The 288358-nt window shown below is 47.9% G+C and overlaps 1 non-coding gene across 1 annotated transcript; it reads right to left on the bottom strand.

The window, feature by feature from the left end:
* Positions 1-215638: 215638 nt before the first annotated feature.
* LOC119921486 lies at positions 215639-215776 on the bottom strand. Its single transcript, XR_005448523.1, has one exon. It is a non-coding gene; the product is annotated as a small nucleolar RNA SNORA7 (small nucleolar RNA).
* Positions 215777-288358: the final 72582 nt, after the last annotated feature.

The raw sequence follows: 288358 nt of genomic DNA, 5'->3' as shown, positions 1-288358 counted from the left end.
CTCATTTTCTACCTTCCCTGATGACCACGTTTCCCTCTCCCCACGTAGCTCAACTCACCTCCTGTATTTCAGCCTTCTCTCTGACTTGGGTGGTCAGCAGTGGCTTTATGCCAGACAGTCCCATTTCAATGTTAGAACTACTACTACTACTACTACTACTACTACTACTACTAGTAGTAGTAGTAGTAGTAGTAGTAGTAGTAGTAGTAGTAGTAGTAACAACATTTAATAAGTACTTAGTGTGTTCCCAGCTTTGTACTAGGCACCTGAGCAGATAGAAGATAATCAGGATGGACACAGTCCTTGTCCCACACAAGGCTCAGAGTCCAAATAGCCTCGTGGAAAAGGCATGGGCCTGGAAAGTCAGAGGACCTGGGTTCGAATTCAACCTCTGCTACTTGTTTGGTATGTGACCTGGGCAAGTGACTTCATTTCTCTGTGCCTCTATTTCTTCAACTGTAAAATGGGGACTCAGTACCTGTTCTTCTTCCTACTTATACGGTGAACCCCAAATGGGGCAGAGATCTTGTCCGACTTGATCAGCTTGTTGTCTATACCAGTGCTTAGAGCAGTGCTTTACACGTAGTAAATGTTTAACCAATACTATAATTATTATTATAATTAATAGTGGGGAATAGGATTTCATCCCCATTTTACGGATGAAGAGTCAGAGGCACAGAGAAGATAAGTGACTTGCCCAAGGTCATGCAGCATACAAAGGACAAACCGGGGATGAGAATCCAGGTCCTCAGACTTGCAAGTCTGCGTTTTGACCTCTAGGCTGCACTGTTTCCAACTGGCCTGTCCCCTGTCCCGTACAAATTCGTTTCCCAATGCCTTTATGTCTTGTAACGTTAGTTTCAATGCACAAATTTCTTTTGTTTCATGTCCTCTTTTCCCGTTCCCCTGCATCCCCAGTGGCATCGTGTTCCGTGGGAGTGGAGAGGGAAATGCATTGGTCTTGGAAAAGTGCAGTTAGGAAGCCCCTACCCCGTAAAGAACTTGTAAAATTCATAAAATGGGGTTTGAGACCGTGAGTCCCATGTGGGTCAGAGGCTGCTTCTGAGTGCTTAGTACAGCGCCTGACAGATAGTAAGTGCTTGACAAATGCCATTATTATTATTATTGTATCCACCCCAGCGCTTAGTACAGTTCCTGGCACACTGTAAGAGCCCAACAAATACCACAATTATTATTAGTGGCCCAGTCTGAGTCCTGCTGAACCTCGGGGATGATGTTACCGGCGTGGTCCGGAGTCTCCCAGGTAACAAGGTCTCTCGGGCAGAGCCCAGAGCTGGTCCTTGCTGGGGACCCCCTCCCCGCAACCATCACGCCAAAACAGTGGATGTCTTTTCTGAGGGGACCCTGAGGTCATCAGGGGACAATGAGGTCTGGTTACTTCACAGAGCCTTTCCTGTCACAGCCACAAATGTGCAAGAAGGGGCGAGGACAGAGAGTGAGCATCTTCCCTCTCTGTCCTCATGCAGAACCTGCCTGTAGTGGCCATCTCCAATATTAGATGGCTCCGGTGAGTTTGAGTCGGGGGAGCCGTGGCGGGCTGAAATTGGTGACAACATCGAGAAAACACCTCTTACCAGGTTCCTCATGCAGCTCACTGTAATAATAATATTAATAATTGTGGTATTTAATAATAATTATTATAATTGTGGTATTTGTTAAGTGCTTACTATATGCCGCACACTGTTCTAAGTACTGGGATCTTGTTGGGTGCTTACTATGTATCAGGCACTGTACTGAGTTCTGGGGTAGATACAAGCAAATTGGATTGGACACTCGTCCGTGTGCCACATGGTATGGTATTTGCTAAGCACTTACTACGTGCCAAGCCGCGTTCTAAGCGCTAACGTAAGCAGTCCCTGTACCACATGGGGCTCACAGTTTTAATTCCCATTTTACAGATGAGGTAACTGAGCCCCAGATAAGTGAAGTGACTTGCCCAAGATCACCCAGCAGAGAAGGAGACTCAACCGGGAATAGAACCCAGGTGCTCTGACTCCCAGGCCCGGGTTCTTTCCACTAGATCGCGCTGCTGGTCACTAGACCACACTGCTGACTTTGAGGGTAATAATACTAATGATGATGGTATTTGTTAAGCGCTTACTATGTGCCAAGCACTGTTTTAAGCGCTGGAGAAGGTCCTTGTCTACTAATTTCATTGTACTGTGCCCTCTCAAGGGCTTACAACAGTGCTGAGCACACAGTAAAAGTTCAATATATACCCAAATTAATTGTTTGTTTGAAGGTACCTGCCAAAGACTAGGGAAAGGTGGAACTGCAACCCAAATATCCTGACTTCCGGTTCCTCATCCTTTCCAGGCTGCTTTCCCGCTTGAGACCTCTCCCATGGGAATCCGAGCCCCCTTCTCTCACGTGGATGCTTAAGGGGGTGGGAGAGTACAGCTTGATTTTGTGCGTGAGGGGATCTCAGCCCTGCATGTGAATTTCCTCTTTGATTCATGGGGATTAAATCCTATTTAGACTGGGAGCCCAATGTGGGACAAGGACTCTTCCCAACCCGATAAAACCTGGATCCATCCAGCACTTAGAACAGTGCCTGGCACATAGTAATTATTATTATTACTATTACTATTATTAATACTAAACCACTTCTTCTCATAACGTCCTCTTCATCAAGTATTATGTCGTTAACTACCTGTGGGTTCTAGAGCAGATGTGAGAATACATTCTCACACCGACAGTCACACGAATCGTAGGTTTCAGGAAAAGCAAAGGAGACAATAAGGAAAGGGAGGTTGTGTGGCCTAGTGGGAAGAGTCCAGAAATGGGATCCGGTAGTCTGGATTCAAGTCCCGGCTTTGCCCCTGAGTAGCTGTGTGCACTTGTGAGATTAATACTTCCATTTCTCTGGATTTGTCTGGGTTGGAGGAGAATATTGCAATCATTCCAGACAACGTCACTCTCTCCTCCTTCATATCAGAAACAGCATCACTCTCCCCATCGTCAAAACGTTATTGACGGTACATCTCCTCCCTGTCTAAGCCTCATTTCCTCTTCTTCCGCGCCCTTCTGCTTCGCTCTTGCACTTGAATTAGCTCCCTTTATTATCCCTCCCTCAGCCCCACAGCACCTATGTCCATAGCTATGATTTATGTCTAATAATGTCTTCCCCATCCTCTAAACTATGTCTATGTACAGACTCAAAATCTAATCCTCACTTCTGACTCCAAGTCGCCAAAGTCATCGTTCTGGCTTTTTTTTTATGGTATCTGTTAAGCCCATACAATATGTCAAGCACTGTTCTAAGGGCTGGGGTGGATACATATTCATCAGGTTGAGTACAGTCCCTGCCCTCCACGAGGCTCAAAGTCTTAGTAGGAGGTAGAACAGATATTGAATCCTCATTTTAAAGATGAGGAATCTGAGGCATAGAGAAGCGAAGTCATTTGCCCAAAGTCACTCGGCAGACAGTATTAGAACCAAGGTCCAATTATATTGTATTCTCATAAATGCTTAGTACAGTACTCTGCCCAAAGGAGTCATTCAATACATACCAACCAAGGATTGATTTAATCATTCCTGGGCTGGCACAGGAGGCAGATGGGCGCTAATTCTATTTTATTGTACACTCCCAAAGGATTAGTATGGGCTCAATAAGTACCATATTTGATTGCTTGATTGATGTCAATGGCAAGGAGTGGGGGTTGTGGAGGGGGGCAGGAATTCCTGTGTTGGGGGACTGTTTTGGGGCTCAGCTCGGAGTGTGAATGCTAGTATCTCAGGGAGCCCAGATACACCAATGGTGTTCAGTGGTAGTCCCGATGGATACTAGACACCCTGAACCACGTGAGGTCACGTGGGCTATGTCAGATCACACCATAACAACAGTGTGGCCTAATGGATAGAGTATGGGCCTGGGCTGTCACTTGTCAGCTGTGTGACCTGGGGCAAGTCACTTGTCTTCTCTGTGCCTCAGTTACCTCACCTGAAAAATGGTGACTTAAGACTGTGAGACCCATGTGGGACAGGGACTGTGTCAAAACCCATTAGCTTGTTTTCCCCAGAGCTTAGTACAGTGCCTGGCATATAGTAAGCACTTAACAAAGACCACAGTCATTTTTATTATTATACACAACATTGTGTAGAGTTCATCCAAGTCCACCTGAGCTTGGGCATAGCCTCGGTGGGAGGGGATACAGAGAGGAGGGACGGACCCCTGACTCAATCACTGCACTGGGGACACAATAACTGGCAACTAGTCTGCCCACCATAATCAGGATGCTTGGCCTCTCTGGACATGGTCTAGTGTCCCCTGAGTGAGGAAGGTAGCATTAGTTGTCTGCTAGGGTACCTTGGACAAGTCACTTCATTTCTTTTTGCCTCAGTTACCTCATCTGTAAAGTGGGGATTGAGACTGTGAGACCCATGTAATAATAATAATAATAATCATGGCATTTGTTAAGCGCTTATAATTTGCCATGCACTGTTCTAGGCACTGGGGTAAATACAAGGTAATCAGGTTGTCCCACGTGGGACTCACAGTCTTCATCCCCATTTTACAGATGAGGTAACTGAGGCACAGATAAATTAAGTGAGTTGCCCAGAGTCACACAGCTGAGAAGTGGTGGAGCCCGGATTAGAATCCACGTCCTCTGACTCCCATGAGCATGATCTTTCCATTGAGCCACGGTGGACTCTGCCCAATGCTTAGTACAGTGTCTGGCACATAGAAGCACTTAACGAATGTCATTATTATTATTACTGTATCCACCCCAGCGCTTAGTACCGTGCCTGGTACACAGTAAGATCCTAATAAATATCACAGGTATTATTAGTGACCCAATCTGAGCCCTACTGAACCTCCAGTAGAGTGATGGCGATGAGAAAACACCTCTTGCCAGGTTCCTCGTGCTGCTTGTTGTAATAATAATATTAATTTTTGTATTTCCTAGGTGCTTACTATGTGCCAGGTACTGCACTGAGCTCTGGGGTGGATACAAGCAAATTGTTCTCGACGCAGTCTATGTCCTGCATAGAGAAGCAGCATGGCTTAGTGGAAATGGCAAGGGCTTGGGAGTCAAAAGAGGTGGGTTCTAATCCCACCTCTGCCACTTGTCTGCTGGGTGACCTTAGGCAAGTCGCTTCACTTCTCTGGGCTTCAGTTACCTCATCTGTAAAGTGGGGATGAAGACTGTGAGCCGTACGTGAGACAACCTGATTACCTTGTAAGTATCCCATTGCTTAGAACAGTGCTCGGCACATAGTAAGTGCTTACCAAATACCATTATCATCATCATGGGACAGTCTTAAATCCCCATTTCATAGTAGAGATTTTTCAGATTTCTTTGAGGAAATTAATTCCCTCCCTGTGCCTCTTCAGACAACCTGCAGATTTTCCAAGAAAATGGCCAATCTCACAGTTGTGACAGAATTCCTGCTCCTGGTATTCTCGGAGGTGCGGGAGCTGCAGCTGGTCCATGCCACACTGTTCCTCCTGGTCTACGGGGCGGCCCTGAGGGGGAATCACCTCATCGTCACCTTCACCGCCCTCGACGGGCTCCTTCACACCCCCATATACCTCTTCCTCAGGAACCTGTTCATCCTCGATTTCTGCTTCATCTCTGTCACCATCCCCCAGTCCATCCACAACTCCCTGACCAAGCAGCGCTCGATCTGTTATTGGGGATGTGTGGCACAGGTTTCCCTGGTGGTTCCGTTTGCCAGTTCAAAGCTGTTTGTCCTCACGGCGATGTCCTATAACCGCTACGTGGCCATCTGCCAGCCCTTGCTCTATAGGGTCATCATCGACCAAGGGTGCTGCGCAAAAAATGGCTGCCACCTGCTGGCTCAGCGCACGGGACTGTTTGGGGCAATGGATACAGCTGGGCCATTCTCATTAGGCTTCTGCGGACTCCACGAGGCCCAGCATTTCTTCTGTAATGTCCTCTCCCTGCTGAAGGCCTCTCGTTCCTGAACTCACGTTGCCATCGATACCAGTGTAGCCATTTTGGTTTCATCTCTTTCGTCTCCATACGTGAGCTTCTTCCGGGCTGTGATGAGGATGCCGGCTGCCGAGGGACGGGCCAAAGCCTTCTCCACCTGCCTGCCCCACCTCGTCATCATCACCGTCTTCCTCTCGAATGGACGCGTTGCCTACCTCAAGCCCGTGTCAGACTCCCCCTCGACCCTGGACCTGCTGGTGTCCGTGTACTACACCGTGGTAGTACGGGCACCGTGGTGCCCCCCGTCCTGAACCCCCTCATCTACAGCCTGAGGAACCGGGACAGGAAGGTTGCCCTGGGGAGGGTTCTTGGGGGGCATCCATTCCTCCAGTATAAAATCCCTCACTCTCTGCCCTGACAGTGGCCCCCTGAGATGTTTCCTAGCCCTGCACTGATCTCCCCTGTTTCCTCTCTCTCCTCACCTTTCACTGACCTCCCAGCTTCCACACCCTTCCCTGACCAAAGTGGCCATTCTTTTCTTTTTTTATGGTATTGTTAAGCACCTACTAGGTGCCGGGCACTGTTCTAAATGCTAGGGTAGATACAAGGTAATCAGGTTGGACACAGTCCATGTCCCACATGAGCTCACAGTCTTAATCCCCATTTTCCAGATGGTAATGATGATGATGATGATGATGGTATTTGTTAATTGCTTACTATGTGTCAAGCACTGTACTATGTGCTTAGGTAGTTACAAGATACTCGGGTTGGAACCAGTCCCTGTCCCAAACTGGGCTCACAATCTTAATCCCCATTTTTACAGACGAAGTAACTGAGGCACTGAGAAGTGAAGTGGCTTGCCCAAGGACACACAGGAGACAAGAGGCAGAGTCGGGATTAGAACGCAGGTACTTCCTGTCTCTTGTGAGGCTGAAATGAGATCACTGACGTAAAAGTGCTTTGGAAATGTAAAAGTGCTATGCCAAAAAATGAGATCTTATTATTTCCTGTCCTAACAGTGGTGTGACACCCACAGCATCATTTCTCTTCCCTTTATCAGCCCAGTTTGGCCCCCAAAGGTCACAAGGTGAAGTATCTGTGGGACAAAGAAAGGAAGCTTGTATTTCTCACCCATTACTCCCTCCTCCCCAAAGCCTTATTGAAGGCCCATCTCCTCCAAGAGGCCTACCCTGACTAAGACCTCCTTTCCTCTTCTCCCGCTCCCTTCTGCGTGGCCCTGACTTGATCCCTTTATTCATCCCCCTTCCCAGCCCCGTAGCACCTATGTACATATCTGTAATTTTATTTATTGATATTAATGCCTTTCTCCCCCTCTAGACCATAAGCTTCTTGTGGTCAGGGAATGTGTCTGTTTATTGTTATATTGTACTCTCCGAAGCACTTAGTTCAGTGCATACAGTAAGTGCTCAATAAATACAATTGAATGAATGATTGAATGAATGAGTGAATGAACCAAGCCCTCACCCTTGCCAGCAACTCCCTCCCCCTTTCCATCTGACCTTACCCCCCTCTGTCTTATTGAAGGCATATCTCCTAGAAATCTTCCCTGACTAAGCCCTCATTTCCTCTTCTCACACTCCCCTCTGCATGACCCTTAGACTTGGATTTACACCCTTTATGATGATGGTATTTGTTAAACGCTTACTATGTGCTGAGCACTGTTCTGAGTGCTGGGGAGATACAAGGTAATCAGGTTGTCCCACGTGGGGCTCATAGTCTTACTCCCCATTTTACAGATGCGGTAATGGAGGCACAGAGAAGTTAAGTGACTTACTCAAAGTCACACAGCTAAGAAATTTAGTGCCTTGCCAAAAGTCACACAGATGATGTGGTGGAACCGGAATTAGGACCCACGACCTCTGACTCCCAAACCTGGGCTCTTTCCACTGAGCCACATTGTTTATTCACCTCACCCTCAGTCTCTTAGACATTATGAAGAGATCCATAATTTCTTTATTTATATTAATGTCTGCCTCCCCCTCTAGACTGTAAATTCATTGTGGGCAGGGATCAATCAATCAATCGTATTTATTGAGCATTGAGCACTTACTGGGTGCAGAGCACTGTGCTTGGGAGAGTACAATATAACAATATAACAGAGTTGGTAGAAACATTCCCTGCCCACAATGAGCTTACAGTCTAGAGGGAGAGAGGGACATTAATATAAATACATGAATTACGGATATGTACATGAGTGCTGTGGGAAGCCTAATGTACAGAAGACTTAATCAGGGAAGGCCTCTTGGAGGAGATTTGACCTTCCAGAAGAGACAGGGTCCAAGAGAGGAGAAGATCAGGAACAGGTCTGTCAGTCGGGGTCCGAGAGAGGAGAAGATCAAGAACTGTCCCGTGAATCAGGGTCTGAGAGAAGAAAAGATCAAGTAATGATCTGGGAATCAGGATCTGAGAGAAGAGAAAATCAGTAAAAGATCTGGGAATCAGGGTCCAAGGGAGGAGAAGATCATGGGCGTCTCTGTGAACCGAAGTCTGATAGAGGAGAACGGCTCTCTTCAGTCTCCCAATCCCGCTTCCTTGGGGGTATCAGTGGCTGTTAGATGGGGTGCAAGGTAATTACCCCAATCTCTCGGGGGTGGGGGGGGCATTCCCTCGTGTTCCTCCCCATGGCGAAGCCACGATGCCATATAGCATCTGAGACTCTGACCTCCCGGGCTGAGGGCAGGACTCGTGCCCGTGACCTTGGAGAAGGATGAGACTCAGAGCCCTGAGCAGATATCCCCTCACCGTCCACCCCGGTGGTCTGAAAACGAATCCAGGCTCAGCAGCTTCTCACTTCCGGCCAAGCAAACTGACCTTGCGTTCCCAGGAGCGGTTAAGGGATGGGAAGGTTTTCAACTCTTTTGTACTGTCCTCTACCAAGAGCTTAGTATAGTGCACTCTCTCTAGGCCTATGGAAGCTCTCGATAAATGTCACTGATCGAGTGATGGTTCCGGGCACCCGAACAGTAAAGGAACAGGGGACAGCATTTTCCTGAAGGCCAAGGAGTGAATAAAAGTGTCTGTGTGTTCTTTTGAGTTGGGGGGAGAATCAGATGTGGCAGTCGTGGAAATAGGGGTTCTGAACTGAGTTCGAGTTTCTCAGTCTAGGTTCGGTCCACTGTGATGGGACGGTGTCCTGAATAGAGTAGACTGGTAAATTATGTCTCCCCTTCTAGACTGTAAGCTCCTTATGGTCAAGAAAGCGACCGTCTTTGAGGAGCCCCCCCACCCCCCCCATTCCCGGTCCGGACCTGACTAATTTCCCCCCCGCCTCCGCCCCCCGCCTCCCCTGCCCCGGGAAAAAGGCCCTTGTTATCACTAAGTTACTTTAACGACAACCTCATTCGCACCTAGTCAGCCCTCCCATGCTATTTGCTGTTCACTCCTCTCCCCAGGCATCTCCGCTCCCATGACCCCCCCTTAACATTTCCGCCCTACTCCAGAGCTGCCATCCATAGGACTCCATCCTCCTCCATCTCTGAGACAATTTTGCCAAGAGCCCCTGGACTCTACTTGCCATTAACTTCTTTGACCTGATTTGATTGACCTATGTTCAATTCATCCTTCTGCTTTGAACATCATCTGCACAATTTATGGTCGCTTCTGCATGTCAATTGTTAACTGCTGTCTGCGATGTCATCATCTGCTTGTTTTTTGCCATCACATAGTAGTTGTTATCTGCTCTCTGTGATACCATCATCTATCTATTTTATTATTGTCATAGCATGTTAATTGTTAACTACCCTCTGTGATGCCTTCACCTACTTATATCATTGCTACTGTGTTATTGTTACTGCATTTCAATTCTTAACCTCCCGCTTTGCTGTCATTTACCTTGATGACCTCACCATGAACTATCAATTCCCTCACTCCCAACTGCGATACCCATTCCTCACTTTCCCGTTCCCCTCTCCCACCCAGCTCTTTCCCTCCCTTTACCCCACCACCACCCCTCCCCGTCACCCCCTACCCAAGATCCATCTGTACTTGTGCCAACCCTCAACTCCTCCCTCCCAGCCCCCTCCCTTCCCTCCTCCCCGCCCCCCATCCCAATTCTCCTTTCTCATCGCTACCCCTCTTCCCACTCTCCCTGCCCAGGCCCCCGCCAACTCATCCCAATCCAAATCCTGCCCACCCCTTGCACCCTTCCCCCTCCCTCCCCTCCCTCCACAGCTGCTGTCAAGTGTGGCCTTTGGAACCCCCGCTCTATTATAGGTAAGCTCCCTTTCATCCTTAACCTATTGCTTTCCAGGTCTCTACTCCTCCTCGCCCTAACTAAACCATGGCTGTCTCCAGACGACACGGTCTCTTCTGCTGCTCTCTCCAGTGGACGCCTCTTCTTCTCCTACTTCCACAGACTCACCGGAAAAGGAGGAGATTTCGGTTTCCTTCTCATTCCCCAATGTCGCTTTCGCACTATCCCTCCTCCTTCTTCCTTTTCCTTCCCTTCCTTTGAAGCCCATATTATTCTCCTCTTCCACCCTCTCCAGATTCTTGTAGCCGTCATCTTCCGTCCCCCCAGGCCCCTCCTCCACCTTCTTTAACAGTTTTGACCCCTTCCTCACCTTTCTTCTCTTCTTTTCCATGCCCACTTTGATCCTCGGAGACTTCAACATCCACATGGATATCCCTGGTGACTCCTCTGCTGCCCGCCTTCTATCTTTCTTTGACGCTACCAACCTCTTGCTCCACCAAACCTCGCACACTCACCAACTTGGTCACACACTCGACCTCATCATCTCCTACCGCTGCACTATCTCCACCCTCACCAACTCTGAAATCCCTCTCTCTGATCATAACCTTCTCACCTGCCTCCTCACTCACACTCCTCTCCCCTGTAAATCTATATTACTACCTCACGGAGACCTCTGCTCTCTCGACCCCATACATCTTTCTGAGCGCCTCACACCCCACCTCGCCTCCCTTTCCTCTCTACCCAATCTTGATGATCAGATTACTGCTCTGAACTCTACCCTCTCTACTCAGCTCGACTCGCTCGCTCCCCTTTCCCTTCGCCGCTCTCGTACCACTAACCCACAGCCCTGGATCACTGCCACTGTCCACCTCCTTCGTTCCTATGCTTGAGCTGCTGAACGCTGCTGGCGAAAGTCTAAACACCAAGCCAACCTCGTTCACTTGAAGTTTATCCTTTTCTTCCTTAACTTTGCCCTCTTCTCTGCTAGACAATACTATTTCTCCTCCCTTATTGACACCCATGCCCATCATCCCCATCAGCTCTTCCGTACATTTAACTCCCGTCTCAGGCACCCTGTTCCTCCCCCTCCTCCTTCCCTCAGCCCCAACGATTTGGCCTCCTACTTCATTAGTAAAATTAATAAAATTAGTAAAATTAACTCCACCAGGTCTGAGCTCCCCAAAGTCACTCCTCCCCTTACATTCATTCATTCAATCATATTTATTCAGCGCTTACTGTATGTAGAGCACTGTACTAAGCGCTTGGGAAGTACAAGTTGGCAACAGTGGGCTCACAGTCTAGACGACTCCTCCCCTTTCTCCAATCCCGCTATTCTCAGCCCTCTCTGCTACTCTCCCATCCTTCCCAGCAGTATCCTCAGATGAGATCTACCACCTCTCAAGTGCTTCTCCGGCCACCTGTGCTTCTGACCCCATTCCCACTCATATTATGAAATCTCTCGCCCCATCCCTCCTCTCCTCCTTAACTTCCATCTTCAACCGCTCACTCTCCACTAGTTCCTTCCCCTCTGCCTTCAAACATGCCCACATCTCCCCCATCCTAAAAAAACCCTCTCTTGACACTACTTCCCCTTCTAGTTATCGCCCTATCTCCCTCGTACCATTTCTTTCCAAATTCCTTGAACGAGTCGTCTACACCCGCTGCATCGAATTCCTCAACGCCAACTCTCTGCTCGACCCCCTCCAATCTGGTTTCCGTCCCCTACATTCCACCGAATCTGCCCTCACAAAGGTCATCAATGACCTCCTGCTTGCCAAATCCAACAGCTCCTACTCTATCCTAATCCTCCACGACCTCTCAGCTGCCTTTGACACTGTGGACCACCCCCTTCTCCTCAACATGCTATCCAACCTTGGTTTCACAGACTTCGTCTTCTCCTGGTTCTCCTCTTATCTCTCCGGCCATTCACTCTCAATCGCCTTTGCGGGCTCCTCCTTCCCCTCCCATCCCTTTACTGTAGGGGTTCCTCAAGGATCAGTTCTTGGTCCTCTTCTGTTCTCTATCTACACTCACTCCCTTGATGAACTCATTCGCTCCCACGGCTTCAACTATCATCTCTACGCTGATGACACCCAAATCTTCATCTCTGCCCCTGCTCACTCTCCCTCCTTTCAGGCTCGTGTCTGCTCCTGCCTTCAAGACATCTCCATCTGGATGTCTGCCCGCCACCTAAAACTCGATATGTCCAAGACTGAACTCCTTATCTTCCCTCCCAAAGCCTGCCTTCTCCCTGACTTTCCCATCACTGTAGACAGCACTACCATCCTTTCCATCTCACAAGCCCGCCACCTTGGTGTCATCCTCGACTCTGCTCTCTCGTTCACCCCTCACATCCAATCCGTCACCAAAACCTGCCGGTCTGACATCCGCAACATCGCCAAGATCCGCCCTTTCCTTTCCATCCAAACTGCTATGCTGCTCGTTCAATCTCTCATGCTATCCCTACTGGATTACTGCATCAGCCTCCTCTCTTATCTCCCATCCTCTTGTCTCTCCCCACTTCTGTCTATACTTCACGCTGCTGCCCGGATCATCTTTGTGCAGAAACACTCTGGGTATGTTAGTCCCCTCCTCAAAAATCTCCAGTGGCTACCCGTCAACCTATACATCAGGCAAAAACTCCTCACTCTCGGCTTCAAGGCTCTCCATCACCTCGCCCCCTCCTACCTCACCTCCCTTCTTTCCTTCTATAGCCCAGCCCGCATCCTCTCCTCTGCCTCTAACCTCCTCACTGCGCCTCGTTTTCGCCTGTCCCGCCATTGTCCCCCTGCCCACGTCCTCCCCCTGGCCTGGAATGCCCTCGCTCCACACATCCGCCAAGCTAGCTCTCTTCCTCCCTTCAAAGCCCTACTGAGTGCTCACCTCCTCAAGGAGGCCTTCCCAGACTGAGCCCCCTTTTTCCTCTCCTCCTCCCCATTACTCCCGCCCTACCTCTTTCCCCTCCCCACAGCACCGGTATACATGTTTGTACGGATTTATTACTCTATTCATTTTACTTGTACATTTTTACTATTCTAATTATTTTATTTTGTTAATATGTTTTGTTTTGTTGTCTGTCTCCCCCTTCTAGGCTGTGAGACCGTTGTTGGGTAGGGACCGTCTCTATATGTTGCCAACCTGGACTTCCCAAGCGCTTAATACAGTGCTGTGCACACAGTAAGCTCTCAATAAATACGATTGATTGATTGATTGAATGAATGAATGAATGACATTCTAATATATTGCTCTGCACGCAGTATGTGCTCAATAAATGCGATTGATTGATTAATTGATTCAGTCCCCCTCTAGACCGTAAATTCCTTGTGGGAAGGTAATGTTTCTATCAACTCTGTTACATTGTTCAGATTGTACTCTCCCAAGTAAGCACTCAATGAATATAATTGATTGATTGATTGATTGATTGTCTGAAATCAAGTTTTATCACAAGATGCCTAGAGGCCTCCAGCTGGACGTGGCCAACATCTCCACGGTGACGGTGAGCTCTGGGGTAGATAAGAGCAAATTGGGTTCGTGCAGTCTATGTTCCACATAGAGAAGCAGCGTGGTTTAGTGGAAATGGCACGGGCTTGGGCGTCAGGGGAGGTGGGTTCTAATCCCGCTTCTGCCACTTGTCTGCTGGGTGACCTTGGGCAAGAGACTTCACTTCTCTGGGCATCAGTTACCTCATCTGTACAAAGGGGATGAAGACTGTGAGCCCCACGTGAGACAACCTGATTACCTCGTAACTACCCCAGGGCTTAGAACAGTGCTTGGCACATAGTAAGTGCTTAACAAATACCATTATCATTATCATGGGATAGTCTTAAATCCCCATTTCATAGTAGAGATTTTTTAGATTTCTCTGAGGAAATAAATCCCCTCTCTGTGCCTCTTCTGACAACCTGCAGATTTTCCAAGAAAATGGCCAATCTCACAGTTGTGACAGAATTCCTGCTCCTGGGATTCTCGGAGGTCCGGGAGCTGCCGCTGGTCCATGCCACGCTGTTCCTCTTGGTCTACGGGGTGGCCCTGAGGGGGAATCTCCTCATCGTCGCCGTCACCACCCTTGACTGGCCCCTCCACACCCCGCCCCTCCACACCCCCATGTACATCTTCCTCAGGAACCTGGCTGTCCTCGACCTCTGACTCATCTCTGTCACCATCCCCAAATCCATCCACAGCTCTCTGACCAACAAAAGATCCATCTCCTTGTCCCTTGTCATCTCCAAATCCCTTAATCTCTCCGGCACACGTCCTCCTCTGGAAAATGGAGTAAGATACAAGTTCTCCTGCCCTCTAATAATATGATCCCCATGGAGGACAGGCATTATATCTGATCTTCCTTCTCCGCCCCTCTATCCTGAGTGTCCTAATCAGATTCCAGTTTTGTTTGTTTTTAAATTGTGTGTATTTGTCCTTGTCTCATTTTTGAGGGCATTTATTACTCCATCACTCCATACCAATCAGTTGTCCATCCATTGCCCTCAACTTGCCTGTTTACTTGTTTTGTTGTGTATATATCTAAAATTCTATTTATTTATATTAGTATTGTTATTGATGGCTGTTTACTTGTTTTGATGTCTGTCTCCCTGCTTCTAGACTGTAAGCCTGGTATAAGCAGGGATTGTCTCTCTTTATTTCTGAATTGTACTTTCCAAGCACTTAGTACAGTGCTATGCACACAGTAAGCGCTCAATAAATACGATTGAACGAATGAATGAATGAATGAATATTCTAATCTAAACCCTGTTCTCTCTGTGGCTTTCCCATCAGCATAGGCAATACCACGACCCTCCCTGTCTCACAAGCCTGTAACCTTGACATTATCCTCAACTCATCTCTGCAGAACAATCTGGGTTATAATCTGAGCTCTTTTACTCGTCCGCTGTGTGACTTTGGGCAAGTCACTTCACTTCTCTGTGTCTCAGTTTTCCCATCTGTAAAATGGGGATTATGACCGTGAGCCCCACGTGGGACAGGGACTGTATCTGACCTGATTACTTCCTTATGACTTCCAGCCCTGGGCTCTAGTCATTAGAGAGCACTTCTTCTCCCATTTGAATCAACCAAAATATTAGTACTATTTACTGAGAATGTCCTCTGGGCAAAGCATCATACGAAACACTGGGGAGAATACATTAGAGGTAAAAGATGTCGTAAGTGCTGAGAGGGTACAAAAATGCTGAAATGGTTGTAGAGAGGTTTTGAGCCAGAATGTATCCTGAGGTGGGCCTCAGTTCCCTCGTCTGTAAAATGGAGATTAGTGAAGATGATGATGGTTTTTGTTAAGCGTCATTTGCCAACCACTGTTCTAAGCGCTGGGGTAGATACAAGGCAACCGGGTTTTCCCACGTGGGGCCCACAGTCTTAATCTCCATTTTACAGATGAGGTAACTGAGGCACCGAGAAGTTAAGTGAGTTGCCCAAGGTCACAGACAGACAAGTGGCTGAGCCGAGATTAGAACCCACGTCCTCTGACTCCCAAGCCTGTGCTCTATCCTCTAGGCCATTCGGCTCTTCATTGTGGGTAGGAGACACGTCTTCCCATTCTGTTGAAGATAATGGCATTTGTTAAGCGCTTACTATGTGCGAAGCACTGTTCTAAGCGTTGTATCATACCCTCCCAAACTTTTAGTTCAGTGCTCTACATACAGTAAGTGCTCAATAAAAGCCATTGATTGATTAACCCTCAACACCCTGAACCACATTAGCCCAAGCACCACCCCTAAAACATGCATTTATACCCTTCCTCAGCACTGTGTAGATAGTGATAATTTTGTGTTATTTGTTAAGCACTTACTGGGAGACAAGCTGGGGTAGATACAAGATAATCAGGTTGGATACGGTTCCTGTCAAGCATAGAAACTCATAGTCTAAGTAGGAAGGAAAACAAGCTGTTGGGTAGGGATGGTCTCTATCTATTGCCGAATTGTACTTTCCAAGCACTTAGTACAGTGTTCTGCACACAGTAAGCACTCAATAAATACGACTGACTGAATGAATGAATGACGGTTGAGTATTTAATAAATACCATTGATTGTATTGTACTCTCTCAAGTGCTTAGTAGTAAGCGCTCAATCCATACCACTGATTGATTGATTGATTTGATTGTGTCAATCAACTCTGTTGGATTGTACTCTCCCAACCTCTCAGTTCAGTGCTCTGCACGCAGTAAGTACTAAATAAATATGTGATCGATTGATTAATTGATTCAGTCCTCCTCCAGACCGTATGATTCTTGTGGAAAGGAAATGTGTCTATCAACTCTGTTACATTGTTTGGATTGTACTCTCCCAAGTAATCTCTCAATAAATATAATCGATTGATTGATTGATTGTCTGAAATTAGGTCCTATCGCAAGATGCCTAAAGGTCTCCCACCAGACGTGGCCAACATCTCCACAGAGATGGAATTCCTCCTGCCGAGGTTCTCAGTGGTCCGGGAGCTTGTCAACTGGGCGCTGTTCCTCCTGGTTTACCTGGTGGCCCTGAAGGGGAATCTTCTCATCGCCTCCGTCACTGCCCTCGGCAGGCACCTCCACACCCCTATGTGCTTCTTCCTCAGGCACCTGCCCGTCCTCGACCTCTTCCTCATCCCCGTCACCATCCCCAAATCCACCCACGACTTCCTGACCAACAAGAGATCCCTCTCCTTCCTGGGCTGTGCTGCCCAACTCTATTTCTTCACTTGTTTTGCTTCTCTGGAGATCACCCTGTTCACGGTGATGTCCTACAACCACTACATAGCCCTCTGCTGCCCGCTGTGCTACCACGTCATCATGGACCAACCGGATTGTGGGAAGATGGCTGCTGACCTCTGGCTTTGTAGTGGTTTCTTAGGTCTCACGCACACTGCCAATACATTTCCCTTGTCCTTTGGTGACTCGAATGTGATACGTCACATTTTCTGTGACTTGCACCCAGTTACTGGGCCTCGCTCTCTCTGATGATGTCTTCAGGAAGGTGTTCCTGATCATTGCCAGTGCAACTTTAAACTTCTTCTGCTTCCTCTTTATAGTTATTTCTTATGCCCACATCTTCTCCACGGTGAGGACCATCTCTTCCGAAGATGGCCGGACTAAAGCCTTCTCCACCTGCCTGCCGCACCTCGTCGTCGTCAGTCTGTTTTTCTTCACTGGGTTTGTTGCCTACTTAAAACTGTCCTCGGAATCCACCTCGATCAATCAATCAATCAATCAATCAATCGTATTTATTGAGCGCTTACTATGTGCAGAGCACTGTACTAAGCGCTTGGGAAGTACAAATTGGCATCACATAGAGACAGTCCCTACCCAACAGTGGGCTCACAGTCTAAAAGGGGGAGACAGAGAACAGAACCAAACATACCAACAAAATAAAATAAGTAGGATAGAAATGTACAAGTAAAATAAATAAATAAATAAATAAATAGATAGAGTAATAAATATGTACAACCATATATACATATATACAGGTGCTGTGGGGAAGGGAAGGAGGTAAGACGGGGGGATGGAGAGGGGGACGAGGGGGAGAGGAAAGAAGGGGCTCAGTCTGGGAAGGCCTCCTGGAGGAGGTGAGCTCTCAGCAGGGCCTTGAAGGGAGGAAGAGAGCTAGCTTGGCGGATGGGCAGAGGGAGGGCATTCCAGGCCCGGGGGATGACGTGGGCCGGGGGTCGGATCCTGGAGGAGCAGCGTGGCTCAGTGGAAAGAGCAGGGGCTTGGGAGTCAGAGGTCGTGGGTTTTAATCCCGTCTCCACCACTTGTCAGCTGTGTGACTTTGTGCAACTCACTTAACTTCTCCGTGCCTCAGTTACCTAATCTGTAAAATGGGGATAAAGACTGTGCAGAGCACTGTACTAAGCGCTTAGCACTGTACTAAGCCCCATGTGGGAAATCGTAATTAGCTTGTATCCCCCCCACCTCTTAGGACAATGCTTGGCACGTAGTAAGCGCTTAACAAATGCCATAATTGTTCTCAAAGACCTGATGTCGTCCGTGTTCTACACGGTAGTGCCCCCCACCCTGAACTCCCTCATCCATAGCCTGAGGAATGGGGACATGAAGGCAGCGATGGGGAGAAATCTAACGTTTTTGAAGAAGTCAATTTCCTTGACTTCCTTCTCTTTTCTTTCACTTCAGTATTTCATTCATTCATTCAATCGTATTTATTGAGCACTTACTGTGTGCAGAGCACTGTACTAAGCGCTCTCTTATCTCCTATTGGAGTCATTTTGGGGGGACCTTGGATACGTCACTGAAAGTTCACCTCCTCCAGGAGGCCTTCCAAGACTGAGCCCCCTTTTCCTATGCTCCTCTTCCCCTCCCCATTGCCCGGACTCCCTCCCTCTGCTCTACCTCCTGCCCCACCCACAGCACTTATGTATATTTGTACATATCTATAATTCTATTTATTTTATTGATGATTTGTATATATCTATAGTTATTTTTATTTATACTGATGTTATTGATGCCTGTCTGTTTTGTTTTGTTGTCTGTCTCCCCACTTCTAGACTGTGAGCCCGTTGTTGGGCAGGGATTGTCTCTGTTGTCCAATTGCTCTTTCCAAGCGCTTAGTACAGTGCTCTGCACACAGTAAGCGCTCAATAAATGCGATTAAATGAATATCCACTTTGGCCCATATTTTCTTTATGGCAGGGGTTGCGTTACATGTTTCTGCTTATTACACCTCCTCCAGAAAGATTTCCCTGACTAATTTCTCGATTAATCAATTAATGGTATTTCATGATAGAATCTGAGTTCTAATCCTAGCTCCACCACCGATCTGTTGTGTGAACTAGGGCAAGTCGCTTCACTTCTCTGGGCTTCAGTTACCTCATCTGTAAAATGGAGATTAAGAGTGTGAGCCCCATGTGGGACAGGGATTGTGTCCAACCTGATTAACTTGTATCTATCCCAACTTTTAGAACAGTGCTTGGCACATAGTAAGTGCTTAACAAATACCAAAATTATTACTATTATTATTATTATATCTATTCTACCAACTCTGCTATATTGTACTCATTCAACTATTGTGTGTACTGTTGTGCACACAGTAAGAGCTCAATAAATATGATTGATTGATCATTGAGCGTTTACTCTGTGCAGAGACTGTACCAAGAACACTGTACAAGAGTCACGTTGAACTAATTTCTCATCTCCCCATCCTTGATTTTCTCTACTCTGTCACCTATGTACTTGAGCCTTTATCCCCTAAAGTCTTTGATATTCACCCCAATCCCACAACATTTATGTCCATATCTTATGTAGAGAAGCAGCGGGGCTCAGTGGATAGAGACTGGGCTTGGGAGTCAGAGGTAATGGGTTCTAATCCTGTCTCCCCCACATGTCTGCTGTGTGACCTTGGGCAAGTCACTTAACTTCTCGAAGCCTCAGTTACCTCATTTGTAAAATGGGGGTGAAAACTGTGAGCCCCACGTGGGACAACGTGATCACCTTGTATACCCCCAGCGCTTAGAACAGTGCTTTGCACATAGTAAGCACTTAACAAATGCCATTATTATGTATATATCTGTAATTAATACATTTATATTCATGTCTGTCTCTCCTCTAGATTGTAAACTCGTTGTAGACAGGGAATGTGTCTGTACTGTTATAATGTGATCTCCCAAATGCCTAGTACAGTACTTTACACACAGTAAGTCCTCAGTACATACCATTCAAAGAATGAATCCTTATACTCTGCCATTTCCTCTATTTTTATTTTCTGTTGCAGTCTGAATCCGAGTAGATAGTAAACTCCTTGAGAGAATAAAACCTGCCTAGCACTCTATTATATTGTATGATATACTGTAGACTGTAAGCTTGTGTAGGCAGGGAATGTGTCTGTTATATTGTTTTAACATACTCTCTCAAGTACTTAGTACAGTGCCTTGCACACAGTAAGCGCTCAATAAATATGATTGACTGGCTGGCTGACTGACTTCTCTCCCAAATGCTTAGTACAGTACCTGGCTCATAGTAAGCGCTTGACAAATACCATTAAAATCCTTAGAAAATGCTGGCTATGCACACAGTAAGTTTACAAAAATTACTATTGATTGATTGATTGAATCTGTCATATTTTCCCACACTCTCCCTCTACCCTGAAACACCTTCCCTCTTCACATCTACCATGTTATGTCAAAGCCCTACCGAAGGCTCACCTCCTGCAAGAGACCTTCCCAGACTAAGCCCCCCTTTTCCTCCCCTCTCCCTCCCCTCACCATCACCCCGACTCACACCCTTTGCTCTACTCCCCTCCTCGCCCCACCACACTTGTGTATATATGTACATATTTATAATTCTATTTATTTATCAATGATGTATATATGCCTATAATTGTATTTAGTTATATTGATGTTATTGATGCCTTTTTACTTGTTTTGAAGTCTGTCTCCTCCATTCTAGACTGTGAGCCCATTGTGGGCAGGGATTGAATCTATTTGTGGCTGAATTGTACTTTACAAGCGGGCTTAGTACAGTGCTCTGCAGGCAGTAAGTGCTCAATAAATACGATTGAATGAATACTAACTCTACTGTACTCTGCTTACTCTGCTTAGTAAAGTGTTCTGCATACAGTAAGTGCTCAGTAAATACAAGCGATTGATTGATTTAGTGGATAGGAAATATGTCCACCAACTCTGTTTTATTGTACTCTCCCAAGCACTTAGTACAACACTCTGCACAAAATAACTACTCAATAAATATGATTAATGGTTTGGTTTATTGAACCCACCCCTGTGGACAGCCCTGACCACAGGTATTTCTACAGTTACACCCAATTTCAGCTTTGCAATGCTTGGATGTTTTATGGATTTATCTCCAGAGGTCATGGAGATGTGTGATCGGGGTTGCTGAGGGGTGGGAGGAGAAGGGAACAAGTAATAATTTTGAAAGGCAGAGAGTGGGGTGAAAGGGCTGAGAGGGAGAAATTGAGAGGGTTGAGAGGGAGAAAGCTTGAAGTTCAGGGGATGAGGAAGGTCAGAAGAGATGGGAAGGGGCAGGGTTAAGTGCTGATGATTGATAAATTGATTGGCCACTAGATCACCAGGTGGGGTCACGAGGGAAGAATGCCAGGTCAATCAAAGGTGTTTGGTGAGTGCTTACTATGTTCCAGACACTGTACAAAGTCCCGGGTAGTTGCATACTAATCAGGGTGGACACAGTACATAACCCATATGGGGCTCACAGTCTTAATCTCCATTTCACAGATGAGGGACCTGAAGTACAGAGAAGTTAAGTGACATTCCCAGGGTCAAACAGCAGGCAAGTGGCCGAGGTGGGATTAGAACTCATGTCCTTCTGACCCCCAGGCCATGCTCTATGCACTATACAACACTGTTTCCCTTGTGTATTCATTTAATTAATGTATTTGTTGAGGGCTTACTATGTGCAGGGCACTGTAGTAAGAGCTTGGGAGAGTATAATACAATAAAGTTGGGAGACACATTCCCTGCCCTCAAGAACCTTACAATCTTGCTCTCACTACTCACTACAGTGGAGCTTGTCTGATTCGCTATATTTTAACTTTATTTTTCATCTGTTTATTGAGCAGTTACTATGTGCACAACACTGTACTAAGCGCTCGGGAGAGTACAATACAACATAATTAATGGATACGCTCCCTGCCCTCCCTCCCTAGATTGCAAACTCATTATGTGTAGGGAACGTTTGTGCTTATTGTCTTGTTTTGTGCTCTCCCAAGCGCTTAGAACAGTACTCTGCACATAGTAAGTGCTGGATAAATATCATTGCTTGATTGGTTGCCTATAACACGTTTATAGTATAGACGGTGGTAAATACAGTGTTCTGCACACAGTAAATCCTCAATAAAAACCATTAATTGATTTATATTCATATTTACATAAATGTCTCTCTCCCCTGTAGACTGTAAGCTCATTGTGGGGTGGAAACAAGTCTACCTAATCTGTTATATTTGGCTCTCCCGAGCGGTTAGTACAGTGCTCTGCACACAGTAAGTCCTCAATATTTACCACTGATCGATCGATTGGCTGAATAACTGGTAATTGACTGAATATTCAATCCTGGGTAATTTGGATGAAAATATAATTGATAGAATTGTTCCTGAGGCAAAATCAATTCCAGCTCAAACTGTTCCGATTTCAGATTTTACTTCCTGGGTCACTAATGTGGCACAAGACTGAAGGTGGTCAACAGGAGAAGTGCTGGTGAGTAGAGTGCGTGCCTGGGAGACAGAAGGACTTGGGTTAGAATCCTGCCTCCGTCACTTGTCTGTTGGGTGACTGTGGGCAAGTCACTTCACTTCTCTGGGCCTCAGTTCCCTCAATTGCAAAATGGGGATGAAAACTGTGAGCCCCATTTAAGACAGGGACTGTGTCCAAACTGATTACTTTGAATCTACCCCTAGGCACAGTACAGTTCCTGGCACATAATAAGCGCTTAACAAATACCATAAAAAATGTCCGGCCCGAATGACTGGTTTGGTCTTTGGAAACGAGGGACTCATCTTTACCATGCTTAGTTCATTAATTCATTCGTGTTTATTCAGTGCTTAACGTGTGCAGAGCACTGTACTAAGGGCTGGGAAATTGCAATTTGGCAACAGAGACAATCCCCACCCAACAACGGGCTTGATGTATTTTCCCTCCCAAGCATCATGTAGGAGGAGCAATCAATCAAGCAATCATATTCATTGAGTGCTTACTCTGTGTAGAGTACTGTACTAAGAACTGGGACAACAAAATGCAACAGACACTTTCCCTGCCCACAACGAATTTACAGTCTAGATGGGGGAGAATGCACACTAAAAGGTAAAAATCTCTAACCAGTGGGAAGCAGTGTGGTGTAATGGCTCGAGCACGGTCCTGGGAGGCAGAGGACCTGGGTCCTAATCCCGGCCCCGCCATGTACCTGCTGCGTGACCTTGGGTGAGTCACTTTAGTTTTCTGTGCCTGAGGCAATCAGTTGATTGCGCGATGGGACAACATCGTGGAAGAAACCTCATTTTCTCATTTCTGTCTTGATTCAAGACAAATCGTTTTCCCAGTCACGATGCCCAATCTATTCTTCATCATCAGCAAAGACCAAGGCTACACAGATTCCCCTGCTTGCGTTATTATATACGCCCATCTTCCCTCTCCTCGAAAGCCTCCAGTGGTTACACATCCCTCTCCGTATCAAACACCAACGCACATCAGTTCTTTCCCCTCTACCTGATCGTTAATCTCGTACTACAATCCAGCCTGGACACTTTGCTACTCTAATGCCAACCTAGTCGCTGAACCTCGATCTCGTCTATCTCTCCACTGACCCCTTGTCTACAACCCCTCTCTGGCCTGGAATTCCCTCCTCCTTCATAACCAACAGATCAATCAATCAATCAATCATATTTATTGAGCGCTTACTGTGTGCAGAGCACTGTACTAAGCGCTTGAGAAGTACAAGTTGGCAAAATATAGAGACGGTCCCCACCCAACAGTGGGCTCACAGTCTAGAACAGGGAGACAGAACAAAACAAAACATATTAACAAAATAAAATAGAATAGATATGTACAAGTAAAAAAATAAATAAATAGAGTAATAAATACGTACAAACATATATACATATATACAGATGCTGTGGGGAAGGGAAGGAGGCAAGGCTGGGGGGATGGAGAAGGGAAGAAGGGGGAGAGGAAAGAGGGGACTTAGTCTGGAAAGGCCTCCTGGAGGAGGTGAGCTCTCAGTAGGGCCTTGAAGGGAGGAAGAGAGCTAGCTTGGCAGATATGGGGAGGCAGGGCATTCCAGGCCAGGGGGATAACGTGGGCCGGGGGTCAATCAATCAACCAATCAATCAATCGTATTTATTGAGCGCTTACTGTGTGCAGAGCACTGTACTAAGCGCTTGGGAAGTACAAGTTGGCAACATATAGAGACAGTCCCTACCCAACAGTGGGCTCACAGTCTAAAAGGGGGAGACAGAGAACAAAACCAAACATACTAACAAAATAAATAAATAGAATAGATATGTACAAGTAAAATAAATAAATAGAGTAATAAATATGTACAAACATATATACAGGTGCTCTAGGGAAGGGAAGGAGGTAAGATGAGGGGGATGGAGAGGGGGACGAGGGGGAGAGGGGAAGGAAGGGGCTCAGTCTGGGAAGGCCTCCTGGAGGAGGTGAGCTCGCGGTAGGGCCTTGAAGGGAGGAAGAGAGCTAGCTTGGCGGGTGGGCAGAGGGAGGGCATTCCAGGACCGGGGGATGACGTGGGCCAGGTATCGATGGCGGGACAGGCGAGAACGAGGCACGGTGAGGAGATTAGTGGCAGAGGAGTGGAGGGTACGGGGTGGGCTGTAGAAGGAGAGAAGGGAGGTGAGGTAGGAGGGGGCGAGGTGATGGAGAGCCTTGAAGCCCAGGGTGAGGAGTTTCTGTCTGATGCGCAGATTGATTGGTAGCCACCGTAGATTTTTGAGGAGGGGAGTAACATGCCCAGAGCGTTTCTGGACAAAGACAATCCAGGCAGCAGCATGAAGTATGGATTGAAGTGGGGAGCCACGAGGATGGGAGATCAGAGAGAAGGCTGGTGCAGTAGTCCAGACGGGATAAGATGAGAGCTTGAACGAGCAGGGTAGCGGTTTGGATGGAGAGGAAAGGGCGGATGTTGGCAATGTTGCGGAGCTGAGACCGGCAGGTTGTGGTGACGGCTTGGATGTGAGGGGTGAATGAGAGAGCGGAGTCGAGGATGACACCAAGGTTGCGGGCTTGTGAGACGGGAAGGATGGTAGTGCTCTCAACAGAGATGGGAAAGTCAGGGAGAGGGCAAGGTTTGGGAGGGTAGACAAGGAGTTCAGTCTTGGACATGTTGAGTTTTAGGTGGCAGGCAGACATCCAGATGAAGATGTCCTGATGGCAGGAGGAGATGCGAGCCTGGAGAGAGGGGGAGAGAGCAGGGTCAGAGATGTAGATCTGGGTGTCATCAGCCTAGAGATGATAGTTGAAGCCGTGGGAGAGAATGAGGTCACCAAGGGACTGAGTGTAGATCGAGAACAGAAGGGGACCAAGCACTGAACCTTGGGGAACCCCCGCAGTAAGGGGATGGGAGGGGGAGGAGGAGCCTGCAAAATATATTGAGAATGAACGACCAGAAAGATAACAGGAGAACCAGGAGAGGACGGAGTCTGTGACGCCAAGGTTGGATAGCGTGTTGAGGAGAAGGGGGTGGTCCACAGTGTCAAAGGCAGCTGAGAGGTCGAGGAGGATTAGCATAGAGTATTAGCCGTTGGATTTGGCAAGCAGGAGGTCATTGGTGATGATCATTCTGCAATGCTTCAAAGCCTTATTAAAATCACACCTCCTCCCAGAAGCCTTCCCTGACTAACCTCTCACACCCTGACTCTATATCCACTCCCTTCTGGGTCGCCTAAAAACTGAGGTTCATACCCCATAAGGACTTTGATATCCTCAGCCGTACAGCACTTATTTTGAGAAGGATGGCTTACATGCGAAGTGGCGTGGCCTGGTGGAAAGAGCACAGGCTTGGGAGTCAGAGGATGTGGGTTCTAATTTCGCCTCTACCTCTTGTCCTCTGTGTGACCTTGGGCAAGCCACTTTACTTCAGTTACCTCATCTGTAAAATGGGGATTTAGACTCTAAGCCCCAAGTGGGATAACCTGCTTACCTTGCAACTACCCCAGCTCTTAGAACGGTGCTTCGCACATAGTAAGCACTTAAGAAATACCATTATTATATACATATTCATATTCTCTACTGCTTCCCTTATCTGTAATTTACTTTAATGTCTGAATTCCCCTATCAGTAAATCAGTGGTATTTATTAAGCACTTATCATGTGCAGAGCACTGTCTTAAGTACCTGGGAGATTTCAATTCAACAAATTGGTAGATATATTCCCTGCCCACAAGGAGAGTGAGACAGAGATTACTAAATTGTAAGGTCTTTTTGATCAGGAATTGGGTCTCCCAACCCTAATTCTCACAGGATTAGTGCAGTGCTCTGAGAACAATATGTGCTCAAGAAATGCTATTGATTGATTTGTTATTACTACTGTTGCTAATCTTCACAAATCTATGAAGATACAGACATATATCTATTCCTCTATACTATAGGTTCCCCCTCTAGACTGCAAACTCGTTGTGAGCAAAGAACATGTCTCTTAACATGTTATATTGTGCTCTCCCAAATGCTTCTTATAGTGCTCTGCACACAATAAGTGCTCAATAAATACGATTGATCGATAGACGCAAGGCACTGATTTATTGACTGATGGATACTCCTAATATTGCTACTATTCCTAGTCTTCATACATATGAATGATTGCTACTACTGATATTATTACTAACATTACTAACCTTCATTTAACTTCAGGGAGCCAGGAACAGACAATCAATCAGTCAGTCATTCATTAGGATTAGTTGAGCACTTACTGCATGCAGACCACCGGACTAAACTTTTGGGAAAGTATAACAGGATAAAATTAGCAGACGATTTCCCCACCCTTATCACATGGAGAAATTCCTCCTCTCTTCGATTTCTCTTCTGATCTGGAATGGAAACTGGGTCACCTCTATTTATCTCGCATAAATCTGTGCAGGGACAGAAATTTCCCATTTCTGCCCCTCAACTTTCCCCTGCTCCTCTCCGGAGTCACCAGAACTGTTCTGGGCTGGGGAGCACCAATTCTGCTGAGAGACAGTCTCACTCCATCTCAGACTGTTCCTGATATGATTGTTCATTAATTCATTATTCAATTGTACTTAATGAGGACTTGCTGGGTGTAAAACAATGTACTAAGGGCTTGGGAGAGTGCAATAAACCAATAAACAGACACATTCCTTGCCCACAACGAGTTTACCATCTAGATACAGTCTTGTGTCTTCCACAACACTTACAAACAGTTCTTGGGACATACTAAACTCTTAGCAAGTAGCAGATTTATTTCTGTCTCGTAGGTCCTGGACCCTGGTGGCCGTGACAGGAAGGTTGTTAGGAACTATTAGCCTAGGTGACTCCATTTTGACCAAGGACTACCTCTTGTCAGTATTGAGCAAGAAGTTTCTATAAACAAGATATCTTATCAGGAGTTCCTGCTCAAGCAAACCGAGTAAACAAGTAAACAGGACGTTGCTGTTAAACTGTTACATTCCCTGTGAGTTTGATTGTTTGAAGCTGCAATAAAGGTTGCAGTGGGAGATGGAATCGGGGCTGTTCGTCACACATACCCCACTGGGGAGTACGGGCGGAGAGCCACTTTCCTGCCTTTCTGCTCTGGTGACTTGTCCCTTTCGAGTCTTTCTTCCTTTGACCCTACCAGGGTCTTGCGACACCCCTTGCTCACAACTTTGTCCTCTATCCTCCGACTAGTCACTCGTACCCCACTGGGGTGAATAGACTAGTCAGGACTTCACATTTCTAACAAAGTCTGGATGGGGGTGGGAGCTGTCAGGATCATACCCCCCTCTCTCGGCTCTTTGGATGGCTGTGCCATCCCCTCAGATGACGGCCGTGTTATTTCCAGTGCTGATTCCCCATAGGAGGAGAGGCCCGGAGCTCCGCTGGGACAGTTTACCACCTGGGAAACTCGGAAGGCTGGGATCATCATCACCATCATCAATCGGATTTATTGAGTGCTTACTATGTGCAGAGCACTGTACTAAGCACTTGGGAAGTACAAATTGGCAACATATAGAGACAGTCCCTACCCAACAGTGGGCTCACAGTCTAAAAGGGGGAGACAGAGAACAAAACCAAACATACTAACAAAATAAAATAAATAGAATAGATATGTACAAGTAAAATAAATAAATAAATAAATAGAGTAATAAATATGTACAAACATATATACATATATACAGGTGCTGTGGGGAAGGGAAGGAGGTAAGATGGGGGGATGGAGAGGGGGACGAGGGGGAGAGGAAGGAACGGGCTCAGTCTCGGAGGGCCTCCTGGAGGAGGTGAGCTCTCAGCAGGGCCTTGAAGGGAGGAAGAGAGCTAGCTTGGCGGATGGGCAGAGGGAGGGCATTCCATGGGCTCTGTGGTCCCTGCCCTCACAACCTAAGTAATTGCCCAGTCCCACGTGGTCTCCACTCTTGGACTCCTTCCTAGAACAACGTCAATGGGCTAATCATCATTCCCTTTCCGGAATTAATAAAAACCCTGGAGATGTGAACCTCATTTCAAGCCAGGAATTAGGACCATCTGAATATCTCAGAAGAAGCAGCGTGGCCTAATGGGAAGAGCCCGAGCCTGGGAGTCAGAGGACGTGGGTTCTAAATCCACCACCAACGCTGATCTGCTGTGTGACCTTGGGCAGGTTGCTTCACTTCCATGTGCCTCAGTTCCTTCCTCTGAAAAATGGGAATTCAATACTTGTTTTCCCTTTTACTGTGAGCCCCATGTGGGATCTGACCAATTTGTATCTACCCCAGTGCTTGGCACATAGTAAGCATTTAATAAATACCATTTTTTTTAAAATGGAGGGGGTAGAGGAGTGAAGCAGAGAATGCTTGGAGGAACGCAATCCATGTGGGCCCCACTGCCCATGGGCTGTGTTCTAAGGTACAGCAGTAGGGCAGTGGATGGGCACTGTATGACCACCCAGAACTTTATTGCAGACTCTGGTGGCAAGCATGATCAGAAGCCATTTTAGAAAGATCTGGTACAGGACCCATTTTTGTATGCAACAAGGGGTGGACATTTTGGGGGTAGTAGCAATCAATCAATCAATGATATTTATTAAGCGCTTACTATGTGCAAGGTAATATTCTAAGCATTTTGGAGACTACAATATAATAGAGTTGGTAGACATGCTTCCTGTCCACAGTAAGCTTACAGTCTAGAGGGGGGACAGACATTAATACCAATACGTAAATGACAGATATGGGCATAAGTGGTGTGAGACAGTGGGTGGGGTGAATAAAGGGTGCAAATCCAACTGCAAGGGTGACGCAGAAGGGAGTGGGAGAAGAGGGCTTAATCAGGGAATGCCTCTTGGGGGAGATGCGCCTTCAATATGGCTTTGAAGGTGGGGAGAGTAATTGTCTTTTAGACATGAAGAGGGAGGGTGTTCCAGGCCAGAGGCAGGACATAGGTGAAGTGTTGACAGGGAGATGGATGAGATCGAGGCACAGTGAACAGTCTGGCATTAGAGGAGCAGAGTGCGTGGGCTGTGTTTTAATAGGGAAACAGGGGCAAGGTGATTTAGAAAGGATTAGTTGACTCTTGAGAAACGGTTCTTGGCTCAGAACCTTCCTCAGACAGAACGTCATGCTCCTGTTTCTCAGGACCATCCTGTCACACAAAACAGCCTCCCCAAGGCTTTTTTAAAATTTTACTCGTTAACCACTTACTATATGTCAAGCACTGTTCTAAGCACTGGGGTTGATCCAAGTTAAACAGGTAAAACACAGTACATGTACCACTTGGGGCTCACAGTCTTTACCCCCATTTTACAGGTGAGGTAACTGAGGCACAGAGAAGTGAGGTGTCTGGCCCAAGATAACACAGCAGACAAGTGGCAGGGCTGGGATTAGAATTCAGATCCTCTGACTCCCAATCTTGGGCTCTATCTACACACCCAGTGGCTACCATTCGAGGAACGATGCCGACCTATGATCTTCCATAGTCAGTCAACATCGATTGCATACATGAGGAAAAACAAGAGAACTTCCATCTTGCCTCTAAAGGCTCCCCTTCCCTGTTATTCAGACTCACCGGGGCAGGCCACGAGGATAGGAGGGGCCTCTCTCTGTTGGCCTCGGCTGGTTTCGGCTCGTCTCGGCTCGTCTCGGATGGTCATGGCTGGTCTCGGCTGCCCTGGGCCCGACACCTCTCCTATCTGTCTCCAGGATGCTCCTGGCTGATCCCGGAATGCTCTGGTGCAAGTACCAAGTATTTCTGCTCCATTTGCCCTCCCTCACATAGGCTGAAATGCTCTGCCATCGAGCCTTGATCTGTGGAGAGAAGGTAGGGGTCCCTCTGGACAGAAGGGTTGATATGGCACAAGGTGCTGGGAAATCAATCCAGGAAAGCTTGTTGGAAGAGGAAGAATTTTAAGAGAAATTTGAATGTAATAATAATAATAATAATAATAATAATAATAGTGTTTGTTAAGCACTAACTTTGTGCTAAATACTGTTCTAAGCGCTGGGGTAGATACAAGTTAATTAGGTTGGTCCCTCTCCATAAGAACCCAGCCAGTGTGTGGAGAAGCAGCGTGATCTGGTGCATAGAGCACGGGGTGGGGAGTCAGGGGACCTGGGTTCTAATACCAACTCAGCAAGCTGTCTGCTCAAGGACCTGGGGCAAGTCACTTCACTTCTCCACGCCTCAGTTCCCTCAACTGTAAAATGGGGATTAAGACTTTGAGCCCCATTTGGGACGATTTGCTTGTATCCATCCTAGCACTTAGTAAAGTGGCACATAGTAAGCACTCAATAAATTCTACAAATATTATCATTATCATTATCATCCCAGACTAAGCTCCTCTTTTCCTCAGCTCCCCCCTTCCTCGTCACCTCTTCTCGCCCCCTTTGCTCTAGCCCCCCCATCCCCACAGGACCTGTGTGTAAGCATAACTCAGTGGAAAGAGCACAGGCTTGGGAGTCAGAGGTCATGGGTTCTAATCCCGACTCCGCCACCTGTTGGCTGTGTGACTTTGAGCAAGTCACTTAATTTCTCTGTGCTTCAGTTATCTCATCTGTAATATGGGGATTAAGATTGTGAGCCCCACGTGGGACAACCTGATCACCTTGTATGCCCCCAGCGCTTAGAACAATAAATTCATATATGTTTATGTTTATTCATAATAAATAAACAGTGCTCTGCACATAGTAAGTGCTTAACAAAACCCATTATTATTATTATTAATTATTATTATTATTATTATATGTACATATCTATAATTCTATTTATTTACATTAATTGACTGTTTACTTGTTTTGATGTCTGTCTCGCCCCTTCTAGACCGTAAGCCCTGTGTGGGCAGGGGTTGTCTCTCTTTAGTGCTGAATTGTACTTTCCAAGCGCTTCGTACAGTGCTCTGCTCACTAAATATGATTGAATCAATGAATGAATGAATATCATTATTATTATTAATCCCGCCTCCACCACCTGTCTGCTCAATGACTCGATATCTATCTATCATTATTGTCCTTTTTAATGGTATTTGTTTAACATTTACTATGTGCCAGGCACTGTACTAAGCTCAGAGTTAGGCACAAGTTTATCAGGATGGACACAGTTCCTTTCCCATATGGGGCTCACAGTCTTAATCCCCATTTTACAGATGAGGCAACTGAGGCACAGAGAAGTGAAGCGACCTGTCCAAGGTTGCACAGCAGACAAGTGTCAGATCAGCTCCTTTCAATTCCCAAGCCAATGCTCTACCTACTAGACCATGCTTCTTCTCTTATCCCATCACTTGGTACTGTATTTGAAACCTAATAAACACTTATGTACCATTAGAAAAATAAGGTTATAGTCTTTCCCTCTAGATTCTGCTTTCTCCCCAGGATCTGTTCTATTTGATCCCCTAATGGACTCTGATTGTGGCCCATTTCCTGTAGCAATGATTTCTGGGTAATCCTCCTCCTCTACACCCTTTGGTCCTGGCTATCCTGTCTTTGTGCTGTCTTTGTGGGACCACCACCAACCCCACAGCAGCCTCTCACCCTCCTCTGACCACTCTACCTTGGTTTCCGGGATCTGTCCAATCTCTCTCTGTCCATCGCCCTTCTTTGCCTTCTTTGTCTCTCCCATCTTCTCCTCTGAGCTTTGTGGCTTCCTGTACCCGTCCATTGCTGGGGATTGGGAGAGCAATCAGTCATTCAATCAATGGATTTTTATTGAGTGCTTACTGTTTGTGGAGCACTGTACTAAATACTTGAGAGAATACAATGCAAAGGATTTAGTAGACATGATACTTGCCCTCAAGAAGTTTACAGTCTACGGGGGAGATAGACATTAAAGTAGATCAGGATTAGGGGAAACAGTAGATCATGAGACTATTTATATGAGTATAGTGGGGTTGTGGTGAGTAACAAAGTGCTTAAGTGGTACACAGCCAATATCAGAGTCGACGCAGAAGGGAGAGCAGACGAGAAAAATGGGTTTCAGCCACAAACTTTCCTCAAGGCGGCCCTCATGTCCCTTTTCCTCGGCCAGTAGATGAGGGGGTTCAGGGTGGGGGGCATCAAGGTGTAGAGCACGGACACCAGCAGGTCCAGCGTCGAGGGGGAGTTTGACATGGGTTTGATGTAGGCGAAGCTTCCGATTGAGAGAAAAAGGATGAGGACAGCGAGGTGGCGCAGGAAGGTGGAGAAGACTTTGGCCCGACTGTCAGTGGACGAGAACCTCAGCACGGCCGAGAAGTTGCGGACATAGGAGACGACGATGGAGACGAAGGAGAGGAAAACAAAGCTGATACCCACAGCAACGCTGACGTCAATGACAACGTGCGTTTCCAAGCAGGAGATCAAGGAGGGAACATCGCAGAAGAACTGCTGGATCAGGTTGGGCTCACAGAAGCGTAATGTGAACGTACCGGCAGAGTATATCAATCCCAAAAGCCCCCTCTGAGCCAGGAGACGGAGGCTATCTTTCCGCAGGCCTCTCTGTTCATTAATTAATTCATTCAATCGTATTTATTGAGTACTTACTGTATGCAAAGCACTGTAATAAATGCTTGGGAAGTACAAATCGGCAACATATAGAGACGGTCTCTATCCAACAATGGGCTCACAGTCTAGAAGACTACGTCTTAGTGCAGGGGGAGGCAGATGGTGGCATAGCAGTTGTAGGACATCGCCGTGAGGACCAACACCTCTGAAGCAGCAAACAGAACCACCAAAAAGACCTGGACCACACAGCTTCTGAAATAGATGGATCTGTTGTTGATCAGGGAGTTGAGGATTCATTTGGGAGATGTAGCAGAGGTCGAGGACGGACAGGTTCCTGAGGAAGAAATACATGGGGGTGTGAAGGTACTGGTCGAGGGCGGTGACAGCGACTCCCCGTCAGAACCGCCAGGTAGACCAGGAGGAACAGCGTGGCGTGGACGAGATGCAGCTCTTGGACCTCCGAGAAATCCAGTAGGAGGAATTCCGTCACAAGTGTGTGATTGGCCGTTTGGTCTGAGGACTGCCTGAGGGCACCAAGAAAACAATGGAATATCATTCCGAGAAAAACACAGGAAAAATGAAATTGTTAGATTGCATCGGACCTGTCAGAATCCTCTTTCTTCTGCCTCTGGCCTGGAACGAAGACAAGCATTAAAACCGATTTATTCTCCCGGGAACGTTCCATGTTCTGAAATGTTTGTGAGGCTTGAGATACTGCAACTCCTCTTATTTATCTAGTCACACTAGCTTATCTGCACTGGAACGCCCTCTCCCTTCATATCTGACAGACCACCACTCTCCTCTCACAACTGAACACAAAGACAAACATGAAGCAGCAGGGTGACTAAAAGACAGGCAGACGCAGAGAAACAGAGATAGGGAAATAGAAGCACAGAGACCAAACAAAATTCAAGGAGATAACTAAACCAAGACAGAGTTTAATTATAGCTCTGCCACTAGCTTGCAGTGTGACCTGCTGTAAGACCTTGGGCCAGTCACATAACTTCTCTGGCTTCAGTTCCTTCATTTGAAAATAGTGATTAATTACATTTTCTCCCTGCTATGTAAACTGCGAGCCCCATGTGGGAGAGGGTCTATGTCCAATCTAATTGTTAGAGAAGCAACATGGCTTAGTAGAAAGAGCACAGGATTGGGAGTCAGAAGACATGGGTTCTAATCCCACCTCTGCCACTTGTCTGCTGGGTGATCTTGGGCAAGCCACTTAACTTCCCTGTGCCTCAGTTACCTCATCTGTAAAAGGGGGACCTTTCCACTAGGCCACGTTGCTTCTCACACACGTACATAACCTTATATTTTGCTACTTTCTCTATCTGAATTTCATTTTAATATCCCTTTTTCACACTAGATTCTAAGCTTCTTGAGGGCAGACATTGTGTCTACCCACTAGAGAAGCAGCGTGGCTTAATGGAAAGAGTCCGGGTTTATGGGTTCTAATCCTGGCTCTGTCATTTATCAGCTGTGTGACTTTGGGTAAGTCACTTAAATTCTCTGTGCCTCAGTAACTTCATCTGTAAAATGGGGGGTTAAGATTGTGAGCCCCAAGTGGGACAATCCAATTACCTTTTCTCTACCCCAGTGTTTAGAACCGTGCTTGACGCACAGTAAGCGCTGTGAGACTGTGAGCCCCATGTGGGGCAACCTGATTACCTTGTATCTGCCCCAGAGCTTAGAACAGGGCTTGGCACATGGTAAGCGCTTAACAAATATCATCATCATCATCGTCATCATCATCATCATCATCATCATAATCCCTCTGTTGCAATGGAGCCTCCCAAGCACTTAGTACAGCTCTCTGTACACAGTCAATTGTAAGCTCCGTGTGGGCACAGATCCTGTCTATTGTACTGTGCTCTCCTAAGTGCTCAGTACAGTGCGCTGCACCCAGTAAGTGCTCTATAACTACGATGGATGGATTGACTGATTGACCTTGACTCACCGGGGCGGTCCAGGGTTGGGGGTGCTGACTTTCTCCTCGTCGTCTCCTCATGCGAGTTTGTGGTTGTGATGGGAAAGAGTTTGGCATAAAACCAGTGCTCCGGGCTTCTGGGAGAAAACAGTCGCTGTTTTGGAAGGGGCGGGGGGAGGGGGTTCCCCCGGGAGGACCAGCCCCAGACTCGCCCTGAGAGACTCGTTAGGTGGAAGACTCAGGAGTCCCAGCGGTGACGTTATCCCCAACGTTCAGCAGGGCTTAGACTGTACCACTAATGTTACCTGTCTCACCCATGAGAATGCCCATGGTCACAAATTCATTCAGATGTCTTCGTCTAGTGCTTGCTGTGTGTAAAGCACTGAAGTAAGCGCTTGGAAGCGTACAATACAACAATAAACAGACATATTCACCTCTCACAATGAATTTATAATGTAGAGAAATTCCGATGGTGAACGAAACTCTGGCAAAATGACTAGTTATGCGATTGTCCACTGAGCTCTCACTCTCCCCACCTTCCCAGCCTTATGTAAATCTCCTCCAAGAGGCCTTTCCTGACTAAGCCCTCATTTCCTCTTCTCCCACTCCCTTCCATGTCACCCTGGTACTTGGATTTGCACCCTTTATTCAACCCGCCCTCAGCCCCACAGCACTTACGTCCATATGCATAATTTATTTATATGAACGTCTGTCTCCCCCACTAGAGTGTAAGCTTCCTGTGGGCAGGGAAGGTGTCTATCAACAGCACCAACAGCAGCATTATACTCTCCCAAGTGCTCAGTGCAGTGCTCTCCACACAGTAAGTGTTCACTAAATACAATTGATTGATTGATTCATTCATTCAATCGTATTTATTGAGAACGTATGTGTGCAGAGCTCTGTACTAAGTTCTTGATTGACCGTGCATCTGGTTTTGTACTGGGCAGTCTGGTTTCTGGCTATTCTATCTCCTGCTCTGGGCCCAGGATCCATGAGTGACCCTGTTGACCACCCTCGCAGTTTCTCTGCCCCTTTGTTTAACAGCACCAAAACCCAGCATGCAGTTGGGTGCCACTGCTATTGTTTTCCTAATCTTCCCTTACAGTTCTATCTCCCCTTACAGTCCTTCTTTCCCCTTCTCCCACTCCTTTTTGCGTCACCCTGATTTACTACCTTTATTAATCCACCCCCTCCCCCCGACCCAGTCCCACAGAACCTGGGTCCTTATCTGTCATTTAATTATGTCTATTAATGTCCGTTTTCCCTTCAAGACAGTAAACCTGCTGTGGTCAGGGAATGTGTCCATTATATTGTTATATTGTACTCTCCCAAGCATTTAGTATAGTGTTCTGCACACTGTAAGCACTCAATTAATACGATTAACTGACTGACTGACTAATTATTAAAGGCCACCTCATTTCCATGCCATCTCAGTACTGAGCAAAGACTGATCTTGTCTGGTCTCAGTTAACACTAATGTACTGGGTGGTTCTAATGGAAAGAGCAGGGGATTAGGAGTCAGAGGAGGACCTGCTCCACCATGTACCTGATGTGTAACCCTGGACAGGTCACTTCACTTCTCTGGGACTCAGTTACCTCCTTATGTAATGGCGATTAAGATTGTGAGCGCCATGTGGGACAAGGACTGGGTATAACCCGATTGTTTCTAATCTACCCCAGCGCTTAGTACAGTACTGGGCACATAACGGGAACATATTTACCAATTCTGTTATATTGTACTCTCCCAGGATTTTAGTACAGGGCTCTGCACACAGTAAGCACTCGATTGATTGATTGATAATAATCGTTTTACAAATACTACAAACAAATAGCCAATCTCCATGGCCACCACTCCTTGTAGAAAGCTGGCATTATGATCCATTCAGGTATGGTGGCCCTGGATCTTGAGGTCTCAGCAACTGGCTGTCTACCTTTCTCCGTGGGAGACTGCATGGTCACCAGTAGTTCCCATGTTAACGACCACAAGGGGTGCGGACCCAAAATCCCCCAAGCTAGAAGGGCCTCTGACCTCAGGTGGAAGAAGGTTCTACTGTCATGTTAGCGGAATTTACCCACTATCATTCTCCTCAGCGTGGTCTTCATGTCTAGGTTCCTCAGGCTGTAGATGAGGAGGTTTAACATGCGGGGACACCACGGCAAAAAACACGAACACCAGCAGGTCCTGGAGTGAGGGGGAGTCAGAGAGGGGTTTGAGATAGACAAAAGGCAGCGTTGACTACGAATTAAGTCACGACAGCAAGGTGGGGCAGGCAGGTGGACAAGGCTTTAGCCCGGCCCTCGGCGGCCGGCAACCTCAGCATGGCCCGGAAGATGCATACATATGAGAAGATGATGAAAGTGAAGGAGATGAAAGCTAAGCTAAATGCAATGGCCAGGCTGACATCGATGACAACGTGCATTTCGGGACAGATCTTCAATATGGAAGGGACGTCACAGAAGAACTGCTGGATCAGGTTAGAGCCTCAGAATCTCAGTGTCAATGTACTGGCTGGGTAAATCGCCCCACACAGCCCCCCGCTGAGCCAGGAGGCGGCCGCCATCTTCCCATAGGCCCCCTCGGTCCAAGATGACCTTCTAGCTCAGAGGGCAGCAGATCATCATCATCATCAATCGTATTTATTGAGCGCTTACTATGTGCAGAGCACTGTACTAAGCGCTTGGGAAGTACAAATTGGCAACATATAGAGACAGTCCCTACCCAACAGTGGGCTCACAGTCTAAAAGGGGGAGACAGAGAACAAAACCAAACATACTAACAAAATAAAATAAATAGAATAGATATGTACAAGTAAAATAAATAAATTAATAAATAGAGTAATAAATATGTACAAACATATATACATATATACAGGTGCTGTGGGGAAGGGAAGGAGGTAAGATGGGGGGGATGGAGAGGGGGACGAGGGGGAGAGGAAGGAACGGGCTCAGTCTGGGAAGGCCTCCTGGAGGAGGTGAGCTCTCAGCAGGGCCTTGAAGGGAGGAAGAGAGCTAGCTTGGCGGATGGGCAGAGGGAGGGCATTCCAGGCCCGGGGGATGACGTGGGCAGGGGGTCGATGGAGAGACAGGTGAGAACGAGGTACGGTGAGGAGGTTAGCGGCAGAGGAGTGGAGGGTGCGGGCTGGGCTGTAGAAGGAGAGAAGGGAGGTGAGGTAGGAGGGGGCAAGGTGATGGACAGCCTTGAAGCCCAGGGTGAGGAGTTTCTGCCTGATGCGCAGATTGATTGGTAGTCACTGCAGATGGCGGCATAGCGGTTGTAGGGCATCGCCGTGAGGAGGGACAACACCGAGAAATCAAAGAAAAGCACAGAAAAGACTTGAGCCACACAGGACCATGGAGAGATGGCTCTGCCATTGATGAGGGAGTTGTGGGTGGATTTGGAAATGGTGACGGAGATGTGGAAGAGGTCGAGGGTGGACAGGTTCCTGAGGAAGAAGTACTTGGGGGTGTGGAGGCTCTGGTCGAGGGTGGTGACGGCGACGATGAGATTCCTCGTCAGAGCCGCCAGGTAGACCAGGAGGAACAGCGCAGCCTGGACCAGCTGCAGCTCCTGGACCTCCGAGAATCCCAGCAGGAGGAATTCCATCACCATCGTGGTGTTGGTCATTTTCATGGAGAATCTGTGGATTGCTCATGGAGGCACAGAAAATTGATTCTGTTATAGCCTAAAAGGCAGTCGAGTAGACAATCAATCACTGGTATTTATTGAGCACTTACTGTGTGCAGAGCACTGTATTAAGCGTTTGGGAGAGTACAATAGGACAGGTTCGGTAGATTCATTTCCTGCCCACAGTGAGCTTACAGACTAGAGGGGGAGACTGACATTTATATCAATCAGTAAATGATGGAAATGTACATAAGTGCTCTGGGGCTGAGGGTGGAGTGAATAATCGATCAATATTGAGCGCTTTCTGTGTGCAGAGAATTGTACTAAGTGCTTGGGAGAGTACGGTAGAAAGGAATTTGTAGGCTCAATCCTTGCCAGCAGAGAGTTTCCAGGCTACTCTAACCTCAGTTTCATTCTCCTTTGACCTACTCTTGGGATCCTGGCTGCTTGGTCTCCACCGGTTTCAACTAGAAAGTTAGCAGCGTGGCTTAGTGGAAAGAGCCCGGGCTTGGGAGTCAGAGGACTTATCTGCCTTGTGACATTGGGCAAGACACTTCATTTCTCTGTGCCTCAGTGACCTCATCTGTAAAGTGGGGTTAAAGGTCGTGAGCCCCACATGGGACAACCTGATTACCCTGTATCTATCCCAGCTCTTAGAATAGTGCTTGGCACATAGTAAGTGCTTAGGAAATACCGTAATTATTATTAATTCACTCCTCCCAACTCAGAGACTTTTCTTCTTCAGGCGGTCAGTATCTTTTCCACAGAGACTGGTTTGCCAACCACATCCCATGTCTGGCCGGTCCTTTCACACCTAGCTCTTCCTGTTCCATCTTCTCTGCCTTCCTGGCTTTTTATCTGGCCCTTCTTTAAAACCTGAACTTATATTCTATTTCTTCCATTCCGGTCTGTGATTGGGAATCAGCATAACCTAAATGGAAAGCGCACGGGCATTTGGAGGCAGAGGACCTGAGTTCTAATTCCAGCTCCACCACCTACCCTTCCGTGGGAAGAGTGCCCTATCTGTGAATTCACCCCCTCCCTCCGCCTGAGCAACCCACAGCAAGGACACAGAACTGCTACACAACAAGGTTGCAGAACGGGAACTGTCCCAATCAGTTAGACAACCTGGGAATATGGAGAGGGCTAACCGGTACAAGGGGGCTTCGTATATAAGAGGCATTGCTGCTATTTTTAGCTGTAGGCATTTAGACCGAGCTCTGTAGAGCCTGCTCTGTTGATTAGGACTCGGACCCCCTCCTTGCTGCGCTACAGCTAGCATAGCTAGCTTACTGCGCTACAGCTATGTGAGTACACACCATAAAGAGGCAGCACTGATCATTCTGGCTCGATGTCTGGTCTTTGGCTCATCGTCGCCCAATCTAAAGAACCTGGAGCCTCCCTCTGGTCGGCGACCCCAGCTGACTTGGGGGGTATCTCTCCACAATTGGCATAGTCAGCAGGATTGGGTGGCGATGCCCCAAACCCCAGAAAAGGGTTAAAATGAGGCTGGACGTCCGCAATCTCAAATCCCGGCGTGTGGCTGGGGGCAGCTGAAGTGCTTGATATGGCTGCTCCTCCACCCCCCACCCCGGTAATAGGGGGCTGTAGTGGAGACCCCGAAGGGAATAAAGGAAGCTCTACGAGCCCTGGACATCCATAAGATGTCGGAATCAGAGAGGGGAGCCGTAGCGAACATAGGGTGGCTGCTGCTGACACCATGCTGACATGAAATGAACATGCGGCTGGAAAGTGAGAGTAAGGCCCGCAAAACCGAAAAGGCGGCTCTCGAGAATCAGGAGTCGAAAGAGCTTACTGCGGGACTCCTACAAACGGGAAATACGACCACCGAAGAAGTAGTCGAGAAGGGGGTCATCTTGGGGTGCAAACTAGCAAAGCTAAAGGGGCAGCTGATGGGCCGTCCCAGGGTACAGGCACTTATAATGGACACCAATTGGGACCCGGAAGCCTGGCACCCAGACGAAGAATGGGGTGATGAGAAAATGATAAGCATCACAGAAGAAGACATCGAGGGAAGGGTATGACCCCTCATCACTCAGCAAACTAAAACTATCCTGAGCCCTGAAGGGATAGGGAACACCGAACCCAGAGACCACATCACTGTATGGGATTATATCCCGGCAGAATTGAAGGAGGTCCACAAACAATACTGGCAGCGGCCTCGAGAAACGCTGCTGTCCTGGATGGTACGATGCTGGGACCAGGGAGTTGACAGGATTATGATAAACGCACAGGAAGTAGCTAAACTAGCTGGAGTAGCAGCTACCCCCCAAGTCAGGCAGCGGTTGAAAGTGGGTCAGGCCAACAGGGGTAACCACTCCCTGATGGACTGGGTAGTGGCCGCCCTAAAAGACACCTGGGCCACTCCGGACGAGTTACCTGCTGAACCAGAAGATTGGTTGGTTATAGAAGGGGCATGCGCGTTATTGAAAAGGTTGTGAGTGAGACAGCAAATATATGCCGTAGGTGATTATAGTCCTGATGCAGCACCCTTGAATTCCGGGGTGTGCAGCAAGCTCCTCCGATCAGCTCTCCCAACTCCCCCCTCCCCACACACACACATACGTACGGCAGTGCTGCTATCCCTGGTTGAGGAAACGATGGGCAAGCCTGTCATAGATCTTACACTGGCTTTGGGGAATCTGGAGGAGCTGATTGCAATGCCTAGCAGGATTAGACGGGTGGCTACAACAAAACCCATCACTCTGGAAGGAGCAATACAGAGGGTATCCCTATCCCAAATGTGGAGAGATTTAATAGCGGCCGGGATCAAACGAGAAAAGATAGTTAAGCAGCCAAACACCGTGCTGTTGGCCCTATGGAAAAAACTACCTAAGGATCAGAGGTATACCACAGGGGAAGGGAAACCCACAGCTGAAGCACCCGAAAGTGTCAACGGATGGAAAAGAGGAGACCCGTTCACTCAGCCCCGGGTGGTGCCTTCTGCACCACTGCACGCGGACCTGAGTGAATGGAAAGACCAGCCATAGGGACATGGCCAAGGCCTTTCCCTCCGGGTCAGGTCAATCAGAGGGGATCGGAGGCCAAAGGTTACCCTGACCATTTACTGGTGTCCCCAGAATATTCAGTTCACCCTCGGTTTGGTGGACACCGGTGCAGAACTCACCCTTATACATGAGGACCCCAGCAAATTCACGGGCCCCCAAATGTGGATAGAAGGGTTTGGGGACACAGTACCTCCGCCGTGAGAACCGCCCTTCGATTGGGTGTGGGCCGGATGACCCCCGCCACTTATCAGGTACTCATCACGGCGGTCCCCGAGTGTACATTGGGGGTGGACCTGTTAATAGGAGCTGAACTGGAAACATCAGCGGGGCATTTCAGATAGCGCACTGCTCGGCTCCAGGCGGTTAAACCGGTGACCCATGGCCATGCCAAGTGGAAACTGGTTGAACTCCCGGAAACCCAGCGAGTGGTGAATATCAGCCAATATCGCATCTCGGGGGGACATAAGGAAATCTCCCAAACTATTGGTGGACTAGCAAACGTGGGGATCATTAGACCTGCCCAGAGCCCCTTTAACAGCCCCCTATGGCCGGTCCGGAAGCCGGACGGTACATGGAGAATGACAGTAGATTACCGAGAACTAAACATAGTGACTCCGCCTCTACAGGCTGCCGTCCTCAACATAATCACCCTTCTAGAACAAGCCTCCATTGCCATACAGGATTGGAAGGCGGTCGAAGTCCAATCCTAGCTCCTGCCTTCTTTAGTATCCCCATCGCCGACCGGTGTCACGACTGGTTCGCCTTTATTTGGGAGGGGCGGCAGTGGACGTTCCAGGTACTTCTACTGTGGCTGGCTAGGAGGGGTGCCCCGTGGGATTGGTCGCCGGATATGCAATGGGCTTTTATTCTTACAAAGGCCAGCGTGGATGAGGCACGGGAGCTACAAGGACTGAACCTAGTGGCACTGTTCGAGCTAGATGTCAACAGCACAGAGGAAGGGTACCCCTGGGGACTGTGGCAACGAGACCAGGGGATCTGTCGCCCCATAAAGTTTTGGTCTGCCACCTGTAAGGGGGCATAGGCTAGGTACGCCCCTATAGAGCAACAACTGGCAGCGGTCTATAAGGCCCTTCTAGATACCGAGTGAATAATTAAGGCAGCCCCCGTAACCGTATGAACCGCCCTACCAGTGCAGGGATGGATATAGGCCAAGGATTACAGCAGGTCAGGGACGGCTCAGACGCCACCCTGAGTAAGTGGCGGGCGTACCCGCAGCAACAGGCCGCACGCTCCGCCTCCCCTCTGGCTGATAAAATGATTGGACTCCTGGGGGTGGTGACATTTGAGCACCCAGTATCCCCTCCCTCGACCGCTTAGGTACCAATTTGCGGGAACTGGCCTGTGGAGAAGGGGAGGGGGCGCTGTCAACTGGCACATGGTACACTGACGGGTCAGCCAAAGGGAACCCGAGTACATCCACCCACGGATAACATCCTCTGGGAAGAAGGGGTCTGTCATTCCAGCAAATGGGCTGCCCTCAGTGCAGTATGGTTGCTCCTGTCCACGCACCCGGACATAGACACCTTGGTAAACGACTCCTGGGCTGTATACAACGGCCTAGCCACTTGGTTGAGGGTGTGGGAAGCTAAGGGATGGATGGTAGCACGGGGCGAGGTATGGGGAAAAGAGATGTGGCGTGACATCGCCCGAATATTAAGAGCCCGGGAGGCCCCTCTTACCGAGTAGCATGTGCCAGCTCACCGGGGGACCCCCAGGAACAGAGAAGCAGACACGTTGGCACAAGTGCGGGAGGCACGGGCCACCCACGCCATCCAGGGGGTGCATGAGGTACTAGCTCATAGAGGGGTGGATGCCACTTATCGAGCCATCCGGGGAAGGGGGTGGGAAGAAACCCACAGGGAGGTACGCGAATTATTGCAAGATTGTAAGCACTGAATGCAAACGAATTCGCGGCCCTATGGCCACCAAGTCTCCACCCCCTGAGGGAGTTGACCGGGGGAAAGATGGCAGATTGACTACATAGGGCCCCTGCCTCTAAGTCAGGGAAAGAGATACGCATTTACCGCCGTGGATACTTGTACGGGTGTGGCGTTCGCCTATCCAGTGGCTGCAGACAGGCAAGCTGCTATTATAAAACGACTTCAGGTGATGGTGGTAGGATACGGCTTTCCGGCCCACATAGATTCAGATCAGGGCGTCCACTTTACGGGACAACAGATCAAGCAATGGGCCATGCAACATGGCAATCAGTGGATGTACCACGTGGCGTCCACCCCTGCGGGGTGGGACTCATATAACGAAAGAATAAGGAATTTAAGACACAGCTAAGCTTAAGACTCCCGCGGCAAGTATGCGCATGTGGACCACCCTACTGTACCCTGTAATTAGGGCCATCAACGAGGCCCCACGAAAAAGCAGACTTGGTTCCCTGCAATGCCTCTATGGGATTGACATTGACAATCCCATAAAGGTGACAGGAATCAGCGACAATGTCTCTTTTAGGGTTAAGGGGAAGCACACGGAGTGGAGCACCATGCAAGACCTTAGTGTGGGAGAGGAGGGTATGTTGTGGGCCCCCGGGATCAGCCTGTAAATAACAGCGGGAATAGTGCTGGCGACACGTCATACATCTTCAGCTACATAACCAATTGCGACTGGAATTTCCAGGTGAATGCCAGGACTGACTCTTACCGCCCCAGCCCCTGTTTGCATCCTCACAGAGTCTCCAATACTGAGGAGCTGCCCCCTTCAGAAAAAGGTGGTGGTTAAACCACCACCCCAGCGCCATTGACCGGCAGGACAGATATATGGTGAGACGCCGCACCCAAAGGTCGACGGCTGCCTGCCACTATAATAGCCGCTGGAGCCACCTCGACCATTGTGGTAGACGGAGAAGAGGAGACCCGACTTGTGCCCAACCGTACCCTTGCCCATCGGTAAGGACTGAAACATGACGTATGCACACCCGCGACAATGGCTGGGTTGCGCCATTGTAACCTGTCCTTTCTGACCCGAACCTGGTCCACTGACATCACCTGGACATGGCTACGCAGCAATGGGACGTGGGAGACTGTGACAGTATTCAACGCCACTTTGCAGGTGCCCTGCCACATGCTGGATACGTCTCATGATTTGAGTGTGAATGCCACGATATCAAAGACAAGTGTTACCAATGTCACCGCGGTGGGCACCACATCGTGGCAAATCACCAACAACACAGGTACGAGAACAGCCTGGCTGCGCCTCAACCCGATAACAGAGAAACCGACCGGATATGAGGATCGGGGAGCATTGGCAGCACCCATCTCGCTGCCTGGAAGATGCCCCTCCCGGATCACTTCTCCATGGCCCAAGTATGGTTATTGGCTGAATGTCCCCGCCCAGGGCTGATAAAACGCCACATATGGTTCCTGGAACTCGGGCACGCCCCTGCTAGTTGTTGAAGTAATACCGGACAATATGGATAATGGATACGAAGGGACCAGGGCCGCATACCTATGGGAAGCTACCCTGGAAGGGGCTCGCCTGTTCACCCACATTTGATGGACTACGGAGGCAATCTCCTGGTCATTGGAACCGTGGTGGGTAGATACCCATCACTCGGCGACAATGGGCCTGGTGGGTAGGAAACCGGTCGCCAGCAAGAGCCCCTGGACGACTGAAGAGAGACATCACTGGGTGGGTCGGCAGCACTCTGGGAGTATGTAGCCAAGAAGACATCCAATGCCTACGTCATGCCCGAGGCCGAGACCTCCAATATGAAAGCCAGATCCAGCAGCTAATAAGGACTGGAATGTTGCAGGACACCGGGGGGTGGAGAAGAATGACACTGTCAGCTGGAACTCTGAAGACATGGGCGGGCATACTCACAGGGGCGCTGGCCCGTTGGGCCTGAAAAGTCGCCTGGTCGGATGCCTGCATTCAGACTCAGTTAGGACTGCTACCATATCTCACCACCCTAACGGAAGACGTAAGCCGAGCAAAGTGTCCCCCGCCCCCCAGCCTGGTTCGCCTGTAACCAGCCTCTGTCACATGGCTGGCCATTCAAGTACTATACGGCGGGTGTACCGCCCATTACTGTAAGCTGAAGGTACGCCACCCGGTGGGCAAGAGGGAGGGAGGGAGGGAGAGGAAGAGGGAGACTACTGGTATTTGGGTAATGGGAAATTCTGTTGGACGTGCGGAGAACATATAAACATAACCATGATTTCTTTGAATTATAATGTTACTGCTGCCTGTGCTAATTTAACGCTTGTTTGTAGTAATATGCCTTTAGTAGGGTTATGCGTTGGTAATCGTATTGGCCTCTCTGGATGGGAGCGGCATGAACATTAGACCCTCCTCTGGGTCGTTCCAAGGGATCTAGTGGACTTAGTATCTTGGCCGGAGCAAGTGGAGGAGGCCAAGAAAGTGATACGACAAGCCCTGGCGGACGCACAGCAGGACTGGAACCGCACCGCGCTCCACCTAACCAAAGCTGGACTGCGGATAAGAACACTGATCCAAAAGATGTTGACAGACTGTGGGTGGTTCTCATGGCTGTGTGGGTGCGGGAGTGTGGGAACGGGACATTGGTCCCAATGGCTTGTGCTAGGGTTTGTCGTGCTCTGTGCAGCTTTGGTACTGGGATGCTGTTACTCGCACAGGCCCTCCACCAAAATTATCGTGGTCCCCAGCTCCAAGTTGCTCTAGGCATATGGAGGGGGCGAAGGGGTTAAGTGTGAGAAGAGTGTCCTATCTGTGAATTCACTCCCTCCCTCCGCCTGAGCAACCCACAGCCAGGACACAGAACTGCTACACAACAAGGTTGTGGAACGGGAACTGTTCCAGTCAGATAGATATCCTGGGACTACGGGGAGGACTAACTGGACGAGGGGGCTTCATATATAAAAATAAAAATGGCATTTATTAAGGGCTATGTGCAAAGCACTGTTCTAAGCGCTGGGGAGGTTACAAGGTAATCAGATCGTACCACGGGAGGCTCACAGTCTTCATCCCCATTTTACAGATGAGGGAACTGAGGCACAGAGAAGTGAAGTTTGCCCAAAGTTACAAAGCTGACAGTTGGCGGAGCCTGGATTTGAATCCATGACCTCTGACTCCAAAGCCCATGCTCTTTCCACTGAGCCACGCTGCTTGAGGCATTGCTGCTATTTTTAGTTGTAGGCATTTAGACCGAGCCCTGCAGAGCCTGCCCTGCTGATTAGGACTGGGACCCCCTCCTTCGCTTGCTTGCTGTGCCACAGCTATGTGAGTACACCCAATAAAGAGGCAGCACTGATCACTCTGGCTCGATGTCTGGTCTTTAGCTCATCGTCACCCAATCTAAAGAACATGGTGCAGCCCTCTGGTCGGCGACCCCAGCTGACTTGGGGGCATCTCCCCACACCTTCTTTTGGTGGTATTTGATAAGAAGTTACTATGTGGCAGCCACTATACTAAGTGCTGGGTAGATATAAGCTAATCAGGTTGGACCCAGTCCATGTTCCACATGAGGGTCACAGCCTTAATCCCCATGTTACAGATGAAGTAACTGAGGCAGAGAGAAGTGAAGTGACTTGCTCAAGGTCACTAAGCAAATACGTGTTGGAGCTGGGATTAGAACCCATTTCCTCTGGTTTCCAGGCCTGTGGTCTTTCCCTTATGCCATGCTACATTTCAACTGCTTCTCACACATGGACATATTCTTATACTCTGATGCTTCTGATGATCTGTAATTCATTTTACTATATATTTCTAACAGAAGACTGTAAGCTTCTTGAGAGCTGACATTGTATCTACCCACTTTGTTTTACTGGAGTCTCCCAAGCACTTAGTACAGCACTCTGCACAAAGTCAGTTGTAATCCCCGTGTTGGCACAGATCCTGTCTATCAACTCAGTTGTATTGTGCTCTCCCAAGTGCTCAGTACGGTGCTCTACACCCAGCAAGTGCTCAATAACTACGGTGGATGGATTGAGCGATTGACTTTGACTCACCGAGACGATCCTGGGTTGGGGATTCTAAGCTCCTCCTCCTCCTCTCCTCATCAATCAATCAATCAATCAATCGTATTTATTGAGCACTTGCTGTGTACAGAACACTATACTAAGCGCTTGGGAAGTACAAGTTGGAAACTCATAGAGACGGTCTCTACCCAACAATCAATCAATCAATCAATCAATCGTATTTATTGAGCGCTTACTATGTGCAGAGCACTGTACTAAGCGCTTGGGAAGTACAAATTGGCATCACATAGAGACAGTCCCTACCCAACAGTGGGCTCACAGTCTAAAAGGGGGAGACAGAGAACTGAACCAAACATACCAACAAAATAAAATAAGTAGGATAGAAATGTACAAGTAAAATAAATAAATAAATAAATAAATGGAGTAATAAATATGTACAACCATATATACATATATACAGGTGCTGTGGGGAAGGGAAGGAGGTAAGACGGGGGGATGGAGAGGGGGACGAGGGGGAGAGGAAAGAAGGGGCTCAGTCTGGGAAGGCCTCCTGGAGGAGGTGAGCTCTCACCAGGGCCTTGAAGGGAGGAAGAGAGCTAGCTTGGCGGATGGGCAGAGGGAGGGCATTCCAGGCCCGGGGGATGACGTGGGCCGGGGGTCGATGGCGGGACAGGCGAGAGCGAGGTACAGTGAGGAGATTAGTGGTGGAGGAGTGGAGGGTGCGGGCTGGGCAGTAGAAGGAGAGAAGGGAGGTGAGGTAGGAGGGGGCGAGGTGATGGAGAGCCTTGAAGCCCAGGGTGAGGAGTTTCTGCTTGATGCGCAGATTGATCGGTAGCCATTGGAGGTTTTTGAGGAGGGGAGTAATATGTCCAGAGCGTTTCTGGACAAAGATAATCCGGGCAGCAGCATGAAGTATGGATTGAAGTGGAGAGAGACACGAGGATGGGAGATCAGAGAGAAGGCTAGTGCAGTAGTCCAGACGGGATAGGATGAGAGCTTGAATGAGCAGGGTAGCGGTTTGGATGGAGAGGAAAGGGCGGATCTTGGCAATGTTGCGGAGCTGAGACCGGCAGGTTTTGGTGACGGCTTGGATGTGAGGGGTGAATGAGAGAGCGGAGTCGAGGATGACACCAAGGTTGCGGGCTTGTGAGACGGGAAGGATGGTAGTGCCGTCAACAGAGATGGGAAAGTCAGGGAGAGGACAAGGTTTGGGAGGGAAGACAAGGAGCTCAGTCTTCGACATGTTGAGCTTTAGGTGGCGGGCGGACATCCAGATGGAGATGTCCTGAAGGCAGGAGGAGATGCGAGCCTGGAGGGAGGGGGAGAGAGCAGGGGCAGAGATGTAGATCTGGGTGTCATCAGCGTAGAGATGATAGTTGAAGCCGTGGGAGCGAATGAGGTCACCAAGGGAGTGAGTGTATATTGAGAACAGAAGGGGACCAAGCACTGAACCTTGGGGAACCCCCACAGTAAGAGGATGGGAGGGGGAGGAGGAGCCTGCAAAAGAGACTGAGAAAGAACGACCGGAGAGATAAGAGGAGAACCAGGAGAGGACAGAGTCTGTGAAGCCAAGGTCAGATAACGTGTTGAGGAGAAGGGCGTGGTCCACAGTGTCAAAGGCAGCTGAGAGGTCGAGGAGGATTAGGACAGAGCCAACAGTGGGCTCACAGTCTAGAAGGGGGAGACAGAGAACAAAACAAAACATATTAACAAAATAAAATAAATAGAATAGATATGTACAAGTAAAATAAATAAATAGAGTAATAAATATGTACAAACATATATACATATATACAGGTGCTGTGGGGAAGGGAAGGAGGTAAGGTGGAGGGGGATGCAGAGGGCGAGGAGGGGGAGAGGAAGGAGGGATATTAGTCTGGGAAGGCCTCCTGGAGGAGGTGAGCTCTCAGTAGGGCCTTGAAGGGAGGAAGAGAGCTATCTTGGCGGATGGGCAGAGGGAGGGCATTCCAGGCCAGGGGGATGACGTGGGCCGGGGGTCGATGGCGGGACAGGCGAGAAAGAGGCACGGTGAGGAGATTAGCGGCAGAGGAGCGGAGGGTGCGGGATGGGCTGTAGAAGGAGAGAAGGGAGGTGAGGTAGGAGGTGGCGAGGTGATGGAGAGCCTTGAATCCGAGGGTGAGGAGTTTCTGCCTGATGCGTAGGTTGATTGGTAGCCACTGGATATTTTTGAGGAGGGGAGTAACATGTCCAGAGCGTTTCTGGACAAAGACAATCTGGGCAGCGGCGTGAAGTATGGATTGAAGCCAGGAGAGACAAGAGGATGGGAAATCGGAGAGGAGGCTGATACAGTAGTCCAGACGGGATAGGATGAGAGCTTGAACGAGCAGGGTAGCGTTTTGGATGGAGAGGAAAGGGCGGATGTTGGCAATGTTGCGGAGCTGAGACCGGCAGGTTGTGGTGACGGCTTGGATGTGAGGGGTGAACGAGAGAGCGGAGTCGAGGAGGACACCAAGGTTGAGGGCTTGTGAGACGGGAAGGATGGTAGTGCCGTCAACAATGATGGGTAAGTCAGGGAGAGTGCAGGGTTGGGGAGGGAAGACCAGGAGGGTCCTCATGAGGGTTTGTTGCCGTGACAGGAAAGAGTCTGGCATAAAACAAGTGCTCCGGGCTTCTTGGAGACTGTAGTCACTGTTCTGGCCGGGGCGGGAGGAGGGGGCTACCCCGGGAGGACAAGTCCCTCGCTCGGCCTGAGAGACCTTGTTACCTGGAAGACTCAGGAGTCCAGAGGTGACATTATCCCCGACGTTCTGCAGGGTTCAGTCTGTCCCACTAATGTTATCTCCCTCATCCATGAGAATGTCCATGGTCACATATTTACCCAGTTGTCTTTGTTTGGCACGTGCAAAGCACTGCAGTAAGTGCCTGGGGGAGTAGAATAAAACAATAAACATAGAAGGTCACCGCTCACAGTGAATTTATAATGTAGGGACATTCCGATAACGAACAGGACTCTGGCAACATAACTAGTTATACGACCCCCCTTTGAGCTTTCACTCTGTCCACCTTTAGAGATTTATTAAGAGCATCTCTCCTCAGGAGCCCTTCTCCGATTAAACCCCCATTTCCCCTTCTCCTACTCCTTTCTGCGTTGCCCTTGCACCTGGATTTGCACCCTTTATTCCCCAGCCTCTCACCCCCTGCACTTATGTTTATACCTGTAATTTATTTATAGTAATGTCTGCCTCACCCTCTAGATGGTAAACTTGCTGTGGGCAAGGAATGCCTGTTCATTGTTGTTCTGTACTGTCCCAAGCGCTTAGTACAGTGCTCTGCACACAGTAAGTGCTCAAAAATACGATTGATTGATTGGTAATAAGCGCTTTACAAATACCTCATCTGTAAAATGGGTGGGCAAAGGCGCCATGTGCTACGAATAAAGTCACAACGGCGGGGTGAGGCAGGTAGGTGGAGAAGGCTTTGCCCGTCTCTCAGCAGCAGGCATCCTCAGCGTGTTCCGGAAGATGCATACATACGAGACGACGATGGTGAGGAAATAACCGAAGGTGAGGCCGAATGAGGTTTTTGTCACAAATTTCTGGAGATTTCCTCTGGGTTCCGTAAGACTGATGAGATGAGGGATGAGGGAACTGCTGGAGGATGTTGGACCTCCAGACAGGGATGGAGAAGGTGGCAGTGGTGTGTGTCATGGAACTCAGTGCGACAAAGAGCCACTAGACAGCCGCCATATTCTCACAGGCCCCACCATTCATGATGACCCCGTAGCGAAGGGGGAGGCAGATGGCCGCGTAGCGGTCGGAAAACATCTCCGTGAGCAGGGGAGTCTCTGCACAGGCACAGGGTATGAACGTAAACACTTGGGAAGCACAGCCCAGGGAAGAGATTTTTTTATGGTCAGTCAGAGAGTTGTGGATGGACTGTGGGACACTGATGGAGATTAGGCAGAGGTCGAGGACCGAGAGGTGCCTGAGGAAGAAGTACATGGGGGTGTGGAGGCGTCGGTCGAGGAGATTCCCCGTCACGGTCGACAGATAGACCAGGGGGAACAGCGCAGCCTAGAACAATTGCAGCTCCCAGACCTACAAGGAACCCAGCAGGAGGAATTCCAAAACCTCCGTGAGATTGGCCATTTCCTTCTGGAAGATGGCTTTATTCAGCCTGGTAGGATGAGAGGGAAGTGAGAAAATTAGAAGAAAAGTGGGAGTCTTTTCCAAGTAATATCCAGATCGTCGTGGGCACTAACACATTACTTATTCTTCCCTTCTTACCTCAGGAGGCAACAGTGCCTTATGCGGTACTAGACAATTCCTGAAATTACCTCACTTGGGCGTGGGAGTCAGAGGTCGTGGGTTCCAATCCCGGTTTCGCCACTCATCAGCTGTGTGACTTTGGGCAAGTCACTTAACTTCAATGGGTCTCAGTTACATCATCTGTAAAATGGGGGTTATAATTGTGAGCCCCATGTGGAACAACCTGATTACCTTGTATCTAACTCAGCGCTTAGAACATTGCTTGGCACATAGTAAACTGTTAACAAATACCATCACTATCATTCATTCATTCAATCGTATTTATTGAGCGCTTACTATGTCAAGACGTCAGAACAAATAGAATTAAAGCTAAATGCACACCATTAACAAAATAAATAGAATAGTAAATATGTACAAGTAAAATAGAGTACGAAATCTGTACAAACACACATATATCTATCTATATCTATCATCTATCTATCTATCTATCTATCTATCTATCTATCCATATACAGGTGCTGTGGGGAGGGGAAGGAAGTAGGGCAGGGCGGATGGGGAGGAGGAAAGGAAAATGGGGGCTCAGTCTGGGAAGGCCTCTTGGAGGAGGTCATCTCTCAGTAGAACTTTGAAGGGGGGAAGAGAGCTAGCTTGGCGAATGTGAGGAGGGAGGGCATTCCAGGCCAGGGGGAGGACGTGGGCCGGGGGTCGACGGCGGAACAGGTGAGAACGAGGTACAGTGAGGAGGTTAGCGACAGAGGAGCAGAGGGTGCGGGCTGGGCTGTAGAAGGAAAGAAGGGAGATGAGGTAGGAGGGGCGAGGTGATTGAGAGCCTTGAAGCCAAGAGTGAGGAGTGTTTGCTTGATGCGTAGGTTGACAGGCAGCCACTGGAGATTTTTGAGGAGGGGAGTAACTTGCCCAGAGTGTGTTTCTGCACAAAGATATGTTTCTGCACAAAGATGATTCGTACAGCAGCGTGAAGTATGGATTGAAGTGCAGAGAGACAGGAGGATGGGAGATAAGAGAGGAGGTTGATACAGTAATCCAGTCGGGATAACGTAATAGATTGAACCAGTAAGGTAGCAGTTTGGATGGAGTGGAAAGGGCGGATCTTGGCGATGTTGTGGAGGTGAGACTGGAAGGTTTTGGAGACGTATTGGATGTTAGGGGTGAACGAGATAGCAGAGTCGATGATGACACCAAGGTTGAGGGCTTGTGAGACGGGAAGGATGATAGTGCCGGCAACAGCGATGGGAAAGTCAGGGAGAGGCCAGGGATTGGGAGGGAAGATAAGGAGCTCGGACCTGGATATATTGAGTTTTAGATGGCGGGCAGACATCCAGATGCAGATGTCCTGAAGGCAGGAGGAGACACGAGCCTGAAGGGAGGGAGAGAGAGCAGGGGCAGAGATGTAGATTTGGGTGTCATCAACGTAGAGATAATGATGGGAGCCGTGTAAGCGAATGAGTTCACTAGGGGGGTGAGTGTAGATAGAGAATAGAAAGGGACCAAGAACTGATCCTTGAGGAACCCCTACAGTAAGGGGATGGGAGGGGGAGGAGGAGCCCTCAAAGGAGGCTGAGAATGAACGGCCGGAGAGATGAGGAGAACCAGCAATCTCTATGTGCTATTTGCTATGTGCTATATCAGCGCTATGATAAATACAAGATGGTTCCGTTGAACACAGTCCATATTCCATGTGGGGCTCACTATTTCCGTTCACATTTTACAGATGAGGTAACTGAGGCATGGAGAAGTGAGGTGACTTGTCCAAGGTTCATCAAGACTCCCTGGCCATCTGCCGCCGCCTCCCGCCTCCCGCCTCCCATTCTGACGTCCCCTCCCTGCTGAAGATCACCTATTCCGAAGACCACGTCGTCACCGACATGAGCGTCAGCGCCGGGGTAGTGTTAGGCATGGTATGTTTCATTCTCATCGTCGTCTCATACGTGTGTATCTTCTGGGCCATGCTGAGGATTCCGGCTGCCGAGGGCCGGGCCAAGGACTTCTCCACTTGCTTGCCTCACGTCGTTGTCATCACTGTGTCTCTCTACGACCGCCATCAAACCCGTGTCAGACTCCCCCTCGGCACTGGATCTACTGGTGTCCATGTTCTATACCGTAGTGCCACTCGCTCTGAATCCCTTCTTCTACAGTTTGAGGAACAGGACATGAAAGCCTCTCTGGGGAGAATCCTAAAGGGGAAATTCCTATTCCCTCCTCTATGAGACAAAATGTCTGCTTTCTTTCACTGATTACCCCATCCCTTAAATCCAAAAAGAAAGTCCAGCGACTGAGGATTTGTCACTGTCTGGGAGGGAGGCTGCTAAGACGTGAGTGACTGACAATTCATTGTTTCGGGGGCATCAAGTCTTAATGGAATGAGCATGTGGCTGGGAGTCATAAGATATTTGACCAGTTCTGCCACTGGCTTGCTGGGCGACTTTGGTCCAGCAACGTCACCTCTCTGGGCTTCTCTGTAAAATAGATTTAATATGTGCTCTCTCTTTCTCTTAACCTCTGAGCCCCTGTGGAACGGGAAATGTGTTTCTTCTGATTATTCATTAACTCGTTCATTCAATCGTATTTATTGAGCTCTTACTGTGTGCAGAGAACTGTACTAAACGCTAGGGAAGTACAAGTTGGCAACATATACAGACGGTCCCTACCCAACAATGAGCTCACAGTCTAGAAGGGGGAGACAGACAACAAAGCAAAACATGTGGACAGGTGTCAGGTCATCAGAATAAATAGAAATAAAGCTAGATGCACATCATTAACAAAATAAATAGAATAGTAAATATATACCAGTAAAATAAGTAGAGTAATAAATCTGTACAAACATATATACAGGTGCTGTGGGGAGGGGAAGGAGGTAGGGCGGGGGGGATGGGGAGGAGGAGGAAGGCTTCCTAGAGGAGGTGAGCTCTCATTAGGGCTTTGAAAGGAAGAAGAGAGCTAGGTTGGCGGATGTGAGGAGGGAGGGCATTCCAGGCCAGGAGAGGACGTGGGCCGGGGGTCGACGGTGGGACAGGCAAGAACGAGGCACAGTGTTGAGGTTAATGGCAGAGGAGCGGAGGGTGCGGGCTGGGCTGTAGAAGGAAAGAAGGGAGGTGAGGTAGGAGGGGGCGAGGTGATGGAGAGCCTTGAAGCCGAGAATGAGGGGGTTTTGCCTGATGCGTGTTTACTGGTAACCACTGGAGATTTTTGAGGAGGGGAGTAACATGCCCAGAGCGTTTCTGCACAAAGATGATCCGGGCCGCAGCGTGAAGTATAGACTATAGGCTTAAGTGAAATAAAGAGATTATTCTGTTTCTACTCAAGCACTTGGCAGTCGTTTGCAAGTACATTCTTAATAAACACAGTACTTAAAATGTTGATACAACTAATAATGATAAAAACGAGTATTATATGAATTTTAAGATCACTCTTGGTCGTTATGAAAATCGAAAAATAGCTCAGAGACAAGGGGGAAGGGAAGCAACCATGGAAACACCCCGGCCCACTTTTGACTGGTCAAACCTTTACCTCCCAACCATGAATCCATCCATCCATCAGTCGATCCATCCATCCAACAATCAATCCATCCATCCACTGCATTTATTGACCACATCCTGCGTACGAAACATTTAGCAAGCTCTCAGGAGAGTTGAAAAGAAATAAAATGCATTATTCCTGCTCTCCAGGAGATTGTGATCTAATGGGGGAGATAGGTCACAGAATAAATTACGTAGAGGAGGAAGGAGAGAAGGGAAAGATGGAAAGGTGGACAAGCGTTTGTTTCAGGAGTACAGTTTATGTAGTCATTACGAACAGAGCTTCACCGAATTTGCAATCAGGACAAGTCAGAAGAAGCAGCATTGCCTAGTGGGTAGAGTGCAGACCTGGGATTCAAATAGTCATTAGTTTTGATCCTGGTTCCACCACATGTCTTCTGTGGGACCTTGGGCATGGTCGTTTAATTTCTCCATGCCTCAGTTCACTCATCTGAAAAATAAGGATTTAAATGTGAGCTCCACGGGGCACATGGACTCTGTCTAATGTGATGAGCTTGTAACTGCTCCAGTACTTAGTATAGTGCCTGATATATAGTAAGATCTTCACAAAGACCACAAGAAAAAGTTACAATTGGCTGATTGTCTGAGAGATTGAGTGTCTTAGGTTGTGAATTAGACAAAGGTGAAACCATTCACAGTGGCTAAAGACTGTCTTTGAAAACAGGAACCGTTGGGACGCTGGGATGCAGATGCTGCTGTTCCCACGGGAACCCCGAGGGCCGGCACCATCGCTCTACTGCAGGGACCACCCCCTTGTCTCACAGGAGCCTCAGGAACCATGTGACCAGAGGGTGCCTGGCTTGTCCAGGGCACGAGGTCCCTAGGCACGGCCCCGTGTCATTCTCCTGGGATCCCCCTTGGAGAAGATCCTGCTTTATCTACAGGGATGGGGCCCCGTCTTGAGAGTTTATCAGGGTCTCATGGAGAGCAGAGAGGGGCTGAGAGTTCCACTCAGTTCTTTCCTGGCTGACCGAATCGAGGAGTATAAGGGGAAAGAGGGGACCAGCCCAGCCCTGCAGAAGTCAGCGACCCCCAACCCCACGATTCCTCTGTGAAAGTGATGAGGATGAGTGGGATGAGGGGGCGGGGGGGGGCAAGAACGAGGATGGAAGAGATGGAGCCAGTCTGGGGCCTAAGTTGGGGTTTGGACCAGGGCCGCGGCCCTCAGTAGGGCAGGGGTACTAGCAGGTGGGGAGGTATTTTCCAGTTCAGTAGCAGCCATCCATTGCACACCTCTCCTTCCTCCTCAAACCTTGCTGCCATCCCAACTATCTGCCAGGCTACTGTGCTTCAGAACAGCGTCAGCACTGTGGACATTCTCTTTGGCCTTCAGTGGGTCCCAGAATCCCTTGCAGATTCTAAATGATAGGCAAGGTTGAGAGAGTGTGACCAGCCTTGGACAGCCACTGGCACTATCAGCAATTCAACCCTGTTAGAGTTCTTCCCAATTTTTGGGAGAAGACGAATAGTGGAAAAGATTGTAATCCCTGCCCTCCTGGGCTTTCCAGCCTACTGGGCTATGTTGAAACAATACAATTTACTATCAGTTAATCTTGAATCATAGTTATTGAGCTCTTATGTGGACTAAGCCCTTGGGAGAGTAGTAATAATAATGATAATAATAGTAGTACTTGTTAAACTGTAACTATGTCGCAAGCACTGTCCTAAGCGCTAGTACTGTGCTCTGCACACTTAAAGCGCTCAATAAATACTATTGAATGAATGAAGATAAGCAGGTTGGACACAGTCCTTGTTCCACATGGGGCTCACTGTCTTACCCCCAATTTACAGGTTACTAAGGCTCAGAGGATTTAGATGACTGCCCATGGTCACACAGCAGACATGAGGTGTAGCTGGAATTAGAACCCAGGTGCTTCTGACTTTCATTCATTCATTCATTCAATCATATTTATTGAGCACTTACCATGTGCAGAGCACTGTATTGAGCGCTTGGAAACTACAATCGACAGCAAAGACAATCCCTACCCAAAAACGGGCTCACAGTCTAGAAGGGGGAGACAGACAACAAAATAAAACAAATGGACAGACATCAGTAGCATCAAAATATATAAATAGAATTATAGATATGTAAACATCATTAATAAAATAGAGTAATAAATATGTACAAATATACATAAGTGCTATGGGGGAGGTAAGAGGATAGAGCAGAGGGCGGGGAGTAGGGGCGATGGCGATGGGAGGAGGTGCAGAAGAAAAAGGGAACATAGTCTGGAAAGGCCTCCTGGAGTACGTGAGCTCTCCGTAGGGCATTTAAGAGGGGAAGAGAGCTAGTTTGGCGAATGTAAGGAGGGAGGGCGATCCAAGCCAGAGGTTGGACGTGGGCCAGGAGTCGACGGTGGGACAGGCGAGAACGAGGCACAGTGAGGAGTTTAGCGGCCCCAGAAGAGGAGAGTGTCTGGACTGGGATGTAGAAGAGAAGAGAGGTGAGGTAGAAGGGGGAAAGGTGATGGACAGCCTTGAAGCCAATAGTGAGGAGTTTTTGCTTCATGTGAAGGTTGATAGGCAACCACTGTAGATTTTTGATGAGGGGAGTGGCATTCCCAGAGCCTTTCTGTAGAAAGATCATCCGGGAAGCAGAGTGAAGTATAGACTGAAGTGGGGAGAGACAGGAGGATGGGAGATCAGAAAGGAGGCTGATGCGATAATCCAGTCGGGATAGGACGAGAGACTATACCAACAAAGTAGAAGTTTGGATGGAGAGAAAAGGGCAGATGTTGGCGATGTTATGAAGGTGACACCGGCAGGTTTTGGTGACGGATTGGATGTGTGGGGTGAATGAGAGAGCAGAGACAAGGATGATACCAATGTTGCCGGCTTGTGAGACAGGAAGGATGGTAGTGTCATCCACAGTGACGGGAAAGTCAGGGAGAAGACAGGGTTTGGGAGGGAAGATAAGGAGCTCGTCTTGGACATGTTGAGTTCTAACATGAAACGTGAAGGCGGCCCTGCGGATAGTTCTAAAGGGAAGATTCCTCTTCCCTCTTCTAAGGGACAAAATGTCTGTATCCTTTTGCTGACTATTCCATTCGTCATCAAGCTTCTGACCGTGGGGATATCCATAAGAAGAGCTGTACAAAAAATAAACTCCATCACCAAGGATTTGTCAGTGTCTGGGACAGAGGTTGATCAGCCATGTATGACTGTCAGCCCGATGTGGTCAGGGATTGTCTCTCAATTCTGAATTGTACTTTCCAAGCCCTTGTACAGTGCTCCGCACACGGTAAGCACTCAATAAATATGATTGAATGAATTAATAAACGATTGACAAGTGAATGTTTGGGCGACATCATGGCTTAGTGGAATGAGCATGTGGCTGGGAATCATGAGATTTGAAAGGTCTGCCCGGTTCTGCCACCAGCCTGCTGTATGAACTTGGTCCAGCCACGTTCATAGAGAGACCCTCTTTGGGTCTCTCTATAAAATCGGGATTGAATATGTGCTCTCTCTTTCTCTTACAATCTGAGTCCCTGTGGGTCAGGAAACCTGTCCGATCTGATTAGTTTGTTTCTACTCCAGGACTTGATAGCCTTTTGGAAGTAAATTCTTAATGAATTCAATAGTGATAATGCTGATACTACTACTGATAATAGTAATTCTATGAATTTTAGCATCACTCTTGGTGGTTATGAAAATCAGAAAAGCAGAGGGTGACAAGGGAGAAGTGATGCAATCATAGAAACTGTCCCCGACAATTTGACTGCCTGTTTACTTGTTTTGATGCCTGTCTCCCCCTTATAGACTGTGAGCCCGTTGTGGGCAGGGATTATCTCTATTTGCTGCTGACATACTTTTCAAGCTCTTAGTACAATTCTCTGCACCCTGTAAGCGCTCAATAAATACGATGGAATGAATGAATGAATGAATTTGACTGATCAAATCCTCGTCTCGAATTCATTCGTTCATCCATCCATCCATCCACCCGACCATCCGTCTGTCCATCTATCTGTTCACCCATCTGTCTGTCCATCCATCCATCCATCCATAATAATAATAATAATAATAATAATAATAATAATAATAGTCGTATATGTTAAGCATTTACTAAGTGCCAGGCATTGTGCTAAACGCTGGGACAGATATAAGCTAAACAGGTTTTACACAGTCCCTATCCACATGGCTCTCACAGTCTCAATTCCCATTTAAATGAGATAACTGAGGCACAGAGAACTGAAGTGCCTTGCCCAAGATCACACAGCATAAAATCCACCCATCTGTCCATCCATCTATCCACCCACCACCTTCCCGTCCATCCATCCAACAACCTAACCATGCTTTCATCTATCAATCCCTCCATCCATCAATCAATGGTATTTGTTGAATGCATCGTGGGTGTAAAGTACTGTAGTGAACGCTTCAGAGAAATCAAAATAAATTGAACACCACCCCTGCTTTCCAAGAGCTTAAATTCTAAGAGGGGAGATAGACACATAATTAATTAATGGGAGAACAAAGAAGAGAATTCAAAGAATGGTAAACAAATGACTATGTGCTTAAAGAATACATTTTATAAAACGCACTATGTACAAAACTATAATGGTGGGTGTGAGTGCAATAATGGAGAAGTGGTGCAAGGTGCTGATTGGTAGTTGGAAGAAGATGACTTAGGGAGAAGAAAAATGAATCATGCATGGCATCCTGGAAGTGGTGAGATGACGGAGGGGCTTTGAATGTGAGGAAAGCTGTGCTTTGATGGACTGGAAGTGAGGAAGAGGAAATGTGGGCTGACAGATTACTTCTACATTTTCCATCACTGAGATATTTTGAAAGGGGACAGGGCCATTCAGAGGAGAGAATGCACTGACCTCCTCACCCCAGTTTGGTACAGTGTCTCAGCTCTGAGATAGAAGAGGCCGAACCATAGGCGGCAACGTATTCTTTCTGAAACCAGGGATTTACCCGTCATGTCCACCCAGCCAGTATCAGTGATTCTTTCCCATCACCCTTCCCAAACTGATAATAATACTAACAATAATAATAATTGCATTTGTTAAGCGCTTACTCTGAGTCAAGCACTGTTCTAAGCACTGTGGTAGTTACAACGTAATCAGGTTGGACCCCCTGGGGTTCACAGTCTGGCCCCTGTTGCTCCCGGAAGGCTCCTCTCCTCCGAGCGCCGCCATAGACGCCCCCTGCTTCCACCCCCACCCACTTAAGCGACCTTCCTTATAGTGCCCCCCAACCCCCCTTCCCGGTCCGGTCCGCCATAGACGCCATAGACTCCCCCGCCCCAACCCCGGGGAAAAAGGCCCTTGTTATCACCAAGTTACATTAACGACAACCTCATTCGCACCTACTCAGCCTTCCTGTCCCGCCATCGACCCCCGGCCCACATCCTCCCCCGGGCCTGGAATGCCCTCCCCCTCCCATCCGCCAAGCTAGCTCTCTTCCTCCCTTCAAGGCCCTACTGAGAGCTCATCTCCTCCAGGAGGCCTTCCCAGACTGAGCCCCTTCCTTCCTCTCCCACTCGTCCCCCTCTCCATCCCCCGCATCTTACCTCCTTCCCTTCCCCACAGCACCTGTATATATGTATATATGTTTGTACATATTTATCACTCTATTTATTTACTTATTTTACTTGTACCTATGTATTCTATTTTATTTTGTTAGTATGTTTGCTTTTGTTCTCTGTCTCCCCATTCTAGACTGTGAGCCCACTGTTGGGTAGGGACTGTCTCTATATGTTGCCAGCTTGCACTTCCCAAGCGCTTAGTACAGTGCTCTGCACACAGTAAGCGCTCAATGAATACGATTGATTGATTGATTGATTGATTAATCCCCATTTTCCAGATGAGGTAACTGAGGCCCAGAGAAGTTAAGTGGCTTGCCCGAGGTCACACAACAAACAGGGGGAACTGGAATTAGAACCCATGTCCTCTGACTCCCAACCCGTGTTTGTGCTACTAATATGCTGCTTCTCATGCTGCTTCTCTGGAATGATTCCCCAAGCGAGCCCTTGGGAGGGTTTTAGGATGGATTTAGAGTCATTTCTCGTTCTCTCTAGATTTGCAATCAGAAGATGTCAGAAAATAAAACTGATTAAATGACTGATTGATTATTGGAAGTCATGAACAAGATGAAAGCAGGGTGGTCTAGTCGATAGAGCATGGACCTGGGAGTCAGAATGACCTGTGTTCTAATCTCGGCCCGCTACCTTTCTGCTATGTGACCTTGGGCAAGTCTCTTCACTTCTTTGGGCTTCAGTTCCCTCATCTGTAAAATGGGGATTGAGACTGTGAGCCTCATGTGGGACAGGGACTATGTCCAACCTGATTAGCTTAAATAGCATCACGGGACTTAGTATAGTATAGTGCCTGTTACATAGTTAGTGCTTAACAGGTACCACTGAAGAAAAAAACGAAGCTGAAGTGCCCAGCCGTTGACCTAGATGGTCTCTAACAGCAGGAACCGTTAAGATGCTGTTTCCATGAGAACTTTGCAGACAAGTGCCAATACCGGATCCTCGTCTCTGTGGGGACTCAAAAACTGTGGGGACGAGCTGCCGTTATCCCATCCTCCGGGGGCCCCTCGGAGTAGTGGTGGCTTTATCTAAGAAGACAGAGGCCCTATCTGAATAGCACGTCTCAATGTCCGCAGGAGAGCAGAGAGGGCCTGACGTCTCCTAGCTGGCCCGGGGAGAGTGACCGGTCGTGGGGAGGGACAGGGAGGACCATCAGGTAATCGATGTGAGTGTGAGGGTCACTCTGGGAAGACGTTCATACCCGGAGTCCAGGGTGAAGTTGGAACCAAGCCCGGGTACACAAGGAGAGAGAAAACGTTTGCACCTACGGTAGTCTCCTGGCCGCTTCCATCCACCTCCCCGACACCGGCTGCCATGGCTTCCGGGCTAGAACGTTATGGCATGGCATCAGCCCTGTGCCGTGGTGACTTCAACCATTATCTCAACCCTCCGGGCAGGGACAAGAGGATATGACTGAGACTGCACCGGCCAGGCGCTTCATCACCAATTCCCTCTCACAGGACTTCGCCCCCAAATCTTGGGATGATGCAAGAGAGAAGCATTGTGGTCTAGTGCATAGAGCATGGGCAGGGAGTCAGTGGCCTTGGGTTACAATAATGGCTCCATTTTTTTATTTTTTTAATGGTATTTGTCATGTGCCTACTAATGTGTCAAATATTTTTCTAAACACTGGACAAGTTAATCAGGTTGGATACAGTCCCTGTACCTCATGAGGCTCACAGTCTGAGCAGGAGGGGCAACAGGAGAACTGAGGCACAGAGAAGATAAGTGACTTGTCCAAGGTCACACAGCAAGCAAGTGACAGAGCTGAAATTAGAGTCCAGGCCCATGCTCTTTCCACTGGGTCAGGCTGCTCCTCTTCTGGGTGATTTGGGGCAATTCGCTTCGCTTCTCCGTGCCTCAGTTCCTTCATCGGTAAGATGGGGACTGGGACGGTGAGCCCTGTATGGGACGGGGACTGTGACCCACCCAATTTTCTTGCATTCCCCCCATCTTAAGAAATACCATAAAAAGAGTGCTAAAAATCATGTTCCCTGCCCTCAAAGACTTCCCAATCTAATAGGCTAGATAGGCAAAATGTCATTTACATCTGGGAGGATAAAAGAATGGAACAGTGGATATGTGGTGAGAAGCAGCATGGCTTAGTGGAAAGAGGGTGAGAGTCAGAGGTCGTGGGTTCTAATCCTAGCTCCGCCACTTGTCAGCTGTGTGACTTGGGCAAGCCATTTAACTTCTCGGGGTTTCTGTTACCTCATCTGTAAAATGGGGAATAAGACTTTGAGCCCCAGGTGGGACAACCTGGTTACCTTCTATCTTCCCCAGACCTGGGAACAGTGCTTGGCACATAGTAATTACTTGACAAATACTATAATTATCATTATTATTATTAGTGCTTGATAATCATATTTTTGAGTGCTTAATGTGTGCAGAGCGCTATTCTGAGTGCGGAGGAGAGTACCCTATAAAACAGTTGGTAGACATGTTCCTTGCCCACCAGGAGCTCACCGTCTCGGGGGGAAGCAGACATTAATCATTCAACCAATCGGAGACATTTACTGTGCTAAATGCTTGAAGGAATACAATATCAATGAGTTGGTAGACATGTTTCCTCAAGGAGCTTACAGTCTTGAGTAATGAACCTTACCATCAGCAGGAATATCCTGAGGGTCTGCTCAGGATTCCTCAGGATTCATGCATAATCAATCAATCAATCAGTCGTATTTCTTGAGCGCTTACTGTGTGCAGAGCACTGTACTAAGCGCTTGGGAAGTACAAGCTGGCAACATATAGAGACAGTCCCTACCCAACAGTGGGCTCACAGTCTAGAAGGGGGAGACAGAGACCAAAAGCAAACATACTAACAAAATAAAATAGAATACATAGGTACAAGTAAAATAAATAAATAAATAGAGTAATAAATATGTACAAACATATATACATATATACAGGTGCTGTGGGGAAGGGAAGGAGGTAAGATGCGGGGGACTGAGAGGGGGAGAGACAGGAAGGGGCTCAGTCTGGGAAGGCTTCCTGGAGGAGATGAGCTCTCAGTAGGACCTTGAAGGGAGGAAGAGAGCTAGCTTGGCGGATGGGCAGAGGGAGGGCATTCCAGGCCCGGGGGAGGATGTGGGCCGGGGGTCGATGGCGGGACAGGAAGGCTGAGTAGGTGCGAATGAGGTTGTCTTTAATGTAACTTGGTGATAAGAAGGGCCTTTTTCCCGGGGTGGGGGTGGGGGGAAGAGTCAGTCAGGACCGGACCGCGAAGGGGGGTTGGGGGGCACTATAAGGAAGGTCGCTTAAGTGGGTGGGGGTGGAAGCAGGGGGCGTCTATGGCGGCGCTCTGAGGAGACGATCCTTCCGGGAGCAGCAGGGGTCACGCGGTGTGATGGCGGGCGGGCGGACGGGCCTCTCGGGAACGGAGTCCCGGGAGTCTATGGCGGACCTCTCTGGCGCTCTGAGGAGAGGAGTCTTCCGGGAGCAGCGGGGTCCATGCGGTGTGATGGCGGGCGGACGGGCCTCTCGGGAACGGAGTCCCGGACGTCTCTGGCGGCGCTCTGAGGAGAGGATCCTTCCGGGAGCAGCAAGGCCGCGCGGTGTGATGGCGGGCGGGCCTCTTGGGAACGGAGTCCCGGGCGTCTGTGGTGGCGCGCTCTGAGGAGAGGATCCTTCCGGGAGCAGCGGGGGCCACGCGGTGTGATGGCGGGCGGGCGTGCCTCTCGGGAACGGAGTCCCGGGCGTCTATGGCGGCGCGCTCTGAGGAGATGATCCTTCCGAGAGCAGCAAGGACGCGCTGTGTGATGGCGGGCGGGCCTCTCGGGAACGGAGTCCCGGGCATCTGTGACGGCGCTCGGAGGAGAGGATCCTTCCGGGAGCAGCGGGGGCCACGCGGTGTGATGGCGGGCGGGCAGGCGGGCCTCTCGGGAACGGAGTCCCGGGCGTCAATACAATTGACATAAAGTCTGGAAATAATCACACACAAATGGTGGGAAGAAGTGAATTAACTAAATCCACCTTGAGAAGGTGGAATTCCAGAGGGTTTTTGAGGGTGGGAAATATTCAGGCTGGGGAATTGAAAAGGGTGGGTTTCCAGACCAAAGAAAGGGTGGAAGGAAGAGGTGGGAGGAGGTAGTGTCGAAAGTGGCTATCCAAATCCTCCTAATCCTCCTCGACCTCTCAGCTGCCTTCGACACTGTGGACCACCCCCTTCTCCTCAACATGCTATTCGACCTTGGCTTCACAGACTCTGTCCTCTCCTGGTTCTCCTCATCTCTCCGGTCATTCATTCTCAGTCTCTTTTGCAGGCTCCTCCTCCCCCTCTCATCCCCTTATTGTGGGGGTTCCTCAAGGTTCAGTTCTTGGTCCCCTTCTGTTCTCGATCTGCACTCACTCCCTTGGTGACCTCATTCGCTCACACGGCTTCAACTATCATCTCTACACTGATGACACCCAAATCTTCATCTCTGCCCCTGCTCTCTCTTCCTTCCTCCAGGCTCGCATCTCCTCCTGCCTTCAGGACATCTCCATCTGGATGTCTGCCCGCCACCTAAAACTCAACAAGTCCAAGACTGAATTCCTCGTCTTCCCTCCCAAACCCTGCCCTCTCCCTGACTTTCCCACCTCTGTTGACGGCACTACCATCCATCCCGTCTCACAAGCCTACAACCTTGGTGTCATCCTTGACTCCCCTCTCTCATTCACCCCTCACATCCAAGCCGTCTCCAAAACCTGCAGGTCTCAGCTCTCCAACATTGCCAAGATCCGCCCTTTCCTCTCCATCCAAACCGCTACCCTGCTCATTCAAGCTCTCATACTATCCCGTCTGTACTACTGTATCAGCATTCTCTCTGATCTCCCATCCTCGTGTCTCTCCCCACTTCAATCCATACTTCACGCTGCTGCCTGGATTGTCTTTGTCCAGAAACGTTCTGGACATGTTACTCCCCTCCTCAGAAATCTCCAGTGGCTACCAATCAATCTACGCATCAGGCAGAAACTCCTCACCCTCGGCTTCAAGGCTCTCCATCACCTCGCCCCCTCCTACCTCACCTCCCTTCTCTCCTTCTACAGCCCAGCCCGCACCCTCCACTCCTCTACCGCTAATCCCCTCACCGTGCCTCGTTCTCGCCTGTCTCGCCATCGACCAACGGCCCAAGTCATCCCCCGGGCCTGGAATGCCCTCCCTCTGCCCATCCGCCAAGCTAGCTCTCTTCCTCCCTTCAAGGCCCTACTGAGAGCTCACCTCCTCCAGGAGGCCTTCTCACACTGAGCCCCTTCCTTCCTCTCCACCTCGTCCCCCTCTCCATCCCCCTCATTTTACCATTATATATATGTATATATGTATATACATATATACAGGTGCTGTGGGGAAGGGAAGGAGGTAAAATGGGGGGATGGAGAGTGGGACGAGGTGGAGAGGAAGGAAGTGTATATATATATATATATATATATATATATATATATATATATATACTTGTACATGTTTATTACTCTATTTATTTATTTATTTATTTATCTTAGATGTACATATCTATTCTATTTATTTTATTTTGTTAGTACGTTTGGTTTTGTTCTCTTTCTCCCCCTTCTAGACTGTGAGCCCACTATTGGGTAGGGAGTGTCTCTGTGTGTTGCCGACGTGTACTTCCCAAGCGCTTAGTACAGTGCTCTGCACACAGTAAGCGCTCAATAAATACGATTGATTGATTGATTGAAACCGAATCACGGTACGAAGGTTGTTTTTGGACAGTTGGTTGAAGAAAGCGGGATAATGAGATGGAGAATTAGAACAGGTGGATGGCACTGATGCCGGTGATCAGGTATTCACTGAAGTCAACCTAACTACAATCTGTTATTCCCCTAGACTGTAAACTCGTTTTGGGCAGGAACTGTGATTGTTCATTATTATATTGTTCTCTCCCCAGCATTTAGTAGAGTGCTCTGCACACAGTTAGTGCTCAATAACTACAACTGAATGAATTCATTTTCCACCTTACAGGTTGCTGCTGCAATCAGGTTTCCTGTGCTAGAAGCTATGTGTGTTTGTGTGTGTGTTTCTATATGTGTGCATGTTTATATGTGAGTGTGTGTTTATAAGTGTGTGCGTGTGTGTGCTCCCGCGCAAATAAAGTGTTGGGTAGCGGAAGCAGCGAACAAATTCAGGCAGTAGGGATTGTTAAGACAACATAGAAAAAGATCTCCCTCCAGACTGTGAACTCGATGTGGGCAGAGAATTTGTCTACCAACTCTGTTGGGGTTGCCGAGGGGAGACGATCTCAGGAATTCCCTTTAAATGGACCAAAATAATGTGAAAATTTCTATCTTCCTTATCCCTTCCGGATAACAAACTCAAAGATCTTTTAAATTCAATAACTGTCTCCTCTCCATAGAGAATCACTAACAAATGTCCTGTCAGTTTCATCATTCATCCTATCAATGGGCACGAACTTTGACTCTTTCCTCACTACATGCAGAAAGTCAGTGCTGTCTCCCCAAAATGCCCAATGCCTCCACGTGACGAGATTCCTCCTGCTGGGTTTCTATGAGATCTGGGAGCTGCAGCTGGTCCAGGACGTGCTGCTCCTGGTCTACCTGGCGTCCCTGACAGGGAATCTCCTCATCATCACGGTCACTGCCCTCGACAGACACCTCTACACCCCATGTACTTCTTCCTCAGGCATCTGTCCATCCTCGACCTCTGCCTCATCTCCATCACCGTCCCCAAATAGGTCATCATCTCCTTGACTAATAACAACTCCATCCCCTTCCTGGGCTCTGTGGCTCAGCTCTTACTGATGGTCTTGTTTGCCGCTTTGGAATATTTTGTCCTCATGGCGATGTCCTTCGACTGCTAGTCCGCCATCTGCTGCCTCTTGTACTATGTGGTCATCATGGACCCAGGGACATATGAGAAGAGGGCCGCCACCTCCTGGCTCTGCGGAAGGCTGTTTCGGGTTCTAGTTTCAGCTTCGACCTTCTCCCAGTCCTTCTGCGGGTCCAACATCGTCCAGCAGTTTTTCTGTGACGTCCCCTCCCTGCTGAAGATCACCTGCTTTGAGGACCACATCGCCATCGACGTGATCGTGACCGTCGGGGTAGCGTTAGACATCGTCTGCTTCGTCTCTATCGTCATCTTGTACATGCGCATATTCCTGGTCTTGCCGAGGATGCCGGCCACCGAGGGCCGGACCAAAACCTTCTCCACCTGTCTGTCCCACCCAGCCACTGTTATCATGGTAATTTTGACAGCCGTCACCGCCCATCTGAAGCCACTCTCAGACTCCTCCTCGGCGGTGGACTGCTGGTGTCTGAGGTCTACGTCATGGTGCCCCCACCGCCCTAATCCCCTCATCTGCAACCTAAGTAACCGAGACCTGAAAGCTGCCCTAGGGAGAGTCCTTAGGAGGAGCGTCCCCCACCCTTTACTCTGGTAAAAAACTGTCGTGTTGATATTTCCATTACTCACCTCACTAAGACAGAGGGGTGCATGTGAACAGTTGTCTTTTCTGGACGAAAAGTGGCTTTCTCAGAGTCCGGAGGGGCAACTGATAAGATCAGTGTGTGACGGACAATCCCGCCTCACAGGGCATTACTCCGGGGTCCATACAAGCTAACAGTTTGGACCCAATTTATATCCCACAAGGTGTTCAATTTTCATCCCCATTTTACAAAACAGGGAACTGAAGCCACAGAGAAGGGAAGTGACTTGTCCAAGGTCCCACAGTAGACATGTGGCAGAACCGGGATCATCACCCAGGTCCTTCTGATTCCCAGGCCTAAGTTCTAACCACTTGTTCACGGTGCTTCTCTTGGGTAATTCATTTAACCTTCATAATTAACAAAATTATTTTTTCCTTCACAGACCACTGAAGCTTTCCAAAATCTATTAATCTCATGTGATGTGGAAAAATTCCCTCCTTGTGTTGAATTCCTTAGTAACGATGTCTTCTTCGGAATAAAGTTTATCTATCCGACTTGCTACTTTTCCTTTCTGAGAGTGAACGTGCTATCAGTGGTGTGACTTGTGAATGGAAGTATTTTCATCTAGTGGAAAGAGCTTGGACCTAGGAGTCATTCATTCAACCAATTTACTGAGCGTTTACTGGGTGCAGAGCACTGTCAGAGCGCCTGGGTAGACTGTAAGTACATCCTAACTGCCAAGGTTGTGCCACAGTGCCAAAACCTGGTAGGTGGCTGCCTGGTTGCTGCGGTTGGGCAGTGGATAATAATAATAATAATAATGGTATTTGTTAAGCTCCCAGGCAGTGTACTAAGCAATGGGGTGGATACAAGCCAATCAGGATGGAGGAGCTTGTGATGGCTGGGGTCACTGAATTGGACAACGCCCCCTTCCTGCAAGACCACTGATCGGTAGGGGGATGCGAACCCCAACATAGGTCCCGAGTGTGAGCATCTCCCCAGACTGGCTCCGACTCTTCCATCCACCTCCTTGTCCCTCCCTGTCCCTCCACCCCCACTCCACCAACATCACTCTCACTGGGGCAGCATGGGTCTGAGGGGACCTGAACTCCATCCCCCCTTGGTCTTCTGGGTGGAGCAGGTCATGATGTCTTCAAAAAGCTGGCTACCGTACTTGGCCCACATGATGTGCTCAATAATTTGCAGTGATGGACTACTGGATGGATGAATGAATGTATGAATAGATCGATGGTTAGATGGGAGGAGATGGCTCTGAGCAGTTGGTAAGAATCTGTATCCATCTTTTACTCCCTTCTTCCAATGGTCGTACCTATCCTAAGCTTGCGCCTTAATCTCCACCTTTAAAAGCTTTACTGAAAGACATCTCCAAGAGGCCTACCCTGACTAAGTCTTCTTTTCCTTTTCTTCCACTCTCTGCTGCGTCACCCTGACTTGCTCTTTTTATTCATCCCCCTCCCAGCCCCACATCACTAATGTCCATATCCATAATGTATTAATTCATTTTAATGCCTTTCTCCCACTCCAGAATGTAAGATCATTGTGGGCAGAGAATGTGTCTGTTATATTGTTATACTGTACTCTTCCAAGTGCTTAATATAGTGCTTTGCATACCGTAAGCACTCAGTAAACAAGATTGACTGACTCCTAAATTGTTTTTATCCTCCTCCTCCTCCTCAGTCAAAAGTATTTATTGAGCACTTACTATGTATAGAGCCCTCTACTAACATCATGGGAGGGTACATAAAACAAAATCAGCATGTTCCCTGACCATAACAAACTAGCAGTCTAGAAGACCACCTAAACTGAATATTTGGTCAGCCGACTGAGTAGAATCACTCAGACCTGGTACAGTTGGGAGGCTGAAATGCCTTGGGTATTAGAACGGGGTCAGGCTGTGCAGTGAAAAATCAAAGCAATGCAGGAAGTCACTGTGGTCCATCTATCCAGATTCTAATCCCGGCTCTGTTACTAGTCTGCTGCGTGACCTTGGTCAAGTCCCTTCACTTCTCTGAGCCTCATTTACCTCATCTGTAAAATGGGGATTGAGACTGTGAGCCCCACGTGGGATAGGGGACTGTGTCCAACCCGATTTGCTTATATCCACCCCAGTGCTTAGTGAAGTGCCTGGCACAAAGAAAGCGCTTAACAAATACAATAACGCAAATGGAAGATACCCTGGTAAGCAATTACAAGATCCCTCTAAATATACTGTAACAAAGCTCTGCAGGGCGTAGTTGGGCTCCTGATCATAATCATAATCAATTATCATAATCATAATTATCAACATTATCAGTATAGTCTTTATTAACAGTATTCATGCAAAAGGGTGCAACAAGTGCTGAGTAGAAACAAAACGATCAGCTTAGACAAAGTCCTTGGACGTAAGAGGCTCAGGATATAAGAGAAAGAGAAAGCATGTGTCAAATCCTGAAGTTACAGAGAGATCCAGAAAGGTCCACTTGGTCACCCAAAGTCACCCAGCTGGTCAGTGGCAGGGTAGGCATTAGAGTCCACTGTTGGGTAGGGATTGCCTCTATATGTTGCCAACTTGTACTTCCTCAGCGCTTAGTACAGTGCTCTGCACACAGTAAGTGCTCAATAAATACGATTTAATGAATGAATGAATTAACTCAAGTGTCATGGCTGCCAATCGCCTGATCACTCCATGCTAGACTGTAAGCTTCTCGTGGGCAAGAAACCTGCCTACCAAATATTTTCTTTATCTTCACCTCCAAACCCTGTCCTCCCTTTGATTTTCCCATCACCGTAGATGATCCACCATTCTTCCTGTCTCACAAGCCCATAACCTGGCATTATTCTAGACTCATCTCTCTCATTCAACCCACAAATTCAATCTATCACTAAATCTTGTCGGTTCCACCTTCACAACATCGCTAAAATCTACCCTTTCCATTCCATTCGAACTGCTACCACGTTAAATCCAATAATTCATTCATTCATTCATTCATTCAATCGTATTTATTGAGCACTTACTGTGATCAGAGCACTGTACTAAGCGCTTGGGAAGTACAAGTTGGCAACATATAGAGATGATCCCTACCTAAGAACGCGCTCACAGTCTAGAAGGGGGAGACAGACAACAAAACAAAACATATTAACAAAATAAAATAAATAGAATAGTAAATATGTACAAGTAAAATAAATAGAGCAATAAATCTGTACAAACATCTATATAGGTGCTGTGGGGAGGGGAAGGAGGTAAGACGGCGGGTATGGGGAAGGGGTGGATGGGGAGAGGAAGGAGGGGGTTCAGTCTGGGAAGGCCTCCTGGAGGAGGTGAGCTATCAGTAGATCTTTGAAGGGAGGAAGAGAGCTAGCTTGGCGGACGTGTGAAGGGAGGGCATTCCAGGCCAGGGGGAGGATGTGGGCCCGGGGTCGACGATGGGACAGATAAGAACGAGGCACAGTGAGGAGGTTAGCGGCAGAGGAGCGATGGGTGCGGGCTTGGTTGCAGAAGGAAATAAGGGAGGTGAGTTAGGAGGGGACGAGGTGATGGAGAGCCTTGAAGCCGAGAATGAGGAGCTTTTGCTTGATGCGTAGGTTGATTGGTAGGCACTGGAGATTTTTGAGGAGAGGAGTAACATGCCCAGAGCATTTCGTCACTTAGATGATCCGGGCAGTAGCGTGAAGTATAGCTTGAAGTGCATAGAGACAGGAGAATGGGAGATCAGAGAGGAGGCTGATGCACTAATCCAGTCTGGATAGGATGAGAGATTGAACCCGCAAGGTAGCGGTTTGGATGGAGAGGAAACGGCGGATCTTGGCGATGTTGCAGAGGTGACACCGGCAGGTTTTGGTGACGGATTGGATGTGAGGGGTGAACGAGAGAGCAGAGTCTAGGATGACACCAAGGTTGCGGGCTTGTGAGACGGGAAGGATGGTAGTGCCGTCAACAGGGATGGGAATGTCAGGGAGAGGGCAGGGTTTGGGAGGGAAGATAAGGAGTTCAGTCTTGAATATAGTGAGTTTTAGATGGCGGGCAGACATCCAGATGGGGATGTCTTGAAGGCAGGAGGAGACACGAGCCTGAAGGGAGGGAGAGAGAGCAGGGGCAGAAATGTAGATTTGGGTGTCATCAGCGTAGAGATGATCGTTGAAGCAGTGGGAGCAAATGAGTTCACCAAGGGAGTGAGTGTAGATAGAAAACAGAAGGGGATCAGTCCCTTATTTTATCCCACCTTGATACTTTATCAGCCTCTTTGCTGACCTCCTATGTTTCCTATCTCTCCCCACTCCAGTCCATAGTTCACTCTACTGCCCGGATGGTTTTTCTATAAAAAAAAGTTTCAGTCCATGTTTCCCCACTCCTCGAGAACCTCCAGCGTTTGCCCATGCAACTCTGCATCAAACGGAAACTCCCCACCACTGGCTTTAAAGCACTCAATAACTTGCCCCTCCTACCTCACCTCACTACTCTCCTTCTACAACCCAGGCAGCACGCTTCGCTCCCGTAGTAAATATGATTGCTTGACTGATGGATTGAATATCAGGTCAAGGAAGCACACATTTCCACTTATAGAGGTGTCTGGGGGAATTTCCTTTTTAAGACTGTCCGCAGGGCAGCTTTCAAGTCCCTATTCCTCAAGCTGTAAATGAGAGGGTTCAGGGCCGGGGGCATGACGGTGAAGGACACTGACATCAGCAGGTCGAAAATCGAGGAAGAGTGTGAGGGTGGCTTGAGATAGCCAAACACGCCTGTGGAGAGGAAGACAGTGACGACGACGAGGTGAGGCAGGCAGGTGGAGAAGGCTTTGGCCCGGCCCTTGGTGGCCGGCATCCTCAGAACGCCCTGGAAGATGTGCACGTATGAGGTGACAATCGAAATGGAGCATACAGCACCTATGGTTAGCCCAAAGGTCACACTCACGTCGATGGCGGAGTGGTCTTCAGAGCAGGTGATCTTCAGCAGAGAGGGGACGTCACAGAAGAAATTCTGGACAACGTTGGACCCGCAGAAGGACAAGGAGAAGGTCGAAGCTGAAAACAAGACCCTGAACAGCCCTCCACTGAGCCAGGAGGCGGCCACCATCTTCCCACAAGTCCCTAGTTTCATGAGTACCTCGTAGCGCAGGGGGAGACAGATGGCGGGGTAGCGGTCGTAGGACATTGCTGTGAGGACGAAAAGCTCCGAGACAGGGAACAGAACCACCAGGAAGAGCTGAGTGGCACAGCTCAAGAAGGAGATGGATCGGCAGTTAATCAAGGAGATGGTGATGGATTTGGGGACGGTGACGGAGATGAGGCAGAGGTCGATGAGGGACAAGTTCCTGAGGAAGAAGTACATGGGGGTGTGAAGGCGCCGGTCGAGGGTGGTGACGGCGATGATGATGAGATTCCCCACCAGGGTTACCAGGAAGACCAGTAGGAACAGTGCGGCGTGGACTAGCTGCAGCTCCCATACCTCCGAGAAACCCAGAAGGAGGAATTCCCTCACCCTGGAGTTGTTGGACATTTCTGGGTGATGGTTTCGACTCTCTGCACAGGAAGAGGGAAGACTTCAATTTGTAGGCCTTGATGGCGTCGTTAAAGGGATCAACATTAATTCCGCAGGAGTAAATCTATCATTTTTTACATACTGAGCGCCTACAGAGTTCAATAGTATTACAACAAATGATTCTTGCTGTCAAGGAATTCCAAGCTCACAGTCTTTTCGGAGTGGCATAGTGTAGTTGAAAGGGCACAGCCCTTGGAGTCGGAGGACTTGGGTTCTAATTCTGGCTCTACCACTTGCCTGCTGTGTGACCTTAGGTAGCATACTTAACTTCTCTCAGCCTAAGATTCCTCATCTATAAAATGGAAATTCAAGGCCTGTTTCTCCCGAATACTAAGACGGTGAGCCCCTTGTGGGATCGAGACCATGTCCTACCTGATTACTGTGCATCTACCCCTGTACATACTATTGTTCTTGGTGTATAATCAGCATTTAAAAAGAGCCACAAGTATTATTATATTTTGGGAGACATAAATTAAAATTAACTGCAGATAGTAGACCACCAGAGAGTATAAAGAGATGTACTGCTGTGAAACGTCGTAAGTCAATCAATGTATTTATTGATCAGTCACTGTGTGTAGAGCACTGTACTAAATGCTTGGGAGAGTCCAACGTAAAGGTGTTGGTAGGTACATTCCTTGACTACGATGAGATTACAGTCTAGAAGTGATTTTATACTCAAACTAATATTCATTCAATCATTCAATCGTATTTATTGAGCGCTTAATGTGTGCAGAGCACTGTACTGAGCGCTTGGGAAGTACAAGTCGGCAACATATAGAAATGATCCCTATCCAACAACGGGTTCGCAGCATAGAAGGGGGAGACAGACAACAAAACAAGACATGTAGACAGGTGTAAAAATCGCCCGAACAAATACAATTAAATCTATATGCACATCATTAGCAAAATAAATAGAATAGTAAATATGTACAAGTAAAATAAATAGAATAATAAATCTGTACAGATATATACAAGTGCTCTGGGGAGGAGAAGGAGGTAGGGCGAGGGGATGGAGAGGAGGAGAGGAAAAAGTGGGCTCAATCTGAAGAGGCATCCTGGAGGAGGTGAGCTCTCAATAGGGCTTTGAAGGGAGGAAGAGAGATAGCTTGGTGGATATATGGAGGGAGTGCATTCCAGGCCAGGAGGAGGACGTCGGCCGGGGGTCAACGGTGGGACAGGTGAGAACGAGGCACAGGGAGGAGGTTGGCGTCAGAGGAGCGGAGGGTGAGGGCTGGGCTGTAGAAGGAGAGAGGGGAGGTGTGGTAGAAGGGGGTGAGGTGATGGAGAGCCTTGAAGCCGAGAGTGAGGAGTTTTTGCCTGATTCGCAGGTTGACAGGCAGCCACTGTAGATTTTTGAGGAGGGGAATAACATGCCAGAGTGTTTCTGCACAAAGATGATACGGGCAGCAGAGTGAAGTATAGACCGAAGTGGGGAGAGACAGGAGGATGAGTGATCATAGAGGAAGCTGCAGTAATCTAGTTGGGATAAAATGAGAGATTGAACCAGCAAGGTAGTGGTTTGGATGGAGAGGAAAGAGCGGATCATGGAGATGTTGTAGAGGTGACCCCGCTGTTGGGTAGGGACCGTCTCTATATGTTGCCAACTTGTACTTCCCAAGCGCTTAGTACAGTACTCTGCACACAATAAGCGCTCAATAAATACGATTGAGTGAATGAATGAAAGAAGAAACCGACAGGTTTTGGTGACGGATTGGATGTGTTGGGTGAAAGCGAGAGTGGAGGGTGTGGTCTGGGCTATAGAAGGAGAGAGGGTGGTGAGATAGAAGGGGGCGAGATGATGGAGAGCCTTGAAGCCGAGAGTGAGGAGTTTTTGCCTGATTCGTAGGTTGACAGGCAGTCACTGTAGATTTTTGAGGAGGGGAGTAACATATCCAGAGCGTTTCTGCACAAAGATGACCCGGGCAGCAGCGTGAAGTACAAACTGAAGTGGGAAGAGACAGGAGAATGGGAGATCAGAGAGGCGGCTGATGCAGTAATCCAGTCGGGATAGCATGAGAGATTGAACAATCAGGGTAGCGGTTTGGCTGGAGAGGAAAGGGCGGATCTTGGTGATGTTGCGGAGGTGAGAACGGCAGGTTTTGATTACGGATTGGATGTGAGGGGTGAACGAGAGAGCAGAGTCGAGGATGACACCAAGTTTGCGGGCTTGTGAGATGGGAAGGATGGTAGCGCCGTCTACTGTGATGGGAAAGTCATTGAGAGGACAGGGTTTGGAAGGGAAGATAAGGAGCTCAGTCTTTGAATTTTATATTGTGGGCAGACATCCAGATGGAGATGTTCTGAAGGCAGGAGGTGACACAGGCCTGAAGGGAGGGAGAGAGAACAGGGGCAGAGATGTAGATCTGGGTGTCATCAGCGTAGTGGTGATAGTCGAAGCCATGGGAGCGAATGAATTCACCAAGGGAGTGAGTGTGGATAGAGAACAGAAGGGGACCAAGAACTAACCCTTGAGGAACCCCAACAGTAGGGGGAGAGAAGGGGGAGGAGGAGCCCGCAAAGGAGACTGAGAATGAACGGCCGGAGAGATAAGAGGAGAACCAGGAGAGGACGGAGTCTGTGAAGCCAAGGTTGGATAGTGTGTTGAGGAGAAAGGGTGGTCCACAGTGTCGAAGGCAGCTGAGAAGTCGAGGAGTATTAGGGTAGAGTAGGAGCCGTTGGATCTGGCAAGAAGGAGGTCATTGGTGAACCTTGAGAGGGCAGTTTCGGTGGATTGTAGGGGACGGAAGCTTGAAGGGGGTAAAAGAGAGAGTTGGCGTTGAGGAATTTGAGGCAGCGGGTGTAGGCGACTCTTTCTAGGAGTTTGGAAAGGAAGGGTAGGTGGGAGATAGGGCGTTAATTAGAAGGGGAGGTGGGGTCAAGAGAGAGTTTTTATAAGATGGAGGAGACGTGGGGGTGTTTGAAGGCAGAGGGGGAGGAAACAATGGAGAGTGAGTGGTTGAGGATGGAAGTCAAGGAGGGGAGGAGGGAAGGGTCGAGAGATTTCATAAGATGATAGGGAATGGGGTCTAAAGCACAGGTGGATAGAGTAACACTTAAGAGGAGGGAGGAGATTACATCTGAGGATACTGCTGTTCAGCCCCTCTCAGGATCGGACCTGGAGAGTTTCCAGTACTCTAACAGTCTCTGCTTCAGACGGGAGAGTCAAGCAGAGTCCTACCCATTCAATCCCTAGGTTGGCCAGTGGCTAGAGAGTGGAAGGCAATCAGCTTCATGTAAAAACTCACCAGCGCTGGGCAGCAAAGGTACGGGAGAGCGTCGAGGGCGGAGACTCAGGTTTACTGCATGGAAGAAGTCAATGATAAACCACTGCCATATGTTTCCCAAGAAGGCTTTATAGATAAAGTACCAGTAATCATTCTGGTATGTGTATCCATAGAGTTTTCTTGGTAAACATAAAGAAGTGGTTTACCGTTGCTTCCTCTCACGCAGTGAAGACCTGAGTCTCTGCCATTGTCTTTGATGCAAACTTTGATCATTTCTTCATCTGCTTTTGACTCTTTCCCATGCCGCTGCCGCCCAGCACACGTAAATCAATCATAGGAGGTGCGAATTGTGTGACACATCCAGCACACTTACTTACCATGTAAAAATCTCCAGTGGTTTCCAACTTACGCATTAAGCAAAAACTCCTCACTCTCGGCTTCAAAGCTCTCCATCACCTCACCCCCTGCTACCTCACCTCCCTCTCTTCTTCTCCAGTCCAGCCCGCACCCTCCGCTCCTCTGCCACCGCTAACCTACTCACTGTCCATTGTTCTTGGCTGTCCCGCCGTCGACCCCCAGCCCACGTCCTCCCCCTGGCCTGGAATTCCCTCCCTCAGCACATCCGCCAAGCTGACTCTCTTCCTCCCTTCAAAGCCCTACTAAGAGCTCACCTCCTCCAGGAAGCCTTCCCACATTGAGCCCCCTTTTTCCTCTCCTCCTCCCCATCCCCCCTGCCCTACCTCCTTCCTCTCCCCACAGTACCTGTATATATGTTTGTAAAGATTTATTACTCTATTTATTTTACCTGTACATATTTACTATTCTATTTATTTTGTTAATGATGTCCTTCTAGCTTTATTTTTATTTATTCTAGTGACTTGACACCTGTCCACATGTTTTGTTTTGTTGTCTGTCTCCCCCTTCTAGACTGTGGGCCCGTTGTTGCGTAGGGACCGTCTTTATATGTTGCCCACTTGTACTTCCCAAGAGCTTAGTACAGTGCTCTGCACACAGTAAGCTCTCAATAAATACGATTGAATCAAAATCAACTTTGGTGCTTCCCGTTAGACCTTTCCATTATGGGTTACCCTAGTGATAGTATCTCTCAATGGCCTAGCTGTAAGCTACATTGGTGTACACAAACTCTCCTGTCACGTTAAGACATTAATTTGCAGGAGAACTTCTTTTCAGAAGAATTGATGATCGTACCCGGGTTTTTCCCAGAGTCAGTCACACTCTCTTATCCCTGAAAATCACGTTCCCGCTGAAAGCGTTTTTGACATACAGGAAACACTGACACCCCAAGTGACTGCAGCATCGTGCCGATGGTTGTAGCATCAAAGCCTGGCAAGTGGTTGCCATGGTAGCCGGGGTGGGTTGCTGGAGGGAGGAGAGCTGTGTCGGTTATGGGGCCATTGGTGGTTAGAGCACAAGCGTGTGAGTCAGAAGGATGTGGGTTCTAATCCCAGATCCCTCCCAAGTCTGTTGTGTGATCTTAGGTAAGTCACTTCACTTTCCTGTGTCGCGGTTACCTCATCTGTAAAGTGGGGATAAGAGTGTGCACCCCATGATGGACAGGGACTGTGTCTAACCTAATTAACTTGTATCTAACCCAGAGCTTATTAAAGTGCTTGACACACAGAAAATGCTTAATAAGTACCGAAATTATTTATTATTTGTTATTGCTGGCGAGCCGTTCCCTTTCCGATAAGCCTTCCCTGTCTGGGGTACGTTCTTGGTCTGAACTAGTCTCTCCCCCCTTCTAGACTGTGAGCACGTTGTGGACAGGGATTGTCTCTATTTGTTGCTGAATTGTGCTTTCCAAGTGCTTAGTACAGTTCTCTGCATACAGTAATCGCTCAGTAAATACGACTGAATAAATGAATGAACTATAACATGTTCCCTGAGTGTGAGAATCTCCCCAGAATGTCTCCATCTCTGGCTTCACGTGGGGAGCGTGGGAAAGATAGGGAGTATGTGCACACAAACCGTACCCAACGGCTCAAAGCCAAACAGACTCAACAACAGGAGATAAAGGGACCAGGGCAAGAAAAACAACCTTGCACCTGCAAAGCTCGGAGGCAACCTCAAGGCCATATCCACAGCCAGAAATGGTTGGCAACGGGTGGCTGGGGGCCAGCCAGAGCAAACGCTTCGTGATGGACAGAGCTGTTGCTAGGCTAGTGGCTGGAGGGTGGCGAGTGAGTGTGCTACATGGCCTGAGAAAATCCTGCCCCCGGGCAACGGGGGGTATAAGAGACGAACAAGACAAGGGGGGTGCAAGCTCACACACACACAGGTGCCCTCTCTCCCTCCCTTTCTCTCTCTCTCTCCTTCTCTCTTTCTTTATTAACCATGTAATCGCTGATAGCAAATAAACGGCAACCAAGCTTTGGACCTCTGGCTGACTCTTCCTGGTGTGAACGCGCGGCCTGCGTCCGGAGACGTCCGAAGACCCGGAAAGGGTAAGAACCCGAGAGTTGCCCCCGAAACCCCGGGGAGCAACGACTGGCGCCCAACGTGGGGCTCGGGTACCCCCATAGGGGAAGATCAGGGAGAGTGCCCCGTAGGCCAGGTAGCTAAAGGTCAGGCGGGAAGATGGGGACAGTACGATCGCTGCCCATATATAAGCCAGAAGATAAGGAATTGTACACCCGGCACTGTTACAAGATATTGAACAGTAAAGGGGTAAAGATTGAGCTGAAAACAATAAGGGAATTTATAGGGAAGGTAACTATGACCTCCCCGTGGATACTTGATTCCGGGATCACGGAGGAGAGATGGGACGTTATTGGGGAACAGATGACGGCCTATGAAGACTCCCACCCGGGGGAGTTAAAGGACGTGGACTTTCTTATACACGGTATCCTCCGTGCGGCCTTTCAAGGGCCAGAGAGACTCGTTCGTAAGTTTGACGCGACCTGCCAGACTGACAAAGAGGAAGCGGGGCAGGAAAGAGGAGTACCAGAGGCTTCGGTCCCGGGAGCCACTTGGGCTGAAGTCCGATGCCTGGCCCCAGTGGAAATCCGACCAGGGGACACTGTAAACGTCCCAATACAGCCCCTCCCCTGGAGGGCCCTAGTGGTGGGGCTTCAGACAAGAGAGGCAGGGGTCGTTCATTCATCCGAACGGGGGGAAGGGCCCGTGAAGATTCCCCTCACCAACCATCATCCGTATGGTATATACCTAGGATCGGGAACGGTCATTGCTCGCGCTACGCCCCTTGACCCCCCCGCCCCCTGATCCCCCGCCCCCAGCTATTGGAATAATACAGGAAATAACCCTGATAAACCGTGGCGGACCCTCTTAGTTGGGGGAAAGCCCCTTAAAGGGCTCCTGGACACCGGGGCCGATCGCTCCGTTATTCAGGGTTGCTGCTGGGCAGCGGAGTGGCCACTAGCAAACCACTCGATGGGGGTGCAAGGTGTGGGTGGACTGCAAGCTGCAAGAGAGGCGGGCCGTTCGTTGATTTGGTCTTGCCGGGGAAGGCAAGGTGCGTTCGTCCCGCTGTGCGTTCAAGGGCTCCGTATGAATCTGTGGGGTAGAGATGTGCTGCAGGGGCTGGGAGCCCACCTTATAGATGAAGCTGATCCTTTTTAGGTGGCGCCACTGGGTTCCGGGGCTTGTCCACACCCCCACTGGTATGGCTTCCACACCCACCGGTATGGGTGGACCAGTGGCCCCTGACCAAGGACAAGCTGCAGGCGCTGAGGGAATTAGTTGCGCTCCAATTTGCACAGGGGCACCTAGAGGAATCGTTCAGCCCCTGGAACGCCCCCGTATTCGTTATAAAAAAGAAAGCCGCGGGGAAGTGGCGCTTCCTCATGGATTTAAGAAAAATCAATGCACTCATTGTGCCAATGGGACCCCTACAACCCGGATTGCCCTCCCCTAACATGATTCCAAAACCTCATCAGATCCGCGTCATAGACATTAAGGACTGCTTTTACAGCATCCCGTTACACCCTGACGACAGGGTGCAGTTTGCTTTTACTGTCCCGAGCCCGAATTTCGCGGACCCAGCACTCCGGTACCAGTGGAAGCTGCTGCCACAGGGCATGTCTTGTAGTCCCACCATATGCCAGTGGTTCGTGGGGCGGATACTCGCCCCTTTCCGCAAGGAATTCCCGGGGGCGACGATCGTCCATTACATGGACGACATCCTTCTGGGTACGCCCGATCAAGGGCAGGTACAGACGCTCACCCGGCGAGTGGTGGCTGCCCTCGCAGCCCAGGGTTTATTCGTAGCACCTGAGAAGGTACAAGAATCAGCCCCGTACACGTACCTTGGGTTTGACGTCACCGAGACCCGGTTGACTCAAAGACCACCCCAAATTGACCCCCGAAAATACGTCACGTTAAACGATATGCAGGGTTTAGTAGGGAAGATTCAATGGATGCGCGCAAGAACGCCCATCCCCTCCGCCCTCATGCAACCCCTGTACGATCTCCTAAAAGGAGACCCCAATCTTAAATCGCACCGCGAATGGACGGAGTCCGCGAAAAGCGCACTCCGAGAAATCATACAGCGGTTGGCGGGTAGCCATACTTCTCGAGTTGAACCCCACCTCCCTATGGAGGTCACGATATTTCGGGAGGGTAGCCTTTTCGCGGCTATACACCAAGGAACCGAGATTCTCGAATGGTGTTATCCTCGAAACCCCTCCCGTGTTCTCCCAAAGGAGACTGAGCTTCTCGGTCGCTTTTGCCAGAACGCCATACAGCGGGTAGTGGCGCTTTCAGCCACTTACCCTATAGTCCATGTCGGGATAGCCATGGGAGACCTTGAGGCGATAGCCAGGGACAGCTTCCTGTGGGCCATGCTCCTACAGCAGGCCACCTTTACGGAACGCTCCCCGTTGACTCTTAGTCACTTATACGAGGGATCGGACATTCTGACCCCTCGGGTGATCTCCGATACTCCGGTCGGAGGAGACAATGTCTTTACGGACGCCACCAAGGAACACCGGGCAGCAGTTTTCAATCAAACCACCGGTGCCTTGTCGGTGCTCGACACACCATACGGCTCGACTCAGCGAAATGAACTTTTCGCTATCATATGGGCAATGACTAACTACCCCCAGGCGATCAACATTATTTCGGATAGCCTGTACGCCGTTAATCTTGCCCGGCGAATCGAAACCTCCATACTTTTCGACAGGTACTCGGAGATTGGGAACATGATCTCTCAGCTTCAGGCTGCTGTAGCGGCTAGGGAATGTAAGGTATACCTCATGCACGTCCGTTCCCACACGGACGGACAAGGGCCGATCTTTGACGGCAACCGAACTGTGGATGCCAGCCTACACCCCACAGGGCCGTCACTAATGGGGCTGGATGCCGCGGCTGCGGCGCATAGGGAGTTCCATCTCCCGGCCACCTCGCTCTGCCGGCTGTATGGGGTCACTAGAGAGGAAGCCCGGTCTATTGTCCGGCGCTGTACTCTCTGTCTTCCGTTCACCCCAAGGCCGGCAGGGTCGACGGGAGTGAACGCCCGGGGGCTCACGCCGAACGAGCTGTGGCAAATGGATGTCACCCATTGGGGGACCTCCACGATTCATATGACCATTGACACCTTCTCCGGATTCATGCTGGCGACACGCCAAGCAGGAGAAGCCGCAAAACATGTGCAAAACCATTTGTACCATTGCTTTGCCACTATAGGCACACCCCAGGAGATAAAGACGGATAATGTCCCCTGCTATGTCTCCAAGGCCATGTCCCTCTTTTTCTCCTCCTTTGGCATCTCCCATGTTACCGGGATACCTTACAACCCTAACGGTCAAGGTATAGTGGAAAGGGCAAACAGGACGCTGAAAACTCTCCTGCAGAAGCAGGGGGTGGGGAAGCGGGTCACGCAGTGCGCCCTAGACAAGGCAACGTACACCCATAACTTCCTATCTGTTGATCGGGAGACGGGACTCTCCCCCGCCATGCGGCAACTCTGCCACAGGTCCGCGACCGTGGAACCCCGGCGCCACCACCCGCACGCCCGCACTATGGGGCGAGCGATGTGGCGTACTGTGGAGGGCGATTGGCGCGGTCCTGATCCGGTACTAATTCGGGGTCGAGGATATGCTTGTATCTCCACAGGTGACGGCCCCGTTTGGATCTCCTCGCGACATCTCCGCCTCGTCGAGGAAGACGATGCCCAGCCGCAGGGGAAGTCCCAGCGCCCTGATTCCCCTCCTCCTCCCCCTCCTTCCCCTTCCCCTTCTTCTTCCCGGGGGCGCGGTGGGGAGGGAGGTCGGGACGTGGATTAACTGGACTGCTCTGGTAAATAGCCACCTGAAGGATGTTGAGGAGCAGAGCGGGGTTTGGAGGTGGGCCCTCCTCGCCAATGCGCCTTTGTTACGCATGGTCTCCTGGAGGGAGGACTCCCCCCAACTCTCATTTCAAGGGAATGTGACCAAGCTTACGGGCCAGCGCCAGGGTCAGTCCCCGGACACTGACCAGCATGACATCCGTATTCGGGGCGCTATCTTGCGCAGCACTGGTCCCCCCATATGCTGGTACACCGGCAATGGGGCTTTCTCGAACCGGCCCGAGGTGACCCGATCTTGCTTGCGGTTGCTAAATTTTACTTCTACACTGGAAGTCAACATTCCCCAAGGTCAGGGGCACCCCACACACCGAAACCTTACCCTGCTGGGGATCCACGGCACACTTCAGTGCACCCCCGGCGGCACAAACTCCAGCGAGGGAAGCGGGGGGTATTTTGGCCCTATCCGAAATGCGAGCTCGCTCCCCGGTCCCGGGAGGATGTGCGCCGAGGGTCGGGGTGGGGTTTGGATGCCTCTAACTGACTGTTCCACGGGCATATTCCGCTGTATTCCCCATAGTGATAACGGTACCCTCCTGCTCTCCTGGGATGCCCACACTGGGGACCGCACATATACGGAGGCGGCCGCCCCAGGGCTTTATGCGCTACCGTGGGGGACGCATCACCCCGGTCTCTGGAAAGCCTTTACTTCCCTGCGCTCCCCCACCGCGACTGTTAGGGTCCGCTCGTGCGCCTGCCCTGACGGGGCGACGTGCCAGGATTACCCTTTCTCGGTGTATCGTATTATTTTCCGTGAGGGTCTGAACGTTTCCCTGCACTTGCAGGGCAATTGTGCCGACCATGATTATGTCTTTCAAGGGAACGCCCTTATCCCTGCCCCTTACGCGCTTATAGCCTGCCCAAGTACTGATCCCAGCTGGAACCTTACTGCCTCCCGGTCGGCTTATGGCGACTTTTCCTTGTCCACCACGGGTTCCTCACGATGCGTCCTTATGTCTCAGGCGCGACCCATGACCGCGGAGGGTGCGGCAGATTACGCTGTTTGGCTGGTCCGGCGGCCCCGCTACACCCTTATACCCGTTAAGTCCGCTGACCCTTGGTTTTCCCAGGCCTCCGACCATCGATGGCACACCCTAGCGACCCGCTTGCGCGGCTTGCGCGCCCGCAGGGAATTATTTGAGGCCATGCTGGGTATCGCAAACCTCGCGTTTTCCGCCTTCCAGGAATGGCAAATCCTGAATCTGTACGATCGGACTGGTTTCCTCGCGTCTCAGCTCTCGGCCTTCATGCACTCCACCCAACTGGCGTGGGGGGTTCAGCGTCGCCTGGACGCTTCCCTGCAGCAGGAGCTGATCGGCCTTGAGCACGTGATCGAGACGGTCGGCGACGAGGTTCGCCTCCTGTCCCTACGGCAGGCGGTGAAATGTGACTACCGGTATCGGCATGTCTGCGTGCTTCCGCTCCGCTGCAACGCCACCAACTCTTCGTTCCCTGCCTCCTGGGACGGAGTGAAGAAACACCTGGAGGGACTTTTCCTGGCCGCCAACTTGACCGGCGAGTTACAGGAACTGTGCCGCCTTATTGACGAGCTCAACGCCCAGTCGCTGCGCTTCCCCAAGGCTTGGGACGACCTAGGCCGTGGGGAGGACGCGGTGGAGGAACTTTGGGACTGGATTAAACGCGTGATGCCCGGGGGATTGGCCCCTTGGCTGGTCTCGGTCCTTGCCGCCACTGGGGGGGGGTTACTTTTGCTCGTGTGCCTCCCGTGCCTCCTTCGTCTCTTTTGCTCCATTTTTGCCCGGGTGGTCCGCGAGCTTAAGGTCGAGATGCTCCCATTGCGCGGACGCCCTTAGCGGTTCCCGCCATAACGGGAGGGGAACACGTGGGGAGCGTGGGAAAGATAGGGAGTATGTGCACACAAACCGTACCCAACGGCTCAAAGCCAAACAGACTCAACAACAGGAGATAAAGGGACCAGGGCAAGAAAAACAACCTTGCACCTGCAAAGCTCGGAGGCAACCTCAAGGCCATATCCACAGCCAGAAATGGTTGGCAACGGGTGGCTGGGGGCCAGCCAGAGCAAACGCTTCGTGATGGACAGAGCTGTTGCTAGGCTAGTGGCTGGAGGGTGGCGAGTGAGTGTGCTACATGGCCTGAGAAAATCCTGCCCCCGGGCAACGGGGGGTATAAGAGACGAACAAGACAAGGGGGGTGCAAGCTCACACACACACAGGTGCCCTCTCTCCCTCCCTTTCTCTCTCTCTCTCCTTCTCTCTTTCTTTATTAACCATGTAATCGCTGATAGCAAATAAACGGCAACCAAGCTTTGGACCTCTGGCTGACTCTTCCTGGTGTGAACGCGCGGCCTGCTTCCGGAGACGTCCGAAGACCCGGAAAGGGTAAGAACCCGAGAGTTGCCCCCGAAACCCCGGGGAGCAACGGCTTCATCCTTCTGGTTCCATCGTGCATTTCTCCACCCCAACTCACCCTCACCAGGGCAACTGGGGCTGGTGGGGGACACTGACCTCCTTTGGACTGGGCATGTCTCCTCTTTCTCCTCTGATTCCTGGGTTCGGTCAGCCACAAAGGGACGGCCAGGAGCCCTCAGCCACTCTCCGCTCTCCCATGGATGCTGACCTGCTCCACAGATGGACCCTGTCCCCATAGATAAAGTAGTCGCTGCTCCGAGGGGAATCCCTGGAGGTCCGGCTTGGGCCCCAGTGGAGGGACCTCGGGGGCCAGGTGATGCGAGAATCCTCTGGCCACATGGTTCCTGAAGCCCTGCAGAGATAAGGACCTGGCATTCCCAACTGCAGCAACGGTCCCGGCCTGTGATGTTCCCATGGCAGCAACAGCACCAGCATGATTTAGTGGAAAGAACCTGGGCATGAGAGTCCCAGCTCCCCCGAATGTTTTCCAGATTACCTTGGGCAAGTCACTTCACTTCTCTGGGCCTCAGTTTCCTCAGCTGTAAAATGGAGATGCAGTACGGGCTCTCCCTCCTATGTAGACTGTGAACCTCATGTGGGACAGGGATTGTGTGCAGTCTGATTGTTTTGTATCTATACCAGTGCTTAGAACATTACTTGATTCGAAGTAAGTGTTTACCAAATACCATATAAAATAGAATATATCCTCATATCCTCACTGAGGGAGTACGATTGGTTACTTAGATTAACCAACGGAGAATCAGAGCCCTCAACACAGAAATAGGGAGTAACAGATTGGCAAACTCAGTTAGTGTCTGGAGAGTAGAAGCAGCTTGGACTGTGAAAAGAGCCCGGGCCTGGGAGTCAGAGAACCTGGATTTTATTCTCGACTTCACCGCTCATCTGCTGGGTGATCTTCGGCAATTCACTTCATTTCCCAGTTACCCCCTATGAGAGACTGAGAGTTCCATGTCGGACAGGGACTGTGTCCAATGTGATTATCTTGTATCTTTCCCAGGATTTAGCTACAGGTGAGCTGGGTGACCCAGGACAAGTCATTTCACTTTTCCTGTGCATCAGTCTCCTTATCTGTAAAATGGGGATTAAGTCCTATGCCCTCCTTACTTAGACTGTGAGACCCATTTGGACAAGGGCTATATCCAACCTGATTGTTCCTTAATTATTTTATTCAATCGCATTTATTGAGCACTCACTATGTGCAGAGCACTGTACTAAGGGCTTGGAAAGTACAATTCAGCAACAGAGACAATCCCTGCCCACAAAGGACACACAGCCTAGAAAGGGGGAGACAGTCTTCAAAACAAGTAAACAGGCTGACAAATGTGAGGGACAGTTTCCATGATTGCGTCCCTTCTCTCTTGTCACCCTCCGGTTTTCTGAGTTTCATAACCACCAAGAGTGATCTTAAAATTCATAGAATTACCATTATTATCAGTAGTAGTATCAACATTAGCATTATTTACTTTATTAAGTATTTACTTGCAATAGACTGCCAAGTGGTGGAGTAGAAACAAACGAATCAGTTTGGAAACGTTTCCTGACTCACAGGGGCTCAGATTGTAAGAGAAAGAGAAAACATATTGAACCCCGACTTTACAGAGAGACCCAAAGAGGTTACGTGGCTGGACCAAGGTCGTACAGCAGGCCGGTGGCAGAATCAGGCAGACCTTTCAAATCACATGACTCCCAGCCATATGCTTATTCCACTAAGCCATGAGGCCGCCCAAACAATCACTTATCAGTCATTCATTCAGTCAGTCAATCATATTTATTGAGTGCTTACTGTGTTCATAGCACTACTAAGTGCTTGGAAAGTACCATTTAGAATAAAGAGAGGCAATCCCTGCCCACCCCGGGCTTACAGTCACACATGTCTTATCAACCTCTGTCCCAGACATTGACAAATCCTCAGACACTGGACTTTCTTTTGGACAGCTCTTCATATGGGTACCCGCACGGTCAGAATCTTGATGAGAAATGGGACAGACAGCAACAGGAAACAGACATTTTGTCCCTTAGGGGACAGAGGAGAAATCTCTCCTTTAGGATTCTCTCCAGGGCAGCCTTCATGTCCCGGTTCCTCAAGCTGTGGATGAAGGGGTTCTGGGTGGGCGGCACTACAGTGTAGAACACGGACACCAACATGTCCAGGGTCAAGGGGGAGTCGGAAACGGGCTTGAGGTAGGCAATGGATCCAGTCGAGAGGAAAATGGTGACGATGCTGAGGTGGGGCAAGAAGATGGAGAAGGTTTTGTCCCGGCCCTTGGTGGCTGGCATCCTCAGTACAGCAAGGAAAAAACGTAGATAAGAGATGATGATGAAGATGAAGTGGACGAAGCCTAAAGCTACTTCACCGGTGACTCTCACATCGAAGGCGACGTGGTCCTTGAGCAGGTGATCTTCAGCAGGGAGGGGATATCACAGAAGAACTGCTGGACGATATTGGACCCACAGAATTTCAGGGAGAAAGTCGAGGTTGAATACAAGACCCTATGCAGCACCCTGCTGAGCCAGGAGGCGGCCACCATCTTTCCCCAGACCGTGTTTCTCATGATGAGCTCATAACGCAGAGGGTGGCAGATGGTAGCGTAGTGGTAGTAGGACATCACCATGAGGAAAAACAGCTCTGAAGTGGCCAAAATGACCAGGAGGAAGGCCTGGGTGACACGGCCCAGGAGGGAGATGGATCTACGATCAGTCAGGATGAAGACGACAGACTTGGGGACAGTGACGGGGATGTAGCAGAGGTCGAAGACGGTCAGGTTCTTGAGAAACAGGTAAAGAGGGGTGTAGAGGCCCCAGTTGAGGGCGGTGACGGCGAAAATGAGGATATTCCTCCGCAGGGCCACCAGGTGGACCACGAGTAGCAGCGTGCCATAGAACAGCTCCAAAACTCTCTCCTCGACCCCCTCCAATCCAGCTTCCATCCCCTACATTCCACGGAAGCTGCCCTCTCAAAGGTCACCAATGACCTCCTGCTTGCCAACTCCAACGGCTCATACTCTATGCAAATCCTCTTCGACCTCTCAGCTGCCTTCCACACTTGTGGACCACCCCCTTCACCTCAACACGCTATCCAACCTTGGCTTCACAGAGTCCGTCCTCTCCTGGTTCTCCTCTTATCTCTCCGGTCATTCATTCTCAGTCTCTTTTGCAGGCTCCTCCTCCCCCTTCCATCGCCTTACTGTAGGGGTTCCTCAAGGTTCAGTTCTTGGTCCCCTTCTGTTCTCGATCTGCACTCACTCCCTTGATGACCTCATTCGCTCATACGGCTTCAACTATCATCTCTACACTGATGACACCCAAATCTTCATCTCTGCCCCTGCTCTCTCTTCCTTTCTCCAGGCTCGCATCTCCTCCTGCCTTCAGGACATCTCCATCTGGATGTCTGCCCGCCACCTAAAACTCAACAAGTCCAAAACTGAACTCCTTGTCTTCCCTCCCAAACCCTACCCTCTCCCTGACTTTCCCATCACTGTTGACGGCACTACCATCCTTCCCGTCTCACAAGCCTACAACCTTGGTGTCATCCTCGACTCTGCTCTCTCGTTCACCCCTCACATCCAAGACGTCACCAAAACCTGCCGATCTCACCTCCGCAACATCGCCAAGATTCGCCCTTTCCTCTCCATCCAAACCGCTACCCGGCTCGTTCAAGCTCTCATCCTATCCCGTCTGGACTACTGTATCAGCCTTCTCTCCGATCTCCCATTCTCGTGTCTCTCCCTTCTTCAATCCATACTTCACGCTGCTGCCCGGACTGTCTTTGTCCAGAAACGGTCTGGGCATGTTACTCCCCTCCTCAAAAATCTCCAGTGGCTACCAAACAACCTATGCATCAGGAAGAAACTCCTCACCCTCGGCTTCAAGGCTCTTCATCACCTCGCCCCCTCCTACCTCACCTCCCTTCTACAGCCCAGCTCGCACCCTCTGCTCTTCTGCCGCTAATCTCCTCACCATGCCTCGTTCTCGCCTGTTCCACCGTCGACCCCCAGCCCACATCATCCCCCTGACCTGGAGTGCCCTCCCTCCCCACATCCGCCAAGCTAGCTCTCTTCCTCCCTTCAAGGCCCTACTGAGAGCTCACCTCCTCCAGGAGGCCTTCCCAGACTGGGCCCCCTTCTTTCTCTCCCCTTCCTCCCCCTCTCCCTCCCCCCGCCTTACCTCCTTCCCCTCCCCATAGCACCTGCATATATGTATATATGTTTATATGCATTTATTACTCTATTTAGTTATTTATTTTATTTGTACATATTTATTCTATTTATTTTATTTTGTTAATATGTTTTGTTTTGTTCTCTGTCTCCCCCTTCAAGACCTTGACCCCACTGTTGGGTAGGGACTGTCTCTATATGTTGCCAACTTGTACTTCCCAAGCGCTTAGTACAGTGCTCTGTACACAGGAGGGGCTCAATAAATACTATTGAACAGTTGCAGTTCCCAGATTTCCAAGAAAACCACCAGGAGGAATTCCTTCACTCTGGAAACGTTGGCCATTATTGGGAGGCAGCATTGACATTCTGCATGTGATGCAGAAAGAGCCAAATTTAGAGTCCATTGGTGGACTGAGTGAAGTAATTGACAGGACACTTTCTGGTGATTCTCTATGGAGACGAGACAGTTATTGAATTCAAAATGATCTTTGAGTTTACCATGGAGACATTGAACATTTCTTTGGAATGATGTCGACTTACTGCACAGGACGAGAGAAGACTTCTATTTAGAGACATTGATGTTGGGGGTGAAGGAATAGGAATAAGTCAATCAGTTCTATTTATTGAGTACCTACAGAGGACACGGTAATAGTACATATGATCACTGTCCCCAAGGAGCTTCCATTCTATTGGAATCACCAAACTTCGACCTGTGTAGAAGCAGGGTGCTACTGGGAAGGACACAGGCCTGGGGGTCAGAAGACCTGGTTTCTAATCCCAACTCTACCACTTGTCGGCTGCGTAGCCATGGGAAAGTAACTTAATTTCTCTACGTCTCAGTTTTCTCAATAGTAAAATGAGGATTTGATACCTGTTTTCCCTCCTATTTAGTCTGTGAATCCCTCGTGGGAAATGGACTATGTTCTACCGGATTGTCCTGAATCTCCCCCTGCACTAAATACTTTGCTTGGCACGTAGTAATCACTTAAAATATCAAGACAATTACATTTGGTTGAGGAGACCAAAACTAAAATGAATAGCAGATAGCAGAGGTCAGAGAACATAAAGATACGAACAAGACAGTTGTGAATTTTTTTCGGTAGTTTTATAGTCAACAAAGAAGTGCCTTTATACATACATTCATCCATGTAGTGGAGAGAGAATGAGCCTGGTAGACAGAAGGAGCTGGATATTTATCCCGTGTCCTCCCCTTGTCTGCTATATGACTCAGGGCCAGTACTTTACCTTCTCTGTAATTCAGTTACCTCACCTGTAAATTCAGAATTATTACTGAAAGCACCATTTAGGGCAAAGACTGTGTCCAGCCTAATTAGCTTGTATCCACCCCAGTGCTTAGTACGTTACCTGGCATTTAATAAGCACTTAACAATACCATAAAATAAACAACAATAATAAAACCCATATATACATATAACCGATTCCATTTGCTCAATATCTGCATTCACACTTGTACACACTCAAACACAAGCCTATCTCATTATACATCTAGTCCTTTCCTAAACCATCGCTCAGTTACATCGTCTCCTCTCCTCAACCTTCTCTCAGGACAAGTTGTGTCATCACTAGCAACAAAAACTCACAATTGGCTTGAAGGCTGTCCACCCTATGGCTGTACTTTACTCCCTTTCCATCGTTCAACTCGTCTTCTCAGCTCTTAAAGCAACTTTCTAGTTGTTACTAGCCATCCACTTTTGCTTTTCCATCCTAGCCTAGAACTCTCTCTCTTGGCCGTTCAAAATCATAAAGAGCACAGTTCTTTACGAATTCTGAGCACTGCCAAATACCACTCCCCACTCCAACCAGCTTCCAAGATTCATTTCCCACCCTTCTAAACCCACTTCAACTAACTCAAGTGCGACTCAACTCATTTCCATCCTCATTTAATCGAAAAAGCATGGGCCCAGGAGCTCTCTTCAATCAATCAATCAATCAATCGTATTTATTGAGCGCTTACTATGTGCAGAGCACTGTACTAAGCGCTTGGGAAGTACAAATTGGCAACACATAGAGACAGTCCCTACCCAACAGTGGGCTCACAGTCTAAAAGAGTGGGCTCACAGTCTAAAAGTCTCACAGCTCTTCTTGACTGTGAGCTCCTTGAGGGAAGCATACACATCTACCAGCTCTGTTCTTCTGTACTCTCGTAAGCGTAGTTTAGTGAGAGTCAGAAGACTTTGGTTCTAATCCTGCGTCTGTCCTTTGCTACTGTGGGACCTTGGGCAAGTCGTTTCACTTCTGTGGGCTTCAGTTTCCTCATCTGTAAAATGGCATGCAATAATTGCATATTCATCTTTCCATTCTTTCTTTCCTTCCAGTAGAGGCAGGGAATGTGTCTGCTATCAATCAATCAATCAATCAATCAATCGTATTTATTGAGCGCTTACTATGTGCAGAGCACTGTACTAAGCGCTTGGGAAGTACAAATTGGCATCACATAGAGACAGTCCCTACCCAACAGTGGGCTCACATTCTAAAAGGGGGAGACAGAGAACAGAACCAAACATACCAACAAAATAAAATAAGTAGGATAGAAATGTACAAGTAAAATAAATAAATAAATAAATAAATAGAGTAATAAATATGTACAACCATATATACATATATACAGGTGCTGTGGGGAAGGGAAGGAGGTAAGACGGGGGGATGGAGAGGGGGACGAGGGGGAGAGGAAAGAAGGGGCTCAGTCTGGGAAGGCCTCCTGGAGGAGGTGAGCTCTCAGCAGGGCCTTGAAGGGAGGAAGAGAGCTAGCTTGGCGGATGGGCAGAGGGAGGGCATTCCAGGCCCGGGGGATGACGTGGGCCGGGGGTCGATGGCGGGACAGGCGAGAGCGAGGTACGGTGAGGAGATCAGCGGTGGAGGAGCGGAGGGTGCGGGCTGGGCAGTAGAAGGAGAGAAGGGAGGTGAGGTAGGAGGGGGCGAGGTGATGGAGAGCCTTGAAGCCGAGGGTGAGGAGTTTCTGCCTGATGCGCAGATTGATCGGTAGCCATTGGAGGTTTTTGAGGAGGGGAGTAATATGTCCAGAGCGTTTCTGGACAAAGATAATCCGGGCAGCAGCATGAAGTATGGATTGAAGTGGAGAGAGACACGAGGATGGGAGATCAGAGAGAAGGCTAGTGCAGTAGTCCAGACGGGATAGGATGAGAGCTTGAATTAGTAGGGTAGCGGTTTGGATGGAGAGGAAAGGGCGGATCTTGGCAATGTTGCGGAGCTGAGACCGGCAGGTTTTGGTGACGGCTTGGATGTGAGGGTGAATGAGAGAGCGGAGTCGAGGATGACACCAAGGTTGCGGGCTTGTGAGACGGGAAGGATGGTAGTGCCGTCAACAGAGATGGGAAAGTCAGGGAGAGGACAAGGTTTGGGAGGGAAGACAAGGAGCTCAGTCTTCGACATGTTGAGCTTTAGGTGGCGGGCTGACATCCAGATGGAGATGTCCTGAAGGCAGGAGGAAATGCGAGCCTGGAGGGAGGGGGAGAGAGCAGGGGCAGAGATGTAGATCTGGGTGTCATCAGCGTAGAGATGATAGTTGAAGCCGTGGGAGCGAATGAGGTCACCAAGGGAGTGAGTGTATATTGAGAACAGAAGGGGACCAAGCACTGAACCTTGGGGAACCCCCACAGTAAGAGGATGGGAGGGCGAGGAGGAGCCTGCAAAAGAGACTGAGAAAGAACGACCGGAGAGATAAGAGGAGAACCAGGAGAGGACGGAGTCTGTGAAGCCAAGGTCAGATAACGTGTTGAGGAGAAGGGGGTGGTCCACAGTGTCAAAGGCAGCTGAGAGGTCGAGGAGGATTAGGACAGAGTATGAGCCATTGGATTTGGCAAGCAGGAGGTCATTGGTGACCTTTGAGAGCGCAGTTTCCGTGGAATGAAGGGGACGGAAGCCAGACTGGAGGGGGTCGAGGAGAGAGTTGTTGTTGAGGAATTCTAGGCAGCGCGTGTAGACAACTCGTTCAAGGAGTTTGGAAAGGAATGGTAGGAGGGATATGGGACGATAACTAGAAGGTGAGGTGGGGTTAAGAGAGGGTTTTTTTAGGATGGGAGAGACATGGGCATGTTTGAAGGCAGAGGGGAAGGAACCAGTGGAGAGTGAGTGGTTGAAGATGGAAGTTAAGGAGGGGAGAAGGGATGGAGCGAGAGATTTCATAAGATGAGAGGGAATGGGGTCAGAAGCACAGGTGGCCGGAGTAGCACTTGAGAGCAGGGAGGAGAGTTCCTCTGAGGATACCGCTGGGAAGGATGGGAGAGTAGCAGAGAGTGTTGAGAGCCGGGGGGTTAGAGAAAGGGGGGAAGAGACTTTGGGGAGGTCGGACCTGATGGATTTAATTTTGTTAATGAAGTAGGAGGCCAGATCGTTGGGGGTGAGGGAAGGAGGAGGGGGAGGAACCGGGGGCCTGAGAAGGGAGTTGAATGTACGGAAGAGCTGGCGGGGGTGATGGGCATGGGTGTCAATAAGGGAGGAGAAATAGTTTTGTCTGGCAGAAGAGAGGGCTGAGTTAAGGCAGGAAAGGATAAACTTGAAGTGAACGAGGTTGGCATGGTGTTTAGACTTTCGCCAGCAGCGTTCGGCAGCTCGAGCATAAGAGCGAAGGAGGCGGACAGTGGCAGTGATCCAGGGCTGTGGGTTAGTGGTGCGAGAGCGGCGGAGGGAAAGGGGAGCGAGCGAGTCTAGCTGAGTAGAAAGGGTAGAGTTGAGAGCAGTAATCTGATCATCAAGACTGGGTAGAGAGGAGAGGGCGGCGAGGTGGGGTGTGAGGCGCTCCGAAAGATGGGTGGGGTCCAGAGAGCGGAGATCTCTGTGAGGGAGTAATACGGATTTACAGGGGAAAGGAGTGTGAGTGAGGAGGCAGGTGAGAAGATTATGATCAGAGAGAGGGATCACAGAGTTGGTGAGGGTGGACACAGTGCAGCGGTAGGAGATGATGAGGTCGAGGGTATGACCAAGTTGGTGAGCGGGTGAGGTGGGGTGGAGGAAGAGGTTGGCAGCGTCAAGGAGAGATAGAAGACGGGCGGCAGAGGAGTCGTTAGGGATATCCATGTGGATATTGAAGTCTCCGAGGATCAGAGTGGGCATGGAGAAGGAGAGAAGGAATGTGAGGAAAGGGTCAAAGTCGTTAAAGAAGTTGGAAGTGGGGCCCGGAGGGCGGTAGATGACGGCTACAAGAATCTGGAGGGGGTGGTAGAGGCGAATAATGTGGGCTTCAAAGGAAGGGAAGGAAAGGGAAGGGGGAGGAGGAATAGTGCGAAAGCGACATTGGGGGGCGAGAAGGAAACCGACACCTCCTCCTTTTCCGGTGAGTCTGGGGGAGTGGGAGAAGAAGAGGCCTGCACTGCAGAGAGCAGCAGAAGAGACCGTGTCGTCCGGCGACAGCCATGTTTCAGTTAGGGCGAGGAGGAGTAGAGAACTGGAAAGGAAAAGGTCCAGGTGTTATAAGGTCCAGGTGCTATGGTGTTATAAAGTGGATAGAGAACAGGTTTGGGAGTCAGGGCTCAGAAGGACCTGGGTTCTAATTCCAGCTCCACCCCATGTCTGCTGTATTACCATGGACAAGTCATTTTACTTCTCTGAGCCTCGGTTACCTCATCTGTAAAATGGGGGTTAAGACTGTGAGCCCCATGTGGAACAAGGACTGTATCCAACCTGCTTAGTCTGTATCTACCCCAGTGCTTAGGACAGTGCTTGGGACATTGAGCTTAACCATTACTATGATTATTATTATTATTACTCTCCCAAGGGCTGAGTGCACCCAGTAAGCACTCAATAAATATTATTCAAGATTGATTGATAGTCGATCATATTGTGTTGACCTAGCCCAGTAGACTGGAAAGTTCTTGAGGACAGTGATTACAGCCTTTCCCACTATTTGAAATTTCCCAACATTTGGGAATAACTCTTAAAACGAGGAATTTCTGACAGTGCCAGTGGCTGTCCAAAGCTGGTTACACTCTCTCAGTCCTGCTTGTCATTTAGTCTCTGCAAGGGATTCTGGGACTCACTGAAGGCCTAAGTGAATGTCCACAGTGATGACACTGTGCTGGAGCACCATAGCCTGTTGGGTAGTTGGCATGGTAGCGAAGTTTGAGGAGGGAGGAGGAGAGGTGGGTGGCGGTTGGGTGTCACTGACTGTAAAACACCTCTCCTCCTTCAAGACCTCCTCCCCCGCTAGTGGCCACAGCCCTGCTTTGAACCCCAGGTTAGGCCTCAGACTGGCCCCATCTCTTCCATCTTCATCCTCGTCCCCCCACCCCCCGCCCCTCTAGCTCACTCAACCCCGGTCACTCTCACTGGAGGAGCCAGGAAGGAACAAAGAGGAGCCCTCCATCCCACTCCGCCCTCCCTCAGACCCTGAGAAGCTCTCCAGATGGGGTCCCGTCCCTCTAGATAAAGCAGGAACTGCTCCGAGGGGTATCCCTGAAGGATGGCTCGGGACCCTGACGAGGGATCTCGTGGCCTGGACAAGCCAAGCACCCTCTGGTCATGTGGTTTCTGAGGTTCCTGGGAGACAAGGTCAGGTCACTGCAGCATCAGCGATGGTACTGGCCTTCCGGGTTCCCGTGGAAACAGCAGCATCTGCATCCCAGCGTCCCAACAGTTCCTGTTTGAAGGACATTCTTCAGCCACTGTGATTGATTTCACATTTGTCTAATGCACAACCTGAGACACTCAATCTGTCAGTCAATCAGCCAAATGTAACTTTTTCTTATGGCCTTTGTGAAATGCTTACTATATATCAGACACTATACGAAGTGCTGGAGTAGTTACAAGCTAATCAGATTGGACAGTGTCCATGTCCCCCGTGGGGCTCATAGTCTCAATCCCCATTTTACAGATGAGGGAACTCAGGCACGGGGAGGTTAAGCGACCCTTCCCAAGTTCACACAGTAGATATGTGGTGGAAACGAGATCAGAGCCCATGTCCATTTGAGTCTCAGGGCCCTGCTTTACCCACTAGACATCCTGCTTCTTCTGAGTTGTCCTGATGGCAAATCTGTTGAAGCTCTGTTCATACTGCTATATAAACTGTACTCTTTAATCAAGCGTTCGTCCACTTTGCCATCTTTCCTTTCTGCCTTTCTTACTTTATGTAATTTATTCTGTGCCTATCTCCCCCGTTAGATAATAATCACTTGGACAGCAGGAATAATGTCTTTTATTTCTTTTCAACTTCCCTGGGAGTTTACTACAGTGCTTTGAACCCAGGATGTGTTCAATAAATACGATGGATGGATCAATGGACGGGAGAATGGATAGATGGATGGATGGATGGATCAATGGATGGGAGAATGGATAGATGGATGGATGGATGTTTGGAAGGCAAGGATATGACCAGTCAAAAGTGGGCGGAGGAGTTTCCATGGTTGCCTCCCTTCCCCCTTGTCACTGAGCTATCCTTCGATTTTCATAATCACCGAGTGACCTTATATTCATATAAGACTTGTTCTTATGATTACTAGTTATACCAACTTTATAATCATTGAGTTTATTAAGAATTTACTTGCAAAAGCCTGCCAAGTGCTGGAGTAGGAACAGAATAATCTGAAGAGACATATTTCCTGCTCCAAAGGGGCTCAGAGGGTAAGGGATAGAACACATATTGAATCCTTATTTAAAGAAAGGCCCAGAGAGGTTAGGTAGGTGGACCAAGGTCACCCAGCAGGCCAGTGGCAGAACTGGGGAAACGTTTCAAGTCTTATGACTGCCAGCCACATGCTCATTCCAGTAGGTCTTCATGCCCCTCAAACCATGAATTGTCAGTCACACACATCTTATCAACCTCCCTGCAAGACACTGACAAATCCTCAGTCGCTGGATTTTCTCTTTGGATTTGTAGGCTAGCTGATGAGGGGTGGGAAAATCAGTGAAAGAAAGCAGACATTTTGTCCCATTGAAGGGGGATTAGGAATTTCCCCTTTGGGATTCTCCCCAGAGAGGCCTTCATGTCCTGGCTCCTCAGGCTGTAGAGGAGGGGATTCAGAGCGGGTGGCACCACGATATATAAGATGGACACCAGTAGATCCATCGTCGAGGGGGAGTTTGGCACGGGCTTGAGGTAGGTAATGGTGGCCATATAGAGAAAGACGGTGATGATGACTAGGTGAGGCAAGCAAGTGGATAAGGCCTTGGTCCATCCCTTGGCGGGCAGCATCTTCAGCGGCCCAGAAGATGTGGATGTGTGGAACGACGATGGAAACGAAGCAGACGACAGATAACACTACCCCGGCATTCATGCTTACATCGATGGCAATGTGGTCTTCCGAGCAGATCTTCAGCAGAGAGGGGACGTCACTGAAGAACTGTTGGACGACGTTGGGCCCAAGAAAATTCAGTGAGAAGGGCAAAGCTGAAAATTAGAGGCCAAACAGTGTCCCGCTGAGCCAGTAGGCAGCCGCCATCTTTACATATGCCGTAGTTTCATGATGACGTCATCTCAGAGGGCTTCGGATGGTGGTACAGCGGTCGTAGGAAATCGCCATGATGATGACCAGCTCTGAAGTGGCCAAAACGACCACCAGGCAGACCTGCGTGGTACATCCCACTAGGGAGATGGATCTCTTGCAGGTCAGGGAGTTGTGTATGGATTTGGGGATGGTGATGGAGATGTAGCAGAGGTTGAGAACGGACAGGTTCTTGAGGAAGAAGCATATGGTGGTGTGGAGGCGCCTGTCGAGGGCGGTGATGGAGACGAGGAGGAGATTCCCTGTCCGGGCCGCCAGGTAGACCAGGAGGACCAAGGTGTCGTGGACCAGCTACAGCTCCTGCATCTCCGAGAAACTCAGCAGCAGGAATCCCGTCACCATGGAGCCACTGAACATTTCTAGGGAATGATGTCGACGTCCCTCACAGGAAGAGGAAAGACTTCAATTTAGAGACATTGATGTTGGGGGTGAAGGAATAGGACTAAGTCGATCAATTCTATTTATTGAGTATGTACAGAGAACATGGTGTTAGTAATAATAATAATAATAATAATGGCATTTGTTAAGCACTTACTATGTGCAAATCACTGTTCTAAGCGCTGGGGGGATACAAGATGATAAGGTTGTCCCACGTGGGGCTCACAGTCTTAATCCCCATTTTACATGAGGGAACTGAAGCTCCGAGAAGTTAAGTGACTTGCCCAAGGTCACAAAGCAGACATGTGGCATAGCCGGGATTCGAACTCATGACCTCTGGCTCCAAAGCCCATGCTCTTTCCACTGAGCCACGGAAGTACATACAAGCTAGTCAGGTTGGACACAGTCCCTGTCCCACGTAGAATGTCCACTCTTAATCCCCATTTTACAGATTAGGTTATTGAGGCACGAGGTGAAATGACTTGCCCAAGGTCACATTGCAGACAAGTACTGGAGAAGGTATTAGAACGCAGGTTCTCTGACTCCCAGGCCCATGCTCTATCAACTGGGCTGTGCTGCTTCCCTGGGTTTCACTGTCTCAGGGTCCTTAATTATCTCGTTCTGGGCCTGTGTAAAAACACCCCTCCGCATCCTTACTACTAATAATAATATCAATAATAATCATTGTGGTGTTTGGTAAGCGTTTATTATGTGCCAGGCACTGTGCTAAGCGCTGGAGTGGATACAAGCAAATTGGGTCAGACAAATCCCTGTCCCACGTGGGGCTCACAGTCTTAATCCTCATTTTACAGAAGAGGTAACTTAGGCCCAGAGAAGTGAAGTGACTTACCCAACGTCACACAGTAGACAAGTGGTGGAAACTGGATTAAAACCCAGGTCCTTCCGAACTCTATCCAGTAGGCCACTCTGCTTCTCTTGGTTTGCTACTGCTGGGATCAAGATAGCTGGTCTCTTTACCTGAGTGGGACTTAATTGGAGTGGAGGACAGGTAGCTTCCCTGGGAATCTATGGAAAATCTATGTTGGAACCAGGTGATTCCATTTCCCAGATTGCATTTATCTTCTGGTCGCTCTGAAAATGGGCAGACGACCTGAAAGGTGAACCATAACTCCATTTGGCAATGCACCAGCAGAGATTTTTCTTTCATGTTGAGTATAGCTCTCGGCATGATGGACTGCCACCCGTAGAGGAGCACATAGAGGGCGAAAAGGACCACCACTCTCTTGGCCGCCCTGACCTCGGGCATCGCCCCAGGGGAGCATCCGGGGACGTGGAGGTGCCAGACACGCCGGTGGTGTCTGTAAAGGACGAATACCAACTAGCCACTGGCTGTGCTCAGGAGCCCCATGAAGAACAAGTCGTGGAGGGAGAACATGATGGTGATGAGTACAGTGGTTTCCGTGCTGACACTGACTTTTATGCAATATTTGAGGTTCAGTACGATTTAACACTGCTGCTGTTCCTGGGACCTGGCATGTACATTGACATACTTAAATCTACGAGCAGACTAAGGCCTCAAGACAGGAGGCAGGAGAGAATGACACCCCTGGGTAACCTGGCTTTGCTCCGGGCCAACCTGGGGTACCGGGGCTGATGGAGACGGCCTGGAAGATGCCCAGGAGGCAGGTGGTGCAGATTGCCAGCCTCCAGCCCACTAGAAACCGTGCATGAAGAATTTATATACGACATAACTCAGGAAATATCTCCATCCTCAGGCTGACAGGGTCTCCGGGATTCCGAGGGAGAGAAGAATCATGGTATTGGCCAAAGTCAGGTGGCTGAAAATCAGATCTAAGGTGCTGAACTTGGGGCTGACGGACACCGTGTGGATATAAAACACTTGGAGGAGTACATTCACAAATGCCCCGATGGTGATCTGAAACAGCATCACGGTCCTGAAGGATATGGAAATGCCATCCATTCTCCTTAAATTTTCCTCAATGGTGCTTACACGGTACAAGGTAATTTGATTGGACACAGTCCCTGGCCCACACAGAGCTCACAGTCTAAATCCCTTTTATGGATGAGGGAATTGAGTCATAGAAAAGTTAAGTGACATTCCCAAGGTCACATAGCAGACAAGGTGCACAGCCAGCATTAGATCCTGGGTCCTTCTGACTCCCAGGCCCATGCTCTATCCACTATGCCATGCTGCTTCTCCAAGAAGGGACTCTGCTCTGACATAACCATTTTTCCCACTGTATGCTTGAAGACTTTTACCTCATCTGTAAAATGGGGATTAAGATTGTGAGCCCCGTGTGCAACATGGTCTGTGTGCAATCTAATTAACATGCATCTACCCCCGTGTTTAGTACAGTGCCTGGCACAGTGGATAAAGCACAGGCCTGGCTCTGCTACTTGTCGCAGGGTGACCTTGGGCAAGTCACTTCACTTCTCTGTTTCTCAGTTACCTCATCTGCAAAATGGGAAGTAAGACTATGAGCCCCATGTGGGAGAGGGACTGTGTCCAACCTGATTACCTTGTATCTACCCCAGCACTTAGAACAGTGCTTGGCACATCGTAAGTGCTTAACAAATGCCATAATTATTATTATTAATAATGAAGTACTGTAATTATGATAAGATCATAGAAAACTCATCAGGCTATGCAAAACTAAAATCCACTCTGCTGGATCCGATTAACTGATTAACTGAGAAACAGCTTGGCCTAGTGGAAGGAGACCAGCCCTGGGAGTCAGGAGAACCTGGGTTCTAATTCACCCACTGTGACCTCTGTGCTGTGTGACCTTGGGCAAGTCACTTCACTTCTCTGGGCCTTGTTACCTCATCTATACAATGGGGATTAATAATGTGAGCCCAACCTAGGACATGGACTGTGTCCAACCTCTGTAGCCTATATCTACCCAATGCTTAATACAGTGCATGGCATAAAGTAAGAGCTTAATAAATGCAGTTAAAAGAAAAAGAAACCCGTTGTCCCTCAGTAGCCATTTAAGGATGTAACACTACCTTTAAAACTATTTGAGTGCAAATTTCTTGAAAACAAGGATTGTTTTTTCAACCTGGTGAAGCACCATGGCTTAATGAAAAATGCATGGGCTCGAGAGTTAGAGGAAATGCACTCTATTCCCGGCTGCACTACTTGTGTGTGGTGTGACCTTGAGCAAGTCACTTAACTGCTTTGTGCCTCAGTTTCCTCATCTGTAAAATGGGGATTAAGACGGCCTGGAATGCCTTCCCTCTGCACATCCACCAAGCTAGCTATCTTCCTCCCCACAAAGCCCTACTGAGAGCTCACCTCCTCCAGGAGGCCTTCCCGGACTGAGCCCCCTCCTTCCTCTCCCCCTTCTCCCCCTCCCCCTTCCCTACCTCCTTCCCCTCCCCACAGCACCTGTATATATGTTTGTACAGATTTATTACTCTATTTTACTTGTACATATTTATTATTCTATTTATTTTATTTTGTTAATATGTTTTGTTTTGTTGTCTGTCTCCCCCTTCTAGACTGTGAGCGCATTGTTGGGTAGGGACCATCTCAATATGTTGCCAACTTGTACTTCCCAAGCACTTAGTACAGTGCTCTGCACACAGTAAGCTCTCAATAAATACGATTGAATGAATGAATGAATGAACTCCACGTGGAATCACCCAATTACTTTGTATCAACACCAGTGCGTAGAACAATGCTGGGCACATTGTACGTTCTTAATAAATACCACAGTTATTATTATTATTCTTTCAATCCCAGCTCTGCCACATGCCTGCTGTGTAAACTTAGGCACGTCCCTTCACTTCTCTGTGCCTCAGTTTCCTATTTTAAGAGCAGAATTCAATATCCATTCACCCTCCCACTTAGACTGTGAGCCCCATGTGGTACTGGATTATCTTGTGTCTGCCCCAGCACTTACTACAGCGTTAGGTACATAGCAAACACTTAACAAATACCACAATTTATTATGATTTGTCCAGTTGAAGTTCATCTAGAGTGATTTCCTTTCTCAACACGCCCTTCTCAGGTTCCCTACCCACTAGGCCCATAATGACGTTCTGTGATCCTCACTCTAATAATCCATCATCATCATCATCAATCGTATTTATTGAGCGCTTACTATGTGCAGAGCACTGTACTAAGCGCTTGGGAAGTACAAATTGGCAACATATAGAGACAGTCCCTACCCAACAGTGGGCTCACAGTCTAAAAGGGGGAGACAGAGAACAAAACCAAACATACTAACAAAATATAAATAGAATAGATATGTACAAATAAAATAAATAAATAAATCGAGTAATAAATATGTACAAACATATATACATACATACAGGTGCTGTGGGGAAGGGAAGGAGGTAAGATGGGGGGATGGAGAGGGGGGCGAGTGGGAAAGGAAGGAAGGGGTTCAATTTGGGAAGGCCTCCTGGAGGAGGTGAGCTCTCAGCAGGGCCTTGAAGGGAGGAATAGAGCTAGCTTGGCGGATGGGCAGAGGGAGGGCATTCCAGGCCCGGGGGATGACGTGGGCCGGGGGTCGATGGCGGGACAGGCGAGAGCGAGGTACGGTGAGGAGATTGGCGGCGGAGGAGCGGAGGGTGCGGGCAGGGCTGTAGAAGGAGAGAAGGGAGGTGAGGTAGGAGGGGGCGAGGTGATGGACAGCCTTGAAGCCCAGGGTGAGGAGTTTCTGCCTGATGCGCAGATTGATTGGTAGCCACTGGAGATTTTTGAGGAGGGGAGTAATATGCCCAGAGCGTTTCTGGACAAAGATAATCCGGGCAGCAGCATGAAGTATGGATTGAAGTGGGGAGAGACAAGAGGATGGGAGATCAGAGAGAAGGCTGATGCAGTAGTCCAGACGGGATAGGATGAGAGCTTGAATGAGCAGGGTAGCAGTTTGGATGGAGAGGAAAGGGCGGATCTTGGCAATGTTGCGAAGCTGAGACCGGCAGGTTTTGGTCACGGCTTGGATGTGAGGGGTGAATGAGAGAGCAGAGTCAAGCATGACACCAAGGTTGCGGGCTTGTGAGACGGGAAGGGTGGTAGTGCCGTCAACAAAGATGGGAAAGTCAGGGAGAGGGCAAGGTTTGGGAGGGAAGACAAGGAGTTCAATCTTCGACATGTTGAGCTTTAGGTGGCGGGCAGACATCCAGATGGAGATGTCCTGAAGGCAGGAGGAGATGCGAGCCTGGAGAGAGGGGGTGACAGCAGGGGCAGAGATGTAGATCTGGGTGTCATCAGCGTAAAGATGATAGTTGAAGCCGTGGGAGCGAATGAGGTCACCAAGGGAGTGCGTGTAGATCGAGAGCAGAAGGGGACCAAGCACTGAACCTTGGGGAACCCCCACAGTAAGAGGATGGGAGGGGGAGGAGGAGCCTGCAAAAGAGGCTGAGAAAGAACGACCGGAGAGGTAAGAGGAGAACCAGGAGAGGACGGAGTCTGTGAAGCCAAGGTCAGATGGCGTGTTGAGGAGACGGGGGTGGTCCACAGTGTCAAAGGCAGCTGAGAGGTCGAGGAGGATTAGGACAGAATCCAGAGATTGCTATGCAAATAGCCTAGTGGAAGTAGCATCGCCTAGTGAATACAGCACGGGCCTGAGAATCAGAAGGACCTGGGTTCTAATACTGGCTTCCCCACTTGTCTGCTATGTGAACTTGGGCAACACACTTCACTTCTCTGGGCCTCAGTTACCTCAGCTGCCAAATGGGAATTAAGACTGTGAGCCCCATGAGGGACAGGGATTGTGTCCAATATCTAGCTTGTATCTACAAGAGCACTTAGAGCAGTGCTTGCCACATATTAAGCGCTTAACATCTACCATAGTTATTATTATTATTATTATTATTATTATTCAATCAGTGGCTGTATTTTCGAAATGTTCAGGTGTGCAATCCAGGTCAGACCACAGTTCAGTCACAAGGTGGCAGCAAAATATAAAGGAAATCTTTGCAAGATCATTAAGTTACACGTCCAAAAGGGGAAGACATTTGTCTTGAGCATATGGCCACATGCAATGCTGCTCACAGAATTTCTTCCACTAATGGAATGTCACGTCAAACTTTGGTGTGTTTATCATTACTGTCATCATTCATTCATTCATTCAATAGCATTTCCTGAGTGGTTGCTATGTTTAAGGCACTGTACTAGGCGTCCCCATCCACACTGTTTTCAGAGGGCGTTGGGAACGCAGAGAACTTTACAGGCTCTCGGATCCAAATGCAAGCAAGTTGTTGTCAGCTAATAAGAGACAAGGATAAAAGTGATTCGATTTGGGAAGATAGATGGAAGGTGAGGGGGCTTCAGATGGACTGTTGAAGCAGCATGGCTTAGTAGAAAGAGCCTGGGTTTGGGAGTCAGAGGTCGTGGGTTCTAATACCAGCACCACCACTTGTCAGCTGTGTGACTTTGGGCAAGTCACTTAATTTCTCTGTGCCTTATTTACCTCATCTATAAAATGGGGATTAAGACTGTTAGCCCCATATGGGACAACCTGATAACCTTGAACCTACCTCAGCGCTTAAGACAGTGTTTGGCACACAGTAAGCGCTTAACAAATACCATTACTGTTATTATTGCGTGAAGGAGGAGAATGGGAACAGAGTGTTGTCAAACAGAAGAAAGTTTATCAATCAATCATATTTATTGGATGCTTACTATGTGCAGAGCCTTGTAATAATAATAATAATGCCATTTGTGAAGTTCTTACTATGTGCCAAGCACTGTTCTAACTGCTAGACTGTACTACATGCTTGGCAGAGGACAACATAGAGTTGGCAGACATATTTCCTGCTCCCAGTGAGCTTATAGTTTGGAGGGGGAGACAGACATTCATAAAAATAAATCAATAATTTAAAGTCTATAAGACATGAAATACATAATTTATAGAAAACATATATAATTATTGACCAGAGAGAAGAGAATAAGGAGGCACAGCGGTGTAGTACAATACAGGGAAAATCATGGACATATTTGTAGGTGCTCAGTCCACTCTCTCCCATTACCTATGTTTACTCCTCTCCCACTACAAACTGAACACACCACTCCTCCAACACCCACCTACTTACTGTTCCTGGACCTCATTTCTCATGCCGTTGACCCCCTTGCTCCCTCCCTCCCCATTGCCTGGGACTCCCTCCTTCCTCATATCAATCAATCAATAAATGAATCAATGGTATTAATTGAGCACTTACTTTTTACAGAGTTGGAAAACACATTCCCTGCTCAAAACAAGCTTACAGTCTAGAAGGGACAGTCTAACAATCTGCTTTTCTTCCCTTCCCCTGAAACCCCACTGAAATCACATTTCCTCCAAGAAGCCTTCCCTGATGAATCTCTCATCTCCCCAGCCTATTTTCCCTCCTTTCTGCATCACCTCTACCCTCTAAGAACTTAGGTATTTACCATCCACCCACACAGCATTTATGCAAATATCCTTAGAGTTGGCTGATTCCATGACATGTAATTTGTTTTCCTGCCTGACCCTGCCCCGCAGACTGTAAACTCCTTGAGGGCCAGTATTTTATCTACTTGCTTTGGTATACTCCTCCTAGGCTCTCATTACTATGCTCGGATTCAGTCGATCAATGAATCAATGGTATTTATTGAGTGCCGGCCCTTGTCAGCCTTCTCCCGGCCCTGGTCAGACTTCTCCCGTCCTAGGTACCCCTCTAGCTTCCGGCCCCGGTCACCCTATCTCCTGGCCCAGGTACCCCTCTGCCTCCCTGCCTTGGTCTACCTGTCTCCCAGCCTAGGTACCCCTCTGCCTCCTGGCCCTGCTCCTCCTCTGACTCCTGGCCCTGATCCTGCTGAGCCTCTCGGCCCTGGTCCCTCTGTGCCTTCTGGTCCTGGTCTCTCTCTACCCTCTGGCCCTTGGGGCTCTCTCCATTCCGGCCCTGGGGCCCCCTTTAACTCGCGGCCCTGGTCCCCCTGTCTCCCGGCCCAGGTACCCCTCTGCCTCCATACCCTGGTCTTTTAGACTATGAGCCCACTGTTGGGTAGGGACTATCTCTATATGTTGCCAACTTGTACTTCCCATGCGCTTAGTACAGTGCTCTGCACACAGTAAGCGCTCAATAAATATGATTGATGATGATAATACTAAGTGCTGAATATGGCAGGCCCCTTTACAAATTACCATTGATTGTTGAGAGGCCTTCCCCAACTTAGCCCTCACTTCCTTTTCTCCCACTCCCTTAGCCTGGGATTCGCATCCTTTATTCACCGCTCCCTCAGTTCCACAGCACTTATGGACACAACCATAATGTGTTTATTCATATCACACTCTGTCTCCTCCCTTGAGACTGTAACTTCACTGTGGGCAGGGAATGTATCTACCAACTTTGTTGTATGTACTCTCCAAATCATTTAGTACAGTTTTCCGCACCCAGGAAGTACTCAATAAATACCTCCGATTGATTGGTTGATCGGTGGATTAATTAGTTCATTGGGTTTGTCCATTAGGCGTTCACTTGAGGGGCAATGGGGCCTTTAATTTATGGGAGGAAGAGACGTTTTGGGCCATGTTTGTGAATGCTTGTTTACCTGCATGTTGCTCAGTGTGTAATAATAATAATAATAATGATGATGGTATTTGTTAAGCGCTTACTATGTGCGAAGCACTGTTCTAAGCTCTGGGGAGGTTACAAGGTGATCAAGTTGTCCTACGGGGGGCTCACAGTTTTAATCCCCATTTTCCAGATGAGGGAACTGAGGCCCAGAGAAGTGAAGTGACTTGCCCAGAGTCACCCAGCTGACAATTGGAGGAGTGGAGATTTGAACCCATGACCTCTGGCTCCAAAGCCCGGGCTCTTTCCACTGAGCCACGCTTCTTCTCAAATGTAAATGAAGGGATTGAGCATGGGGGCCACAAACGTGATGAGAACGGCCACCGGTCTGGTTTGTTGTCACCTCCCTATTAGAAGGATTGCTGTAAATGAAGATACAACTGCCGTAGGACAGGGAGATAACCACCATGTGGGAAGAACAGGTGAAAAAGGACTTATTCTTCTGCTGGGTGGAGGGAATTTTCAAAATGGTCTTAATGATGTATACGTAGGACAGGATCACTAGTGATAGAGTGATCGCAGCCTGACCATGGCAGAATAAAATGTCAGCACCTCCAGGGATTGTATGTCCAAGAAACAGATCTCGAGCCAGGGACAGTATCACACCTGAAATGATTGATGTTATTGGTAGTACAGAAATCCAGCTGCAGGTCAGGAAGCCTGTCTAGTAGCAGCAGAGGATAAGCAGACTCCGGGGGTCATGATGGTTGTATAGTGTCAGGGTCTTCAGATGGCCACATAACTGTCATAGGATGTGCAAGCCAGAACTCTGACACCTACAGTAGGATGTAGAAGAATATTTGGGTTGTACAACAATTATAGGAGATGATTTTGAACCCAGTCAAAATGCTCACAAATGAGTTGGGAATGCAGACAGAAATTTCTGAATTCAGACAGAATGCAGACAGAAATGCAGACAAAGATTTCCAGGAGGAAGGTATTACACAGGACGAAATACATAGGCATGTGAAGGTGAGGGACCAGGAGGGTGAGGGTGATGATGGTCAGATTGCCAGTGGTGCTCAGCAGGTAGGCAAGGAGAAAAAAGGAGAAAAGTCAAACCTACAAGGAGGGGTCATTTGTCAGACCCAGGAGGATGAATTTCATCACGGAGTTTCAGTTTCTCAGTGCCGACTTGATTCAGTCCTGAACTGCAAGGGAAGATCATGCAGGAACCACAAGTGAGAAAAAGTAGATATGGTAGGTGGAATCATAATGCTCAGGCAGGTAGGCATCAGTGCTCCAAAACCTGAGTCAGTCAGTCAGTCACTCGTATTCACTGAGTGCTTACTGCATGCAATGCACTGTACTCAATGCTTGGGAGAGGATGAGTTAACAATATAAAAGACATGCTCCCTGCCCTCAACAAGCTTACAGTCTAGAGGGGGAGACAGACATTAATATAAATAAATAAATAAATTCCAGATATGTACTTAAATGTTGTGGGGCAGGGAGGTGGATGAATGAAGAGAGCAAGTCAGGATGATGCAGAAGGGAGTGAGAGAAGAGGAAAGGAGGACTCAGTCAAGGAAAGCCTCTCGGAGGAGTTGTGCCTTCAATAAGGCTTTGTAAGGGGGGGAGTGTCACTGTCTGTCAGATATGAGGAAGGAGGGAGTTCCAGGCCAAAGGCGGGATGTGGACTAGAGGTGGGCATGGAGACACACAAGATCGAGGTACAATCAGAGAGTTAACATGAGAGAAAAGTAGTGTGCATGCTGGGTTGTAGTAGATTACTGAGGGGACTTGGAGACCACGCCAAAGGCATGGATTTTCCACCCAAATGTGGAAAGATCCCTGACCTGGAAGTCAGAGGGCCTGAGTTCTAATTCTGGCTCCACCACTTGTTTGCTGTATGACTTTGGACAAGTCACTTAATATGTCGGTGCCTCGGTTGCCTCGTCTGTAAAATGGGGATTCAATACTTGTCCTCCATCGTACTTAGACTAAGAGTCTCATGTGGGATGGGGATTTATTTGACCTAATTAATTTGTATCTACCCCAGAGGTTAGAACAGTGCTTCACACATTGGAAGTGACTTATCAAATACCCTAATTAAAAGAACCTAGGTTCTCTAAGTCCCAGGTCTGTGCTCTGTCCACTAGGGTACACTCCTTCCCCTTGTTAGTAATACTGCTACTAGAGAGTATTAAGCACTTTCTATGTGCCAAGAACAGTGCTAAGATCTGGACTGCCATATCTTGTCTTGTTTTATACCTATCATATCTTGTCTTATACCATAGAGTCATCTTCAACCCGTAGCAACGCCATGGACACATCTCTCCCAAAATGACCCACCGCCATCTGCAATCATTCTCGTAGTGTAGCCATAGGGTTTTCTTGGTAACAATATAGAAGTGGTTTACCATTGCCTCTTTCCATGCAGTAAACTTGAGTTTTCACCCTTGATTCTCTGTGATGCCACTGCTGCCCAGCACAGGTGAGTTTTGACTTGTAGCTGATTGCCTTCCACTTGCTAGCCACTGGTCAAGCTAAGAATGGAATGTATATGCCTCTGACTGACTCTCCCTCCTGCAGTTGAGACTGGTAGAGTACTGGGAACTCTTCAGGCGTGACTCTTCAGACGCCCGGGACCCCGTTCCCGAGAGGCCCGCCCGCCATCACACCGCGCGGCCTTGCTGCTTCTGGAAGGATCCTCTTCTCAGAGTGCGCCGCCATAGACGCCCGGGAATCTGTTCCCGAGAGGCCCGCCCACCCGCCATCACACCGCGTGGCCCCCGGTGCTCCCAGAAGGATCGTCTCCTCAGAGCGTCCCCATAGACGCCCGGGACTCGGTTCCCTAGAGGCCCGTCCACCATCACACCGCGTGGCCCCCGATGCTCCTGGAAGGATCCTCTCCTCAGAGCGTCCCCATAGACGCCCGGGACTCCGTTCCCGAGAGGCCGCCCGTCCGCCATCACACCGCGTGGCCCCCGCTGCTCCCGGAAGGATCCTCTCCTCAGAGCGCCCCGCCATAGACGCACGGGACACCGTTCCCGAGAGGCCCGCCCGCCATCACACCGCGCGGCCATGCTGCTGCCGGAAGGATCCTCTCCTCAGAGCGCGCCGCCATAGACGACCGGGACTCCGTTCGCGAGAGGCCCGCCCGCCCGCCATCACACCGCGTGGCCCCCGCTGCTCCCGGAAGGATCCTTTCCTCAGAGTGCCCCCATAGACTCCCGGGACTCCGTTCCCGAGAGGCCCGCCCGCCATCATACCGCGTGGCCCCCGCTGCTCCTGGAAGGATCCTCTCCTCAGAGCGCCAGAGAGGCCCGCCATAGACGCCCGGGACTCCGTTCCCAAGAGGCCCGCCCGCCATCACACCGCGTGGCCCCCGCTGCTCCCGGAAGGATCCTCTCCTCAGAGCGTCGCCATAGACGCCCGGGACTCCGTTCCCGAGAGGCCCGCCCGACATCATACCGCGCGGCTTTGCTGGTCCTGGAAGGATCCTCTCCTCAGAGCGTCCCCATAGACGCCCGGGACTCCGTTTCCAAGAGGCCAGCCCGCCATCATACCGTGCGGCCTTGCTGCTCCTGGAAGGATCCTCTCCTCAGAGCGCGCCGCGATAGACGACCGGGTCTCCGTTTCTGAGAGGCCCGCCCGTCCGCCATCACACCGCGTGGCCCCCGCTGCTCCAGGAATGATCCTCTACTCAGAGCGCCCCCATAGGCGCCCGGAACTCTGTTCCCGAGAGGCCCGCCTGCCATCACACTGCGTGGCCCCCGCTGCTCCCGGAAGGCTCCTCTCATCCAAGCGCCGCCATAGACGCCCCCTGCTTCCACCCCCACCCACTTAAGCGACCTTCCTGATAGTGCCCCCCAACCCCCCTTCCCGGTCCGGTCCTGACTGACTCCCCCCGTCCACCCCGGGAAAAAGGCCCTTGCTATCACCAAGTTACATTAACGACAGCCTCATTCGCACCTACTCAGCCTTCATGTCCCGCCATCGATCCCCGGCCCACGTCCTCCCCCGGGCCTGGAATGCCCTCCCTCTGCCCATCCGCCAAGCTAGCTCTCTTCCTCCCTTCAAGGCCCTACTGAGAGCTCATCTCCTCCAGGAGGCCTTCCCAAACTGAGTCCCTTCCTTCCTCTCCCCCTCGTCCCCCTCTCCATCCGCCACATCTTATCTCCTTCCCTTCCCCACAGCACCTCTATATATGTATATATGTTTGTACATATTTATTACTCTATTTATTTTACTTGTAAATATCTATTCTATTTATTTGATTTTGTTAATATGTTTGGTTTTGTTCTCTGTCTCCCCCTTCTAGACTGTGAGCCCACTGTTGGGTAGGGACTGTCTCTATATGTTGCCAGCTTGTACCTCCCAAGCGCTTAGTACAGTGCTCTGCACACAGTAAGCGCTCAATAAATACGATTGATTGATTGATTGATTCTGAGAGGAGACTGGTTTAGATATGAGACAATAAATGAGGCTCATTTCCTGGCCCAGCCAGGGTTCACAGTCTGAAAGAAATGAGGGACAAATTCCTTTGTCTTTTACCAATACATTCAGGGATCACAAGGGAGTATGCTCTCCCTATTGACGGCCCTGCCCCAGGCCAAGCTGAAGAGACCCCTCTCAATTACTAGAAGCAGTGTGGTGTAGTGGATAGAGCCTGGGCCTGGGAGTCAGAAGGACCTCCTCAAAAATCTCCAGTGGCTACCAATCAATCTGCGCATCAGGCAGAAACTCCTCACCCTGGGCTTCAAGGCTCTCCATCACCTCGTCCCCTCCTACCTCACCTCCCTTCTCTCCTTCTACAGCCCAGCCCGCACCATCCACTCCTCCGCCGCTAATCTCCTCACCGTACCTCGTTCTCACCTGTCCCGCCATCGACCCCCGGCCCACGTCATCCCCCTGGCCTGGAATTCCCTCCCTCTGCCCATCCGCCAAGCTAGCTCTCTTCCTCCCTTCAAAGCCCTGCTGAGAGCTCACCTCCTCCAGGAGGCCTTCCCAGACTGAGCCCCTTCCTTCCTCTCCCCCTCGTCCCCCTCTCCATCCCCCCATCTTACCTCCTTCCCTTCCCCACAGCACCTGTATATATGTAGATATGTTTGTACATATTTATTACTCTATTTATTTTACTTGTACATATCTATTCTATTTATTTTATTTTGTTAGTATGTTTGGTTTTGTTCTCTGTCTCCCCCTTTTAGACTGTGAGCCCACTGTTGGGTAGGGACTGTCTCTATATGTTGCCAACTTGTACTTCCCAAGCGCTTAGTACAGTGCTCTGCACATAGTAAGCGCTCAATAAATACGACTGACGATTGATGATGACCTGGGTTCTAATCCCAGCTCTGCCACTTGTCTGTTGTGTGACCTTGGGCAAATCACTTCACTTCTCTGGGTCTCAGTTTCCTCATCTGTAAAATGAGGATTCAGAATGTGAGCCCCATATGGGATGGGGACTGTGTCCACCCTTGTACCTACCCCAGCTCTTAGTACAGTGCTTGGCACATGCTAAGTGCTTAACAAATACCATATAAAATCCCATAAGGCCACCAATTCATTGGTTCTGTGGAATTCTAACTGTTGGCTCACTGTGATCTCCTACACATTAGAGACAATGAAGAAAATCTGCTCTCGAGGGCAGTAAATTCTTGGAACTTTCTCTCTACCGAGGAAGGCAGACTTGGTTCAGAGGGGTTTCTTTGTGGGTTTCACAATCACAAGAATTGGACGGGTTTTATCTGTTTTGCTGACTGCAGGCCTACGAAGACCTAGAAGTACCACAGACATGTGCTGCCATATATCTAAGATCAGAAGGCACTAATGATCCAAAACCCAAATCCCTTTGATGATTAGCCTTAAATTGTAAAGCTGGGAGATGGTGTCTTTCCAGACAGTGGGGAAAGGAAGCCGCAAAACCTTTGATCTCATCCTCGGTCCTAATGAGCGTCAGAGTTTAAAACACAGGCTTCCTCTGACTATTTTTATCGTTATCTTTATCATCATTGATACATTTGTTAAGTGCTGGGAAGCAGCATGACCTATTGGAGACAGCACAGGCCTAGGAGTCAGAAGAAACTAGGCTTTAATCCCAGCTGTCATTTGCTTGCTGTGTGACCTTGGCAAACCACTTAATTTCTCTGTGCTTCAGTTTCCTCAACCTTAAAATGGGGATACCAGTTCTCCCTCCTATTTAGACTGTAAGGCACATGTGGGACAGAGACTTTGTCTGACCTAATTGACTTGTGCCTTCCTCAGAAACTCATAACAGTGTTTGACACATAGTAATCACTTAACACATATCATACTCCCCCATAGATTGCCAATGAACCTATCATGCGATAGTATTTACTGAGTATTTACTGGTCGAAAAACCTTGTATTCTGCACATGGGAAAGTATATTCCTGCTCTCAAGGAGTTTAAAATCCAGGGGAGAAGAAAGATAATTAATTACAGATATGGGAAGTTAGAGTATAAAAAGTTTTGGACATGTTGAGTTTTAGGTTGTGGGCAGACATCCAGGTAGAAATGTCCTGAAGGCAGGAGGAAATAGAAACCTGGAGGGAGGGAGAGAGAACAAAGGAGGAGATGTAGATTTGGGTGTCATCTGCGTATAGAGCCCCACATGGGACAACCTGGTCACCTTGTATCCTCCCCAGCGCTTAGAACAGTGCTTTGCACATAGTAAGCGCTTAACAAATGTCATTATTATTATTATTATCATTATTATTATTATGAAGCCGTGGGGGCAAATGAGTTCACCAAGGGAGTGAGTATAGCTGGAGAACAGAAGGGGACCAAGAACTCCTTTGGAGAAACTCATTCGCTACCACGGCTTCAACTACCACCTCTACGCAGATGACACCCAAGTCTACATCTCCTCCTTTGTTCTCTCTCCCTCCCTCCAGACTCCTATCTCCTCCTGACTTCAGGATATCTCCACCTGGATGTCCGCCTGCAAACCTAAAACTCAACATGTCCAAGACTGAGCTCCTTATCTTCCCTCCCAAACCCTGTCCTCTACCTGACTTTCCCGTCAGTGTGGATGGCACTACCACCATTCCCATCTCACAAGCCCGCAACCTTGATGTCATCCTTGACTTGGCTCTCATTCACCCCACACATCCAATCCATCACCTAAAAATGCCAGTCTCACCTAAACCGCCTTTTCTCTCCATCTAAACTGCTACCTTGTTGGTACAATATCTCATCCTATCCTGACTATTACTGCATCAGCTTCCTTTCTGATCTCCCATCCTCCTGTCTCTCCCCGCTTCAGTCTATATTGCACTCTGCTGCCCGGATTATCTTTCTACGGAAAAGCTCTGAGCATGTCACTCCCCTTCTCAAAAATCTCAACCTCCGCATAAAGCAAAAACTACTCACTATTGGCTTCAAAGCTGTCCATCACCTCACCCCCCTCCTACCTCACCTCCCTTCTCTCCTTCTACAGTCAAGCCCGCACACTCCACTCCTCTGCCACTAACATCCTCACGGTGCCTTGTTCTCTCCTGTCCCATTGTCGACCCCTGGTCCACGTCCTATCTCTGGCCTGGAATGCCCTCCCTCCTCACATCTACCTAACTGGCTCTCTTCCTCTCTTCAAAGCCCTACTTAGTGCTCACATCCTTCAGCAGGCTTTCCCAAACTGAGCCCCCACTTTTCCTCTGCTTCTCCTCCTCCAATCCCCATCGCCCGACTCTCTCCTTCTGCTCTACCTCTTCCCTCCCCATAGTTCTTGCGTATATTTGTGCATATTTATTACTCTGTGTTATTAATTATGTGTATATATCTATAATTCTATTTATCTATTTTGATGGTATTGATTCCTGTCTATTTGTCTTGTTTTGTTGTCTCCCCCTTCTAGACTGTGAGCACATTGTTGGGTATGGATTGTCTCTGTCTGTTGCCGAATTGTAGTTTCCAAGTGATTAGTACGGTGTTCTGCACACAGTGAGCTCTCAATAAATACGATTGAATGAATGAAAGAACATACACATACCATAACTCGTACCATAATATGATAACATATACCATTATCACTCAATACTCAATCAAGCACTTACTATGTGCCAGCCCTGGGATAGATACAAGTTCATAAGGTTGTATACATTCCCTATCCCGCATAGGGCTTATAATCTGAGTAGGAGACTATGTCTCATAGTCCGAATCCCCATTTTACTGTTGAGGATATAGAGGCACAGAAAAGTTAAGTGACTTGCCCAAGGTCACTTGGCAGGCAAGTGGCAGAATAGGCTGTGATCATTCTACTAGCACATGTGGCTTCTCATGGGTAAATAGGTCATGGTCTAACATTGGGAAAGTATGTGGGACCAGCCCAATGTCCTATATTCTGGGGGCTTCTTGGATGTGGGCTTTGAATCTCCTGGATCTCACCTGTCTTTTGGAGGAGTGTGGCCTAGTGGAAAGAGTCCCAGCCAGGGAGTCAGAGAACTCAGATTCTAATCCCAGTTCCAACACTCATCTGCTGTGTGACCTTGGGAAAATCACTTAACTTCTCTGTGTCTCAGTTACCTCATCTATAAAATGGAGATTAAGTCTGTGAGACCTATTTGGGACATAGATTATGTCCAATCTAACTTGATTGTCTTGTATCTACCTTATGCTTAGTACAGTGTCTGGCACATTTTAAGCACTTAATAAATACCATTAAAGAAATTCTCAACTCTACACCCTGTCCTCACTCCCTCTGCATCCCTTATACACTTGTGCCCTCATCCCTAAAGAACTTTGATACCAACACATACTGACAAAGCACTTAATTACAGATCCTTATATGCTATTGCTTCCACAAACTAATACATTTAATGACTGACTCCCATGCTAAATTGTAGACCCCTTCAGGGCAGGGTTTTGTATAACAATTCTATAGTACCCTCAATTGCTTAGTACTGCGTTCTATACACAGTAAGATCTCAATAAATACCACTGATTGATCAATTGATTAGATTCCCACTCTCCTCTATACTGTAGGTTTGTTGTGGACAGGGAGCAGGTTTACCAACTCTGTTGAATTGTACTCTCCCAAGTGCTTAATACAGTGTTTTGAACACAGTAAGCAGCAAGAAATGCTTAGTACAGTGCTCTCCACATAGTAAGCACTCAATAAATGCAATTGAATGAATAAACACCATTGAATGATTAGAAAGGTAAATTTTCAGTACCTTTCAGTAACAGAGGTGCAGAGAAAACTCTCTTCTCGAGATAGGCAAGACAGTTTGACTCACTCTTAAGTGCAATTTCCTGATATGTGATGACTGAGAAAGTTCAGATAATTCTTTTTATTTTGTATTTCCACCTTTATGAAAAAAATCAACTCTGAACAGTTGATCAGCAACATTTTCACTTTCATTGGAAGGCTGAGAAACCCAACTAGAGAACAGAAAGAAGTGCAATTCTTGATTGAGATAGATCCTGAAGCAAACATTCATTCATGATGGAAAATGTTTTATCTTAACGCTGTGTAATAGGAAGATAAAGGCATAAAAGAAAGCATGTACAAAAGTTATTTATACAATGTTTATTCTTGTTTGGAAACGGGAGATCCATAAAGGGAATTTGTGAATATAATCAGAACTGGTGTACAGAAAAGTTTTTCTGCAGGCTACTGGAAAGAATCTAACTGAGAATCAGAACACCTGGTTTCTATAGCTCTAACTCGGCCTTTTGGGTTTATGCCATCGGTGGTGAAAGTCAAACTTCTAAACCAACAAAGCTCAAGCCATCTGAGAGGTTAAATCAGAGCAACCCTAAGCCTCATGAAGAACACAGAGAGGGCACAGTAATTATCCCCACCCAACTGATAATAATATTAATAATGGTATTTGTTAGGCACTTACTATGTGCCAAATACTGTTCTAAGTCCTGTGGTAGATACAAGGTATTCAGGTTGTTCCACATGCGGCTCACAGTATTAATCCCCATTTTACAGATGAGATAACTGAGGCACAGAGAAATTAAGTGACTTGACCAAAGTCACAAAGCTGATAAATGGAAGAGCCGGGATTAGAACACATGACCTCTGACTCCTAAACCCGTGCTCTTTCCACTAAACTACGCTGCTTCTTAATAATAATAATATTAATGGTAATAATAATAATAACAATAATAATATTTGTTAAGTGCTTACTATTTGCCAAGCACTGTTCTAGGTGTTGGGGTAGATCCAAGGTATTCAGGTTGTCCCAAGTGGGGCTCACAGTCTTAATCCCCACTTTACAGTTGAGGTAACCGAGGCACAGAGAAATGAAGTGACTTTCCCAAAATCACATAGCAGACGAATGGCAGAGGTGGGATTAGAACCCATGTCCTCTGACTCCCTAGCTCCTGCTCTTACTACTAAGCCACGCTGTTTCTTTTATGGTATTCGTTAAGTACTTACTATGTATCTAGCACCATTCTAAGGTCTGGGGTAGATACAAGTTAATCACGTCAAACACAGTCTCTGCCCAACATGGGGCTTACGATCTAAATAGGAAGGAGAACAGGTATTTCATCTCTATTTTACAGTTGAGTATACAGGCACAGAGGGAAACATGACTTGCCCAAGATCACCCAGCAGACAAATGGCAGAGCAGGGATTGAAACCCAGGCCTGTGATCTTTCCACTAGGCCAAGCTGCTGAAATGGAAAGCGTATCACCTGGGAAAAATTATCAGGAGAATCAACCCATCTCTGATGAACTTAAAACTCTACAAAAGCCCTAATGCTTTCCCTCTTGGGAACTGAGACTTAGAGATGACTAGATCAAGTTTTGCTTCATACAGCTTGATCCACCCAGAGGAACTCCAATTCCTTGAACTCTTCTCTTTCTTCTACCCAACAGTAAACGCCAATTAGGGCTTAGGATGCACTGAAACTTTCTTCAGGAGCCTGAGGGAGCGGTTGTGTTGATAAGCACTTCTACTTTCTGGCCCCAGTGATTTAAGTTCCATCTTTCTTAATCGCTCCCCCAGCATCTGGTTTGTAGCTTCTCGAAGTTCATTTCTCATGAGGAAGTCAATTCCTCTTTGGATTAAGTTGAAATGATAATTAAATGAGTATCTGTCCCTGGGCGGGCTTTCTCATTTCAAAGGAACTGCTTCAGCTTTGTAGCAGTACTCAGAATCAAGTCCTATTTCAGAAAAAAACCCAACAATATCCGCTTTCCATCCTACCTAAATTGGATTAAGTTGAAATGACAGTTAATTATTATCTATCCCTGGGCGAGTTTTCCCATTTCAAAAGAGCTGCTTCAGTTTTGTTTCATTATTCAGAATCGTCTGATAGAAAAAAAAAATCCACTTTCTATCCTGACTCTCTGTATTGTGGCAGCCATTTTGTTCAACAGGATTGGCCTTAAATTCAGTGGTGCAGATCTCTTTGTGGGATGGGCCACTATGGAAACTGATGCTCTGTGGCCTTTTCTCAATCGATCAATCAGTTGCATTTATTGAGCACTTACTGTGTTCAGGGCACTTGACTAAGCACTTTGGAGAGTACCATATCACAGTTTTGGTATATGGGTTCCCTGTCCACAAGGTGCTTCCAGTTCAGAGGTTTCTCCTCTAGAAAGCAGGATGGGGCAATGCAAACATGAAAGGAGAGGTAGCTAGAGATGACAAGTTTTCTCCAACCAATAGGACTCCAATTCCTAAGTAAAGAGAAGCTGAAGATTGTCTCCTAAAACAGCAAATACAGGATCAATCAAACAATGGTGTTTATTTGATACCTACTATGTGCCAAACATTGTACTAAGCCCTAGGGAGAGTGCAACAGTGTTGGTAGAGACGTTCCCTGCCTGCAATGAGCTTTCACTCTATAGGAGGAGACAGACATTAATTAATCAATCGATGATATTTATTGAGCAATTACTGGGTGAAAGCCCTGTACTAAGAACTTGGGAGACATGCTACCTGCTCACAGTGAGATTATGGTCTTAAGGAGGAGACAGACAGTCAATCAGTCACTGGTATTTATTGAGCACTCAGTACGTACAGAAAATATACTAAATGTTTGGGAGGGCATGATACAATGGAATTAGCAGACATGTTCCTTGCCCATATTGAGCACTTACTGTGTGCAGAACACTGCACTAAGCACTTGGGAGAGTACCCCTTCTAGACTGTGAGCCCGTTGTTGGGTAGGGACCGTCTCTATATGTTGTTGATTTGTACTTCCCAAGCGCTTAGTACAGTGATCTGCACACAGTAAGTGCTCAATTAATACGACTGAATGAATGAATGAATGAATACAACATAACAGTAAACAGACACACTCCCTGCCCACAATAAGCATATAGTCTAGAGGGGTACAGAGGTGTGAACAGAGCTGACTTTATTGCCTGGCCTCCACACATACTTGTCCCTGGTATATCCCTTCTCTCTGCCTAGAGACCCAAAGAAAAAAACCCATCCATGAGCACAGCTGTGCCACCTTCCTACCATGTGTCATTTTTAATTTTATTTCTAGAATTTGTTAAGTGCTTACTATGCAGCAGACACTGTACTAAGAGCTGTGATAGATACAAGTTCATTAAGTTTAATAAGTTTAATAAATATCATGTGGGGATCAGTTTTAAATCCTCATTTTATAGATGAGGCAACTGAGGCACAGAGAACTGAAGTGACTTGCCTAAGGTCAAAAAGCAGGTGTGTGGTGGAATTAATATTAGAACCTAGGTCCTCTTAATCCCGGGCCCATGATCTTTCCATTAGGCTACACTGCTTCTCAGAAAATCTTGACAGCACACAAAGAGGTGGCTTTTATGTGTGCACAATAGAACTGAGATGGTGGGTTTTGCTTTAGCATTTTCTGTCCATGCTCACCCAAAGGTGAATTTTACATGTCAGCTGTGCGACCTTAGGAAAATCACTTCAATTATCTGTGCCTCAGTTACCTCATCTGTAAAATGGGGATTTAAACTGTGAGCCCCGTTTAGGTCAGGGACTGTGTCCAACCCGATTTGCTCATATCCACTCCAGCTCTTAGTACATTGCCTGGCACATAGTAAGCACTTAACAAACACCATAATTATTATTATTATTATGATTGTTACTGGCACATAGTAAGCACTTAACAAACACCATAATTATTATTATTATTATGATTGTTACTATCAGGGTTGTCTTCTTTGAGTTCTTTGTGGCCGAGGAATGTGTCTGTTTATTGTTACATTGTAGTCAGTCAGTCAGTCAATCATTTTTATTGAGAGCTTACTGTGTGCAGTAAGTAAGTGTTAGGGTGAATACAACAATAAACTGACACATTCCCTACCCACATCAAGCTTACAGTCTAAAGGGGATGATGCTTAGTACAGGAACATGCACACAGTAAGCACTCAATAAATATGATTTATTGATTCAGTTCAAAAGACAAGTAGATGGGAAGCAGCACACTCTACTGCAAAGAGCACAGGCTTGGGAGTCAGAGGACCTGGGTTCTTGTCTGCGTTGTGACCTTGATTAATCACTCCACTTTTCTGTGCCTCAGTTTCCTCATCTACAAAATGGGAATGTAATAGCTGTTTTCCCTCCTATTCCGACTGTGAGCTTCATGTAGGACAGAGACCGATTTACTTTTATCCACCCCAGCATTGTGAAGAGTGCTTGACACATAGTAAAGGCTTAGCAAATGCAATAAAAAACTATATACTATATTAATGAGTGTGTATATGTGTCTGTATGTGAAATATGACTATATTTCTATACAAATTAGTATATAATATATTTGGCACTGTATCTGCTTGTCTTTACCATTATAGTGCCCTTGATGATATGGACCACGTGTTCTCCTTCTACTAAATGGTTTTAAGCATATAATCTGGTGTTCTGAATACAGTATGTCCTCAATAAGTGTTCTTGATGGTAACAATGATGATGCTACTATAAAATAATAATTGCTGTTTTTATCATTATTAACAATACTGATATTTGTTAAGTGCTTACTAAGAATCAACCACTAGGTAGATACAAGTTAATCAGGTTGGACCCAGTCCCTGTCACACATGGGACTCAGTCTAAGTAGGAGGGCGAACAGGTAATGCAGGTAATGCAGGTAATGCCTTACAATTGGGGAAACTGAAGTAGAAGTAGAGAAGCAGCGTGGCTCAAGGGAAAGAGCACAGGCTTCGGTGTCAGAGATCATGGGTTCAAATCCTGGCTCTGCCAATTGTCAGCTGTGTGACTTTGGGCAAGTCACTTCACTTCTCTGGGCCTCAGTTCCCTCATATGTAAAATGGGGGTTAAGACTGTGAGCCCCACGTGGGACAACCTGATCACATTGTAAGCGCCCCAGTGCTTAGAACAGTGCTTTGCACATAGTAAGCACTTAGCAAATGCCATTATTATATGTACGGAGTAGTTTAGTGACTTGCCCAGATTCAAACAGCAGGCAAGTGGCAGAGCAAGGATTAGAGCCCCGGTCCTCTGACTCCTAGGCCAGAGCTCTTTTCACTAAGGCACATTGCTCCTCAGTTACCCAAGTATTTGTTAAGCATTTTCTGTGTGCCAAACACAATGATATCGGACACTGTCCCTGCTGCCCCTAAGGATCACAATCTAAGGGGGAGGGAGAACAGGGATCTTTGCCCCATTTTACAGATGAGAAATCTGAAGCACAGAGAAGTGAAGTGGCATGCCCAGTGTCACACAAAAGGCCAGTAACAGATCTGTGACTAAACAAGCTGACCCAAAAAGCTGTTCATAACCCCAGCTCCTGGACCCAGCTCTGAAACACCAGTATAATAATAATAATGGTATTTGTTAAGCGCTTACTATATGCCAAGCTCTGTTCTAAGAGGTGGGATCGATAAAATCTAATCGGGTTGGATACAGTCACTGTCCCACATGGGTCTCACAGTTTTAATCCCCATTTTCCAGATGAGGTAACTGAGGCCCAGAGAAGTGAAGTGACTTGCTCAAAGTCACGAACAGACAAGTGGCAGAGTGGGTATTAGAACCCAGATCCTTTTGACTTCCAGGCCCATGTTCTATCTGCTGGACCACCCTGCTTCTCTATTGTGAATTGGAGACAGGAAAACAGAAGGGAGGACTGGATGGAATCTGTCCAGTCCTTTGCAAAAATTATTTAATCAGTGTCTTTCCTGAGAACACAAGGACCTGTTCCCTGAGGCCACAGAAAACCTCAAAAATTCCTACTGAGCCCAAACCAGAGCCCTTTGGAGAGACGATAACACCATTCTTCAGGTGAGGTAGGTGAGAGGGCTTTATGGCTGATGGTAAGGTAACATTTCTTGTGCTGCTTTTAATTTTTTGCCTCTGCTCTCTGGCAACTTCATTTTAGGGAATTTTCATCAGGGAAAACTAACCTAGCCCCTAGAACTCCAAATCCTTTTAGCCAGGAGAGTGAAATGTTGGTCCAATTCTCTATCTTTGGAAGTGTTCAAGGATAGATTAGCCTCAAACCTGAATGATCTCCTTATTTGCCTACCTTCAGATGGACTATCACTCTATCAATTAATGATATTTATTGAACCCCTACTATGTGTAAAACAATCAGTCACTGGTATTTATTGAGCACTTGCTATGTGCAGAGCACTGTACAAAGCGTTTGGGAGAGTACAATACAAAGGAATTGTTAGAAACATTCCCTGCCTACATTAAGCTTACATTTTATAGAGGGGGACACACATTACCACAAGTAAATAAATTATGGGTATGTACATAAGAGCTGTGGGGCAGAGGGTGAGGTTAATATCAAGTGTTCAAAGGTTACAGGTCCAAGTGTGTAGGTGATGCAGAAGGGAGAGGGAATCATTGAAAAGAATACTTAAACTGGGAAGGCTTCTTGGAGAAGATGTCAGCTTAATAAGGATTTAAAGGTGGGAAGAGTGGTGGACTGTAAAATATGAAGAGGGACAGAGTTCCAGGCCAGAGGCTGGACATGGGTGAGAGGTCGGCAGTGAGAGAGATGAGATCGAGGTACAGTGACTAGGTGTTAAAGGAGCAAAGTGTGTGGGCTGGACTGTAGTAGGAGAATCGGGAGGTAAAGTAGGAAGGGTTTGAACTGATGGAGTGTTTTAAAGCTGATGGTAAGACGTTTCTGTTTGTCGTGGAAGTGGATGGACAACTACTGTAGGTTCTTGAGGAGCAGGAACACGTGGATTGAATGTTTTAGAAAAATGACACAGACAGCAGAATGAAATATGGACTTAAGTGGGGAGAGACTGGAAGCAGAGAGGTCAGTGGGAAGGCTGAAACAGTGATCAAGGTGGGATAAGATAAGTGCCACGATTTAACGGTATAGCAGTTTGGACAGAGAGGAAAAAATTGGATTTTAGTAGCCATGCTGTGAAGGTTGAACGGACATGATTTGGTGACAGAGTCATTCATTCATTCATTCCGTTGTATTTACTGAGTGCTTTCTGTGTGCAGAGCACTGTACTAAGCGCTTGGAAAGTACAATTCGGCAAAAGATAAAGACAATCCCTACCAAATAACAGACTCACAGTCTAGAAGGGGGAGACAGACAACAAAACAAAACAAGTAGACAGGCATCAGTAGCATCAAAACAGATAAATAGAATTATAGATATACACATATTATGAATAAAGTAGAGTAATAAATATGTACAAATATGCACATGTTTGGTGGGGCTGGAAGGAGTTAGAGCAGATGGAGGGAGTAGGGATGATGGGGAGGGGAGGAAGAGTAGAGGAAAAGGGGTGCTCAGTCTGTGAAAGCCTCCTGGAGGAGGTGAGCTCTCAGTAAGTCTTTGAAGAGGGGAAGAGCGCTAGTTTGGCGGATGTGAGGAGGAGGGCATTCCCGGCCAAAGGAAGGACGTGGGCCAGGGGTCAAAGGCGGGATAGGCAAGAACTAAGCACAGTGAAGAGGACAGAGGCAGAGGAGCAGAGTATATGGGCTGGGCTGTAGAAGGATAGAAGGGACGTGAGGTAGGAGGGGCAAAGTGATAGAGAGTTTTGAAGCAAATAGTGAGGAGTTTTTGCTTCATGCGAAGGTTGATAGGCAATCGCTGGATATTTTTGAGAAGGGGAGGGACATGCCCAGAGTGTTTCTGTAGAAAGATAATCCGAGCAGCAGAGTGAAGCATAGACTGAAGCGGGAAAAGACAGGAGGATGGGAGATCAGAAAGGAGGCTGATGTCTGTAATCCAGTCGGGATAGAATGAGAGATTGAACCAAGAAGGTAGTGGTTTGGATAGAGAGGAAAGGGAAGATCTTGGCAATGTTGTGAACGTGAGACCGGCAAAGTCTGGTGACTGATTAGATGTGTGGGGTGAATGAGAGAGTGGAGTCAAGGATGACACCAAGGTTGCAGGCCTGTGAGATGGGAAGGATTGTAGTGCTGTCCACGGTGACAGGAAAGTCAGGGAGAAGACAGGGTTTGGGAGGGAAGATAAGGAGCAGATAGAATATGTGGGTGGTTGAAAGAAAGAGATGAATCCAGGGCAATACCAAGTTTATGGTCTTGTGAGGAAAGGAGGATGACGGTGCTTTCTACAGTAATGGGAAAGACATGGGGAGGACAGGGTTTAGGTGGGAAGATGAGGAGTTCTGTTTTGGACATGCTAAATTTGGGGTGTTGGTGGGGCATCCAGATAAAAATCTCCTGAAAGGCAGGAGGAATTGTGAGATTACAGAGAAGGAGAGGGGTCAGGGCTGGAGATGTAAATTTTTGATTCATCTATGTAACGATGGTAATCAAAGCCATGGGTGTGAATGAATTCTCCAAAGGAGTAGGTGTAGGCAGAGAATAGAAGGGGACCCAGAAATGAGCCTTGAAGGGCCCCCACCATCAGAGGATGGGAGACGAGGGACCCGTGAAGGAGATTGAGAATGAGTAGCCAGAGAGATAGGAGGAGAACTAAGAGAGGACAGTGTCAGTGAAGCCGAGGTTGGATCATGTTTCTGGAAAGGAATGGTCGACGGCTGAGAGATCGAGGAGGATTAGGGTGGAGCAGAACTGTCGAAAAGAACGTTATTGGTGACTTTAGAGAGGGCTGTTTCTGTGGAGTGAAGGGGGTGGAAATCAAATTTCAGGGGATCAAGGAGAGATTTGGAGGAGAGGAAGTGGAGACAGATCCACCCCAGCCCTTCAGTGCTCATGTCCAAACCCTTATAACTTATTTCCCCTATCCCTGAACTATTTCAATGATGGCTTCCCCTGGTAGACTGTAAGCCCCTTATGGGAAAAGTTTACAACTACTGAATCGTACTTTCCCAATTGCTTAGTACAGTGCTCTGCCCACAGTTAACACTCAGTGAATAACATTAACGGATTGATTGAGTGGAAATTTTCCCTTCCAGTTCCATGACTGTATGATTCAATGTGGAAAAAGAAAAATGCAATAAAAGTGGTTTTGAACAGTTTGTGCATGAGAGAGAGTTTAGGTTCAATCCACAGTTTATGTCCCATGTCCTCATCAAATATTCGAATTTATTCTTTTACTCCACTTTTGTCCACTCAACCTGAGTTTCTCATATTTTCTTTGCTTAATATTCCAGGGAGTTGACAGTAATTTTTTATAGTATTTGTTAAGAGCTTACTATGTGTCAAGCACACATCAAAACACTAAGATGTATATGAGATAATCAGGTAGGACACAGGATGGTCATTGAAAATAGGCAATGAAAATCTTCCAAATGGTTTGGTTCCAGAAAGCTTGAAAAAATATTGGGACACTTCTATTTTTTATGGTATTTGTTAACTGCTTTCTATGTGCCAGGCCCAGTTCTAAGCACTGGGGTAGATACAGTACAATCAGGTAAGACATGGTCCCTGTCCCGTATAGGCCTCACATTCGAAATTAGAGGGAGGAGGATTTAATCCCCATTTTACAGATGAGGAAACCAAGGCACAGTGTAGTTAGATGATTTGCCTAAGGCCAGCCAGCCGACAAGTGGCAGATTTGGGATTAAGACCCAGGGTCCCCTGACTTGCAGTGTTTTGCTGTTTTCCCTAGGGCAGGTTCCTTCTGTTCTGCCAACATCTCATTCTACCTGCAGACAGAATAATACGTTTAGTGGCCCATTGTCTCAGGAGATGGTATTTCTCCTATTTTTTATGGCATTTATTAAGTGCTTACTATTTGCAAAGCATTTTTCTAAGAGCTGAGGAGGTTACAAGGTGATCAGGGTGTCCCACGGGGGTGCTTATAGTCTTAATCCCCATTTTACAGATGAGGTAACTGAGGCTCAGAAAAGTGAAGTGACCTGCCCAAAGTCACACAGCTGACAATTGGTGGAGCTGGGATTTGAACTCATGACCTCTGACTCCAAAGCCCATGCTCTATCCAGTTAGCCATGCTGCTTCTCTAATATTCTAATATTAGTATTAATAACATATATAATATAGTGTATAATATAATATTAATATTTAAACATTCCTATTCTAATATTAAGCCTGTTGAAAATAAAGGGACAATTATTTTTAATAGTGTAGCAAAACATTAGTCTTTATAGAAAAGACCGTTTTGTTCTGTTAGGAAACTACATCTATTATCTTATTATTAAGTGTTTCATATGTGTCAATCTGAGAAGCAGCATGGTTTAGTGAATAGAACACGAGCCTGGGAGTCTGAGGACCTGGGTTCAAATCCTAGCTTCACCACTTGTCTCCTTTGTGTCCCTGGGGAGTCACTTAACTTCTCTGGGCCTCAGTTATCTCATATGTGAAATGGGAATTACGACTATGAGCTCCATGTGGAAAATGGACTGTGACCAACTTGATTATTTTGTTCCTAACACTTAGTATAGTGCCTTAGTATATGTAGTAAGTGCTTAACAAATGCCATTAAAGAAAAAAAAGCACAGTTTATTCATTCATTCAGTCGGACTTATTAAGTGCTTACTGTGTGCAGAGCACTGTGTTAAGCGCTTGGGAAGTACAAGTTGGCAGTATATAGAGATGGTCCCTACCCAACAACGGGCTTACAGTCTAGAAGGGGGAGACAGACAACAAAACAAAACATGTGAACAGATGTCGTCATCAGAATAAATAGAAGTAAAGCTAGATGCATATCATTAACAAAACAAAATGAATAGAATAGTAAATATGTACAAGTAAAGTACATATGTAGTACATGTAGAGTAATAAATCTGTACAACATATATACAGGTGCTGTGAGGCGGGGAAGGAGGTAGGGTGGGGGGGTGGGGGAGAGGAAGGAGGGGGCTCAGTCTGGCAAGGCCTCCTGGAGGGGCTCTCATTAGGGCTTTGAAGGGAGGAAGAGAGCTAGCTTGGCGAATTTGAGGAAGGAGGGCATTCCAGGCCAGGGGGAGGACCTGGGCCGGGGGTCTATGGCGCGACAGGCGAGAACGAGGCACAGTGAGGAGGTTAACGGCAGAGGAGTGGAGGGTGCGGGCTGGGCTGTAGAAAGAGAGAAGGGAGGTGAGGTGGGAGGAGGAGCCTTGAAGCCGAGAGTGAGGAGTTTTTGACTCATGCGTAGGTTGACTGGTAGCCACTGGAGATTTTTGAGAAGGGGAGTAACATGCCCAGAGCGTTTCTGCACAAAGATGATCCGGGCAGCAGCGTGAAGTATATACTGAAGTGGGGAGAGACAGGAGGATGGGAGATCAGAGAGGAGGCTGACGCAGTAATCCAGTTGGGAAGTTCAATGGGCTTTCACAGCTCACAAATCCCAGGGCAAAACTACATTTTGGGAAAATACCTCAATGGTCTGTCAAACAAACTGGGGTGAAGAACACAAATGGAAGCCAAAACGAAAAGTTGTATTCTGTAACAGCCTTGTGGGCAAATTTAAAAACCACTCAACCTTCCTGCCAAGCAACAGCATTTGCTCTACAGGAATAGGTCACGAACGAAAATGAATCATTACAACATATGGGCTTTACTATTGTCATAAATAGTTTCTAGTCCGAAGAGGCTCTTGGTAACTTTGGTTCTCTATGTCGCTCCCATACCAAAATTCTGGGTAACTTGCCCCTTGTTCAGGGTTTTTATTTGTCAGTCATCACTAGATTCTAATTCTGAAATTACTGGAATTTGAAACGAATCCTCTTCTTGCGAGTCCTTCCTGAAACATAGAGAAAATGCAGGAAAGAATAAAGCTCCTGGAGCACAATTATTGTATCTATATTTTGAAAGAGCTAAAAATGGAAAATGAAAGGAACATATAAATTGTGCAGCCCAGGGTTCTAATTATAAGAATGAAAAAATATTTGGCGAGATACAGCATACCTCTTATTGCCATCAAAATGAGTTTTCCCTATTCAGGATCCTTGCTGATTTAGTCTTTGAACATAGGAAGGTATATTTTATAGTGAAATATAATTAGCTACTTTCTTTATTGTCCAGCCCTTGCAGATTCTTAAATGGTACTAGATAAGTCTATAAATAGTAATGCAGTAAATAATTGAACTACAGCCGTATTTCGACAGTTTTCTAAAAACTGAACGTGTGTTTCTTGGTTGTTCCGAGATGTCCATCCTGGTTGCATCTATGCATTTATGCCTATGCTGATCTGTGGTTGCTAACATAGGTAACAGACATTTCCCTTCCACCAAGTTTGCATAGAAAGTTTGTCACGCCACACTGTAGCTCAGTTCTAAGCACTGGGGTAGGTAGATGTTAAGTAAATTTATCTGGATTTTGGGGTTTCCCAAGTATGATTGACTGATTTCTCATTCACTCTACTGGTCTGGGATGATTCTTATGCAGACTTTATAATTCAGAAGATAAAAAGCAGGGTTTCTCTGACCCAAAATGGATTCTTTGTTCATCCCACATAGTTGTCATCTCCCTGTCCCACGGCAGTTGTATCTTCATGTACGTCAATCCCTCCATGAAAGAGGCTGCAGCTTTCAATAAGGGGGTGGCTGTTCTGAACACTTCAGTGTCCCCTTTGCTAAATCCTTTTATTTATGCAGTGAGAAACCAGCAGGTGAGACAAGCCTTTAAGAATGTGTGCAGAAAGAGAAGCATCTTCTGAAGGAAGAGAGTCTATTCAGTCCCTTGAGAATTATTCATCCATCAATCAATCCATGGTATGTACTGAGTGCTTATTGAGTGCAGAGCACAATACTAAGTGCGTGGGAGAGTGCAGTATAACAGAGTTGGTAGATACGTTCCCTGCCCACAATGAACGTAAAGTCTACAGTCTACAAGTCATAACGAGGTGGGACAAGCATGGAACTGTGTGTTACAGGACCTGGGTTCTAATGCTGGCTCCTCCACTTGCCAGCTGGATAACCCTGGTCAAGTATCTTTATTTCTGTATGTCTCAGTTTCCTCATCTGTAAAATGATAATAATAATTACAGTATTTGTTAAGCACTTACTATTTGCCAGGAACTATACTTAGCACTGGGGTGAATACAAGCAAGTTGGGTTGGACACAGTCCCTGTCCCATGTGGGCTCAAAGTCTCGGTCCCCATTTTACAGATGAGGTAACTGAGGCACAGAGAAGTTAACTGACTTGCCCAAGGTCACACAGCAGACAAGTGGCAGATTCGGGATTGGAACCTTCTGACTCCCAGGTCCGTGCTCTATCCACTACACCACCTCCCGGAAAGCCTGAAAAAAATTATGATTCCTGTGCTAAGAGACGGCAATGAAGGAATTCATCATTTCCCACTAGCGAGACAGGCCAGACAAAGACATTCACTCCATGCTCTAACAGCATAGCTTTTTGAGCTAGGCTCCAGGATTGTTCATTCCAGTTCTTTGACAAGATTACAAAGTTTCCAATCGTGGACGAAATGGTACAATAATGATATCTTTATGATGCCTGTCCCCTACTGTACTAATTCTTCCTAAAATCTCAGCCCCCTTCCCTCTGCCCTGAGTCCATGGTGGTAGCTGCGAAAAGTAGACTCAGTTAGGGGATGATGCGGAAAGGGGAGAGATGTAGAGAAAACCAGATTATCTAAATACACAAAACTTAATTATACTGGCTTTTCAAGCTACATATCACCTTGCATGCATGGACAGCGATATAGTGGGGAACATCACAAACATTTTCCATACTCTCTTCAGTTCCTCTTTTCCCTCCTACTTAGAGAGCAAACCTCATGTGGGACAGGACCTGTATCTGACCTGATAACTCATATCTACCCCAGCGCTTGGTATAATGCTCAGCACATAGTAAATGCTCAACAAATATAGTAATTATTGTGATTATCATACTCCCAGGTTTTAAATAATTGAGACAGTGTCATTGTCATTGAAGCTGAAATACATTTTTCACAATTTCAAGGTGCTCAAGTTGAATTCCACTACAATGACATTATTATTGATCATTGTTTTAGCTGTAATAAAAAAGTTATTTGAAAAGTAAAAAAAACCTAACAGCTGGCATTATATCCTCTTAAATGATCCAATGTAATTCCAGCTGTAGTAGATTCTTTTTTACTTTTTAAATAACTATTGAAGAATCGAAATTTTTGAATAGCTAATAGACTATAATAATAATAATAATGTTATTTGTTAAGCGCTTATTATGTGCCAAGCATTATACCAAGTGGTGGGGTAGACAAGAGATAATCAGGTACTGAGGCACAGAGAAGTTAAGTGACTTGCCCAAAGTCACATAGCTGACAAGTGACGGAGTCGCAATTAGAACCCATGACCTCTGACTCCCAAACCTGTGCTCTTTCCACTGAGCCACGCCACTTCTCTACCACCAGGGCTTGATATTCACCCCATACTCAGCTCCATAGCACTTACGTACATATACACAAATTTTTATTTATTTTAGTGTCTGCCCTTCCTTCCTTCCTTCGTTCCTTCGTTCGTTCGTTCGTTCATTCGTTCCTTCCATCCATCCTTCCTTCCTTCCTTCCTTCCTTCCTTCCTTTCTTTCTTTCTTCCTTCCTTCCTTCCTCCCTTCCTTCCTTCCTCCCTTCCTTCCTTCCTCCCTCCCTTCCTCCCTTCCTTCCTCTCTCCCTCCCTCCCGCCTTCCATCAAGGTATTTATTGAGTGCTTACTGTTTGCTGAGCATTGTTCTAAAAGCTTGGGAGAGTACAACAGGGCTGGTAGACATGTTGCCTGTCCACAAGGCTTATGTATGCACTACACTAAGTGCTTGGGAAGGGACAATGCAACAGAGAAGTTTCCTGCCCACAAGGAGCTTAGAGTCGAGATGGGGAGACAGACACTAAAATAAATTACGGACATGTACATACTCTGAGCATTCTCTCTTTAAGGAATGCTTGTGTTTCTCGCACAATCATTTTGTGTCACTAACATATTTAGAAAACTCAACATGTCCAAGAATGAACTCCTTGTCTTCCCTCCCAAACCCTGCCCTCTCCCTGACTTTCCCATCTCTGTTGACGGCACTACCATCCTTCCCGTCTCCCAAGCCCGCAACCTTGGTGTCATCCTCGACTCCGCTCTCTCATTCACCCCTCACATCCAAGCCGTCACCAAAACCTGCCGGTCTCAGCTCCACAACATTGCCAAGATCCGCCCTTTCCTTTCCATCCAAAACGCTACCCTGCTCGTCCAAGCTCTCATCCTATCCCGTCTGGACTACTGCATCAGCCTTCTCTCTGATCTCCCATCCTCGTGTCTCTCCCCACTTCAATCCATACTTCACGATGCTGCCCGGATTGTCTTTGTCCAGAAACGCTCTGGGCATGTTACTCCCCTCCTCAAAAATCTCCAGTGGCTACCAATCAGTCTGCGCATCAGGCAGAAACTCCTTACCCTGGGCTTCAAGGCTCTCCATCACCTTGCCTCCTCCTACCTCACCTCCCTTCTCTCCTTCTACAGCCCACCCCGCACCCTCTGCTCCTCTGCCGTTAATCTCCTCAGCGTACCTCGTTCTCGCCTGTCCCACCATCGACCCCCGGCCCACGTCATCCTCCGGGCCTGGAATGCCCTCCCTCTGCCCACCCGCCAAGCTAGCTCTCTTCCTCCCTTCAAGGCCCTACTGAGAGCTCACCTCCTCCAGGAGGCCTTCCCAGACTGAGCCCCTTCCTTCCTCTTCCCCTCGTCCCCCTCTCCACCCCCACATCTTACCTCCTTCCCTTCTCCACAGCACTTATATATATATATATATATATATATGTTTGTACATATTTATTACTCTTTATTTATTCATTGATTTTACTTGTACATATATATTCTATTTATTTTATTTTGTTAGTATGTTTGGTTTTTTTCTCTGTCTCCCCCTTTTAGACTGCGAACCCACTGTTGGGTAGGGACTGTCTCTATATGTTGCCAACTTGTACTTCCCAAGCGCTTAGTACAGTGCTCTGCACACAGTAAGCGCTCAATAAATACGATTGATTGATTGATTTAGAACACTTTTGGTGAACGGTCTCTGATCTATCCTGATCAGAATTTCTAGGTTTTAGTATTCCTGGAGGAAAGCTGGATAAAGATCAGAGAGGACCTTAGAATTTTCTATTCAGCACCATAACATTTATGTACATATCCGTATTAATGTCTGTCTTCCCTCTAGACTGTAAGCTAGTTGTCGGCAGATAATGTATCTGGCACCTTTGTTCTTTGTACTGTCCTAAGTGTTTTGTACAGTGTGCTGGACACTGTAAGCACTCAATAAATACCATTAATTGATTGATTAAAGTCTGTCTCCACCTCTCGACTGTAAGCTCATCGTGAGCAGGGGACGTGTCTACCAACTCATTCATTTCATACTCTCCCAAGAGCTTAGGATAGTGCCCTGCACCCAGTAAGATAAGCGGTGTGGTTGAGTGGATACGGCATGAGCTTGGAAGTCAGAAGGTCCTGGGTTCTTATCCCAGCTCTGTCACATGTGTGCTGTGTGACCTTGGGCAAGTCACTTAATTTCCCTAGTCCTCAATTACCTCATCTGTAAAATGGGGATTAAGAATGTGGGCCCCATCTGGGACAGAGATTGTGTCCAATCTGATTAAATTGTATCTATCCCAGCGCTTAGAACAATGTTTGGCACATAGCAAGGACATATTAAGCATAGTAAACATAGTAAATATTGTTATTATTGAACACTATTGATTGAATTCTGTCTGCCCTTCTAGACGGTAAGATCACTGAGGGCAGGGAACGTGCCTACCAACTCTGTTATATTGTACACTCCAAAGAGCTGATTACAGTGCTGTGCACACAGTAAATGCTGAATAAATGCGATTGATAGACTAATGTACATTCGATGTCACCCTGCTGAACAGAACCCATGTTTCTGTCCCCATGAGGCAGGTCCAGATCAACTTTAACCAAGACAGGGAGGGAGATATTCTAATGCCAACAGAACTGGGTTGATGATGAGGATGATGGTATTTGTCAAATGCTTACTATGCCCCAAGCAGTGTTCTAAGCGCTGAGGGAGATACAAGATAATCAGATTGGACCTGATCCATGTCCTATATGGGGCTCTCAGTCTTATTCTCCAATTTACAGATGAGGTAACTGAGGCCCAGAGAATTGAAGTGACTTTCCCAAGATCACACAGCAGACAAGTGGCCGAGCTGAGATTAGAATTCAGGTCCTTTTGACACTCAGGCCTGTACTCTATCCACCAGACCATACTGCTTCCCAGGGGTGGAAGCGGGCTACCACCTCAAGCCCTATCAGGAAGACAGAAGCAGCCTTGGCCACCCCTATAACTGCCTGAGACCTGGAGGATAAGGGATAAGACCCCTTCATTACCAGTCTGGTCCCACCCCGTCTGGGACGTCTGGCCACACTATTCTGGTGAGATGAGGTGGGCAGACGGGGATCTGTCCAGGGATTCTATGAGGGACCCGTATTGGAAACTGGAGATTCTGTCTTCCAGAATCTTCTTATCCTCCTGTCCCCAGAAATCATCAGGAAGGGACTGATGACTGAAAATGTGAAGGACAACATAAGTTGACTGTTCACCAGCAAAGCTGACTTCTCCTTCACATTTATTAAAATGTTCAGCATGATGGACTGTCGCCCATAGTGAAGGATGAAGAGGGTGACCAGAGCCACGATCCTTCTGACCGACCTGACCTCGGTTCCGGGGGACCGTCCAGGCACGTGGAGGTGTCAGACCTGCTGTTGGTGCCTGTGCAGGACTCAGACCATGTAGTCACAGGCCATGCTCATGAGCCCCACGAAGAACAGAGGCTGGAGGGAAATCACGTCCGAGGTGACCAGGGCACTTTTTGTGCCACCAATGACTAGTGAGCAATATTCGAGATCCAGTGATATTGAAGCTGTGCTGCTGTTCTGGAAACCTCTCACGCCCACTGGCACACACTAATATAAATCAGAAGATTGAGGAACCAGGACAGGAGGCAGAGGGGGACGACACATTTGGGGAATCTGACCTTGATCCTGGCCCATCGAGGGGTTCTGAGGCTGATGGTGACAGCATGGAAGGTGCTCAGGAGGCAGGTGCTGCAGATCGTAAGGTACCGGGCCACTCGGTACAGGTACAGAAGGGCTTTACACCCCAAATCTCCCAGGAAAATTCTCCATCCCCAACCTGAAAGTTGGGGATGCCCCTGGAGAGAAATACTTTGGTGTTAACCAAAGCCAGGTGGGTGAGGGAAAAAACTGAGGAGCTGAGCCAGGGGCTGCTGGTGGCCAGGCGGTTGTAAAACAGAAGGAGAAATAAATTTCCCAAGACCCCAGTGCTCATCTGCAATAGCATCACAACCCCCCCCACAAATTTCTATGGCCTTCATCCTCGTGAATTTCCAGTTAGACCTTGGAGAAGCCTGCAGAGCAATGTGAGAGGAAGACAGACAGAAAGAGAGAGTGAAAGACAGTGAGGTTGAGAAACACTGAGGAAGGGAAGAGAGAGGAAGTGAGCAAGGGCAAGAAAGAGTGAAGAAGGAAGAAGGAGGATGAGAGAAAGAGTGAAAGGGAGAGAGATAAAGAGAGCAAGGGTGAGAAAGAGGGAGGAATGGAAAAGAGATAAAGAGAGCCAGAGCAAGAAAGAGTGAGGAAGAGGAGAGAAAGAGCAAGGGTGAGACAGAGTGAGGAAATGGAGAGAGAGAAAAAGAACAAGGGCAAGAAAGAATGAGGAAGGAGAGGGAGATAAAGAGAATAAGCAAGAACGAGTGAGGAAGGGGAGAAAAGGAAAGCAAGGGTGAGAAAGAGTGAGAAATGGGAGAGATAGAGAACAGGGAAAAAGAAAGGGGACAGAAAGAGAACAAGGGTGAGAAATAATGAGAAACGGGAGTAAGAGAAAGACAACAAGGGTGAGAAAGAGTGAGAAAGGGTAGAGAAAGAGTTAGTACAGACACTCTCTCTTGCCTCAGTTACCTCATCTGTAAAGTGGAGATTAAGACCGTGAGCCCTATGTGGGACAGGGACTGTCTCCAACTTGACTAGCTTGTATCTATCCCAGCACTTAGTACAGTGCCTGACACATAGTAAGTGCTTAACAAAAACCACAAAAAATATATATGAACAAGGCGTCCTCGGGCATTTAAAATGAAGAACATAATTGACAACATAACTAAATTTACACCGGGTTTCACCGTTATGATACATCAGTTTGGATTTTATAGCAATCACCTCCTTTAGGGCGCTAGGTCTGAAGTCACAGCAATAGTGAGGGTGTTACGGGGAAGGGAAGGAGATAGAGAAGTAATATTCAGAAGCATAAGGGAGAGGGGCGTGGGGAGCATGGGAAAGATAGGGAGTATGTGCACACAAACCGTACCCAACGGCTCAAAGCCAAACAGACTCAACAACAGGAGATAAAGGGACCAGGGCAAGAAAAACAACCTTGCACCTGCAAAGCTCGGAGGCAACCTCAAGGCCATATCCACAGCCAGCAATGGTTGGCAACGGGTGGCTGGGGGCCAGCCAGAGCAAACGCTTCGTGATGGACAGAGCTGTTGCTAGGCTAGTGGCTGGAGGGTGGCGAGTGAGTGTGCTACATGGCCTGAGAAAATCCTGCCCCCGGGCAACGGGGGGTATAAGAGACGAACAAGACAAGGGGGGTGCAAGCTCACACACACACACAGGTGCCCTCTCTCCCTCCCTTTCTCTCTCTCTCTCTTTCTCTCTCTCTTCATTAACCATGTAATCGCTGATAGCAAATAAACGGCAACCAAGCTTTGGACCTCTGGCTGACTCTTCCTGGTGTGAACGTGCGGCCCGCGTCCGGAGACGTCCGAAGACCCGGAAAGGGTAAGAACCCGAGAGTTGCCCCCGAAACCCCGGGGAGCAACGGAGGGGGAAACAGGCGAGAAAATTAAATGAGGGTTGGGGAGTGGAGTGGAGGAGTCTTGGGGGTGGGAGAGAAAGTCATCTGATGACTGGGGCAGAGAATGTCACTGTTTCTTGTTGTACTTTCCCAAGAGCTTAGTAAAGTGTTCAATAAGTAAGAGCTCAATAAATATGATTAAATTAGTGAGTGAATGAATGATTGGGGGGAGTTCATTCATTCATTCATTCAATTGTATTTATTGAGCGCTTAGTGTGTGCAGAGCACTGTATTAAACGCTTGGGAAGTACAAGTTCGCAACATTTAGAGTCGGTCCCTACCCATCAGCGGTCTCACAGTCTAGAAGGGGGAGACAGACAACAAAACAAAAACATATTAACAAAATAAAATGAATAGAATAAATACGTACCAGTAAAATAAATGAATAAATAGAGTGATAAATGCATACATATATATATATATATACACATATATACAGGTATATATATATATATATATATATATATATAAATATATGTAGGTGCTGTGGGGAGGGGAAGGAGGTAAGGCGGGGGGATGGGGAGGGGGAGGAGGGGGAGAGGAAGGAGGGGGCTCAGTCTGGGAAGGCCTCCTGGAGGAGGTGAGCTCTCAGGGCTTTGAAGGGAGGAAGAGAGCTAGCTTGGTGGATGTGCGGAGGGAGGGCATTCCAGGCCCGGGGGATGACTTGGACCAGGGATCGATGGCGGGACAGGCGAGAACGAAGCACAGTTCTGACTCTGCCACTCGTCTACTGTGTGATCTTGGGCAAGTCATTTAACTTCTTTATGCCTCAGTTACCTCATCTTTAGCTTTGCTGGAAATAAGAGAATTGCTCAGCACTTTGTCCAGATCTCCTTTCAAGCTCTGGATCTCATCTTGCAATTCTCTAACATTCCTGGCTAAATGCATGACAGCAGCCTTTATCGTCTTCTGCTATTTCTGTGTGGTTAATTTTTCTGGAGAGATCTTCCTTCCTGCAGCTCCGGAATTTGCCAGAAGAATCTGAAGACGATGGATCTCTTCATGGTAAGTCTCCAGAGTAATCCGCTTCTCTTTCAAGTTAGTTGTCTTTACATCAGTCTGGAGTTTGTTGACATCATCCTTTTCCTTGCACTGTTGCTCCAATTTGAGAATCCTCTGTTTCAGTCCATTGATGACCCAGCTAGTTTCCGATCTTTTCCCTGCCCCAGCGTCATGGCAAATTCTGAGCCCCGGGATGGATCCAAAAGCTGCTCAATCTGCCGATCCTTCTTGTTATTTGCCTTCTCTAATCTCCGGAGCTTTGTTTTCACCATGTCCACTTTGTTTTTCTGAGAGTGCAACATCTTCTTCAATCCAATGATCTCATCATACATATCTTCTTTCTCTTTGTACATGGGGGTTCCAGGTATATGACCATTGCTAGCAGATTGGTTATGCTTTGGCTTCTTCATCCCTAGAGCTTCCTTCAAATATTCGGGTGTGCTGCTCGAAGGGCTGGTCCATGTACACCCCAAGTCAAGATCTGATTTTAAAGGCTGAGTAAAACTAACTTGTTTTGAAGTTCCAGGCCACAGTTGCCGTCAGGATTTAGCCATCATGTTTCCCAGAGGCATGCTCCCTCCTGATTTCAAAGACCTCCAGGCTGCAACCATTTTAGGTTTAGAGAGGTATGGAGATTTTGGTGATTGTGGTAGAAGATTGTGTAGAGTTTTTTCCTTCAATTTCATCTCCAAATCAGATTCATAAGTAGTTGCTGAAAGACTGTTATCACCTTTCGAAGGGGTAGGGAGGATGGGCTTTTACTCCCTATTTTCCAGAAGAAATAACTGAAGCACAGAGAAGTTACGTGATGTGCTGAAGGTCACACAGCAGGCAAGTAGCAGAATTAAGATTAGAATCCAGGTCCCCTGATTCCCAGGCGAGTGCTCTTTGCACAAGGTCAAGCTGCTTTTCCTTTGCTGTTGTTTATCCCATATTTCATACTTTATACTATACTTCACACAGCTCCCCGGATTGTTTTTGTCCAGAAACGCTCTGGACATGTTACTTCCCTCCTCAGAAATCACCAGTGGCTACCAATCAATCTACGCATCAGGCAGAAACTCCTCACCCTCGGCTTCAAGGTACTCCATCACCTCGCCCCCTCCTACCTCACCTCCCTTCTCTCCTTCTAAAGCCTAGCCCGCACCCTCTGCTCCTCTGTCGCTAATCACCTCACCGTGCCTCGTTCTGGCCTGTCCCGCCGTCGACCCCCGGCCCACGTCATCCCCCTGGCCTGGAATGCCCGCCCTCCCAACATCCGCCCAGCTAGCTCTCTTCCTCCCTTCAAGGCCCTACTGAGAGCTCACCTCCTCCAGGAGGCCTTCCCAGACTGGGCCCCCTCCTTCCTCTCCCCCTCCTTCCCCTCTCCACTCCCCCCACCTTACCTCCTTCCTTTCCCCACAGCACCTGTATATATGTACATATGTTTGTACATGTTTATTACTCTATTTATTTATTTTACTTGTATATAGACCAAGCTACTTCTCTATGACATCCTGGCAGCGATCGGGCTTGTTGCCAAGGAGAAGAATTTCAGGGCATTCCTCTGGGGTTGTACTTGTCAGAGGCGCATCTTCTCCCCAGGCACTCCACCCCGATGCCTCAACCAACATCCTGCTCCTAACCTTGCTGACCCAAAACTCCCAGAAGGCCTGAGACAGGGAATGAAAAATATCTGAGCCGGTTGAACAAAGGTGCCGATCCTGAGGGCAGCGAATATTCTAGGAATGAGCGTTAGCTCTGCTCAGGGGAAGGAGTGAGGGCTGAGGGAGAGGGAGAGAGAGGAGCGGTCAGAAACCAGCGTCCCCCACGTGGCCAATAACAAGAGGTGGCACCTGCTGTAAGAGCCAGGGATTCTTGAATCAGGACTTGGCCGACTTTAAATTATGGCCACTTGTGGCTGACCGCAGACCTCTCTCCTCCACCAATCAGGATGACCCATGAAATCCCACGGTACAGAATTGACACTGTCGTCAAGGAAAATTAGATTCCGTAGCCCCAAGACCATGTTCAGGCTGTGTTTCCCCTCTCAATCAATCAATCAATCAATCGTATTTATTGAGCGCTTACTATGTGCAGAGCACTGTACTAAGCGCTTGGGAAGTACAAATTGGCATCACATAGAGACAGTCCCTACCCAACAGTGGGCTCACAGTCTAAAAGGGGGAGACAGAGAACAGAACCAAACATACCAACAAAATAAAATAAGTAGGATAGAAATGTACAAGTAAAATAAATAAATAAATAAATAAATAGAGTAATAAATATGTACAACCATATATACATATATACAGGTGCTGTGGGGAAGGGAAGGAGGTAAGACGGGGGGATGGAGAGGGGGACGAGGGGAGAGGAAAGAAGGGGCTCAGTCTGGGAAGGCCTCCTGGAGGAGGTGAGCTCTCAGCAGGGCCTTGAAGGGAGGAAGAGAGCTAGCTCGGCGGATGGGCAGAGGGAGGGCATTCCAGGCCCGGGGGATGACGTGGGCCGGGGGTCGATGGCGGGACAGGCGAGAGCGAGGTACAGTGAGGAGATTAGTGGTGGAGGAGCGGAGGGTGCGGGCTGGGCAGTAGAAGGAGAGAAGGGAGGTGAGGTAGGAGGGGGCGAGGTGATGGAGAGCCTTGAAGCCCAGGGTGAGGAGTTTCTGCTTGATGCGCAGATTGATCGGTAGCCATTGGAGGTTTTTGAGGAGGGGAGTAATATGTCCAGAGCGTTTCTGGACAAAGATAATCCGGGCAGCAGCATGAAGTATGGATCTCCATACTCTCCTCAAGGATCTCCATCCACCTCCTCATCCAATCACCTTGCCCCTTCCTACATCACCTCACTACTCTCCTGCTGCAGCCCAGCCTGCACACTCTGCTCTTCTAATGCTGATCTTCTCACTGTACCTCAATCTCATCTATGTCACCACTGCACCCTCGCCCACGTCCTGCCTCTGGCCTGGAATTACATCCTCCCCCCATCATAACTGACAATTACTCTCCCTCTCTTCAAATCTTTATTGAAGGCATATGTATTCCATGAGGCCTTCCCTCACGAAGCCTTCTTTTCCCTTTCTTCTATTCCCTTCTGCTTGCCCTGCCTTGTTCCCTTTATTCTTCCCCCTCTCAGGCCCACAGAATTTATGTACTTATCCGTAATTTACTTATTGACATTAATGTCTGTCTCCCCCTCTAAACTGTAAGTTCATAGAGGGCAGGAAATAGGCCTGTTATATTGTTCTATTGTACTCTTCCAAGCGTGTAGTAGAGTCAGTTACCTGGAACAAAGTAAGGGCTAAACAAATATCATTCCAAAAAAAGTTCACTGGGAATGTAAAACTTTCACACAAACAGGCCATGATGAGAACGGGATGGGAACTGAAATGATGAATGCATTAGTGAGGCATGCTGAAGAAAGTCAAAGAGAGCAATGAGTTCAGGACGTTCAGAATTTTTCTCAGTCCAGCTTCAGTATGCTGGCATTGCAGGTCCAAAAGAAGAGAGGTAATCAGAATGATGAGAATAATAAGGAAGCAGTGTGGCCTAGTGGAGAGAGCCCAGGCCTGGGAGTCAGTCGACCAGGGTTCTAATCTCGGTTCCACCACTTGTCTGCTGTGTCACCTTGGGCAAGTCACTTAACTTCTCTGGGCCTCAGTTACCTCATCGATAAAATAATAATTGTATTTGTTAAGCACTTCCTAGGTGCCAAGTAGTGCACTAAGCACTGGGGTGAATAAAGGTAAATCGTACTGGACAGTCTCTGTCCCATGTGAGGCTTACAGTCTCAATCCCCATTTTACAGATGAGGTAAGTGATGCAAAGAGAAGTGAAGTGACTTTGCCCAAGGTCACACAGACGACATGGGGTGGAGCCAATTTAAGAACCCATGACTCCTAGGCCTGAGCTCTATCCACTACACTATGCTGCTTCTCATGGGGATTAAATCTGTGAGCCCCGTGATGGACAGAGACTGTGTCCAGCCAATTTGCTTGTATCTACCCCTATGCTTAGTACAGTGCCTGGCACATAGTAAGAGCATAACAAATTCATTCATTATGCAATAATATTTATTGAGTGCTTACTCTTTGCAGAGCACTGTACTAAATGCTTGGGAAGTACCAGTCAGACAAATGTAGAGACAGTTACCCAACAACGGGCTCACAGTCTAGAATACTACTACTACTACTACTACTACTACTACTACTACTACTACTACTACTACTACTACTACTAATTATGTGGAGTACAACCTATAACTCTATCCTGGGCAGTTCACTCCTAAAGTGGGTCCCATTCAGTAGAGTCATTCTCATAATTCATATGGAATAGCTCCAGCCAGCATCCCCATTACAACTGTCTGGGATGTAGAAGTCAAATGGCTGGGGTTTGCTCTCTGAGGAAAAATTCTGGAATGGACACATGATAATCAGATCAGACACAGTCCCTGTCTTATATGGAGCTCCCAGTCTGAGGGAGCTGGAGAACAGATATTTCATTCCCGTTTTACACAGGAGAAAACTGAGCGACAGAGAAGTGAAGTAATGTGCCCACGATCACACAGCATGTAGGTGGAAGAGTCAGTCAGAGGAATAATAGAGGAATTAGTCAAACAATGGTATTTATTGAACGCTTACTGGATGCAGAGCACTGTAATAAGTGCTCAGGAGAGTACAATACAAAAGATTTGGGAAACACGTTTCCAACATTTGTTTGTCCAGTGATCGTGAGTACACAGGTGCAGTTTACAAGGCCGTTATTCCTCAGCATCTGTGATCACAGTCTCTCTGGAAGTCAGGTGAGGGCCAGGAGAGAGAGAGAGAAAGAAGAGGAGTCTCAGGTCACCGAAAACAAAGATCATCAGGTGGAACCAGAACCCTTGCATCAGGCAAAAGCACCCCTATAAATATGCCCCCTCGTCCACTTCCTCCTCCATCCTGGAGTGAAGACTTTCTCCATCCAGGTGCTGCACTAGTGTGTGGAATTAATGCTCAGAGGAGCCTGAAATACTGAACAGCTCTCTCATCTCAAACTCTCAGCCTCTGGATCAGCCTTTCTCTTTGTGTTTTAGGGCAAGGGCCAAGAGGCTTAGTCTTTTTTGCACCATCCTCTTCTCCCTGCTGCATGGTGTGTAAGTGCAAACTTCGCTACACCTTGAAGATATTTTTACCCAGTGACTACTACCTGGATGGAGATGTAATAATCGGAGGACTCTTCTCTCTGGATGTGATGTTGAGTGGAAAGAGCCTGGGCTTTGGATTCGGAGATCATGGGTTCAAATCCCAGCTCCTCCAATTGTCAGCTGTGTGACTTTGGGCAATCCCATAACTTCTATGGGCCTCAGTTACCTCATCTGTAAAATGGGGATTAATACTGTGAGCCCCACGTGGGACACCCTGATTACCTTGTATCCCCCCAGGGTTTAGAACAGTGCTTTGCACGTAGTAAGCGCTTAACAGGTGCCATCATTATTATTATTATTACTTCAGAGAGCTGCCGCTGATCTTTCCCTAGCCCATAGAGTAAATGTTTGTGTTTCCCGGGATGTAAGATGGGTGGGAGTGGAGTGGGAGGTGGCACTATTGGCTGGAGGAGAAAGGAAGGGCAGCGGGCATGGGTGTTGGGGCACAGGTGATATTGACGTCTATAGGCAAGGGTCAAGGGGCAGAGACCGGATGTAACAGTTCAGGAAACACAAATAATTCAATCAGTGATTAGTGAAGACTTCCTGTTTGGCAGATTACTGTACTGAACACTTGGCAGAGTAAAATACAACAAAAGTAGCTGGCACTTGGGACTAAGCGCTTAGTACAGTGCTCTGCAAACAGTAAATACTCAAAAATTACCATGGACTGATTGATTCATTACCCTATACAGAGCACTGAACTATTTGCTGGGGGTAGTACAATGTAACAGTTTGGAGATCCATTCACTGCCCACAAGGAGCTTATAGTCTAGAGGACTCAGAATGTCCAGGTAATTTGTTGGAGTCAGAAAGAGATTTCAAAACTATCAAATCCCTCCTTTACTTACTCTGTTCTGCTAGACTGTAATCTCACTGTGAGCAGGGAATGTGTCTACCTATTCTGTTATATTGTACTTTCCCAAGTGCTTAATACAGTGGTCTGCACACAGTAACTGCTTAATGAATACCACTGATTCATTGATCCATCTGTCAGCACCTATTAGAGACACAGCATAGCATAGTGCATAGAGCACGGTCCTGGAATTCAGGAGATCATGGGTTCTAATTCTGGCTCCACCACTTGTCTGCTATGTGATGATGGGCAAGTCACTTCACTTCTCCTGGCCTCAGCTACCTCGTCTGTAAAATGGAGATTGAGATTGTGAGCCCTAGATGGGACAAGGACTATGTCCAACCCAATTTTCTTGTTTCTACCCCTGCACTTAGTACAGTACCTGGTACATAGTAAGCGCTTAAAAAAATACCATCATTATTAATTTTCGTCATTATTGCTGTTATGCTGTTATGTGGATCTTCATCCTGTTGCTTTCCCTGGCAGCATTTCCTTACAAGGTCACTTTTTACATCAGGCAGACACCAGTCCACACCCACAAACTCTTCCATCATGAGTGTTGTATTACGCTCTCCCAAGCGCTTAGTACAGTGCTCTGAGAACAGAAAATGCTCAAAATCACTGATCGATTGACTAACCCACATAGATTAGTTTGTTGTCTCCTTGCAGCTTTCCCTACCAGAGATACGGGAAAGGCTTGGGCTCACTTCTTACTTCCCTCATAGTGCCTGGGGTTTTTCTCCTCTGTGCCCTTGTCACACTGCTGTGAGACAATTCAACACACGATTTTTTTTCAATAGCATATACTAAGTACTTCCTGGTTGCCAGGCACTGAAAAAAGCCCAAGCTAATCAGGTTGGACACAATCCCTGTTCCACATGGTGCTCACTGTCTTCATTCCCATTTCACCGATGAGGTAACTGTGGTAACTGAGACCCAGAGAAGTGAAATGACTTACCCAGGGTCACAAAGCAGGCAAGTGGTGGTGGTGGTAGGGATTTGAACCCAGGTCCTCTGAGCACCAGGCCGGAGTTCTTTCTGCTACAACTCAACGCTTCAGTGCTGTCTCCCATCATCCCCAGTACAGATACTTCACCAAAAACTACGAGCATCTCATGGCTCCTGGCTCCAGCACTTGTCTGCCGTGTGACCTTGTGTAAGTCACTTCACTTCTCCTGGCCTCAGTTAACTCATCTGTAAATAATAATAAGTATGCTTCTAAACACTGTTCTAAGCCCTGGGGTGGATACAGTTTGATCAGGTTGGACAGTACCAGTCCCACATGGGGCTTACACTCTTAATCCCCATTTTACAGATGAGGTAACTGAGGCACAGAGAAGTTAATTGGCATGCCCAAGGTCACACAACAAACATAAGGCAGAGGCAGGATTAGAACCCATAACCTTCTGACTCCCAGGCACTTGCTCTATCCACTAAGCCACGCTGCTTCTCTAATGGGGATTGAGACTGGGAGCCCCATGTGGTATAGGGACTGTATCCAACCCAGTTTGCTTGCATCCACCCATGCACTTAGTACAGTGTCTGGCACATAGAAAGCCCTTAACAAACACCACAATTATTATCATTATTAGTGCCGTTATGCATTCTGCAGATCTTCTCCTGTTGCTTTCCCTGAGCGCATTTCCTCCCAAGGTTACTTTAGGCATCAAGCAGGCCCCAGGTTGCAACCATGGCCTCTTCCATCAGGATTGCTATATTGTTCTCTCCCAAGCAACTAGCACAGTGCCTAGCACATATAAAGTGCTCAGTCATCAAAATCTTTGATTGATTGACTGACCCACACCAATTATTTTGCGGTCTCCTTGCAGCTTTCCCTACCAATCATTCGGTGAAGGTTTAACTCACTTCCCACTTCCCTCATAGTGTATCCAACCCAGTTCCTGGTACATAGCAAGTGCTCAAGAAACACCATCATTATTATTATCATTATTATTAGTGTCTGGGGTTTTTCTCCTCTGGGCCCCTGTCCCCTGTGCCCCTGTGCCCCTACCATATGACAATTCAACCCACTTTGTTTTTTCCACTGGTATTTGTTAAGCACTGGCGGAGTGCCAGGCACTGCCTGGGTGCCAGGTCACTGAGAAAAGCACAAGCTAATCAGGTTGGAGACAGTCCCTGTCCCACAGAGGGCTCACTGTCTTCATCCCCATTTCACCCATGAGATAACTGAGTCCCGGAGAAGTGAAGTGACTCACCCAGGTTCACACGGCAGGCAAGTGGTGGTGGCAGGATTGGAATCTAGGTCCTCTGTTTCCATGCTCTTTCCGCTACACCCAGACTCTTCAGTGCCATCTCCCATCCTTCCCGTTGCAGATATTTCACCATACACTACCATCATCTCATGGCCCTGATGTTTGCTCTGGAGGAGATCAACAAGGACCCCAGCCTATTACCCAAGATTTATCTGGGTTTCCACCTCTTCAACGTACACTTCCAAAGAATGACATCAATCTAGAGCTCCATGACTCAGCTGTCGGGGGGATCTGGGACAGTTCCCAACTACGGCTGTGAGCTGGAGCGGCGGGACAAACTGCTGGCTGTCATAGGAGGGATGTCATCAGCAGTGTCCATGACTGGTTCCTGGCTGCTGGGGCTCCATAAGCTCGCACAGGTAAAGAGTCCCGACGGCTAGGGGCAGACCAGCGTTACGTTGTTGTTCTTGCTGTTGTTGTTTTCATTTTATGGTATTCATTAAGCCCTTTCTATGTGCCAGCCACTGCACTAAGCACTGTCCTATTGACGTATCCAGGCAGGGAAGTATTTTGAAAGAGCCGAAGTCCATGAAATAGACTTACATTTTTGCCCAAAAGGAAAAAAGAAGACTGTTTGTAGACTGTAAGCCACCTCTGGACACGGAGCGTTGTCTTCCACCTCGATTGCATTCTCCCAGATACAAACTATGCACACAATTCCCAAGATACAAACTAATCAGGTTAAACAGAGTCCATGTCCCACATGGGGCTCCCTGTCTTGATCCCTATATTACAGATGAGGGAAATGAGGCACAGAGAAGTGAAGTGACTTGCCCGAGCTCACACAGCAGACAAGGGTCAAAGCTGGGATGAGAACTTAGGACCTCTAACTCCCGGGCCCATGTACTTTCCACTAGACCGTGCTGTTCCCCTCAGCTGGGAGCTACTCCCTACTACCTCCCCACATCTGACTAGAGTTCTTCTCAAATTCACATTCCTCCTAAAATCCCACCTCGTCCAACAAGTCTTTCCTGGTTGATTTGCTAGATCTTTGAGTGTTATCATCCACCTAGTAAATTCTAAAACTTATGAATATATTCAATAATTAAGAACTGTGGTATTTGTTAAGTTCTTACTATGTGCCAGGCCCCGTTCTAAGTGCTGCAGTAGATACCAGGTAATTGGGTTGGAAATAGTCTCTGTCCTATATAGGGCTTGCTGTCTTAATCTCCATTTTACAAATGAGGTGTCTGAAGCACTGAGAAGTTAAGCAACTTGCCAAACGTTCCACAGCTGACAAATGATGGAGCTGAGAATAGAACCCATGATCTCCTGACTCCCAGGCCTGGAATCTACCCATGAGGCCATGCTGCTCTAACTCACAGATAGGCATGCACTGAATCATTTATTTGGACCATCTGATTGTAAATGTCTTCTTCAGTTCACTTTCCCTGTACAATGTAAAAGAAGGGAATGTGTCACTTTCTTAATAATTATAGTACTTGGTAAGCACTTACTATCTGTAAAGCACTATTTAAGCACTGGGGAGATACAAGATTATCAGGTCAGATCCAGTTCCTCTCCCTCATAAGGATCTCAGTCGAAAAAGGAGGGAGAACAGGTTTTGGATCCCCGTTTTACAAATGAGGAATCGAAGCGACTTGCTAAAGGTCTCTGAGCAGGAAAGCAGCAGAACTGGGATTAGAACCCAGTTTCTCTGACTCCTAGACCTGTGCTCTTTCCACTGCTCCTCGGTGGTATTTTACACTTCCCAAATGCCTAATAGAATGAATCACACCAAAGGAAGTGAAGCTTAACTAGTATCGATTTTCTGATGACCCATGGAACATCCCCAGGCACGGGCTACTTCAAGGGAGCCAGCAACAATGAATTGGACTGGGGTCTTTGCCCAGGATGGTATAGGCTGACCCCTGTAGACTCTAAGCTTCTTATGGGCAGGGAGCCTGCCTCCCAGCTCTGTCGTACTCCTCCAAGAGCATAGTACAGGGCTCTGCACCTAGTAAGGACTCAGTAAATCCCATGAATTTATTTATTAATTTGGGAACATAGAATGATGAGTTGTGCCTATCAATATGTCCACTCCAGAGTCCCCTCTTTCCCCCACTCTGTCTTCCGTGTAGATCTGCTAGGGCCCAACGGACTCCACTCTCAGAGATAAGACCCGATTGCCATCTTTCTAACACATCTGTGCAAGCTCCCCAGATCTGCCCTCTGGAATGGTCCATCTCATGAAACATTTTCACTGGGTCTGGATTGGCCTCCTGGTTACCGATTACGTTTGAGGGCAGATGTTCACCATGGTTCTAATGGAGGAGATAGCCAAGAATGGTATCTATGTGTCTTATGTGTGTCTTTTAGACTGTAAGCCCACTGTTGGGTAGGGACTGTCTGTATATGTTGTTAACTTGTACTTCCCAAGCGCTTAGTACAGTGCTCTGCACACAGTAAGTGCTCAATAAATACGATTGATTGATTGATTATGTCAAAGTACACCTTTGCTGAAGGCGTACTTGCCTCTGACTGTAATCTCAGTCAAATGATTATATCATCGGCAAATGCAGTCACGGCTTATGGGGATACATTCTCTTTACTGACAATTGTGTATTGTATGGACAAAAGCCCTGTTCTTGGCTAAGTCTGAGTCACTACCTCCGACTAGGATTTTACAACAAATTTCATTATCAGAAATACACCTCTTTCCAAGGCTCCTTGTCATTTTCAGGCCGTTGAAAGGAGATTCTGGGTTTCAGGGATTTTGTACAGACCCTGAACCCTCAGAAATATCCATAGGTCATGTTTCTATGGTCTTTCTGGTAGTGGACCTTTGATTGTCCAGATCCGGAGAGGCTTGATTCCCTGAGAATGTGTGATTTAAACGACACATTGGAAGGCAGGCCCCTGGACCTATGGGTTATGAACCTGTCTCCCCAAGGTTACATCATGTACAGCGTTGTTTACACCATAGCTCATACCCTCCACCACGAGATCTGGGCAGCAAATGACATGGCGACTTTGGGAGTTTGACCCACTCGGATTCTTCATCTATGGAACGTAATTCTCTCCTTCCTCCCTCTCTGAAGCCCAGCTTAAGGAGACGCTTGTCCACTCGTGGCCCCTGGCAACCAGAGTCCAGTTATTCGAGCTCCTGGGTATCATCTGCATGGGTTGGGCCGAGCATGGCCATCTCAGAGTCAGAGGATACTTCACTTTTTTGTCTTAAAAAATATTTAATTTAATTTACTTATATAGAAGCAGCATGATGTAGTGGATAGAGCACGGGCCTGGGAGTCATGGCTTCTAATCCTGGCTCCGACCCTTGTCTGGTGTGTGACCTTGGACAAGTCACTTCACTTCTCTGTGCCTCAGTTACCTCATCTGTAAAATGAGGATTGAGACTGTGAGCCCCACATGGGACAGGGACTGTGTCCAACTAGATTTGTTTGTGCCCAACCCAGTCCTTAGTACAGTGCCTGGTACATAATAAGTGCTTAAAATACCACAATTATTATTATCATTATCATTATAATTATTATTTGTTAAGCACTAAATATATGCCAAGCACAGTTCTAGGTGCTGGGGAACATAAAAGATAATCAAGTTGGACCCAATCAACATCCCAAATGGGACTCCCAGTCTTAATCCGCTTTGGACCAGAGAAGTGAATTGACTTGCCCAAGGTCACCCAGCAGACAAGAGGTAGAGCCAGGATGAGAACCCACGTCTTTGTGATGCCCAGTCTCAGGATCTAGCCAGTAGGCAACACTGCTTCTTTGGTGACTTCAATCAATGGTGTCTCCTTCTCCTAGCTCCACGTGTCCCTGAAGGATGCTCGGGCCCACATCGGCGCTGGTGAGCAAGTCTATTTGGAAGACCCCGGCTGGGCAACAAGTAGGTTTGACATTCTGAGCTATCGGATTTTACAGAATGGCACCAAGGTCTACATCCAAGTAGGAGTTCATGTCCCTGGCCCCAGCTGGCCAGGATTTCACCATCAGTGAGCAGAGGACAACTTAGGATGGGCTGTTTTCTTAGGTAATGAAGTAAGAAGGGGTAGGAGGAGGAGCGGGAGGTGGAGAAGAAGGAGGAGGAGAAGGGTGGGAAGACCTTCATTCTGCAACAAACAACCTCTGGAGTTTCTTTCTTGATAGCCATTTCCACCATGTTGTCAAGATCATCACCATGGTTCCGGCCTTTAGAGCTACTAGACCGTAGAGCAGAAGGAGATTATGTTTGTGTAAACTCCTTCCTCCAAGTGGGCAACTGCATGGTCTGGCTGGGAATCTGTCCCCCAGTCCCAGACATGGATTTGGGCAAATGAGGATGAAGTCATCATCGTCCAGTGCAACGACTTCTTTGCCACCACCTTCTACTGAGACCTGGGCAACATGGGATTCCTGGACCCAGTCAGCCTCGCGTTGTCCTTTCTGACCAGGAAGCAGCCGGACAGCCTCAATGAGGCCTGTCCATGCTAGTATCCAATCCACCCTCAGTCCCTCAGCCGTTCAGTCCATATCTGTCATTTATTTTAGTGTCTATCCTCCGCTCTGGCCTGGGACCTGCTTATTGGCAAGAGAATGTCTTCATTTATTCATTAAACCATATTTATTCCGTGTTTACTATGTGTACAACACTGTACTAAGCGCTTGGCAGAGTGCAGTATAACAATAAACAGACACATTACCTGCTCAGAATGAATTCTAATCCTGTCCTATTGTACCCTCCCAAGTACAGAGCTCGGCATACAGTAAGCACTCAATAAATGCTTTGATTGATTGGTTGATTGATGAGGCGTTATTGGATGAGATCCCATATTGTTATCTTGAACTAGAACCCAGAAGGGATGTACAAATGGATGAAATTAAAGGACGAGACTCCTTCCCATTGGCTTGAAAGCACTCAATCAGCTCACCCCCTCCTACCTGTTCTCACTGATCTTCTGCTACAGCCTAGCCTGAACACTCTGCTCCTGTGGTAACAGCTTACTCACTGTACCTCAGTCTCATCTATTTTGCTGCCTACCCCTATCCCACATCCTCCCTTTGGCCTGAAACTCCCTCGCCTTCCATATATGCCAGACCTCCATTCCGTTCACCCTCTCAAAGCTTATTAAGGTCAACTTTCCTGCACAAAGCCTTCCCTGATTAAGCCGTCTTTTCGCCAGTGCCCTCTTCCTTCTGCACTGTTTATGCATTTGGCTCTGTGCCCTTTGGACATTTGATATTCATTCATTCATTCATTCAATCTCATTTATTGAGCACTGATTGTGTGCAGAACACTGTACTAAGTGCTTGGGAGAGTACAATACAACAATAAATAGACCCATTCCCTGCCCACAACGAGCTTACAGTCAAGAAGATGGGGGGCGGACATTAAAATAAATAAATAAATAAATAAATAAATAAATAAATTACAGGTATGTACCTAAATGTTGTGGGGCTGCGAGGAGGGATGAACGAATGGACCAAATCAGGGCGACGCAGAAGGAAAAGGGAGAAGACAAAAGGGGGGCTTAGTCAGGGAAAACCTCTTAGAAGAGCTGTGTCTTCAATAAGGCTTTGAAAGAGGGCAAGAATAATTGTCAGATTTGAAGAGTGAGGGCATTCCAGGACAGAGGCGGGATGTGGGCAAGGAGAAGGCGGCGAGATAGATAAGAACAAGGTACAGTGAGAAGATTAGCATTAGAGGAGCGAAGTGCGCAGGCTGGGTTGGAGTAGGACAATAGAGAGGTGAGGTAGGAGGGGACAAGGTGATTAAGTGTTTTAAAGACAATGGTGAGGAGCTTTTGTTTGATGTGGAGGTGGCTGGGCAACCACTGGACTGTCCTGAGGAGCGGGGAAACATGTCCTGAACGTTTTTGTAGAAAAATGATCCAGGCAGCGGAAGTATGGAATCGAATGGGGAGAGATAGGAGGCTGGGGTGTCAGCGAGGAAGCTGACACAGTAATCCAGGCAAGAAAGGATGAGTGACTGTATTAACGTGGTAGCACTTTGGATGGAGAGGAAAGGGCAGATTTTAGCAATGTTGTGGATGTGGGACCAACAGAATTTAGTGATGAATTGACTACATGGGTTGAATGAGAGAGAGAAGTTCAGGATAACACCAAGGTTAAGGGCTTGTGAGACAGGAATGGTGGTGGTGTCGTCTAGAGTGATGGGAAGGTCAGGGGGTGGACAGGGTTTTGGTGGGAAGATGAGTTCAGTTTTGGACATGTTAAGCTTAAGGTGAGAAGAGGACATCCAAGTAGAGATGTCTTAAAGGCAAAAGGAAACATGAGATTGCAGAGGGAGAGAAATCAGGGCTGAAGATGTAGATTTGGGAATCATCTGCATAGAGGTGGCAGTTGAAGTCATGGGGACAGATGAGTTCTCCAAGGGAGTGGGTGTAGATGGAGAATAGAAGAGGACTCAGAGCTGAGCCTTGATGGATTCCCACAGATAGTGGGTGGGAGGCAGAGAAGGAACCCACGAAGGAGACTGAGAATGAATGGCCAAAGAACTAAGAGAAGCAGCGTGGCTCATGGGAAAGAGTACGGACTTTGGAGTCAGAGGTCATGGATTCGAATCCTGGCTCTGCCACTTATCAACTATGTGACTTTGGGCAAGTCACTTCACTTCTCTGGGCCTCGGTTCCCTCATCTGTAAAATGGGGAAGAAGACTGGGAGCCCCCTGTGGGACAACCTGATCACCTTGTATACCCACAGCACTTAGAACAGTGCCTTGCACATAGTAAGCGCTTAATAAATGCCATTATTATTATTATTATAAGAGGATAACCAGGAAAAGACAGGGCCAGTGAAGGCAAGGTTGGATAATATTCCAGGAGAAGGAGGTGGTCGACAGTGTCGAAGGAACCTGAAAGGTCGAGGAAGATTAGGATGGACAAGAGGCTGTTGGATTTGGCAAGCAGGAGATTATTAGTGACCTTCGAGAGGGCGTTTTCTGTGTACTAGAGGGGACTGATATTAGTCCCACAACCTTTATGGACATATCTATGCATTCTGTATGAAAACTTGAATTTTTCTTTTAATGCTTGTCTTCTCATTTAGACTGTAAGCTCGTTGTGAGCAGGGAATGTGTTCACCAACTCTGTTGCCTTTTTACTCTCCCAAGCGCTAAAGTGCTCTTGTCACAGTAAGTGCTCAGTAAATATCACTGACAAGTGAGTCAGTCAATCATATGTATTGAGCGCTTACTGTGTGCAGAACACCACTAGATGCTCGGGAGAACACAACATAGTATAACACACCCATTCCCTGCCTGCAGTCTAGAGGGAGAGACAGACATTAAAAAAATCAACTACAGACATATATATAGGGCTGCGGTGCTGGGAGGGCGTTATGAATAAAGGGAGCATGTCAGGATGATGCAGAAAGGATTTGACACAAAGAAAATGAGGGCTTAGTCAGGGAAGGTCTTTTGGAGACGTGCCTTCAACAAGGCTTTGAATGGGCGGGAAGAATCATTGTCTGTCAGACATGAGGAGGAAGAGCATTCCAGGACAGACGTGGGACATGAGCGAGAGGTCAGTAGTAAGGTAGACGAGATGAAGGTACAGTGAGTAGGTTGGCATCGGAAGAGCCAAGTGTGTGGGCCGGGTTGTAACAGGAGAGTAGCAAGGTAAGGTAAGAGGAAGCAAGGTGCTTGAGTGCTTTGAGGTCAATGGTAAAGAGTTTCTGTTTGATGCAGAAGTGGATGGGCAACCACTAGAGTTTCTTGAGGAGTTGGGAAACATGGACTGAACCCCTTTTGTAGAAAAACGATCCTGGCAGTAGAGTGAAGTATGGACTGGAGTAGGGAGAGACAGGAGGCAAGAAGGGCAGCAAGGAGACTGATTTGGTAATCAGAGCAGGTTAGGGTGAGTCTTTGGTTTAACGAGGTAGCAATTTGGATGGACAGGAAAGGACAGATTTTAGCGATGTTAAATCCATCACTCCATTGGAGGATCAATCGATTGATTGACTGATTGCTCTGTAAAGTGCCTAATCCAGCACTCTGTCCATAGTAACTGCTCAATAGATCCCACTGCGATGAGGAAGACTGTTCCGAGTTCTGATTGAACTCACTGTCTTCTGCCCCTATGAAGGGAGTAAAACGTTGCCCTAGGATTTCTATATAATTTCCTCTCTTCACCCCATGCCCCTGAGTCCCAGGGAGGAAAGCCTCAATGCCCTGCCTACCTCCCACTTCCCCTCCTCGTGCAGATCCCCCACTCCATGTATGGCGAGAGCTGCCGGCCGGGATTCAGGAAAACAGCTCAGGAAGGGAAAGCCGCCTGCTGCTACGACTGCTTGCCTTGTATGAAGGGCATAATCAGCAATCAAACAGGTAGATGTCCACCGAGAATCATGTTCCTGGTCAGACAGCGGCGGGTCAGGCAGGATATTCCAGGAGAGCTTTCTGAGAGCGAGAAGTAATATTGATAATAACAAAAATGAGTGTGATATTGTTGTGACATTTGAAATTATGTGATATGCGAATTATTGTGATATTTATTATGGGCTTACTAGGTGTCCAAAGAAGCAGCAGGGCCTGATGGATACAGCACAGGCCTAAGTGTCAGAATCCTCGCTCCTCCACCTGTCTACTCTGTGACCTCGGGTAAGTCCCTCCACTTCTCTGGGCCTCCGTTCCCTCATCTTCCAATTGGGAATTAAACACCTGTTCTTCCTCCCTCTTCGACTGTGAGCCCCATTTGGGACGTGATGATTTTGTAACTACCCCGGAGCTTAGTATATTGATTGGCACATAGTAAACGCTTAGCCAGTCCCACAAGTATTCTTATCTGAGTCTTAGTCTTTGCCAGAGGCACCAAGATGCTTGGAGGATGCACTTTCTGGTTTCTGTTGAGTGCTTACTATGTGCCAGGTACTGTACTCATCCCTTGGATAGATACAAGCTAATCAGGTTGAACACAGCCTATGTCCCATATGGGTCTCACGGTGTCAATTCCCATTTTATAGATGAGGTAACTGAAGCGAAGAGAAGTGAAGTGACTTGCCCAGGTTCACAAAGCAGAAAAGGTGGCAGGGCCGGGATTAGAACCCAGGTCCTTATGACTCCCAGGCCCGGTCTCCATCCACTAGGCCAGGCTGAAGGTGGGGGACGTGGGGCAGTTGGGACACCCAGCCTTCTCTTTGCCCTATTGTCTCATCAGGGTTGGGCTCCTGCCTCACCCACAGCCTTTGCAATTGGGAGGCTTCCCTCATTCCCCTGTTAATCAATCAATCAATCAGTGCCATTAATGAGCACCTACCAGGTGCTGAGCTCTGTACTAAATGCTTGGGAGAGTACAATACAGCAGAGTTGTTAGACACATTCCAGTCATTTGAAAGCGGCTTCTCCATTCAACTAACTGTCCTGGTTGTTCTTTTCTGCATTTGCACCTCTGTTGTGAATTTCCCTCGTCCAGGGACTGGAACCTCATATGTCATACCAGATAAGGTGCGAAATTCCATATACTCCCTTCAGATATGGATCAATGCATCAAGTGCTCCCAAGATGAATTTCCAAATCCTCGGACAGATCAGTGTAACCGAAAAGCGGTGGTCTTCCTTTACAACAAGGAACCTTTGGGAATGGTTCTGGTGTCCTTAACCCTTTGTTTCTCTCTTCTCACCGCTCTGATTTTGGGGGTCTTTATCCACCACCGAGACACCCCCATAGTGAAAGCTAACAACCGCAATCTCTGTTACAACCTCCTCACGGCCCTCCTGCTCTGCTTCCTGTCCTTCTTGACCATTTCTAGCCGCCCCGGCCCGGACACCTGCCTCCTTCTTCAGACAGCCTTCAGAGTCACCTTCTCCTTGGCCATTTCCGCAGTATTGGCCAACAAAGTCACCGTGGTCCTGGCCTTCAGGGCCACCTGGCTGGGGAGCAGAATAAGGACGTGGGTGGGTCCAGGGCGCCTTCCTCTATTGTCTGTGTCTGCTCCCTCGTTCAATTGGGAATCTGCATGGTCTGGCTGGGAACCTCCCCCCCATCCCCCGACGTGGACATGATGACCAAGGCCGTCGTCATCATCGTCCGTTGTAACGTTGTAACGAGGGCTCCACCACAACCTACTACTGCATCCTGATCTAAATGGGGCTCGTGGCCCTGGTCAGCCTCACAGTGGCCTTCCTGGCCGAGAAGGTGCCAGGCAGTTTCAATGATGCCAAGTTCATCATGTTCAGCATTCTGGGGTTCTGCAGCGTCTGGGTTTCCTTCCTGCCCACCTACCTGAGCACCAAGGACAAGGCCATAGTGGCTGTAGAGGTCTTATCCATCCTGGCATCCGGCACTGGGCTCCTCGGCTGCATCTTCGGACCCAAGGTCTACGTGATCCTGCTGAGGCCGGACAGGAACACCAGAGAGCGGTTGCTGGGGAAGCAGAATCCTTAAATGGGGCACAATCAGGCGAGACCCCCGGGACCAGGGTCAGGACGGTGGGCACTCAAAGGTGAGGGTTCAGATACAGCCCCTCCCCACTAACACGAGACGCCACAGGCATCCCCCAGATGGTACTGTTTTGCCTGAGGTAATTTCCCACATTGGCTCCCCAAACCTCCATGTTCTCCTCAGCCCTTGACCTCATGAAGGCCTGAGCTCGGTCGAGAGGAGCACCAATCTCTGTCCCCAGGAGGAGATCTAGTGTGGTGACTCCCGCAAGTGGAGGGAGAAAGAGGCAGATCCCTACAGGTCACCCTGGGTCTCCGGGAGAGTTCTAGTCGAGTGGGATGGGACATGCCAATCCCGAATCAGTCCCCGCTCTGGGCCTCTGGGCCTGTCCCTTCCAGCTTTGGCCTCTTCCCACCTTCCTCATTCCATCAATCAATCTGTCACATTTATTGACCACTTACGATGTGCAGAGTACTGTACTAAGCACCTGGGAGAATATGATGTAACAATATACCAGACACATACCCTGCTTATAGTCTAGGGGGAAGATAGACATTAATTTTTCAATAAATATATTATGGCTATGTACATAAGTGCTGTATATTCCTCTCCTTTGCACTCTCCCACCAACTACTGCACCCTGCAGCCCACACCTCTCTGTTTCTTTACTGGGTTCCCACTTCCCTCATGCCCTGCCCTTAACAATCAGTTAATCAATCCTAATGACTGGGCACTTTCTGTGTGCAGAGCACTGTACTTACCACATTAGAGAGGAGCTTCCTAGCCCATTCCTTCCTTTCCAAAACCTCCCAGATGGACTCAGAACCCTGGAACAGGGGCTGGGGTCTTGGATCCCCCCGCTTCATTCTCCAGCTTGGGAGACCACGCCCTGAGACTCAATGTGTCCTAATCAGAAGCAATATTCATTCATTCATTCATTAAATCGTATTTATTGAGTGCTTACTATGTGCAGAACACTGTACTAAGCGCTTGGGAAATGCAACTTGACAACCTATAGAGACGGTCCCTACCCAACAGCGGGCTCACAGTCTAGACACCGTCTAGACATGTCTCCCCCTTCTCGACTGTGAGCCCACTGTTGGGTAGGGACCGTTTCTGTATGTTGCCAACTTGTACTTCCCAAGCGCTTAGTACTGTGCTCTGCACACAGTAAGCGCTCAATAAATATGATTGATTGATTGATTGATAGAAGACTTACTACACTTACTACATGTCAGGAACTGTACTAAGCACTGGGGTGGATACAAGCAAATCGGGTCCCTGTCCAAAGTGGGGCTCACGGTGTAAACCCCCACTTTACAGATAAGGTAACTGAGGCCGAGAAATGAAGTGGCTTGCCCAAGGTCACATAGCAGAAAAGTCGTAGAGCCGGGATTAGAACCCATGACCTTGCAACTCCCAGGCCCATGCTCTTTCCACTATGCCATTCGGCTTCTAGAGAAGGGTGGCAGCAGGGTTGGCATTACTTGGGTTTGGCGAATTAAATGGGGGAAGGCTTCTTGGAGGAAGCTATTTGGAACCCGTGCCTAAAACTGAAAAAGTGCTGATTTCACATGATGCTAGCCTGTTTCTCAGGGATGGACCTCAAACCCTCCACTTGTTCTGGAGCCTTTGGACCCCCCAAATCCTGGTCTATATGAATCCTGAGTAGAATCCTTAACAATAATAATAATAATTCGGGTACGTGTTAAATGCTTACAATGTGCCGAGCACTGTACAAAGCACTGGGGTAGATACAAGAGATTCGGGTCGCACATGGGGCTTACAATGTCCGTAGGCAGGAGAACAGGCATTAAATCTCCATTTCACAGATGAGGGAACTGATGCCCAGAGAAATGAGGTGACTGGCCCAAGGTCATCCAGCAGGAAAGTGGGGGATCCAGGATTAGAACCCAGGTCCTCTGGCTTCCAGGCCTGGGATCTTGTCACTAGGCCTCTCTGCTTGGGCGAAGACCCTGGCAGCGGGAGCTGAGGCGGTGAGAGGATTGGGCTGAAGATTTAAAAGGACATCAACGTGTCCATTCCGTCTTGGGGCCGGATCAGCCAAAAATGACACCGCCCGCTGTAAACCTGGAGGACTGGCCACCCGGGAAATCTGCCCTTTCCTCTCCATCCAAACCACTACCAAGTTAATCCAATCACTTCTCCTCTCCTGCCTTGATTACTGCAGCAGCCTCCCTGCTGACCTCCCAGCCTCCTGTCTCTCCTCAGTCCAGTGCATACTTCACTCAGCTGCCCGAATCACTTTTCTACAAAACCGTACAATCCAATTTCCCCGTTCCTCAAGAACCTCCAGGAGTTGCCTATCCATCTCCGCATCAGACAGACACTTCTCACCATTAGTGTCAAAGCACCTGCCCACTCCTACCTCACTTCGTTGCTCTCCCACTACAACCCAGCCCACACAGGTCGCTCCTCTAATAATAATGATGGTATTTGTTAACTGATTACTATGTGCAAAGCACTGTTCTAAGCACTGGGGGAATACAAGGTGATCAGGTTGTCCCTCGTGGTGCTCACAGTCTTCATCCCCATTTTACAGATGAGGTAACTGAGGCACAGAGAAGTGAAGTATCTTGCCCAAAGTCACACAGCTGACAAATGGCGGGGCCGCGATTTGAACCCGTGACCTCTGACGCTAAAGCCCGGGCTCTTTCCACTGAGCCCCGCTGCTTCTCTGCCAGCCTTCTCTAATTGCCAGCCTTCTCACTGTATCTTCATCTCTTCTATCTCGCCACCATTCATTCATTCATTCCTTCAATAGTATTTATTGAGCGCTTACTGTGTGCAGAGCACTGTACTAAGCGCTTTGGAAGTAAAAGTTGGCAACATATAGAGACGGTCTCTACCCAACAGTGGGCTCACAGTCTAGAAGGGGGAGACAGAGAACAAAACAAAACATATTAACAAAATAAAATAATTAGAATAAATATGTACAAATAAAATAAATGAATACAAGGAGTAATAAATACGTACAAACACATATACATATATACAGGTGCTGTGTGGAGGGGAAGGAGGTAAGGTGGGGGGAATGGGGAGGAGGGGGAAAGGAAGGAGGGGGCTAAGTCTGGGAAGGCCTCCTGGAGGAGGTGAGCTCTCAGTAGGGCCTTGAAGGGAGGAAGAGAGATAGTTTGGGGGATGTGCGGAGGGAGGGCATTCCAGGCCAGGGGGATGACGTGGGCCGGGGGTCGACGGCGGGACAGGCGAGAACGAGTCACGGTGAGGTGATTAGCGGCAGAGGAGCGCAGCCTGCGGGCTGGGCTGTAGAAGGATAGAAGGGAGGTGAGGTAGGAGGGGGCAAGGTGATGGAGAGCCTTGAAGCCGAGGGTGAGGAGTTTTTCCCTGATGCGTAGGTTGATTGGTGGCCACTGGAGATTTTTGAGGAGGGGAGTAACATGCCCAGAGCTTTTCTGGACAAAGACAATGGGGGAAACGGCGTGAAGTATGGATTGAAGTGGGGAGAGACAAGACGATGGGAGATCGGAGAGGAGGATGATACAGTAATCCAGATGGGTAATATAGAGGATGATACAGTAATCCTGAACGAGTAGGGTAGCGGTTTGGATGTAGAGGAAAGGGCGGATCTTGGCAATGTTGCAGAGGTGAGAACGGCAGCTTTTGGCGACGGCATGGATGTGAGGGGTGAACGAGAGAATGGGGTCGAGGATGACACCAAGGGTGCGGGCCTGTGATATGGAAAGGATGGTAGTGCCGTCAATAGTGATGGGAAAGTCAGGGAGAGGGCAGGGCTTAGGAGGGAAGACAGGAGTTCAGTCTTGGACATGTTGAGTTTTAGGTGGCAGGCAGCCATCCAGATGGAGATGTCCTGAAGGCAGGAGGAGATGCGAGCCTGGAGGGAGGGAGAGAGAGCAGGGGCAGAGATGTAGATTTGGGTGTCATTAGCATAGAGATGATAGTTGAAGCCGTGGGAGCGAATGAGGTCATCAAGGTAGTGAGTGTAGATCGAGAACAGAAGGGGACCAAGAACTGAACCTTGAGGAACCCCTACAGTAAGGGGATGGGAGGGGGAGGAGGAGCCTGCAAAAGAGACTGAGAATGAACGGCCGGAGAGATAAGAGGAGAACCAGGAGAGGACGGAGTCTGTGAAGCCAAGGTTGGATAGCGTGTTGAGGAGAAGGGGGTGGTCCACAGTGCCGAAGGCAGTTGAGAGGTCGAGGAGCATTAGGATAGAGTATGAGCCGTTGGATTTGGCAAACAGGTCATTGGTGACCTTTGAGAGGGCAGTGTCCATGGAATATAGGGGACAGAAGCCAGATTGGAAGGGGTCGAGGAGAGAGTTGGCCTTGAGAAATTCGAGGCAGCGCATGTAGACGCCTCGTTCAAGGAGTTTGGAAAGGAATGGTAGGAGGGAGATAGGGCGATAACTAGAAGGTGAGGTGGGGTCAAGAGAGGGGTTTTTTAGGATGGGAGAGACGTGGGCATATTTGAAGGCAGAGGGGAAGGAACCAGTGGAGAGTGAGATGGAAGTTAAGGAGGGGAGAAGGGACGGAGCGAGAGATTTCATGAGATGAGAGGGAATGGGTTCAGAAGCACAGGTGGCCGGAGTAGCACTTGAGAGGAGGGAGGAGAGCTCCTCTGAGGATACTGCTGAGAAGGATGGGAGAGTAGCGGAGAGCGTTAAGAGCCGGGGGGTTGGAGAAGCGGGGGGAGTGACTTTGGGGAGCTCATACCTGATGGATTTAATTTTATTAATGAAGTAGGAGGCCAGATCGTTGGGGGTGAGGGAAGGAGGAGGAAGAGGGAAGGAGGAGGGAAGAAACCGGGGGCCTGAGAAGGGAGTTGAATGTACGGAAGAGCTGGCGGGGGCGATGGGCATGGGTGTCAATAAGGGAGGATAAATAGTTTTGTCTGGCAGAGGAGAGGGCAGAGTTAAGGCAGGAAAGGATAAAGTTGAAGTGAACGAGGTTGGCATGGTATTTAGACTTTCGCCAGCAGGGTTCAGCAGCTCGCGCAGAAGAATGAAGGAGGGGGACAGTGGCAGTGATCCAGGGCTGTGGGTTAGTGGTACGAGAGCGGCGAAGGGAAAGGGGAGCGAGAGAGTCTAGCTGAGTAGAAAGAGTAGAATTGAGAGCAGTAATCTGATTATGAAGATTGGGTAGAGAGGAAAGGGAATGTGAGGTGGGGTGTGAGGCGCTCAGAAAGGTGGATGGGGTCAAGAGAGCAGAGATCTCTGTGATGGAGTAATATGGATTTACAGGGGAAAGGAGTGTGAGTGAAGAGGCAGGTGAGAAGATTATGATCAGAGAGAGGGATTTCAGAGTTGGTGAGGGTGGCGATAGTGCAGCGGTAGGAGATGATGAAGTCGGGGGTGTGATCAAGTTGGTGAATGTGCGAGGTGGGGTGGAGCAAGAGGTTGGCAGCATCATGGAGAGATAGAAGGCGGGCGGCAGAGGAGTCATCAGAGATATCCATGTGGATGTTGAAATCTCCGAGGATCAGAGTGGGCATGGAAAAGGGGAGAAGGAAGGTGAGGAAGGGGTCAAAATCGTTAAAGAAGTTGGAGGTGGGGCCGGGGGGGGGGCGGTAGATGACGGATACAAGAATCCGGAGGGGGTGGTAGAGGCGAATAATGTGGGCTTCAAAGGAAGGGAAGGAAAGGGAAGGGGTGAGGAGGGATAGTGCGAAATCGACATTGGGGGGCGAGAAGGAAACCGACACCTCCTCCTTTTCCGGTGAGTCTGGGGGAGTGGGAGAAGAAGAGGCCTCCACTGGAGTGACCAGCAGAAGAGACCGTGTCGTCCGGAGACAGCCATGTTTCAGTTAGGGCGAGGAGGAGTAGAGACCTGGAAAGGAATAGGTCTAGGATGAAAGGGAGCTTACTTATAACGGAGCGGGGGTTCCAGAGGCTACACCTGGTAGCAGCTGTCGAGGGAGGGGAGGGGGGGAAGGGTGCGAGGGGTGGGGAGGGTTTGGATTGGGATGAGTTAGCGGGGGCCTAGGCGGGGAGAGTGGGAAGAGGGGTGGCGCTGGGAAAGGAGAACTGGGATGGGGTGGGGGCGGGCAGAATGGGAGGGAGGGGGATGGGAGGGAGGAGTTGAGGATTGGCGCTGGTACAGAGGGATCCTTGGTAGGGGGTGAAAGGGAGCAGTGGTGGTGGGGGAGAGGGAGGGAAAAAGCTGGGTGGGAGAGTTGAAGGGGAAGGTGAGGAATGGGAATCGCAGTTGGAAGCAAGGGAATTGACAGTTCATGGTGAGGTCAGCAGGGTGAGTGACAGTCCAGCGGGAGGTTAACAATTGAGATGCAGAAGCGATAAAATGGTAGCAATGATCTAAATAGGCGATGGCATCACAGAGGGTAGTTAACGATTAACATGCTATGGGAAATAAAATAGGCAGATAATGATGTCACAGAGAGCAGATACAAACTATTATGTGCTGGAGGTGGGTGGACCTGTTAAGGGGGGTTAAGGAGCAGAGATAATATGGTCTAGTGGAAACAGCACAGGCCTGAGAGCCAGAAGACCTAGGTTTTAATCCCACTCCACCCCTCGCCTATCATGTGAGCTTGGACAAGTCACTTCAATCTTCTGTGTCTCAGTTTCCTCATCTTTAAAATGGGGATTAAGACTGTGAGCCCTATGTGGAACTGATATTGGGTCCCTCTGATGATCTTCTATCAGCCCCAGCCATTAGAACAGTTTCTAACACAGAGTAAGCTCCTACGGATAGCCTGACTGTATCCCCTGATCCCCTGATGCCCCCTCTAGAATGTGAGCCCGTTGTGGGCAGGGACTGTCTCGTTTTATTGCTGTTTTGTACTTTCCAATCAGTACAGTTCTCTGCACACAGTAAGTGCTCAATAAATACGATTTAATAAATGAATGAATGACAACATAAAGAGAGCCAGGGCTGGGAGATGCACGGCCCCCTCTGCCCCATAGTTGCACCATGGCCTCAGTCTCCCCACCTCTCCCAACCCCAGCCACCAGGCACAGACCGTGTATCTGTCGCCCCCCTCCCCAACCGCCTATTCGGCTGTTTCAGTGCCTGTGAGCATCCCGAGTTGGTCGTGGCCCTGGTTCCCATGCCGTGTGTCCCCAAGACCCCCAGTCCACCACCCGGCTGCTTTGCCTGGGTGAGGAATGCCTGCCCCCAATCCCCATGCCCCACACTCAGGCACAGAGAGAATAGTAGGAGAGAAGAACAGAGGGCAAGAAAACACCCATACTATGGCTCTTCAGAGCTTAAAGAAAGAAAGAAAAGAAGTAACATCATTAATCATCTTTTATTTTTACGGGGAAATCAGGGTATGGTTGTCCTGGGAGTGTGGGGAAGCAGAGGTTCCCTGTCAAAGGACTCTAAAATAAAGATCCTCTAGACTATAAGCTCACTGTGGGCAGGGAACATGTCTACCGATTCCGTTGTACTGTACTCTCCCAGGCGCTGAGTACAATTCTCTGCACATAGTAAGCTCTCAATAAATACGACTGATTGACTGATTCTTCAAGTGGGTCCCGCTCAGTGGAATCATTCCCATTGCTCATCTAGAAAAGCTCCAGCCAATGTCTCCACTACGTCTGTCTAGGATGTGGAAGTCAAGATCCTGGGGTTTACTCTGTGAGGAAGGCCCTGGAATGCACATAAGATAATCAGGTCAGACATTGTCCCTGTCCCACATGGAGCTCCCAGTCTAAGGGAGAGGGAGAACAGATATTTAATCCCCATTTGACAGATGAGGAAACTGAGGCTCAGAGAAATGAAGTGATGTGCCCAAGATCTCCAGCCCTGATTTCTCTCACTTGATTTAATCTCAGATTTCTTCCTGCCATCAAGACATCTCTACTTGGATGTCTTCCCGTCACGTCAAACTTCATATGGCTAAAACAGAACTTTTTATCTTTCCCTGTCGTCCCCCTGACTTTCCCATCACTGTGGATGGAACCACCATTCTTCCTGTCTCACAAGACCATAACCCTGGGGTAATCCTTGACTCCTTTCTCTCATTCAACCCACATATTCAAACCATCACTAAATGCTGTCAGTTCCACCTTAAAAGCATTGCTAAAATCCACCCTTTCCTCTCAATCCAAACTCCTACTTCGTTAATCCAAGCAGTTATTCATTCAGTCATATTTATTGAGCACTTACTGTGTGCAGAGCACTGTACTAAGCGCTTGGAAAGTACAATTCAGCAACGGAGATAATCCCTGCCCACAGTGGGCTCACAGTCTAGAAGGGGGGAGACAGGCATCAAAACAAGTAAACAGGCCGCAATAGCATCAATATAAATAAATAGAATTATAGATATATACAAATCATTAATATAAATGAATAGAATTATAAACATGTGCATATATACACAAGTGGTATGGGATGGGGAGGCGGGTAGAGCAAGGGGAGTGAGTCGGGAAATGTCGGGGGTGAGCAGAGAAAAAGGAGGACTTAGTCTGGGAAAGCCTCCTGGAGGAGGTGAACCTTCAGTAGGGCTTTGAAGCGGGTAAATGTGATTGTTTGGCTGATTTGGGGAGGGAGGGCATTGCAGGCCAGAGGTAGGACGTGGGCCAGGGGTCAACGGCGGGACAGGCGAGAACGAGGCACAGTGAGAAGGTTAGTACCAGAGGAGCGGAGTGTGCTGGCTGGGATGTAGTAGGAGAGAAGGGAGGTGAGGTAGGAGGAGGCAAGGTGATGGAGAGCTTTGAAGCCAATAGTGAGGAGTTTTTGGTGATATGGAGGGTGATAGACAAGCACTGGAGAATTTTGAGGAGGGGGTGACGTTCCCAGAATGTTTCTTGCAGAAGGAAAATCCGGACAGAAGAGTAAAATATAGGCTGAAGTGGGGAGAGACAGGAGGTTGGGAGATCAGAAAGGAAGCTGATGCAGTATTCCAGTCGGGATAGGATGAGAGTTTGTACTAATGTGGCAGCAGTTTGTATGGAGAGGAAAGGGCAGATCTTGGTGATGTTCCGAAGGTGAGACGGGCAGGTTTTAGTGATGGGTTGGGTATGTGGGGTGAATGTGAGAATGGAGTCAAGGATGACACCAAGGTTGTGGGCTTGTGAGACGTGATGGATGGTAGTGCCATCTACAGTGATGGGAAAGTCAGGGAGAGGACAGGGTTTGGGAGGAAAGATAAGGAGCTTAGTCTTGGACATGTTGAGTTTTAGTTGGTGGGACGACATCCATGAGGAGATGTCCTGGAGGCAGGAGGAGATGCGAGCCTGGAGGGAGGGAGAGAGAACAGGGAAGGAGATATAGATTTGGGTATTATCTACATAGAGCTGATAGTTGAAGCTGCGGGAGTGAATGAGTTCACCAAGGGAGTGAGTCTAGATGGAGAACAAAAGAGAACCAAGAACTGAACTTTGAGGAACCCCTACAGTTAGGGGATGGAAGGGGGAGGAGGTGCTCCATGAAAGAGACTGAGAATGAATGGCCAGAGAGATGAGAAGAGAACCAGGAGAGGATGGAATCAGTGAAGCCAAGGTTGCATAATGTTTTGAGGAGAAGGGGATGGTCGGCAGTGTCAAAAGCAGCTTAGAGGGCAGGGAGGATTAGGATGGAGTGGGAACCATTGGATCTGGCAAGAAGGAGGTCATTGGTGACCTTTGAGAGGGCGCTTTCAGTGGAGTGCAGAGGACGGAAGCCAGATCGGAAGGGTCCAGGAGAGAATTCGAGGAGAGGAATTCTAGGCAGTGAGTGTAAACGCCTCGCTCCATGAGTTTGGAAAGGAAGGGTTATCCTATCCAGAGGAAGGTAGAAAGGGACAGAGTGGGGGTGGGTGGGGGGGCTTCCCTCTCAGTCCCTGTCCCTCAGCAGGACCTGGCCTGCCACGGGGACCTGGAGGACCTGCAGGCCAAGCTGATCTATTAAGTTCATTCCTGGTATCCCAGTGATGGAATCAGGAGGGGGCTTCACCCATGGCTCCTACTCCCGGCAGGAATGAGGCACCTATCCCGCCTTGAATAGTCTATCAGCTTCCTTGCTGACTTCCCTGCCTCTTGTTTCTCTCCACTCCAGCCCATACTATACTCTGCTGCCCAGATCATTTTCCTACAAAAACGTTCAGGCCATGTTTCCCCACTCTTCAAGAACCTCCAGTGGTTTCCCATCCACCTCTGCATCCAATAAAAACTCCTCGCCAATGGCTTCAAGGCACTCAATCACCTTGCCTCCTCCTACCTCACCTCGCTACTTTCCTACTACAACCCAGCCTGCACACTTCGTTCCTCTAATGCTGACCTTCTCACTGTACCTCAATCTTGTCTAGCCTCCCTCCCTTGTCTTGTCTATGGCCTGGAACGCCCTCCCTCCTAATATCCGACAGGTAATTACTCTCTCCTCCTTCAAAGCCTTATTGAAGGCACATCTCCTCCAAGAGGCCTTCCCTGACTAAGCCCTCCTTTTCCCTTCTCCCTTCTGCATCACCCTGATTTGCTCCCTTCATTCATCCTCCACTCCCAGCCCCACACCACGTATGTACATATCTGTAATCTATTTCTTTATATTAATGTCTCCCTCCCCCTCTAGACTTGTAAGCTTGTTGTGGGCAGGGAATGTGTCTGTTTATTGTCATATTGTTGTCTCTCAAGCACTCAGTACAGTGCTCTGCGCACAGTAAGTGTTCAATAAATACAACTGAATGAATGAATGAATGCATAACATCACCTAGTTGCAGTAATGGAGATCAAACCTATCCAGATTGTGAGAAAACACTGGGGAGTCAGAGACAAGTGATCAAGGAATATACATCTCTCGGCATTGATCAATGAACTTCCAAGGACTCTTAAATATTTCTATGACTTTTCCCAAGTTTTAGGCGAAATTGTTTTCTCCACACTTAAATGATTCCCACAAAAGAAGCCTCCCAGCCACTCTCTCCCCCGACATCCCAGGTCTTCAAGCTTACTGATACAGCTGGCCCAAAGATTAGAGTTGAGGCCCACCTGCTACTGGCTTCTTCTTGTAACAGAAGGACACCGGTGCTTCCTCTTTGCCTCCCACCTCTCTCCAGTGGGGTCCGGTTGCTGACAGTGACAGGATAATCACAGCATTACAGGGAGATGAGCTTATGGAATCCTGTCCTGTAACTACTGCCCTCCCAACCTCCTGCCCAGTTCCTGATCATCTGAGCCAGGTCACTGGTAGAAGCCTGCCTGGTGAATATTTTCTTTCATTAGTGGTATTTTTCATCAGTCCATTGTATCTATTTTGAGCGTACACTGTAAGAATAATAATAGCGGCATTTGTTAAGCACTTACTATGTGCCAGGCACTGTACTAAACCTTGAGGTAGATGCCAGGAAATTTTGTTGTATCCCAGGTGGGGCTCACAGTCTCAACACATTTTATAGATTCATTCATTCATTCAATCGTAGATGAGGGAACTGAGGCGCAGAGAAGAGAAGTGACTTACCCAAGGTCACCCAGAAGACAGGTGGAGGAACTGGGTAGGATTAGAACTCATGACCTTCTGAGTCCCAGTTCCATCCTTTATCCACTATGCCATGCTGCTTCGCATTTGGAAGTAATAATTATGGTATTTGTTAAGTGCTTAGTAGGTGCCAGGCATTTTACTAAGCACTGGGGTGGATACAAGCAAATCGGGCTGCACGCAGTCCTTGTCCCACGTGGGGCTCACAGTCTCAATCCCCATTTAAAGATGAGGTAACTGAGATTCAGAGAGATGAGGTGACTTGCTCAGGGTCACACAGAAGACAAATGGTAGAGCTGGGAGTAGAACCTATGACCTTTTGACTCTAAGGCCTGTGATCTATCCACAATGCTAAGGTACTTATCCAACCAATATCTATAATATGGCATATTTAATAAGTATTGAGATATTTGTAAAGTGGTTACTAAGTACCAAGCACTGGATTAAGTGCTGAGGTAGATACAAGATAGGTTGGACACAGTCCCTACCCCAGGTGGGGCTCATGTTCTAAATAAGAGAGGGTACAATTCAATCCCCTCTCAGAGTTACACCTGGAGAGTTTCCAGTACTCTACCAGTCTTGGCTACAGGAGGGTGAATCAGGCAGAGGCCTATGCATTCCATTCATAGCTTGGGCAGTGGCTAGAGAGTGTAAAGCAATCCGTTACAAGTCCAAACTAACCCACGCTGGGCAACAGCGGCATGGGAGAGAGTCGAGGGTGGACACTTCGGCTTCAAGGCTCTCCATCACCTCGCCCCCTCCTACCTCACCTCCCTTCTCTCCTTCTACAGCCCAGCCCGCACCCTCCACTCCTCTGCCGCTAAACTCCTCACCGTGCCTCGTTCTCGCCTGTCCCGCCGTCGACCCCCGGCCCACGTCATCCCCCAGGCCTGGAATGCCCTCCCTCTGCCCATCTGCCAACGTAGCTCTCTTCCTCCCTTAAAAGCCCTACTGAGAGCTCACCTCCTCCAGGAGGCCTTCCCAGACTGAGCCCCTTCCTTCCTCTCCCCCTCGTCCCCCTCTCCAGCCCCCCGTCTTACCGCCTTCCCTTCCCCACAGCACCTGTATATATGTATATATGTTTGTACATATTTTTTACTCTATTTATTTATTTATTTTACTTGTACATATCTATTCTATTTATTTTATTTTGTTAATATGTTTGGTTTTGTTCTCTGTCTCCCCCTTCTAGACTGTGAGCCCACTGTTGGGTAGGGACTGTCTCTATATGTTGCCAACTTGTACTTCCCAAGCGCTTAGTACAGGGCTCTGCACACAGTAAGCGCTCAATAAATACGATTGATTGATTGATTGATTGACACTAGAGTTTACTGCGCAGAAGGTGGCAATGGCAAACCATTTCCGTATTTTTACCAAGAAAACTCTATGGATACACTACCAGAACAATTGCAGATGGAGAGTGGGGCATTCTGGGACAGATGTGTACATGGTGTCACGAAGGGTAGGAAATGAATCGATGGCATAAGACAAGACAATTATTTAATCGCCATTTTAAAGATGAGGAGATGAAGGCACAGAGATATGTGCCAGGCACCGCACTAAGCACTGGGTTTGATGAAAGATTATCAGGTTGGCTATAGTCTTAATCCCCATTTTATAGATGAGTTAACTGAGGAGTGACTTGCCCAAGGTCATACAGCAGACAAGTGGCAGATTTAGAGTTAGAACACAGGTCTTCTGATTACCAGACCTGTCCTCTCTCCACTAGGCCACAATGTTTCTCCTTCTTGTTCAAACCTGGAAACTGAAAGGGGAGAGAGGAAATAGAGATCTGGATTTAGTAGTTCGAATGTTGGGACATATCGGGGGAACCTGGATATATTCTCCACTAGAGGGAAAGCTTTTTTTCGACATGTGAGTACTCTTACTCAGCCCTGAATATAGAACGCTGACCTCTCAATTAATCAATCAGTAGTACTTCTTAAGCACAGACCGTGTGCAGAGCACTCTACGAAGTGCTTGGGAGAGTAAAACATAAACATTTCCCCTTTTCTGCTGGTGATGGCCAGGCTCCTGCAGGGGGAAAAAAAGAACTAAGGAGGCATATTTCCATCTTTTAAATGATATTTGCTAAGGGCCTACTATATGACAACCACTGTACTAAGATTTGGGGTAGAAACAAGTTAATTAGGTTGAACACAGTCCCTGTCCCACATGGGGCTTACAATCCTTTATCCCAGTTTTACAGATGAGGTTACTGAGGCCCAGAGAAGTGAAGTGAACTGCCCAAGGTCACACAGCAGACGGGGTGCAAAGCCAGGACTAGATTTCAAGTCCTTTTGACTCTCAAGCCTGTGCTTTATCCCCTAGGCAGCCAGGCTGCTTCCTAAGCAATTGATTCCTCCTCCCCCTCCCATCCCCTTACTGTGGGGGGTTCCCCAAGGTTCAGTTCTTGCTCCCCTTCTGTTCTCGATCTACACTCACTCCCTTGGTGACCTCATTCGCTCCCACGGCTTCAACTATCATCTCTAAGCTGATGATACCCAAATCTACATCTCTGCCCCTGCTCTCTCCCCCTCCCTCCAGGCTCGCATCTCCTCCTGCCTTCAGGACATCTCCATCTGGATGTCTGCCCGCCACCTAAAACTCAACATGTCCAAGACTGAACTCCTTGTCTTCCCTCCCAAACCCTGCCCTCTCCCTGACTTTCCCATCACTGTGGACGGCACTACCATTCTTCCCGTCTCACAAGCCCGCAACCTTTGTGTCATCCTCGACTCCGCTCTCTCATTCACCCCTCACATCCAAGCCGTCACCAAAACCTGCCGGTCTCAGCTCCGCAACATTGCTAAGATCCGCCCTTTCCTCTCCATCCAAACCGCTACCCTGCTCGTTCAAGCTCTCATCCTATCCCGTCTGGACTACTGCATCAGCCTTCTCTCTGATCTCCCATCCTCGTGTCTCTCCCCACTTCAATCCATACTTCATGCTGCTGCCCGGATTGTCTTTGTCCAGAAACGCTCTGGGCATGTTACTCCACTCCTCAAAAATCTCCAGTGGCTACCAATCAATCTGCGCATCAGGCAGAAACTCCTCACCCTCGGCTTCAAGGCTCTCCATCACCTCGCCCCATCCTACCTCACCTCCCTTCTCTCCTTCTACAGCCCAGCCCGCACCCTCCGCTCCTCTGCCGCTAAGCTCCTCACCGTGCCTTGTTCCCGCCTGTCCCGCCGTCGACCCCCGGCCCACGTCATCCCCCGGGCCTGGAATGTCCTCCCTCCGCACATCCGCCAAGCTAGCTCTCTTCCTCCCTTCAAGGCCCTACTGAGAGCTCACCTTCTCCAGGAGGCCTTCCCAGACTGAGCCCCCTCCTTCCTCTCCCCCTCGCCCCTCCTCTCCATCCCCCCGTCTTACCTCCTTCCCTTCCCCACAGCACCTGTATATATGTATATATGTTTGTACATATTTATTACTGTATTTATTTATTTTACTTGTACATATCTATTCTATTTATTTTATTTTGTTAATATGTTTGGTTTTGTTCTCTGTCTCCCCCTTCTAGACTGTGAGCCCACTGTTGGGTAGGGACTGTCTCTATATGTTGCCAACTTGTACTTCCCAAGCACTTAGTACAGGGCTCTGCACACAGTCAGCGCTCAATAAATACGATTGATTGATTGATTCCAATTGATTGATTCCAAGTGCTTAGCATGATGCTATGCACTCAATAAGTGCTCAGTAACTACCATCAATTAATTCCAAGCGCTTAGTTCAGTGCCCTGCAGTTATTGCTCAATAAATGCCATTGACTGATTCCTAGTGCTTAGTTCAGGCTCTGCACACAGTAAGCATTCAGCAACTACCATTGATCATTCTAACACTTTGCACAGTGTTCTGCACACAGTGGGTATTCAGTAACTACCACTGATTTATTGATTGAATCCAAATGTTTAGTACAGTGTTCTACACACAGTAAGTCCTCAATAAGTGGCACTGCATGATTGGAGTTCTGTTCAGTAAGATCAGAAGATCAGCGGGCACAGGCTGATGACTGGGGCTCTGAACACAACAAGAGGAGAACTGGGATCTTTTCCCAATAGAGTAGGAGGGAAAACATTTCTTTCTCCCCACTGCCCCCGTTCTCTTTTTCCCACATCCCAGATCCTGGGAAGGTCGGCCACCCACTCCCCCCAGCCCACCTTCCACACACTCCCCAGATCGACCGGGCCGAGCAGCCTGCAGCTGGGACAATCTGTCTGAGTGCCGATTCCTAAAACCTCCAGCTATTTGTCTTTCAGTTGACCTGAGATTTTGGTGGACAATGGGCTGGGATCATTTTTCTGAAAAACCATTCATTCCGGGTCCTCCCGTCCCTCAAAAACCTCCAGTGGTTACCCATCCACCTCCGAATCAGACAGAAGCTCCTTGCCATCAGTTTTGAAGAACTCAATCATCGTGGCCCCTCCCTCCCTTAACTCGCTGCTCTCCTAATGTAACCCAGTCTGCACACTGTGCTCCTCTAATGCCAACCTACTCACTGTACCTAGTTCTCATATATCTAGCCACTGACTTCTTACCCAAGACCTCCCTCTTGTCTGGATCTCCCTCTTCCTTTACCAGTCACTGGTATTTACTGAGTGCTTACTAGATGCAAAGCACTGTATTAGGCGATTGGGAGAATACAGTATAATAGAGTTGATAGACATGTTCCCCTTCCACAGGAGCTTATGATTTTGAGGAGCAGAATATCCGCCAGGCCATAACTCTCCCCACCTTCAAGCCCTATTCAAATCACATCTCGTTCAAGAGGCCTTCCCTGACTAAGCCCTCTTTTTCCCTACTACCTCGCCCTTCTGTGTCATCTATCTATGCCCTTGGAGCTGTACCTTAAGGCCTTGATATTCACCCCACAGCATTAATGTCTAATTCCACAATTTATTTATTTCACTATCCGTCCCCTACCCTACAATGAGCTCATTGTGGGCAGGGAATATGTCTACCAACTCTACGGTGCTACAGTGCTCTGCACACAATAAGCACTCAGTAAATACCATCAAAGGATAAATAAATTTTGCACTGTCCCAAGTACTTTGTACAGAGCTCTGCACACGGTAAGCGCTCACCACTGACTAACCCCTCACCATACAGTGCTTTCCCAAGAAAAGGAGGAGTGTGTGTTTGGGGGTGCGGGGGCGCAAGGGGGTATTCATGGAGTTACTGGTCAAAGTGGAATTTTCTTAGTCCCACGTCCCATAGCACTTATATACAAATCTGTAATTTATTTATATTAATGTCTGTCTCCCCCTCTAGACTATAAGCTCACTGTCGACAGGGAATGTCTCTGTAGGCTGTTGCACTGTACTCTCCCAAGTGCTTAGTCCAGTGTTCTGCATAAAGCATACAGTCAATAAATGCAACTGAATGAATGAATGGAGTCAAAATTCCAGCTCCGCCACTTGCCTGCTGTGTGACTGCGGGCAAGTAACTTCTCTTCTCCAGACCTCCGTTCCCTCATCTGCAAAATGGGGGTTGAAGCTGTGAGCCTCATGTGGGATAGGGACTGTGTTCCACCTGATTAGCCTGTATCTACCCCAGCACTGTAACCCAGTACAGTGCCTGGTTCACAGTAAGCACTTAACAAATGTCATAAAAAGAACACTTTCCCATCACTGTAGACGACACCACCATCCTTCCTGTATCAAAAGCCTGTAACCTTGGCGTTATCCTTGACTTCTCTCTCTCATTCGACCCACATATTCAGTCCATCAATCCATCACCAAATCCTGTCAGTCCCACCTTCACAACATCACTAAAATGCACCCTTTCCTCTCCATCCAAACTGCTACCATGTTAATACAATCACTCATCCTAACCCACCCGGATTACTACATCAGCCTTATTGATGATCTCTCAGCCTCCTGTCTCTCCCTACTCCAGTCCATACTTCACTAGGCTGCCCAGATACCTTTTCTACAAAAACGTTCAGTCCATGTTTCCTCCAGTGGTTGTCCATCCAAGAACCTCTACAAGAACCTCCAGTAGGTGCCTGTCAACCTACAAATCAAGCAAAAACTCCTCACTCTCGGCTTCAAGGCTCTCCACCGCCTCAGCCCCTCCTACCTCACCTCCCTTCTTTCCTTCTACAGCCCATCCCGTACCATCTATTCCTCTGCCGCTAACCTCTTCACTGTGCCTCGTTCTCACCTGTCGCGCCTTTGACCCCCCACGATCTTCCCCTGGACTGGAATGCCCTCCCTCCACACATCCGCCAAACTAGCTCTCTTCTTCCCTTCAAAGCCCTACTGAGAGCTCACCTCCTCCAGGAGGCCTTCCCAGACTGAACCCCCTTTTTCCTCTCCTCCTCCACATCTTCCCCCGCCCTACCTCCTTCCCCTCCCCATAACACTTGTATATATTCGTGCAGATTTATTACTCTATTTATTTTACTTGTACATATTTGCTATTCTATTAATTTTGTTAATGATGTGCATATAGCTATAATTCTATTTGTTCTGACGATTTTGACACCTGTCTGCATGTTTTGTTTTGTTGTTTGTCTCCCCCTTCTAGACTGTGAGCCCGTTGTTGGGTAGGGACCATCTCTATATGTTGCCGACTTGTACTTCCCAAGCGCTTAGTACAGTGATCTGCACACAGTAAACGCTCAATAAATACGATGAATGAATGAATGAATGAAAGAGGTGTAATTTTAAGGTTTGGAAGGTCGGGGAGTGATCATCTGTCACTTACGAAGTGGGAGGGTGCTCCAGGTCAAAGGCAGGATGTGGGGGAGAATTTAGAAATGAGATAGACGAGATCGAGGTGAGGTGAGTAGGTTGGCATTAAAGAAGTGAAATGAGTGGGCTGGGTATAGTAGGAAAGCAGTGAGGTACGGGTAGAGGGAGGAAGTGGATTTTTGAGAAGGGGAGTAATATGCCCAGAGCGTTTCTGTACAAAGATAATCGGGTCAGCAGAGTGAAGTTTAGACAGAAGCGGGGAGAGAGACGAGGATGGGAGATCAGAGAGGAGGCTGATGCAGTAATCCAGTCGTGATAGAATGAGAGCTTGAACCAGCAAGGTAGCGGTTTGGATGGAGAGGAAAGGGCAGATCTTGGCGACGTTGTGAAGGTGAGGCCAGCAGGTTTTGGTGACAGATTGGATGTGTGGGGTGAACGAGAGAGCGGAGTCGAGGATGACACCAATGGTGAGGGCTTGTGAGACGGGAAGGATGGTAGTGTCGTCTAAAGTGACGGGAAAGTCAAGGAGAGGACAGAGTTTGGGAGGTAAGATAAGGAGTTCAGTCTTGCACATATTGAGTTTTAGATGGCGGGCAGACATCCAGATAGAGATGTTCTGAAGGCAGGAGAAGAAACGAGCCTGGAGGGAGGGAGGGAGGGGGAGCAAGGGCTGTGATGTAGATTTGGGTGTCATCAGCGTAGAGATGATAGTTGAAGCCGTGGGAGTGAATGAGTTCACCAAGAGAATGAGTGTAGATAGAGAACAAAAGGGGACCAAGAACTGACCCTTGAGGAATCCCTATAGTAAAGGGATGGGAGGAGGAGGAGGAGGACACCACAAAGGAGACTGAGAATGAATGGCCGGAGAGATAAAGGAGAACCAGGAGAGGACGGAGTCTGTGAAGCCAAGGTTGGATAGCATGTTGAGGAGAAGGAGGTGATCCACAGTGTCGAAGGCAGCTGAGAGGTCGAGGAGGATTAGGATAGAGTAGGAGACATTGGATTTGGCAAGAAGATCGTTGGTGACCTTTGAGAAGGCAGTTTCGATGGAGTATAGGGGATGGAAGCCAGATTGGAGGGGTTCCAGGAGAGAGTTGGCGTTGAGGAATTTGAGGCAGCGACTCATTCTAGGAGTTTGGAAAGTAAGGGTAGGAGGGAGATAGGGCGATAACTAGAAGGGGAGGTGGGGTCAAGAGAGGGATTTTTTAGGAGGGGGGAGACATGGACATGTTTGAAGGCAGAAGGGAAGGAACCAGTGGAGAGTGAGCGGTTGAAGATGGAAGTTAAGGAGGGGAGGAGGGAAGGGGCTAGAGGGTTCATAAAATGACAGGGAATGGGGTCTTAAGCACAGGTGGATGGAGTAGCACTTTAGAGGAGGAAGGAGATCTCATCTGAAGATACTGCTGGGAAGGGTGGGAGAGTAGCGGACAGGGTTGAGAGCGGGGGGGATGGAGAAGGGAGAGGGGTGACTTTGGGGAGTTAATTTTACTAACGAAGTAGGAGGTCAGATCATTGGGGGTGATGGCTGGAGGAGGGGGAGGAACATGGGGCCTGAGAAGGGGGTTAAACGTACGGAGCAGCTGATGGGGATGATGGGCATGGGTGTCACTAAGGGAGGAAAAATAGTTTTGTCTGGCAGAGGACAGGTTAGAGTTAAGGCAGGAAAGGATAAACTTAAAGTGAACAAGGTTGGCTTGGTGTTTAGACTTTCGCCAGCAGCGTTCAGCAGCTCGAGCATAAGAGTGAAGGAGGCAGACAGTGGCAGTGATCCAAGGCTGTGGGTTACTGGTGCAAGAGCGGCAAAGGGAAAGGGGAGCGAGAGAGTTGAGTTGAGTGGAGAGGGTGGAGTTGAGAGCAGTAATCTGGTCATCAAGATTGGGTAGAGAGGATAGGGAGGCGACGTGGGGTATGATGTGCTGAGAAAGATGGATGGGGCCTAGAGAGAGGAGGTCTCTGTGGGGTAGAAATATAGATTTACAGGGGGAATGAGTGTGAGTGAGGAGGCAGGTGAGAAGGTTATGATCAGAGAGAGGGATTTCAGAGTAGTTGAGTGGGGAGATAGTGCAGCGGTAGAAGATGATGAGGTCGAGGGTGTGACCAAGTTGGTGAGTGGGCGAGGTGGGGTGGAGCAGGAGGTTTGCAGAGTCAAGGAGAGATAGAAGGCGGGCGACATGCGGGGGACATCCATGTGGATGTTCCATGTGGATGTTGAAGTCTCCGAGGATCAGAGTGGGCATGGAAAAGGAGAGAAAGAAGGTGAGAAAAGGATCAAAATCGTTAACACAAAGTTGGAGGTGGGGCCAGGGGGCGGTAGATGACGGCTATAAGAATCTGGAGGGGGTGGTAGATTGAAGCCAAATAATATGGGCTTCAAAGGAGCGGAAGGATAGGGAAGGGGGAGGAGGGATAGTGCGAAAGCGACATTGGGGTGCAAGAAGTTAGCCGACATCTCCTCCTTTTCCGGTGAGTCTGGGGGAGTGGGAGAAGAAGAAGCCTCCGCTGGAGAGAGCAGCAGAAGGGACAATGTCATCCGGGGTGATCCATGTTTCGGTTAGGGCGAGGAGGAGGCTAGAGCTTGGAATAAAACAGGTCAGAATGAAAGGGAGCTTACCTACAATGGAGCGGGGGATTCCAAAGGCCTCACTTGGCAGCACCTGTGGAGGGAGGGGAGAGAGGGGGACGGGCGGGCGGGGTGGGGAGGGTTTGGATTAGAATGAGTTGTCGGGGGCCTGGGCGGGGAGAGTGGGAAGAGGGATGGCGATGAGAAAGGAGAATTTTGATGGGGCGGGGGCGGGGAGGAGGAGAGGGAGGAGGTTGGAAGGGAGGGGTTGAGGGTTGGCGCCGGTACAGAGGGATTCTGGAGAGGGGGTGAGTGGGATGGGTGGGGGCGGAGGGAGGGGGGAAAGGGAGGGAAAGAGCTGGGTGGGATGGGGAAGGGGAAGGTGAGGACTGGGAAGGGCAGATGGGAGCAGGAGAATTGATAGTTCATGGTGAGGTCAGCAAGGTAAATGACAGCACAGAGAGTAGTTGACAATTAACATTCAGTAGCAATAATAAAATAAGTTGATGATGATATCACAGAGAGCAGTTAGCATGCGATGGCAATAATGAAATAAACAGACGATGACAACGCAGAGAGCAGTTAACAATTAACATGCGACGGGAATAAAATAAGCAAATAATGACATCACAGAGAGCCGTTAGCAGTTAACATTCGATGGCAATAATAAAATAAGATGATGACATCACAGAGACCAGTTAACAATTAACATGCGATAGCAGTAGTAAAATAAGCAGATTAGGCAGATGATGCCCACAGCAGAAGGATGAATTGTCCATGGGTCAGTCAAATCAAATCAAAAAGGGTAATGGCAAGGAGAGCCCAGGGGCTCTTGGCAGAAATGTCTCAGAGGTGGTGGAGGATGGAGTCCTATGGATAGCAGTTCTGGACTAAGGTGGAATTCTTAAGGGGGTCATGAGAGAGGAGATGCCTGGGAAGAGGAGTAAACAGCCAAATAGCATGGGTGGGCTGACTAGGTGTGAATGGGGTTGTTTTTATATTAACTCGGTGATAACAAGGGCCTTTTTCCCCACGGAGGGGAGCGGAGGGAAATCAGTCATGTCCAGTCCGGGAAGGAGGGAGTGAGGGGGCTCCTCAGAGAAGGTTGCTTATGGGGTGGGGTGGGGGCGGAATGGGAACAGCGGGACAGAATGTCCCACGGTCCCAGTTGGCTACTTGGACAGAGTGGAGGTGGCTTCGAGGGGTGGTTCTAGTGATGATGGCCGGGTGTCGTCGGGCGGGAATGCAGATGTCCGGGCGGGGGATGGCCAGCAGCCCGGCCGCGGGTCATGGACACCCGATAGCAGGCTGCTCGGGGACGGAGGGAGGGAGGGAGGGAGGGGGAGCCCCGGCCCTCGCGTAGGTGTACGGAGGAGAGGATCCTTCCGGGAGCAGCAGGGGCTGCGCGGTGTGATGGCGGGCGGGCCTTTTAGGATCGGGATCCCGGGGTCCTATGTCGGCACCCTGAGGAGAAGGATCCTTTCGGGAGCAGCAGGAGCCCAGCAGTGTGATGGCGGGCTGACTAAGCCCTCATTTCGTCTTCTACTCCCTTACGCATCTGCCTTGCACTTGGATTTGCACCCTTTATTCACCCCTCCCTCAGCCTCACAGCACTTATGTACATTTCCATAATTCATTTATTTTAATGCTTGCCTCTCCCTCTAGACAGTAAAGCCGTTGAGGGCAGGGAACATATATACCAACTCTGTTATATTCTACTCTCCCGAGCACTTAGTACAGTGCTCTGTCCACATTAAGCGCTCAATAAATATGTTTGATTGATTAATTGAGAAAATATATCTTATCCTTATTTTTATTGATGAGAAAACTGAGGCACAGAGAAGCTAAGTAGGTTACCTAAGATTGCACAGCAAGCAAAGTGTTGGAGGCAGGAATGACAACCCAGGAATCCTGACTCCCAGCTGTTTATGCCATAGTTCACGCCCTCCACCAAGAGATCTGGGCTGTGAAGGACACAGAGATGTCGGGAGATGGACCGAGTTGGGTCCCTCGTCCATGGTAGGTAATTCTCCCCTCCCTCTATCCACCAGACCACGCTGCTTTTTCGGTGACACCAGTCACTGGTGTCCCCCTCTCCTTCCAGCTCCAGTCATCACTGAAGAACATTGGGGTCCACACCGGTGCCGGTGAGCAGGTCCATTTGTATGATCACGGCTGGGCGACCAGTAGGTTTGACATCCTGAACTATCAGATTTTACAGAACGGCACCAAAGTCTACAACAAAGTGGGAGAGTTCATGCTCCTGGCCCCAGCTGGCCAAGACTTTACTATCAGTGAGGAGAGGATAACGTGGGATGGGCTATTTTCTCCGGTAATGAAGAAGGAGGAGGAACAGGAAGAGGAGGAGGAGGGTGAGATGACCTGCATTCTGTGACAAATTCATTCATTCATTCAATGGTATTTATTGAGTGCTTACTGTGTGAAGAGCATTGTACTAAGCTCTTGGGAAGTACAAGTCGGCAACATATAGAGACGGTCCCTACCCGTCAACGGGCTAACAGTCTAGAAGGGGGAGACAGACAACAAAACAAAACAAAACATGTAGACAGGTGTCAAACCGTCAAAATAAATAGAATTATAGCTATATGCACATCATTCATAAAATAGAGTAGTAAATATGTACAAGTAAAATAAATCGAGTAATAAATATGTACAAATATATACAAGTGCTATGGGGAGGGGAAGGAGGTAGGGCGGGGGGCAATGGGGAGGAGGAGAGGAAAAAGGGAGCTTGGTCTGGGAAGGCTTCCTGGAGGACGTGAACTCTCAGTAGGGCTTTGAAGGGAGGAAGAGAGCTAGTTTGGAGGATGTGTGGAGGGAGAACATTCCAGGCCAGAGGAAGGACATGGGCCAGGGGTCGATGGCGGGACGGGCGAATACGAGGTACAGTGAGGAGGTTAGCGGCAGAGGAGCGGAGGGTGTGGGCTGGGCTGTAGAAGGAGAGAAGGGAGGTGAGGTAGGAGAGGGCGAGGTGATGGAGAGCCTTGAAGCCGAGAGTGAGGAGTTTTTGCTTGATTCCCCTCATCCAATCAATCAATCAATCCTATTTATTGAGCACTAACAGTGTGCAGAGCACTGTACTAAGTTCCTGGGAGAGTATGATGTAAGTGTCTAATGGAGACATGCCCCGCCCGCAATGATTTCATAGTCTAGAGGGAAAGACATTATTTTAAATAAATGAATTGTGGCTATGTTCGTGAGTGCTGTATGTCCCTCTCCTTTGTACAACCCCCACCCACTACTGCATCCTACAGCCCACTTCTATCTGCTTCTTTCCTGAGTTCCCCACATCTGTCGGGCCCTGCCTTGATCAATCAAGCATAATGATTGAGCACTTACCATGTGCAGAGCACGGTACTAAGTGCTTGGGGGAGGACAATACCACAGATTTGGTAATCAGTCAGTCAGTCAATTGTATTTATTGAGTGCTTACTCTGTGCAAAGCATGGTAAGAAGCGCTCGGGAGTATATGTTATAACAATGAACGTCCCCTGGCCACAGCGAGCTTACAGTCCAGAGGAGAAGACAGACATTAATGTACTTTAATAAATTGCAGGGATTCATTCATTCATTCAATCATTTGTATTTATTGGGTGCTTACTGTGTGCAGAGCACGGTACTAAGCGCTTGGAAACTACAATTCAGCAATAAAGAAAGACAAGTGCTGTGGGGCTGGGAAGGAGGATGAATAAAGGGGGCAAATCAGGGTGACACAGAAAGGAGTTAGGAGTTAGGAAGAGAGAAGGAAAAGAGGGCTTAGGCAGGGAAGGCCTCTCAGAAGAGATATGTCCTCAGTAATGCTTTGAACGGGGGAAGGGGGAGAGTCATCGTCTATTAGGTATGAGGAGGGAGGGGGCGGCGTCTCCCCCCGCAGCCTGTCCAGTGATGGCCGCCTTAAGGGAGGGCAAGGCCCTGCGGGGCCCGGAAAGGGGGGCGGCTCCCCCACCTTACTGACCAGAACCAGATGGGCCATCGGGGACCTGATGCTCGTGGTAGGAGAGGGCGCCGGAAATGACGTCACGGGGAACCCCAAGTGGGCCGCAGTGTGGCGCTCCCCGAGGGCGGCACCGCCCACTTCCGGCGGAAGGACTAGGCCCAATGGGACAGCGGTGGGGCCGTCATGGCCGCCGTGAACTGGAAAGAGGCGCTGAAGCGGCGGTTGGCGCCGACCTTCACTGCCCCGGAGCGTGAGTGTGTGCGTGCACTGCCGCTCCCTGCCATCCATCAGTCAGTCAATCAATCAATTAGTTATACTCCCCCTCCCCATCCCCCCCGCCTTACCTCCTTCCCCTCCCCACAGCACATGTACATATGTATATAAGTTTGTACATATTTATTACTCTATTTATTTTACTTATCCACATTTATTCTATTAATTTTATTTTGTTAATATGTTTTGTTTTGTGGTCTTTCTCCCCCTTCTAGACTGTGAGCCCGCTGTTGGGTAGGGACCGTCTCTATATGTTGCCAACTTGGACTTCCCAAGCGCTTAGTACAGTGCTGTGCACACAGTAATAGCTCAATAAATACGATTGAATGAATGAATGAATGAGGCCTAAGGCAGGATGTGGGCAAGAAGTTGGCTGCACGATAGGTGAGATTGAGGCATAGTGAAGTTAGCATTAGAGGAGTGAAGTGTGCGGGCTGGGCTGTAGTAGAAGAGAAGGAAGGTGAGGTAGGGGGGACAAGGTGATTGAGTGCTTTAAAGCCATAAATATCACAAGTCATATCTACCTATCTTTATACATATCTCGATGGATAATATCTATCTATATATGTATCTATCTATATATGTATTTCACTGTCACTGTATGCCACCAACATATACCACTGTGTGTGTATATATATGTATATATATATATGTATATATATATATAAATAGATGTATAAATGATTAGTGAGATATATATATATATATATATATATCATTGTCCTTCAGAGTCCAATAAGACACCACTCATGGCAGGCTTTTTAAATGATACTTGTGAAGTGTTTACTATATGCCAGATAATGTACTAAGTGCTGGGATCGGTCCTAAGCTCATCAGGTTGGACACCGTCCATGTTCCACATGGGGATCACAGTCTTGACAGATGAGGTAACTGAGGCACAGAGAAGTGAAGTGATTTGCCCAAGTTCCCACAGCAGACAGGTGGTAGAGCCGGGTTTAGAGCCCAGGTCCTCTGTCTCTCAGGCTCATACTCTATCCATTAGTCAACATTGCTTCTCTACGGAGTCACGGGACCAATGAGAGTTGTTGCCAAGATAAATAATTTCAGAGCATTCCTCTGGACCTGAACTTGCCAGAGATTCCTCTTCTCCCTCCCCACCCCATCCTCACAACCCCAGCCAATGCCCTGCTCCTAACTTTGCTGACCCAGAAATCCCAGAAGGGATGAGACTGGGAATGAAAAGCGTCTTAGCCGGTTGGATGCAGGTGCATATCCTGAAGGCAGCGATTCTTCTAGGAATGTGAGTTAGCTCTTCTCAGAGGAATGAACGTGGGCTGAGGGAGGAAGGGAGAGGAGTGGTCAGAAACCAGGGAGGCCCACATGGCCAATACCAAGCGCCCCCCCACCCCCCCGCCCTTGTAAAAGCCAGAGATTCTTGCATCAGAACTTGGCCTAATTTTAATTATGGCCCCCAGTGGCTGACCTCCTCTCTCCTCCACCAATCAGGAGGAGCCGCGAAATCCCACGGTACAGAATTAATGCTGTTGTCAAAGACAACTAGAGATTGTGGACCCGAGCCCAATCACTGGAAATGGGAAACATCTCCCTGAACAAACAATTCTCAGTTGGACCCGGTGCCAATTCTCATTTGGACCCTTACCAAGCTGTGACAGTGAGAAGCAGCATGGTCTAGCGGAAAGAGCCCGGGTCTTGGAGTCGGAGGACCTGGGTTCTAATCTGGTTGTATCTACCCCAGCGTTTAGCTCAGTGCCTGGCACATAGTAAGCACTTAACAAATACCATAATTATTATTCTTATCACTACTGCATCAGCCTCCTACCTGACCTCCCTGCCTCCTGTCTCTTCCCACTACAGCATATACTTCAGTCTGTTGCCTGGATCATTTTTCTATGAAAATGCTCAAGCCATGTTTCCCCATTCCTTAAGAACCTCCAGTGATTGCCCACCTACCTCTGAATCAAGCAGAGACTCCTTGCCAGCTCCATCCAGCTTCCAGCCCCACATGTATTCAGCGGGAAGGGACACTCACCTAACCCACGGCTCCTCATTTGGTGCAGGCAGAGCGGGCTTCTCACGCTCTGGGCAGAGATGACCTGCAGCCGGCTGCTGCGAGTCTCGATCTGCTGCACAGCAGGTCAGAGGCCACAGGTATTTATCACCTGGGCGCTTAGGCCATTCCAGCTTCCGGCCTCATTTTAGTCAGTCCTGCCCTCCGCCTTCCTCCATACCTAATTTGATTAGCACGGGGGCAGGGGACACCTTCTGTATTCCCGACTTGGGCTGTCAATTTAGCAGTTTTGGTCATGGGGACTGTAACCCACCCGCAATTCTGACTTCTGCCTACTGGCTCGAGTGGTCATGAGAAAGCATTTGAGCTACCAGTCTGAGGAAAAAGAAGAAGAACGAATGTTTTATCCCTATTTTACAGATGAGGAAACTGAGGCCCAGAGAAGTGAAGTGATATGCCCAGGATAACACAGCAGGCAAACAGCAGAGTTAATCAATCAACCAGAGGATCTCCAAGATCCTTCAAGATATCTCTACTTTGATGTCCTCCCATCACCTCAAACTTAACATGCCCAAAATATAGCTCCTTATCTTTCCAACCCAAACCCTGTCCTGCCCCTGACTTTCCCATCACCACACTTCCTGTCTCACAAGCCCGTAACCTTGGCTTTATCCTTGACTTTTCTCTCTCATTCAACCCACGTACTTAATCCATCACCAAATCCTGTCGGTCCCACCTTCACAGCATCACTAAAATCCTCCCCTTCCTCTCCATCCAAACTGCTAACATGTTAATACGGTCACTCATCCTATCCCACCTGGATTACTGCATCAGCCTCCTTGCTGACATCCCAGCCTCCTGCCTCTCCCCACTCCAGTCCATACTTTACTCTGCTGCCCGGATCATTTTTCTACAAAATCATTCAGGACAGGTCACACCCCTCCTCCAAAATCTCCAGTGGTTGCCCAAATACCTACATATCAAACAAAAACTCCTCACCATTGGTTTTAAAGCACTCCACCACCTTGCCCCCTCCTACTTCACCTCACCTCTCTCCTTCTACAACCCAGTCTACACACTTTGCTCCTCTTGTGCTAACCTTCTCACTGTACCTCAATCTCACCTGTCTCTCTGCCGATCCCCAGCCCATGTCCTGCCTTTGGCCTGGAACGCCCTCCCTCCTCAAGTCTAGCAATTACTGTACCCCCTTTAAAGTCTTATTGAAGGCACATCTCATCCAAAAGGCCTTCCCAGACTAGGCCCCACCTTTCTTCATCTTTATTCCCTTTTGCCTGCCTCCTCCCAGCCCCACGGCACGTATGTACGTATCTGTTATTTCATTTATTTGTATTCATGTCTGTCTCCCCGTCTAGATGTTAAACTCATTTTGGGCAGGGAAAGTGTCTATTTATTGTGGTATTGTACTCTCCCAAGTGCTTAGTACAGTGCTCTGCACACAGTAAGCGCTCAATAAGTACAATTGAATGAATGAATGATAGAGGAATAAATGGCATTTAGTGAACACTTACTGTGTGCAGAGCACTGCACTAAGCGCTCAGGAGAGTACAATACAACAGAGTTGGGAGACACGTTTCCAACACTTGTTTGTCAGGTTATCATGAGTATGGAGGTGCAGGAAACAAGTTATTTCTCAGTGATTATGATCAAACCCTCTCTGGGAACGAGGCAGTGGCCAGGAAAAAGAGAAGGAAGATTCTCAGGTCACTTACTCCACCAAAAACAAAGATCATCAGGTGGAACCAGTAACTCTTGCATCAGGCTAAAGTACCTCTATAAATATCCCCCCCTCATCTGCTCTCTCTGCCATCCTGGAGCAAGGACCGTATCCATCCAGGCGCTGCACCTGTGTGTGGAATGAATCCTTAGGGGAGCCTGAAACGCTGAACAGCTTTCTCATTTCTACCTGTCAGCCTCTGGATCAGCCTGTCCCTTCAGTAAATAGTTTTCTCTTTGTGTTTTAGGGCTGTGGCCATGAGGCGTAGACTTCTGTAGCCCACCCTATTCTCCCTGCTCTGTGGTGTCCAGTGCAGAATGGTCAACCATCCCTGGACCTTGGAGAGAAATCATTCTACTACCAGGATGGAGATGTGGTGATTGGAGGACTTCTCTCTCTCTCTCTCGATTTGATAGGTTTCCTCAATACATTCACGGAACAGCTGCGTTTCTTTCCTGAGTCCACAGAGTAAGTGTTTGTTTGTTCCTGGGATGTAGGATGGGCAGGAACGGAGGGGGATGTGGCATCATTAGATGCGGGAGAAAGGAAGGGCACTGGGCACTAGTGCTAGCTATTCATTTATTTATATTAATGTCTGTTTCCCCCACTAGACTGTGATAATCGTTGTGGGCAGTGAATGTGTCTGTTTATTGTTATATCATACTCTCCCAAGTGCTTAGTACAGTGCTTTGCACACAATAAGCGCTCAACAAATACAGTAGAATGAACAAATGCTAGGCCACGGGTGGTATTGACGTCTACGAGAAAGGATGAAGGGGCAAAGCACAAATGTAGCTGTTCAGGAAGCTCAAATCAATCAGTCAATCGGTGATATTTATTGAGGGCTTACTGTGAGCAGAGCACTGTACTAGACACTTGAAAAAAAGACAATACAACAGAGTTGGTAGACATTTTCCCTTGCATAAGGAGGTACTGTGTGCAGAGCAATGTATGAAATGTTTGGGAGAGTACAATACAATATGACAGAGGTGGTAGACATGTTCCCTCCCCAAAGCATTTAGTATTAAGCCCTTAGTTCAGTGTTCTGCGTACAGTAAGCACTCAATAAATACCACTGATTGATTACCATGTACTAAGTACTGTACTAAGTGCTTCTGTAAGTACAATATCCCAGAGTTGGAAGATACGTTCCCTGCCCACAAAGAGAACTAGAGGACTCAAAGAGTCCAGAGCATTTCTTGTGGTCAGAAGATTTCTAAATTATGAATTCCCTCCTTTACTTTCTCTGCTCCTCTAGACTGCAACCTCGAGGAGAGTACGGTGCTCTGCACACAGTAGGTGCTCAAAGAGTATCACTGATTGAGATTGATCCATGGGTCAGAATCTACTGATGCGTAGTATGTAGAATTTCCTCCTGCTGCTTTCCCTGAATGCATTTCCTCCCAAGGTCACTTTTTGTACCAAACGTACCCTAGACTGCTCTCACAGCCTCTTCTATCTGGACTGTTGTACTGTCCTTTCCCAAGTTCTTAGGACAGTGCTCTGCACACAGTAAGTGCTCAGTCAATTCTGGATCCGTGCTAGATCATTTAGCAGTCACATTGCAGCTTTCTGAGATGCAATCTCTGTACCAGAGATACAGCGAAAATTTTGACTCACTTCCCACCTTCCTCACAACGACTTGGAGGCTTTCTCTTCTCTGCTCCTGTGCCACTGCCGCTCGACAATTCAACACTCTTTGTTTTTTATTGCTATTTGTTAAGTGCTTACTATATGCCAGGCACTGTACTAAGCATTGGGATAGATACAGGTTCGACATAGTCCCTGTCCCACATGGGGCTCATAGTCTTAATCCCCATTTCACAGTTGAGGGAACAGAGGCACAGAGAAATGAAATGACTCGTCCAGGGTCACACAGCAAGCAAGTGGAAGTGGCAGGATTAGAACTCAGGTCCTTCTGACTCCAAGGCCCAAGCTCTCTCCACTACACCCCAATGTTTCTGTGCCACCTCCCATCCTTCCCATTGCAGATACTTCACCTAACACTGTCAGCACCTCCTGGCCCTGGTGTTTGCTGTGGAAGAGAACAAGGACCCCAATCTGTTACCCAATATTTCTCCGGTTCACCTCTTCAACGTTCACTTCCTGGAGATGATCACGGCCGAGAGTTCCGTGGCTCTGCTTTCAGGAAGAGCTGCGATGGTCCCCAGCTACAGCTGTGAGCAGGAGTGAGGGGGACAAACTGCTGGCTGTCATAAGAGGGACATCACCAGGCATGTCAAGTATTATCTCCTGGGTGCTGGGCCTCTATAAACTCCCCCAAGTAAGGAATCCCAATGGCAAGGGACAGACCACCATTAGTTTGTTGTTGCTCTTGTTGTTGTTGTTGTGGCTGCTTTTTTGTGGTATTTGCTAAGGCTTACTATATGCCAGGCACAGGTGGATACAAGACTATTGGCTTCAAAGCTCTCCATTACTTCGCCCCCTCCTACCTCACCTCCCTTCTCTCTATCTACAGCCCAGCATACACACTCCACTCCTCTACTGCTAACCTCCTCACTGTGCCTTGTTCTAGCCTGTCCCGCTTTCGACCCCTGGCCCACATCCTACCTTTGTCCGGAAATGCCCTCCCTCCTCGCATCCACCAAACTAGCTCTCTTCCCCCCTTCATTCATTCAATCGTATTTATTCAGTGCTTACTATGTGCAGAGCACTGTACTAAGCGCTTGGGAAGTACAAGTCGGCAACATACAGAGACGGTCCATACTCAACAACGGGCTCACAGTCTAAGCCCTACTGAGAGCTCACCTCCTCCAGGAGGCCTTCCCAGAATAAACCCCCTTTTCCTATGCTCCTCGTCCCATCCCCATAGACCCTACTTCCTCCTGCTCTACTCCCTTCCCTGCCCCACAGCACTTGTATATATTTGTACATATTTATTATTCTATTTATTTTATTAATGATGTTTATATATCTATAGTTCTATTTATCTATTTTAATGCTATTGATGCCTGTCTATTTGTTTTGTTTTGTTGTCTGTCTCCCCCTTCTAGATTGTGAGCCTGTTGTGTAGGGATTGTCTCTGTTGACGAATTGTACTTTCCAAGCGCTTAGTACATTGCTCTGCACACAGTAAGTGCTCAATAAATATGATTACTGAATGAAGGATTGGATACACAGTCTTTATCCCATGTCGGGCTCAGAGTCGTAACCCCCATTTTACAGATGAGGGAACTGAGGCACAGAGAGGTGAAGTGGCTTGCACGAGGTCACACAGCAGACAAGTGACAGAGCCGGGATTAGAACCCAGGGTCTCTGACTCCCAGGCCCGTGTGCTTTCCACTAGACCATGTTGTTGGACTCAGTTGGGAAATCCTCCCTCCCCACATCCTACTACAGTTCTTCCCACATTCAAATGCCTCCTAAAATTCCACCTCTTCCAACAAGCCTTCCTAAGATGATTAGCCAGTCCCCTGATTCACGTCATCTATCCAACCCACTCTAGCAGTTCTGAATGTATTTATAACCATTCTCAGCACTCATGGATATAGGTGCGCTGAATTATTTACTTGGACCATCTGAATTGTAAATACCTTGCCTTTATTGGTACAGTGTGAGGGCAGGGAATGTGTCATTTTCTCAATAATTATGGTACTAGTTAAGTCCTTTCTGTGTATCAAACACTGTTCAAGCACTATGGAAGATACAAGAAGATCAGGTCAGATACAATTCCTGTCACTCATCAGGCTTCCTCCCAATCTAAAAAGGAGGGAGTGCAGGCACTGGATCCCCATTTTACCTAAGGGGAAGTGAAGTGACTTCCCAAGGTCTCTTTGCGGGCATGTGGCAGAGCTGGAATTAGAACCCGGGTCCTCTGGCTCCTAGGCAAGTGCTCTTTCCACTAGGCCACGCTGCTCCTCTTTCCAAGTGCCTAATACATTCATCCCACAGAGGATGCATTTTTCTGATTCCCCACACCAGATGGAAAATTCCAGACAAAGAGATGTTGAAGGAGCCATTGTCAATGAAATGGACGTATGTCTTTGACCAGAAGAGGAAAGACAGACCCCCTCTAGACTGTAAGTTCCTTCTGGGCAGGGAGACTGTCCACCACTCTGTTATGCTGTACCCTCCCAAGTGCTTAGGACTGGAACCTAAGCCTAGCAAGTACCCAGTAAGTACCATGGATTGATTGATGGATTTGGGAACACAGAATGATGATGTCTGTCTGTATGTCCTCTCAATAGTCGCCTCTTCCCCCACTCTGTCTCCCATGTAGATCTGCTACGGCCCAGAGGACCCCATTCTCAGAGATAAGGCCCAGTTCCCATATTTCTATCAGATCTCTGTGAGTTCCCCAAATCTGTCCTCAGTGATTATCTGTCTCATGAAATATTTTCACTGGGTCTCGGTTGGCCTCCTGGTTACCAGTGATATTCATGGAAAGATGTTCGCTACAGTTCTAACAGAGGAGATGGCCAAGAATGGTATCTGTGTGGCTTATATTGAAAGAATCCATGAATACTTTACCGAAAATATATACAGGTTTGACTCCCACTACAAATAAATTATTACATCATCAGCAGATGTGATCGATGCCTCCGGAGATACATACTCTTTATTGTCATTTGTTTTTAATCTGCATAACTTCCCTGCTCTTGGTAAGGTTTGGGTCACCACATATGATTGAGATTTTACAACAAATTCCTATATCAAAAATAACACCTATTTCCAAGGCTCCGTCATTTTCAGTCCATAGGAAGGAGATTCCGGGTTTTGGGGATTTTGAACGGACCCTGAACCCTCGGAAATTTCCACAGGATGTGTCTCTGCCAGCATTCTGGCGGTGTGTCTTTGATTGTCCACTCATAGAAGATCCGGAAAAATTCGATTCCTTGGGACTGTGTGGCGAAAATGGTACGTTGGAGAGCAAGCCCTTGGGCTTCTGGGACATGAACATGTTACCACAGAATTACAGAATATACAGCGCTGTGTATACCATAGCTCACGCCCTCCACCAAGGGATACGGGCTACGAAGGGCATGGAGACATCGCGAGATGTCAGGCAAAAACTCCTCATCCTGGGCTTCAAGGCTCTCCATCACCTCGCCCCCTCCTACCTCTCCTCCCTTCTCTCCTTCTACAGCCCACCCCGCACCCTCCGCTCCTCTGCTGCTAATCTCCTCACCGTACCTCGTTCTCGCCTGTCCCGCCATCGACCCCCAGCCCACGTCATCCCCCGGGCCTGGAATGCCCTCCCTCTGCCCACCCGCCAAGCTAGCTCTCTTCCTCCCTTCAAGGCCCTACTGAGAGCTCACCTCCTCCAGGAGGCCTTCCCAGACTGAGCCCCTTCCTTCCTCTCCCCCTCGTCCCCCCTCCATCCCCCCATCTTACCTCCTTCCCTTCCCCACAGCACCTGTATATATGTATATATGTTTGTACATTTTTATTACTCTATTTATTCATTGATTTTACTTGTACATATCTATTCTATTTATTTTATTTTGTTAGTATGTTTGGTTTTGTTCTCTGTCTCCCCCTTTTAGACTGTGAGCCCACTGTTGGGTAGGGACTGTCTCTATATGTTGCCAACTTGTACTTCCCAAGCGCTTAGTACAGTGCTCTGCACACAGTAAGCGCTCAATAAATACGATTGATTGATTGACATGGACCAAGTCGGGTTCCTTGTCCATGGCAGGTAATTCTCCCCTCTCTCTATCCACTAGGTCTCGCTGCTTCTTCGGGGACTTCAGTCGTCGGTATCTCCCTCTCCCTCCATGTCCACTTGTCCCTGAAGAATACTTGGATCCACACTGGTACAGGTGAGCAGATCCATTTGGATGGCCTTGGCTGGGCGACCAGTAGGTTTGACATCCTGAACATCAGAATGGAATAATTCATGCCCCTGGCCCCAGCTGGACAAGATTTCACCATTAGTGAGGAGAGTATAACGTGGGATCGGCGATTTTCTCAGGCAAAGAAGGAGGGGGAGCAGGACGAGGAAGAGAAAGGAGGAAGAGGAGGAGAGGGGGAAAACTGCATCCTGCGACAAACGATGTCCCGAGTCTTCTTATCTGTGGTCAATTCTGACATGTTGGTCGGGACTGTCACTGTGGTCCTTCGGGACCACTGGGCTGGGGGCAGAATGAGGCCGTGGTTGGGTCCCAGGGCACCTTCTTCACTCCCTCCATCATCTCGGTCTGCTCCCTTGTCCAAGAGAGCATCTGCATGGATTGATTACTCTCTCAATTGCATAGTACTGTGCCCCGCATACAGTAAACTCCCAGTAAATACTATTGATGATGTAGACTGTTCTGAGCTCTGATTGAACTCTCTGTCTTCAGAGAAAGTGAGTAAAACGTTGCCCTGGGATTTCTATATCATTTCCTGTCTTCCCCAGTGCCCCTGATTCCCAGGGAGGAAAGCTTCAATGCCCTTCCCGTTTCCCTCTTCCCGTCTTCGCACAGACCTCTCACTCCGTTTGTAGCGAGAGCTGCCGGCCGGGATTCAGGAAAACATCTCGGGAAGGGGAAGCCCCCTGCTGCTACGACTGCGTGCCCTGTGCTGAGGGAGAGATCAGCAATCATTCATTCATTCATTCATTCAATCGTATTTATTGAGTGCTTACTGTGTGCAGAGCACTGTACTAAGCACGTGGGAAGTACAAGTTGGCAACATATAGAGACGGTCCCTACCCAACAACGGGCTCACAGTCTAGAAGGGGGAGACAGACAACAAAACAAAACATGTGGACAGGTGTCAAGTCATCACAATAAATAGAAGTAAAGCTTGATGCACATCATTAACCGTTGCTCCCTGGGGTTTCGGGGGCAACTCTCGGGTTCTTACCCTTTCCGGGTCTTCGGACGTCTCCGGACTCAGGCCGCGCGTTCAAACCAGGAAGAGTCAGCCAGAGGTCCAAAGCTTGGTTGCCGTTTATTTACTATCAGTGATTACATGGTTAATAAAGAGAGCGAGAACGAGAGGGAGAGAGAAAGGGAGGGAGAGAGAGCACCTGTGTATCCCCCCTTGTCTTGTTCGTCTCTTATACCCCCCGTTGCCCGGGGGCAGGGTTTTCTCAGGCCATGTAGCACACTCACTCGCCACCCTCCAGCCACTAGCCTAGCAACAGCTCTGTCCATCACGAAGCGTTTGCTCTGGCTGGCCCCCAGCCACCCGTTGTCAACCATCGCTGGCTGCGGATATGGCCTTGAGGTTGCCTCCGAGCTTTGCAGGTGCAAGCTTGTTTTTCTTGCCCTGGTCCCTTTATCTCCTGTTGTTGAGTCTGTTTGGCCTTGAGCCGTTGGGTACGGTTTGTGTGCACATACTCCCTGTCTCGGCGCCTTCCCACGCTCCCCACGATTAACAAAAAGAATAGAATAGTAAATATGTACAAGTGAAATAAATAGAGTAATAAATCTGTACAAACATATATACAGGTGCTGTGGTGAGGGGAAGGAGGTAGGGTGGGGGGGAATGGGGAGGGGGAGAGGAAGGAGGGGGCTCAGTCTGGGAAAGCCTCCTGGAGGAGGTGAGCTCTCAATAGGGCTTTGAAGAGAGGAAGAGAGCTAGCTTGGTGGATGTGCGTGGGGAGGGCATTCCAGGCCAGGGGGAGGATGTGGGCCGGGGGTCGATGGCGGGACAGGCGAGAAGGAGGCACAGTGAGGAGGTTAGTGTTAGAGTTAGCAATCAGACCGGTAGGTGTCTGCTGAGCATAATGCTTCTTTGTCGATGATGAGCTTCCAGTCTAGAGGTGGAGGCAAACATTGATCGATCAATCAATTGTATTCATTGGAACACTTCCTGTGTGAAAGTGTAGAGCACTGTTCTGTGTGTTAGTATCAGGTATGGTACCATATGGTCCCATATGGTACTAAGGGCAACATACGGCAGAGTTGGTAACACGTTCCAATCCCTTGAAAGCAGTTTCTACATTTATCTGATTTTCCTGGTTCTTTGCATTCTTCTGCACCTGTATCATGAACTCCCCTTATCCAGGGACTGGAATTTCATGCTCTGACCCAAATGAGTTTATTTATTCCTTTCAGATACGGTTCAATGCACCAAGTGCCCCCAAAATGAATTTCCAAATCCTCAAAGAGATCCGTGTATCACAAAAGCTGTGGTATTCCTTTCCTACGAGAAACCTTTGGGAATGGTTCTGACGTCCTTCGCCCTCTGCTTCTCTCTTATCACTGCTTTGGTTTTGGAGGTCTTTCTCCATCATCAGGATACCCCCATACTGAAAGCTAACAACCTTAGTTTCAGTTGCACCCTCCTCACAGCTCTCCTGTTCTGCTCTCTCTCCTCTTTGACCTTTGTCGGTCATCCCAGCCCATCCACCTGCATCCTGCGACAGACGGCCTTAGAAGTCGTCTTCTCCATGGCCATTTCTGCAACGTTGCCCAAGACGGTCACCGTGGTCCTGGCCTTCAGGGCCACTGGGTGGGGGAGCAGAATGATGACGTGGTTGAGACCCAGGGGCCTTCCTCCTTCGCCTACATCTCCTCCTTCGTCCAAGTGTGCATCTGCATGGTCTGTCTAAGGACCTCCCCTCCATTCTCTGACGTGGATGTGGTGTCCGAGGCTGGAGTCATCGTCGTCCAGTGCAACGAGGGCTCCTCCACTGCCTTCTACTGCGTCCTGGGCTACATGGGGCTCCTGGCCCTGATCAGCCTCTAGGTGGCCTTCCTGGCCCAGAGGGTACCAGACAGCCTCAACGAGGCCAGGTTCATCACATTCAGCATGCTGGTGCTCTGCAGCGTCTGGATGTCCTTCCTGCCCACCTACCTGAGCACCAAGGGCAAGGACATGGTGGCCGTGAAGGTCTTCTCCATCCTGGCCTCCAGCACAGGGCTCCTCGGCTACATCTGTGGCCCCAAGGTCTACATGATCCTGCTGAGGCCGAACGGAAACACCAAAGGGCAGTTAATGGGGAGACAGGGGAATCATTAAATGAGGCAAAGAGAGGCAAGACGACCAGGGCCGGTCTTGGAGAGGTGGCCACTAGAAGGTGATGGTTCAAATTCTTGCCCCTCCCCACTGATACATGACGTGATGGGCATCCCCCAAAGGGCATTTTTTTGTGTGTGAGGTTATGTCCAGCAACGGCTCCCAATCTTGCCATGCTCCTTCCTTCCTCTAGGCCTCTGGCCACCTGTCTTTCATCTGTCCAGAGGTCCTGACCTTGCCCGAGCCGAGAGCCAGTCTCCATCCCCAGGAGGATGACGAGCGCAGCACCTCCCTCAGGCTGAGGAAGAAAAAGGCTTATCCCTTCAGGTCCGCCCTGGGTCTCCGGGAGATGGAGAACATCAATCCTGAATCTGCCCTACTCTGGCCTCTGATCCCGTCTCTCCCAGCTCTGCCCTTTTCCCACCTCCCTTACCCTCTCCTTTGCACCAAAACACTTACTACTCCCGTCTGAAGCTCACTCCTCTCCACTTCTTCCATGGGTTTCCCAGCACCTTCAGGCCCTGCCCTGATCAATCAATCGATCCACCATACTTACTGAGCACTTCCTGTGTGCAGCGCCCTGAAATAATCACCTGGGAGAGTACAATGTAACAGAGTTGGTGGACATGTTCCCAGCTCATAGTGAGGATCCTGTCTTAGTTCTCCCTTTCCCACACCTCTCTGCCAGAGGTCAAAGTCCCTAGGGCCTAACATAGGTAGTGGATTCTGGTGTCAGTATTCTGGAGCAGAGGCTGGGGTCCTGGCTCCCTACTTACTCCCTATTGTGGCAGCCCATGTAATGAGAACCAGTGTGACTTAGATGCAGTGTTGTCTAATGAAAAGAGCACAGGCATGGGAGTCAGAGGACCCGGGTTCTAATTCTAGCTCCACCACTTGCCTGTGGAGTGAACTCGGGCAAGTCACTTCCCTTCTCGAGTCTCGGTTCTCTCACCTGTAAAATGGAGACTAAGACTGTGAGCTCCGTATGGAACAGGGACTGGGTCCCACCTGATGATCTAGTGTCAATCCCAGCCTTTAGAACTGCACCTGAAAAATAGCAAGCTCCTGATACCACCACAAAATTAAAAGGAGCCAGGCCAGGGAAATAAATGCACGGTCCCCTCTGCCCCATAGTTGTCTTCCAGCCTCAATCTCCCAGCTTCTCCTAGCCTCAGCCATTGAGGACAAACTGCATCTCTGCCTCCCCCATCCCTGTGCCAGTGGAGAGCCCGGGTTGGTCCTGTCCCTAGTTCCTACACCATGTGTCCCCATGTGTCCACCACCCAGCTGCCTTCCTCAGGTGAGGAGAGTCAATCAATCAATCAATCATGTTTATTGAGCGCTTACTGTGTGCAGAGGTCTGTAATAAACACTTGGGAAGTACAAGTTGGCAACATATAGAGATAGCCCCTACCCAACAGTGGGCTCACAGTCTAGAAGGGGGAGACAGAGAACAAAACAAAACATATTACAAAATAAAATAAATAGAATAGATATGTACAAGTAAAATAAATACATAAATAAATGAATGGAGTAATACATATGTACAAACATATATACATATATACAGGTGCTGTGGGGAATGGAAGGAGGTAAGACGGTGGGGATGGAGGGGGGGATGAAGGGTAGAGGAAGGAGGGGGCTCAGTCTGGGAAGGCCTCCTGGAGGAGGTGAGCTCTCAGTAGGGCCTTGAAGGGAGGAAGAGAGTTAACTTGGCGGATAGGCAGAGGGAGGACATTCCAGGCCAGGGAGATGACGTGGGCCTGGGGGTCGACGGCGAGACAGGCGAGAACGAGGCACCGTGAGGAGATTAGCGGCAGAGGAGCGGAAGGTGCGGGCTGGGCTGTAGAAGGAGAGAAGAGAGGTGAGGTAGGAGGGGGCGAAGAGATGGAGAGCCTTGAAGTCGAGGGTGAGGAGTTTCTGCCTAATGCGCAGATTGACTGGTAGCCACTGGAGATTTTTGAGGAGGGGAGTAACATGCCCAGAGCGTTTCTGGACAAAGACAATCCGGGCAGCGGCATGAAGTATGGATTGAAGTGGGGAGAGACACGAGGATGGGAGATCAGAGAGAAGGCTGATGCAGTAGTCCAGACAGGGATGCGATGAGAGCTTGAACGAGCAGGATAGGGCTTTTGATGGAGAGGAAAGGGCGAAACTTGGAAATGTTGCGGAGCTGAGATCGGCAGGTTTTGGTGACGGCTTGGATGTGAGGGGTGAATGAGAGAGCGGGGTTAAAGATGACACCAAGGTTGCGGGCTTGTGAGACGGGAAGGATGGTAGTGCCGTCAGCAGTGATGGGAAAGTCAGGGGGAGGGCAGGGTTTGGGAGGGAAGACAAGGAGTTCACTCATGGACATGTTGAGTTTTAGGTGGCGGGCAGACATCCAGATGGAGATGTCCTGAAGGCAGGAGGAGATGCGAGCCTGGAGGTAGGGGGAGAGAGCACGGGCACAGATGTAGATTTGGGTGTCATCAGCGTAGAGATGATAGTTGAAGCCGTTGCAGCGAATGAGGTCACCAAGGGAGAGAGTGTAGATCGAGAACAGAAGGGGACCAAGAACTGAACCTTGGGGATCCCCCACAGTAAGGGGATGGGAGGGGGAGGAGGAGCCTGCAAAAGAGACTTAGAATGAGCGACCGGAGTGATAAGAGGAGACCCAGGAGAGGACGGAGTCTGTGAAGCCAAGGAGGAGAGTCCACTCCAGAACCCCTCACCAAGGCACGGAGAAGAAGGAAGGGAGAAATGAGGAGGGCAGGAAAACAACCATATAATGGCTCTCCAGAATTTAAAGAAAGAAAAGAAGTCACATAGTTTGAGAATAATCTTCTCCTTTGACAGGGAAATTGGGGAGTGGTTGTCACAGGAATGTGGGGAAGAGGAGGTTCCCTGTCAAATAAATTTAAACTAGAGATTCTCTAGATTGTAAGTTCTATGTGGGCAGGGAACGTTTACCCACTCTGTTGTATTCTCCCAAGTGCTCAGTATAGCCCTCTGTACACAGGAAGTGCTCAATAAATACCATTGATTGATTGACTGGTTGATTCTTCTCCTATTTCCCACCGATGCTGGTGGTCTTTCTTTCTGAACCAGAGCAGAAAGAGGTTCTCATGGCAAGTAATATCCATTGTATGAGAAGCAGCTTGGTCTAATAGACAGAGCACAGGCCTGGGAGTCAGAAGGACCTGGGTTCTCATCCCCGTTCAGCCACTTGTCTGCTCTGTGACTTTGGGCAAGTCAGTTCAATTCTCTGGTCCTCAGTTACCTCATATGTAAAATGGGGATGAAGACTAGGAGCCCCATGTGGGACATGGACTATGTCCAGCCTGATTATACTGTGTCTCTCCCAGAATTTAGTACAGTGCCTGGAACAAAGTAAGTGCTTAACAAATGCCACAGTCATTATTATTATCATTTAGAACAGCCAGATGCTATTCCCGAGTGACCCCCACCCCTCCCCATAGACGAGGAAGCTGGAAACAAGGGTGAGTTCCCTAGGAAAGCAATTCCCAGAGAGTGAAGGAGACACCCTAGCAGCGTTATCAGTGAGTGGGGCCCACACATCCCTAGGAGATCCTGCAGGGGCATTGGTCTTCTCCCAGGACAAAGAGACAGGTGCTGGGACGTGGGAATCGGGAGCCTGGAATGCCCTCTTTCCCCAGAGGGCAGGAGGGGATGATCGATCTGCATCTAGGCTGGAGTTGGGGCCGGTGTTTCCTCAGTGACCAGAGGGACCCTCCTCTGTCCTCTCCTCCTCCACCTCCAGAGGTAGGACATCAGCTTCCAGGGTGGGAAGATGGGTCTGGGGATCTGAGGTCCAGTGAGGATGAGCTCTTTCCCCTTTCACGCAGTCTGGATGCAGTGCCCAGACGTCTACTGGTACACCCGGTAGGTGGTGCTCAACTTCCCATTCTGGTTGAGTCAACTTCCCCGGGGCCCGGAACGTGACCTCCTCCTTGAGCGCTTGGACGGTCAGCTCCTCACGGGGAGGGGTGGTGACTGGGAGGGCCACCTGCACCTTGTTCTTGGTCGTGATGCTCGGGGTCTTCCCGAACTCCACAGTCATGGTCAGTGAGGTCTCCACCTTGACTGTGAACCGGGGGCCCACCATAAGTTCCCCAGAGCCCTTGAAGTCAAAGACACGGTGGTGCAGACCTCCAGCTCTTTGCTGAAGATGCTGGTGTGTACATCTGTTCCACATGGGTGCTTAGAACAGTGCTCAACGCTTAGAACATTGCTTGGCACACAGAGAGTGCTTAGGAAATACTATTATTATTATTATCATTATTATCATTATCCAATTATTATTGCATCCTACCACCCCAAACACGACATGACTTCCTCTCCGTCTCCACCCTCCACTTCTCCCACAAGATCTTGGCGGTGATCTCAGCCCAGGCTGGGCCTCAGGGACCGCACACCCTGGAGCCGTGGTTTTCAGAACAGCACTAAGTCATAGTCGGGGCACTTTTCCCAAGTGGAAGGGGGCGCTGGACACTTATCCCCTGCCCGGTACACAAAGTAACCCCCCTCCCCTCTCTTCACTGAAGCACAGGAGCCAGATGCCTCTCCTATCGGAGTGACTGGACACCTCCCTGAAGTCCTTGTGAAAGACATTGGCTTCCTTCTTATTGGGCGGTAGAGGTACGAGGAGCTTGGTGCCTTCGTAGAGTGTGATCTGGGGGTTCTCCAAGTCTTCCCTCCCTAACTGGAGGGAAGAGATCCGGTCGTCCAGGCCGATGCTGCTGTACTCCCCCCCCCCAAAAAAAAAGCCATGTGATCAAAAGCCAGCCAGAGCTGACAGGTCACATTCAGGGAGGAGATGACCTTGTCGAAGTACACGTCCCACAAGTCCGGGATGTCTCAGGTGAACTCTTCACTGAGCCCCCGGAACCCGGGATTGTCGAACACGGTGATCTCATTCAACCTGGAGCCGAGAGTTGGGATCGTGACAGGGGTGGGATGGGGATTCGGGGTCTGAGGGAGGGGTCCTCGGAACAGGACAGGCTGCTGGAAGGGCAGAGTGTATCAGTCACTCATGTCATGGTATTTATTGAGTAGTTACTGTGTGCAGAGCACTTAACCAAGTGATTGCGAAAGTGGCATATAACAGCGTTGGTAGACAGGTTCCATGCCATAAGGAGCTCACAGTCTAGAGGGGCAGACAGACATCAATCAATCGATCGATGACTTTTTTATAGTATTTATTAAGAACTTACTTTGTGCGTGGCACTGTACTAAGCCCTGGGGTAGGTGAAGGTTATTTAGGTTGGACCCAGTCCGTGTCCAACATGGAACTCACAGTCTTAATCCTCATTTTACAGATGAGGTAACTAAGGCACAGAGAAGGGAAGTGACTTGCCTCAAGTCACACACCAGACTAATGGCAGAGCCAGGATTACAACCCTGGTCCTTCTGACTCCCAGTCAAGTAGTCTATCACTGGCCATGATGCTTCTCATCTACTTGCCCACACTGCTTCTGAATGCTTACTGTTTGCCAAGCAATATATTAAGCAATCAATCGATAACATTGATTGAGTGCTTACTGTGTGCAGAAGGGAACTTTTACTTTCCAGCAAAGAATTCTACATTTTTTCCCTTTTCTCAGCATCACATTGGGAGTTCCAAAGCTTGAGGAAGGGCAGATGGGCATTATGGTGGTAAATTGTCCCATCCCAGACAGAATAAGCAGCGTGTCCTGATGGCTAGAGCATTGGCCTAGGAGTCAGTAGTACCTGTATTCAAATCCCGGCTCCACCGCTCGTCTGCTTTGTGACCTTGGGCCAGTCACTTCACTTCCCTGGACCTCAGTTACTTTATCTGTAAAATGGGGATGAAGAACGCGAGCCCCATGTAAAACTGTGATCTTACTGTGAACAATCAGATTACTTTGTATCTATCCCTATGCTTAATACAGTGCCTGGCACAAAGTATGTGCTTAAGAAATACCATTAAAACAAAAATGAGTGCGTGAAAGACAGCTGCAGTGTTGCTTATGTTCTCAGTGTTTACTCTAATGAAGAACTGGTCATGACTCAGGGGACCCTGTGGATTTTGCTGGCTCCAGTCAGCTCTTATCCCAGCTCTGTTCATTCATCCATTCATTCAATCGTATTTATTGAGCGCTTACTGTGTGCAGAGCACTGTGCTAAGCGCTTGGGAAGTACAAGTTGGCAACATATAGAGATGGTCCCTACCCAACAGCGGGCTCACAGTCTAGAAGGAGGAGACAGACAACAAAACAAAACATATTAACAAAATAAAATAAATAGAATAAATATGTACAAATAAAATAAATAAATAAATAGAGTAATAAATACGTACAAACATATATACATATATACAGGTGCTGTGGGGAGGGGAAGGAGGTAAGGCAGGGGGGTTGGGGAGGGGGAGGAGGGGGAGAGGAAGGAGAAGGCTCTGTTCCTGCCTGGACATCTGACTCTCAATCCCTCGTGGGACTGATCCTTTTTAGCCCAGGAAGGTGATGGAATTGTGGGGTGAGGTACTGGGAAAAAGAGGTCAGCATGTTCCAGGTCTAATATTCTGATCTAGCAGCTATCAAGCCCAGGCGGGACCTGAGTCTCTCAACTTAAATCGGGGAAGGAGACACCATAGGCCTCTAAGAATCGAATCCAGTCATCAAGGAGACAGGTTAAATTTCAATCGACTTTTTAATGGTTTTGTTAAGCGCTGACTATATGCTAGGCACTGTACTAAGTACTGAGGTTGATACAAGCTGATCGAGTCGGACACAGTTCATGTCCCACGAGGGGCTCACAGTCTTAATTCCCATTTTACAGATAAGGGAACTGACACAGAGAAGTGAAGTGACTTACCCAAAGTCACACAGAAGAACCATAATTAGAACTCACATCCCTCTGACTTCCAGGCCCATGCTCTCTCCATTACTCCATGCTATGCTATGCTTCTTTTCAGTAATGGGGAAGAACGTGAAGAGTTAATCGTTGGACTGAATGAAGAGGGCAGGGTTTTGGTGGTGGGTGTCAAATTTTTGGTCCACTTGAATAAACAAGTTTCACTGATAGGTTTTCAAGATGGTAAAAGATGGGAGAAACAGAGTCAAAGGATAGAATGGACATAAACAACAGGAGATTTCTCAAACAGGTGCTGAAACTGGGACACTAAAGACAAGAAGGGCAGAGGTAAGTTTTATGGATATGATAAAACAAAGACTCAGACAATGCTCCATCCCTGGTGAATGCCAGGAGGGAATTGCAATCAATCAGTTGATCTATCTATCATATTTATTGAACGCTTACTGTAGAGGATAAGCCATCAAGAAATCTAGTTGACAAGCAGCTTGGCCCAGTGGCAGAGCACGGGGCTGGGTCCTGGCTACTCCGAATGTCTGCTGTGTGATCCCAAGGTCACTTCACTTCTCTGTACCTCAATTCCCTCATCTGTAAAGTGGGGATTATAACTGAGAGCCCCACGTGGTATAGGGACTGTGTCCAGCCTCACAACCTCATACCTATCTTAGTACAGTGCCTGGCACAAAATCAGGGCTTAACAAATATCTTTAGAAAGTGAAAAAATAATCAAATCAGGATGTCTAGTGCATCTTTTCGAGTCTCAGAGTGTCAGGCTAACCTTATATCAAGATTCAGACAAAGCCCAAAATGTATAAGTCAACAGTAGCATCTGACCTTTCTTTATGGCTCAAAACCAATCAATCAGTTGCATTTCTTGAGTGCTTGTAGTGTTCAGAGCACTGTGTGTAAGTGCTTGGAAGAATACAGTGCATTAGAGTTGGAAGACACGTTTCCTTTCCACAGTGAGCTTAAAGTCTAGAGGAGGAGACAGACTTTAATAAAAATAAATAAATTATAGATATGGAGATGAGTGCTGTGGGGCTGAAAGTGAAGTAAATAAAGGGTGAAAATCCAAGTACAAGGGTGATGCAGAAGGGAGTGGGGCGGGAGGAAATGAGGCCTTAATCAGGGAAGACCTCTTGGAGGAGTTGTGATTTTAGTAAGGCTTTGTAGGAAGGGGGAGGTGTAGCTGTTGACTACAAGGTGGGAGGGAGTTCCAGGCCAGAGGCAGGATGTGGATGAGAGGTCAGCGGCAAGGTAGAGGAGATCAAGGTACCATGAGGCGGTTGGTGTTAGTGGAGCAAACTGTGTGGGCTGGTTTGTAGTAGGAAATCAGTGGCATAAGATGGGAAGGAGCAAGTTAATTGAAGCTTTAAAAAATGGTAAGGAGTTTCTGTTTGATATGGATGTAGATAGGCAGCCACTGGAGGTTCTTAAGGAGTGGGGAGATGTGGAGTGAACAGATTTGTAGAAAAATGATCTGGGTGGCTGAGTGAAGTATTGACTGAATTGGGAAGAGACAGAAAGCAGGGAAGTCAAAGGATGATCCCATTACTGGGGTTTCTTTCAATTATCTAATCAATTAATTGTATTTGTTGAGTGCTCGCTGTTGGCAGAGTTGTGTACTAAGCACTTGGGAGACTATAACTGAGTTGGTTGACTCAGTCTCTTTCCATAACCTCTCCACTGTGCACTGAGGAATGAGAATTTATTGTTTAGTGTTACATTGTAATAATATTAATAATAATTATAATAATAATATTGTGCTCCCCCTTGTGCTAGTACTATGCTCTGCACACAGTAAGAGCTCAATAAATATGCTTGACTGACTGAGGGTCTGTTGCTCAATTACTTGGTAAAGGGAAAAACTGTCTAGCTTTCTACATTGCTGCCACATAAAGATAGATTTTTACTACTACTACTATGCTAAAACAGTCATCATAGACGAATCTGTTTCTTGGTATCCTGATCTTCGCAAAGGCTTTATGAAAAAAAGTAAATCTTGTCCCAAAAGCTGCTTTATTCAAAGACACTAACTCCTCTACCACCTCAAGGAGCTTACAATTCAGCTGGGAAGACAGACACTTGCATTTGGCAATAATTTATAATTGTGCTATTTTTAGGCACTTAATGAGTCCCAAAACACTGTATTGAGTTCTGGGGTTCATACCAAATAATCAGATCCCACATGGGGCTTGCCATCTAAGCAGGAGGGAAAACAGGTATTGAATCCAGATTTTGCTGAGGAGGGAACTGAGGCAAACAGAAATTAGGTGACTTGCCCAATGTCACAGAGCAGACAAATGGCAAAGTGGGGTATAGACAACCAGGCCCTTGCTCTTTCCACTAGGTAATACTGCGTGCCTAGTGGAATTTATACCTCTTGACCATTCATTCATTCATTCATTCAATCGTATTTATTGAGCGCTTACTGTGTGCATAGCACTGTACTAAGCGCTTGGGAAGTACAGGCTTTCAACATAAAGAGACGGTCCCTACCCAACAACGAGCTCACAGTCTAGAAAGGGGAGACAGACAACAAAACAAAATATATAAACCAAATAAAATACATAGAATAAATATGCACTAGTAAAATAAATAAATAAATAGAGTAATAAATATGTACAAACATATATAAATATATACAGGTGCTGTGGGGAAGGGAAGGAGGTAAGGAGGGGAGAATAGGGATGGGAAGGACGGGGAGAGGAAGGATGGGGCTCAGTCTGGGAAGGCCTCCTGGAGGAGATGAGCTCTCAGTAGGGCTTTGAAGGGAGGAAGAGAGCTAGCTTGGCGGATTGGTGGAGGGAGGGCATTCCAGGCCAGGGGGAGGACATGGGACCGGGGTCAATGGCGGGAAAGGCGAGAACGAGGCACTGTGAGGAGATTAGCGGCAGAGGAGTGGAGGGTGCGGGATGGGCTGTAGAACGAGAGAAGGGAGGTGAGGTAGGAGGAGGCGAGGTGATGGAGATCCTTGAAGCCGAGGGTGAGGAGTTTTTGCCTGATGCGTATGTTGATTGGTAGCCACTGGAGATTTTTGAGGAGGGGAGTAACATGTCCAGAGCGTTTCTGCAACAAGACGATCCGGGCAGCAGCGTGAAGTATGGATTGAAGTGGGGAGAGACAGGAGGATGGGAGAACGGAGAGGAGGCTGATGCAGTAGTCCGGTCGGGATAGGATGAGAGATGGAAAGAGTAGGGTAGCGGTTTGGATGGAGTGGAAGGGGCGGATTTTGGCGATGTTGCAGAGGTGAGACCGGCCGGTTTTGGTGACGGCATGGATGTGAGGGGTGAACGAGAGAACGGGGTCGAGGATAATACCAAGGTTGCGGGCTTGTGAGACAGGAAGGATGGTAGTGCCGTCAACAGTGATGGGAAAGTCAGGGAGAGGGCAGGGTTTGGGAGGGAAGATAAGGAGTTCAGTCTTGGACAGGTTGAGTTTTAGATGGCGGGCAGACATCCAGATGGATATGTCCTGAAGGCAGGAGGAGATGCGAGCCTGGAGGGAGGGAGAGAGAGCAGGGACAGAGATGTAGATTTGGGTGTCATCAGCGTAGAGATGATAGTTGAAGCCGTGGGAGCGAATGAGTTCGCGGGAGTGAGTTTAGATAGAGAACAGAAGGGGATTGAGAACTGACCCTTGAGGAACCCCTACAGTAAGGGGATGGGAGGGGGAGGAGGAGCCCGCAAAAGAGACTAAGAATGAACGGCCGGAGAGATAAGAGGAGAACCAGGGGAGGACGGAGTATGTGAAGCCAAGGTTGTATAGTGTGTTGAGGAGAAGGGGGTGGTCCACAGTGTCAAAGGTAGCTGAGAGGTCGAGGAGGATTGGAATAAAGTATGAGCCGTTGGAGTTGGCAAGAAGGAGGTCATTGGTGACCTTTGAGAAGGCAGTGTCCGTGGAATGTAGGGTATGGAAGCCAGATTGGAAGGGGTCGAGGAGAGAGTTGGTCTTGAGAAATTCGAGGCAGCACGTGTAGACGACTCGTTCAAGGAGTTTTGAAAGGAATGGTAGGAGGGAGATAGGGCGATTGCTAGAAGGTGAGGTGGGGTCAAGAGAGGGTTTTTTTAGGATGGGAGAGACATGGACATGTTTGAAGGTAGAGGGGAAAGAACCAGTGGAGAGTGAGCGGTTGAAGATAGAAGTTAGGAGGGGAGAAGGGATGGAGCGAGAGATTTCATAAGATGAGCAGGAATGGAGTCAAAAGCACAGGTGGCCAGAGTAGCACTTGAGAGGAGGGAGCAGATCTCCTCTGAGGATACTTCTGGGAAGGATGGGAAAGTAGCGGAGAGGGTTGAGAGCCGGGGGCTTGGGGAAGGTTGGGGAGTGACTTTGGGGACCTTTAATTTTATTAATGAAGTATGAGGCCAGAAGATCAGGATATCAAGATCAGATGGAATGAAGTATGAGGCCAGATCTTTGGGGGTGAGGGATGGAGGAGGGGAGGAAAAGGGGGCCTGAGAAGGGAGGGGAGGGGAGGGGAGGGGAGGGGAAGGGTGAAAGAGGTGGGGAAGGTTTGGATTGGGATAAGTTGGCGGGGTCCTTGGCAGGGAGAGTGGGAAGAGGGGTGGCGAGGGGTGGCGATGGGAAAGGAGAACTGGGATGGGGTGGGGGCGGGGAAGAGGGGAGGGAGGGGCTGGGAGGGAGGAGCTGAGGGTAGGCGCTGGTACAGAGGGATCCAGGGTATGGGGTGAGGGGAAGCGGTGGTGGGGGGGGGATAGGGAGGGAAAAAGCTGGGAGGGAGAGGGGAAGGGGAAGGTGAGGAATGAGAATCGCAGTCGGAAGCAAGGGAATTGATAGTTCATGGTGAGTTCAGCAGAGTAAATGAGAGCACAACGGGAGGTTAACAGTTGAAATGCAGAAGCAATAAAACAGTAGCAATGATATAAGTAGGCGATGACATCACAGAGGGTAGTTAACAATTAACATGCTATGGCAATAATAAAATAGGCAGATGATGATGTCACAGAGAGCAGATAACAACTACTATGTGATGGCAAAAACTAAGCAGATGTTGATATCGCAGACAGCAGTTAACAATTAACATGCGATGGCAGTAAAATAAGCAGGTGATGACATCATCGAGAGCCGTTAACAATTAACAATTGGTGGGAATAATAAAATAACCAGATGATGACATCGCAGAGAGCAGTCAACAATTAACATGCAGAAGCGACCATGAATTGTCCATAGGTAAATCAAATCTGGTCAAAGAGGTTAATGGCAAGCAGAATCCCGGGACTCTTGACAAACGTGTCTCGGAGGTGGAGGAGGATGGGGTCAGAAAGAAGCAATTCTGTCACAAAGCTACCTTCATTGCTGAGCCCAAAACTAGTATTTTCCTTCTCTTCTTGGCAGAATTGGGGAATAATACAGGATTATGTCAGGATCATTAAGAATTTATAAATCAATCAATCAATCAGTGGTGTGGATTGAGCACTCACTATATGCAGAACAGTGTATTAAGCCCTTGGGAGAGTACAACATAATTAGTAAACAGGTTCACTGCCTGAAACGAGCTTACAGTCTACAGGGGGACACTGAATAAATGGGTAATTTACCACTTACAGTTTAAAGATATGTACATAAGTTTTGTGGGATTTGGGTGGCGCAAATGTCCAAAGTACAATGTCCAAAGAAATAAAGAGTATGTACATTTCTCTTCACCAACAGTCAAATTTAAGGGGTGCGAATATGTTTTTAGATCTTAGTGACAAGGTAGGGCCCTCTCTCTCTTTCTTTCTCTCTGTCTTTCTCTCTCAGTCTTGCTGTAAGTCACTATCTCACCCTAGTAGCCCTGCAGGAGGTCTTCTCTAATTCCACCTGAAAATTTGGGTGAATGGATATCACCTTCGAGATTGCGATTCTGACACAGGTTGGCATTGGGATTTTTGTAAATGTATTCCTCTTCCTGTTTTATGTCTACGAATGTGTGGCAGCCACCAGCTGAACTCCTCTGACTTCATTCTTGCTCACCTGACCTTGGCCAACACTATCGTCCTTCTCACTGGGGGAGTCCTAAATGCTCTGGAGATTTGGAGCCTAGGAAATTTCCTAGATGACGTTGGATGCAAAATGGTCATGTACTTCTATCGAGTGGCCCGTGACCTGTCCGTCTGCAGCACCTGCCTCTACCAGACCATTACCATCAGTCCCGGGACCCCCAGGTGGGTGGGGCTTAAGGCAAAGTTATCTAAGTTTTATCTCTCCTCCTGTCTCCTTTTCTGGATCTTCAATCTCCTCTTAGATTTTGGTGCACTTATGTTTGTGACAGGTCCCCGGCATGGTTCTGGTGTTCAAATCACACTGGATTTTAAATATTGCACTAAGGTCCCCGTCACTGCAGCAACCCACCTGATAAATGTAGCTGTGCTCAGTGCCTGGGATCTGTTCTTTGCAGTTGTCATGAGTACAGCCATCGACTAAATGAACAGACACCAAAAGCAGGTATGACACATCCATAAGCCTGGACCGTCACCCAGGGTGTTGCCCGATGTCAGGGCGGCCAAGAGCGTCGTCGTCGTGGTAGTGTTCTATGTCCTGCTGCATGTATAACAGACCATCACGTTCAGTGTTTTTCTAAAGAGGAAAGAGAATTCTCCACGGCTGGTGAATAGCCATGTGGCTTTTTCACTCACCTTCTCAGCCATGAGTCCGTTCGTAATAATATCCAGTGACCAGAGAATTGGAACCCTGTGGAAAAGGGTCTCTCCTCTTTCCAGCAAGGATCCCTAGGGAAGATACGTGCTTCCCCATGGGGTCCCTGGGAAGATTAGCGGGAGGCACCTGCAAGCTGGGAAGGCTCAGACCTGACACACAGAGTCAGAATCACCTCTGTGTTTGGTGCCCTGCTGTGAAACAGCCAACAGATGGCACGTCCAGCTCCCTGAGCCCTTCCATCACCTTCATCTATGGGCTAGACTCAATGGCAAATGGCAAAACTAGATCACGGACAGTGAATTCCTAGAACACAGTCAGTCTCCTAAAAGAGTTTTCTCTGATAAATAACAAACATTCTGTTCATGTTTATGAGCGACTTGGGGAAGTCATCTGTAACAGAGAAGCTAAGTGACTCGATCAAGGCAGCAGAAAAGTGGCAGAGCCGGCAATAGAACCTGTGTCCCCTGACTCCTAGGGGTGTGCTCTTTCTACTAGGATAGGTTAGGGAGTAATCACATTACATAAATTAGGAGGTAGTTAAGTTAGCTCTAGAATATAGATAGGTAGATATCGCCATGCTTCATTTAAAATTACCTTCCTCCAATGCACTTTTCTCTTCTTGAGACCTCCTATCGTTGCTCCCCGTGGTTTCGGGGGCAACTCTCGTTTTCTTACCCTCTCCGGGTCTTCGGACATCTCCGGACGCGGCCCGCGCGTTCACACCAGGAAGAGTCAGCCAGAGGTTCAATGCTTGGTTGCCGTTTATTTGCTATCAGCGGTTACATGGTTGAAAGAGAGAGAGAGCGAGAGAGAGAGGGAGAGAGGCGAGATAGAGAGAGGGAGAGAGCGCGCCCCCCCTTGTCTTGTTCGTCTCTTATACCTTCTGTTGCCCGGGGGCAGGGTTGTCTCGGGGGATGGCGTATCGAGGCTTTGCCATGTAGCACACACCGCCCTCCAGCCACTAGCCTAACAACAGCTCTTTCCAGTCACGAAGCGTTTGCTCTGGCTCGCCCCCAGCCACCCGTTGCCAACCATCGCTGGCTGCGGATATGGCCTCCTACCACTGCACTGTGTCCACCCTCACCAACTCTGAAATCCCTCTCTCTGATCATAATCTTCTCACCTGCCTCCTCACTCACACTCCTTTCCCCTGTAAATCCGTATTACTCCCTCACAGAGATCTCCGCTCTCTGGACCCCACCCATCTTTCGGAGCGCCTCACACCCCACCTCGCCGCCCTCTCCTCTCTACCCAGTCTTGATGATCAGATTACTGCTCTCAACTCTACCCTTTCTACTCAGCTAGATTCACTCGCTCCCCTTTCCCTTCGCCGCTCTCGCACCACTAACCCACAGCCCTGGATCACTGCCACTGTCCGCCTCCTTCGCTCTTATGCTCGAGCTGCCGAACGCTGCTGGCGAAAGTCTAAACACCATGCCAACCTCGTTCACTTCAAGTTTATCCTTTCCTGCCTTACCTCAGCCCTCTCTTCTGCCAGACAAAACTATTTCTCCTCCGTTATTGACACCCATGCCCATCACCCCCGCCAGCTCTTCCGTACATTCAACTCCCTTCTCAGGCCCCCGGTTCCTCCCCCTCCTCCTTCCCTCACCCCCAACGATCTGGCCTCCTACTTCATTAACAAAATTAAATCCATCAGGTCCGACCTCCCCAAAGTCTCTTCCCCCCTTTCTCCAACCCCCCGGCTCTCAACACTCTCTGCTACTCTCCCATCCTTCCCAGCGGTATCCTCAGAGGAACTCTCCTCCCTCCTCTCAAGTGCTACTCCGGCCACCTGTGCTTCTGACCCCATTCCCTCTCATCTTATGAAATCTCTCGCTCCATCCCTTCTCCCCTCCTTAACTTCCATCTTCAACCACTCACTCTCCACTGGTTCCTTCCCCTCTGCCTTCAAACATGCCCATGTCTCTCCCATCCTAAAAAAACCCTCTCTTGACCCCACCTCACCTTCTAGTTATCGTCCCATATCCCTCCTACCATTCCTTTCCAAACTCCTTGAACGAGTTGTCTACACGCGCTGCCTAGAATTCCTCAACAACAACTCTCTCCTCGACCCCCTCCAGTCTGGCTTCCGTCCCCTTCATTCCACGGAAACTGCCCTCTCAAAGGTCACCAATGACCTCCTGCTTGCCAAATCCAAAGGCTCATACTCTGTCCTAATCCTCCTCGACCTCTCAGCTGCCTTTGACACTGTGGACCACCCCCTTCTCCTCAACACCCTATCTGACCTTGGCTTCACAGACTCCGTCCTCCCCTGGTTCTCCTCTTATCTCTCTGGTCGTTCTTTCTCAGTCTCTTTTGCAGGCTCCTCCTCCTCCTCCCATCCTCTTACTGTGGGGGTTCCCCAAGGTTCAGTGCTTGGTCCCCTTCTGTTCTCAATCTACACTCACTCCCTTGGTGACCTCATTCGCTCCCACGGCTTCAACTATCATCTCAACGCTGATGACACCCAGATCTACATCTCTGCCCCTGCTCTCTCCCCCTCCCTCCAGGCTCGCATTTCCTCCTGCCTTCAGGACATCTCCATCTGGATGTCTGCCCGCCACCTAAAACTCAACATGTCGAAGACTGAGCTCCTTGTCTTCCCTCCCAAACCTTGCCCTCTCCCTGACTTTCCCGTCTCTGTTGACGACACTACCATCCTTCCCGTCTCACAAGCCCGCAACCTTGGTGTCATCCTCGACTCCGCTCTCTCATTCACCCCTCACATCCAAGCCGTCACCAAAACCTGCCGGTCTCAGCTCCGCAACATTGCCAAGATCCGCCCTTTCCTCTCCATCCAAACCGCTACCCTGCTCATTCAAACTCTCATCCTATCCCGTCTGGACTACTGCACCAGCCTTCTCTCTGATCTCCCATCCTCGTGTCTCTCTCCACTTCAATCCATACTTCATGCTGCTGCCCGGATTATCTTTGTCCAGAAACGCTCTGGGCATATTACTCCCCTCCTCAAAAACCTCCAATGGCTACCAATCAATCTGCGCATCAGGCAGAAACTCCTCACCCTGGGCTTCAAGGCTGTCCATCACCTCGACCCCTCCTACCTCACCTCCCTTCTCTCCTTCTACTGCCCAGCCCGCACCCTCCGCTCCTCCACCGCTGATCTCCTCACCGTACCTCGCTCTCGCCTGTCCCGCCATCGACCCCCGGCTCACGTCATCCCCCGGGCCTGGAATGCCCTCCCTCTGCCCCTCCGCCAAGCTAGCTCTCTTCCTCCCTTCAAGGCCCTGCTGAGAGCTCACCTCCTCCAGGAGGCCTTCCCAGACTGAGCCCCTTCCTTCCTCTCCCCCTCGTCCCCCTCTCCATCCCCCCATCTTACCTCCTTCCCTTCCCCACAGCACCTGTATATATGTATATATGGTTGCACATATTTATTACTCTATTTTTTATTTGTTTATTTATTTTACTTGTACAGTTCTATCCTATTTATTTTATTTTGTTGGTATGTTTGGTTTTGTTCTCTGTCTCCCCCTTTTAGACTGTGAGCCCACTGTTGGGTAGGGACCGTCTGTATGTCTTGCCAATTTGTACTTCCCAAGCGCTTAGTACAGTGCTGTGCACATAGTAAGCGCTCAATAAATACGATTGATTGATTGATTGATTGATTGAGGTTGCCTCCGAGCCTTGCAGGTGCAAGCTTGTTTTTCTTGCCCTGGTCTCTTTATCTCCTGTTGTTGAGTCTGTTTGGCCTTGAGCCGTTGGGTACGGTTTGTGTGCACATACTGCCTGTCTCATCGCCTTCCCCCGCTCCCTACGTGTCCCCCTCCATTATGGCGGGGATCGCTAAGGGCGTCCGCGCAATGGGAGCATCTCGACCTTAATCTGGTGGACCACCCGGGCAACAATGGAGCAAAAGAGACGAAGGAGGCACGGGAGGCGCATGAGCAAAAGCAAAACCCCCTTTTGATCCTTCCGAGGCCCATGGCCACCGGGAGGAGCACATACGACCCTCCTCGGGATAACAAAGGTCTTCCGCAAAGCCGGCGCCTAAAGTAAAGGATAAGGAAAAGACAAAAATATCCAGGCAAAAAGAAAAGATAGAAAAATCCAACAGAAAAATTCAAGCACAACTGAGCACACACAACAATCCCCCTCCTCAGCGAAACACAGCGTCCAGACGGCGCTGCATGTCCGTGACTTCAGCTTTGGCCAGGCGTGTGGTCGGGGTTTGTAGAAGCATCAGGGTAGATGAAGCACATCAGAGGCAGGCCTTCAGGAGCTGAAAAACACAGCACAGCAAAAAAACCCAAACCAGAGGCAAGACACACAAATAAGCAACCAGACAAATCTCACGGGACCGAGGCCCATCCGGTAGAAGTTCGACGCAGCCGTAAAGCTGGGACAGCAAGTGGCTCGGAACCTTGAGAGTCAGCAGAAACCGATGGGGGAGTACAATCAGGAGGCGAAGCATCAACGACTGGCTTCACCTGGGAGTGATGGATCCAGGAGGGGCGCTCGGCAACACGATCTGCAGAAAAGGAAGACAAGAGAACCTGGTAGGGTCCCTCCCAGGATGGCTTAAGTGAAGCGTTGCCGACCATGTGCTTAACCCAAACCCAATCTCCAGCGATGAATGGATGCAGATGATCCGTGAGAGGGATGCGCTGATGAAGGATTCCAGCAGCCTGCAGCTCAGCTAGAATTCCCTGGAGAGACAAAACAGGCTCGCAGGGCATCATCGCCCTGGTATGGTGCATGTAAAGAACATTCAATTCCAAGTGGTCGATTCATTCATTCATTCATTCAATCGTATTTATTGAGTGCTTACTGTGTGCAGATCACTGTACTAAGCGCTTGGGAGGTCCAAGTTGGCAACATATAGAGACAGGTCGATAAATTTCAGATAGAACAGACTCAGTAAAATGTGATCCTTGATCAGAATCAATAACAGCAGGTGGTCCAAACCTGGGAATGATTTCCCGCTAGAGACATTTCACCACCGTAAGAGCAGTTGCTCGGGAGGAAGGGAAAGCCTCCATCCACCTAGTCGGGTGATCAACAATGACTAGTAAATATCGGAAACGACCAGCCCTCAGAAGTGTCACAAAATCAACCTGCAAACCCTCAAAAGGGGAATAGACCCAAGGGCGTCCCCCACAAGGGAACCCGATGACCAGGGTGAGCATTGAAGCTCTGGCAAGTAGCACAACTGGCTGTGACACGTTTGGCAACAGGATGGATACCTGGGGCAAACCAAACTCGAAGAACTGTGGCTGCCAAGGCATCTGCACCAAAGTGAGTCTCCTGGTGAAGACCCAGACAAACTGGTCGCAGTGCAGCAGCAGGCAAAATAGGGCATCCATCAGGGGCCCAAAAGAGTCCGTCCCGTTCCAGTGCCTCATATTGCCGAGGCCACTCAGCTCTTTCCTTATCAGTAATCAGGGAGGGCAACAGCGTGCCAGGCATAGACGTGGGGGCCAGGGTCATAACTGGAGCTACACATACAAGGGGGGCATGCCGAGCTGCCCAAAGAGAGGCCTTGTCGGCTAGGTGATTGCCCAAACTCGGGGTGTGGGCATGCACATGCACGACAGCCACCTCGGCTGGGAGCAAGAGGGCCTGTAATAGGCGATCTATACGATCCCCATTAGCAACCTGACGACCCGCTGAAGTGAGGAACCCCAGACTTTGCCACAGGGTACCTGTGGCATGACAGACCCCAAAGGCATACTTAGAGTCTGTATAGATGGTCACACGCTTCCCTTTACCGAGTAATAATGCCTGTGCAAGGGCTTCAAGCTCAGCTGCCTGCGCACTGCAAGAAGCTGGGAGTGAGCCGGTCCACAGCACAGAGGTTAGGGTAACAACAGCAGCGCCGGTGAGGCGCACCCCTTGGTCCATAAAGGAGGAGCCATCTGTAAACAAAGTTAGATCAGAAGAGGACAAAGGCTCATCGCGAAGGTCAGATCGAGGAGCGACAGTTTCTCGAACTACTTCGTCACAATCGTGAATTTGATCAGTCATGGGAGATGACTCAAGCAGGGTAGCTGGATTCAAGGAGCCACAGCACTCCACATGTACCTGCGGATTTTCCAATAAAGCAACTTCATATTTAGTCAGGCATGCCACAGATAAGGCTTGGGTGGCTGCTCCATGAAGGAGGCGCACAACTTCATGCGGAGTCCGAACAACAACGGGATGTCCCAAGAGGATATCCTGAGACTTTTCAAGCAGCAGTACCACCGCAGCTATGCAGCGGATACAGGGTATCTGACTTAGAATGACAGGATCAAGGACACCTGAATAATAGGCTACTGGTCGATAGTGAGGACCGAGAGTTTGGCACAAAACACCTGAGGCTACTCCGCGGCGTTCATGAATGTACAAATAGAACGGCTTACTGTAGTCAGGGAGTCCCAGGGCAGGGGCTGAACTCAGGCATGATTTTAGTGTCTGAAAGGCTTCTACAGCCTCGGGAGTCCAGTCCAGGGGCTCTGGGGAAGTCATCTTTAGGAGCTCAAAAAGGGGTCTGGTTAACAACCCAAATTCTGGAATCCAAGCTCGACAAAACCCAGCCGCACCTAGAAAACCTCTCAAGGCCCTCTTAGTGGTGGGGCGAGGCATGCATTGAATAAGGCTTGCTCGCTTGGGGGCGATTGCTCTTTCTCCCGCCCGCAACATGAACCCAAGATATTTTACCTGGGGCTGACACCACTGCAGTTTCTCGCAACTAACTTTAAGACCAAGCTGATGCAAACATGCTAGGACCTGGAGGGAACCTGACTGACACAGATCCTCCGTGTCCCCAGCAATAAGGATATCATCCACATACTGGAACATACTGATCCCATCGGGTAATATGAGGGGAGATAAGGCTCTGCACAATTCTCTCGAAAAGATAGTTGAGGAGTAGACAAAACCCTGGGGAAGCCTCGTCCAGGTTAGTTGACGACCTTCCCAGGTAAAGGCAAAAAGGTACTGGCTCTCACAGGACACTGGGATAGTAAAGAAAGCACCAGTTAGATCAATACAAGTAAAACAGGTTGCTTCGGGGCTCAGGGAGCTAACTACTGCCTTGGGACTAGGAATCACAGCATGCATAGGCAAAACCTAAGAGTTAATTGCACGCAAGTCCTGGACTAACCGATAAGACAGAGGGGAGCCTGGTTTTCGCACAGGCAACACAGGAGTATTACAGGAAGACCGACATTCGACTAGAATTCCCTCGTGTCTCTTTTCTTTCTCCTTCATACACACTTACTCTAACCTCCATACACATACAAGTTCCTTCAGAGGAAATCTCTCCACCCATCATTCCCCCCTTTAGGGGACACCTGCTTTGCAGGGTGTAGATGCCTGAGCAGACAATTTCCTTCAACTGCAATTGCTTCACCTTCTCTTTTCTTTCTCCTTTTCCCTCCTTCTTCCTTTATACACATACAATTCTTTTAACCATCGTCTCCTCTCTCACTAAGACGAGTGAAAAAGTCATCGGAGGTTTCCCTTTCCCTCTGGATCATCCCATGGAAGGAGTCCCAATTAATAGGTTACCGGCCCAATTCTTGGATGGCAGCTAGTAGAGTCTGCTGCCCTTGAAAGGCTGCACGGAGGATACCGTGTATAAGGAAGTCCACGTCCTTTAGCTCCCCCGGGTGGGAGTCTTCATAGGCCGTCATCTGTTCCCCAATAACGTCCCACCGCTCCTCCGTGATCCCGGAATCAAATATCCACGAGGAGGTCATAGTTATCTTCCCTATAAATTCCCTTATTGTTTTCAGCTCAATCTTTACCCCCTTACTTCTCAATATCTTGTAACAGTGCCGGGTGTACAATTCCTTATCTTCTGGCTTATATATGGGCAGCGATCGTGCCGTCCCCATCTTCCCGCCTGACCTTTAGCTACCTGGCCTACGGGGCACTCTCCCTGGTCTTCCCAAATGGGGGTATCCGAGACCACGTTGGGCGCCACTCGTTGCTCCCCGTGGTTTCGGGGGCAACTCTCGGGTTCTTACCCTCTCCGGGTCTTCGGACATCTCCGGACGCGGCCCGCGCGTTCACACAAGGAAGAGTCAGCCAGAGGTTCAAAGCTTGGTTGCCGTTTATTTGCTATCAGCGGTTACATCGTTGAAAGAGAGAGAGAGAGCGAGAGAGAGAGGGAGAGAGGCGAGATAGGGAGAGGGAGAGAGCGCGCCCCCCCCCCCCTTGTCTTGTTCGTCTCTTATACCCTCCCTTGCCCGGGGGCAGGGTTTTCTCGGGGGATGGCGTATCGAGGCTTTGCCATGTAGCACACACCGCCCTCCAGCCACTAGCCTAACAACAGCTCTGTCCAGTCACGAAGCGTTTGCTCTGGCTCGCCCCCAGCCACCCGTTGCCAACCATCGCTGGCTGCGGATATGGCCTTGAGGTTGCCTCCGAGCCTTGCAGGTGCAAGCTTGTTTTTCTTGCCCTGGTCTCTTTATCTCCTGTCGTTGAGTCTGTTTGGCCTTGAGCCGTTGGGTACGGTTTGTGTGCACATACTGCCTGTCTCATCGCCTTCCCCCGCTCCCTACATCCTATGCTAAATATTAAGGGTTCCTTGGGGCTCAGATCAATACTTCACAACAAGTAACTGTCATTGCTGTTAAATGCTAAAGCATCTTACTAAGTAAACCCCATTTACCATCTCATAACCAGAAGTGCCTGTTTAATCTGTGTATGGGAAACACAGAAAATTTGAAAAGATTCTGCCTCGACAGGAGTAGGAATTGTCTTGTCATTATGCTCTCAAGTCAATTCTGACCTGTTGCGAAGCCATGGACACATTTCTCCCAGAACGCCACAACTCCACCTGCAATCGTTCTGGTACATATATAGCGTTTTACCTGTAAAAATATGGAAGTGGTTTACCATTGCCCCTTCCTAACAGCAAACATGATTCTCCACCCTCGGCTGTCTCCCATGCCGTTGTTGCCCAGCACAGATGACCTCTGACTTGTAGCAGATTGCCTTCCACTCGCTATCCACTGGCTAAGCTAGGAATGGAATGGGTAGGCCTCTGCTTGACTCTCCCTCCCATAATCAAGACTGGTAGAGTACAGGAAACTCTCCAGGTGCGACCTTGAGAGGGGGAAGTAAGAATAGGTAATTAAAATCCCATCCCCTCCAAGAGGCTTTTCCTGACTGAGCCTTGATTTCCAGTTCTCACACCCCCTTCTTCATCAGCTCTTGTGCTTGGATTTGCACTCTTAATCAGCCCTTCCTCAACTCTGCAGGACTTAAGTACATCTCCATAATATATTTATTTGTATCAGTGTATGTTTCCTCCTCTAGACTCTAAGCTTGTTGGGGGCAGGGAAGGTGTCTACGACTCTGTTGTATTGTACTCTCCCATGCTCTTAGTACAATTGATTGATCGAGTGAGCTTCCTTGCTGACCTCTCTGTCTCCTGTGTCTCCCCAACCTGTTCCATACTTTTCTCATTTTTCTACAGAAACGCCAGTCCATGTTTCCCCACTTTTCAAGAGGCTCCAGTGGTTGCCCATCCACTATGCATCAAAACAGAAACTCCTTATTATCAGTTCTAAAGCTCTAAATCACCTTGCCCCCTCCTACCTTATCTCACCGCTCTTCTTCTACAACCCAGCCTGCACACTCTGCTCCTCTAACCCCAACCTTCCCATCGTTACTCGATCTCATCTAATTCACTGCCAACCTCTCACCCATGCCCTGCCTCTGTCCTGGAGTGGCCTCTGTCTTCATATCCAACAGACAATTACTTTCCTCACCTTCAAAGCTTTAATTAAGGCACATCTCTTCCAAGAAGCCTTCCCTGATTAAACCCTCATTTCCTCTTCTCCCACTGCCTTCTGCATTGCCCTTGTACTTGAATTTGCTTCCTTTATTCACCCCTCACTCAGCCCCACAGCACTTATTTACACTAACACTGCCCTGTCCTGGTTCTCTTCCTATCTCTCTGGCTGCTCCTTCTCAGTCTCTTTTTCAGTATGACCTCCTCTGTCTCCCTTCCTCTCACAGTGGGGGGTCCCTCAAGACTCAGTTCTCAGTCCCCTTCTATGCTTTATCTACCCAGTCCCTTGGAGAACTTACTTGCTCCCACAGCTTCAACTACCATTGTTCTGTGGATGATTCCCAAATCTACGTATACAGCCCTGACTTCTCTCCTATCTCCCATTTCCTCCTGCTTTCGGAATATCTCTACCTGGACATCCTGCCGACACCTCAAACTAAACATGTACAAGCAGAGATCCTCATCTTTCCACACAAATCCTGCCTTCCCTTCTTTTCCGTCATTGAAGAAAATCCTCCCGATTTCACAATCCCCTAACCTTGACATTGCCCTTGATTCATCCCTCTCATACAACCCACATATTCAATCTGTCACCAAATCCTGTCAGTTCTACCTTCACCGTATTGCTAAAATCCTCCCTTTCCTCTTCATCCAAACTGCTACTACACTGATCCAAGCACTTACCCTATTCATCTTATAGATATGAGGGGAGTATATATCTACCCCCCTTCTAGACCGTGAACTCACTGTTGGGTAGGAACCGTCTCTATATGTTGCCAACTTGTACTTCCCAAGCGCTTAGTACAGTGCTCTGCATACAATAAGCGCTCAATAAACACGATTGATTGATTGATTCTGCCTTGACTACTGCAGCGGCCTCCGCTACTTCACTCCGCTGAATGGATCACAGTTTTAAAAAGACCTTTCAGTCGATGTCTCCCCACTCTTCAAGAACTTCCAGTGGTTGCCCACATATTTCCACATCAAACAGAAAATCCTTACTACCAGCTTTAAAGTGCTCCATCAGCTGGCACCTTCCTACCTCATTACCCTGATCTCCTACTATAGCCCAGCCCATGTACGCCACGTCTCTAGCAGCAGCTTCCTCACTGTGCCATGATTTTATCTAATCTCTCTGCTGATCTCTTTCCAATATCTTCCCTCTGGCCTGGAACTCCCCCTATCCCCATATGAGCCAATCCACATTCTCTGCACCTTCAAAGTCTTACTAAAGTCACATCATCCTCCAAGAGGCCTTCCCCCACTTTGAGCCTTTTTTCTTGGACTCCCTATCCCTTCTGCATCATCTATGCACTTGGGCCTGTACCCTTTAGTCTTTTGGTATTTAACCCACTCTCGACCCCACACCACTTGGTTATATATCTATAAATTATTTATTTGCATTAATGTCTGTGTCCCCCTCTGGACTGTAAGTTCGTTATGGGCAGGGACCATGTTTGCCAACTTTGTTGTATTGTATTCTCCCAAGTGCTTAGTATGCACTCAATAAATGCCATTGATGATGATGAAGATGATAACTTATCTCCATTTCATAGATGTGGAGCCCAAGGCCAAGGGAAGTTAAGTGACTTGATCGAATCACAGAGTAGGTCAGTGGTACTCAACCCTGGGTCTTGCCTCTTTTCCAATGCTCTATCCACTAGGCCACATTGCCTCCCTGAAACATTTTCACCAAATCCCAAGATGAGATAAGGGTGGGGACTCACTGAGGCCTTTAGGTAGTAGATAAGTTCAAATGAAACAAAAACCAATCACTTCTGCACCCAGAGGATGGTAGTGAACCATCGGGGTCTCCCTTACCTCCACCCATGAAGGCTTTGATATCTGCTTTTATCATTTCTGATATTGAGCAACCAGTCATAGACTCAGATTTCTAAAGTAGGGTTGATCTCAAGGGTCCCCACAAGTGTATGTCGAGATTGAACCCGTAATTCATTGCCTCTATTCCATGATGCTAAAGGTTTCACTCCAGGAGAGCAGAACACCCTCCTTCCTCATATCCAACAGACAATTACTCTCCCCTCATTCAAAGACTTATTAAAGGCACATCTCCTCCAAGAGGCCTTCCCTGACTAAACCCTCCTTTCTTCTTCTGTCATTCCCTTCTGTGTCACCCTGATTTGCTCCCTTTATTCATCCCCCTTCCCAGCACCATAGCACTTATGCCCAGATCTGTAATTTATTTATTTATATTAATGTCTGTCTCCCCCTCTAGACTGTAAACTCACTGGGGGGTAAGGAATGTGTCTGTTCATTGTTACATTGTACTCTCCGAAGCTCTTAGTACAGTGCTCTGTACACAGTAAGCGCTCAATAAATAAGAAGAAGAAGAAGAAGGAGGAGGAGGAGGAGGAGGAGGAGGAGGAGGAGGAGGAGGAGGAGGAGGAGGAAGAGAAGGAGGAGGAGGAAGAGGAGGAGGAGATGGAAGAAGAGGAGGAGGAGGAGAAACCACTGAGAGTTAAATTCACCTATAAATGCATGTGGGACTGACAGTTTAGGTGGCACTGTGCACACAAAAAGGCCGTCCGCTATTTTTTTAATGATACTTTTTAAATACTTACTATATGTCAAGCACTGTGCTAAGGTAGAAGCAATCTAATCAGGTGGAACACAGTCCCTGTCCCATATGGGTCTCAGATTCTGAGAAAGAGGAGGAAGTAGGATTTAATTCTAATTTTAAAGAAGGTCACACTTCTGAAAAGCGTCAGAGCTAGGACTAGAACCCAGGTCCTTCTGATTCCCAAGCCAGTGCTGCATCCACTAGGCCACGCTGCTTCCCTTGTTTCGTTCCACGATACTTGCATTGTCTCTCTTTATGGAGCTTCAACTTGAAAAGGGCCATTCCTTTCTTAATTGCAATGTGCTATGTTGGTCTCTCCACAACAAATGACTTCCAGTTTTGAACTGGGATGTAGACTTGTCTGAGGTTTTACCTGTTTTAATGGTATTTGAAAAGTGTGTACTGTGTGTCAAGCGATGGGGAAATTAGATTGGACACAGTCCATGTCTCATGTCTCACAGTCTTGCAGAGGAGGTAACTGAGGCCCAAAGAAGTTGGGTGACTTGTTGTAGTTCACACAGCAGACAAACGACAGAAATAGGATTAGAACCTTGGCCCTTCTGATTCCCAGGACCGTGCTCTATCCACTAGACCATGCTGCTTTTCATCCTTTACCTTACTATGGCTTTGAAATACTTCTTCTGCCCTTCTTTCCTTTGATTTTCCAATTTCAGTTCTCCAGAAAGCAGCTGTTTGTATCTCCTGCTGACCCTCAAATGATCTCCTCTGTTCTCCCCTTTATTGAAGCTGCAGTAAGATGAGCATAGTATGAGGCTAGGAGACTGACTGTGTTCCAGAAGTTCATTGTCAAGGATCTGGTCTTGCCATTTCCCATTGAGCCTGACCCGTAAGTGGAGGTGATGGAAAAGCTCAGGGAGCTGGATATGCCATCTGTTGGCTGTTTTACTGGGGGTCACTGGGCCTGACAGAGAGGTGATTCTGACCATGTGCCTCCATCTAATCTTCCCCGAGACCCAATGGGAAAGCATGTAGCTTCCTTAGGGATCCTCGTTGGAAAGAGGAGATTCCCTTTTCCACAGTGTCCTTATTCTCCGGTCACTGGAAATCATCAGGAGTGGACTCACGGCTGAGAAGGTAATCGAAAAAGCCACAGGGCTATTCACCAGCCATGAAGAATTTTCGTTTCTGTTTAGCAAAACACTGAACATGATGGTCTGTCTCTATACAGCAGGACATAGAACACAACTAGGACAATAACCCTCTTGGCTGCCCTAACCTCAGGCATTGCCTTGTGGGGACCGTCCAGGCACATGGAGGTGGTGGATCTGCCGGTGGTGTCTGCGCAGGACAAACACCATGTAGCCACTGGTCGAGCTCATGAGCCCTATGAAGAACAGGTCGCAAGCACAGTTGCCTCACTGACAGGGACCTCTGTGCAATATTTAAAATCCAGTGTGATTCGAACCCTGGAGCCATTCCGGGAACCTGCTGTGAACAGCGGTACACCAAAATATAAGAGGAGTTTGAAAATACAGAAGAGGAGACAGGAGGAGAGGACAAATTTGGATAATTTCGCCTTAAACCTAGCCCACCGGGAAGGGCCCGGGCTGACAGTGATGGCCTGATAGATGCTCAGGAGGTACGTGTTGCAATGGACAGGCTAAGGGCCACTCGATGGAAGTACATGACCATCTTGCACCTGACGTCATCTAGGAAATTTCCCAGGCTCCAAATTTCCAGAGCATTTAGGAGTCCCCCAGAGAGAAAAACAGTGATGTGGGCTAAGGCCAGGTGAGTCTATACTTCACTCTGCTGCTCGGATTATCTTTGTACAGAAACGCTCTGGGCATGTCACGTCCCTCCTCAAAAATCTCCAGTGGTTGCCTATCAACCTTCAAATCAAGCAAACGTTCTTCACTCTTGGCTTCAGAGCTCTCCATCACCTCGCCCCCTCCTACCTCACCTCCCTTCTCGCCTTCTACAGTCCAGCCCACACACTCCACTCAGCTGCCGCTAAGCTCCTCACTGTGCCTCGTTCTCGCCTGTTCTGCCATCGACCCCTGGTTGGCATCCGCCAAACTAGCTGCCTTTCTCCCTTCAAAGCCCTACTGAGAGCTCACCTCCTCCAGGAGGCCTTCCCAGACTGACCCTTCTTTTTCCTCTCCTCCTCCTCCCCTCCCCATCGCTCCCCTGCCCTATCCCATTCCCCTCCCTACAGATCTTGTGTATATTTGTATATATTTATTACTCTATTTTTATTAATGATGTGTATATAGCTAAAATTATATTTATTCTGATGGTATTGACACCTGTTTACTTGTTTTGTTTTATTGTCTGTCTCCCCCTTCTAGACTGCGAGTCTGTTGTTGGGTAAGGAAAATCTTTCTACAATGCCGATTTGTACTTCCCAAGTGCTTAGTACAGTGCTCTGCACACAGTAAGCGCTCAATAAATACGATTGAATGAATGAATGAATGTGAGCAAGGATGAAATCAGAGGAGCTCAGCTGGTGACTGGAATATATCTTGTGGGTATAAAACAGGAAGAGGAATCCATTCGCTGATATCCCAGTGAGAACCTGTAACAGAATTACAATCCCAAAGGTGATGTCCATTCTCAGGCAGAATTAGAGAGGACCTCCTCTAAGGCAACTTTGGGAGAGAGAGTGACATAGGTGAGAATGAGAGAAAGAGAGACAATGAGAGAAGGTGCCCTATAAGTGTCACTGAGATAGAAATACATGCATGCACCTCTTAAATTTGACTGGAGGTCAATAAAAGAAGAGAAATGCACATACTCTTTGTTCCGTAATGCTCCTGACATAATCCCATCATTTTTCACCAATTCTGTCAAGAAAAGATGGGTTTGGATGATTTATCTCTGAGAGCTGCTGACTGATTGAGACTGAGAAGCAGCATGGCTTCGTGGAAAGAGCCCGGGCTTGGGAATCAGAGGTCGTGGGTTCTGCTGCCCGGATTGTCTTTGTCCAGAAACGCTCTGGGCATGTTACTCCCTTCCTCAAAAATCTCCAGTGGCTACCAATCTGCGCATCAGGCATAAACTCCTCGCCCTCGGCTTCAAGGCTCTCCATCACCTCGCCCCCTCCTACCTCGCCTCCCTTCTCTCCTTCTACAGCCCAGCCCGCACCCTCCGCTCCTCTGCCGCTAATCTCCTCACCATGTCTCGTTCTCGCCTGTCCCGCCATCGACCCCCGGCCCACGTCATCCCCCTGGCCTGGAATGCCCTCCCACTTTTAGACTGTGAGCCCACTGTTGGGTAGGGACTGTCTCTATATGTTGCCAACTTGTACTTCCCAAGCGTTTAGTACAGTGCTCTGCACACAGTAAGCGCTCAATAAATACGATTGATTGATTGATTCATTGATTGCCCATCCGCCAAGCTAGCTCTCTTCCTCCCTTCAAGGCCCTACTGAGAGCTCACCACCTCCAGGAGGCCTTCCCAGACGGAGCCCCCTCCTTCCTCTCCCCCTCGTCCCCCTCTCCATCCCCCTGTCTTACCTCCTTCCCTTCCCCACAGCACCTGTATATATGTACATATGTACATATTTATTACTCTATTTATTTATTTATTTTACTTGTACATATCTATTCCATTTATTTTATTTTGTTAATATGTTTGGTTTTGTTCTCTGTCTCCCCCTTCAAGACTGTGAGCCCACTGTTGGGTGCGGACCATCTCTATATGCTGCCAACTTGTACTTCCCAAGCGCTTAGTACAGTGCTCTGCACACAGTAAGCGCTCAATAAATACGATTGATTGATTGATTGATTAATCCTGGCACTGCCGCTTGTCAGCTGTGAAACCTTGGGCAAGTCACTTAACTTCTCTGCATCTCAGTTACCTCATCTGTAAAATGGGAATGAAGACTGTGAGCCTTACGTGGGACAACCTGATTACCTTGTATCTACCCCAGCGCTTAGAACAGTGCTTGGCATATAGTAAGCGCTTAACAAATACCAATATTATTATTATCATTATTATTATATAAATTATTGTTAGCCTCTAGTGTCTGTCTCCCCAGCTAGATTGTAAGCTCCTTGAGGACAAGAATTCTATCTACTAAGTATATTTGTCTTTTCCTAGGGCTTAATATGCTGCTCTACACAGAGAAAGCCTCAAGAATTCTAATTAATTGATTGATTGACAAAGGCTTCAGTGCAAGACACCTTGGGTGGGTTAAAGGCTAATAATGTCCATATTCCCAAAATTTAATTTTGTTGTGCTACTAGGCGGGGCCATCATCTGAAGTAGGCCTTTCCTCAGAAGATTTGTAATAAGAAGGTCGTTTTCTGCCAAAATTAAAATCCAATGAAAAGCCAACTCGCTTCACGTAGACTTCGATTCCGTTTTGGACCTTTTCCAACCTGTTCCTATTGCAATGTGTTTGATGCTCAGCATCTCTGATGAAGTGACCTGAACAACGCAGTCTCTGCCTTGTGCTTTCTTTAATGGTATTTGTTACATGGGTAGGGATTGTCTCTGTTTCTGAATTGAACTTTCCAAGCACTTAATCCAGTGCTTTACACACAATAAGCACTCAATAAATACGATTGAATGAATGAATGAATGAATGTGGCAGGCACTATACTGATTGCTGGGGGAGATACAAGGCAATCAGGTGGGACACAGACCCTGTCCCACATGTGACTCAATGTCTTAATCGCCATTTTATAGACGAGGGAACTGAGGTCACTTGCTCAAGGTCACACAGCAGACAAGTGGCAGAGCCAGGATTAGAACCCAGATCCTTTGGACTCCCAGGTCTGCACTCCATCTACTAGACAATGATGTTTGTCTTAGTCTTTCAAGGTTAATCACAAGGATCATAACTGAAAATGGCACTGATTCTTCAGGCCCCAGAATACACAGTCTGAGGGGTCATTTCCTGGAGATGGTGGGAGATCCTCACTCTTGAATGGGTGCTTTTGTGAAAGTGGACCGTGACTAGTGTAAAAAGAAGCAGCGTGGCCTAATAAAATAGATCATCTGCCTAGGAGTAACAGGCTCTAGGTTCTTATCCCGGATCCACCACCTGTCTGCCGTGGGACTTTGGGCAACTCATTTCACCTCCTGTGTCTCAGTTACCTCATCTGTAAAATGGGGATTCAATACCTGTTCTCCTTCCCTCTTAGACTTTGAACCCCATGTAGAACATTACGTGGGTCTAACTGGATTATCTTGTGTTGACCCCAGTACTTAGTAAAGCACATGGCCCAAAGTAAGTGCTTAACAAATACCACAAAAAAGATGTAGCCGGGGAATGTTCTTATGTCAATCATCGGGGGAGCCCGGATGAATGCATTATATCTGGAGGATTGAGATGGAAGAGGAGGAGCTAATAAAAGACAGCAGATATGTACATAACTGTAATTATTTATATTAATGTCTGTCTCCCCGCCCCCAGACTGTAGGGTCGTTCTGGTCAGGCAGTGTGCCTATTGATTGTTATATTGTACTTACCCAAGTGCTTAGAACAGTGCTCTGCACATAGTAAGTGCTTAATAAATACGACTGAATGAGTGAATGGATAAATTAAATGGAGAGGGAAGTTAACGTGGTAATGGAGGTGATTTGGGATGAGACTATATAAATCACTCCCTCAGTCAACACTGCCTCATTGATAATAATAATTATAATCGTAGTGTTGGCTAACCTAAGTTGCCAAAGACTCTGCTAAATGCTGGGGTACATTCAAGATCATCGGGTCGGACCAAATCTCATATGAGGCTCACAGTCTAAGGGGGAGGGAGAACACGTTGTTTGTTGTCTGTCTCCCCCTTCTAGACTGTGAGCCCGTTGTTGGGTAGGGACCGTTCTCTATATGTTGCCGACTTGTTCTGCCCAAGCGCTTAGTACGGTGCTCTGCACTCAGTAAGCGCTCAATAAATACGATTGAATGAAAGACGAGCATGTATTTAATCCTCATTTTACAGATGAGGAAAGTGAGGCACAGAGAAGTTACGTTACTTGGCCAAGGTCACCCAGCATGCAAGTTGTTGGAACTGAGTGGAAAACTCCAGTCTCCTGACTCCCAGCCTTATGCTCTTTCCAATAAAGGGTTACCCAGAAATTCATTAGAACAGGGAGCTGGGGTATTCATGTGCTTAACCTAAACCCTCCTATTTCATCCCCCGTCCTCATCCCTCTTGACCCCTCCAAGCCAACCATGATATGGAGACACAAGTCCCCGGCTAACTTCCATCCTTCTTGTGTCCACCTATTGCCAAACACACCCCAGGCCCAGCAAACAGTTTCCATTTCAGGGGAAAGCTTCCCCTTCCAGCCTCCTGTCCCTGTAACCCCAATGACACTAGACAGAAAGATGACTAAGTCCTACTCACCTGCCTCCATTTCCTCCGTGGATGAAGGGTCCAGGTCTCTGACACTCTGATTCTGGCAGAACAAGGAAGAGGCAAGCATTTATCAAACAGTTTTCCTCATCACCACTTTCCCTCTGGAATTGTTTATTTTGCACGGTTCAGTGAGTTTGTCATTGAGCATTATCTGCTCTGATACCCTGCCTGGGACATCTCTGATGATGATTCCCCTCCCTGTTATCCCTCATTCTGAGACCTTATGATACCGGAGCTTTCTGCACAATGCAACGAGGTTAATTGACATCAGACCCGTCCCAGAAGAGACTGGACACGGCCCAATCCTGTAGACCTTGGGAATGATTTAAAAAAAAATCAAAAGCTGTTTAACAGGCTATTAGCAACTAGATACAATACAATATCTAACCTGACCTTGAGAGTTGATTTTTGACTGACTGAATTTGGAGTGACCGGCTGTCAATACTACCATGTCACAGACACATATCACTCCCTTCAAATCTGGAACAAATACCATAATTATCATTATCATTATTAGCACAAGGCTCAGAAGCTGACTGATCGAAACTCACCTCTGACCCCTGCCTGCAGAATATAAATGTTGTAGTTCACCCCTGATAGGAGTCCCTTCGGAGGGACCCCTTCTACTACCCAGCCCAGACACTTCGCTCCTCTAGAGCTAGCCTTCTCACTGTGCCGCCATCTCACCTGTTTCGCTGTCGCCCCCTAACCCACATCCTGCCTCTGTCATGGAACGCCCTCCCTCCTGAAATCTGACAGATACTCTTCCCCACTTCAAAGCCTTCCTGAAGGCACATATTCTCCAAGAGGCTTTCCCAGACTAAGCCCCACTTTTCCTCATCTCCCACTCCCTTCAGCATCACCCTGACTTGCCCTTTGCTCTCCCACCCTTCCAGTCCCAAAGCACTTATGTAAATATATGTAATTGTACTCAGGTGTTTGTTCTCCCTGACACCCAGCCCCAAAGGACCTATGCCCATATCTGCAATTTTACTTATTTGTATTCATGTCTTTCTCCCCACTGTAGACTGTGATCTCATCGTTGGCAGGGAATGTCACTGTTTATTGTTATATTGTTCTTTCCTAAGCACTTAGTACAGTGCTCTGCACACAGTAAGTGCTCAATAAATGCGATTGAATGAATGAATGGATCTCCTTGAGTCTATCCTGTACTGAAGGATAGTGGCAGAAGCATGGCCTAGTGGAAAGTCGTGGCTTGGGAGAGGACCTGAGTTCTCATCCCTGCTCCACCACTTATCTGCTGTGTGACCATGGACAAGTCATTAAACTTCTCTGAGCCTCAGTTCCCTCATCTACAGAACGGGGATTAAAAACCTGTTCTCCTTCTACTTGGGCTGTGAGCCCTGTGTGGGACCTGATAATCCTGTATCTATCCCAGCACTTAGTACAGTGCTTGGCACACAGTACGCATTTTCAAATACCACAATTATCATTAGCTTTCTTATGACAAATGAAGCTTCTCTGAGAAGGAATAAACATTCTTCTCATTTTCTTCAGTCTTCAGTAGCTCCAGAATTGTTTTGGAAAAATCTTGCCTTTTCACTCTCATTTTCAAAGCTATCATTCCCCAGGGAGCCCACAGCTTCGCTGTAGAAGGAATGTCCAACATCTCCACGGTGATGGAATTCCTCCTGCTGGGGTTCTCGGAGGTCCAGGTGCTGCAGCTGGTCCATGCTGCACTGTTCCTCCTGGTCTACCTGGCGACGCTTATGGGGAATCTCCTCATCGTAACCGTCACTGTCCTCGATCAGCTCCTGCACACATCCATGTATTTCTTCCTCCATTCCCGAGAGGCCCTCCCGCCATCACACCGCGTGGCGCCCGCTTCTCCCGGAAGGATCCTCTCCTCAGAGCGCTGCCACAGACACCCGGGACTCCGTTCCCGAGAGGCCCGCCCGCCCGCCATCACACCGCGCGGCCTTGCTGCTGCCGGAAGGATCCTCTCCTCAGAGCGTGCCGCCATAGATGCCCGGGACTCCGTTCCCGAGAGGCCCGCCCGCCATCACACCGCATGGACCCCGCTGCTTCTGGAAGGATCCTCTCCTCAGAGCGCCAGAGAGGCCCGCCATAGACGCCCGGGAATCAGTTCCCGAGAGGCCCGCCCGCCATCACACCGCGTTGCCCCCGCTGCTCCCGGAAGGATCCTCTCCTCAGAGCGCCGCCATAGACGCCCGGGACTCTGTTCCCGAGAGACCCGCCCGCCATCACACCGCGTGGCCCCCGCTGCTCCCGGAAAGATCCTCTCCACAAAGCGCCGCCACAGACGCCCGGGACTCTGTTCCCGAAAGGCCCGCCCGCCATCACACCGCGCGGCCTTGCTGCTCTCGGAAGGATCCTCTCCTCAGGGCGCGTCGCCATAGACGCCCGGGACTCCGTTCCCGAGAGGCCCGCCCGCCATCACACTGCGTGGCCCCCGCTGCTCCAGGAAGGATCCTCTCCTCAGAGCGCCAGAGAGGTCCGTCATAGACGCCCGGGACTCCGTTCCCGAGAGGCCCGCCCGCCATCACACTGCGTGGCCCCCGCTGCTCCAGGAAGGATCCTCGCCTCAGAGCGCCAGAGAGGCCCGCCATAGACGCCCGGGACTCCGTTCCCGAGAGGCCCGCCCGCCATCACACCGCATGGACCCCGCTGCTCCTGGAAGGATCCCTTCCTCAGAGCGCCAGAGAGGCCCGCCATAGACGCCCGGGATTCCGTTCCCGAGAGGCCCGCCAGCCATCACACTGCGTGGCCCCAGCTGCTCCCGGAAGGATCCTCTCCTCAGAGCGCCTCCACAGACGCCCGGGACTCCGTTCCCGAGAGGCCCGCCCGCCCGCCCGCCATCACACCGTGTGGCCCCCGCTGCTCCCGGAAGGATCCTCTCCTCAGAGCGCCTCCACAGACGCCCGGGACTCCGTTCCCGAGAGGCCCGCCCGCCATCACACCGCGCGGCCTTGCTGCTCTCGGAAGGATCCTCTCCTAAGAGCGCGCCGCCATAGACGCCCGGAACTCCGTTCCCGAGAGCCCCGCATGCCCGCCATCACACCGCATGGACCCCGCTGCTCCCTGAAGGTTCCTCTCCTCAGAGCGCCAGAGAGGCCCGCCATGGACGCCCGGGACTCCGTTCCCGAGAGGCCCTCCCGCCCGCCATCACACCGCGTGGCCCCCGCTGCTCCCGGAAGGCTCCTCTCCTCCGAACGCCGCCATAGACGCCCCCTGCTTCCACCCCCACCCACTTAAGCGACCTCCCTTATAGTGCCCCCCAACCCCCCTTCCCGGTCCGGTCCTGACTGACAACCACCCCCCACCCCGGGAAAAAGGCTCTTGTTATCACCAAGTTACATTACGGACAAACACATTCGCACCTACTCTGCCTTCCTGTCCCGCCATCGACCCCCGGCCCACGTCCTCCCCCGGGCCTGGAATGCCCTCCCTCTGCCCATCCGACAAGCTAGCTCTCTTCCTCCCTTCAAGGGCCTACTGAGAGCTCATCTCCTCCAGGAGACCTTCCCAGACTGAGCCCCTTCCTTCCTCTCCCCCTCGTCCCCCTCTCCATCCACCGCATCTTACCTCCTTCCCTTCCCCATCGCACCTGTATATATGTATATATGTTTGTACATATTTATTACTCTATTTATTTATTTATTTTACTTGTATCTATCTATTCTATTTATTTTATTTTGTTAGTATGTTTGCTTTTGTTCTCTGTCTCCCCCTTCTAGACTGTGAGCCCACTGTTGGGTAGGGACTGTCTCTATATGTTGCCAGCTTGTACTTCCCAAGCGCTTAGTACAGTGCTCTGCACACAGTAAGCGCTCAATAAATACGACTGATTGATTGAATGATTGACTGATTGATTGATTCCTCAGCAACCTGGCCCTCATTTTGACCTCTGCCTCATCTCCGTCATCGTTCACACTTCTGTCGTCAACTCCCTGACCAACAACAAATATATCTCTTTCCTGAGATGAGTTTTACAAGTTTTAGTCTTCATATCTTTGTCATCCACTGAAATGATCTTGCTCACTTTGATGCCTCATGACCGTTATGCTGCCAACTGCCACCCTTGCGCTATGCGGTCATCATGAACAGAGGGGCTTGTGGAAAGATATCAGCTGTCTCTTGGCTCAGCGGGGGCCTCTCCGGCCTCATGCACACGGTCGCCACCTTTTCCGAGCCCTTCTATATATACAGTGTGATCCAACATTTCTTCTGTGTTGCTCCCCACCTCCTGGCCCACGCTTACTCCACTGTGATCCTTAGAGAAGTTGAAGTCACAACCTTTACTACAGGCGTCTCTATGCTCTGCTTTGTTTCCATCATCATCTCTTACGTCCGTATCTTCTCCTTTGTACTGAAGATACCGTCGGTGGAGGGCTGGTTGAAAGCCTTCTCCACCTGTCTTCCCCACTTGTTCGTCGTCACTCTTTTCCTCTCCACAGGAATCTTTGCCTTTCTAAATCCGAAGTCAAATGGTCCTTCAGGTATGGATCTGTTTCTTTCCATGTTCTATTCCATAGTGCCTCCAGCCATGACCCCTCTCATCTATAGCCTCAGGAACCGAGAGCTGAAGGCCAGTCTGGGAAGGATGTTACCTGGGACAGGGTCCAATAAGAGGGAAATGTTTGCTCGTCCATTAGTCCTTTAGACCGCACACTCACGGTGGGCAGGGAACGTGTCTAACAACTCTGTTGTATTGGACTCTTTCAAGAAGCAGCATGGTCTAGTGAAAAGAGTCTGGGCCAGGGAATCAGAGGATGTGTGGTCTAATCCTGGCTCCCCCTCTTTCTGCTGTGTAACCATGGGCAAGTCACCTAACTTCTCTGTGCCTCAGTCACCTCATCTGTAAAATGGGGATTAAGACTGTGAGCCCCATGTGGGACAGGGACTGCGTCCAACCTGATTACATTGTATCTACCCCAGTGCTTACAACAGTGCTTGGAACATAGTAAGCACTTAACAAATGTCACAGTTATGATTAAAATTGCCTTTGGATTGCCTTTTGCTATTTAAAGTAATTGTAGAATTTTTAAGTGCTTCTTATGATTGACACTCTGTACTAAATGCTGGAGTAGATACAAGATAAAAAGGTCCCATAAGGGGCTAACAGTTTAAGCAGGAGGGAGAACAGGTATTGAAACTTCATCTTGCAGATGAGAGAACTGAGGCACAGAGAAATGAGGTGATTTGCCTAAGATCACAAAGCAGACAAGTCGAGGAGTCAGGCTTACAATTCAGGATCCTCTGACTCCCAGAACCAGGCTCTTTACATTAGACCATGCTGCTTCTTTAAGAAGAAGGGACTGAGAACTTGAAACTGATCAGACACAAGAAAAATAACTGGGTCTCTCAACAGCTACCTGGGTGAGATTTTTCCCCCTTTCAGCCTCTTCTTCTAGCCCAGCCTCCCATTCTCTAACCAAGACAAATCATAAATCTCCTCGAAGCAAGGTCCTCAATGAAGCCATAATCACTTTCAAGATCCACTGGATGTTGGCCAATGAATAACAATTAATCCACCTGACTGACCCCTAGGTCAGTTGACTGATCCATCATTATGAAATCAGTCATATTCCATTCCTGTTCTACACGCCTCCAATATTCTTGCCCAGACCTCTGACATTAATGAGGGAAATCCCTTTCCTTCTTCTGACTGGCTCTGATTGGATTATGGAGGAGATGGGCATTTCAGCCTTCATTACATGCCTTGCCCTCGTCTGTTTGGTTTCCATGATCATCTCTTACGTCTGCATTTCCTCAGCTGTGCTGAGGATGAGGTCCTCAGAGAAACGGTCCAAATCCTTCTCTACCTGTCTGCCCCATCTCATCGCTGTGCCTTCCCCTTGGCCTCCAACCTCCTTTCTGTGGTCAGTGCTGAGGGCCTGAGCTCATTTGAGTGGAGCACCAATCTCCTTCCCCAGGAGGAGGCTGAGGGCAGTGCCTCTGGAAGGTGTTGGGAGAAAGGATCCGATCCCTAATGGTCTGCCCTGGATCATCCTACTAATATGTTCTGCGTGAATCTCTTCACACCTCAAAAACGTCTGATTGTCATCACCACATCCAACAAAAATGTCTGACCATTGGCTTTAAGATCCTCCACCATCTCTCTCTCTCTTTGTCTCCTCTCTCTGTCTCTCAGTCTCGCTGAGTGGAAACCCAGGGTGGAGAACAGTGCTTGCCACATGGTAAGTGCCCAACAAATGTCATGATTATTAATTATTAATTTAGCTTTCTTTCTCTCTCTTCTTGTTCTCTTTTCCTTTAGCAGATTGCTTTGATGCATACACTCTTCCCTGTTTCACTTGCCAATTTGATTATAATAATTGTGGTATTTGTTAAGTGCTTATTATATACTAAGCACTGCTTTAAGTGCTGCTGGGGTACATACAAGATAGTCATGTCCCTCATGGGGCTCACAATCTAAGTAGGAGGAAGAACAGGTATTGAATCCCCATTGTGCAGATGAGGAAACTGAGGCACAGAGAAGTTGCTCATGTTCACACATGGTCACACAACAGGTAAATGATAGGGTAGGGATTGCCCAAGGTCACACAGAAGTAGTAGATAGAGCACAGGCTTGGGAGTCAAAACGTCGCGGGTTCTAATCCTAGATCCACCACTTGTCTGCTGTGTGACCTTGAGCAAATCACTTCACTTCTCTGTGCCTCAGATACCTCATCTGCAAAATGGGGATTAAAGCTGTGAACCTCATATAGGAAAGGGTGTGTGTCCAACCCAATTTTCTTGAACCCATCCCAGTGCTTAGTACAGTGCCTGGCGCATAGCAAGCGCTTAACAAATGTCATAATTATAATTATTATTATTAGCAAGTGGCAGAGCTGAGATTAGAACCCATGTCCTTCTGACTCCCAGACTTATGATCTATCCACTTGGCTATGCTACATCTTCATATATTCCCTCTAGTCTGGAACTCTATCCCCCTTCATGTCTAGCATTCCACTAGTTTCTCGATCTTCAAAGCTCTATTAAATCCCTTTTGTTATTAAGCTCTATTAAATCCCTTTGTCCCTTTTGTTTTACCTAGGCACTTGGGCCTATACCCTTTAGGCAGCACTTTTATACTCAGCCTTGCCCCACCCTCTTGTCTACATATCCTGATATTCTGTTACTTCTCTTTGTACCCCTAAAGCAGCACTTTTATCTTCAACCCTGCCACACCCCTGATGTTCGTATCCTGATATTCTCTTACTTCTCTCATTCATAATTTATTTTAATGTTTGTCTTCCCAACGAGATTGTAAGATCCTTTTCTTTTTCTTTTTTATGGCATTTGTTAAAGGCTCACTATGTGTGAAGCATTGGAGTAGATACAAGATGATTAGTTGGACACAGCCCCATTTAATCCCCATTTCACGGATGAGGTAACTAAGGCACGGAGTACTTAAGTGACTTGCCAAAACTCACTCAGTAGGCAGGTGGCAGAGCCAGGATTAGAACCAATGTCCACTGACCTCCAGGACCGTGCTCTTTCCACTAGGCCAGTGCGGTTTCTCCAAGCTCCCTGAGGGCAGGGATCGTGTCTAATCGGTCTACTCTACTGTACTTCCTCAAGTGGTTAGAACAACGTTAGGCTTAATGTAAATGCTCAATCGATGTTGATCCTACCCCTTTATTACCCACTAAATTATAGCTTCAAAATCTACAGTACCATAAGCCCATGGGCCTACAAGTAGAGGGCTCAGGGAGAGAGATCCTCAGTAGTCTGGGAATGTAGGATCCTTCTCCTGACATGGCCAGCTCCCTTGAATGAGCCCACAGTCAGTGGTGTCTTTGGCTGATTTTAGAACGTCAGAGGGGAGAAAGGGACTGAGCTCCTCAGGACAGGGACCCTGCCTGATCCAATTGTACTGTATCTAGCTCAGCACAGTCCTTCATGTATTGCATGGATTTAACAAGAAAAGACGCAGCATGGTCTAGTGGAAAGAGCATGGGCCTGGGAGTCAAAGGACCTGGGTTCTAATGCTGGCTCTGCCAATTGCTTGCCGTGTGACCTTGGGCAAGTCACTTAACTTCTCTGTGCCTGTGTTCCTCAACGATAAAATGGGGATTAAATTCCTGTTCTCCCTCTTACTTAGTCTGGGAGCCCCATGAGGGAGGGGGACTGTATCCAGCCTAATTAACCTGTACCTACCCCAGGGCTTAGAACAGTGTTTGACACATTGTAAGTGTTTAACAAAGACCCTAAAAAGATGCCACTATTATTAAACTACAAGCTCATTGTGTATGCAGTGATCATGTCTACCAACTCTGCTGTATTGCACTTTCTCAAATGTTTGGTACAGTGCTGTGTACACAGTGAACACTCAATAAATACCACTGATAGACCGATGGGCAGGAAATCTGTCTACTAATTCTATTGTACTCTCCCAAGAATTTACTAGATTGCTCTGCACATAGCAAGCCCTCAATAAATACCATTGATGTATTGATTAATGACTGGCATGAAATATTCCAGTTAAAATTTACACTCATCCTGGACTTTTGGGCAGGAAGCATGTCTATCAACTCTATTGTATTGTACTCTCTAATCAATCAATCGATGGTATTTACTGAGCACTTACTTTTTGCAGAACACTGCACAGGGTACAGTATAACACTATAACTCCCAAGCACTTCATACAATGCTCTGCACACAATAATTGCTCAATGAATGCAATTGATTGATTCACTGTTTTTTTTATTGCTGTTTTTTTCTTTGGTTTGTTTTTATGGTATTTGTTAAGCCATCCTGCTTACAGTGCTTCTGGGCTTCTGGTAATATCGTTCTCCTGCTATTTTCCATCTTCTCCAGCCTAAGGCCCATTGACCAGATCTTCACCCACCTGGGCCAGGCCAACACCACGGTGCATCTCAGCAAGGGAATCTTGGAGACCATTGAAGCTTAGAAGATGGAAGATTTCCTGGACACAATTGGCTGCAAAATCCTCCTTTATTTCTACCGCGTGGCCCAGGGACATTCCATCTGCTCCTGAGTGCATTCCAGGCCATCACCCTCATCCTCGGGACCCTCCAAAGGCCTCTGGTCAAAGACAGAGTCCCCAGATAGGTCGGCCAGTCGTGCCTTCTCTTCTGGATCCTTAGTTTGTGTCTTGATGTTACCACCCCCTCAGAACATGACCAGCCCTCAGAACTAGACCAGTGTTCAGAATATAGTTCATTTAAAATGCGGTTCTTCAGTCAGAGTCAGTGTGGGCCTCACCCTGGTGAATTCCATCATTTTCACCTTCCCCGATATCCTCTTTATAGGGCCCATGAGTGGGGCCAGCATTGGCATGGCGACTCTACTGAGTAGGCACCACAAGTTAGTCTAGGTCCTGCACGGACATGGATACTTGTCCAGACCGATGCCCAAGTTTTGAGAAGCCAGATGTGTTCTTTTCCTGGTCACTCTTTATGATGTCCTGCACAGAAGCAGTTCGGTAACCTTCAACGTGTTAGTGAACACCCAGGCCGAGACTCCCCTCATACTGAATATCCACACGGTTTTGTCGTTCGTCTTCTTGGCCATAAATCCACTCCTGATTATCAACAGCATCAGGAGACCTTTCTGGGGCAGATTTTCTGAGGAAACACAAAGCCCCACTCTCCACATCAACCGAGTTGACAGAAGCAGCGGAGCCCCAAGTAGGTGGGAGAGAAGCGAAAAGGATCTGAGATGGGAGGGACTGTAAGCCAGTTATGGTCAGGGAATGTGTCTACTAATTCTGTTGTATTGTACTTTCCCAAACGCTTAGTACAGTGCTGTGAACATAGTAAGCACTCAATAAATACCATTGATTATTGATTGTTTGAGAGACCTAGTGCAACAGTCACTTCCCCAGGGAAGTTCCCCACAGCACTTATGTGCCTATCTATGAACTATGTATTATAAATTCTTTATTTATATTCATGTCTGTCTCTCCCTCTAGCCTGTAATTTCGCTGTGGGAAGGGAACGTCTGCCAACTCTGTTGGACTCTCCCAAATGCTGAGTACAGTGCTCTGTGCATGGTAAGCACTCAATTAAATACCTGTAGTGATGATGATGATGATGATGAATTTTAGCTTTGCCTGGGTGAAGTGACAGTTGCATTTCAGCATTACAGCCTGAACTAGACAGGAGCATCTACTCCTTTCTCTGTAGATAGTAGGTGCTAGATAAATACGATTGATTTGTATTTACCCCAGCAATTAGAACAGTGCCTGACACATAGTAAGCTCTTAACTAATATCCCTGAAAAAAAACAAAAAAAAAAGACAAAAGGAGGCTTAGCTGGTCTTGGACTTTTTGGCAAGTTTGGCCGGGTAAATTTTTGGCAAATTCGTCTGGTTCATCTAATTCATTTCGTGCTACATTTAGCTTCTTGCTATTTGATCTCTTTTCTTTCTGCTTTGTTAGCATCACTAATCATATCTATCTACCAAGTGATATAATATACATCCATATAAAATATACATATCGCTGTCATTATATTCCATCATCACATATCACTACATAAAGGACAATGATATGTGTGTGTGTTTATATGTATATATATATATATATGAGTATATACATATATATGAGTGGTGATGTATATTATCAGTGATAATACACATACATTATTGTCTTTCTTATTCAAATAAGACACCACTTACAGTGCCGGGTTTTTTAATATGATATTTGCTAAGCGTTTATCAATCAATCAATCGTATTTATTGAGCGCTTACTGTGTGCAGAGCACTGTACTAAGCGCTTGGGAAGTACAAGTTGGCAACATATAGAGACGGTCCCTACCCAACAGTGGGCTCACAGTCTAGAAGGGGGAGACAGAGAACAAAACCAAACATATTAACAAAATAAAATAAATAGAATAGATATGTGCAAGTAAAATAAATAAATACAGTAATAAATATGTACAAACATATATACGTATATACAGGTGCTGTGGGGAAGGGAAGGAGGTAAGGCGGGGGGATGGAGAGGGGGACGAGGGGGAGAGGAAGGAGGGGACTCAGCCTGGAAAGGCCTCCTGGAGGAGGTGAGCTCTCAGTAGAGCCTTGAAGGGAGGAAGAAAGCTAGCTTGGCGGATGTTGAGAGGGAGGGCATTCCAGGCCGGGGGATGACGTGGGCCTGGGGGTCGACTGCGGGGCAGTCTAGAACGAGGCATGGTGAGGAGATTAGTGGCAGAGGAGCGGAGGGTGCGGTCTGGGCTGTAGAAGGAGAGAAGGGAGGTGAGGTAGGAGGGGGCGAGGTGATGGAGAGCCTTGAAGCCGAGGGTGAGGAATTTCTGCCTGATGCGTAGATTGATTGGTAGCCACTGGAGCTTTTGAGGAAGGGAGTAACATGTCCAGAGCATTTCTGGACAAAGGCAATCCGGGCAGCGGCATGAAGTATGGATTGAAGTGGAGAGAAACAAGAGGATGGGAGATCAGAGAAGAGGCTGATACGGTAGTCTAAACGGGATAGGATGAGAGCTTGAATGAGCAGGGTAGCGGTTTGGATGGAGAGGAAAGGGCGGATCTTGGCAATGTTGCGGAGCTGAGACTGGCAGGTATTGGTGAGGAAGGGGGAGGAGCCGTCAGAATCTAGGGACGCAGTAACAAGGGGGATTCCCTTTGTAAGAGTCAGGGATTCTTGCAATCACGACTTGGCAAACTTTTAATTATGGGCCCTAGTGGCTGATCCCAGACGTCTCTCCTCCACCTATCAGGAGAAGCCATGAAATCCCATGGCACTGAATTAATGCTATTGTCGAAGAAAACTAGAAACTGTAACCCCGAGACCAGGCATCAGAAATGGAAAGCATCTCCCTGAGCTGACATCATCACCGGTACTAATACTCAGATGGACCTTTCCAAGCTGTGACAGCGCAAAGTACTGTGGACTAGTTGAAAGAGCACGGGTCTGGGAGTCACGGGCCCTGGTTTTTAATCCCAGCTCCGCCACGTGTCTGGGTGTGACCTTGGGGAAATCGCTTCACTTCTCTGTGCCTCATTCACCTCATCCATAAAATGAGGATTCAATACCTGTTCTCCTTCCTTCTTAGACTATGATCCCCTTGTGGAATGTGGACCTGTACAACCAGATAAGCTTGTATTTGCCCCAGCCCTTAGTAAAATGCCTGGCACGCGGAAAGTGCTTAACAAATACCATTTAAAAAAATAATCACTGGGAATGCAAAACTCTCGGAAAAATAGGGAATGGGGACAATGGAATTGGAACTGAAAAGATGGATTCATAGTTGAGACGGGTTGAGGAAAGATCAGGAGAGCAATGAGTTCAGGAAACAGGTACAGGGAGCTGGGACTGCAGGCACAAATCGAAAGAGCAGCGCGGCCTAGTGGATAGAGCACGGGCCTGGAAGTCAGAGGACCTGGTTCTAATCTTGGCTCCATCACATGTCTTTTATGTGATCTTGGGCAAGTCACTTCACTTCTCCATGTCTCAGTTTCTTCATCTATCAAATAGAGATTGAATGTCTGTTCTCCCTTCTATCTCCTTCCATATCTGCCAGACCACCACTCTCCCCACCTTCAAAACCTTATTAAAGCTCTCATTTCCTCTAAATGGACTTCCCTAATTAAAGCCTCTTTTCTCCAGTGCCCTCTTCCTTCTGCATCATCTATGCACTTTGATCTGTGACCTTTGAGCAATTTATATTCATCCTCCAGCTCGTAAGTACATATATATGCATTCTATATTTAAAAAATTGATTTTTTATATTAATACCTCTCTCCCCCTCTAGACGGCAAATCATCATGCACAGGGGATGTGTCCACCAACTCTGTTGTACTGTACTCTCCCAAGCACTTTGTGGGCAGGGAATATGTCTGTTTATTGCCATATTGCCCTCTCCCAAGCCCTTACTACAGTGCTTTGCACACAGTAAGTGCTCAATAAATACTATTGAATGCATGAATGAAGCATTTAATACAGTGCTCTGAACACGGCAAGTGTTCAGTAAATGCCACTGATAAGTCAGTCAGTAAGTCAATCATATTTATTGAGCACTTACTGTTTGCAGAGCATTGTACTAAGTGCTTAGGAACATACAGTATAACACTAGAACAGACACAACGAGTTCACAGTCTAAAGAGGGTCATAGGAATTAACATCAATGAATAAATTGAATATATGGACACAAGTCCCATGGGGCTGGGACAGGGGATGAATAAAAGGAGCCCTGCTTTCTTCCCTTTTCCTCCGCACGAACTCGGTGTGTAATAATAATGATGGTATTTGTTAAGCGCTTACGATGTCCAAAACACTGTTCTAAGTACTGGAGGGTGCAAGGCGATCAGGTTGTCCCACGTGTGGCTCACAATCCTAATCCTCATTTTACAGATGAGGTAACTGAGGCACATAGAAGTTAAGTGACTTGCCCAAAGTCACATAGCCATTTAGTGGTGGAGCCAGGATTAGAACCCATGACCTCTGACTCCCAAGCCCATGCTCTTTCCACTGAGCCATGCTGCAGCTTGGGAAGGGAAAGCTGCCTGCTGCTATGACTGCATGCCCTGTGCCAATTGATCAGCATTCAGACCAGTAGGTGCTCACTGGGAATTGTGCTTCCTAATCAAACAGTAGTGGGTCCGGCAGGTTATTACGGGAGAGCCTTCTGAGAGAGGAAATAATAACGATAACAACAAAAATGATTGTAATATTTGTTAAGTGTTTACTCGGTGTCTTGAGAAGCAGCGTAGCCATGTAGATAGAGCATGGCCAGGGAGTCAGCAATACCTGGGTTCTAATCCTGGCTCCTCCAGTTGTATTCTGTGTGACCTTGGGCAAGTCCCTTCACTTCTCTGCGCTTCAGTTCTCTCATCTGTAAAATGGGGATTCATTACCTGTTCTCCCTCCTATTTAGCCTGTGAACCCCATTTGGGACTTGATGATCTTGTATCTACTAACCAGTGCTTAGTACAGTGCTTGGCATAAAGAAAACACTTAAGAAATACCAAAATTAGTCTTATCAGAACACTAAGCGCTAGGTTACATACAGGCGGGTCTGGTTGGACACAGTTTATGTCCTAAATGGGGCTCATAGTGTTCATCCCCATTTTACAGATGAGGTAAGTGAGGAAAAGAAAGGTGGAGTGACTTCCCCAAGGTCAACACAGCAGGCAAGTGGTGGAGCTGAGATTAGAACCCAGGTCCTTCTGACTCCCGGGCCCTAGCTCCATCCACTGGGCAGTCGGGAGGTGGGGGACGTGGGATAGTTGGGACCCCCAGACTTCTCTGTGTCCTATTATCTTCTTGGGGTTGGACTCTGCCTGTCCACAGTTTTTGTAATTTGGGAGACTTCCCTTATGCCCTTGTCGGTCAATCAGTGCTATTAATTGAGTGTGTGGAGCACTAGTCTAAACACTTGGGAAAGTATAATTCAGCAGACTTGGTGGACACTTTTCCTGCCCACAATCAATCAATCAAGTGTATTAATGGAACGCTTACTTTGTGCAGAACACTGTACTGAGTGCTTCAGAGAGTACAATATAACAAACAGTTGTAGGCACATACCCTGCCAACAAGGAGTTTACAGTGTGGTGGGGAAGACAGACAATAAAATAAATTATGGACATGGACAAAAAGACTGAGGGGCTGAGCAGGGTGGAGGGTGGTGAATAAATGGGACAAATCTAAGTGTGAAAGTGACTGGGCAAACTGAACCAAACGTATCATTCTAGGCAATCAATGGTATTTATTGGGCACTTGTGTGAAGGGCACTGTACTAAGCATTTGGGAGAGTACAATGCAACACAGTCACTAGACACATTCCAGTCTTTCAGAAGCAAAGTCTCCATTCATCTAATTTTTTGGTTGTTCTTCTCTGCATTCCTTTACACCTGTACCATGGACTTTCCTCACCCTAGAATTTCACGCCTCCACCCAAAGGAAGTGTTAGATTCCATTTATTCCTTTCAGATATGGAGTGTCCCCAGGATGAATTTCCAAATCCTCAAAGAGATCAGTTTATCCCCAAGGAGGTGCTCTTCCTTTCGTCCGAGGAGCCTTTGGGAATGTTTCTGGATTCCTTAGCCCTCTGTTTCTCTCTCCTCACTGCTCTGGTTTTGGGAGTCTTTATCTGCCATCGGAACACCCCCATAGTGAAAGCTAACAACTGCAATCTCAGTTATACCCTTCTCATGGCCCTCCTGCCCTGCTTCCTATCCTCCTTGACTTCTGTTGGCCACCCCATTCTTGCCACCTGCATATTAAGACAGACGGCCTTTGGAGTCATCTCCGTGGTCATTTCCGCTGTGTTGGCCAAGATGGTCACCGTGGCCCTGGCCTTCAGGGAGCAGAATGAGGACATGGCTGGGACCCACAGCGCCTTCCTCCATCGTCTGTGCCTGCTTCCTCGTCCAAGTGCTCATCTGTACAGTCTGGCTGGGAATCTCCCCACAGTTCCCCGACATAGATATGGCATCTGAGGCCGGGGTCATCTTCGTCCAGTGCAACCAGGGATCCGCCACTGCCTTCTACTGCGTCTTAGGCTACATAGGGCTTCTGGCCCTGGTCAGCCTCACGGTGGCCTTCCTGGCCAGGAAGCCACAAGACAGCTTCAACGGGGCCAGGTGCATCACATTCAGCATGCTGGTGTTCTGCAGAGGCTGGGTCTCCTTCCTGCCCACCTACACGAGCACCAGGGACAAGTCCTCAGTGGCCATGGAGTTCTTCTCCATCTTGGCCTCTAGCACCAGGCTCCTTGGCTGCATCTTCTGGCCCAAGTTCTATGTGATCCTTCTGAGGCTGGACAGGAACACCAGAGGGCAGCTCCTGGGGTGACAGGTCACTTAATCTGGGTGCAATCAGGTGAGATCCCCTGGGGATGGGCTCGGGGAGGTGGGCCCTTGTAGGCAAACATTAGAATGCAGCCCCTCCCTACCAACACGCGACTCCACGGGTGTCTCCCAGAGGGCAACTTTTCACCTGAGGTGATTTCGTGCATCAGCTTCTAAATCGGCGAAGTTCCTTCCCTCCCTTCAGCCCCGACCTCCTATCGGTAGTGGGTCACTAGTGCTTAGCTCATTTGAGCAGAGTGCTAGTCTCTGTTCGCAGGAGGAGGCCGAGGGCAGCGCCTCCCACAGGTAGAAGGAGAAAGGGGCAGATCCCTGCAGGTCCAGCCTGAATCTCTGGGAGAGCCCTAGTTGAATGGGATGGGGCACATAAATCCCAAATCAGTCCCCACTCTGGGCCTCTCATCCTGTCCCTTCCAGCTCTGCCATTATTCCACCTGCCTCATCCAGTTAATCAATCTATCATATTTATTGAACATTTATGGTGTGCAAAGTCCTGTATTAAGCACGTGATAGAGTATATATAACAATATAACAGACGCATTTCCTACCTGCAACATGTTTACATTCTAGAGAAGGAGAAAGACATTAGTTCAAATAAATAAATTATGGCTATGTTCATAAGTGCTGTATATCCTTCTCCTTTGCACTGCCCCCCCCACCCACTACTGCAGCCTGCAGTCCACTCCTTTCCTCTTCTTTCCTGGGTTCCCCACTTCCCTCAGGCCGTGCCCTGATGAATCAATAATCATAATGGTTGAGCACTTACTGAGTGCACAGCATAGTGCCTAGTAAGATGGGAGATGAAAGTACAACAGGGTGGGTAATCAATCAGTCCGTCAGTCCATCATATGATTACCCACTCTTACTGAGTGTTTACTTTGTGCAGAGCACTGTAATAATAATAATAATAATAATAATGGTATTTGTTAAGCCCTTACTATGTGCCAAACACTGTTCTAAGCGCTGTTGTAGTTACAAAGTAACCAAGTTGTCCCACGTGGGGCTCAGAGATTTAATCCCCATTTTATGGATCAATCAATCAATCAATCAATCGTATTTATTGAGCGCTTACTATGTGCAGAGCACTGTACTAAGCGCTTGGGAAGTACAAATTGGCATCACATAGAGACAGTCCCTACCCAACAGTGGGCTCACAGTCTAAAAGGGGGAGACAGAGAACAGAACCAAACATACCAACAAAATAAAATAAGTAGGATAGAAATGTACAAGTAAAATAAATAAATGAATAAATAAATAGAGTAACAGAGAAGTTAAGTGGCTTACCCAAGGTCAAACAGCCGATAAGTAGTGGAGCTGGGCTTAAAACCCATGACCTTCTGACACCCAGACCCGTGCTCTTGCCGCTGCACCATAAGTGCTTGGAGAGAACAATATAACATTGTAATTGACAAATTCACTGCCCACAAAGAACCTATAGTCTAGAGGGGGAGTCAGACATTAATATAAATGCATAAATTACAGATATTTACATACGTGCTGTGGAGCTGGGAGAAGGGATGAACAAGGGAGCATGTCAGGGTGACATAGAAGGAATTGAGAGAAGAGGAAAGGAGGGCTTAGTCAGGAAAGGCCTTTTGGAGATGGGCCTTCAAAAATGCTTTGAAGTAGGGAGAGTCATTGTCTGTCGGATATGAGGAGGGAGGGCATTCCAGGCCAGAAGCAGGATGTGGGCTAGGAATCGGAGGAAAGATAGATGAGACTGAGGTACACTTAGAAGGTTGGAATCAAGAGGGGCAAAGTGTGTGGGCTGGGTTGTAGTAGGACAGTAGTGAGGTGAGGAAGGAGGGGGCAAGGTGATTGTATTCTTTAAAGCCAATGGTAAGGAGCGTCTCTTGGATTCAGATGTGAATGGGCAACCACTGGAGATTCTTGAGGAGAGAGGAAATGTGACCGGAATGTTATTGTAGAAAATGATCCGGGCAGCAGAGTGAAGTATGGGAGTGGAGTGGGGGGAGATAGGAGGCAAGAAGGTCAGCAAGGAGGTTGATGCAGTAATCAATGTGGGATAGGATGAATGATTGAATTCACATGGTAGTTATTTAGATGGAGAGGAAAGGGTGGATTTTAGCGGTGCTGTGAAGGTTGAACGAACAGGATTCAGTGATGGATTGAATCTTTAGATTGAAAGAGAGCGAGGAATCAAGGATAATGTCAAGGTTATGGGCTTGTGAGACAGGATGGATGGTGGTGCCATCTACTGTGATGGGAAAGCCATGGGGAGGACAGGATTTGGGTGGAAAGATAAGGAGTTCTGTTTTAGATGTGTTAAGTTTGAGGTGACAGGTGGACATCCAAGAAGAGATGTCTTGAAGGCAGGAGAAAATGTGGGACTGCAAGAGAGAGAGAGAGATCAGGGCTAGAGATGTAGTTTTGTGTATCATCTGCATAGAGGTGGTAGTTGAAACCATGGGAGCAAATGAGCTCTCCAAGACAGTGAGTGTAGATGGTGAACACAAAGGGACCCAGAACTGAACTTTGAGGAACACCCACAGGTACGGGGTGGGAGGCAGAGAAGGAACCCATGAAAGAGGCTGAGAATGAGCCGCCAGAGAGATAGGAAGAGAACCAGGAGAGGATAGTGTCCATGAAGCCAAAGCTGGATAATGTTTCCAGGAGAAGAAGGTGGTTGACAGTGTTGAAGGCAGCTGAGAGGTCGAGGAGGATTAGGATGGAGGAGAGAACGTTGGATTTGGAAAGAAGCGCTTGGGAGAGCGCTGTCAAACAATATAATGGACACATTCCCTGCTCACAATGAGCTTATGGTCTGAATGGGGAGTGTGATTTTAGGAGGGTTTTGAAACCATGGAATGTGGTGGTCTGTTGTGTATCAGTCAATCAATCAATCAATCAGTGGTATTTATTGAGTGCTTACTGTGTGCAGAACACTGTACTAAGTGCTTGGGAGAATAGAATACAACAGAGTTGGTAGATATGTATAAGAAAGGGGAAGGAGTTCCAGGCTAGAGGGAGGATGTGGTTAAAGGGCTTGTGGACGTGGATAATAGTTTTTGTTGAATGCTTACTACATGCCAAGCACTGCACTAAATGCTAGGATAGATACACAATAATCAGGACCCACAGAGGGTGAACAGTCTAAGTAGGAGGGAAGAGAGGTATTGAATCTCTATTTTGCAGATGAGGGAACTGAGGCACAGAAAAGTTAAGTGACTTGTCCAAGATCACATAGCAGACAAGTGGCAGAGCCAGGATTAGAAACCAAGTCATTTGACTCTGAGTCCCATGTTCTTTCCACTAACAACAAATCAATCAAATGTATTTATTGAACACTCCTGTGTGCAGAGCACTTGGGAGAATGAAGTATAACCGAGTTGGTAGACACATTCCCAGACCACAGTGAGCTTAGTCAAGAGGGAGAGACAGACCTAACATAGGTCATTATGGACAGGGAATGCCTTTGCTAATTCTGCGGTAATCTACTCTCCCAAGCACTTAGAACAGTGTTCTGTATATAATAAGTGGTCAATAAATACCATTGACTGATTTACATCTATATAAGTACTGTGGGACTGAGTGAGGGGTGAATAAAGGGAGCAAATCCAAGTGAAAAGCAAAAGGGAGTGGGAGAAGAGGAAATGAGGGCTTAGTCAAGGAACGGAGGAGATGTGCCTTCAATTTGGCTTTGACAGTAAGAAGAGTAATCATCTATCAGATAAGAAGGTCGGGGTGGAGGTGGGGGGCACATTCCAGGCCAGAGGCAGGAAGTGGATGAGGGGTCAACGGTGAGATAGACTAGAATGAGGTACAGCAAGTATGTTGGCACTAGAGGAGCATAGTGAGCAGGCTGGAAGAACAGCAGCAAGGTGAACTAGAAGGGGGATAAGAGACTGAGTGCTTTCTACCCAAGGGTAAGGAGTTTGTTGCTCAAGGTAGATGGGCAACCACTGGACTGAACATTTATTAGTAAAATGACCCAGGCAGGAGAGTGGAGTCTTCTGAGAACTATGAAAAATTGCTGCATCTTTCCCATAGCTTTAGGAGAGATAGTTTTCTCCACAGTTACTTAACTCCCAGGAAAGAAGCCTCCATTCCCCTTCCTCCCCTGACGTCCCAGGTCCTCAATGTTTACTGTCAGAGCTGGGTCTAAGGGGGCTCACAGGTTAGAGTTGAGGCCCACCTGTTCCTGGCTTCTTCTTGTAACACAAGGGAACCAGTGCTTTCTCTGTGCCTCCCACCGGCAGTGGTGCCATGTTCCTGACAGTGACAGAATAATTGCAATTCTGCTGGGAGATGAGCTCATGGAATCCTGTCCTATAACTGCTGCCCTCCCAGCCCCCTGCCCAGTTCCTGATCGCCTGATTCCAATCAGCCATAGAAGCCTTCCTGGTGAGTGTCTCCTTTCATTAGTTGTATTTGTTCATCAATCAATCTTATGCATTGAGCGCTTACACTGTAATAATAATAATTGTGATATTTGTTAATGGTTTTCTATGGTCCAGGCACTATAGTAAGCACTGGGGTAGATACAAGCAAATCGGATTGTATCCCACATGGGGCTAACAGTTTCAATCTCCATTTTATAGATGAGGGAACTGAGGCCCAGAGAAGTGAAATGACTTCATTCATTCATTCATTCATTCATATTTATTGAGTGCTTACTGTGTGCAGAGCACGGTACTAAGCGTTTGGGAAGTACAAGTTGGCAACGTATAGAGACGGTCCCTAACCAACAACGGGCTCACAGTCTAAAAGGGGGAGACAGGCAACAAAACAGAACACGTGGACAGGTGTCAAGTCATCAGAATAAATAGAAGTAAAGCTAGATGCACATCATTAACAAGATAAATAAAATAGTAAATATGTACAAGTAAAGTAAATAGAGTAATAAATCTGTGCAAACATATATACAGGTGCTGTGGAGAGGGGAAGGAGGTAGGGTGGGAGGGATGGGGAGGAGGAGAGGAAAAGGGGGGCTCAGTCTGGGAAGGCCTCCTGGAGGAGGTATGCTCTCAGTAGGGCTTTGAAGTGAGGAAGAGAGGTAGCGCGGAGGGAGGGTATTCCAGGCCAGGGGGAGGACGTGGGCCGGGGGTCGACAGAAGGACAGGCGAGAATGAGGTACAATGAGGAGGTTAGCGGCAGAGGAGCGGAGGGTGAGGGCTTGGCTGTAGAAGGAGAGAAGGGAGGTGAGGTAGGAGCGGGCGAGGTGATGGAGAGCCTTGAAGCCAAGAGTGAGGAGTTTATCCAAGGTTTTATCCAAGGTCACCCAAAAAAGAAATGGTGGAGCCGGCTGGGATTATAATCCCACAACCTTCTGACTCCCAGGTCCATGCTCATTGCACTATGCCATGCTGCTTCGCGCTAGGGAGAGTAATAATAATAATAACTATGGTATTTGTTAAGTGCTTACTAGTTGCCAGGCACTGTACTAAGCACTGGGGTGGGTACAGGCAAATAGGGCTGCACACAGTCCCTGTCCCACATGGGGCTCATGGTCTCAATCCCCATTTTGCAGATCAGGTAAGTGAAACACAGAAATGAGAAGTGATTTGCCCAAGGTCACACAGCAGACAAGTAGCAGAGCTGGGATTAGAACCCATGACCTTCTTACTCCTAGGCCTGAGCTCTATTCATTATGTCATGTTGCTTCTCCAACCCATATAATACTGTATATATAAAAAGTATAATAATAAATAATAACTTTGGTATTTGTTAAGCACTTACAATGTTCCAAGCACTGTTCTAAGTGCTGGGGTAGATACAAGGTAATCACGTTGTCCCACGTGGGGCTTGCAGTCTTCATCCCTATTTTACTGATGAGGTAACTGGGGGTCAGAAAAGTTAAGTGACTTGCCCAAGGTCAAATAGCCGACAAGTGGCAGAGCCGGTATTAGAACCCACGATCTCTAACTCCCAAACCTGTGCTCTTGACACTAAGCCACGTGTTAAGCACTTGCTAAATGCAGAGCACTGGATTAAGTGCTGAGGTAGATACAATATAGATTGGACACAGTCTCTGTCCCACATAGGTCTCACGGTCTAAATAAGAAGGAGTAGGATTTAATCCCCATTTTATAGCTGAGGAAACAGAGGCACAGAGATATGTGCCAGGCACCCTATTAAGTACTAGGTTTGATAAGAGATAATCAGGTTAGCTCACAGTCTTAATCCCCATTTTACAGTTGCACTAACTGAGGCACAGAGAAGTGACTTGCCCAAGGTCACACAGCAGACTAGTGGTAGATAGCAGACTAGTGGTAGATCTGGGATTAGAACCCAGGTTCTCTGACTCTCAGTCCTGTCCTCTATCCACTAGCCATGGTGTTTTTCCTTCTGGTTCAAACTTTGAAGCTGGAATGGGAAAGAGGAAACAGAGATCTGGATTTAGTAGTTTGGGTGTTGGGACATATCCAAGACCTTGGAAATATTCCCCATTTGAAGGGATGCTTTTCTTTGACGTGTCAGAACTATGACCCAGCCTTGAATACAAAATACTGATCTCTCAGGCAATCAATCAATCAGACTGTATGCAGAGCACTCTACTAAGTGCTTGGGAGAGTAAAATATAAATGTTTCCCCTTTCCTGCCAGTGATCCAGAGGCTACTGCAAAGGGGAAAGCCTCAGGAGGGGAATTTCAATTTTTTAAATGATATTTGTTAAGCGCTTACTATGTGCCAGTCACTGTACTAAGATCTGGGGTAGATACAAACTAGTCAGGTTGGACACAGTCCTTGTCCCACACGGGACTCAAAATCCACAGATGAGGTTTCTGAGGCCCAGAGAAGTGAAGTAACTTCCCTGAGGTCACACAGCAGATGAGAGGCAGAGCCAGGACTAGAATCCAGGTCTTTCTGACTTCGAGGTCTGTGTTTTATCTACTAGGCCACGCTGTTTCCCAAGTACTTGATTCCAACTGAATGATTCCAAGTGAGAAGCAGCGTGGCTTAGTGGAAAGAGTCTAAGCTTGGGAGTCAGAGGATGTGGGTTCTAAACCTGGATCTGCCATATGTCTGCTGTGTGACCTTGGCTAAGCCACTTAACTTCTCTGTGCCTCGGTTACCTCATCTGTAAAATGGGAATTAAGACTGTGAGCCCCATGTGGAACAACCAGCTTACCTTGTATCTACCCCAGCACCTAGAACAGTGTTTGGTACATAGTAGGCACTTAACAAATACCACAATTATTATTATTACTATTAATATTATTATTTGCACAATGCTCTGCACACAGAAAGAGCTCAGTAAATACCATTGATTGATTCCAAGCATATAGTACAGTGCTCTGCTCAGTTATTGCTCAATTAATACCATTGATTGTTTGATTTACATTGTTGTGCTCACAGTAAGCACTCAGCTTAGTACAGTGCTGTGCACACAGTAACAATTTAGTAACTACCATCGATTGATTCCAAATGCTTCGTACAGTTCTCTGCATACAGTAACGATTCAGTAACTGCAATTGTTAGATTCCAATGCTTAGTACAGTGCTCTGTACACAGTAAGCATTCAGTAACTACCACTGATTTATTGATTGATTCCAAACGCTTAATACAATGCTCTGCCCACAGTAAGTGCTCAATAAATAGCACTGTATGATTAGAGTTCTGTTAGGTGATAGCCAAAGGAAATGTTGGAGGCACAGTCTGATAACTGGGGCTCTGAACACAACATGGGGAGAACTGGGATCTTTTTCAAATAGAGCAGGAGGGAAACCATCTCCTCCTCCCCACTGCACCCATCTCTTAATCCCACCTTCCAGATCCTGGGAAGATCAGCCTCCCAGCCCCTCCTGCCAACCTTCCACACACACCCCAGACTGACTGGGCCGAGCAGCCTGAAGTAGGGACAAGCTGTGTCAGTGACAACTCCTAAAACCTCCAGCCAGTTGGCTCTCAGTTGACTCTGAAGTTCTGGGAGAGAAGGGGCTGTGATTATTTTTCTGAAAAAAAGTTCATCTTATTGTTTTCCCATCCCTCAAGAACCTCCAGTAGCTACCCATCCACCTCTGTATCAAACAGAAACTCCTTTCCATCAGCTTTAGATAACTCGATCACCTTGGCCCCTCCTCCCTTACCTCGCTGCTCTCCTACTGTAACCCAGTCCGTGTACTGTGCTCCTCTAATGCCAACTTACTCAATGTACCTCATTCTCATATAACTAGTCACTGACCACTTGTCCACGACCTCCCTCTGAACTGCATCTCCCTCCTCCTTCAACAATCAGTGGTATTAATAATAATAATAATAGTATTCATTAAGCACTTACTATGTGCAAGGCACTGTTCTAAGAGCTGAGGAGGTTACAAGGTGATCAGGTTGTCCCACGGGGGGCTCACAGTCTTAATCTCCATTTTTCAGATGAACTAACTGAGACACAGAATAGTTAAGTAACTTGCCCAAAGTCACACAGCTGACAAGTGACAGAGCTGGGATTTGAACCCATTACCTCTGACACCAAAGCCCGTGCTCTTTCCATTAAATCATGCTGCTTCTCACTGCTTTACTGTGCTTTACTGCATGCAGAGTACTGTACTCAGTGCTTGGGAGAATGCAGTTTCACGGAGCTGGTAGACATGTTCCCCCTCCACAAGAGTTTATGGTTTCGAGGTGGAGACTATTTGCCTGACCACCACTCTCCCCACCTTCAAAGCCTTATTCAAATCACGTCTCCTCCAAGAAGCCTTCTCTGACTAAGGCCTCATTTCCCCTTCTCCCTCATCCTTCTGAATCATCTATGCACTTGGATCTATATCCTTTCACCATTATCAAGTGCCATCGAGTCATTTCTGAATCTTTTTGACTCTATGGATATATTTTCTCCAGAACGTCCTGTCTTCTGCTACAATCCACAACCTTAGAATTGACAACTTGTATTTTTGTGGCAATTGTTTCATCAGCACATTTCATGACTTTTTCGAGGCTCTTCACAGCAAATCTTCCTAGCATTAATCTTTGGCATATTTCTTGTTTGCTAGGTCCTTTATTATAAATTATTGATACCAGGAGAGAAAAATTGTCAACTATTTCTATCTTCTTTCCATCTGCTAAAAATGTGTTCAAACTTCGAGATGTCATGATCTATGTTTTCTTGACATTTAAATGCAGGCCCATTTTTTTGCTCAGCTCCTTAACTTTTAATGAGCCCTTCAAATCTTCTTTATTTTTTGCTAGTAGGGTAGTATCATCAGCATAACGAAAGTTGTTTGTATCCCTTCCTCCAATCTTGGCTCCCTGTTCGTCTCCATCCAATCCGGCTTCTCATTATGTATTCGGCATAAAAGATGAATAGATAAGGTGTTAAGATATATCCTTGCCTTACCCTATTAGTAATGGGAAAACAATCAGTTTCTCCATATTCTGGCTTTATTGTAGACTCCTGTCCAGCATACAGGTTCTGCATTAATTCATTAATTCATTCAATCATATTTATTAAGTGCTTACTTCGTGGAGAGCACTGTATGAAGTCCTTGGAAAAGTACAATTCAGCAACAAATAGAGACAATCCCTGCCTACAACGGGCTCACCGTCTAGGAGGAGGGAGACAAGCATCAAAACAAGTAAACAGCCATCAATATAAATAAAAAAAATTATAGATTTGCTTGCATCCACCCTAGCGCTTAGTACAGTACCTTGCACTTAGTAAGAACTTTGCGAATACTATGATTATTATGATTATTACATGTCATTAATATAAATAAATAGAATTATAAATAAATAAATAAATATATATATATATATATATATATATATATATATATACAAGTGCTGTGGGGGTAGAGTAAAGGGAGAGAGTTGCAGTGGTGGGGAGAGGAGGAGGAGCAGAGACAAAGGGTGGCTTAGCCTGGGAAGGCATCCTGGAGGAGGTGAGCCTTCAGGAGGACATTTCAGGCCAGAGGTAGGATGTGGGCCAGGGGTCAACGGCGGGGCAGGTGAGAATGAGGCACAATGAGAGGTTTAGCACGAGAGGCATGGAGTGTGTGGGCTGGTATGTAGGAGAGAAGAGAGCTGAAGTAGGAGGGGGCACGGTGATGGAGAGCTTTGAAGCCAATAGTTGGGAGTCTTTTCTTGATACGGAAGTTGATAGACAACCACTGGAGATTTTTGAGGAGGGGGTGACATGCCCAGAAAATGATCCAGCATGCCCATTTTCCTTCATGTGCTCAAGAGCTTCTCATGATTTTTGTAGTCAAAGGTCTTACTATAATAAATAAAGCACATGCTGACTTCCTTTTGATATTCTCTTTTCCTTTCAATTATCCAGCAGACACCAGCAATAATATCTCGTGTTCCTTGTCCTTTCTAGAATCTTGCTTGATCATTGTGCAATTGATGTTCCACGTAGGTCTCCATTCGATGCCTTGTAACCTAGCAATACCTAGGTGGCATGTAAGATAAAGGAAATTGTACAGTAATTGTTGCATTTGGTCGTATCTCCCTTCTTCAATATTGGAACATGAACTAATATCTTCCAATCAGATGGCCATTGAGTGGTTAACCGTACCTGTTAAAATAATTTGATAAGGATATTAACCGATTCCTCTCCGGTTGCCTGAAACACCTCAACAGGAAGACTATCAAATCCATGTGCCTTATTTTTGGTAAGACAGTGCAAAACTAATCTAACTTAGCTTTTACCTGATGAGAGGCGCTAATTCACAAGGAACATTTTCAAATACTCACTGTATATTGCTGTCCTTCTGATATAGTTCATTTGTATATTACCATCATATCTGATTTCATTGGCATCATTTATCAACAGCTCATCTTTGCTTTCGGCGAAGCCAATCCAAGGATGAAATGTTCCCTTAATTTCCTTAAATCTTCTGAAACAGTGATCTTGTCCACCCACATTCATTATTGACTTCCGTGTATTTAAAAATGCTGTAATAATGCTCCTGCTTGTCCTTCTCCTGGCACAGAGCTGGAATGTTTGGCTCAGTTCTTTAACCAGGTTCTTTTGTCCTCTGATTTTTGCTTCCTTCCCTTTTTTGGCTATTTCCAGAGTTAGGTTCAACATCCATTTTGACTTCTTCTGCTCCCTGACCTTTTGCAATACTTTGTTGCTCTCTTCCTTGATGACAATTTTAATCTCCATCCACAGTTTCTCTGGTTCCTCACAGTGGTCCCTCACTGTACCTCGTTCTCGCCTGTCCCGCCATCGACCCACAGCCCACGTCCTCCCCCTGGCCTGAATGCCCTCCCTCCACACATCCACCAAGCTAGCTCTCTTCCTCCCTTCAAAGCCGTCCTGAGAGCTCAACTCCTCAAAGAGGCCTTCCCAGACTGAGGCCCCTCTTTCCTCTCTCCCTCCCCATCAACCCCGCCCTACCTCTTTCCCCTCCCCACAGCACCTGTATATATGTTTGTGCGGATTTATTACTCTATTTATTTTACTTGTACATATTTACTATTCAATTTATTTTGTTAATAATGTGCATCTAGCGTTACTTCTATTTAATCTGATGACTTGACACCTGTCTAAATGTTTTGTTTTGTTGTCTGTCTCCCCCTTCTAGACTGTGAGCCCATTGTTGTGTAGGGACCGTCTCTATATGTTGTCAACTTGTACTTCCCAAACGCTTAGTACAGTGCTCTGCACATATTAAGCGCTCAATAAATATGATTGATTGAATGAATGAATGAATGTTTCCTTCCCTTTGAGAGTAAGCATCTCAAACTGATTTTTTACACGATTCTTAAATGCAAGGGGAATATTCGTCAGGTCATATTTGGGCAGCTGTAAGACATGGTTGATATTTCTAAGTTTTAGCCTGAGTTTGCACGTTAAAAGCTCATGATCTGTTTCACAATCAGTTCAAGGCCATGTTTTTGCTGCCAAAGTACAACTCTTCCATTTCTTTCTACAAATAAAATAACCTAGTTGATTTCTATATAGTCCAAGTGTACAGTCATCATTTAGGTTGGTTAAAGAAGGTGTTTGCAATTAAGAAGTCATTTGACTTACAAAAATCAATCGGTCTCCGGCTTGATTCTAATTTCCAAGGCCATACTTTCCAACAACCTTCATTTCCATTCCATTACCAACTTTTACATTCCAATCCTTAGCGATAATCAACACATTTTGCTTGCAGCTTTAATCAATCTTTTTCTGCACTTCATCATAAAACCTATCTATTTATTTTTGCTTTGCATCTCTTGTTGGGGCATATACCTGAAATGTCCTCTGAATCTAACAGATATCAATTTGTTATTGACAGCATTCTATCTGATAACTGTCTTAGAAATTTTCTTTGTCACAATTTTCAATACATCATTTCTTCTATTTTTGGCATGAGCAGAGTGGTAAATGATATGCTCATTAGATGGGAAATGCCCAATACATGTTCATTTCATTTCACTGATTCCTAGGATGTCGATCTTCCATTTCACTTTTGACTATTTACAGATTTCCCTGGTTTATACTTTGCACATTCCATGTTCCAGTAATAAAGGTATCTTTACAGCTTTGGGTACTCTTTCTCGCATGGCAACATCAATAACCAGAGGTCCAAAGGCTTTATTACAGCCGCATCATAAACACACATGAAACCCTGACACGTAGTCTGATCATCTCTAGTAGTTTGTTGAATGCCTTCCAAACGGAGGGGTCATCTTCCAGCACTTTATCTGTAGTCATTCATGTGCATCCATAGAGTTTTCTTGGTAAAAATGCAGTAGTGGTTTACCATGCATTCTTCCGTGCAGTGAAAACTCGAGTCTCTGCCAATGGCCTTTGATCGACATTTTGATCACTTGATCGTCTGCCTTTGACTCTTTCCCATGCCGCTGCTGCCCGGCACAGGTGCATAAGCTTTGTCTGATGCTTCCACTTAGACCTTTCCATTAAGGGTAACCCTAGTGACAGAGTATCTCTCAATGGATAGCTCAAAGCTTCACTGGCATACCCAACCCTGACATGGTAACCTAAGCACTTGATATTCACCCCACAGCACTATTGTCTATATCCATAGTTTATTTACATCTATGTCTGTCCCCACCCTAGACCTTGAGGTCATTGTGGACAGGGAACATGTCTACCAGCTCTACTGTACTGAACTCTCCTAAGTGCTTACTACAGTGCTCTGCACACGATAAGCATTCAGTACATAGCATCGAAGGACGAGTAACTATTGTTTTGTCCCAAGTACCTAGTACAGTACTTTGCACACAATAAGCTCTCGTCATACACCATCGATGGACCCCTCACTGTACAGTATTTTTCCAAGAAAAGTGTGTGTGTGTGTGTGTGTGTGTGTGTGTGTGTGTGTGTGTGTGTGTGTGTGTGTGTGTTGTGGGGTGGGGGGAGGGAATGGAAATGTGGTTATTGGTCATAATGGAATTTCCTCAGCCTCACAACAATTATATATATATATATATATATATATATATATATATATATACAATCTGTGATTTACTTATTTTTATTAATGTCTGTCTCCCCCTCTAGGCTGTAAGTTCCTTGTGAGCAGGGAATATGTCTGTGATATTGTTATATTGTACTATTTCAAGCACTTAGTCCAGTGCTCTGCACAAAGTAAGGGGACAATAAATGTGAATGAAAGAATGAATGGAGTTAGAAAGATCTGAGTTCGAATCCCAGCTCCTCCATTTGCCTGCTGTGTGACCTTGGGCAAGTCAATTCACTATTCTAAAATGGGAATTAAAACTGTGAGCTCTATGTGGGTTAGGGACTGTGTCCAACCTGATTAGCTTGTATCTACCCCAGCACTTAGTACATACAGTGCCTGGTATATAGTAAGGGCTTAACAAATGCCTTAAAAAGAAGACTTAATACAGTGCCTGACATCTGATAAGCACTAAAGAATTCCATGTAAAACTTTTATTACAGCACCTGGTACATAGTAATTTCTTAACAACGTTTAAGAACAATTTCTTAAATGTCTGCAGTGTGACAAGTATTGTACAAAATGCTTCAGAGAGTCCGATCCAACAGAGTTGGTAGACCAGTTCTCTACCCACAATGAACTGACAGGGCAGAGGAACTGGTTTTCAGTCCCTCACACTCTCTCTCAAATTCCATTTTCCCCTCAGACCCACCAGACACCATGGTGTCTTTCCCACCATTCCTCACCCTGTCTAGTCTGAGATGGTCTCCAGAGACCTCATCCAGGGCATCTGCTTCCTCTCCCAAACAACAGTGGGATTCATTGGGAACGTCTTCCTTCTCACGGTCTTCCTGCTCCCCCAGCTCCATGAGTCCAACCCCACAGACATCCACCTGGCCTTGGTCCACACCATGATGCTCCTCACCAGGGTGGTCACGGTGACAATATGAGCCCTGGGTCTGACAGTTCCAGACCGACGTTGGATGTAGGTTGTTCACATTTGTGTACAGCACTACGCGTGGTGCCTCCAGGGGCACCACAAGCCACCTGAGCGCGACCCAGGCCATCACCATCAACCCCAGCCACCCCCTTGGGAGCCGGTCAAAGACTAGATGTCTAAGCGTATCTTCCCAGACTGCATCTCCATATGGTTCTTCAACCTGCTTGTGGAAGCCAACCTCCTCGTGAAGATGGTTTCGTCCCACAACATAACCAGCAGAGAGAACAGTTTCCACGACAACTATTGCATGTTGTTCAGGATCAGCACGTCCATCAGCACTTGGCTACTCTCCTACTACAATCCGGCTCACATACCTTGATCCTCTAATGTTAACCTTCTCACTGTACCTCGATCTTGTCTGTCTCACTGCTGACCTCTCGCCCAAGTCCTGCCTCTGGCCTGAAATGCCCTCCCTCCTCATATCCAAAATACAATGTCTCTCCCCTCTTTCAAAGCCTTACGGAAGGCTCATCGCTACCTAGAGGCCTTCCCTGACTAAGCCCTCTTTTCCAATTCTCCTACTCCATTCTGCATTGCACTGACTTGTTCCCTTCATTCATCCCTCCTCCTAGGCCCACACACTTATGTATGTATCTGTAATTTATTTTATTAATTTCTGTCTCCCCTTCTAGATTATCAGTTTGTTGTGGGTAGGGAATGAGTCTTTTTACTGTTCTATTGTACTCTCCCAAGTGCTTAGTACAGTGCTCTGCACAAAGCAAGTGTTCAAAAATACGACTGAATGAATGAATGAAAGAAAAACAACACCTATGTGTAGTAATGGAGACCACACCTATCAAGACTGTGAGGAAACACTGTGGAGTCAGAGAGAAGTGCTCAAGGAATATAAATCTCTCAGAGTTAATCTCTTAACTTGCAAGGACTCTGAAAGATTTCTATAACTTTCCCCATGCTTTAAGAGATATTATTTTCTCCACACTTATCTGATTCCCAGAAAAGAAACCTCCCATTCCCTCCTTCTCCGGATGTCCCAGGTCTTTGACGCTTACTGTCTGAGCTGGGTCTAAGGGGGCCAAAGTCTGGAGTTAGGGCCCACCTGCTCCTGGCTTCTTCTTGTATCACAAGGGCACCGGTGTTTTTTCTTTGCCTCCCACCTCTCTCCAGCAGTGCCAGGTTCCTGATCCTGACAGAATACTTGCAGTTCTGCGGGGAGATGAGCTCATGGAATCCTGTCCTATAAATGAAGACCTGCCAGCCCGGTTCCTGATCGCAAAGCCAGGTCAGCATTAGAAGCCTTTCTGGTAAATTCTTCCTTTAATTAGTGGTACTTGCTCATCAACCAATCATATCTATTGAGCACTTACTGTGTGCAGAGCACTATTCTAAGCACTTGGGAGAGTACTACATATATAATAATGTTATGATATTTGTTAAGCTTTTACTAGAAACTAAGCACCGGAGTAAGTACTGGCATAGACACAAGATAGGGTAGACACAGTGCCTCTTCCACATGGGGCTCAATCTAAATAAGAGGGAGAAGGATTTAATCCAGATTTTACAGAAGAGGAAACAGGGGCACAGAGATAAGTGCCAGGCACTGTAATAAGCACTGGGTCTGGCAAAAGATAATCAGGTTAGTGTGGCAGACCTAACATCTGGGCCTAAGTAGTAAGCCAGGCCACCTGGCCTTCTGTGTTCACAGGAAGACTTACAAGGAGCAATGAAGGAAGTCAGACTGCTAGATGAATAACTTGACGCTGTTCTGAGAATGGGAACGCGCAGATCTAGGCATGAGCTCAGCCTTGCTGATAACCTTAGCCTTGGTGATGAGCTCAGTCTTGCTGATGAGCTCAATCTTGCTGATAAGTTCAGCCTTGCTGAGAAACTTGCAGTCATCCGCCTGTCCCCTGACTCCCTTGAGGCTCCTCACTGTATAAAATCCTCCACAGTGTGCTGAATAAAAAGTCTCCTTGTCCACCTTGAGACTCGCCTGGCCTGCGTTCTTTCATTGCGAGTGCCCGTCTCCCCGCTGCGCCGGACGCGTGGAGGCAGACGGCAACAAATGGCGCCCGAACAGGGACAGGGACAAGAAGCCTGGACGCTCAGACTCAGCACCGCAACCCTCACGAAGCAACTCATCACTGCGCAGTGACTCACCAAAGAAACGGAAGAGGTGAGGGCATTTAAGTTTACTTTCATTTTCAAACACCAGGCTTACAGCCCGGAAGAAAATGGGACAAATTCAATTCCGTTCTCGGAATCATTATATCCAATTACTTAAGGATATTGTAAAGGAGCGTGGGTTGATTATCACCACCGCCCAGATTGAACAATTTTTGGAATGCGTGGAAAAATGCTGCCCTTGGTTTCCAAAGGAAGGAATAGTGGATTTAGAACGATGGGAAATAGTGGGAAGGCAGATGAGTTCCAGACTACAAGAAGAAGGACCCCAGGCTTTTCCTATCGCTGCGTTCTCCTTATGGAACGTATTAAAGATTTGCCTTACTCCTGAACACAAAATTCCCTTGAAGGAAAAGTTGGCGGGGGTAGATGTGGCCTCCGGCCCGGACGAAACTATGATTTGTCCGGACCCCCCTTTGCCTCCCCCGCCTGAATCTGCATTGATAGACTGTAATCCTGAGCTATGGCCAAAAGGAAAGTGGAATCCTTTCACTGAGCCAGCTCCGTCCGCACCACCACCTCCACCACACCCTCCGTGGGTCCCGAAAGCTGCACAAACACCTCTGCAGTGAGCAATGGGGGCTGCTATGGAAGGGGGAGAGGAGATACCTATTGAACTGTTGATGGGTTTCCCTGTGATGGAGCAACCTGACCCTGGTAATCCTGGTCAGATAATACGTACCCACGAACTCTTGAATTTCAAATTATTAAAAGAAGTGAAACAGGGTGCTACGACATATGGACCCACGGCTCCTTATGTGCTGGCACTCATAGAAAGTGTTGCTTCCTCAATCCTTTGCCCGTATGATTGGCAAACCTTAGCCAAGAATGTCCTGGATGGCAGAGACTATTTGCTTTGGAAGACAGAATTTTTTGATTTGTGCGCGGAGCAAGTGCGTCGTAATGATCGCACCCAACCTCCAGTTCAAATCACTTTCGAGATGCTTACAGGGACTGGGCCTTTTGCGGGCACTGCCAATCAATTAACTTACACTCTGCAAGCATATCAACAAATAATGATAGCGGGGAAAGCTGCATGGCAAAAGCTCCCGGCGAAAGGAGAACAAAACTCCAGTTTTATAAAAATATTACAAGGACCGTCAGAACCATTTGAACAATTTATCAGCCGCCTAACGATGGCTATCCAGCGCAGCGTCAGTGATAATGCGGCGGGAGTTATTTTATTAAGACAGCTGGCTTATGACAATGCTAACCAAGACTGCAAGCGTGCCTTAGCTGGGGGCAAACGGACCTTGTCCATCACTGACATGGTACGCCGATGTCAGGATGTAGGGACAGCCTCTTTCAATGCTAATCTAATGGCCGCAGCAATGCAAAGACAAACTAAGGCAGACATGGTGTGCTTTCACTGTGGAAAGAGCGGACATTTGGCGAAGGATTGTCGTAGCTCACGACAGAACTTTTCCAGACCGCTACCAGCCTCAGTATGCCTAAAATGCAAAAAAGGACGCCACTGGGCTTCTGAATGCCGCTCGGTGTTCTCAAATAATGGCAGCCCTGTGCCGGGAAACGGACGCAGGGGCCGGCCCCAGGCCCCAACAACAATAGGGGCAGCAATCACTCTGCAACGCGCAGCTGTTCCAAAGGAACAGGCTCTGACTTCTCCCGACAACTGTCCACCATCGGCGAATTGCAGCAAGCCACTAGCGGCTCCGCTGGCCTCGACCTCCCCGTGGTGGGACACTTGATTATAACCCCTGAAATGGGGGTTCAACGAATCCCCACGGGGGTCGCTGGCCCTCTCCCAAAGGGTACTGTGGGACTCATTTTGGGCCTTAGCGGACTAACCCAGAAGGGGATGATTGTCTTGCCGGGAATGGTGGATGAAGACTATCTGGGGGAATTAGCTGTTTTGGCATACAGTCTTCGGGTTGTGCAACTTCCTGAAAGTTCATGCATTGCTCAATTGGTGATCTTTCCTTTTTACGCTTTAGGCTCCATTCGGACCAAGGATCCGCGGGGGTCAAAGGGTTTTGGCAGCTCCGGCATAGGAGCTTATTGGTCCGCTGTCATTGGTCAAGACCGGCCGAGATTGACGGTCCGTTTAAATGGGCGAGAGTTTATTGGTTTAGTAGACACAGGGGCTGATCGTTCGGTCCTTACAAGAAAGGATTGGCCCCCGGCATGGCCACTGCAAACCGGGTCTGCCCCATTAGAAGGCATCGGAGAGGTTACCCTCCCCTCTCAAAGTGCCGCTTACCTACACTGGGAGCTTGGTAGCCGATCAGGATACATTCAACCATATGTGTTAGATCGCCTCCCCATTAATTTATGGGGACGTGATCTTTTAGGACAAATGGGGGCCGTAATTACGACCGACAATTGTCACCCGTGTAATTCACTGCGCCCTTTTCCTTCGCGGCCACTGCAAATGTCGGGGTCAACCGCCCAACCGCCCAACGAATAACGTGGGCTTCTGATACACCAGTATGGGTGGAGCAGTGGCCGCTACCAACCCCGAAATTGGCTGCTTTACAAGTGATAGTCGCGGAACAATTAGCGGCAGGGCATATTGAGCCCTCCGATAGCCCTTGGAATTCCCCTGTCTTTGTGATAAAAAAAGCGCTCGGGGGGCTGGAGGATGTTGACTGATCTCAGAGAAATCAATAAGACGATGCAGCCGATGGGAGCGCTGGAACCTGGGCTCCCGAACCCGGCTATGATCCCTAGGAATTGGCCGATATTAGTAGTAGATATTCAGGATTGTTTTTTCTCTATTCCGCTCCACCCGGATGATCGTATTCGATTTGCGTTTTCAGTCCCTGTGGCTAACAGGACTCAACCTACTACGCGATATCATTGGACGGTCCTCCCCCAGGGAATGAAAAATAGCCCCACAATGTGCCAGATTTACGTTGCGCTTCTGATAGCGCCGCTCCGCGTCAAGCATCCTGAAGCATATATTATTCACTATATGGATGACATATTATGTGCTTGTGCCACTGCAGCCCAACTACACACCTTACGGCCTGCTCTTCTGGCGGTTCTAGAATCTGGAGGGCTGCGGGTTGCACCCGAGAAAGTCCAGACAAAACCCCCGATCACCTATCTGGGACACATTTTGACAGATCGGACGGCGTCCCCTGTGACCCCTACCTTGGATGTTTCAAAATTAAAAACACTTAATGATTTCCAAAAATTACTGGGGGAATTAAACTGGGTGCGCCCTTATCTTGGAATCCCCACCGATCAATTATCTCACCTTTTTGCTACCTTGCGAGGAGCCCCGGAGCTCTCTTCCCCCCGCTTCCTTTCACCACAAGCCGCCCGGGAGTTAGAGCAGGTAGTCAAAAAATTGTCTCAGGCTACGGTGGACCGTGTCACCCCAGGGATACCCGTATCCGCCGTTGTCGTTCCCACCTCTGTCATGCCTACAGGGGTTATATGTCAAGAGCAACAATTGGTTGAGTGGATGCATTTGCCCACTCAGCCCCACCGCTCTGTTTCCCCATATCCGACTTTGGTAGCCCAGTTATTGGGTCGTTTAATTTGGCGCATTACCGTCCTTTCTGGGACCGGACCCTCTGCCTTATACCAACCATATACTTCAGATCAACTTGCCACACTTCTTGGCAACGATCCCGATTGGCAGATCCTTTTGGCAATGCATACCGGGGCTTGGGTTACTGGTCTCCCAGATATTCCATGATTAAAGGTTTTCTCACCTTTTGCATGGGTATTCCCCTGCATCACGGTTCCGGACCCAATACCGGGGGCTACCACAGTTTTTACAGATGGAACAAAAGGCCGAGCTGCCTATTACTGTACTCCGGACACTTCCCGCGTTATCCCCATTCTGTCCCATTCCGCTCAACAAGCGGAACTTGTAGCTGTGATGTCAGTCCTTCGCGATTTCCCTCATTCACTTAATATTATCTCAGATAGCCGGTATGCATGCTTTGTTACTCTTCACATTGAGACTGCTGTGCTTCGGTTTTCCGAGGCAGCCATTTTTCCTTTGTTCCAGGAACTTCAAGCAACGATTCGCGCTCGTTCTCATCGTTTTTATATTTCTCATATTAGGGCGCATTCGTCCCTCCCCGGACCATTGGTTGAAGGTAATGCTTGTGCAGACCTACTTACAAGGGAAATTGCTGGCGCACCAAAGGCGATTAATTTTGTTGCACCACTGTTGGCTCCGGCTCTTCTCCCTTTAGATGCTACAGCCGCAGCCTCGCAAGCCCACCGGCGCTTCCACCAAGGGGCAGGAATGTTGCGCCGTCAATTTGGCATTTCTCGGGAAAGTGCGCGGGCTATTGTGAAAGCTTGTACCTCCTGTGTTACTACATTACCCGCAGCCTCTGAAGCCACGAATCCCCGTGGTCTTGCACCAAGAAAGCTGTGGCAAATGGACGTCACGCATTACCCTCCCTTTGGCAGATTGGCTTTTATTCATGTTACTGTTGATACCTGTACATTATTTACTTTTGCATCGGCTCACACTGGTGAATCAGCCAAACATGTTATGGATCATTTGTTTCTTGCTTTTGCCTTTATGGGAATTCCACAGGTATTGAAAACCGACAGTGGCCCCGCATACACTTCTAAAGCGTTCCGGTCTTTCTGTAATATTTTGCTATTCGCCATGTTACGGGTATTCCATACAATCCCACAGGTCAAGCCATTGTCAAAAACCGTCATCGTTGGCTCAAAGCTTTTTTGGAAAAACAAAAAGGGGGAGATGAACTGACCTCTCCCCATAGACAATTACAATCGGCTATATATACCCTTAATTTTTTAACTATGGATGAGAAAGGTCTCACCCCTGCTGAAAAATGGGGTGGCAGTGACACTAAAGTACACCCCGAAAGAGTAAAATGGAAGGACCCTCTCACGCGACAGTGGCGAGGGCCAGATCCCTTATTAACATGGGGCCGAGGGTATGCTTGTGTCTTTCCAGAAACTGAGGACCGCCCGATCTGGATACCTACAAAGAACATACGCCGCGTCCTTTCTACAGCACACCCTCCCTCACCCTGCATACTTCAGGAGCTGACAGAGAACCAGGATACAGACTCCGTGACCCTTCCTCTGGAGGATCAGCAGCAAAGTTCCTAAAAATGATGATCGCTTTCCTGATTCTCGCCTCCTCCACTGTTGTGATTACTGAGGACTATTGGACTTTTGTTCCGTACCCTCCGTGGGTGCGGCCAGTTACGTGGCAGGACCCGGTGGGAGATATTCTCACTAATGCTTCTGACCTTGTAGGGGGGGATGCGATTCCATGGGAAGGACCAGGGGAAGAGGCGTTTGTCAATGTCTCCCTCCTTGCTACTCGCACTCAACTTTCTTTTCAATGTTGTGATTATCGTTACCCTCATATCTGTGTGACCCCATATTATTATAATGCCACATTTACCGTATTTTCGTGGTCCACGATCTGAAATCAGCTCCAAGGAGCCTGGCATTCTTCGAATGTCTCCCTTGATTTGTCACACCTTGCCTTACTCTCCAATGCTATGCAAAACACCCCTCCCTTGACCATTCCTGCCAATATTGCTTCACCAATCATTTCTGCCCTTGAGGTGGTTAATCCTTTTAATTGGCACTCAATGCTGCTTCATAGTCTCCCATATATTGTTGGCCCTGTTTTGCCTGCCCTGCCTTGCCCGATGGCTATCTGTTTTCCTTCGCCCACTTCTTACTCAAATCCATGCTGTGCAATTGTTTCAAAAACAAAAAGGGGGACTTGTGGCAGACCTAACATCTGGGCCTAGGTAGTAAGCCAGGCCACCTGGCCTTCTGTGCTCACAGGAAGACTTACAAGGAGCAATGAAGGAAGTCAGACTGCTAGATGAATAACTTGACGCTGTTCTGAGAATGGGAACGCGCAGATCTAGGCATGAGCTCAGCCTTGCTGATAACCTTAGCCTTGGTGATGAGCTCAGTCTTGCTGATGAGCTCAATCTTGCTGATAAGTTCAGCCTTGCTGATAAGCTCAGCCTTGCTGAGAAACTTGCAGTCATCCGCCTGTCCCCTGACTCCCTTGAGGCTCCTCACTGTATAAAATCCTCCACAGTGTGCTGAATAAACAGTCTCCTTGTCCACCTTGAGACTCGCCTGGCCTGCGTTCTTTCATTGCGAGTGCCCGTCTCCCCGCTGCGCCGGACGCGTGGAGGCAGACGGCAACAGGTTAGCTCACAGTCTTAATAACCATTTTGCAGATAAGCTAACTGAGTCACAGAGAAGTTAAGTGAGTTGCCCAAGGTCACACAGCAGTCAAGTGGCAGAGGCAGGATTAGAACCCAGGCCTGTGCTCTATCCACTCAGCCATGCTGCTTGCCATGTGCTTGATTGCATTTGGTTGATTTTTAGTGCTTAGCACAGTACTCTGTACAAAGTAAGCATTCAGTAACTACCATTGACTGATTCCAAGGCTTAGCACAATGCTTTGCATACAGTAAGTGTTCAGTAAATAGCACTGAGTGATTCCAAGCAAATAGAGCACTTAGTACAGTGCTCTGCACAGTAAGCATTCAGTAACTACCACTGATTCATTGACTGATTCCAAATGCTTAGCACAGTGCTTTGCACACAGTAAGTTCTCAATAAATAGCACTGAGTGATCGGAGTTCTGTTCTTGCTGACCTCCCTCCCAGGTTTCTTTCCTTTCCAATCCATACTTCACTTTGCTGCCCAGATCATTTTTCTACAAAAATATTCGGAACATGTCACCCTGCTCCTCAAAAACGCCAGTCGTTGCCCATCCACCTCTGTATCAAAGTTTTCCTTTGATACAGAGGTGGATGGGCAACCACTGATGCTTTTTGGTTTCCTCATCATTGGCTTTAAAGCACTCCGCCATCTTTCCCCCTTCTACTTCACCTCACTACTCTCATTCTACAACCCAGCCACGCATTTCATTCCTCTAGTGCTAACCTTCTCACTGTTCTGAGCTCTCTCCCATCTCACCACTGACCCCTCGCCCATGTCCTGCCTCTGGCCTGGAATGCCCTCCCTTCTCAAATTTGACAGACAATTACTCTCCCCCCCTCCAACCCCTTCAAATCCTTATTGAAGTCACTTCTCCTCCAAGAGGCTTTCCCAGACTAGGCCACTCTTTCTTCTTCTCCCACCAACTTCTGCAACGCCCGACTTACTCCCCTTGTTCTTCCCCCACTCCCGGTCTCACAGTACTTATGTACTTATCTGCAATTTATTTATGTGCATTAATGTCTGTTTCCCCCCTCTAGACAGTAAACTCGCTATGGGCAGGGAATGTGTCTATTTATTTTTTTAGTGTACTTTCCCAAGTGCTTTGTACAGTGTGATCTGCACACAGTTAATGGTCAGTAAGTACAATTGAATACCTGAATGAATGAATGACTTTCCCCTGGCCTGGATTCTTTTCCCCTTCATCAATTAACAGTATTTATTGAGTGTTTAATTTGTGCAGCTCACAGTACAAAGTGCTTGGGAGAGAAAAATATAACCAATTTAGTAAACATGTTCCCTTCCTTCTCAGAGTCGCACCTGCAGAGTTCCCAGTACTCTACCAGTCTCGACTATGGGAGGGAGAGTCAGGCAGAGGCATACCAATTCCGTTCCGATCTTAGGCAGTAGCTAGCAAATGGAAGACAATCCACTACAAGTCAAAACTCACCTGTGCTGGGCAGCAGCGACATGGGAAAGAGTCGAGGGTGAAGACTCAAGTTTACTGCGTGGAAGGAGGTGATGGTAAACCACTTCCTTATTTTTACCAAGAAATCTCTATGGATACACTACCAGAACGACTGCAGGTGGAGGTGGGGCATGCTAGGAGAGATGTGTCCATGGCATCGCTATGGGTCAGAGATGACTCGACAGTATAAGACAAGACAAATATGTACCCTGTCCACAGGAGCTTACGGTCTCAAAGGGGCGGCTATCTGACAGCCCACCAACTCTCTTCACCGTCAAAGCCTTATTCAAATGAAATCTCCTTCAAACGTTCTTCCCTGATTAGGCCCTCATTTTCCTTACTACCTCGCCCTTCTGCATCATACATCCACCTGGATCTGTACCCTAAGTACTTGCTATTCACCCCACAGTACCTATCTCCGTATCCATTATTTGTTTATATTAATCTCTATCCCCCTTTCCAGACTGTGAGCTCCCTGTGGGCAGGGAGCATGTCTACAGTACAGAACTCTCCTAAGTGCTTAGCTCTGCACGTAATAAGCACTCAATAAATACCATTAAGTATACTCCTTCATTGTACAGCGGCTTCCCAAGGAAAGGAGCTCTGTGTGTGTGTGTGTGTGTGTGTGTGTGTGTCTGTGTCTGTGTCTGTGTCTGTGTCTGTGTCTGTGTTCCCTATTCCTATGGTCCATGAGGCTACTGGCCCCCGCAGAATTTCCTCCATATCCCACGCAGCAGAGAAGCCCTGATGTCCCATCTTCAGCCAAAATTTATTTGGTTTCCAGGACCTAAACCCCAGCCCCCCTCCAACGTTTTTTTTAAAAATGGTATTTGTTAAGTGTTTACTATGCTTCAGGCACTGTTCTAAGAAGTCAGGACCCCGAGCATTCCCTTCCGTACTCAGTAAGCAAAACTTTAATCAGTGGTGTTTATTAAGAGTTTACTGTGTGCACAACACTGTAACAAGATAATCAGGTTTGGCACAGCCCGTGTCCCTCATGGGGCTCACTGTTTTTATCCCCATTTTTCAGATGAGATAAGTGGGGTACGAAAAGTGTAGGGACTGGCCCAAGGTCACACAGAAGAAAAGTGGCAGAACTGAGATTAGAAGCCATGTTCTCTGACTTCTGGGCCCAGGCTCTATCCACTAATAATAATTATGATATTTGTTAAGTACTTCATTCATTCATTCAGTCATATTCATTGAGCGCTTACTGTGTGCAAAGCACTGTACTAAGTTCTTGGAAAGTACAATTTGGCAACAAATAGAGACAATTCCTACACAACAATGGCCTCACAGTCTAGAAGGGGGGAGACAGACAACAAAACAAGTAGACAAGCGCTTACTATGTGCCAGACACTGTACTAAGTGCTAGGGTGGCTAAAAGCAAATCAGGATGGACACAGTCCCTGTCATACCTGGGGCTCACAGTCTCAATCCTCATTTTACAGATGAGGTAACTGAGGCACAGAGATGTTGCCCAGGTTCACACAACAAAATGGCAGAGCTGGGATTAGAACCCATGATCTTCTGACTTCTAGGACTATTTCTATCCACTACACCATGCTGCTGCACTACTTCTCGATACACTGCCCAGTCCATTCCCATCTAGGGCAGGGGCAGGGACTGGGGAAGGGCACTGCTAAGATGGAGGGGTCAGAAACTTCTCTAGTGGCAGAAAAATTCCTGATAGGAATTTCTTTTTTGCTTGAACTGATTGCTAAGGGGCCAACAGCCACGAAGCAGAAAAGTAGGGAAGATTCCTGTAGGGAATCCTGTATGGAGAGAGACTGCTTGGGATTGGGGGGTGGGGGCAGATCTGTCTACCCCTGTGATGTCATGCTTTGGTACCTCTGGGAATCATACACCTGAAAGTCAGAGGCAACCTGGCCTAGTGGAAAGAGCCCGGGCCTGGGAGTAAAAAAGGACCTGCATTCTAATCCCAGCTCTGCCACTTGTCTGCTGTGTGACCTTGGGCAAATCACTTGACTGTGCCTCAGGTACCTCATCTGGGAAGCAGCATGACTTAGTGGAGAGAACACAGGTTTAAGAGAAGGATCTAAGTTCTAATTCCTGCTCCACCACTTGTCTGCTGGGTGACCTTGGACAAGTCACTTCACTTCTCCAGGTCTGTTCCTGCATCAGTAAAATGCGGATTAAAGTTGTGAGCCCCACGTGGGACAGGGACTGCATCCAGCCCGATTTGCTTGTATCAATCCCAGCAATGATTACCATAGCTGGGAAATAGTAAGCACTTAGGAAATACCTTTAAGAAAAACCACTTAGTACAGTACCTGACACATTGTAAGTGCTTAAATACCATTAAAAAAATGTCATTTATCCAGTGCTTACAGTGTGCAGAGCATTGAATTAAATGCTCGGGAGAGTCCAGTCCAACAGAGCTGGTAGAATCGTTCTCTGCCCAAAACGAGCCGACAATCCAGAGAAACTCTTGTCCAGTTTCCCCCTCAAACTTCAATTGTTCCCTCAAACTCTGTTGAAAGAAATCATTCCCAGCTCTCCATTATACTCCTCACCTGGATGGTCACGAAATGGTGTCAGCCCTCGGTCTGCGGCAGCTCTAGACAAACGTCAGGTGTAAACTGTTGACCTTTGCGTATTGTGCTATGCATGGAGCCTCCATGGGCACCACGAGCCTCCTGAGTGTGTTCCAGGCTTTCACCATCGGCCCCGGCCACCCCTCCAGGACCCGGCTGTAAGCCCAGTTGTCCAAGTGAGTCTTAATGGCCTGGTTTCGGTATCTGGTTCATCAACCTGCTGGTGGAATCCAATCTCTTTGTGAAGATCTTTTCATCTCCCAACGCGACAAGCAGAGAGAACAGGTTCCACGGCAACTACTGTATTGTGTCCGGGATTAGCACATCAATCAGTGCTCCGCTCTAGGGGCTCTTCCTGACCCTCAAGGTGGTCCATGATGTCCTCTCCCTGGGGCTCATGGGATGCTCCAGTGGCTAACTGGTCCTCCTCTTTCTCTGCCACAGCTGGCGGGTCCGCCATCTCCACACCCACTGCCCAACCCACAGGTCCTCTCCAGAGACCCGGGAAACCTGCACCATCGTGCTTCTGGTGAGCTGTTTCGTCACCTTTTACTCTGTAGACTTTGTTCTTTCTTCCTTGGGACAACCCAGAGAAATGATCCCTTCCTCTTGGCCATTTTTAACTTTTTGGTCAGTGGTTTCCCAACTGTCAGTTCTTTTGTACTGCTCAACTGTTACCACCAGATCACCAAACTCCTGGGTTCGTTTTTAAGGAAAAAAAGACCCCATACCATTACTGTGAAGAAGAATTATCCCCTCCCTTGGGAAGGGGCTTAAACCTTCTGTGTCTCAATGTATTTATCTGTAAAATGGAGATGCAATCCCTTTTCTCCCTCCAACTTGGATTGCGAGCCCCACGTGGGACAAAGACCTTATCTGACCTGATTACCACAGCACATAGTACAGTGCTTGCCGAAGTGTTTAATCAGTCATATTTATTTAGACCTTACAATGTGCAGAGCACCATGCTAGGCACTTGGGAGTGTACCATGTAACAGAATTAGAAGACATATTCCCTTCCAATAAGAAACTTACAGTCTAGTGGTAAAATTAACAAATATTGCAATCATTAGTATTCTTGTTCAATTATTTTTCAGTCAATCAACAGAAATTGTTGCATGCTTACTGTATGCAGTTTACTAAACACGTGGGAGAGTCCGTTACAGCAGAATTGGTAGACAAACTCCTTGCCCGCAAGGAAGACTGACTGATTGACTGAGTTAGCCCTGTCACTTTTCAAACCAATCAATCAATCGTATTTACTGAGCGCTTACTATGTGCAGAGCACTGCACTAAGCACATGGGAGAGGACAACACAACAATATCGCAGACACGTTCCCTGCCCACAGTGATCTTACAGTGTAGAGGGAATACACAGAACTCAGTGACAAATGGCTTTCCCTCCTGAACCCTCCAGCATTGGAGGAGAGTGGTCTCCCTTTCTTTCTCCCCTTCCCCTCTCACTCCCCCTCCCAACCAATCATTCCTATTTATTAAGTGTTTTCACTGGGTGTGGAGCCCTGAACTAAGCACTTGGAAGGGTGCTCCCCCTTTCCCTCTCCCCCTGCTCACTGTGGGCAGGGAATATGTCTGTTTATTGTTGTATTGTACTCTCCCAAGCACTTGGTACAGTGTTCTAGTTTTTAGACTGTGAGCCCTTTTAGACTGTGAGCCCACTGTTGGGTAGGGACTGTCTCTATATGTTGCCAATTTGTACTTCCCAAGCGCTTAGTACAGTGCTCTGCACATAGTAAGCGCTCAATAAATACGATTGATAATGATGATGTTCTACACATAGTAAGCACTCAATAGATATGACTGAATCAATACAATTGAATCAATAAATGCATGACGAGTATGGCACAACAGAGTTTCTTGACATGTTCTGTGCCCGCAACAAGCTTAAAGGCTAGAGGGGGAGACAGAAAATAAATATAAATCAATTACAGATATGTATATAAGTGCTGTGGGGCTGAATGGGAGGGTGGATTAAGGGAGCAAATCCAGGTACAAGGGTGACACAGAAGGGAGAGGGAAAAGAGGAAGTGAGTGCTTAGACAAGGAAGGCCTCTTGGTGGATATGTGCCTTCAATAAGACCATGAAGCTGGGGGAGAGTGATTGTCTAGTTAGATGTAAAGAGGGAGGAAGTTTCAGACCACAGGCAGGATATGGGCGAGAGGTTTGTGGCAAAATAGATGAGATCGAGATACAGTGAGGATGTTGCCATTAGAGGAGTGAAGTGTGCAGTCTGGGTTGTAGAAAAGGAGCAGCAAGAGAAGGTGAGAGGGAGCAAGGTGATTGAGTGATTTAAAGTCGACAGTGAGGAAATTCTGTTTGATGAAGAGGTGGATAGGAAATGACCGGAGGTTTTGAGGAGTGGGGGAACATCAACTGAATGGTTGTGTAGAAAAACGATCCGGGAAGCAGAAACAAGTGTGGACTGAAGTAGGGGGAGACAGAAGACAGGGAGGTCGGCATAGATGTCGATGCAGTAATCAGTGTGAAAAGACTCAGTGCTCCTCCTTCTCACTCTGGCCTTCTCCCCTCCCTCACCCAACCTCCTTCCTTCTCCCTCTTCCCCTCTCCCTTGTCTTGTTACCTATTTCTGCTTTTACCTTAACCAGGAAAAAGTAACCAGAGCCTGGAGGGGAGATCTTTGGCTGCCTCCCTCAAGACAGCAGAGTCAGAACTCGTCCAGGCAGGGGAATCAGGAAAAGCTGAATGGACTGCTTTTTGAAAGAGCTGCACGTGGAGAGGACAGGGGTCATATTACTCTGGCTGCCACTGGAATTGGTCAAAGGTGGTGGAAGCTCATGCTAATCAAGATAAACCACAAAATGGCCCCATTAAACTGATAAAGGGATTGAAACAGCAAATGAGCTTTTTTGTCAGCCACTGTAACACTCCTCACCCCCGTCCTCAGAAGATTCTTAGTCTGCTAATCCCAAATTAGACTCCTTATACATTAGAACACACAGTAAACAGCAACAATAGCTTGGTTATTTTATTTTATTTTTTTAAATAGTGTTTGTTAAGTGCTGGCTATGTTCCAGGCATTGAGCAGGTCTCTCTCCCATAAAGTGAGTGGAGAGACTGAGATTATGTCTTTCACTGGAAAGTATTCCTAGCACTTACTAGATTACCTCCCTTATCCATAATTCATTTCACTCCATAATGTATTTCCCATTAAATTGTCAGCCCCTTGAGGGCAGGGATTATGTCTATCTAATCTGTGGTACTCTCCCAAGTGCTTAGTATAGCACTGCACACAGAGTACGCTCTCGGTACATACCATCGGTGGATTGATTAATGTGATTTTTGGAAAGAATAATAATAATCATGGTATTTGCTAAGGGCTTACTCTGTGCCAAGCACTGTACTAAGAACTGGGACAGATACAAGTGAATCAGGTCCCATTTGGGGCTCACGGTCTAAATAGGAGGGAGTACAGGTATTAAATCCCCACTTTGCAGATGAGAGAATAGAGGCACAAACAAGTTAAGTGACTTGAACAAGGTCGCACACCCGACAAGTTAGAGATCTGGGATTACCAGTCCTGTGCTCTATCTATTAGAGCATCTGTGCTCATGCCCTCCCTCTTGCCTGGAACTCCCTCCCTCTTTATCAGTCAATCAATCGCAGGTATCCTCTCTCACCTACCCAGAACCTCGGCATTATCCTTGACTCCTCACAATCAATCAATCAATCAATCAATCAAACAATCATTTACATTTACTGAGAACTTACTGTGGGCAGAGCACTGTATTAAGTGATGGGAGAGTATACTATGACAATACGACAGACGCATTCCTTGCCCACAACCATATTACAGCCTACAGGGAGTTTCCAGTCTCTCATTCTACCCACATATTCAATCTATCACTAAATCCTGTCAGTTCAACCTCTATAACAGCTAAAACCTGCCCTCCTCTCCATTCAAACTACAGCCATGTGAACCTAAGCACTTAGCCTTTCCTTCCTTGATTACTGGATCAACCCCCTCGCTGACCTCCCTGCCTCCTGCCTCTCCCCACTCCAGTCCAAAGTTCACTCTGCTGCCCAGATCATTTTTCTATAGAAATGTTAAGGCCACATTTCCTTTCTTCAACAACTCCCAGTGGCTGCCTAACCACTTCTGCATCGAGCAGAAATTCCTCACCATAGGCTTTAAAGCACTCAATCACCTTGCCTCTTTCTACCTTGAATCACTGCTCTCTTACTTCAACCCAGCCTGCCCACACCACTCCTCTAATACCAACTAAATGTACCTTAATCTTATCTATCTTGCTGCTGTTATTCTGCCTCTGGCTGTAACACCCTCCCTCTGCATTTCTGACAGACAATAACTCTCCTCCACTTCAGAGCCTTATTGAAGGCACATCTCCTCCTTGAGGCCTTACCTAAGGCCTCATTTCCTTTCACTCCCTTCTGCATCACACTGCCTTCCTGACTTTATGCATCCAAACTCCAACCCCATAGCACTCATGTCCACATCGATAATTCATTCATTAATATTAATGTCTGTTTCCCCCTCTAGATTGCAAGCTCGTTGTGGGTAGGGAACTTGTCCATTATATTGTTTTAGTGCACTCGCCCAAGTGCTTAGTACACATAAAGTGCTCAATAAATATGACCGACAGAGTGATCTAGATGTGCGATAATTCACTCTAGGTCACATTGTTGATATAAAGCTGTCAAATATCAGGCCTAATGTTGAATTTCCATTGGGTTTCCCATACAGTCTGACCATGCAGCCCTGGTCTCGTATGAATGGAAACTGGAACTTATTGATCCAGCCATTGGTACAGTCCAGAGAGGCACAAACAGCAGCATGGAGCATGGAGCAGTGTGGCCTAGTGGATAGAATATGGGCCTGGGAGTTAGAGGAACCAGGTTCTAATTCCTGCTCCACCATTTGTCTGCTGTGTGATCCTGAACAAGTCACTTCACTTCTCCGTGCCACAGTTTTTTCATCTGTAAAATGAAGATTCAAAGTCTGTTCTCCCTCCTACTTAGAATGTGAGCCCCATATGGGACAGAGACTGTGTCTGACCTGATGAACTTGTATGTACCACAATCTTAGAGCAGTGCACTACACACAGTAAGTATATATATATATATATATATATATAATATATATACAACTGTCAATAATATATATGTGTCACTGTCACTATATGTCACTATCATATATCACTATATGAAGAACAGTGATCACAAATACAATTATGGTACTAGTTAAGTGCTTACTATATGTAGTGATTAGTGATATTGGTACACAAATATATATGTGCATATATATCATGATTTTCATAGTTAAATAAGACACCACTGACAGGGATAGATCCCAGCTCACCAGGTTGGACACAGTCCATGTCCTATAAGGGGCTCACATTCTTAATTCCCATTTAACAGATGAGGTAACTGAGGCACAGAGAAGTTAAGTGGTTTGCCCAGGTCACACAGAAAATAATAATAATGATGGTATTTGTTAAGCACTTACTATGTACTGAGTGCTGTCCTAAGTGCTGGGGTAGATCCAAGGTATCAGGTTGTCCCACGTGGGGCTCACAGTCTTCATCCCCATTTTCCAGACGAGGTAACTGAGGCACAGAGAAGTTAAGTGACTTGCCCAAAGTCACACAACTAGCAAGCGGTGGAGCGGGGATTAGAACCCATAACATCTGACTCCCAAGCCCGGGTTCTTTCCGCTAAACCACGGAGCAAGGATTAGAACCTAGGACCACTGACTCTCAGACCCGTTCTCTACCCACTTGTACACGCCGTTTCTCTAAGGAGTCACGGGATTATTCGGCCTTGTTGACAAGGGAAAGAATTTCAGAGTATTCTCTGGGCTTGAACTAGTCAGAGATGCATCTTCTCCCCACGCACCACCCCCATGCAACCCCAACCAAAGCCATGCTCCTAACTTTGCTGAGCCAGAACTCCCAGAAGGAATGAAGGCAGTTATTATTCCAGGACTAGGAGATCCCTCTGCTCAGGGGAAGGAACCGGGGCTGAAGGAGAGTGGGAGATGTGCTCAGAAACTAGGGACACCCACGTGGCCAGTAACAAGTAACAGTAACAAGTTACAGTAACAACCCAGTAACAAGACCCAGGGATTCTTGCATCAAAACTCAGCCAACTTTAAATTATGCCTTACAGTAATTGAACCCAGACCTCTTGCCTCCACCAATCAGGAGAAGGTGCGCAATCCCACAGCACAGAATTAACGCAGTTGTCAAAGAAAACTAGAAACTGTAGCCCCAAGGCCAGTCATTGGAAATGTAAAGTAACTCCCTGAGCAGACATCATCACAAGTGCCAATTCTCAGATGGACACTTGCCAAGCTGTGACAACGAAAAGCAGCGTGGTCCAGTGGAAGGATCAGGGGCCTGGCAGTCAGAAGGACCCAGGTTCTAATCTTAGCTCTATCACTTGTCTGCTGTGTGATGTTGGGCAGGTCACATAACTTCTCTGAGCCTCAGTTACCTCATTTCTAAAATGGGAATTAAGACTGGGAGGCTTATGTAGGACAGGGACCGTGGCCAACCTGATTAAGTTGTATCTACCCCGGCACGTAGTACAGTGCATTGCACTTAGCAAGCACCTAACAAATACCATTAATGATGATAATGATAATAATGATGATAAAAATCATATGGATTACAACCTATAACTGTCCTAGGCAGTTCATTCCTAAAGGTGTTCCCATTCAGCAGACTCATTTGCATCGTTCACCTGGAATAGCTACAGCCAACATACCGACTGCACAGTAGTCGGGATGAGAACACGAAGAGAAGCAGTGTGGCATAATGGAGGGAGCACAGGCCTGGAAGTCAGAGGACCTGGGTTCTAAACCTGACTATGCCACAAAACTGCTGTGTCACCTTAAGTATCTTCACTTTTCTGGGTTGCAGTTCCTTCAACTGCAAAATTTGGAATGCATTTCCTGTTCTCCTCCATTCTTAGACTATTAAACCCACGTGGGGCAGGGAATATGTTCAACCTGATGATCAAGCTGCATATTCCCCTGGACTTAGTACAGTGCTTGGCACCTAGTAAGTTCTTAAAAACTACCACCACAATTATTATTCCTAGGTTCTCTGACTCCCAGTCTTCTTCTCTTTCCATTAGGCTTCACTGCTCGGTCCCCACCACTAGAGATTATCCAGAGAGCACAAGGGCTTATTGGCAAAGGGACACACAACTTGAGGACACTTCATGGCTTTGTGCTGGAAGAAGCATCTGACACTTTTCAGAGATGTCCTGTCACTGAGGTTACAGTGTCTTAGACTCCTTCTGGATGTTCTGCACATCATTCAATCCATGGTATTTATTTGGCACTTACCATGTGTAGAGTACTCTACTAAGCACTTGTGAGAGTCCAGTATAACAGAGTTGATGGGCACATTCCCTACCCACAGTTAATCAATGGTGTTTATTGCTTATATTTAAGTCCACCTCTCTCCTTTCCTAAAGTCCCTCTAAACCCCACTGCATCCTTCAACAATCACCTCATGTCCCTTTTATGATTCCTGTCTAAACTATTTAATCGCGCTGCCTACACTTCCTTTCCTCCATTTCTCTCAGCTCTCCACAATCCTGTGTCTGCCCTCTCTCTGCACTTAAAGAAACCGTTCTCACCCACATCATCGGTGACTTCCTCTTCACCTAATGAAACAGCCTGCACTTCAATCCAATCCACCTTGACCACAAGCAGACCTCCTCCACCTTTCTCCTGGAAACAGTCACAGGAGAGCCTCTGACATTGTCCTCTTCCTGTTACGAACTGGTCAGCAGCCTCTACTCCCTTCCCTGCACAATGGAAGCACTTCATGCATACCAGTGATGACTGATTAAACTGGTGTGGTATGAGATGGAGATTTACCCTTCCTAGGACTATTCAGACCAATTTTGGCACGTTGGTCTGTTTATTTTAATTTATTTCATGTCAGATTTTGTATTTTGCTGTTTATTCACTTTCCTTTCTGCTTTGTTAGCATCACTAATCTTTTCTATCCTGTATTAATTACTTATTAATTATTATTAATTAATGCTTGTGCTATTAATTATAAGATTATATATTAATTATATTATTACATAATTAAATATTATCAATGAATAATAACCATGTAATTTATATATGAATTATATTATAGATTATATTGGTATACGTTATAAATTATACAAATTGATAATCATAATTATATAATTATTTATTTATTAATTATTAATACTTTCTATCTAACTATCCAGGTATAATACAGGTGAGTGTCTATGGTGTGTGTGTGCATATAATGTATATGTCACTGTCATTATATGTCACTATGATACATCACTATATGAAGGGCAATTTTATGCATCTGACTGCTGTATAACATATAAAATATAACACCTCCAAGATCCACCCTTTCCTCTCCATTCAAACCACTACTACATTAGTGCAATTACTCATCCTGTCCCGACTGGATTACTGTATCAGCATCCTTTCTTATCTCCCAACCTCCTGTCTCTCCCCACTTCAGTCTATACTTCACTCCACTGCCCGGATTATCTTTCTACAGAAACATTCTGGGACTGTCACCCCACTCCTCAAAAGTCTCTAGTGGTTGACTATCAACCTTCACATGAAGAAAAAACTCTTCACTGTTGGCTTCGAAGCTCTCCATCAACTTGCCCCCTCCTACTTCACCTCCTGTGTCTCCTTCTACAACCCAGCCCACACACTCAGCTCCTCTGGTGCTAACCTTCTCACTGTGCCTCGCTCTCTCCTGTCCCGCTATCAACCTCTGGCCTGGTATATGTTGCTGACTTGTACTTCCCAAGCGCTTAGTACAGTGCTCTGCACACAGTAAGCTCTCAATAAATACGATTGAATAAATTAATGCCCTCCCTCCTCAAATCAACCAATCACGCTTCCCCCTTCAAAGCCCTAATGAAGGCTCACCTCCTCCAGGAGGCCTTCCCAGACTAAGTTCCCCTTTTCCTCTGCTACCCCTCCCCTCTCCATCACCCCAACTCGCTCTCTTTGCTCTAACTCCCCCCGCCCACCATGGCACCTATGCATATATGTACAGATTTATAATTCCATTTATTTATATTAATGATATGAAAGAATCTATAATTCTATTTATTGATATTGATGTTATTGATGCCTGTTTACTTGCTTTGATGCTTATCTCTCCCCTTCTAGACTATGAGCCCATTGTGGACAGGGATTGTCTCTGTTGCTGAATTACACTTTCCAAGTGCTTAATTCAGTGCTCTGTGCACATTCAATAAATACGATTGAATGAATGAATATATGTATATATACATAATGTATATGTCACTGTTACTATATGTCATTATCTTATCACTATATAAAGGGCAATAATATATAGTAGTGATATGTATGATTAGTGATATATTTATCTCTCTCTTTGTGTACATATAGATAGATGTATACCTAACATTGTCTTACATACTCAAATAAGACGAAACTGAAAGTGGGTTTTTTAAGGAATTTTGTAAGTGCTTACTATATGCCAGGAACTGAACTAAGTGCTGAGGTAGATAAAAGCTCATCAGATGGGACACAGTCCATAACCCACATGAGGCTTACAGTTCAGTGACTTGCCCTAGGTTACACAGCAGACAAGTGGTAGAGCCAGGGTAAGAAACCAGGCCCTCTGACCCTCAGGCTGGTGCTATCTCTACTAGGCCACGCTGCTTTTCAACAGAGTCATGGGACCAATCTGGCTTTTTGCCAAGAGAGAGAATTTTGGAGTATTCCTTTGGTGTTGACCTTGTCAGAGATGAATAGTCTTCCCACACACTCCACTCCTGGAAGTGGAACTGAGCTCTCCTCCCAACTCTGATGACCCAGAATCCCCAGAAGGGATGAAATAAGGAATGAAAACTGCCTTAGCCAGGTGAACTCAGGTGTATATCCTGAGGACAGTGATTCTTCTAGGAATGAGAGTTAGCACTACTCAGGGGATGGGCGGGGTCTGAGGGTGGGAGAGAGAGGAGCCATTAGAACCCTGGGGCACCCACATTGTCCACATGACCACAACAAGGGGGACCCCCGCTTTAAGAGCCAGTTATTCTTTCATAAAGACTCGGCCAACTTTTAATTTTGCCCCATAATAGCTGAACCCAGACATTTATCCTCCAACAAACAGATGGAGCCACGAAATCCCACAGTACAGAATTAATGCCGTGGATAGAGCACGGGTTTGGGAGTCAGAGGATCAGGGTTCTAATACCGACCCTGTCACTTGTCTCCTGTGTGACCTTGGGCACGTCATTTCACTTTCCTGGGCCTCAGTTAGCCCTTCGATTAAATGAGTATTAAGACTGTGAGCCCCATGAGGGTCAGGGACTGTGTCCAGCCTGATTTGCTTGTATCCACCCCAGTGCTTAGTACAGTGCCTGGCACATAGTGAGTCTGCAATAAATACTAATAATTTTAATACTACCAATACTACTACTACTACTACTACTACTACTACTACTACTACTACTACTACTACTACTACTACTACAACTAGTAATAATAATGACAATTTTATGGAGTACAACCCACCACTCTATCCCAAGCAGTTCATTGCTAAGGAGGATCCCATTCAGTGGAGTCATTCCCCCCATTCATCTGGAATAGCTCCAGATGAATAGCTGGATGTGGAAATCAAGGGTCTGGGTTGTACTTTCCGAGGAAAACGTCTGGTATGGACAAAGGATAATCCGGTCAGACAATGTCGATGATCCACATGGAGCTCCCGGTCTAAGAGAGAAGGAGAGTAGATATTTCATCCCCATTTTACAGATGAGGACACTGAGGCCCAGAGAAGTGAAGTGATGTGCCCAGGATCACACAACAGGTAAGCAGCAGAGTCAATCCATCAGAGGAATAATAGAGGAATTAGTCAAACAATGGTATTTATTGAATGATAACCGGGTGCAGAGCACTGTAGTAAGCACTCGGAAGAGTACAACACAAAATAACTGGGAGACACGTTTTCAAAAATTGTTTATCCAGTGATCGTGAGTATGCAGGTGCAGATTACCATAATTATTATTACCATAAGTACTGTAATTATAATAATAATAATTATTATTATTCTCCTGGTCTTAATACCTCATCTGTAAAGAATAATAATTGTGCTACTTGTTAAGTGCTTCCTATGTGCCAAGCACTGTTCTAAGCACTCGGGTAGATACAATTTAATCAGGTCGGACACAGTCTCTGTCCCACATGGGGCTCACACTTTAATCCCCATTTTACATATCTGGTAACTGAGGCACAGAGAAGTGAAGTGGCTTACCCAAGGTCACACAGCAGGCACATGGCCGAGCCAAGATTGGAACCCATGTCCTTCTGACTCCCACGCTCTTGTTGTAACCACTAAGCCACATTGCTTCTCTATTGCAGATTGAAACTGTGAGACTCATGAAGGACAGGGACTATGTCCAACCGAATTTGCTTGCATCCACCCCTGTGCTTAGTAAAGTGCCTGGCACATAGAATGCACTTAACAAATACTATAATTATAAACTATCACTATTACTGCCGTTATGCATTCTGAAGATCTTCCTCCTGTTGCTTTACCTGACTGCGTTGCCTCCCAAGGTCACGTTTGGCATCATGTAGACCCCAGACCACACCCACCGCCTTTTCCTTCAGAACTGTTGTATTGCCCTTTCCCAAGCTCTTACTACAGTGTTCTGCACAGAGAAAGTGCTCAATCAGAATCTCTGATTGATTAACTGGCACACAAAGATTAGCTTGTGGTCTCCTTGCAGCTTTCCCTACCAGACATATAGGTAAGCTTTGCACTCACTTCCAACTTCCCTCATGGCACCTGAGGATTTTCTCCTCTGTGCCCCTATCCCATTGTCTTGAGGAAATTCAGCACACTTCTTTTTCAATGTTACTTGGTAAGTATTTCTTGGGTGCCAGGCACTGAAAAAATCACAAGCTCGTCACGTTGGAGACAGTCCCCAGCCCACGTGGGGACACGTCTTCATCGCCATTTCACAGATGAGGTAAATGAGGTAACGGAAGCACAGAGAAGTGAAGTGATTCATCCAGGGTCACACAGCCAGCATGTGGCGGTGGCGGGATCGGAACCCAGGTCCTCTGACTCCCAGGCCCGATCTCTTTCTTCTATGGCCAGACCATTCAGTGCCATCTCCTTTCTTTCTCGTTACAGATATTTCAACAAACACTATTAGTATGTCATGGCCCCGGTATTTGCTGTGTTGGAGATCAACAAGGACCCCAGGCTCTTACCCAGTATTTCTCTGGGCTTCCACCTCTTCAACGTCCACTTCCAGACTATGCAACGGTTGAGAGCTCCATGGCTCTGCTCTGGGGAGAGCCGGTATGGTCTCCCATTACAGTTGTGAGCCGGAGAGGCGGGACAAACTCCTGGCTGTCATAGGAGGGATGTCATCAGCAATGTCCACGACCGGCTCCTGTCTGCTGGGACTCTATAAGCTACCCCAGGTAAGGCATCCTGAAGGTTAGGGGCATACCAGCACTAGGTGGTTGTCATTGTTATGGTTGTCTTCATTTTAGGTATCCATTAAACCTTTACCATGTGCCACCTACTGTATTACGTCCTGTCCCATGTCCCATGGACTTCAAAGGAGCTAAAGTCAATGAATTAGACATAACGTCTTTGGAAGGAAAAAGGCAGACCCCCTGTAGAATATGAGCCACCTTTGGGAAGGGAGCCTGTCTACCAGCTCATTTCGTACTCTCCCAGATACAAATCATGCATGCAGTTCCCAAGATGCAAACTAATCAGGTTGGACACAGTCCATGTCCCACATGGGGCTCACTGTCTTGACCACCAATTTGCAGATGAGGGAACTGGAGCATAGAGAATTGAAATCACTTGCCTGAGGTCACATAGCAGAAGAGTGGTAGACCTGGGATCAGAACCTAGGGCCTCTGACTTCCAGGCCTGTGTGGTTGTCTCAACACCACGCTGTTCCCCTGAGCTGGGAACTCCTCCCTAACCACATCCAACTACAGCTCTTCTCAAATTCAATTCCCTCCTAAAATCCCACCTCATCCAACAAGCCTCTTCACAGGCCCTTGCTCTATCCACTAGGCAACGCTACTTCAACCCATGGATAGAGATGTGTTGAATTATTAATTTGGACCACGTGAGTTGTGAATTCCTTCTTCAGTTCACTTTCTGTTACAGCATAAGAGCATGGAATGTACCACTTTCATTAAAATAATGGTACTTGTTTAGCACTTACTGTGTGCCAAGCAGTGTTCAAGCGCTTGGAAAATATGCAAGATGATCAGGTCAGATGCAGTCCCTGTCCCTATTCAGGCTCCCAGTATAAAAGGGAAGGAGAGCAGGTATTTGGATCCCCATTTTACAAATGAGGAAGCGAAGTGACTTGCCCAAAATCTCTGAGCAAGCAAGGGGCTCCTTCGACCAGGCCATTCTGGTCATCATCAGGGCGATCAGATCAGATCAGATCCAGTGGTATTTAATGAGTGCTAACCATGTCCAGAGCATGGAACTAAGCACTTAGGAAAGTGTAATACAGTAATATTGGGCAATTTTGGTAAGGATAATGTCTACCTACTCTACCGTATTCCCCCAAATGCTTAGTACAGTGCTTGATAAACGCTATTAATTGCATCCTTGAAATATTTAAGCCAGAAATGTCCTACGTTCAGAGGATGTACCCATCACTGGTATTTACTGAGTAGTTACCATGTGCAGAGTCCTTTATTGACCTCTTGGGAAAGTGCAATACAACAGGGTTAAGAGATACATTCCCTCCCCATAACGGTCCTACAGCCCAGAGGAGGGATAAATGTTAATGTGAATACATTTCTAATACGTAATTTAAAGATACGGATTCATGTAAATGCTGTCGGGGAGCGGTGATGAGAGAATATCAAATGCTCAAAGTGTAAGATTGGTCTATACACCCATAACAAGAGTGTCTGAACTGATAATTTTGAGTACTCAGAGGACGTAGCAGAGTGTAGGACTAGTCTCTACACTGATAACAAGTTCAAGATGATAATTTCTGGGGAATAGCAGACACACTGAGGTGTGGGACTGGTCTCTACATCAATCCCTAATCTAATACTTGTTCTGACAGTTTTGACCTCGGGTGAGTTACTCCACTGCTCTGTGCCTAAATTACCTCATCTGTAAAATGGGCATTCAATATCTGCTGTTCCTCCCGTCTTAGACTGTGAGCCCCATGTGGTATATGGACTCTGTCCAACTTGATTGCCTTGTCTGACTCAGCACTTAATGAAGAGTCTGAAACATTGTAAGAGTTTAACAAATACCTTTAAAAATCACTGTGATATCAAACTCTCAGACAGAAATGGAACAGTAAGAATGGGATTGGAACTGAAAACATGAATTCATAGACGAGGCATGCTGAGGAAAATTCAGGAGAGCAATAAGTTAAAGAAATCGGAACTTTCTCAACCCTGTCTCAGATAGCTATCACCCTAGGCCCAAATGGAGAGAGCAATGTGGTCTGATGGCTAGAGCACAGTCCTGGGAGTCTGAGGACCTAGGTTCTAATTCAGGCTCTGCCATGTCTGTTGTGTGAGCTTGTGCAAATCACTTCTGTGCCTCAATTTCCTCAATTGTAAAATGGAGATTCAGTGCCTTTTCTCCCTCTCAGTTAGAATGTGATTCCCCAAGCGGGATCTGGAATGTCTCTGACCCAATTAACTTTTTCTGTTCGAGGTTTAAATGAACAGTCAAATATATAAACCAGAAAGCAGGCTAAGCACATGTGTGAGTCAATTAGCGAGTCAAAGTTGAATGGAAAAGATACCAATCATTAAATATACACTACATGGGGTGACTTTTACAACACACTCCGAACACTACTGCATGTCTTGATGTTTTAAGGTTTTGTTTTCTTGTAATGAAAATCCTACTTCTGGAGATAGTTTAACGTTTTTATCTTACTGCTTCAAGGTTCCTAATTATGTGTTAGTGGGAGGCCTGGACTGGATTGCTGCATCAGCCTCCTCTCTGATCTCCCATCCTCCTGTTCCTCCCTGCTTCAGTCTACACTTCACTCTGCTGTCCAGATTATCTTTGTACAGAAATGCTCTGGGCATGTCACTCCCCTCCTCAAAAATCTCCAGTGGTACATTCATCCATTCATTCTATCGTACTTATTGAGCGCTTACTGTGTGCAGAGCACTTTAATAAGCGCTTGGGAAGTACAAGTTGGCAACATATAGAGACAGTCCCTACCCAACTACAGGCTCACAGTCCAGAAGGGGGAGACAGACAACAAAACAAAACATGTGGACAGGTGTCAAGTCATCAGAATAAATAGAAGTAAAGATAGATGCACATCATTAACAAAATAAATAGAATAGTAAATATGAACAAGTAAAATAAATAAAGTAAGAAATCTGTACAAACTGTTATACAGGTTTTGTGGGAAGGGGAAGGCGGTATGGCTGGAGGGATGGGGAGCGGGAGAGAAAAAAGGGGACTCATTTTGGGAAGGCCTCCTGGAGGAGGTGAGCTCTCAGTAGGGATTTGAAAGGAGGAAGAGAGCTAGCTTGGCGGATGTGCGGAGGGAGGGCATTCCAGGCCAGGGGGAGGATGTGGGCCGGGGGTCTACGGCGGGACAGGCGAGAACGGGACACAGTGAGGAGGTTAGCGTCAGAGGAGCAGAGGGTGCGGGCTGGGCTGTAGAAGGAGAGAAAGGAGGTGAGGTAGGAGGGGGCGAGGTGATGGAGAGTCTTGAAGCCGAGAATGAGGAATTTTTGCTTGATGCGTAGGTTCTCTGGTAGCCACTGGAGAATTTTGCGGAGGGGAGTAACATGCCCAGAGCGTTTCTGCACAAAGATGATCCGGGAAGCAACGTGAAGTGTAGACTGAAGTGGGGAGAGACAGGAGGATGGGAGATCAGAGAGGAGGCTGATGCAGTAATCCAGTCGGGATAGGTTCAGAGATTGAACCAGCAAAGTAGCGGTTTGGATGGAGAGAAAAGGGCGGATCTTGGCGATGTTGCGGAGGTGCGGTCGGCAGGTTTTGGTGACTGATTGGATAGGGGTGAAACAGAGTGCAGAGTCAAGGATGACACCAAGGTTGCGGGCTTGTAAGACGGGAAGGATGGTAGTGCCGTCAACAATGAAGGGAATGAGAGGGCGCGGGCAGGGTTTGAGAGGGAAAATAAGGAGTTCAGTCTTCGACATATGGAGTTTTAGATGGCGGGCAGACATCCAGATGGAGATGTCCTGGAGGCAGAAGGGGACCTGAGCCTGAAGGGAGGGAGAAAGAGCAGGGGGAGAAATGTATATTTGGGTATCATCAGCTTAGAGATGATATTTGAAGCCATGGGAGCGAATGAGTTCACCAAAGGAGTGAGTGTAGATAGAGAACGGAAGGGGACCAAGAACTGACCCTTGAGGAACCCCTACAATAAGGGGATTGGATGGGGAGGAGGAGCCCGCAAAGGAGACAGAATGTACGGCCGGAGAGATAAGAGGAGAACCAGGAGAAGACGGAGTCTGTGACGCCAAGTTTGTATAGCGTCTTGAGGAGAAGGGGGTGGTCCACAGTGTCGAAGGCAGCTGAGAGGTCGAGGAGGATTAGGATAGAGTAGGGGCTATTGGATTTGGCAAGAAGAAGGTCATTGGTGACTTTTGAGAGGGCTGTTTCGATGGATTCTAGGGGACGGAAGCCAGATTGGAGGAGAGTCGAGGAGAGAGTTGGCGTTGAGGAATTCTAGGCAGCGAGTGTAGACGACTCGTTCAAGGAGTTTTGAAAGGAATGGTAGGAGGGAGATAGGGCGATAACTAGAAGGGGAGGTAGGGTCAAGAGAGGGTTTTATTAGGATGGGGGAGACATGGACATGTTTGAAGGCAGAGGGGAAGGAACCAGTGGAGAGTGAGCGGTTGAAGATGGAGTTTAAGGGGGGGAGGAGGGAAGAGGAGAGAGATTTCATATGATGAGAGGGAATGGGTTCTGAAACACAGGTGGGTAAGCGGTTGAAGATGGAAGTTAGGGGGGGAGAAGGGAAGGGGCTAGAGATTTCATAAGATGAGAGGGAATGGGGTTTGAAACAGAGGTCGATGGAGTAGCACTTGAGAGCAGGGAGGAGATCTCATCTGAGGATACTTTTGGGAATGATGGGAGAGTAACGGAGAGGGTTGAGAGGGTTGAGACGGGGGAGGAGTGACTTTGGGGAGCTCAGACCTGACGGAGTTAATTTTACTAATGAAGTAGGAGGCCAGATCGTTGGGGGTGAGGGATGGAGGAGTGGGAGGAACAGGGGGCCTGAGACCGGAGTTAAATGTACGGAAGAGCTGACGGGGATGATGGGCATGGGTGTCAATAATGAGGAGAAATAGTTTTGTCCGGCAGAGGAGAGGGCAGAGTTAAGGTAGGAAAGGATAAACTTAAAGGGAACGTGTTTGGCTTGGTGTTTAGAATTTCGCCAGCAGCGTTCAACAGCTCGAGCATAAGACCGAAGTAGGTAGACAGTGGGAGTGATCCAGGGCTGTGGGTGAGTGGTACGAGAGCGGCAAAGGGAAAGGGGAGCGAGCGAGTTAAGCTGAGTAGAGAGGTAGAGAGGGTAGCGTTGAGAGCAGTAATCTGATCATCAAGATTGGTTAGAGAGGAAAGGGAGGCGAGGTGAAGTGTGAGGCGCTCAGAAAGATGGATGGGGTCGAAAGAACACCAGCCTGGTAGTAAGAAGGATCTGGGTTCTAATCCCAGCTCCACCACTTAATAATAATAATAACAATAATAATAATAATAATAATAATAATAATAATGATAATAATAATAATGGTATTTGTTAAGCTACTTACTATGTGCAAAGCACTGTTCTAAGTGCTGGGAAGGTTACAGGGTGATCAGGTTGTTCCACGAGGGGCTCACAGTTTTAATCCCCATTTTACAGATGAAGTAACTGAGGCACAGAGAATTTAAATGACTTGCCCAAAGTCACACAGCTGACAATTATCCCATGATCTCTGACTCCAAAGCCCGTGCTCTTTCCACTGAGCCACGCTGCTTCTCATCTTGTCCACATCCTCCTCTATGGATGGCAGACGATCTTGATCAGTGTTATAATAATAATAATGGCATTTGTTAAGTGCCTACTGTGTTCCAAGCACTTGTCTGCTGCGTGACCTTGGGCACATCACTTCATTTTCTATGTCTCAGCTACCTCATCCGTAAAACCGGGATTGAGACTGTGAGCCCCACGTGGGCTGTGTTCACCCCAATTTTCTTGTTTCCACCCTAGTGCTTAGTACAGTGCCTGGCACTTAGTAAGCGCTTAGCAAATACCATAATAATAATAATAATAATAATAATAATAATAATAATAATAATAATACCCATTTCTGACGTTCCAGGTGATGAAAAGCTAGCTTGCCCGCAACCACTCTCCGGGAAAACAAGGCTGAGACAACTTTCCTCCCTACTTTCTCCCCTCCTTCAGGGGGTGATTAGGATGTGTGTAGCTGAGTGGATCACTTAACATTTATTCACTCTGACGCTATACTTGGGAATCTCTGGCTTTCTTCCCTGATTTCCAAATCCTGGGACTAGAATGAGCCTAGTCTCCCCTTCATTATCTCTTTCTAATTGACCCCTCCAAGACAGCCCTGGAGAGATCTACCCATGTCAACGCCGTGTCATGCAGGTTTTAGGGGGATTCCAACTCCGTTCCAATGTCTAACTCTGTCAGGACGCAAACCTATGCCTTTAATGCATGTTTGACACACACTCTCTTTCATGGTGTTTGTTAAGTACTTACTAGATGCCAGGAACTATACTAAATGCTGAAGAACATAAAAGCTAATCCAACTGGACAAAGTCCCTGTCCCACAGGGGGTTCACAGTCTTAATCCCCATTTTACAGATGAGGGAATTGGTGCACGGAGAAGTTAAATGATTTGCCCATAGTCACAAAGCAGAAAGAGGTGGAGCTGAGATTAGAGCCCAGGTACTCCTGACTCCTAGGCCTGTGCTCTATCCACTAAGCCATGCTGCACTATAGACAATGGCCATCCCTCTTGTAGTTTGTATGTTAAGCTACGGACATGCTAAGAAGCATCGTGGTTTAGTGGAAAGATAAAGGATTTGGAAGTCAGAGGTTGTCGGTTTTAATCCCAGCTATATCACTTAGCTGTGTGACTTTGGGCAAGTCACTCAACTTCTCTGTGCCTCAGTTACCTCATCTGTAAAATGGGTATTAAGACTGTAAGCCCCACGTGGGACAACCTGATTACCTTGTACCTACCCCAGTGCTTAGAACAGTGCTTGGCACTTTACAAATACCATCATTATTATTATTCCATGTACAGTCAAAGTCACCTCTTAAGGATGGAGCTATGGACAAGTCTTCCCTTTTCTGGTTTGTATACTGGGCCATGTTATATGTCCAGTTGAGGTAAACTCTTGAGCACAGAGCTATAGGTTACAGTCCTTGCTTTATGTGTCTAGTCAGAAGTCACTTTTTGATGATGGAGCTATGATAGACTTTTGTCCTATTTTCTCTACTGCATTTGCTCTAACTCTCATAACAACCCCTTAGTACGCTTCTGTTAGCTATTCATTTCTACCTTAGCCTATCTTCACCCCTCCACACATACTCCCATCCTAGTCTAGTTCCCTATCTTGTTTCATTGTCCATCAGTTGCTAAATGAATTAATCAACTGTATTTATTGAGTGCTAACTGTGTGCTGAGCACTGTGGGAATAAGACAGAAAGGGACAAAGAGGGCAGGTGTGCACGTAGCAGAGGCTGAGGTCCTACTCAATTTGGGCATGGTGGCCCTTGAACCTGAAGACTCCACAACTATGCCGTCCATATTTCTATGTGGGAGAATCCATTGTCACCAGTGACTCCTAAGTGAATGATCCCAAGGGGAGGATCCCAGCATTCCCTGAGCTAGAAGAACCCATGAGCTCATGGAGAAGAAGGTTCTATCCCCATTCTAGAGACATTTTCCCGCAATCATTCTCCTCTGGGTGAACTTCATGTCTCGGTTCCTCAACCTGTAGATAACGGACACCAGCAGATCCAGGGCCGAGGGGAAGTCAGAAACGACATTGAGGTAGGCAAAACACTGTTTGCTCCGAATAAAGTCATGATGGTGAAGTGGGGCGGGCAGGTGGAGAAGGTTTTCGCACAACCCTCGGTGGATCGCATCCTCAGCCTGACCCAAAAGATGTGGACATAAGACACAAGGAGGAATACGACGCAACCCGGAACTAAAGTGACACTTACTGCCAGAACATTGACCTCTGTCCGGGCCTCTTCCAGGAACATGAGTTTCAGTAACTGGGGGATCGCACAGAAGAACTGGTGGATGACACGAGGACCGCAGAAGTGGGAGGAGAAAGTGGTGGCTATGTGCATCAGGATGTAAAGGCCACCGGTGAGCCAGGAGGTGGCTGCCATCTTCCCACAGGCCCCTCGGTCCGTGATGATGTCGTAGAGCAGGGGGCGGCAGAAGTCCATCTAATGGTTATAGGACATCACCATCAGGAAGGCCAGGTCCA

The sequence above is a fragment of the Tachyglossus aculeatus genome (assembly GCF_015852505.1).
Source record: "Tachyglossus aculeatus isolate mTacAcu1 chromosome 12 unlocalized genomic scaffold, mTacAcu1.pri SUPER_6_unloc_2, whole genome shotgun sequence".
In the NCBI taxonomy this organism is placed as follows: Eukaryota; Metazoa; Chordata; class Mammalia; order Monotremata; family Tachyglossidae; genus Tachyglossus; species Tachyglossus aculeatus.
Note: the sequence above shows the minus strand (reverse complement) of the source record. Positions and strands in the feature narration are given on the sequence as shown.